This window comes from Canis aureus, chromosome 21 (genome assembly GCF_053574225.1).
Source record: "Canis aureus isolate CA01 chromosome 21, VMU_Caureus_v.1.0, whole genome shotgun sequence".
Classification (NCBI taxonomy): domain Eukaryota; kingdom Metazoa; phylum Chordata; class Mammalia; order Carnivora; family Canidae; genus Canis; species Canis aureus.
Genome location: NC_135631.1, coordinates 5,263,726 through 5,524,959, shown reverse-complemented (window position 1 = coordinate 5,524,959; position 261,234 = coordinate 5,263,726). Strand labels below are relative to the sequence as shown.

Sequence of the window (261,234 nt, the reverse complement as noted above, 5' to 3'; positions counted from 1 at the left end):
GAAGAGGGGAGAGGATCGCAAGTGGCGGAGAAGTGTGTAAAGGCAGCAGCGGGGAACCCTGGGTGGTGCAGCGGTTTGGCGCCTGCCTTTGGCCCAGGGCGCGATCCTGGAGACTCGGGATCGAATCCCACGTTGGGTTCCCGGTGCATGGAGCCTGCTTCTCCTTCTGCCTGTGTCTCTGCCTCTCTCTCTCTCGCTCTGTGTGACTATCATAAATAAATAACAAATTTAAAAAATAATTTTAGAAAAAGGCAGCAGCGGTTCTTGGGTCATCTACCCTCTGGGCCTTCGGAACTGAGAGCAACCCGTGGGCACTGCCTTCTCAGTAGGAGCTGGGTCTGTGCTAGCCTTGTGGGGAGGGTACTTCCTTAGCCTAGAAGGCCTGACCCTAGGGAGCCAGGGGTGCAGTTTCACTCGCACCCAGAGGGGGCGCCCTCGCTTTCCACTTGTTTTCTGGCTCTGTAAGAAAACGGAGGAAGGGAATTCATTATGAGCCTTGGAGGTAGGGCCTGGGCACTGGGCTGTGGGCTCTCACTGCCATTTCTCATTTAACTGGATCTTCACAGCCACCTGCAGCTTTGGAATGATTGAGCCCATTTTCCATGCGAGGACACCAAAGCCAGAAGAATGGCAGGGAGTGGTGAGTTAAGATACAGCATCAGCACATAAAAGGGCAACTTTGATGTGGGCTTCTATGGGAGCTGCAGAAAGCTGAAGTCAGGGCTCATCTAGTTCTGGTGTCACCGCCCCAGGCTGATGCAGGAACTGGAATGAGCTTGAAAGGAGATCTTGTAGATTTCATGTAAAAAAAACCCCTATGTGAACAGAAAAGCGGGAGCCTGGTGCTCCAGTGTCAGGAACTGCAACAGTCAGGTATGTAAATGCATCAGGCATGATGCATGGCATCGTGTCACATGGCAGATGCACAGCAAAGGGAGAGAAAAAAGTACTACCCGCAACAAGGGGGATGAATAAATACCACCAGGGTATTAGTGTTGAGTGAAAGAAGCCAGACCAGAAGAACACGTGCTGTATGATTCCATGTATAGAAAGTTCAAAAAAACAGGCAAAACTCTCTGTTGTTATCAGTCAGAATGGTACTTACCATGGGGGTGGTTGGGGGAGGGGAGGGATTCTGGGGTGCTGCTCATGTCCTGGTTTTAATCTCAGCATTGGCTCCTAGGTGTGTTCACTTTATGAAAATTCCCAGCATCTTACAATTTGTATGAGTTTCTGCACACACGACCTGCTTCTGTATACAAAAACAGAGGCTGCCCACCATACTGGAATAAAAGCCAAACTCCTTTCTGTGGTCCATACGGCCCTGCTGGCTGCTCTAACCTGCCATGCCATCCTCCTCCTCACCCCCCCATCTCCCACCTCATAGGCCTTCTGGCGTTCCTGACACCTGCCAAGTCATTTTCCACCTCAGGGATTCTGACTTGCTGGTTCCTCTGCCTGGAAAGCACTTTTCCTGCTCTTGCCAAGGCTGCTTCCTCTATTCCCCTAAACATCACCCTGAAGCAGTCACCGAGAGGCCCTTCTGACTACCCCACAGAGAGTCCTCCACCCACAGCATGTCGTTTATTTCCTTAAAACACCAGCTATAATCTGCAATTATTTTATTTATTTGTTTACAGTTAATTTTCTGCGTCCCCCACTAGATTAATAATCACAAACACATGGCACACTTACTATTTGCCAAGTGCTCTTCTAACATTATATTAAGGCACTGAGTCCCGACCCTAACCCCATGGGGTTATATTATTCTTAGGCCTATTTTACAGTTGAGGCAACTGGGGCTCAGAGAGGTTATGTAATTTGCTCATGGTCACACAGCTGGAAAGCGGCAAAGCCGGGGTTTGAACCCAGGCAACCTGGCTCCAGAGTCTCTGCTTTAATTCTACACCTTGACAATTTTGCCTATCTTCTTCCTTACAGCCTATCTGTGACAGTGCCTGGCACACAGCAGGTACTCAATAAATGTTTGTTATGTAAATAAATCACAGCTCTTCAGACTCCCTCCCACCCCTACCCCAGAAGCCAAGGGCACCTCAGAAGAAACTTCCAGTTCTACCTGTGAGTTCTGGAAAGTTCTCTGTGCTTGGTCTCAGCTATCCCACCCCCTTCCATAACCTGGGATCATCAGCCCCAAAATGACCAACTGTTGTGAGGATTACGTGGTGTAACAGCCAAGAAAGAACTTTGCACAAAGTCAAGCATTATATGAATTCCAGTTCTGTATTATTACTTCAAAGAAAATGTGGGTGGCAGGCAGGTAATAGTAGCAGTTCCTACCTGCTGAGGGCTTGCTGTATGCAAGCATGTACATGTGATCATTTAATGCCCCCCCAGCCTTGTGGGGTTCATCCCCATTTTATAGATGAAGGCATTGAGCTCAGGAGGGAAGCCACCTGCCCATAGTGGGAATTTAAGTTCACATCTGCCTGGCCTCAGAGCTCAGGCCCAGGGGCGATAGGGCTGAGCCTCTCCGAAGATGAAGGAATCAGGCCATCAGAGATAACAGGTCTCAAGATGAAGGGCACAGAGCAGCCCACCAGGGCATGGACAATGTAGAGGTGCTGGGGTCCCTGCCAGAGCCCCCCAGATTGGTTGGCTGGATTCATGCCTCTTCTTTTCTTTTCTTTTCTTTTCTTTTCTTTTCTTTTCTTTTCTTTTTTAGGTAAAGATTTTATTTATTCATTCATGAGAGACAGAGAGAGAGAGAGGCATAGACATAGGCAGAGGCAGAGGGAGAAGCAGGCTCCATGCAGGAAGCCCGATGCTGGACTCGATCCCGGATCTCCAGGATCATGCCCTGGGCTGAAGGCAGACACCCAACCACTTAGCTACCCAGGTGTGCCAAAGCTTCTTCTTTTCTCACTCATTCTGTAACACTCCAGGGCAGATAGGGGAACTGAGGCTCAGAGAGCAGGAGAGGAGTCATGCCATGAGTTAACAGCAAGTGGGGTGTGTGGTACACTCTGTCCCCACCCCACCCCCAAAACCTAGGTCCTTTAGGGTACGTGGCACCTCCCCACCCCATTCCCAGGCTACCCACCCCTGGTGCCCACTCTCCACTCCTTTCATGGCCTCTCCAACCTCAATCTCATTTTTGTCATGATAAACTATGGTGCTGGTCTGAGGTGTGAGGGCAGCCTGGGGAGACCAGCAGGGACCCCAGAGGCCCCTGGGTCTCGGTGGGTGCAGTAGCCTGGATATTGGAGGGTGGGAGATGTGCAGAGTAAGCAGCTGAGAAGAGGGCAGAGCTGGCAGAGGGGAGGGATTCTCGACAGCAGGGACACCAGGCCACTGAAGTAGGAGGGTTAATTTTTAGGCTCTCACAGTCACTTGAGTGTTTTTCAAACGTTATGCCTCAAACCCTTTCTTTCTTTATGAAACAAATCAAAGGGATCTGTTCCTGTTGAAACCTGAGCTTCCTTCGCCCCATTCCTGGGGTTCTGGGGAAATAGTTTGAGATTCAAACCATTGAGGTCTGTTTTTTGGGGTGCCCAGATTGTAGTTGAGAAATGGCTCTCCAAAGATGTTTACTTCCTTGTCCCTCAAACCATGAATGTTACCTCATATTGTAAAAGGGAATTGCAGGACACCTGAGTGGCTCGGTGGTTGAGCATCTGCCTTCAGATCTGGGTGTGGTCCTGGGGTCCTGGGATTGAGTCCCACATCAAGCTCCCTATGGGGAGCCCGCTTCTCCCTCTGCCTGTGTCTCTGCCTCTCTCTGTGTCTCTCATGAATGAATGAATGAATGAATGAATGAATGAATTAAACCTTTAAAAAAAGGGGGGGATTGCATGTTGCATGCGTGATTAAGTGAAGGGTCTTGAGATGAGTGTCCTGGATGATCACCATGAGCCCAGTGTAATTGCAAGGGTCTTCATGGGAGGGAGGCAGGAGGGCCAGGATCAGAGAATAGGGAAGGGACAAAAGGCCACGTGATGCGGGGCCGCGAGCCAAGGAATGAGGACAGCCTCTAGACATAGGACAAAAACAAGGAAATGGATTCTCCCCTCAAGCTTCCAGAAGGAACTAACTCTGATGAGATCTTGATTCTAGGCCTGTAAGACCCATCTCAGATTCCTGACCTTGAGCACTGTAAGAGAATGCATTTCAGCCATGATTCTGTGTTAATTTGTTATAGCAGCAATAGGAAGCTAATGCACTCAGGTGGGTCTTGAGTAGCCAGTTTTGGGAAGGCCAGCAGCAGGAGTGAGGAGTGGGGGAGCAGAATGCCTTCTGGGGACGGGTCTGGGAGGAGGGCTGGCTTGAGTGTGAATTGGTCCCAAGATTCTGTTGGCTGCCCCTCCAGCACATACTTTTCTGGGGGACTGGGACTCCAGACCTGGCCTTTTCTCTCTACCTCCTCATCAGCTTGCAGCTCTTAGAGATCTTGGAGCAGGAAGATGGAAACCTCACTTTCCCATACTTTGCCATCCTGGGATCATGTTACTCAGCATAGCAAGTGATGAGTATGGCTTGTGCTCTGCCCAGGGGCTCCCTGCCTTCTCCTCTACTTGCCTCCATCCTGGACCCAGGAAAGAGAGAGCCAGCCAAGGGTCTTCCTGTCCTGCAAGGTGGACATAACCATGGAGGAGGCAGACATGGCCCTGCCCCCTGGGACTTATACTCTGGTGGGCAAGATAGAGGTAAATGAGCAAACCAATAAGGAAACAAGATGCTTCCAGATTTTGATAACTGTAATGAAGACAATAAAGCAGGGTAACATGACAGAGAGTGGCTAATTGGTCAAGGAAGGCTTCTTCGAAGGTGACATTTGAGTTAGACCAACCATGATAGGACAGGACAGGCAGAGGAAACAGCCAATGTCAAGGCTCTGAAGCAACAGGGAGCCTGGTGAACAGGGCAAACAGAGGACCCGGTGGCTTTAGGCGGGTGGAGAGGAGAGATGAGTCAGCAAGATGGGCCATGGCAGATCTGGGGTGATAGGAGCACAGGCCACCATGATCTGATGTCAGTTTTCATGACTCCTTTTCTGGCTTCCCTGTAGGATGGGGATGGAGGGGCAAGAGTTTGGAAGCTTGCGGGATTTGAGCAGAGAGGATGAGAGCATGGAACAGAGTTTTATCAGGAAGAGGAATAGACAGATTTAGGGTCTATCTTGGGGGCACAACAAGCAGTTAGGAAGAAAAGATGCTATCATTCCTGCTCTGCCATCCATGAGGCTCATAAAATAGAGTGTAGTTCCAGAACAAGCTTGCCTTGGGGAGATTGTGTGATGCTCTTTTTTTGATAATATATGCTACTTGGAGACTCTGACTTACGCATTTCAAGAAACACTAGTCTAGCATCTGAAATGGTTGAAAAGTTATTTATGTTTTTCCAGAAGTCTCTCTAAAAAATGCCAAAGAAGTGCATTCATAATGCTCAGCAAAAAACTCATTCCTCCTACCTTCTCTTACCCATGCCTGCTGCTCCCCAGATTTCTCTCTACCTGGCTTTCTGCTTGGGCTCTCCCACTCTCTACCCTCATGCTGCCCCTTTGTGCAGAGGGTATTTCTCTCCAACTACGAGCTCCCCAGCTTCCCAGGGAGATCCGGCCTGGCCTTCCCTGACTTCTCTGATCCCCCTTTCCCCCTTGAGATCCAGCAAGGGAGGAAAGAGCAACTGGATGCTCTTGTGTTCATAGTTTTTCTGGTCACGTATAGGGAGGAACTTTATAAGAATCCAAACATGAAGGGATTCCAGTAGTGAAAGCCACAACAGCTGGGATCTGTCAGACCTGTTTCAAACCCTCTTTATATTCATTACCTCATTTAATTCCACCAGGCTGATGCTGTAATTGACTCTTTTTGTTGGCAGAGAACCCAAGTCCAGGAAAACCAAAAGCACTGTCCACATAGAGCCCTAGAGCCTAGGCCTCAAATCCTGAACCCCCTCTCTCCAAGGAGCCCCTTTGCTTCCCTTTGCTCCCAGTTGGGGATCCCATGGTACCATCACCTGAGGGCACCCACTGTGCCCAATCCTGCATGCCTCCCTCCTCCACAGCAGGATAAGGCAGTGGCTACCCGAGCAGCTGTATCCAGCACGGCTCCTTGGAGAGTTGCCCACTGGGATGCAGAGAGTATGAAGCCAAGGGGCTGGGATTCACACTAGGGAGGGCCTGGAGATGCAAGTGTCTTTTGGGAGGCAGGACTTGTTCTCCTAGTTTCTCTGTTGTAACCCTCCATGCCAAGGACTATTTGTGTCTGCACCCACAAGACACCCAGACTGCCTCAAGCTCAGAACCCCTTGGTCTAGGGGCGGGGGGTGCTGCCACTGGCATTAGGGCAGAGGAAATTCAAGTGAAAACTGCAGCTCTGGATGTAAGGCAAGGTGGGCACACCCAGGATGTGCCCAGGGAGGCCTGTCTCACAGTCCTCCTGAAGAATGTCTCTCTGTCCACTTGCCTTTGTGGCTCAGAGGCCCAGTTTGCTGTGACTCCCCCTTTACCCCCCATGCCCATCAGCTCTTAGGGCCTACATTCACCAGGCTGGGATTGTCCTCATATTACCTCTGCTCACATCTTTGGCATTCCCAGCTGCCAGAAAAACACCAGTGTGGGAGGTGGGAGGCCACAAGGGCCCCAGATACCTGTGGAGGGCAGGACAGGACACCTGGGTCTATCTGTGTCCTCAGCCAAACCTTGTTGCTGCCTCCATTCAGGTAAAAAGAGTGGTGCGACCAGCCTGGCATCCACCACCACCACCTCCCCCCACCCCACAATCCCTCATCCTTTATTTTCCAGCCCGGGTCTCACCCACAAGGCCCCAGATTCCCACTATGTCCCAGTTTCTGGGGACATGCTGTTGTTCATAGCTCAGCTTCAGTAGAACCAGAGGGCAGGCTGGCAGGGGCCCCTTCTCTAGCCAGAGAAGCTGGGGCTGCGGAGGCAGGGAAGCTATCCCATGGTGTCTGTGGCCCCCCCATTCCATCCGCTTACCCTTTAGCACCCCCCAGGCACCTGCTCTAGGCACACTGGATTCCCAGTCACTGAGTCAGTCAATAATGCTCTCCCAACAAGCATTTTCCACAGGGATGGAGAGGCAAAGGAGATACTGTTCCTGATCCCTGAATGCTCCTAGGCTGGTGGCATGGTGTAGCTGGACAAATTGTGTTCCCCCTCGCTCTCAAAGATATATCTGAGTCCTAGCTCCCAATACCTGTGAATGTAACCTTATTTAGAAATCAGGTCTTTGCTGAGGTAATTAAGGATCTCAGGATGAGATCACCGTGGATATTGAGTGAGCACTAAATCCAATGGCTAGGGGCCTTCTAAGAAAAGAGAGAGGAAGATTACAGATGCAGAGACACAGGTGTGTGAAGATGGTGCAGAGGCTGGACATAGAAGCCCAAGCCTGGGCTGTTGGTGGCCACCAAAACCTGGAGAGAGGCTTGGAAAACATTTTCCCTCAAGCTTTGAGGCTTGCTTTATTCTCCCCAGAGGGACCCAGCCTTGCCATCACCTTGATTTCAAACTTGCCAGCTTCCAGAACTGTGAGAGAATTGACTTCTGTTGTTTTATTTTTTTATTTTTATTTTTTTAATTATTTATTTATTTATGATAGTCAGAGAGAGAGAGAGAGAGAGAGAGAGGCAGAGACATAGGCAGAGGGAGAAGCAGGCTCCATGCACCGGGAGCCCCATGTGGGATTCGATCCCGGGTCTCCAGGATCGCGCCCTGGGCCAAAGGCAGGCGCCAAACCGCTGCGCCACCCAGGGATCCCGACTTCTGTTGTTTTAATGCCAAGTTTGTGGTAATTTGTTACAGCAGCCCCAGAAACCTAATACAGCTGGCATGAACCCCAACCTGTGCCAGTGTACTGGGCAGAGTGCCATGGGAGTCTGGGGACAGAGAGGCCCTGACTTGGAGGTCGAAGGAGACTTCTCAGCCAAGGCCATACTTGACATCAGCCTGTAACCTCACAGGGAAGAGATGGGACACAGGAGGACCTCATAGGTGAGGAGGGTCCCAGGCATGACCATTTGGTGTGCTCAGCACCCAGCTAACTGGCTGGTGGGGCCTTGGTCCAGGGAGGGAGGTTGTGGGCCAGAAGCCTGGGGCGGGGTGTTGTGAAGGAGATGGACCCAGGGCCTGAAGGCCCTTGAATGTCAGGGTTGGGGCAAAGCAGAAAGAGGCAGGAATCTTGGCTGAAAACCAGAAAGGTCTGGATGGCTTACCCAGCTCCCGGAAGGGCTGCAGGGAGAAAAGGAAGGTGTGATCCAAGTGGGCCTTGAGCACCACCTGTCAGAAGCAGCTTTGGGAAGCAGATGTCAGTTCAGCATAAACAAGAACTTTCTCATGGTCAGAGTCTCTCAAACTGAAAGCATCCCCATCAAAGGAAAGCAAACCAAGAGTGCCTGGTACAGAACTCAGCACTGGGTATGGCTTGTTACAGGTGGTCTCTGAGGGACTCTTTCCATCCTGACACCCTACACATTGCCTGGCTGGACCGTTCCTTCTATCCTCCCCACTCAGTGACTATCACCCTGAATTACTTAGGCTCAAGTCACCCACACCCCCTTTACTGCCGGACTCCGCAGCCTGTCACCTGTGGAGACATGGATGCCATCCCTTGAGGCCTAGAACTCAGGAAAAACAGGTGGATTCTTGCTTCCACCTCCCAAAGGAAAAGCTAACTCTCCTGGACCTCAAAGCCTCAAGTTCTGCCCTAAGAATCCCCTCTCGAGGAACATCCACTGTAGCCGCTTTTAAGCATGCACCTACTTCACACTAAGTATCTGGCATCTGCTAACCTTCTCCATAACCCTCAGAAGCTTAGGTAAGTGCCAGAGTCACTTTGGGAGTTTGGATAAGTTTTTTACCTTCTCTGTGCCTCAGTTTGCTCAAACTGCAAAGCAACCTTGGCTGCCTTCTTAGACAAGTTAGAATCTGGGGTGTGGCTCTGTGAGTGATGGCTCTTATTACCATTTCATGGCCAATGGGGAAACCAGATCCTGTGGTGATTTCAAGGCTGTTTTGCCCCGTTCACCTGCTGGCATGTTAAATACCCACATTTTCAGACGAAGGCCAGTCTAAAGGCCCATGAATGAGATAGACCCTATCCTCTTGAGGCTCACAATGTGGGAGAGGCAGCTAACTTGTAACCAAGCAGGTACAAGACAATGTGATGAAGAAGCATAGAGCATGGTGGGAGTGCAAAGGAATGTGGCTCACCCAATCTGAGGGGGAACGGCTTCCTGGAGGAGGTGACCTTTAAGCTAAGGCCTGAAAGATGACCGTTCCTTGAAAGCAGGGAGAGGAACTGAGCTGATAACCCTGCGTGTCCAGCACCTGGGAGGTGACCTGTAAATATTTGTTGAGGGGATGAAATTTACTTGCAGAAGGGAATGGAACAAGATGGGGCTGTGGCAGGGGCCAAGCAGGGCCTGATGTGTCCCAGTAATTTGGACTTTAAGAGTATAAATGCACATCCAAAGGAATCTTTTTGCTGGGATGAGTGCAGTAAGTGGGTGAGGGGCAGATCTGGAGTTTCTGGGCTTCAGTTCCAAGGCTCCAGCCTGCTAATCCAACCAACCTTGGGGCTTCCTTCCCTGGGCCTGGGCCTCCCCCGCCTTCTCCTGGCCCTGCCTCTGGCCTGTGCTCTTCCAGGCACCTTGCTCTTCTCCTGATCACAGCCTAACTCTGAGACTTTGTCTCTACTGTTAGTTTAGCTGCTGACATAACTAGCAACTGGGGCTCCATCTGCCTTTTGCAGCTGGTTTCTTGCTACTAGGGACCCCACCTGAGAGCCTCAGTTTTCTCATCTGTACAATGGGCACTCCTCATCCTTTCTATCTCACAGGCTTGCTGTGAGGAGCGGTGAGATGGAGGGGCAGCTCCCAGGAAGGGTGGGGCACAAGGTCAGGTCTGTCCTGCAGACTAAGGCTCTTTCAATCTCCAGGCCCTGATGGAGGAGGAACAGTTTCATGAGCAGAGAATCGAGGCCCATTCATTAAGCACCTGCAGTATGCCTGGGCTGGACTGGGAGACAAGTCCCTCATACCTAACGAGAATGTTGATTTGTAGGTTTGTCATGAAGGGTGGGATTGTGACAGGGGACATGTGGGGCTCAGAGCAGGAGGCTACCAGAGGGCCAAGGGATTGGGGGACCTCTGTGGGAGGCTCTTCAAAGACAGGCCAGTGCTTCCGATCCAGTTTGCAAGGGCCTGTAACACTGACACCTGGAAAAATTATTGCCTTCAAACTAAGAAAAGAAAACCAAAGTTGCTATTTGATCATGCACAAATATTTTGCCAACCAGTAAACTGTACCTCAACATAGTATGACAAAGAATCCTCTTTACTGTGACATGTGGATACATTTTGTGTGATGTGTTATGGGATGAGGCCTTCAGGAGAAGAAGAACCTGGGGCCTTAGGAAAGCCTTAAATGACCCTGGCCCCCAAATCCTTTCCCTACCACCCTAAGCCTGGAATTCCCTTGGCTCAGCATGTTTGGGGGGGAAGACCAAAAAAGTGTGGCACCATTGCCAACAGCCCCTGTTAAAATAGGGCAAAAGAACAACAGGAATGTACCTCCTAACCCTTTCCCAGGTGCTGAGTGATAGCTGAGGCTACCCTCCATCCCAGAATGTCCAGGATAGGGTGTCAGGACCTCATAGGCGCAAGCAGGATGCAAGGCAGCCACAAAAAGCATTTGGAGGTGGCAGCAGGTGTCACCAGCAGGGTGCTGAGCAAGCAGCTAATGCAGAGCCAGAACAGTCCTGACAAGATGAAGGGAATGAGCCCAGGAAGTGGGCTAGGGGACCTAGGATTTGGGGCAGGGCTTGGCACTGTGCAAGATCAGATCCATCGCGATGCCTACAGTCTAAACTCTGATACTCCATTTGGCTCTAATCTGTCCTACCCAGGCCTTAGGACCCAGCACAATAGAGATGGAACCCGGACTTGGGCAAGGTGGCTAGCTGCAGAAATCATGCTACACCCTCCCCCTCGAGGTACCCTGGAATAGGGTTGACCTGGATGCTTCCATGGGGGAAAAAATGAATGACTAAAGATTCTTCTTCTGAATAATTCTTAAGACTCTGCTTCTTCTTCTTATTCTTTATTTATTTTTATTTTTTTATTTTTTAATTTTTAAAATTTATTTATGATAGTCACAGAGAGAGAGAGAGAGGCAGAGACACAGACACAGGCAGAGGGAGAAGCAGGCTCCATGCACCGGGAGCCCGACGTGGGACTCGATCCCGGGTCTCCAGGATCGCGCCCTGGGCCAAAGGCAGGCGCCAAACCACTGCGCCACCCAGGGATCCCCTTCTTTTTTATTTTTTTTAAAGATTTTATTTATTTATTCATGAGAGACACAGAGAGAGGCAGAGACACAGGTAGAGGGAGAAGTAGGCTCCTCACAGGGAACCCGATGTGGGACTTGATCCTGAAACTCCAGGATCACGCTGTGAGCCGAAGGGAGATAGATGCTCAACTGCTGAACCACTCAGGCATCCCAAGACTCTGCTTTTTCTTTTTCTAGCCAGGGAAGTGGCAAAATATTTTCTCTTAATGTCTTGGGAAGCCAGAAATCAGGTCAGATATTTTTGTGGCATCTTCTCACCCCTATCTTCAGCTTATCTGGTCCTTTCTGTCCCTCGAGCTATTCATTTTAAATTTCAGCCACAATACCTTACTATTCCCCAAACACACCAAAGCCTTTCTTGCCTCCAGGCTTTTGCTCAATGCAATTCCTTTTTGCCTGGAGTGCCTTTTATCTGCTTCTCTCCATATAAAACTCCTCTTCATCCTCCAAAACCTTCTTCTGCAATGCCTCTTAGAACTGTCCTGATAATTCAGCCATTCTCCTTTCCCACAGTACCTGGGCCTTCCTTTTAGCCTATCAACATATAAAGTCTGTCATGAAAGTATTTCTTTTTCTTTTCTTTTCTTTCTTCTTCTTCTTTTTTTTTTTTTTGGTGGGGGTGGGTACAAAGGGTGAGGGAGAGAGAGTCATAAGCTGGCTCCATGCTGGGCTCAATCTCATGACCTTGAGATCATGACCTGACCAAAATCAGGAGTCTGAGGCTTAACTATCTGAGACATGCAGGTGCCCCAAAAGTATTTCTTTCTGTGCCTGTCTCTACAGGATGCTGGCCAACTGAAGAGCAGGTATCATTTCTCAGATATCTCTTTTGGCCCAGCATGCAGCAGGTGCTTTGTTAGTATTTTAAAAATCAAGAACCCACAATTATGAGGGCTTTCAGTGGCAGGCACAGTTCTCAGTGTGTTACATGTTTTGATTCCCAAATGCTCCCACGATGCAAATTCCTTTATCAGCCCCTACAGTGCTTATTGAGAAACTGAGGTATAGAGAGAGCGTGGCCAACAAGATACAGCAATAACCTGTGTCCACCAACAGATGAATGATTAAAGAAGATGTAGAGGGCAAATACAATGGAGAAGAAAGAAATTTTGCCATTTGTGACAACATGGAGGGAACTTGAGGACATTACACTGTGAAATAAGTCAGAGAAAGACAACATATGGTCTCACTTATGGAATTAAAATAGCTAGACTCAGATATACAGAGTAGAGTGGTGATTACTGGGGCAGGGTGGGGGGAGTTGGGGAGATGTTGGTCAAAGGGTATAAATTTCCAGTTATAGATGAATAACTGCTGAGTATCTAATGTATAGCACGGTGACTACAGTCAATAACACTGTATTATACACTTCAAAGTTGCTGCAATAGAAAATCTTAAATGTTCTCATCACAAAAAAGAAATATAATCATGTGATGTGATGGAGGTGTTATCTGGTGGGATAGATCATTTTGCAATATTTAAGTGTATTTAAAAAAATTTTTTTTATTTATTTATGATAGTCACAGAGAGAGAGAGAGAGAGAGGCAGAGACATAGGCAGATGGAGAAGCAGGCTCCACGCACCGGGAGCCCGACGTGGGATTTGATCCCGGGTCTCCAGGATCGCGCCCTGGGCCAAAGGCAGGCGCCAAACCACTGTGCCACCCAGGGATCCCCTATTTAAGTGTATTAAATCAATGCATTGTATACCTTAAACATACACAATGTTCTAAGTCAATTATATCTCAATAATGCTGGAAAAAATGACTTTTTAAATATTTAAAAATTTATTTGAGAGGGATGCCTGGGTGGCTCAGCTGTTGAGCGTCTGCCTTTGGCTCTGAGTGTGATCCCGGGGTGCTGGGATTGAGTCCCATATTGGGCTCCTTGCATGGAGCCTGGTTTTCCTGTCTCTGCCTCTCTCTGTGTCTCTCATGAATAAGTAAATAAAATCTTAAAATTTGAAAAAAAAGTTTTTTGAGAGACTGGGGGGGGGGCATGGATGCCTACAAGTGGGGGTAGGAGCAGAGGGAGAGAATCTCAAGCAGACTCCCTGGGAAGTGCAGAGCCCAATATGGGGCTCCATCTCAGGACCCTGAGATTATACCTGACTCAGATGCTTAACAGACTGAGGCACTCAGGTGCCCCATAAAGGAATTATTTTTAAAGAAAGCATGGTTTTTCTGACAAATTATAAATGAGACCTGATGGGAGGGAGCTTATGTATTTGATGCTCCTACAATTTGATCGTACTTAAGCGTGGTCTTTACTTTTACCTGGTAGGAGAATAAATCAAATGATTTTATATATATGAAATATATATAGTGTCCATGTTATTTGTGCACATATATACAATACACACACACACACACACACACATAAGCAAGGAAGAAAGAAGAAATGTGACCAAGAGCAAACACTAGCAGGTAGCAGAGGTGAGATTCAAACAAATGACTAGTAATAGCAGTAGCAATAACAATAATGAGGAAAAACAGGAAGTGGAAGAGCAATGAGTTGATGAATGAACAGATGACTTAAAGGACCCACAGGAGAAAATCAAATGAGGAGGGACTTCTTCAGGATCAGAAAGGAAATGTTCCCCCTCAGAAATGAAGAGAAACAGTTTGATCCAAATCCAGTCTTTTAATAAATCCATTCTTCCTTCTCCCACCCCCTTTTACCATTGCCTCTCACTTGGGAACTGAGAGAGCTCTGGGTAAAAATAGCAAACCTGAGGGAGTGTGAAGGAAGCTCTCGGCAGAGCACCCACCAGGAACCCCACTCTCACACCATGTCATCCACTTCCCATTTCCTGCTCATCCCTGGAAACCTAGCTCCTCTGGGAGCCCTGTCCCACCCCAGCAAGTCATAGCAGCCCACTCAAGCTCGCTGAAGCAGAAGGGGGGGTGTCTCAAACACATGCTGTGTTTCAAGGAGCCCGGGCAATGCAGCCAGATGTCCATAAAGGACAAGGAGCTGGGGACAGGGAGGCTGTCATGGACCCTAATGGCTTCCCTCTGTGGCTCCGACCCCGCCTTCCTTCTCTGCAGCCCCCTCACCCAGGAGAAAGGCCGCCCAGGGCTCCCGGGTCAACAGCATCGAGAATCCCACCTGTGCCACTTTCTCTGGACTCAGCGCTGATTGGCTGGCGCGGATCAGGTGACCCACCCTTCTCCAATCCAGTTTGGCCCGTGGTGCTGTCACGTGGTCCAGGCCGGGCTCACACACCTGCTTTCCGAGAGTGAGGGGAAGGGTGAGGAATGTTGACGTCACCCAGAAGGTGTCCCCAGCTGCCAGCCTGCTTGTTTCTCACCCTCACGCTTCTTTGCAGAATTCCTCACTCTTACGTGTGTTTACAGCACTTCCTGTGCAACGCAGTTTAAAGTCCAACCGCATTCTTTTGCTTGCTTTCTGATTGGGTTGCGTGTACCCATCTTCGTGCACCAGCCTACCTGAGGCCCCCAGCGTGCGGTGCAGACTCCTCACCCATGGAGTAGTTCAAGGCCTCCACCCTAGACCGTCCTCAGGGCTGTCTTCGGGTGTACAGCCTGTGCACGGTTGAATGCTCTGCTGTTGCCACCTTGAAATTCACAATAATTTCTGCAAAAAGACTCAGCACTTATATTTTGCATAAAGCCCTGTAAACTGTGTACCCAGTCCTCCTCTCTTTGCCTCACCTGAGCGTCTTAGTCGGCTTGGGCTGCCATAACAAAATACCCTAGACTGGGTGGCTTACACCACAGGAACTGGTTCTCTCGTAGGGAGTTCAGAAGCCCAAGATCCAGGTGCTGGCAAAGTCCGTTTCTGGTGAGACCTCTCTTCTTGGCTTGTAGAGGGCCACTTTCCACTTCGTCCTCAAACGACCTTTTTCCTCTAGGTGCCCAGGAAGAGAAAGTGCTCTTTGGTGTGTTGTTCTCTCAAATGGAAACCAGTCTTCTCTGATTAGGGCCCCGCCCTTACAACCTCATTTGACCTCAATTACTTCTCCAAAGGCCCAATCTCCAAATACAGTCACATTGGAGGTTAAGCTTGAACATATGCATTTGGAGAGGATACAATCCAGTCTAGGCTCCTGGCCCCTGTGCTTGCATCTCGTGCACAGACTCATGCCTGCCCCTTGGATCTACCAGGTGGCACTGTCCCTTGGGGTGGACCTCTGGTTTTTGTTCTCAGCCTTGGAGTCTTCACCCTGGGCAGCACCCTGTTCAACCCTGTCTCCCCCTGACTTTATCTCACATAGCCGTCTGGGGTAAAGAGCACTCACACCCCTTCAGGGACCTTTGGAGCTGCCTGACTGGTGTTTTCCATGACTGCCAAACTCATGCTCAATCTTCAGAACTTGTCATGACCCATCCTCATCCTGCATGTTGTTTCTGCCCACCTCCCATGGCGCCCCTGTGTGTCTTTTATTATTTTTTAAGATTTTATTTATTTATCCACAAGAAACACAGAGAGAAAGGCAGAGACACAGAGGGAGAAGCAGGCTCCCTATGGGGAGCCCTATGCGGGACTCGATCCTGGGACTCCAGGATCATGACCTGAGCCAAAGGCAGATGGTCAACTACTGAGCCCCTCAGGTGCCCCACCCTCCTGTGTGTCTTATCTCACCCCATTTGAGCTCCCACCAAACCTATTGTAGAGGCTGCTTTTAGGCAATAGGCTTGAGCAATGGAAACTTGAACAAGGCAGAGGACCCACAGCAACCATCAAGCCCTAGGCCCTAACTGACCCCTGGGCCATTGACAACCCAGACACAGTTATCTAAAAAAGAGGAAATTCCATACATCCCCATACTCCCTCACTGTGCCCTATAACTGGCTCCCTGACCAGACCGTCTCCTCTTTGCTGTACTGCCCGCTGCATCTTGCAGCAGATTCAATAAACTTCTATTTCTTTGGTTATGCCTTGGGTGAATTCTTTAACTGCCTGCACTGTGTCGGGCCACCGCCCAGTAGGGATACCCCAAATCTATCACGATGGCTAATTTTGTGCCTCTTGGGCTCCCTGGTCTCTTTCTGATGATAGGGACTCTTGTCACCATCGTCACCCTGATGCCTCACACAGGGTTGGCACAGAATGGGTACAAGAAATGGTAAGGTGTTCTTTGAAGGTGGGGCTTAGTCTTGTCACCTTTGGTCCCCTTCTCAGTCCCTTTATGATCATTACCTGGGTGTGCAGTGAGGACCGTCTGCAGGGACAGAGAGGGAGCTGGCTGCTTCTAGTTCAAATGGGGGAAGAATCTTTTGGGTTTGGGATGCCTAGGTAGCTCAGCTAAGCCTTTGGCTCAAGTCGTGATCCCAGGGTCCTGGGATCAAGTCCCATATCAGGCTTCCTGAAGGGAACCTGTTTCTCCCTCTGCCTATGTCTCTGCCTCTTTCTGTGTGTCTCTCATGAATAAATTTTTAAAAAAACGATTAAAAAAATCTTTTGGGTTCTTCATCATTTGGCTTTAAGAAACTAGAGCTGCCTTGGGGCGCCTGGATAGTTCAATTAGTTAAGTGTCTGACTCTTGATTGTGGCTCAGGTCATGATCTCAGGGTCATGGGATGGAGCCCTGAGTCGGGCTTTGCACACAGTGCGGAGTCTGCTTGAGATTCTCTTTCTTCCTTTCCCCATGCCCCTGTCCCCTGCATGTGAGCTTTCTCTCTCTTTCAAAATAAATAAATATTGGGGGGGTGGGCAGCCCCAGTGGCGCAGCAGTTTGGTGCCGCATGCAGCCCAGGATGTGATCCTGGAGACCCAGGATTGAGTCCGACGTCGGGCTCCCTGCATGGAGCCTGCTTCTCCCTCTGCCTGTGTCTCTGCCTCTATCTCTCTCTCTCTCTCTCTCTGTTGCTCATGAATAAATAAATAAATAAAATAAATAAATCTTGGGGGATCCCTGGGTGGCTCAACGGTTTAGTGCCTGCCTTTGGCCCAGGGTGTGATCCTGGAGTCCCGGGACTGAATCCCACGTCAGGCTCTCTGCATCGAGCCTGCTTCTCCCTCTGCCTGTGTCTCTGCTTCTCTCTCTCTCTCTGTATCTCTCATGAATAAATAAATAAAATCTTTAAAAAAAAAACAAAATAAATAAATCTTAAAACAACAACAAGAGCAAAATACTAGAGCTGCTAAAGGCCCTGGACAACCTCACGGCCTTTGGTCCATTTTGCTTTTTATTTGATAGTCATGATCAAGATATACATTCATTAGGGGCACCTGTGTGGCTCAGTGGTGAGCATCTGCCTTTGGCTCAGGTTGTGATGGTGGGGTCCTGGGATCGAGTCCTGCATTAGGCTCCCTGCAGGGAGCCTGCTTCTCCCTCTGCCTATATCCCTGCCTCTCTCTCATGAATAAATAAATAAAATCTTAAAAAAAAGAAATACATTCATTAAATTTTTTTAAATTACAGAAACTCTATCACGGTATGAAACATCAAACAAATGGCTGCCGTTTAAGATTTGAAACACAAAAATTGGTATGAACACCCGAATTTCTAACTCTGTAATAACTAGACTCAGCTCCCTTTGCCCATGATTCTGCTCAATGGCAGCAAAATCCTAATACTGCCAATTTAGCACTGGGCACTTTCCATGACACTTAGGCTTTGTAGTCTTGGGGAAAATTTGCCTTATATTTTTGATCTTGGCTAAAGGAGGATATTCACTGCACTTTGAAACTCAGAGCAGCTGAGACAGGGAAACTAAAGGGACCCCATGAAAAACTGCTTTTTTGGCTCTTTCCTGCTTTTGTTCTTACTAGCCCTACCTTTCCATCTCATGCATGTGTTGTAGAACAGATAATGTGTGTCCTCCTGTAGAGGTCAAGGGTTTAATGATTCCTTTGGAGTCTTCCAGCACAGCAGATAACATCTAAGGAGTGACTGGGCAGGGTTGTTATAAACAGTTTTCGAAGACCACTGACTCATCACCGAGACTCCTAGCTCCAGGGCCTAAGTGACTTGTGGAGGACGCCTAAATACCCATCTTTGTTCCAGGATGCCTGAGAAGACACATGTACCAGACCACAATCCTCTATAAAACCGCAGGCCATAGGCCAAGGCAAAACTCACTCTTACTTCCTTTCCGGGTCTCCCAGATGCTCTGTCTCTGTCTGTACTCTATGTTTTCAATAAACTCTGCTCTCACTTCCTCTTGGCTCACATTTGTTTTCTACCCTGCATGAAGCCGAGGACCCTCTTGGCTGGTGCTATGGGACACCCTCTAAAGAAGAGTACATTTATCAGATGTTTGTTTATGTATTTGCATATACATATATGCACACAGATTTGGGTGTATACATATATATTTTGCTGTTATTTTTGCTGTTTCAAGCCAGTTTGCCTGGGTTCAAATCCCCACTCTGCTATTCACTACGTGTATAACCTTGGGAAAGTTACTTGATCTCTCAGTGACTCAATTTTCTTATCTATAAAAATCGCTAACAATAGTTATTAACGGGCAGCCCAGGTGGCTCAGCAGTTTGGTGCCGCCTTTGGCCTGGGGCCTGATTCTGGAGACATAGGATCGAGTCCCACGTTGGGCTCCCTGCATGCAGCCTGCTTCTCCCTCTGCCTGTGCCTCTGCCTCTCTCTCTCTCTGTGTGTCTCTCATGAATGAATAAATAAAATCTTAAAAAAAAAAAACAATAGCGATTAACTCAGAGCTGTGAAAATAACATTGAGGGTGAGGCTAGCACATGGTGAAGGTGAATGCCACAGTGTTACCTGTGATTATTGTACTATTTGTGCAAAAGGCCGACCTCATGTTTTTGCCCTATTGCAGAGTATTTTATTTTATGGGAGCATTGTAGTCTCCTATTGATGGACCAAGGCTGTTTCTAGTTTTGATTATTACTAATAATGCCTCAACAAACACACAGGGTTTGTGTACTAATTTTTAAAATTTACTTCCAAATTGCCTCCTCTGGAGATTACACCAGTTCATACTTCTGCAGACACTGACTATTTCGCTGTGTCCTCATCAATCCTGAACACCATCAATTTCTTGTCAGGTGAGAAGATGGTGGTTCACTCTTGTTTTAATCTGTATCTCTCTGGTTACGGTGTCATAGGGCATCTTCACATGAGAACTGATCTGTTTGTCTTCTGTGAATTTTCCTGTTTCCTTCCTTTGCCTATATCTGGTAGTTCCTTTGTATTGTGGCCACAAATCTTGTTTTAGACGTTTGCATATTTTTCTCCCACGCTGTCTCTTGTCTTTTTTTCTCTTTTGAGACTTTTTTTTTTTTAAGATTTTATTTATTGGGACGCCTAGATGGCTCAGTGGTTAAGCTCTACTTTTGGCTCAAGGCGTCATCCTGGAGTTCAGGCTCCCCTCCCCTGAAATCTTTCTAAAATTTTTAAAAATAAAGATTTTATTTATTTATTCATGAGAGACACACAGAGAGAGGCAGAGAAATAGGCAGAAGGAGAAACAGGGAGAGAAGCAGAGGGAGAACCAGGCTCCCAAGGGGAGCCTGATATGGGACCCAATCCCAGGACTCCGGGATCATCACTGGAGCCAAAAGCAGACGCTCAACCACTGAGCCACCCAGGTGCCCCTCTTTTGAGACTCTTTAATGTAGCATAGTTTTAGGCTTACAGTGAATTTGCGAAGGTCGAACAGAATTCCCACATACTCCACACCCAGGTTTCTCTATTAACACCTTAATGTTAATTAATATAGCACAATTATCACAATTAATTAGCCAATATTTACACATTATTATTAACTAAAGCCTGAACTTTTCCAGATGTCTTTCCTTTCTAAGGCATTCCTTCTGTCCCAGGATCCATCCAGGAGGCCATGTTACCTTTAGTTTCCCTGTACCTTCTTAAGCAACTCTCTCTCTCTCCTTTTTTTTTTTTTAAGATTTATTTATTTATTTTAGAGATAGAGGAAGAGAGAGGGAGAGAGAGTTGGAGGAGGAGCAGAAGAAGGGGGAGGGGAGAGAGAATCCTCAAGGAGACTCCATTCTGAGTGCAGAGCCTAATGTGGGGCTCGATCCCAAGATCCTGAGATCATGACCTGAGCTGAAATCAAGAGTCAGATGCTGGGGCACCTGGGTTGTCTCAGTGGTTGAGCGTCTGTCTGCCTTTGGCTCAGGTCATGATACTGGGGTCCTGGGATTGAGGGTGAGGCTAGCACACGTTAAATGCCCTGCGGGGAGCCTGCTTCTCCCTCTGCCTATGTCTCTGCCTCTCTCTCTGTGTCTCTTGTGAATAAATGAATAAAATATTTTTTAAGAATCCTTTAAAAAAAAGAGTCAGATGCTTAACCTACTAAGCCACCAGGCGCCCCTTAGTTTCCTCTTGACTGTGACAGTTTCTAAGACTTTCTATGTGTTTGCATGTGTGTGTTTAATGACCTTGGCACTTTTGAGGGCAACTGGTTAGTATTTTGTAGAATGTTTCTCAATTAGGATTTGTCCATTTGCTCATGATTAGGTGGGGTCCATGGGCTTTGAGGGGAAGACAACAGAGGTTAAGTGCCATGTTTGTCATATCTCTCATCATTGTTGATGCCGACCTGACTGAGGTAGTATTTGGCAGATTTTCCACTGTTAAGTGGAATCTCCTTCCACTCCTTCCTTTAATCTCCTTCCTTTATTCCTCTGTCTCCTGTGTGTTAACCATGTTTATAGTGTCTTTTTTTTTTATGGTCTTTTCAGACAGGTTTACATATTCTGTCTCTTTAGAGCTGGAAGGATCTTCATCAGGAGACAGCATCAGGGGCACCAGCAGGTCTGATGTAGTAAGTGCCCTTGGAGCATCGAACCCTTGGCTAAGAACTTCCACACCTGTCTCACTGACCCCTGAGGACAACCCATAATGTTGGTCCCTTTATTGTGTCCATTTTGTAGAAAGAAAGTGGAGTCTGCCTGCCATGAGTCACAGCAGAGCCAGCCCAGGTGGCAAAGTCAGGATTTATACCTGGGTCTGTCTGACACTGGATGTAACTGTCTTTTGTTTTTTTTTTTGTTTTTTTTTTTGTTTTTTTATTTATGATAGGCACACAGTGAGAGAGAGAGAGAGGCAGAGACACAGGCAGAGGGAGAAGCAGACTCCATGCACCGGGAGCCCAACGTGGGATTCGATCCTGGGTCTCCAGGATCGCGCCCTGGGCCAAAGGCAGGCGCTAAACCGCTGCGCCACCCAGGGATCCCTGTCTTTTGTTTTTTTAAGTTTCTTTATGGGTGCCTGGGTGACTCAGTTGGTTAAGTGTCTGCCTTCAGCTCAGGTCATGATCCTGGGGTCCTGTATTGAATCCTCATTGAGCTCCCTGTACCCCTCCGCCTGCTTGTGATCTCTCTCTCGAATAAATAAACAAAAACAGAATCTTAAAAAAAAAAAAAGTAAAACGTATTTATTTTTAGTAATCTCTACACCCAGTGTGGGGCTTGAACTCGAGATCAAGAGTCACATGCTCTTCTGATGGAGCCAGCCAGGCGCCCCTGGACATAACTGCTCAAGTTAGAAACTAAGGTCCAGAGAGATGGTGCTTATCTGAGCCCCCGCAGTGGGTCGGTGGCCTTGCCCAAGCCCTCCCACTGCCAGGCCACCTCTGACCCCAGTGAATCAGCAGCTAGTTCTCAGCCAGGGAACCTGCCCTGCCCTCAGCCCCACCCCAAGCCACCCCCTCCTGAGCTGCCTCCAGTGCGTGTCCTTTGGCTGCTGCGGCTTCTAGCACCCACAGGGGAAGGGACCCAGACTTTGCAACAAATAAACACCGCCTACAAATTTCTAAATATACAGAGATAAGTGTTCCTTCCCACCTCAGCTGGTCCTGGCTGGAACTCCAAACATTCCACCTGGCTTCTGCCCCTCCAGGGGTCAGATTCTGGGTCTTCGATTGTCCTAAGGATGGCATGTGTCCTTTGCTGTGCGGAAACCTGCCCTGTGGGGGCATCTCCACCATCAACATCAACAAATGTAATAGCTGTAGTAGTTCTCCACTCCCCCTGCTTCAATTCAGGGCTGCTCTTACTTCATCTGCATTCCTGTCCATATCCTTCACCTTTAAAGCAAATCCCAGATGGTGCATCATTTTATCCACAAGAAGCAAGAATAATCTAAAGGATGAGGAGTTTTTCATTAATATAATAGTATAGTTTTCATGCCCACCTCCCAGGAATAGTTCTGTAACACCATTAAATTGTCTGGTCAACATTCAAAGTGCCAAATATTTCCTAAAGAATTTCCTTAAAAAAAAGTTTGAATTAGTATCCAAATACACTGTGATTGGCTAATGTGTTAGGTTTCTTTTACTCTAGAGGTCCCTTTCATCTCTCTTGTTTTCTTTACAACTTCTTTTTTTGAAAAAAAAGCTTGGCCTGTCCTTTAGGGATCACTATAGCCTGGATTTTGCTGATTGCAGCCCTGAGGTATAATATAACATGTTTCTCTGTCCCCAAGGGGATCTTGTAAATTCGGAGTTGGATCTAGAAGTATAATAAGATACAGGCTCAACTTTTATTTTTTGGCAAGATTGTTTCATAGGTGGTACTGTTTCTTCCATCAGGAGACACATACTATCCGATTGCCTCTCCTTTTGCAAAGTTATCATATTGCTTTACTTTAAAAAATTCTTATTTTGGAAAAAATTCAGACCTGTGGAAAGTTGCAAGGATGGTACACCTTCACCTTGATTTACCAGTTTTTGCCACACTGATTTTGTCATTCACACATATACATACATTTATACCCACACCTATATACACATTATTTGAGAATGGGGTACAAGTGTTATGCACCTTCACCCCCAAATGCTTCCACTTGTGTCTCCAGAGAACTCTCACAACCATCTAAAAGAAAAGCAGTTTCTCTCTATATTCACAACACTTCTGACACCAAACGTGTGGATTTTCCCTCACATTCAACAATCCACCAACTTTCGATACCAACTAGGTGCCCTACAATTCGGTTCTCACACTAACCACTTGGATTTAGCATAGACCCCACAGGCAATAGGTTCAATTCTACAAAATTGTCTCCATTTTAGAAGCCAATCACAGAGCAATGCTGGATGGCTCAGCATCTGCTTTCCGCTCAGGAAGTGATCCTGGGTCTGGGATTGAGTCCTGCATCAGGTTGGTTCCCTGCAGGGAGCCTGCTTCTTTGTGTCTCTCGTGAATAAATAAATAAAATCTTAAAAAAAAAAAAAAAAAAAAAAGCCAGTCATGGTTGTTACCTGCTTCTGATTGACCAGCTATAAATCAGGGGTCCCCAGACCTCCTTTTCAAATTCAATAGTTTGCTGGAAAGGCTCAGAGAACTCAGGGAAACACTCTGTTTGACAGTTTATTGCTGAAGATATAAAAAGGGATACAGATGAACAGCCAAATGGAAGAGAAGCTTGGGGCAAAGTATGTGGAAGAGATGTGGAGATTCCATGCCCTCTCCAGGAGAACCACCCCTCCCAGTACCTTGGAGTGTTCAATTGTACATAAGACAATTGATTAAATCATTCATCATTGACGATTTTTTTTTTTTTTTTTTTTTTTTTTTTTTACCATTGATGATTTAACTCAATCTCCAGCTCCCTTCTGCCCCAGAGGTCCAGAGGTGCAACTGGAAATTCCAACTGTCTGATCACAGGGCCTTTTCCTCTGACAACCAACTCTTCCCCCAACTTCCATGTCTCCTAGTTAGCACAAACTTGGAGTGTGGTTGAAAGGGGGCTTATTATGAATAGCAAAAGATGATCTACCACCCACCCAGAGAAGTGGGATCCAGAGAAGATTCCCACTAACAACTCTGAGGCTGAGTAGAGTGGTGAGTTCTCCACATCGTTGCCAACATTTATTTCTTTTCTTTTTGCTAACGGCCATTGCCAACAAGTGTGAGGTAACATCTTATTGTGGTGGTTATTTTTAAGCCTTTATTTATTTATTTGAGAGAGAGAGAGAGACAGGGAGTGAGAGAAAGAGCATGGGTGGGGGAGAGGGGCAGAGGGAGAAGCAGACTCCCCACTGAGCTGGGAATCCAACCTGGGGCTCCATCCCAGGACCCCAGGATGACTTGAGCTGAAGGCAGATGCCCAACCAATTGCGCCACCCAGGCACCCCTTCATTGGGGTTTTGATTTGCATTGCCCTGACAATGGGTGACGTCCAGCAGCTTTTCTTGTACCTCTTGGGCATCTGTATGTCTTCTCTGGGAAAAAATTGATTCGGATCCTCTGCCCATTTTTTAATGAGATTGTGTTTTTATCAAAAAAAAAAAAAAAAGAGGGATCCCTGGGTGGCGCAGCGGTTTAGCGCCTGTCTTTGGCCCAGGGCGCGATCCTGGAGACCCAGGATCGAATCCCACGTCGGGCTCCCGGTGCATGGAGCCTGCATCTCCCTCTGCCTGTGTCTCTGCCTCTCTCTCTCTCTGTGTGACTATCATAAATAAATAAAAATTAAAAAAAAAGATATTGTGTTTTTGCTATCGAGCTGCATGAGTTCTTTATACATTTTGAATATCAGCCCCTTATCAGAGATAAGATTTGCATATATTTTCTCCCATTCCATTTTCATTTTACCCAGGTGTCCCCATCAACAACTATTAATTGAGCACCTACTATGCATAACGTATTGGGGGGACAACAGGACAGAAAGAATATAAAGTTCCTGACTCCTTGCGGGCGGGCCGGTGGCGCGAGGCCTGGCGGGAGGGGCAGCCCTCCCCGGTGCCCAGCCCCGGAACCCCCGCCGAGCCAGCGCTCCGATCCTGAGCCTGCCGAGTGTCGCCGCCGCCACCGCCACCACCACCACCACCACCACCACCCGCCATCCACAGTCATGCCGAAGCACGAGTTCTCTGTGGACATGACCTGTGAAGGATGCTCTAACGCGGTCAGTCGGGTGCTCAACAAGCTGGGAGGAGTTGAGTTTGACACTGACCTGCCCAACAAGAAGGTCTCCATCAACTCTGAGCACAGCGTGGACATTCTACTGGGGACCCTGGAGAAAACAGGAAAGGCCATTTCCTACCTCGGCCCCAAGTAGTGAGGGCCTGGACCCCTGAGCCCATGATGGACCAAAGGGAGCAGGACCCTGATCCTCTCCTGCCTTCTAGAGAGACCTGGGGCCTGGCAGTCCCGCTCAGTGATGGCAGTTCCTGACAGAGACCCTCACTTGCCCCGCTCCTCCCTAGCTTCCCTGTAATAAAGTTGAGCCACTTTTGCTGGGAAAAAAAAAAAAAAAAAAAGTTCCTGACTCATAAAGCTGAATTTCTAATGGCAGAGAGAATAGGAGTAAGAAAATATGTTGGCCAGAATAAGTGGGTAAGGTGCAGAGAGGAAGGATGAGAAGAGGAGAGTTGTTTTAAATTAGCAAAGTCAGGAAATTCCTCTGTGATGAGGCAATCAATAAGCCAAGATTGAGGGATGCCTGGGTGGCTCAGTGGTTGAGCCTTGAGCGTCTGCCTTTGGCTCAGGTTGTGATCCTGAGGTCCCAGAATCAAGTCCTACATCAGGCTCCCTGCATGGAGCCTGCTTCTCCCTCTGCCCGTGTCTTTGCCTCTCTCTCTCTCTCTCTGTCTCTCATGAATAAATAAAGAAAATCTTAAAACAACAACAACAACAAAAAACAGATTGCAAGGAAGTAAGGTAGGTATTGCAGGAAAACTTTGCAGGTGGAGTGAACAGTAAATGTAAAAGCCCTGAGGTGGGATAGTATGTCAATATGCTTAAGGAACAACAAGGAGATTGTTGTGATCGCAGCTGAGAGACAAGGTGAGGGGAGGCCTCTGATGAGGTTTGAAAGGTAGCCAGATGGTGTTGGGTGGTGTATGCCATGAGATTTGAAGTGCATAAGCAGGGAAGCCATTTCTGAGTTTTGAGAAGATTGCTAGGATCTGACTTTAGCTTTTTTTTTTTAATTTTTATTTATTTATGATAGTCACAGAGAGAGAGAGAGAGAGAGAGAGAGAAAGAGGCAGAGACACAGGCAGAGGGAGAAGCAGGCTCCATGCACCGGGAGCCCGACGTGGGATTTGATCCCGGGTCTCCAGGATCGCGCCCTGGGCCAAAGGCAGGTGCTAAACCGCTGCGCCACCCAGGGATCCCTAGCTTTAGAGTCATAACCCCGGACAAACGTGAAAAGTAGATGGCAAGGGGCTGAGTTGGAAGTGGGTTACCAGATAGGAAAGCACAGACATAGTCCTAATGATAGGGGATGGTGACTTAGCTCAGGGCTTTGGTACTAAAATGGAAGGCAAGTTCTCAGAATTTGGATGAACTTTGAAGATGAGGCCAACAAGATTAGCTAGTGGAAGTGGCATGGGGAGAGTAGGGGATAAGCTGTAAAGGTTAATTTCATGCATAATTTGATTGGGCTATGGAAGGCCCAGACATTTGATTAAACATTATTCAGAGTGCATCTGTGAGGATGTTTCTGGATGAGATTAACATTTGAACTGGTAGACTTAGTACAGCTTGCTCTCCCCAGTGTGGGTGGGCCTCATCTGATCAGTTGAAGGTATGAAAAGAACAAAATGTGGAGTGAGGCAGAATTCACTCTCTCTGCCCACCTGTCTTTGAGCTGGGACATTGGTTTCCTACAGGCTTTGGACTTAGATCCAGACTTGGACTGGAACTTACTCTATTAGCTCTGCTGGGTCTGCAGTTTGCCAACTGTGCACTTAGCCTCTTAATGAAACAATTTCTATAGTAAATCTGTATGTATATATGTCTCACACTGGTTCTGTTTCTCTGGTGGACTCTGACTGATACGCCGAGCAACAAGCTTTCTGGTCCTGCCTATGGAAAGCTTGGAGTTGTCAGGCTGGACCAGATGACTGGGAAAAGGTTTGGGACATGTAAGGGGGTGGGGGCTGTGTTACACGGAGGGGTGGGGGGACTGTGTGACCTTGGGAAATTGACTATTTCCTATAAAAGCTTTATGTTTGAGTTGGAGAATTCATCCTGTCCCATGTGATTCCCAGGAAGACAACTCAGACCTGACCAGTCAGAGCCTTACATTACCTGTCACAGTGACTGGTTCAAGGATGAGCCTGTGGAGAGAGATAAGCATTCTTTCCCTGTGGACTTTGGATATAAGGGCTGGGAGCTGTTGTAGATCCATGAGGAGATCATGAAGTGAGAATTAATCTGAGAGAGAGATGGAGAAAGGGAGAGGGAGATAACGCAGGTCCTAGGGATGGCTTTGAGCCCCCGAGAAAGCTGTACCTGAAGCCAGTCTATGTCTAAACTTTTCAGTTATGTATACCAACATATTCTTTTCTCCCTTAAACAAGTTTGGGTTGAGTTTCTTGTTAATTGAAACAGAAAGAGCTGTACGTGGAAAACCATCCAATCCTTTCATTTTCCAGATTTAAAAAAAGGTAAAACCCTGAAAAGATGGAGGATTTCCCAGCGGTCACACGACGAGTGAGCAAATGGGTAACTGAGCCCCTTGAGCCAAGCAACCAAATCCCTTCTTGATGTCTCTGAAGATCCAGGATTCTTGGTTGGGAATAGGCTGCCCCAGCCCCCATTCCAGGAATACAGTCTCTATTGTGGAGCACCTGGGAAATCTGACCAGGAGGAGTGTCCTTTCTCAGGGACTCCACTGGCTGCAGGGAGCCCACTGGGCAGGCTCCAGCTCACTTAAGCTCCCCATGGAACCAATCCCCGGTGCCCTTCTGCTGTAGGAAGGTGAAGGGGCAGACATTGGGAACAGTTTTGGATTCTAGCCTTCCAATCATCCATAGCCTATGGATATTTATCATATGCACACTGACTAGTCACTGTGTCTGATGCCTGTATTCTGAGAGGCAGCAACTGTGCCAGCAAAGATGCAGAGGTGGGTTACTTGCCTCCAGGGTGGAGGTGAGAACGGGAGTAAGAGGAAGATGTGGAAAGATTGAGAGGGTGTCCAGTGCCAAGGGCAGAAGCAGGGGCCCAGACCTGCAGGCAGCCTCCTTGGCACCCATCCTAACCCACTCATCCACCCCCAGCTCTCAGGGCTAAAGCCTGCCCTGGGAAGGGGAGGGCCAAACACCCCTCCTGCTAGGAGCTACTAGCTGAGATGGTGGAATCCAGCAGAGGAAAGAAGACAGAAGGTGGAGCTAAGCCAAGGTGCATGTGGGGACCTGGGCCTAACAGGTGAGATAGGATGTGAAATATAGAGCGCTCAGCCCGGGTCATCTCACTGGGTGTGACCCATTCAAGCCCATTGGGGCCTCAAAACTCTCATTTGTAAAATGGCAACACAATTCATCTGCACTCCTCCCAGAGGGTTCCCACCACGCTCTGGGCTGGAGTGGTCACAGAGAATCTTTAAGCTATCTTTCTTCCTTTGTTACTGAAAACCCTGTGACAGCTCCCTGGGTGAAGTGCCATCCCCAGTCCTTTGAGCCTTGACCCCTGTGGACCTGTCCCTGCCTTCCCCACTCCTATCCATTCCCCAGGAAAACTGAATGAGGTATGCCTGGATCTCCTCACACTCCAGCTATGCCACATCCCCATGTCCTTGCCCATGCTCTTCCCTCTGCCTGGCACGCCCTTCCCAACCTTCCACTGTGGGCAAGCATACTTGCTCTGCTGTCCGGTCCTCAAAAAGCCTTCTCTGACACCCACCCTGCAAAAGCTAACCTCACCCTTCTCTGGGCACACCCACTCCCTGAGCCACCTCCTGGAATGCAGGTTCATTTATGTTTGTCACCGTGGGGAATTCCAGGGGCTGTGCATGTTATCCCGTCTGAAGTCTCTACCAGAGCAGGGCTCTGAGTGTTGGCTGAACTAACTGCTTGTGTCGAGCTCAGAGAAGGGAGATTGGGCCTTGTGGGGAGTGGGGCAGGGAGGTTTAGCGACAACCACAGACAGTGCAGGGTGAGGAGAGGCCTTCTTCCCACGCCATGTCTGCATTGATGCTAGAGGACAGACAGTGTCCTGGGAAGCCTGGGGGCAGCTGTCTGGTCTGCGGCTGGGCCCACTTTCCTGGATTCCAATGCCCACGGCCCTGCCAAGGCCCGGCCAGGCCAAGGTGAGCTGAGGACACATCGGGCTTTGAGCGCCAGGCTTCCTGAGGTTCTCACTGAATGGGCACTTATGTGCATTGGCCCTGGGTCAGTGCATGTGTGCCTCGGCCCATCTCGTCCCCAACAAACTGCAAGTCTGATGCTATTATTAGCACCCCCATTTCCCAGGGGAGGCTGCTGAGGCCCAGAGAAGGGACCCACCCAGGGTCACATAAGGTGAATGTTCTGGACCTGGCTATTAAGAACTGAGGAACAGGGATGCCTGGGTGGCTCAGTGGTTGAGCATCTGCCTTTGGCTCAGGTTGTGATCCTGGGGTCCTGGAATCAAGTCCCGTATCAGGCTCCTCACAGAGAGCCTGCTTCTCCCTCTGCCTGTATCTCTGCCTCTTTCTCTGTGTCTCTCATGAATAAATAGATAAAATCTTAAAAAAAAAAAAAAAAAAAAACTGAGGACCAAACGCTCCAAAGGCTTTACATGCATTAATGTGGAAGAACTAAAACAACCTTGTGAGGATGGACCAGTTTTGTATTTATTGAACAGATGAGACCAAACTGCTCTGAGTGCCCTTGCAGCTGGGTTGGCTGTGCTTGCTCTGAGAGGTGCTTGGGGACACGATGTTTCCCGCCTGCCCTGCTGCCTTCCCCCTTAGTACACCAAGTGGCCCCATTCCACCTGCAGGATCTGCCCTCCCTCTTCCTTCCCCAGAGGACAACCTCTTCCCCTCCAGCATGGCTGCAGGCTGCAGGAAGTTGGGGAAGATGTCCAGCCAAGCCCAGAGTGTGCACTGGTTCAGGACTCGTGGCCTCCTACTTGATCAGCCTCATGAGCTCCTACTCCATTCTGCATTGAAACAGAGCAGCTGGCCATCTGTCTGTCTGCTCATCTGTCCCCCTCTCAAGCAGGACTGTGAGCTTGAGGGCAGAAGTCACATGGAAGGAGCAAGACTTGATAAACCACGAGCTCTCCTGTTCTGGAAGCATGCACAGAGGGGCAGGATGTTGAGCAGGCAGTGGGTTGAAGGGTGTCAGACTCCTATAGCTCCTGGCTCTCAGCCCCCATGGCAGGGGAAAGGCCTGGGAGGCTCTGCCCTTGTGGGCATCAGATACAGAACACAGGTCTCTATGTGATCTTTGGGCTCATGCTGGCCCTTAGAGAGCCTGGGGCTTTTGTGCTGGCTGGGTCATCTCTCCACACAGGTCACCGCTACCATGCATATCTGGGAGGCCTCCAAGGGAGCCACCTCCTTCCATTCAGACCCACAATGTCGGTAACGTCCTTGGAGGTCTGCTTGCTTGCTGGCTTGCTTGCTGGCCCACCTGGAAGCAACCTTAGATCCCCTCTTTCTCTTTCTCACCCTGTTTGAACCCAAGCCCCTGCCGAGGCTCCAGCCCAGCTCCCAGCTCCATCCTAGTGATACCTATGCTTCCTCCTGTCACCTCACCCCACCCCAAAGGGTAGCAAAGCAAGGTTATTCTCTCTCTTTGACAGATGAGAAAACTGAAGCCCCAGGGGCATGAGTATATGAGTGGCAGTCCCAGAGCCTGACCCGAGGCCCAGGGGTCCTCCCAGGGGCCTGCCTATCCCACGAGAGTGAAGTCTTCATGTGCAAACAAAACCAAGACAAGCAAGGCCTGCAGAGGGCACATCTGGGGAGGTGCTGGGGGGAGGCAACACGTATGTCCAGAGCCTGAGCCAGGGACCTCTGTTCTTTTTTTTTTTTTTTTTTAAGATTTTATTTATTTATTCATGAGAGACACAGAGAGAGAGGCAGAGACACAGGCAGAGGGAGAAGCAGGCTCCATGCAGGGAACCCGATGTGGGACTCGATCCAGGTTTCCAGGATCACGCCCTGGGCTGAAGTCAGCACTAAACCACTGAGCCACCTGGGCTGCCCAGGGACCTCTGTTCTGTCATAGACCATTCAAATGGTTTGGTTCAAATGGTCAACCTCCTAGATGCATTGTGTTCACTCTAGACCTTCCAGGCCACTCCCTCCACCTGGAACACTTACTCCCTCCCTCCGCCTGGCTAATTCCTGCTCACATGTTAGGTCTGGCTGCTGAGCACTCAGTAATTCAGCAACTGTTTCCTGAGCACCTACAACAAGGCAGACACTGTCCAAAGTGAGCAAAAAGAATTGTCCTTTCTGGGGGTTTCTAGTCCCCAAGGAATCACACAGAGCTGACATGAAATAGTTGGGATAGACTTGCAGCTATAACAAGCAGCTCCAAATCAGAGGCTCCACACAACCAAGACCTATTTTGCAGCCACTTCACAGTCCAGATGGGAGACAAGAGGCTCTGCTTTGGGTCATCACTATCCACTAGCCTCAAAGCCCCCTTAGACCCTTTGCACTGGGCGGGCCTGTGAGTGAGGAGGGAAGCATTGAGGGCTGGACAGGGAGGCTTAGTGGCTGGGTCTGGAAGGGCAACACATGCCACTTCCATTCATATTCTGCTTGCAAGAGCTTGGCCACACAGCCATACTGGGTTGCAAGGAAGTCTGGGAAATGTTGCCTAGCCATCTGGCCAGTCTCTGCCAAGTAGAATCACACAAACACACTGTTTTAGTTTCCTGGGGAGCCTGTACCTATTCCCCAAATTCTGTGGCTTAAAGCAACAGGAATTTATTGGTGTTGGAGGCCAGAAGTCTGAGATTGGGATGCTTGAGGGTCCAGGGAAGAATCCTTCCTGACTCTATCAGTGGCTACTGGTGGCTGGGTACAACCTTGGCTTGTGGTCACTTCAATCCACTCTCTGCCTCCCCCTTCACATGGCCTCGGCCTCTACGTCTTTTCCTTTGTGCATCTTTCTAAGGAAGCTTCATGTTGGAGTTAGGCCCCTCCCACCCAGATTATACAAGATGATCACCTCATCCCAAGATCCTTAGTTTGATGTATCTGCAAAGATCTTTTCTCTGTATCAGGAAAAATTCACAGGTTCTGGGGATTAGAATACAGACATACCTATTTAGGGGACACTTTAGAGGCAGGATCACCTGGACTCCTCTACATGGCAGCTGGCTTCTAAGAGGCCAGAAACAGAAGCTGGAAGGCTTCTCAAGGCCCAAACTTAGAAGACCCAGAACATTATTTCCATTGCATTCAGTTAGTCCAAGCAGGTCACAGGGCCCACCCAGATTCAAGGGGAGAGAAAATAAAATACTTCTCTGGGTGGGAGGTGTGGCAAAGATACAACACAAGAGGGTGTGAACCATAGGATGGAGGGCGGAGGCCACCTTTGGAAGCAACCTATCAGAGTGTGTGCATGATTTGTTGAAGGCCTCTGCCAAGGGCCCCAGATAGTGCTCCTTGATGATGGAGTTGCCGGTAAGGCTGAGGCAGAACTGTTCTGCCTGAGTGGGAGCCCCCAGACCTGTGAGCTGTAGGCCCACCCAGCCATCAACTTACTGAGTGACCTTGGGCCAGTGCCTCATTCACTCAACAACAGCTTATTGAGTACCTAGTATGGGCTGGGTTCTGAACCAGGCACTGGGGTCCTGGTGGTGAGCAGGCCAGGTCTCCATGGAACCTTTTGTCTTGTGGATGACAAAAGCTACTAACTGAACAAACGTCACAGAGCATGGTGAGTAAGAGAACAGCAAAGAGGGGATCCCTGGGTGGCGCAGTGGTTTCGCGCCTGCCTTTGGCCCAGGGCGCCATCCTGGAGTCCCGGGATCGAGTCCCACGTTGGGCTCCCGGCATGGAGCCTGCTTCTCCCTCTGCCTGTGTCTCTGCCTCTCTCTCTCTCTCTCTCTCTCTCTCTCTCTATGTCTATCATAAATAAATAAAAATAAATCTTAAAAAAAAAAAAAGGACAGCCCCGGTGGCACAGCGGTTTAGCGCCGCCTGCAGCCCGGGGTGTGATCCTGGAGACCCGGGATCGAGTCCCACATCGGGCTCCCTGCATGGAGCCTGCTCCTCTCTCCGCCTGTGTCTCTGCCTCTCTCTCCGCTCTCTCTGAATGAATGAATGAATAAATCTTAAAAAAAAAAAAAAAAGAGAACAGCAAAGAGTTGGGCTAGAAAAATCCTCGGGGACACAGAGGCTTCCAGGAGCCTCAAGGGCTGAGACCTAGAGGGTGATGAGGACACCTTCACATTCTGGGCCTCAGTTTCCTCTTCCAGACATCCAGAGGGTTTGCAGGAGCTATAGACTCAGATTGTGCTTCCTGGAGCCTGGAGTTCCCCAGAGACACCCAAAAGGCTACTGCAGAAGGCAGCAGAGCAGTGGGCATCTAAAGTTTGTGACTAGTTGGGCCGGAAGCTTCTGGTCAGCTCCCAGAGTCCAGCTTCCAAGCCAGGAACCCAGGTCTCTGATCCCAGTGTCTCTCTGGGACATGATTTACCCAGGACCCTCCTTATTCCCCAATAGTCCTGCCAGGGTTCTGGGCTCTGCGGAAACAGGGAACCTCCCTTCTGTCTGATTGAACCCTTGGGTCTCCCCATCATCCCAGGACAGACCTTACACTAGGATGCTTGTAGCTGCCCTCTCACCTTTTTTTTTTTTTTTTTTTTTTTTAATTTATGATAGTCACAGAGAGAGAGAGAGAGGCAGAGACATAGGCAGAGGGAGAAGCAGGCTCCATGCACCGGGAGCCCAATGTGGGATTCCATTCCGGGCCTCCAGGATCGTGCCCTGGGCCAAAGGCAGGCGCCAAACCGCTGTGCCACCCTGGGATCCCCTGCCCTCTCACCTTTGACCTTCAGTCTGCTTGAGCCACGAGAGCCCTGGGGACCCCACAAGAAATGCCAGTGCCTCTCAAAATGCTCAGGTTTTTGGGGGTAAGACCCTCCCTTCTGTGTGGCCTTGGATGAGCCCGTGCTCTTTCTGGGCCTCATGAGGGTGAGCACAAAGGCAAAGTGGGTCCCCCAAAGCTGACTGGAGGTCAGCACAGGAGGAGGTGGCAATCCTCCATGGAGTGAGGTCAAGAGAAGTGGCAAGAAGGAACCAGCCTCCTGGGGACCCATAGGTGACCTGCCTATGGTGCCCCTGCTCCACCATTCTGGCAAATTCTGAGCCAAGCTTTCCCCTGTTAGACGAGTTAATCACTAGGCAAATTGTTGACATCAGCAATTTTTATTCCTGTGTTCAGCCCCAAGGTTGGGGCTGAACTGGGTGGGGGTTGGGCCGGAGGTGCCAAAAACAAGAATTCTTTCCTTGCTCTGGGTTTCAGTTTCCACCTCTGTCACACAGGGAGGGAAAGCTTCCCTTGCTTACTTCATTGGGACACTGAGGATACAAGTGAGCATATCCAGGTCTGGGCCTTTCAGCTACAGGGCTCCAGTACCGATGACTGCCCTGACTGTCCTTGCCCTTGGGGAGCTCACTGTCAGGGAGGGAGACCCAAGCCTTGCCTACCACTAGCTGCTGGCAGGCAGGGGATGGCAGGGGTAGGGGTGTGGGCAGGCAAAGAGCCTCTCAGCCATAGGTCTGGCTTCACTGAGCTCTGTCCTGGAAGTTCATGACTGGTCTTGTGTGGGGTCAGGGGTATCGACACCCTTATTTCTAGGCAGGCTTCTAAGGCCTTCATACATGTCACTGTCCAGGGGTGCCTCCATGCCCACAGGGCAGAATCCACCAAGAAACAGCTGAGCCCCCTTCTTCTTGCCCTTCTGAGGTCTTTGTTGAGAGCCAGTCTTGGAGTGGAGGGCCAGGGCCAAGGGGTGAGCTGGTGGCAGAGGCCTCGGTGCACCGTGTAAGGAAGGCAGGAGCAGTCCACGGCAGAAGGGTCCAGAGGGCCAGGAAGAGGTAGGTCAATAGACATGGCCATCTGACCTGGGTGCAGCAAGGGCCAATACCACTTTCAATATCCTTAGCTGCTGGTGCCCAGAGAGGGCTGTGGGGAGGCTGGCTGGCTCAAGGTCACACTAGGGAAGCTGGAGACAAAGCTCTTCCACCTTCTCCTTATCTGTTGGAAGACAGAGGAGGGGGAGAATCAGGGTCCCTGTCTCACAGCTGCTTGGTAGGCTTCAGGTATTTTCCACCTATAGCCACCAGGTGGTGCTAGACCCCAGAGACAAGAGCTCTGCTCACTGGGAAATTTTTCTCCTAGAAGAAGGAGGCAAAAAAAAAAAAAAAAAAAAAAAAAATAGAAGAAGGAGGCAGGGCCAGGAGCCAGCTGCTCCCTCCAAGGGGGTCAGGATGCCCCCTTTGCTGGGTCAGAGGAACACAAGAGGCAACCCTGGGGAAGTTTTATTGGCTGATCTCCTTGCCTCTAGCAAAATCCACCCATCCAACATATTGCCCGATTAATCATTTTAAAACAGCTCTGACCACATCACTAGCTTGCTGTAAAACCTTCCAGGACTCCCCAGTGCCTGTGGGATAAATTCCAAATGCATTTAGGGCTCTCTGAAATATGATGCCTGGACACCTCTCTTTCCAGCCTCACCTCCAGACAGCTCTGTTGTCTTCTTGGTCCTTGGCCTTATATGTTTCTACTTCTGAGCCTTTGCTACCTTGGATCCCTTTCTATGGAATCCCCACCCTCCCCCTGTAGTGCTCCTCCATCCAACAACCCTCAGCCAAACCTGTTGATACTGCTTCAGCCACCGCCGGCTGTCTCCTTGCTGGGCTTGGATCAGCTGCTCTGTGTCCTCCAGGCCCCCTGGCAGCCCCTCCTGACCGGGTGTGTCCAGCCTTTCTGGTCCTCTGTTTGAGGGCCTGGACTTCTCTTGCCCCTGTCTGAGGCTCAGCACCCGGCGCAGTCGGCTCTCTAGAGGCTTCCCCCAGGGCTCCTGGAGCTTGCTGTAGGAGGACTGTGGCCGTCGCAAGGACTGGCTGCGTGGCTCTGGCCCCATGGTTCTTGAGGCTGCAAGCACAGGACTGCTACAGCCCTTCGGCAGGCCAGTGGCTTCTGAGATGGCCTGGAGTCTCCACCCACGTGATGGGAACTTACTTGGGGGCAAAGGTTGGTACTGCTGAGGTGGCCATCATAAACCAAAGTGCAGGCCACAGGGTTCAAGCATCTCTGAGTCAGTGTCACCACTGCCTCTCTTTGCCTTCTAGGGCAAGGGGTACAGGGCTCTTCCTCTTGCTCCTCCCCTCCTCCTCCTCCTCCTTCTCCTCCTCTTCTCGGCAGCCTTCTCTGATCTCTCCACCCCTGAAGTGCTTGGCCCCCCCTGAACTCCTGCAGCCCTGGCTGTCCAAATTTATTCTATTGATGCTGAGAACAGATGGCTCAACAGCAAAACAGAGATGTGCCTTTAAGAAACAGGATAGCTCTTTTTTTTTTTTTTTCTTTTTTTTGTCCGACATCTTAGGAGGCTGCCAGGGTGGCCACCAATCTCTGAGCTTCACAATGCCTCCCAAGGATGACAAGAAGAGAGATGCCTGAAAGTCAGCCAAGAAAGACAAAGACCTGGTGAGCAAATCTAGGGGCAAGGCCCAAAAGAAGGGGCCCAAAGGCATGGTTGGGGGCATGCTCAATGTGTGACAGAGTGACATAGGACAAACTGTGAAGTTCTCAACTACAAGCATAGAACCCCAGCTGTTGTCTCTGAGAGAAGATTCAAGGTCCCCTGGCCAGGGAAGCCCCCTCCCCAGGATCTCAGCAAAGGACTTATTAAACTGGCTTCAAAGCACAGACTCAAGTCATTTACACCAGCAACACCAAGGGTGGAAATGCCCCAGCTGCTGACCAAGTTGCATGAACAGATCCTGCCAACTGTATGTCCTAAAAAAATAAAAAGTTTTATTAAAAATTTTAAATTAAATTTAAAAAGAAAAAAAATTAAAAAAGAAAGAAACAGGACAGCTCCAACATAGAAGAGTCAAAATCACAGAAACAGAAAGTAGCCCCGTGATTGCCAGGGGCAGGGGTGGGGAATGGCCAGTACAATGGCTATAGAGCTTCAGTCCCGCAAGATGAAAAAGTCCTGGGGGCACCTGGGTGGCTCAGTGGTCGAGTGTCTGCCTTTGGCTCAGGGCCTGATCCCAGGGTTCTGGGATCAGATTCTGCATCAGGCTCCTCAGAGGGAGCCAGCTTCTCCCTCTGCCTGTGTCTCTGCCTCTCTCTGTGTGTCTCTCATGAATAAATAAAGAATACCTTTAAAAAGAAAAGAAAAGAAAAAAATCCTGGAGACTGTTTGAACAACACTGTGAATATATGTAACCCTACCTAATTATACATAAAATGGCTAAATGGTAAATGTTATGTTTCTAGCTATTTGACTGCAACCGGAAATTATTCATTAGCCTAGATGAATCCCTTCCCCTTCCTGCTCCATCTTGTCAGCTCCAAAATGGGGTGCTGTGAAAACCCAATGAAATCATGAATGTGTAAAAGCCAGACTACCAGCAGCAGCTCTTTCTCCCAAGACAAAAGAAAGAGAGAGGCACTTGGGCTGGACCAACAGGTACCCAGAATCATATAATTTGAGGACTGAAAGGGACCTCACACATCTGGCCATTCTTTTTTAACTACTATTTTATGGGTATTTTTCCTCATTCTGGGGCTAACCCCTGCCCCTGCTGCCCCCCAGCACTGCATTTCAACTCATGATAGTCCTGAGGTGAACATTGTTATTCCCATTTCAAGGATCAAGAAACAGAAGCTGAGAGATGAAGCACCTGACCCGAGAACACATTCAGTAAGAGGCAAACCTGGGACTCGCTCTTCAGTCAGCCTGGCCTTAGATCCCGTGCTTCAACCACTCTACTGCCCTGCTCCGGTATTGGTGGTTGACATAGGACCCAGAGCCAGGAGTCTTCCTTTATTTTTGGGCTGTTGCACAAATCGCCCAGTCTGGAGTCAGGGAAGCGCTGCTTGCAACTATTGGCTCGTCCCAGACCTCTCCCCAGGCCTGGCCTTGCTCTGTTTCCTCTCTCAGGGTTGCTAGGCCTGCCCTGGGCAAAGGGTCTTGTGATACCCTCCGGGCTCATCTCCCAGCCAGAGGAACTAAGGCAGGGCCAGAGCAAAGAAGAGAAAGGAGAAGGAGGGCCTGATCTCCTGCCCCAGTCTGTCCCAAAGTTGGACTGTGACCTGCACACAAGCCTCTTTACTCCCAGCCTGACCACACCTCTAATGTCTGACCCACAGGGCAGCCCTGGTTCTGGCTGAAAGGCAACAAAGCCATTCTATAACCTTCACCACCCTCACCCAGTTTGAGTGGACTCAAACCCCTGCTCTTGCCGAAGCCTGTGCCAGGAACAATTTGCTGACTCAGACTTCTGGGACGTGCTGGGGTGAATCACTCACGCTTTGTCAAGCATAGAGCTGCCCAATACCCTCCTGCCAAGTGTGTAATCCTACCATTTCCCAAATCCATGGAGGGCAAGAAGCAGATGTATGCCCTCCTTCCTTCCCTGGGAAGCTCTTGCCTTTCCAGACACTGCTGTGCTCAGTGATACCTCCTCTGGAAGCCTGCCTCTCCCCCCTGCAAGGGTTAGGGAGGCAGCTCCTCCCCAGCCCACTCAATAAACACAGTAGCAGCAACCACATACATATGCCTTTCTCCCTGATACTGGGTGTCCCTTGAAGGTTTTTCATCTCTGTGTTCTCAGGACACAATGCAGTAAATATTTTGTCCTAAATATTGGAGACTATTAATTGTCTATTGTTGTCTTAAAAAATTACCCCCAAACTTAGTGACTAAAAGCAACATTCACGTACCACCTCCTGGTTTCCAAGGGGCAGGAATCCAGGCCTGGCCCAATCAGGAACCTGCAGCCATCTCAAGGGTCAGCTGGGGGGAATCTACTTCTAAGGTCACTCTGGGTTGTTAGCAGGACTCAGTTCCTTGTAGATGGAGGGCCTGAGGGTCTAAGGTCTTCAGTTTCCTTGTTGATTTTTGGCTGTTGCCATATGGGTCTCATCCAAGAGGCAGCTCACATCATGGTGGCTGGCTTCAATTGGAGCCGGCAAATGAGAGGGCAAGGATGGTAGGCAGGCAGAAGCCAGAGTCTTTGGGGAGCTCAGTCTCAGAAGCGACCTCCCATCACTTTTGCCAGTGTTCTGTCCCTCCTAAGTGAGTCACCAGGTCCAGTCCGCCCTCCAGGGAAGAATCCTCACAGTGTTTGAACACCAGGAGGGTGGGATCACTGGGGGTCATCATGGAGGTGCTTACCCACCTGAATTTTATTATTTTAAAAAATTCATTATTTATTATTAAAAAAAAAGATTTATTTATTTGAGAGAGAGACAGAGAGAGAGCATGTGCACTCACAAACCAGCACGAGCAGGGGGAGGGGCAAAGGGAGAGGGAGAGAAATCCCCCAAATTTAGACTCCCTGCTGAGCATGGAGCCAGACTAAGGGCTGGATCCCAAGACCCTGAGATCACAATCTGAGCTGAAATGAAGAGACAGATGCTGAACCAACTGAGCCACCTAAGGGCCCCAGATCTGTATTTTAAGCCTTCGCACTGCCTGAGTTTGGAGCCTGGAACTTCTGTGTGCTAGCTCTGTACTTTGAGTAAGTGGCTTAACCTCGTGTGCCTATAATTTCTCAGCTACAAAGTGGGGGAAAATACCTTATTTAATCAAACCTAAGGTGGTGTTGATGGAAAGGTAGCATTAATTCATACACCATTAAGAAAGAATACGCAAGGTGTCTGGGTAGCTTAGTGGGTTAAGTGTCTGCCTAAGGCTCAGGTCATGATCTTTCCCCCCACCCTGCCTTGTGCTCTCTCTCTCTCAAATAAATAAATAAATAAAATCTTAAAAAAAAAAGAAAAAAAGAAAAAAAGAAAGAATACTCACTGCTCATTCATTGGAAAATGCAGTCCATTTCAGAGAGGTTAAAATGGGGGAAAATAATGTGCCGTGAAATTAATGAAACACTTGGTATCTCTTTTCTGAAGTGGGTTCCGGGACTTAGAGATACGGGAAGGCTGCGAATGGAGGCAGGCCATCCAGATACTCCTTTTTATTAGTGAGCCAATGAAATTAATCCACATCTACACACTGCAGGCAAGACTTTTTTTGATGATGCCTAGAGTAAGGCCAAGGAGAACAGGGTAGAATCACTGTCCCGGGAAAAGGAGGGATTCTCATATACATAAAGGAAGGCACCTTAAAACAGACGCCAAGTGCTGAGAGTGCAGGAAAGAGAATGGGAGACCACATCTGGTTTGGGGATAGGGAAAATCTCTTTGCTTGAGCAGCGGTTATTATACAGTACATTTTGGGGAACTAGTTTTTTTTACTTTGGAATAATAGTACCAGATGTGTTCACTGCTTTGGTTTTCATTTCCCTCCAAGAAGCCAGAATGCAGGCTATCAGGTTCAATGCCCGACTTTGGCCGCATTATCGCTTGGAGAAATCAAACAAAGGGAATGAAAAATTATTATAATATTGATTATAAAAGCTCCCATGGGACATCTGGGTGGCTCAGTGGTTGAGTGCCTCCCTTCGGCTCAGGGCATGATCCTGGAGTCCCCATATCGAGTCCCGCTTTGGGCTCCCTGCAAGGAGCCTGCTTCTCCCTCTGCCTATGTCTCTGCCTCTCTCTGTGTCTTTCATGAATAAACAAATAAAATCTTAAAAAAAAAAAAATGCTCCCATGTTCTGAGCACCCGTTTTGTGCCAGGTATTGCACTTAGGGCTTCCTTTATGTGGTCCCAAGAAACCAGGGGAGGATTATTTCTACATTACATACAAAACAATTGGGATGGGGACGCCTGAGTGGCTCAGTGGTTGAGTGTCTGCCTTTGACTCAGGGCATGATCCCAGGGTCCTGGGATCAAGTCTTGCATCAGGCTCCCTGCAAGGAGCTTGCTTCTCCCTCTGCCTATGTCTCTGCCTCTCTCTGTGCCTTTCATGAATAAATAAATAAAATCTTTAAAAAAAACAAAGCAGGGCAGCCCTGGTGGCGCAGTGGTTTAGTGCCACCTGCAGCCCAGGGCATGATCCTGGAGACCCGGAATCGAGTCCCACATCAGGCTCCCTGCATGGTACCTGCTTCTCCCTCTGCCTCTCTCTCTAGCTGTGTCTCTATGAATAAATAAATAAAAATCTTTAAAAAAATAAAAAAAAATAAAAAAAAACAAAGCAATTGGGATCAATTGGTATAAGGTCCCGGAGCTGATAATATAGGTGCTCTCGCAGTTTTTCTTTTTCTTTCTTTCTTTCTTTCTTTCTTTCTTTCTTTCTTTCTTTCTTTCTTTCTTTCTTTCTTTTTAAATAGATTTTATTTATTTATTTATTCATCTCTCTCACACACACACACACACACAGGTAGAGACACAGGCAGAGGGAGAAGCAGGCTCTATGCAGAAAGCCCGATGCGGGACTCCATAGGGGGACTCCAGGATCATGTCCTGAACCAAAGGCAGACGCTCAACTGCTGAGCCACCCAGGCGTCCCTCTCTCAGTTTTTCAAATATGCAGGCCCTGATGACAATTGATGGTGAGCCTGTCCCTTCTCCTATTGTGTGAACCTATTTCCTCATCTGTAAAATGAGTGGGTCCAGCTGGAGCATCTCAAACTTCCCTTGTTAAAAAAAAAAAAAAAAAAAAAAACAGTTGCTAGTCCCCGTCTCAAGCCCCCTGCATGAACAGGTTCCCACAGGGGCTTGAGAAGTTGTCTATACAATCATGCCCTAGGTGATCTATTTCTTAGGGGAAATCTTGGAAACATAATTGCTCAAGGCCCTTTTGCCTTTGAGGTCTGTGATTATAGGACTTAGATTGCAAACCAAATTCCTTCCTTTGAAATCTGAATTCTGCACATTCTTGCCTTCTCTTTTCCCCCAAGGCAGCCATTGGAGCAAAAAGACTACAGGTTGGGGATCAAGAGACTGGAGGTCTGGTCCTGGCCCTGCCCCTGCCCCTGACTAGCTATGTAATCCAGAGAGAACTCAATTCCTTTCTCTGAGCCTCAGCAGCAGAATCAGAGGAGCTGTGGCTCAGAGTGGGATCTGATCCTTCTCTGCCTTGTGAGCAACAGCCTTACTTCGGGCCTGAAGTGCTGGGGCTGGAATTTGCTAGACCAAGGCCCACCTTGGCGGGTAGAAGGTCTGACTGTCTTGTTAGAGATCCCATGATGGCATGGGCTTCACAGGGTCAGTGGACTGATTAGCCAGAGTCAAAGGAGACCAAAAAGACAGGGTGGGTCCCTAGGAGTAGGAGGTCTACATACATGGTTAACAGCCTAGAGATTGCAATGGTGAGGCGTTGGGCTTTAGTTTCCCCCAATTCCAAAACTGTATTTGGGTGGCCACGGCAAGGGTCCAGGGCAACCTCACACAGATGTTCAGTTTCCACAAACCACTCTTGGCAAGCTGGGACTGCAATCCAACCCATGCTTTGCCAGCTCAGTCACATGCTGGCATGACTCTGCTGCTGTCCTAAGAAGGATCTCACCACTAGGATGATGCCAGAGGAGCATCTTTTCCTCATTATCACAAGGTACAGTATGAGTTAATAGTGTTTATGGTGGAGCAACCTGGATCCCTGAGGACCTGCAGGGAGGAAAACTCTTGAACCACCTCTACCCCCAACACACGCACTGGGGGCTCTATGCTGCTTAGAAGACACACTATCTAACCTGTGGAAAAGGACTATTTTGTGCATTCTTCTTGCCTCCTTTTTCCATCATTAAGGATTTAACCCTAAGGTATTGCCAGCAGACAAGCTATCTGAGGTTCCAGTTGCCAGAATTTGGTTAATTTAAAAAAAAAAAGACTTTCCTTTGTCTCCCTGGACAGGGGATCTGGGATATCTGGTTTGTCCTTGTGAGATCCTCAGGGCAAACCAGCCTTCTGAACTATCAACACGGAGAGGTGGGTTCATGGTGGCTGTTAGTGTTTGAGGGGTCCATGGTTTTGTCTGGGAGTCCTCATCCACCTGGGTGCTTCTGCTTATTCAAGCTTCCTGAGTTCTAACTGTTCTTGGACTTCCCCACAGCTTCCCCTCAGGCAATGCTTCCTGAACTTGTTAGTGAGTCCCCACTGACCCCTTCCATGCTTTGATCCTATCATGCCTCCCTGTCTTTGTTTAGGCTGTGTATAGGATTCTTTTTATCAATAAATTTACCCAATAAGTTCTCAACTTTTCTCTATCTGCCTGCCTATCTATCTATCTATCTATCTATCTATCTATCTATCTATCTAACTAATCTATCTATCGACTTAGCATAGATAGGTATTGCCCCCTCCAGGAAGCCTTCCACACCCCTCTCATGGGGTCAGTGACACCTTCTTTGGATTTCTATAGTACTCTGGCCATTTTCTCTAGCACAGCACAAACTATTTTAAAATCATACGCTTTGAGGTGTATTTCCCCATCTGGTCTAGGAGCAGCTTGAGGGTGGGGCAAGTAGCTCCTTTTTCTATTGCGTGTTGCCAAAATGGGTGCAGAGTGAATGTACTCATTGTCTCTTGCCATTCAGTCCTCCTTTCCAGTCTGGGGCCCTGGAGATGCCCCCCCCCCCTCAGAATTTGCTCTTCCTGCCAGCCCTTGCCCTCTTTTTAACTCTTCCCTTCCTCTTAAATGTGGTGCCTTCTCTATTGGTGGACTCTACTCAGCCTCAGGGGCTGTCTTATTCCCTCCCTTGGTTTTAACCACTAAAAGTGGGCTGATGACTCCCATTCCTTCATTTGCTGACTCTTATTAAGCATCTATTTTGTGCCAGACTCAGCTCTTGTAGTGGTAACATTCAAATATGAGAAGGGGTTGGGAGAATAGAAGCAAGAAACAAACCAAGAAACTTCCAGAAAGTGATTGATACTAAGAAGCAATAAGGCAGACATAATCCTAGTTTAACAGGAGCCCATAAGCTGCTCTGCAGCTACCCCTAGACCACACTCTCTTACCAGAACTATGCTGCCTGGGCCCTAAACACCAGAGCTAGACTCCTCATTAGCATTCTCAGGCTGATCTCAGCCTATCTCTCTCACATCACCTTCCGCTATAGCCCCCTAGGAACTCAGCGAAGTTTCCCAAGCTCTCTGTAGCTTCAAGAATCAGTTGAGCTTGAGAGGCACCTGGGTGGCTCAGTAGGTTAAGTGTCTGACTTTGGCTCAGGTCCTTATCTCAGGGTCCTAGGATGGAGTCCCATGTTAGGCTCCGTGCTCAGTGGGGTGTCTGCTTAACTCCTTCCCTCTGCCCCTCCCCCTGTTTGTTCTCTCTGGACAAATAAATCTTAAAACAGAAAAAAAGAATCAGTTGGAGGCTTTTTTTTTTTTTTTTTTTTTTTTTTTCAGTTGGGGGCTTTTGATAGAGAAAAAGATTCTTGTGCCTGGCCACCAGACTTACTGAACCCTTACGAATCAGGGACCAGGGAGTCAGCCATCTGTTTTGTTTTTGTTTTTTAAAGACTTTGTTTATTCACTTGAGAGAGAGAGAGAGAGAGACACAGAGTGCACTTGCGCGCCTGCGCGCGCACGCACACATGCACGCACACGTGCATGTATGTTGTGGGCGGGGTGGGGTGGGGTGGGGAGTGCATGGGAGGGACAAGCATGACCCTGAGATAGTGACCTGAGCCGAAATCAAGAGTTGGTTGCTTAACCAACTGAGCCACCGAGGTGCCCCATCAGTTTTGCTTTTAAAGAGCCCCAGGGAGGGTCTTATTATCAGGAAATCAAGAGAGTAACTTCTCTTGGTCTATTAGTGGTTCTCAACACTGACCCACATTAGAACCATTTGGAGAGCTTCTTAAACTAGCAATTCAATGCAGGGATTTCATCCAACAAAAATAGACCCAGGTGGTATTCTGCTGGTCATATTGGTGATCAATATGCATAAGAACCATGGAGTGGGGCTCAGGAATCTGTTTCCCACTAGCCAGCACCCTGTCCCAAGGAGATTCTATCACTAGAGGTATGGAAGCCCAAACAGAGAGATGCTTTCTCTAGCCACTGTGGCTCTCCACCCAAGGTTTTTGTCTGGGCAGTTTTCTCTATCTGGGATGCAATACACCTTCTAACTTTGTCTTTCTGGGGAAATCAGCCTGAGGGTAGGACAGAGGCCAGATGGAGAAGTATCTTGTTTCCTAATCTCATTTGAACTAGATAATTTATGTGTCTGAGCTAACTGTCCAAAATCCATACTTTTTTGGTTCACAGCAGTCCATTTTCTAGTTCTCAATTAGTTTCTTCATTCAGACCTTTACCTGGTGGTGTTGATATGGGGGACTACCTGAACCTGGCTGGAGTCACCCAACCTTTGCTCCAGACCCACAGGTTCACAGGGACCAGCCAGGACTGAGCTGACATGTCGCAGCATCTATAGCATGGCCAGCTGTAGAGAAGGACCCTTGTCTTTCCTGAGGGACACCAGGGTCTGCATCTTACATGTACACAGTAGGGGAGATAAGATACAGGCAGGAAATGTCGAAATCACAAGGTAAGCATGCTAGAAGAATAGTAACAGGGACAACCATGTAAAAGGGACTCAATGTCCATCAAGCCCAACCGCTTTTAAGAAGAAATTCAATCCAGAGAGGGAGGGGCTCTGCCCAAGATCACACAGCTTTAATGCTTTCTGGCATAAAGTTCTGAGGTAGAAAGAGTCATAGGACTTGGACATCTAATAGAATATGAGCTCTATGATGTGATGCCAGGGGCTATGTCTTCACAGTAGTGTCCTGGCATAGCACAAGGATCATAGTAGGTGCACAATCACATGAATTTTTAAAAACATTATATTTATTTATTCATGAGACACACACACACACAGAGGCAGAGACACAGGCAGAGGGAGAAGCAGGCTCCCTGTGGGAAACCGGTGCAGGACTCAATCCCATTGGAGGACCCCAGGATCAGGACCTGAGCTGAAGGCAGATGCTCAATCACTGAGCCACCCAGGCATCCCACAGTCAAATGAATTGTTAATTGAATGAATATGTGGATCTGGAGAATTAGGATTTTAATCCTTTTTCTGCTACTAAAATAACTGTGTTGGATTGACCTATGTTGAAGTTCAGCCAATAGGTGGAAGGAAGGACAAGAAAGTTGGGAGAGACAAACATTAACAGACACAACAGAGCATGGAGTTGTAAATATTTCTCCATGCTCAATAAGCAATTTCTAGTTAACAAGATGTTCTCATAGTCCTTGATCCTCCCTACTGTCTGGAGGGAGGTTATTTTTCCTCCATGTCCTGAGTACCACACGATGTACCCTATATTTTGTTTATCGTCTGTCTTTTCTCTCACTATAAAGCAGAGATTTTGCTTCGTTTTGGTCATTTCCATATCCCCTTGGCTGGTACAGAGCCTAGTTTATGAAGCTTTCTGTTTAATCAGGCCTTCTAGACCTTCTAGGTCCCCAGGGGCCTCGATTTGCAGGTTAAGAAACTGAGGCTCAGGGCGGTGAGGTTGCTTGTCCAAGGTCACACAGAGATGGACTCCTGCTCATCGCCCCCTCACCCCCACCCCAGCTAACCGACACAATCTCCATCACTCTTGTGGTACAACTGCCATCTCCTTCCTCCCGCCCGCTCCGCAAACGCTTTTCCTCCGCCCTCTTCCCGGTCCGCTCCTTGCATCCGCGTCCAGCCGGGATCTCCGGGTCTCGGTGCGATCTGTTTTGCTTGCGGCTTTGGGAGACACGTGCTACTCGGGTGAATGAATCGCACGTCCCCACCCCCGCCGATAGCCAATCACAGCGTGCCGGAACCCGGTTACTTCCGCCTATTGCGGGCGGAGGCCCCGGCGCCGCGGCCCACGTGGGGCTCTAAAGGCAAGGGAGTAGGCGGTGGTGCGCCGGGGGCTGGCTCTCCCAGCCTCCTCACCAATCCAGGGGCCCGCCGGCGACGCGAGGGGCGGAGCCGACGTGGGGCGCCAAGGCTTAAACGTGACGGGTAGGCGGGAGGTAGGGAGGAGTCCTGAGCCGGGAGCGGTGAGTGACGGTCGTCATTGCCCAATAACAGGAGGGGTTGGGCTGTCTGAGCCAATAAGAAGTCCGTAAGGCGGGGCCAGGACTGCAGCAAGTTCGGTTGCGCGGAGACCGCAGCTGTTCCCTGTCAGTGGAGGCAGCGGCGGTAGAGACGGTGGCGACGACTTGCGGCGGAGGCGAGGAGGTGAGTGCCGGCGGCGCTGCGCACCTTCCTCTCCTCGCGACGGGTCGGAGCCCGTGGGCGTGCGCCAGCGCCGCCGTGGGGGACGCTTATGTAAGGGTCGTGCGCGCCAAGGCGGTGCGGTCTCCACGAGTGACGGCTGGAGGAGACGGCGGCGGGCGGTGCGCGACGCGACGTGCGCCGCCCCTCCCTTCCCCCTCCCCCTCCCGCGGGGCGGCGGGCGCGGGCCCGCCTCCGCCCGCCTCACGGCGCGCGAGAGCTCCCGGGACCCTTCGCCCAGACCCCGTCCCGCCTCTCCGCGGGTGTCCGTCCGCGCGGGCGCAGCCGGGCCTCGTCAGCTCCGCGTCCCTGGCGGTCGCCGGCGGCCTTATCCCTGCCCTCGAGCCCATTTTGCAGATGGAGAAACTGATGCACGGAACCCCCGGATGCCCCGGGCGAGAGGTCCCTGTGGATTCGAACCCAAGTCTGTCAGAATCGGGAGCCTAAGTTTCCCCCAGCGTCCTGGAAGTTGTTCAGCCCTGAAGGAAGCTGTGGCGTGCCGGGCGAGGGCTTTCTGTGTTCCAAGTGCCTGCACTCCGCCTGCTGTAGGGATTCTTGTAATAATCCGGTCGGGCATTCGTTTTAGAGGCAAAGCAGTGATTCGCCCGAGGCTGCTCAGTGAGGAGGAGGTGGGGCTGCACTCAGCCCGTTATTCTACAGGCTGGAGCAGTTTACAAAGTGCACTGGCCTCGGGGCGGTGAGGAGCAGCAGGTGGTCCTGGAAGTGCCCTCCTGGGCACGGAATCAGGAGCACCGGGCAGGCTTCGTGGACCTGCCTTGGCAGGTTCTTTCCAGCGGAACTTGTTTTGTGTACTTTTGAGTTGTTTCACCTCTGACAAGCTCTTTCCTCATCTCCTAAATGCTGGGGTTAGGCCAAGTCCCTTAGGTTCCCGGCAGCTCTGAAAGCCCTACAAATCAAAATGTTTTGTGAGAGAGAGTAGGCCAGGGCCCATAGTCCCCATTCCGCAGCTGAGAAAGCCAAGGCTCCAGGAGGTGCCGGTGTTTGCCAGATCACAGTTAGAGCTTCCAGTGTCTTTACCAAGAAGTCCTTGCCTTCCCTCCTAACGGCAGCCCCGGCTTCTCCATGCCACCCTTCCCCTGCCGGTGATGCAGACACTTACGGTGAGGGTGGATGTGCTGGACATGTGTAGTTGCTCACAGCCGGAGCTCTTCTGTTTGTCCATTCACCATCCTAATTCAGGAACTCTCCATCCCATTCTTTTGCACGCCTACCCTGTTGGGAGCCCTAGACTGGGCATTGAGATACTTGGGAGGTGAAGTTAATTCTTGCCCTAGGACTGCTGGCAAACTGGGGAGAGAAATAGAAGCAGAACTAAGCCCTGAGTGTACATGGCACAGGTATTTGTAGAGAACCCAGTGTGGGTGAGGTATGGCCTCTAAGGGGGACATGGAAGAGGAAATTCAGTAAAGGCCCACAAATCAGGGCAAACCACACACTAAGGCCAGGGAGAGAAGAAATGGGCTGGCTGGGGCTGGACTGGGGCAGGCTTTATGGAGGAGATGAGTCGTGAATCTCCTTCAATTCCACTGGAGCCCACGGTGAAGAAGCAGTGCTTGGATTTGAGCAGTCCAGGTTTTGTCATGGAGGAGAGGTGAGCTATACGCATTAGAACCCGCCAGAGAAAGGTTGAGGAAGATGGGAGGAGAATGTGGGGGAAGTAGTGCTTTCCAGTTGGATAGAAGTTTGGTCTGGCACTTAGAAGAGGCTTCTCTAGGAGATATAACAAGGTGAGGGCACTTGCCAAGGTGCAGAAAAGCCAGAAGTGAGATTGGGTTCCACAGGTGCCAGGGTGCTTGGTTGGGTGCCCAGGGCCCAGCAGCAGGCCTGAGCTACAGGTTGTGTCTGTGTTGTAGTGAGCAACTTGTGGGGAAGCATCTTGTGTTTCTAAATGGCTGCCCTGCTGGAAGTGGCTTTGTTCACAATTGTTGCCCAATATCTGTTTGTTGAATTGAATTAGATTGCCAGCAAAAGTTTCCACAATTTGTCCCAGTGTCCCCTCTGTGCCTTCTTTCCTACTCTCTCCCGAAGCCTACTCCAGCCTGATGGACCCTCTGTGCCAGTACTCACTTCCAAGATCGTCCTTCAGGAAGGTTTGCCCTGGTGGCTGTAGCCTCTTGGACCTCTGCTACCTTTGGTTTATGAATACAGGCCACTTGCCCTTTTTTGTCCTGCTCTTTGCTTTCTCCTTGTTTCACATCTGGCACTCCAGTACCCCACATATGGTGCTAGGTTCCAGTCCTCCCAGTGCTACTCACAGAGGCCCTGGGACCATGGCAGGGTGGATCTCAGACCCAGGTCTTTCCAAATTGCAGTTCCCCCTGTACCTCTGCCCTGTGTCCTGTCAGTGCTGTTGACAAATGTTTCAGGTGAATTACTGGAAATGGCACAAATTGGAAACCAATGAGGAAGGAAGGGCGGAAGTTGGGGAACCAGGAAGGGAGTACATTTGGATGCTGCATCGATGACTGTCATATGGCAGTGCATCTGGGAGGAAGGCCTGGGCAGACCCCAGACCATGTAGATCTTATCGCTAGCACTTTTCTGCATGAGCTGGATGCCTCTAGTAGATGTTCTTGAGGATTAGTGTGGGCCTTCTTTTTGGCTGCCTCCCAACAGCATCTGACCCTCTTCTGAGAGGGCCCCTACCCCTCACATCCGGAGAGTGTGCCTGTTTGGGGGCTGCTCTCTCGCCAGAGACCTACTTTGCAGAAGTGGGCCATTTTGCCTGCTTACTCTGAAACCTCACCTGGGCCTGACTGACCACTCCTTGGTCTCTGCCCTAGCTGCTTCTAGTCTTGGTTTTAGACATGTTGCCGAACTGCCAAAGGAGTAGAACACCATAAGGGACAGGGAAATGATGGGAAGAAGAACCATTTCCTCTTCCCTACTCAATGAAAAGATGTGAGGCCATCTCTGGGCTTTTTCTTCCATTTGATACCTGTTCAGGTACCCTCTTCTGCCTCAGCCCTCGTCTAAGACTGCTTGCTGTCATCCCAGACTTTCTTTTTGTGTCCTTTCCCCATTCTTGTTCCTTGGTGACCTTGTTTTCTGCAGGGCTTTTCCTCGTACCTTGTCCTATCAAAGTGAAATTATTTGTCAAGATTCAGGCTTTCTTACAGTATTAAGTCTTGCCAAGTCTGTTCAGTTGGAAGTGGGCTCTCTCTTTTAATAACAGTAATGATAACTAATAATTTATTGTTATTAACAATAAAAGCCAACCTTTATGGTGCTGTTACTGTAACTGTATGGTGGCAGGGGGCCTTGCAAGGCCCCTCTCCCCATCTATCACTTCATGTGATCATGACAACAACTCTACACCAAAAGTACCATTAGGCCCTCATTTACATGTCCACCCCAGGCCACCAGGCTTGGAGTCTCCCTGGCTCCCTCTCAAGCATGACCCCATTTTCTTTCTTTTCTTTTCTTTTCTTTTCTTTTCTTTTCTTTTCTTTTCTTTTCTTTTTCTTTTCTTTCTTTCTTTTTCTTTCTTTTTTGAAGATTTTATTTATTTGTTTGAGAGAGAGCAGCAGAGGGAGAATCAGAGTCCCCACTGAGCAGGGAGCCCAATGTGGGGCTCGGTCCCAGGACCCTGGGATCATGACCTGAGCCAAAGGCAGACACTTAACCAACTGAGCCACCCAGGTGCCCCTTCGTTTTCATCCTCTATTTGCTAGCCCTCAACAACTTGCTCTTGGGCCTTTGGGGAACAGAGCCTGTGCCTTCTAGCAGGCTGCCTCGTGCAAGATACGTGCTCGATAAATATTTTATTGAATTTAATGCCTCAAACATTCATTTCTAGTCTTGAAATAATCTATCAAGGCAACTGATCTTCTTAGAACATGGATTCAGTACATTTGATGGCTTGCTGGCCTGTGTCTCCATTTTGCTCTTTACTGACCAGTGGCTAGAGCTGACAGACAGATGTGGCCTTTCTAAAACAAGGGGTGTCTGGGTGGTTCAGTTGGTTAAGCGTATGACTTTGGCTCCAGTCATGATCTCAGGGGGTCCTGGGATTGGCTCTCTGTAGACCTCCATGCTCAGTGGGTAGTCTGTTTCTCCTCCCTCCGCTCTTGCTCATTCTCTCTCTCTCAAATAAATAAATAAAATCTTTAAAAACAAACAAAAAAACTGAAAAAGTCTGTAGAAATCTGAAAAATTATGGGCTTCCATGGATCTAAACAAGGGGTGTGCTCTCGCGTGTGTGTGTGTGTGTGTGTTTATTATCTCTGCAGGAAAAGATCTGAAGAAACAGGGAAAGAGGAGACCTATCAGCTCTCAGGTCACGTAAGACAGTTCTTAATTAGTGTCAGGTTGCTTAGTGAGATAGGAACCAGGCTCAGAGAATCCAAAGGGGAGGAAGTAACTCCTGAAGGATTAGAGACAGCTCTGCCCAGAAAGTGGGCCTGGGCTGGCTGGAGGTGGGCAGGAAGAGAAAGCACTTCAGATAAAACAATACACATTTCTAGAACTTCTTGTTCTTATGTAGTGGGTGCTAGGAAAGGTCTTACTTTAAGCTTCTTACTAATAAGCACGTTGGCTAATGTCTGAGAGCATCCTTTGTACCAGGCTTGGTGCCAGTGCTTTGTCTGTGTTACCTCACTGGGAACAGCTGGATGCTGTTACCATTCCCATTTCACAGACGAGGAAACAGGCTTTGAGTGGTTATGGGAATGGGTGGCTGAGCGTCAAGGGTGGGGCCCAGACGGCTGGATAAGAGCCAGGGTGCTTGGGACACCTGCGTGTCTTGGTGGTTGAGCATCTGCCTTTGGCTCAGGTTGTGATCCCGGGGTCCTGTGATCAAGTCCTGCATCAGGTTATCTGCGTGGAGCCTGCTTCTCCCTCTGCCTATGTCTCTGTCTCTCTCTCTGTGTCTGTCATGAATAAATAAATAAAATCTTAAAAAAAAAAAAAAAAGAACCAGGGTGCTCTCAGCCCTGTGCTGTCCTGGGCTCCCAACCCCCACCGCTGTCCCAAGTCCCTAAGGTGGAAGCAAAGCAACAGGTATCTCTCTGGGTTCTAAATATATGTTCTTGCCACTCCTAGGTTCTTTGGGGGAATGCTCGGAGAAATGAAGATAACACTTCTTTTTTCTTTTACTTTAGATAGCAGCTGCTTTCTGAGAACTGACAGAACACTGAGGGTAAGTCCGTGCCTGAATCCAGGTCGGTGGGATGTGTGTGGGTCTTCTTCAGGAGCAGTTGTAGATGTTAGCAGTCCTAGAACATCAGTTATCAAGTTCAATTAAAAAAAAAAAAAAGGCCAAGTGACTGTCATCTGTACCTGATCTCTCTCTTGGTTTACACAGGAAAGTGACATCTGGCTCCCTGCCAGCCACAGTTGGTAGCCGGCAGCCTCAGCAGGAGGCCTGACTTCTGGAAGCGTGTGTGGCTTGGGATGCTGGTCAAGGGGAGGGCAGTGAGGCTTCCCAGGACCACAAGAAGCATGTTTAGAGCTGGGCACCTCCTGGGAAGACCCCTTGAGTCAATGAGTAGAACAGACGGCTGGGCAGTGGGGGACTCTGGGAAGTGTGAAGCTGGATCTGGGAGGTGGCTCTGTCAGCTGGCTGTAAAAACACCTGACACATGTTTCCAGACAATGACACTCAGGCTTTGGGAGTCAAAATGATAAGGGGACCAGGGGGTGCAGTTGGACCTTCTCCCATGTAGTGCTCAGGCAGCACTGTCCTATATAACCAGCTGCTTCTCTCACACAGGTTTCCCCTGATGCACTGATCTGGGTGCATCTCAGCCTAATGCCGAGGCCCTCTGGGCAGAGTCCACCTAACGATCCAGTACTTTTTCCTGCTGCTAATCCACATGAACATCCTAGCTGGGCACGGTCCTTGCACTCTGTCTAGCATTCCCCCTGTATTTCAGACACCAATAATGTTGCTCTTTGTACATCCAGAGGCAGGCCAGTTACTATCCTCATTTTGTAGCTGGGGGCCCCGGGGACATTGTGGCCCAGGGACAACTTTCCCCATGGCTCAGGTTCTGTGCTCAGAGTGGAGATTCCTTTGTGTTGGGATTTTTCTTGGGTTTCCACCCATTGTGCAGGAGTTCTTCTCAGGTGACCCTTCATGACTTAGGAGTTGTCCTGCTTTCTGATATGTTCCCATGATCCTCTCTAGTCCTATGTCTTGGACCATTTTCCACTCTAGGATTGCATTTGCTTTGAAAAGCAGGTGGAGTAGGGTACCTGGCTGGCTCAGCATGTGACTCTTGACCTTAGGGTTGTGAATTCAAGCCCCACATTGGGTGTGGAGCCTACTTATATATATATATAAACTCATTATATGCGAACCAGGTGGAGTAAAGGCAGATGGATGTGAATTTTTGATGGACTCTACTCCATAAAGGTTCCACTGCTCTGTTCTCTGTTTGCTCTTCTCTTTCTGTTCTTGGTTGACAGAGTTGAATGTTATTGCTCTTACTTGCATCCCTTTGAGGAGAGGTGGGAAAGTTGGGTGAAGGCCCCAAACCACCTATCTTATGGAGCTGAGAAACTGGGGCCCAGAGAAGGCTGATTAGCAGTATCCAAGATTCTGACCCCCTCCCCCCCTTTTAAGAGTGTCTTCTTTTCTTGTATATCTTCCCTCAAATCCATCAGTAGCAAGGGAAAATTAGTTGCCAAGAAGGGCTGCCTTTTACCAGCTCATCTAATTTGTTAAGGCTTGTCTGGCACTTCATCCCTAAGTCCCTGCTGAGTCCCTGGAGTTTTGCTTATTAGTTACTGGAACTAAGACTGCCATGGGAGGTGGCTGCCCTGTTCTCCTCCTTTGCTGTCTCCTTGGTGATCCTGGAGGGAGGGGGATACGGGATGTTGTTGGTTTTTTGGTTTTTTTTAAGCAGAATGCCGGTAGGTGTAACTGAGGTCATCCCAGCAGCCCCTTGTTGCTGCTGTCCACAGCTCCTCATCCTGATTTGCCTGCAGGCCAGAGAAGGGGGTGGGTGTCGGTGGGTATCGAAGACTACTCTAAGTACATTTCCACCAGCTGTGTGGGAATGGGGCCAAACTCCACATGTGGCAGCTCCCCTCCCCACAGACATTCATCCCTGGCTGAGGCCTTGGGTAAAATTCCATGATCTGTCTGTGCTGAGTCATGCTTAGTCTCTGAGGATACGTGTGGCACCTTTCACATGTCTGTCCCTAGTCAGCCAGGGGTCTGGGAAAGGCTATTTCTCTGAAGTGATATCCTGCTGCTGATCATTTGTATTTGCATATCACTGCTTTTACTAATGTGCTGTTTACCAGTATGAAATTTATTAATATGAAATCACTAATAATAAATGTATTGTTTATTCTGGATTCCTCTCTTATGGATGAGGAAACTGAAGGTCAGAGACTAAGTGATTTGGTGAGTTTTAGGTGACTGGAATGTCAGGGTGAGGTTTGTGATGCAGGCCCCCGCCCCTTCCCCTGGGCTTTTGTGTCACACAAAGATTATTTGGAAGTAACTTTGGTTGAAAAAAAGATTGATTTTCAATTTGTTAACGTCACAAACTGAAAAACCAGCCTTTTCTTTTAAGGGCTAGTCTTTTGTTATTTATTATTTATTTATTTATTTTCAGTTTATTTATTTACATAGTTTCCACACTCAGTGTAGGACTTGAACCCACGACCCTGAAATCAAGTGTCTCGAGCTCTTCCAGCCAACCAGGTGTCCCAAAGGCTAGTCTTTTATTTTTTAGAGAGGGAGAGGATAGAGAGAGGCAGAGGAAGAGGGAGAGAGAGAATTTTAAGCAGGCTCCATGCCCAGCTCGAGCTGACATGGGGCTCGATCTCATAACCCTGAGATCATGACCTGAGCCGAAATCAGAAGTCTGATGCTTAACCAACTAAACCACCCAGATGCCTCTAGTCTTTTAAGTTTAACTTTTAAGTAGGGCCTACAGATCTTTCTGTTCTATTTATGATTCTAGAAAATTTTGACAGTCAATTTGAAGGGACTTTCTTTTTTTCCTTTTTTTTCTTTTTTTTTTATTTATGATAGTCACACACAGAGAGAGAGAGAGAGGCAGAGACACAGGCAAAGGGAGAAGCAGGCTCCATGCACCGGGAGCCCGACGTGGGATTCGATCCCGCGTCTCCAGGATCGCGCCCTGGGCCAAAGGCAGGCGCTAAACCGCTGCGCCACCCAGGGATCCCTGAAGGGACTTTCTGATTAATACTTGGTTCCATTTACAAACTTAACTCATTTGAAAATTGTAACTTGAGGATCCCTGGGTGGCACAGCGGTTTAGCGCCTGCCTTTGGCCCAGGGCGCGATCCTGGAGACGCGGGATCGAATCCCACGTCGGGCTCCCGGTGCATGGAGCCTGCTTCTCCCTTTGCCTGTGTCTCTGCCTCTCTCTCTCTCTCTCTCTGTATGACTATCATAAATTAAAAAAAAATTAATAAAAAAAAAAGAAAATTGTAACTTGAATTTATAAATTACATTCAACTTTCTTTAATTATTTTAACGCTTCCATTGTCTGTTTAACAAATATCTCTAATGCTTAAATAATTCCTGTAAATCTAATAAATTAAGCTGACAAATTTTCTTAAACATTCTTATGTTTTACCACTTGAAAGCTATTCTACTCACTTTATTGAGGTGTATTTAACATAAATTGCACATCTTTAGTGTACAGTGTATGTTTTCACATATGTATACTCTTGTGAAACCTTAACCATACTTAAGATAATGAACACATCGGGGATCCCTGGGTGGCTCAGTGGTTTAGTGCCTGCCTTTGGCCCAGGGCGCAATCCTGGAGTCCCGGGATTGAGTCCCCCATTGGGCTCCAAGCATGTAGCCTGCTTCTCCCTCCTCCTGTGTCTCTGCCTCTCTCTCTATCATTCGTAAATAAATAAATAAATAAATCTTTAAAAAAAAAAGATAATGAACACATCCATCACCTCCCATATGTCCTCATGCCCCTTGGTAGTTCTTCCCTTCCACCCCTTTCTGCTTCCCCCAGCCCCAAGTAACCACTAAATTGCTTTCTGTTACTGTAGATTAGTTGACATCTTTTGGAATTTTACATTAGTGGAATCAGAGAGTATGTATCCTTTTTTGTTTGGCTTCTTTCACTCCGCATAATTTTTTGAGGTTTGTCCATGTTGTTGCATCCATCCGTAGTTCTTTCCCTTTTGCTTCAGAGTAGTATTCCATTATGTGGGTACCCCACAGTGTGTTTATTATCCATTCACCTGTTGTTGGTTGTTTCACTCATTTTCCAGGTTTTGGTGGTTCTAAATAAAGCTGTTATAAATGTTTGTGTACAAGTCTTCGTGTGGATATCTTTCCTTTTCTCTTGGGTAGACATGTAAGAGTGGAGTGGCTAGATCATATGGTAGGCATGTGTGTAACTTGAACTTGCCCAACCTTCTTCCAAAGTGGCTGTACCATTTTACATTTCCACCAGCTGTGTATGAGAGCTCCAGGCTCTCCACACCTCACTGATACTGGATATGGTCAGTCTTTTACATTTTAGGCATTCTAAAAGATGTGTATTCATGTTTTGTGGTTCCAATGTGAATTTCTTTTGTCACTATTGATGTTGGGCATATTTGAGCTTATTTGTCATCTGCCATACTGATTTTAAACTTAATAAAATTCCTGCTTAAAATTGTGTCTGAACCAATTACTCAGTTACATATGTTAATTGGGAATCTTGAGACTAACTTGTTATTCTGAACAGACTGAATTCCCTTGAATTAAAGTACATAAAATAATAGATATGTACAGATTTCTTTTTCTTTTCTTTTTTTTTTAAGATTTTATTTATTTATTCATGAGAGACACAGAGAGAGAGAGGCAAAGACACAGGCAGAAGGAGAAGCAGGCTCCATGCAGGGAGCCCGATGTGGGACTTGATCCCAGGACTCTGGGATCACGCCCTGAGCCAAAGGCAGACGCTCAACTGCTGAGCCACCCAGGCGTCCCAATAACATACAGATTTCTTAACACAAAATTATAAATACTATGGTTTTTATTTTCTTGGGTATATTTATTCTTAATGCTTTATCTTCCTGGAATTAGAGAATCTTGCCTAACAAAGAAATCATGCTGTGATTTCAAACTGTAATAAGTTACTTTCCTAAGGAACTTGAGGAGTTTCTCAACTAGATGACATTTCTTTATAATTCAAGAGATCCTAGCCAGGATAAAATTAGTTCTTTTTCTTTCAGTCCAACTGCTAGGCAGAGCCCTGATTCATTGCTGTTTTGCCCCCAAATGGGGATAGTCTCGCAGCCCATATGTCCCAGATTGAAGCATCACATTACCTAATCCTCTTCCCATGAAACTCTGCACTTTACCACCCAGGCTGCCATACTATATGACTGGATCACTAGATTCAATTAGCCTATTTAAGGCTTCATTTCTCATGTACTATGGTCACAAAATAGGTGGAATTAAAGTACGAAATAGGTGGAGTTGAGATTCTGTGTACTTCCAAGGCTTTGTTAGACCAAGGAATAGCTGTAAAATCAGGTCAGTGACCCAGCAGTGCGAAAATTTGAGTCTTGGTCTTCGGAGTCTAGGTCTAACATTCTATCCCCTAACCCCCCCCCCCCCCGGCTTCCATTTCTTACATCTTCTCAAATGAAGAGAAAGGGAATCTGGTACTTCAGAGACTGGTGATTTCTGGTCAGGCTTGGTTACCAAGAAATCCTGGTACCAAGAACCCATGCCTGCCTTTTTCCTTTTCTTCAGTTCACCTTCCTGGAAATATTAAGAACCCTGGCTTTTCCCGACCTTACGGTGGAGAGCTACCAATCTCTTTGGAGGGGCCATTACCATCAAATTCTATTTATAGATTTGATGTTAGGTGATAAATGGATGTGGACTTGCATTCCCATCCTGGTCACTAGGTGGGGCCTCAGGAAACTTGTGGGTGATTAGTGGGACCTGGTTGAAAATTATTAATGCAGCCTGACCTCTCCTGTGATGGCCAATGCTGACGTCACCCCACGTGAGTAAGAGTGAAGGTCTGTGGAGTTCCAAGAAAAGGAAATTTGAGTGGGGGACTGTCTTAGATTTCTGCTCTGCAGTCTGAAATACAGTCTTTATTTACCTTTGGCTCTGAGATTCCCCTTCAGGTGGTGAAGCAGCACTGTGTGATAATAAAGAGTATATTGATGATGGCAGTGAATCACTGAGATAGCAGAATCTCTGTTCAGAGAGGGAGGAAGATGTGCTCCACCGTGGGGCAGGACATTAAATGGCAGAGGATATATAGAAGATCTCACCTAAAACTTAATGTAAATAAACAGCACTTGATATAGCAATTCCAGTTCTAGATATGTAACATAAAGTATAATGGGGCAAGCACACAAACTGGGCTGTTCAGATCAGCATTTTTATAGCAGAAAATGGGAAACTGGGGTACCTGGCTGGCTCAGTTGGTGGAGCATGCAACTCTTGATCTTGAGGTTGGGAGTTCGAGCCCTACACTGGGTGTAGAGATTATTTAACAATAAATCTTTAAAAAGGAAAAAAAAAGAAAATGGGAAACCAAAATGTACATCAAAAAAGTATTGTTACATATGCAGTCTGTTCAATGTCTATATAATGCAGCTTTAAAAATAGCCCATGTACCCTAATCAAACTGTTGCTCTAAATTTGTTACCCTAGAACAAGATGTGTTTATTTGAGAAAGGTATATTATAAAACAGAATGTATAACATCTTTTTGGTTATTTTGAAATGCTATACCAACATTTTTTTCCTGGATGCTGGAATTATAAAATTATGTGTTTAAATTGTTTTGTTTTGCTGTGTCTTTTAATTTTGAATAATCAGCTTTAAAAATGTTGTGCGAATCCGAGAAACCACCACGGAGCCGACACTGATGCAAGTGCACAAGCGTTTATTAGCAAGCTCGAGCTTGGGTCCAAGTGTGCCCGACACAGCGGAGCAGGGACTTGAACCCCGAAGGGGGTTACAGCTGGGTTTTTTACAGGCTGGTCTAGGGGATTTTCAGAAGGGTGGAAGAATTTCTCCAAGTTCTGTTTACATTCTGATGTGGGGCTTTCAAGGGCATTGAGCTCTGTTCTCATTCTAATATGAGACTTTCTACCATGGGCGTGGGCTCTGTTGTCTTTCTGATATGGGATTACCTGCCGAGGACATTGAGGACATTCTGCAGTTTTTCCCATAAAGTTCAGCTCTTATTCACAGGAGCCTAAGATGGCTGTACTTGTGCTAATGCTAAACTTTAGGTGGGATGGCCTTAATTTTTCTTGGCCTCCACAAAAAAAAATAGAAGGGTGCAACTTATAATACTATGTGGGACATAAGATCAGGGATAGTGTTTAATTATCAGACTTCCTCTCTTTTACCTCAGTTCTCCAACAAATTGTTTAGGGGGATGAAAACCACTTTCTAAGTGCCATACAAGATATAGATTCCTGGGTAATAGTGGAATAAAGACTTCTTAAAAGATGCTCCTCTCTAAAGAAATGAAAAAAATTGGCAAAAATTGTAAAAATAATCTTTTTCAGAACTCTGGAAATTAAAGGCTTGCAGCAATCCAAGGAAAATTTACTCAAGAGAAATGACTAAATCTTATTTTCCACAGAAATTATGAATTCTGCAAAGAAACAGAGAATGGCACATGCATAGGAAAAGCTGCCAAAGGAAACTGTACTCAAGGAAGCTCAGATGTTGGACTTTTATAAAGACTTTAAATCAGCTATGTTAAAACATGTCTGAAAAACTAAGTATGAGAACAGTGCCTCAGCAAATAGAAATGATAGAAATTATATATAAAAAAAAAGGGGCAGCCCTGGTAGCCCAGCAGTTTGGCACCGCCTTCGGCCTGGGGTGTGATGCTGGAGACCCGGGATCAAGTTCCATGTCAGGCTCCCTGCATGGAGCCTGCTTCTCTCCCTCTCCCTCTGCCTGTGTCTCTGCCTCTCTTTCTCTGTCTGTGATGAATAAATTAAAAAAAAAAATCTTAAAAAAATTATTAAAAAAAGAACCAGAAAGAAGTTCGGGAGTTGAAAAATACAATAGCTAAAAGGGGCTATAATAGAGGGGCTTAATAGCTGAATAAAGCAGGCAGAAGAATCTGTGAACTTGAAGATGGGTCATTGAGATTATCCATTCAGAGGAACAGAAGGGAGCAAGAATGAAGGAAAATGAACAGAGCCTCAGACACCTGCATAACACCATCAAGCCTATCAGCATTATTACACAACAAAAATTCAACAGTAAATTGGAAGATCTCATTGGCTTTATTTATTTATTTTTTTCTCATTGGCTTTATTAAATGATTCATGAATCTGGCAGCATCCCAACTAGCAAGTAGAGGAGAGCTCTGAGGTGTGGTACCAGGTATTTAAAAGAAGGTATTTATAGGAGGGGGTGGGTGAGGCAAGGAGTTATTAGCAGAATAAAAGAAGAAATTGTTCAAGATCAGTCACCTTCCCTTTGGTGATCTTATTAGATGGATTACGTTATCTTTCTCTGGGAGATGCAAAGGCCCAGATGACAGATTACCTCTTTGGTGCTGACCAGCATATTCTAGATTGATTGGTTTAAGATTCCAATCCTAGAGAATTTGAAACTGCAATTATTATTTATTTTTTAAAAATATTTTATTTATTTATTCATGAGTGAGAGTGAGTCACACAGAGTGAGAGAGAGAGGCAGAGGGAGAAGCAGGCAACACGCAGGAAGCCCAACCTGCGACTTGATCCTGGGTCTCCAGGATCAGGCCCTGGGCCAAAGGCGGCGCTAAACCCCTGAGCCACCAAGGCTGCCCTGGCTGAGCCACTTGGGCTGCCCTCAATTTCCATTTTAAAGTAACCTCTAGGGATCCCTGGGTGGCACAGCGGTTTGGCGCCTGCCTTTGGCCCAGGGCGCGATCCTGGAGACCCGGGATCGAATCCCACGTCAGGCTCCCGGTGCATGGAGCCTGCTTCTCCCTCTGCCTGTGTCTCTGCCTCTCTCTCTCTCTCTCTCTCTGTGTGTGACTATCATAAATAAAAAAAAAGAAAAAAGAAAAATAAAAAAAAGAAAAATAAAAAAAATAAAGTAACCTCTACTTAGGTTGAGTAGATCGGGCTTGAACTCAACCTCAAGACCAAGAGAGTCGCATGTTCTACCCACTAAGCCAGCCAGGCATCCCTGTGGCTTTCTGGTAAAGTGTGTACATAATGAGTCCTAGCAGGAGAGGATGGAGAGAAAGGGGCAGAACAAATATTTGAAGAAATAATGGCCAAAACCTTCCTAAATTTGATGAAAAACAGTAATTTATGTACCCAAGAAGCCCAGCAAACTCCAAATAGGAAAACTCAAAGAAAGCCACATTAGGCATCTCATAAAGAATCTTTAAAGCAGCACTTAAGCAACTCATCACAAACAAGGAATCTTTGATAAGATTAAGAGCTCATTTCTCCCTGCAAACCACAGAGGCCAGAGGCAGTGGGATGAACACAGGTACCAGATGAGGCAAACTTTCAATGTATTTGACATTTGAGTCTGAGATAGCTTGGATCTCTTCTGTCATCAGGGACAACATATCAGTTTAATCCTTAAATAACAATTACTTGAGGTCTTTTCACACTTATTCTGCAAGAAGTCTGTCTTTTACCATGTTCCCCTCCCGAAGTATTTCTAGAAATACCTAAGGAATGCTTATTCTATTTTCTACCAAACCTAGAACGTAATAGGCCCCCCAAAATATCTGTTAAATGAATGAAACCTGTCTGGGTTGCTTCCTTCTTTGGTCAGCTGTCTATCCACTCTTGTGTGTGTCATCTCATTCTCCCTGTCTAAGGGTTATTATACCATCTTGCCTGAAACATGCAGACTAACCAGTTTAATAACTTTGAAAAACAGCATTTAAAAATATTACTGGGCATTTTACAAAATTTTACTGACTGCTTGTGGATAGCAGAATGGAATTACAATACAGAAAAAAAGAAAGTTTTGAAAAATAGCACAGTTGCTATAACCTAATAGTGGCAGCTTCTCCCCTGACCATTAGTCATCAGGTTTCACCAAATATTGGGGGCTAATCATGATCAGCACTTCCCAGGACACCATGGAACATCATCTGCTGATATTCTATTGTTTCTCTTGGTAACACTCCTCATATATGTACCGCACTTTACAGTTTCATCATTTCATTGGATAGTCCTCACAGACACTGGTCAAGATCATGGTTTCGCTGTTTATGAATGATAGATCAGAGATTGGAGGGGTTCAGTGACTCAACCAGCTCTGCCAGGAAGCTTTGAAAGCAGCAACTTGACTCCTGGCGTTGAGACCTTCCTGCTGTCACATAGGATTAGAATGTGATGTGGCCGTGTCACAGTGTATGGGCTGAAGAGATCACTCAGAAACTCAGTCTTTCCTACTTTAGTTCATCAACTCTCGATGGGGGTTTGCAGCTCCTCCCATAGGAGCCATTTGTTGGCACTGGACTTTGGCCAACCAGGAGCCTTCACTCAGGGCTGGGGGCTCCTCCCTGCCATGTTGCCAGAGGCCAAAGGCAGGGCCATCTCTACAAGACTTGAAGGTTTTGCTCCGCCTGCCAGGCTTTCGACTGTTCTTTTCCAGCTGGTTTGCAAAGCCACTGTTTGTGTTTTTACTGACCCAAGTCATATTTCCCTTTCCCTCCCATTTTATCTCTGATAGTAACGGCAGTTGAATATTTGGCAGAATACATTCCCCATGACCTAAGCCTACAGATGTTTCACAGTTGAATAGTTTGAGAAAGGCAAAGGTTATGATTGTGAGGTGTTCCAAGAAATTGTTCTTTCCTCAGGCGTTTGCTGTGCATCTGTGGCAGGCATTGCTCTTTACTAAATCCTGTAGGGCTATAGGAGGATCTGACAATGCTGTGGCCCTTGCCTTTGGTTGTGTATCCCATGGCTCGGGAGAGAAAATGCATGCGTGTGCTGGGGCAAAATACAGGCTCGCTCAAGTAGTGCCTGTTAACGATGAAGCATTATAACTCCTCCCCCCTGAGGGCTGCTTCTGTCAGGTGAGCTGCCCAATGCAGGCAGTTCCCAGAGAAGTGGTTAAGAGCAGGGCTCTGGAGTCAGGCAGTCAGGAGTGGAGTTTGGGTTTGGCCCTTTACCAGTCCTGTCACTCTGGCAGTTTCCTGAACTCCTGGGAGGCTTGGTTTCCTCATCTATAAAATAGAGGCAGTGAAACCATCCTCACAGGGCCATTGGGGGAATTAAACGAAATCACTTTTTAAAGTGGCACCCAGCAGACACATCATCATAGTGGCTGTGTTGATGGTGCTAGTGGATAGGAGCCACAGGGAGAACATGTTATAGAGTGGGAGACAGGAGGTGGGAAGCCTGCACTTTGAGGGGGACTGTGTCAGGTGGGTGGCCACACAGGAGGGACTTCTTGGGAGAGCTGGCCCAGAGACAAGGGGGTCATTTGGGCTGGCAGAGAGTGTGGTGTCTAAGTGGGGAGTCTCTCCCCATCAGAGGAAGGCCTCCAGATGTGGAGTGGAGGCTGGGTGGTAAAAGGATTTGTCCAAGGCAGAACAAAGGAGATAGCACTTTATAGAATGCAGCAAGGTAGCAGAGGACAGGGCAGCAGAGCAGAGATGCAGCGAGGCAGTGGGTAGGGGCTGTTGGAATTCTCCCTTTTTTGGTAACTATGCCAAGCTGTGGTTGCAAGTAACCCATTGGTTAGTTAGGGCCTATGGATATTTTGAGGTGAGTCACCGGAAGGGTCTGTGGGCCCTTTCTACATTCCATTGCTCAAGCCTGTTTGCCTAAAAGCCACCTCTACAGAGAGGAGAGGACAGCATCCAGGTGGTGGCACATGGAGAAAAGTCATGATGATAAGAAGAGCCATGCATGGGGAAGGGTGATGCCCCAGCCTCACTGGTGGGAGGAAGATGATGGAAGCCCTGTGAGGATGGAGATTTGCACCTGTTAGGTTCACTGCTGAACCCACAGACTCTGTGCTTAGGAAACTTGTTGAAAGAATGGCTCCTGTTGGGGGAATTCTTTCTGTGATGCCCAGCAGCCTGCTGGGATCTGAGAAATGAGAAACCTCTGAGATGCTTGAACAGACAACCACCCACAGATGAATGGGGTTTTGAAAAACTCTTCTGGAAGTAGCGTGCTGACTGGCCCAGAATGGGGAGAGGCAGGTTGTCAGGGTGGGAGACCAGCTGAGAGGCAGTCGTTGCGACTCAGACATCCCCGATGTACACATGGACTGGACCAGGTGGCAATGGGCAGGAAGAAGCAAATACAGAGTGCTAGAGAAGAAAGGTTACCATGGGTGGAGTGCAGAAAGGACTTAGCACGAATTTTCAATTCTGCCTCCACCTTGAGATGCAGAGCTGGGAAAGCATCCTCATTCCTCAAGCTGAAGAGACTAACTGGACAGGCATAGAAATAGGGAATTGGAATGGAATGCGGTGTTTGGACTGGGCTGTTAAGCCTAACTCACAATTTCCTGAGAAAATTGAGTTTGCTTGAGACCAGAGCAGCTAGTCTGAAGACGTACCTGGAGAAAACATCTAGAGAGAGATCAAACAGAGTCCTCTAATTCCTGAATCTCTCTAGCTGTTGCCTCATAGGACTGTTCCTTTTCTCCCTCTTAGAGCAGGTGCTACTGACAGTGTCTGGGTGAGAGACCGCATATTGTCTGCCTGGTGAGCCTCCCAGAGCCCCTTGCTGCTTGGTTAGGTGGGCTGGCAGGAGGAACCGCTTCCAGGTACTTGGAGCTTTCCCTTTACTTCCAAGGCAGGGCAGGTGGAAGCTGAAACTGCCTGCCAGCACTGGGACTTAGTCTAAGCAAAACAGTGTATTTGTGGAGGTTAAATTTGAATAGTTTTATTTTTTACTTTTTTTTTTGTAAAAATGTGAGGTGAGGGAGGCATTTTGGAGAGGAGGATCCTTCCTCCTAGCACACTCAGAATATGCATTTACAACTCTGGTTTCTGTTCTTCTTCCAACTGCTTTGTTTTCATGTTTCATGTGCTGGGGCTTTGGAATGGTATTTGGTGAGCAGAACAGACAGGTTGGGCACCTGCTGAGGACAGGGGAAGTCAGTACATTGAGACTGGTCACCAGTGAGGGGATGGTATGCTTTCCCTTCTAAGCAAAGCTCTGAGTCTAATCCTGCTTCCGGCTTCTCTGTTGTTTTTACAACTCTGAGTCTGTTTTCTTCTCTATCCTAGCTTGCTTCGCTTCTCCGAAAGGCGAGAACATAGCTTAAAGAGGTTTTATTCCCCAGGAAGCAGATGAAGGGTCTATCTAGAGCAAAGGGCAAATACAGCCATTCCTAGCAGATTTATGGTCCCAGGAGGACATTTCCCACAGGAGCCACTGTTTTTCTGAGATTTTTGTCCCAGATCAGCCAGCCAAGCAGAGTACACACAAGGTTCCAGTCATTGATGGGTTCCCATCCAAAGATCTCTCATGGTGTTTAACCACAGCACTGTAGACACTAAATGTATGGTGTTTTTTCCTAACACCAACCAGGTTTCTGACTCTCTGATACTAACTGAGTGTCCTACAGTTTGAGTTCTGACACTAACCACATGGAGTTAGTGCAGACTCCATGGGTTGAGGGCTCAATTGCACAAGATTACCTCCAGTTCAGACACCAGTCACAAGTGCCAGGCTGCCATCTGTACTTCTGACCGACTGGCTGTAAATAGGGGGCTCCCAAGACCATGTTCTTGGGTTTGATAATTTACTATAATGGCTCACAGAACCCAGGGAGACGCTTTACTTATGTTTACTGACTTATTTATTATGAAGGATACAAACAAACAGCCAGATGAAGGAGGACTTTGGGTAAAGTCCAGAAGTATCCTGAGCACAGGAACTTCTGTCCTCGTGGAGCTGGGGGGATGTCTACTTGATGCTCTCTGAACTCTGTTGTTTAGGGTGTTTATGGAGGTTTCATAACATAAACGTGATTGGTCATTGGTGATTAACTCAAGCTTTAGCCCCTCTCCCATTCCTAAAGGCCTAAGGGTGGGGCTGAAAAGAGCTTGTGAATAACAAAAGATACCTCTCTCCTGTCACTCAGGAAATTCCAAGGGTTTTAGAACTTTTTATGCCAGAAACCCGAGAATAAGGGCCAAATTCATATTTATTATATTACAGTATCATCAGGTCCTTGTGGGATTCTGGGCTTGGATGGACTGGTGGACCCTTGCAGTGAAATCTTTGGGATGATGATGTGCCTTCCATCCTGGAAACTGAGGTCTGGTGGAACAACTATGGATGAGTCAAAGAATGCCCAGGTGTGGCCCAGGCAGTGGCCCTAGAGGCACTACCCATGAACCTAATAGTCTTTTTTTTTTTTTTTTACTTCAAAATTGTACCTGTTATTGGACTTCATCGGGTTTTAGGGACTGAGACAGCAGACCCCGAGCCCTGAGCGCAGAAGGCTGAACCTAATAGTTTTACAACAAATTTACCAAGTGGTAAAAAAAAAAAAAAAAAAAAAGAAAAAAGTATGTATTTTAGCTGAGTAATCTTGACATGACATATATAAAAGCCTTGTTTTGTTCTTTTTTCCCTTGTAACGCTGTTCTGCTCCCTAGAAGCCACCTCTGGATAAAGTATATTGTCTATCCTTTTAGAGATGATGGGTCTGTTTAAAATATAAATCTATTTCTTTTCTTTTTTCCTCCTACACTCTCTGCTCCATGCTGTTTTCATCTATCATTGTGTTTTAGAGAGCTTCCCATATCAGTACAGATGTCAGCTTCACTCTTTAATAGCTGCATAACGTTCCATAGTTTCTTTCTTTCCTTCTTTTTTTTTTTTTGCCATATGTTTACCACAAAATATATCACATAGAAGAGGTATTTAAAACATAGACACGCACACACACACACACACACACACGTTAAAACAAAATAATGAACACCTATGTTTCCATCCTTCAGGTTAAGGAATAAAAAGGCTAGGACCATATAAATCTCCTATGTATAGCCCCACACCCCAATTGAAGAGCCTTACCCTCACAGCAGCTATTCTGTAATAATCATTCTCTTGATTTTCTTTTTCTTTTTCTTTTTTTAAAATTTTATTTACTTAGGGGCACCTGGGTAGCTCAGTGGTTGAGTGTCTGCCTTTGGCTCAGGGCATGATCCTGGGTCCGGGGATCGAGTCCCGCATGGGGCTCCCTGTGAGGAGCCTGCTTCTCCTACTTATGTCTGCCCCTCTCTTTGTGTCTCTCATGAATAAATAAATAAATAAAATCTTAAAAAAAAGATTTATTTACTTAGAGAATCTCAAGCAGACCCCCACTGAGTGCAGACCCAGAAGCAGGACTCGATCTCATGACCCTGAGATAATGGCCTGAGCCGAAATCCAAGAGTCGGCGTCTTGGCAGACTGAGCTACCCAGGCACCCTGTCTCTTGATTTTCTCAAGAGTTTTACCACCTGTGACCAATCTCTAAATAACTTACTGTCTAGTTTTGCCTATTTTTGAACATCTAGACATGGAGTCATACTGTAGACCTCTGACTCACTCAGTATTGTGTCTGTAATGTGTCCATGTGGATGCACCTAGCTCCCTTCATTTTCATTGTTCTGTAACTTTCCACTGTATGAATGCACTACAGCGTATTGATCCTTTCCCCTGCCAAGAAGCCTTTGGTCTACTTTGATGTTTTTGCTCTGAGGAACAGCACTGCTGTGAACATTCTTGTCCATGGTTCCTGGTATACATGAGCACAAGTTTCACCAGGGAATAAATTAGGAGTGGAATTGCTGGCATGTCTGACCCTTCTAGCTTACGGGAAATTTTTCCAACATGGTTGTGATAATTTACCCTTCTTCCCATCAGCAGTATTAGAGCAATGTTTTCTGATCACCCATGTAGTAGGAATTTGGACTGCAAATCTTTGAGGGCTGTTTGTAACTACAAAGGGAGGGGGTTGTAACTACAACTTTTGTGTGTGTGTGTGGGGGGGGGTTGTTGTTCTCCAACTGTTCAGTAACAGGGATTAAGACACTTTTTTTTTTTTTTTTTTCAGATACCTCTTGCCAGTGAGGAGGTAGATAGGTTTATTTCTGGTTCACTCTCATGCAAAAAGAGTATCCTTTCAAAGTCCCAGCTGCATTGGTGTTAAGACCTCTATAGACTCCCCACCTTGTGTGGGCTCTGAGCTGTGCCCTTGTGTTTGTTGAAGCTTTGAAGGATCATCTGGTTCTGTAGATGCCCTCAGGGCAAAGGCTTCAGTGTTTACTTGTCCCTCCTGGTTTCTTCCTCCACTTAGATTTTGATCTGAGTGTTCCTTATTTTCTTGCTAGCTTGTCAACACTTTTAAGAAGATTTTTAAAAATCAAGTTTTTTTTTTAAATGAAAAAACAATTAAGAAATATATACAGGTATTTTATTCAGCATTTTTAGTTATCTGCAGGAGTCATGAATTAAAAAAAACAAACTCAAAATTCAACTGAGTAAATTTGAGGATTTAGTTGGTTTTATTTTGTGGCTCTTGAGTCGAGCAGCATCTCATCTAGCAAGTAGAAAGGAGCTCTAAAGAGCTATACAAAATGGGCAAAAGGTTCAGGGACAAGGAAAGAACAGATTACTTCACCTTTCTTTGGGGGATGGAATGGGGTCTATCAGGCAGGTAGATACCTCACTACTGCTGACAAAGAAAAGTCCAGATTGAGTGGTTTAAGATTACATTTCCGGGAGAGGTGGAACCTGCAACTAGGTTTGGTATTAAATCTTGGCTTGCTGATGTGGGGCTTGGCACAAGTGATTCCATTTGGGGCCTGTTGTTTCGATTTTTCATCAATGTTTATCTGACCCAGCTAGAAAAATTCTTGTTTAACTTTAAAGTAGTGCTTTTGAGGCAGGATCCTTTCATCCCTAGGATATGGGTCCCATTCTCATGGGTCTTTGGATTTAACACTTGAAAATAAGACCACCAGCATCACAGTGATGTTATGGAGATGGTTTGGGTCACTCCCCCAGAGCTGTAGTACTTTGATGATTGGGTCGAACCTGGAAATCTGACTTATTTTATTTTATTTTATTTTATTTTATTTTATTTTATTTTATTTTATTTATTTATTCATTCATTCATTCATTCATTCATTCACGAGAGATACAGAGAGAGACAGGCAGAGAGACACAGGCAGAGGAAGAAGCAGGCTCTTCGCAGGACCCTGATGCAGGACTCGATTCCAGATCCTGGGATCATGACACGAGCTGAAGGCAACTGTCCAACCACTGAACCACCCAGGCGTCCCTGACTCACTCATTTTAAACTTATTTGCCATTGATTTGTCCTGGAAGATACTTTGAATTTGTAATGGAAGATAGAATCCCTGGGGTCTGCCCTTCTCATTTAAAGGCCTGTGGTTGACCCATCTGTATCAAGTAAGTCTGGCTGAGGGCTAGGTCTACTCTAGCACTCACTACACAGTTAGGGTTGCTTAGAGAGCAGGAATAACACATAGGCAATTATTGATACCTGCCTTAATGGACTTTTAAAATGATATCCTATTTTAAACTCTAGTCCCCCTTGTCTCTGGTTGCAGATTCCTGCTTTTGCATAGTTGCTTTTCCAAGTATTTTGCCTTTTTGATTTCTGAAATTCTCCATAATTTTCACATTTTTGCATTTCTGTGGAGACTGTGTGAATATCCCATTGTCATTCTACTGCTGCCAAATTGATCTTTTGTTTTAAACCTTTTTTTGTGGTGCCTGGGTGGCAGTTAGCTCAAGTCGTGATCTCAGGGATGTGAGATCAAGCCCTGCATCTGGCTCCGTGCTGGTCATGGAGCCTGCTTGATATTCTTTTTCTCTCCCTCTCTCTCTCTCTTTCCCTCTGCACCTCCCCACACTTTATCTCTCTCAAAAAATTAAACTTAAAAACACATTTTTTTAAAAAAGATTTTACTTATTTATTCATGAGAGGCACACAGAGAGAGAGAGAGACAGAGACACAGGCAGAGGGAGAAGCAGGCTCCATGCTGAGAACCTGACATGGAACTCGATCCCCGGTCTCCAGGATCACACCCCGGGCTGAAGGCTGCGCTAAACCACTGAGCCACCCAGGCTGCCCATAAAAACCCATTTTTATAAGGTCCATCTGTTGTCTGGATACTGAAGAAGCTACTTATTTTATTTTTTCTTTTTTTCTTATTGTGGTAAAATACACAGAACATGAAATTTGCCATCTTAATCATATTTAAATGTAAAGGTCAGTGGTATTAAGTATATTCACACTGTTGTACAGCTGTCACCACCATCCAACCCCATAACTTTTTTCATCTTGTAAAAGTGAAACTCTGTTTCCATTAATCGATAACTTCAATTCTCCCCTCCCATATATCTCCCCGCCCTGGAAACCACCATTATACTTTGTCTTTTCATATGCTTAGTGGCCTTTTATATGTCTTTTTTGGAGAAATGTCTGATCAGGTCCTTTGCACATTTTTGAACTGGGTTGTTTTGTTGTTGAGTTTTAGGAGTCCTATCTATTCTGCATATCAGTCCTTTATTGGATATATTACTTGTAAATGTTTCTTCCATTCTGTAGGTTGCTTTTTTACTCTGGGAATATTGTCTTGTACAAAATTTAAACGTTTTCATGGAGTCTGATTTGTCTATTTTTTTCTTTTCTTACCTGTGCTTTTGGTGTTATATCCAAGAAATCATTGCCAAGACTAATGGCATGAAGCTTTTTTCATGTTTCCTTCTAAGAGTTTTATTGTTTGGGGACTTACATTTAGGTCCTTGATCCATTTTGAGTTAACCTTTGCATCTGGTGTTAGGTAAGGGTCCAGCTTCATTCTTTTGCATGAAGATGTTGTTTTCCTAGCACCATTTGTTGAAAAGACTATCCTTCCCCCATGCAGTGGACTTGGCATCTTTGTCAAAAATCCTTTGCTCATATATGTGAGTTTAATTCTGGGCTCTCACTTCTATTCCATTGTCTATATGTCTGTCTTTATGCCAGTACCACACTATTTTGATTACTGTGGCTTTGTGGTAGGTTTTAAAATCATCAAGTGTCAGTCCTCCAGTTTTATTATTTTTGTTTTTCAAGATTATTTTAGCTATTTGGGGTCCCTTGAGATTCAGTATTAATTTTAGGATGGATTTTTCTATTTTTGAAAAAAAATAGTCATTAGGATTTTGTTAGGAATTATATTGAATCTGTAGAACACGTAGGGTAATACTGACATTTTAATCATATTAAGTCTTCCAAACCATGAACACAGGATGTTTTCATTTATTTATGTTTTCTTTAATTTGTTTCAGCAATGTGTTGTAGTTTTTATTGTACAAGTTTTTTACCTTCTTGATTAAGTTAATTCCTAAGTATTTTGTTTTTTTGAGGCTATTGTAAATGAAATTGTCTTTGTAATTTTCTTTTCAGATTGTTCATTGCTCATGTGTAAAGCAACTGACTTTTGTGTTTACTTTGTATCCTGCTACCTAGCTGAATTTATTTATCCTAATAGCATTTTTGTGGTTTCTTTTGTGTTTTCTACATATAAGATCATATCCTCTGCAAACAGAGATAACTTTACTTCCTTCTTTCTAAATTGCATGCTTTTGATTTCTTTTTATTGCATAATTGCTCTGGTTAGAACTTCCAGTACCATGTTGAACAGCGGTGGCAAAAGTGGGCAAGCATCCTTGCCTTGTTCCTGATCTTAGAGGAAAAGCTTTCAGTCTTTGACCATTGAGTATTATGTTTGCTGTGGGTTTTTTATATATAGCTTTAATTATGTGGAGGTAGTTTCTTTTTATTCCTGTTTCATTGAATGTTCTTATCCTGAAAGGATGTTGGATTTTGTTAAATATTTTTTCTGCATCAGTTGAGATGATCAATTGTTTTTTTCCTCCATCATTTTTTTTTTTTAATTTTTATTTATTTATGATAGTCACAGAGAGAGAGAGAGAGGCAGAGACACAGGCAGAGGGAGAAGCAGGCTCCATGCACCACGAGCCCGACGTGGGATTCAATCCCGGGTCTCCAGGATCGCGCCATGGGCCAAAGGCAGGCGCCAAACCGCTGTGCCACCCAGGGATCCCCTTCCTCCATCATTTTGTTGATGTGGCCTATTACATTGATTTGTTTTCATATATTGAACTTGTGCATCCCAGGAATAAATTCCGATAAGGTGGAGTGAATAATCCTTATAATATGCTGCTGAATTCTGTTTGTTGGTTTTGTTTTTGTTTTTGTTTTGTTTTGTTTTTTGAGGGTTTTTGTATCAGTGTCCCTAAGGGATATTGATCTAGTTTTCTTATAGGTGTCTTTATCTGGCTTTTGTATCGAGGTTCTGTTGGCCTCATAGAATGAGTTAGGAAATGCTCTCTCCTCTTCAATTTTTGTAAAAATTTGAGAAGGAAAAAAAAAAAGTTTGAGAAGGATTGGTATTAGTTCATCTTTAAATAGGTAGAATTCACCAGTGAAGCCATCAGGTCCAGGGCTTTTCTTTGTTGGGAAATTTTGATTAATGATTCAATCTCTTTACTAGTCACAGATACTCCAGATTTTTCTATTTCTTCATGATTTAGTCTTGGTAGGTTTTGTGTTTCTAGGAATGTGTCCATTTTATTTAGGGTATCCAATTTGTCATGTATAATTGTTTATAGTTATTACATAGCCCTTTTTATTTCTGTAGAATCAGTAGTAATATCCCCACTTTTATTTCTCATTTTAGTAATTTGGGTCTTTTCTCTTTTTGTCTTAGTCTATCTAGTTACATTTTCATCAATTTTGTGAATCTAAGAATTAACTTTTGATTTTTTTAAATGTTTTCTATTCTCTATTCCATTTATCTCTGTTCTTAATTTTTATTATTTCCTTCCTTCTACTGAGTTTAGTTTGTTCTTTTTCTAGTTCCTTAAGTTATAAAATTAGGTTGTTGATTTGAGTTCTTTCTTTTTCTTTCTTTTTTTCTTTTTCTTTCTTTCTTCCTCTCCTCTCCTCCCCTCCCCCTTGTGATTTCTTCTTTGGTCCATTGGTGATTTAAAAATGTGTTGTTGGGGAACCCTGGGTGGCGCAGCGGTTTAGCGCCTGCCTTTGGCCCAGGACGCGATCCTGGAGGCCCGGGATCGAATCCCACGTCGGGCTCCGGTGCATGGAGCCTGCTTCTCCCTCTGCCTATGTCTCTCTGCCTCTCTCTCTCTCTCTGTGTGACTATCATAAAAAAAAAAAAAAAATTTAAAAATGTGTTGTTAAATTTCACAAATTTCTGAATTTTCCTTTTCCTTTTATTGATTTCTAACTTTATCCCATTATGATCAGAGAAGATATTTGGATGATAGCTATCTTTTTAATCAGAATTTAATTTGTGGCCTGGAAAATGTCCATGTGCACTTGAGAAGAATGTGTATTCTGTTATTGGGTAGTATTCTATATATATCTGTTAGATCTAGTTGGTTTATTATGTTCTGTAAGTCCTCTTCTGTCTGGTTGTTCTATCCATTATTTTGAGGGGTATTGAAGTTTCCAACTATTAGTGTAGAACTGTTTATTTCTCTCTTCAATTTTGTCAGTTGATGATCAATTGTGTTTATAATTGTTATATTTTCTTGCTGTGTTGAATCCTTTATTAATATATATTTGTCTCTTGTGATGTTTTTAATTTAGAATCTATTTTGTTCGATACTAGTATGGCCACCCTGCTAATAGTAACCTTTTGGTTACTATTTGCACAGAATATATTTCTCCATCCTGTCACTTTGAGTCAGTTTGTGTCTTTGGATTTCAGGTAATTCTCTTGTAGACAATGTGTTTTCAATCCATTATGCCAATCTATGTCTTTTGTTTGCAGAGTTTAATCCATTTACATTTAAAGAAATTACTGATAAGGAAGGACTTACTTCTGTCATTGTGTTGTTTTCTATATGCCCTGTAGTTTTTTGTCCTTTATTTACTGCATTACTTTTTTCTTTTGTGTTCAGTTGATTTTTTTGTAGTGAAATGTTTAAATCTTTTCTCATTTCCTTTTGTGTGTATTCTATAGCTTTTTCTTTATAGTTACTATGAGAATTACTTTTAATGTACTAAAGTTATAACAGTCTAATTTTCTTTTCTTTTTTTATATATAACAGTCTAATTTTCACTTGTACCGTTTTAACTTAAATAATATACAAAACTGCCCTTTTATAGCTCTGTCCCCACTCTTTTCAGTTGTTGATGTTACAAGATTATATCTTTGTATGTTGTGTGCCCCAAAATACAAACTAATAATTCTTTTAAATGCATTAGTTTTCTAAATTATGTAGAGAAGAAGATTTGAAGTTATAAACTAAAGTTGTAGTAATACTAGTGTTTACACTAGTAACTGTTTTTTTCTTCGAATATTTAAGTCTCTTAAATAATGTAGAAAACAAAAAGTATAATCATAAAGCATTGTTGCAATAATACTAGCTTTTATAATTGCCCATGTAATTACCTTTATTGAGATCTTTATTTCTGTGCGTGGCTTTGAATTACTATCTAGTATCTATTCATATAATTTTGCATGATTTTGCATGATTTCCTTGAAAATATCTTGCAGGGCAAGATTCCCTGTCCCCTTTTGTTTGGATACCTTAATTTCTTCCTCACTTTTGAAGGACAGTTTTGCTAGATACTGGATTTGTGGTTGATAGTTTTTTTTTTCTAAAGATTTTATTTATTTATTCATAGAGACACAGCTAGAGAGAGAGAGGCAGAGACACAGGCAGAGGGAGAGGCAGGCATCATGCAGAGAGCCCCACGTGAGACTTGATCCAGGGTCTCCAGGATCACACTCTGGGCTGCAGGCGGCGCTAAACCGCTGCGCCACCAGGGCTGCCCATGATAGTTTTCTTTTTTTTTTTTTTCTTTTAGCACTTTGAATATATTGCCTCACTGCTTTTTGACCTCCAATGTTTCTGATGACAAATCTGCTAAATATCTTGTTGAAGATCCCTATTTGTGACAATTTGCTTCTCGCTGTTTTCAAGATTCTCTTTGATTTTGTCCTTTGAAAATTTGATTATAAGGTGTCTTTGTGTGAATCTCTTTTTAAAAATTTTTATGTTTTAGATTAAATTAATTAATTTATTAAATTTTATGTTATCTGTGTGGGTCTCTTGGACTTCATATTCCTTGGGATTTGTTAAGCTTCTTGGGTGCTTATATTCATGGTTTTCATCAAATTTGGGATTATTCCTTTTTTGCAGGGGGGATTATTTCTTCAGATATTCACTCTTTTCCTTTTGGGCTCCTACAGTACATATATTGGTGTGCTTGACAACCCTACAGTAGCCTTATGCTCTGTTTGTTCACTTTTCTTCAGTCATTTTTCTTTCTTTCCTCACATTTGGTAATTTCCATTGTCTTGTCTTCAAGTTCATGGATTCTTTCTTCTGCCTCCTCAAATCTGCCTTTGAATTGCTGTAGTGAATTTCTCATTTCAGGTATTGTAGTTTTCAGCTTTAGAATTTCTTTTTTTTAAGATTTTATTTATTTATTCATGAGAGACATAGAGAGGCAGAGACATAGGGAGAGGGAGAAGCAGGCTTCTCTCTCTGGGGAGCCTAATGGGGGACTTGATCCCAGGATCTCGGGATCACAACCTGAGCCAAACACTGAGCCACTCAGGTGTCCCTCAACTTTAGAATTTCTTTTTTATTTCTTTTTAGTTTTTTTTTTTTTGTATCTTTATTGATTTTTCCACATAATTAATTCTCTTGACCTTTTCCATATCTCTCTTTAGTTCTTTGAAAATCTTTGACAGTTGTTTTAAAGTTTTTATCTAGTAAATCTGCCATTAGGTTTTTCTCAGGGACAGTTTATATTTTTTCCTTTGAATGGACCATACTTTTCTGTTTCTTTGTACACCTCCTGAGTTTTTTGTTGCTGACTACCGAGCATTTGATTCCAAAAGTGTGAAACTCCCTCTTAGGGTTTGCTCTTTTTGTTTGTTGTTTTTAAAAATGATTATTGTAGGCTGCCTCTGCCAAGGATCAGCCTGAGGTGTATGTGTAAGGTCTTTTTAGGTGTTTTCTTTTTTTTTTTTTTTTTTTTTTATTTATTTATGATAGTCACAGAGAGAGAGAGAGGCAGAGACACAGGCAGAGGGAGAAGCAGGCTCCATGCACCGGGAGCCCGATGTGGGAATCGATCCCGGGTCTCCAGGATCGCGCCCTGGGCCAAAGGCAGGCGCCAAACCGCTGCGCCACCCAGGGATCCCTTTTTAGGTGTTTTCTGTGCATCTTCCCAGAGTGCATAGTCACTTTCCAATTTCGCATATGCAGTTGTACATGTTCTCAAAATCCCCCAGCAGTCACTTCAACTGGAGGGAGAGGGGGCTTGCAACCGTGGAGGGAAGCACAGCAACCATGGCTTCTCACCTCTGTCTGCACCTCTGTGATCAGAAGCAGCAATTTATGATCAGAGCACAGATCATCAGTATTTGACAGTCAAGGTCCTCTTTGCCCTGGCTCCCACATATTGGGTGCATCCTGTTCTAGGAACATGTGCCTGCCTTGTGGCTAGGAGGTGGGGCTACATAGAGGCTACTGTGCTAAAAGCCGAAATAGACAGGAATTAACCGCAGCTTACCCCCCAAGACTTCCCATGGAAATTGCAGACTTCAAACTTCAACAGACTCCAGTAGACTCCAGAATTCCAAAATAGTTACTTCAGAAGATTCTACCAGTGTAGTTGTCTAGGAGGGAAGTCAGATTCCTGATATTTCATACTCTGCCATCTTCCCAGCATCCTCCTACTTATTATTTTGTATATATACAGATTATCATCTTTTTGTAGTACTTTACCATCTCCAATGTACTTTCTTTTTTTTTTTAATTTTTATTTATTTATGATAGTCATACAGAGAGAGAGAGAGAGGCAGAGACACAGGCAGAGGGAGAAGCAGGCTCCATGCACCGGGAGCCCGACGTGGGATTCGATCCCGGGTCTCCAGGATCGTGCCCTGGGCCAAAGGCAGGCGCTAAACTACTGCGCCACCCAGGGATCCTCCAATGTACTTTCATACGTGACTTCATTCAGTGACTACTTTGCCTACACATTTTGGAGGATGAACCTCTTTTTTTTTTTTTTTTTTTTTTTTAAGATTTGATTTATTCATGAGAGACACAGAGAGGCAGAGACAAAGGCAGAGGGAGAAGCAGGCTCCCCGTGAAGAGTCCGATGTGGGACTCAATCCCAGGACCCTAGGATCACTCCCCAAGCCAAAGGCAGACGCTCAACTACTGAGCCACCCAGGTACCCCTGGGAGGATGAACCTCTTCAGTGGTTCTGCCCCTGCTCCTGGGTGGTCTTTGTTCTCTTTAGTCCCTTTTATCTGCCTGTCATGTTATGCTCATCACACACCATTAGTGTGTTGTCTGGGCCTCTTTCTTTCTTTCTTAGTCATTATTTATTTGTTCATGAGAGACACAGAGAGAGGCAGAGACATAGGCAGAGGGAGAAGCAGGCTCCCTGTGGGGAGCCCAATACAGGATTAAATCCCAGGACCCCGGGACACACTCAAGCCAAAGGCAGACTCTCAACCACTGAGCCACCCAGGGGTAGGGTGGCCCTGTCTGGGCCAGTTTAGACATAAATTCTTCTATGTGTTTTTATTGTATTAGATTTTCTTCCCTTCCTGTTCCTTCACGTGAATTTCTCCTATTCTTTACATATTTTTCTTTTTTCTCTTAGTCTTGATTCTTCAAACATTGCTTGTTTCCCATGGTCTGATTTCCTGCCTTTATCACCACTCTCTAACCTTCAGTAGGTTCGACTTCATCTAGCCCTTCCAAGTAGGGAGAGTAAAACCCAAAGTTAGCCCTCTAAATTCTGTTTTTGTTTTTTTAAGATTTTATTTGAGAGAGAGAGAGCGAGAGCAAGAGAGAGCGTGCACATGAGTAGGAGGAGAAGCAGATTCCCCACTGACCTGGGAGCCCAATGCGGGGCTTGATCCCAGGACTCTGGGATCATGACCTGAGGTGAAGGCAGACACCTAACCCCTGAGCCACCTGGGTGCCCTTTTGTTCTTTTCTTTTTTGCATGAGCAAATGAACTTTTACAGGGAGCATGTTGTGTAAGTGCTTGTCTACTTGTCGTTCTCCTTGTCCCATTTAGCTTTACAGCAGTGTGTTTTACTATAGGATTCAAAAGGTCAATTTATAGAGTTTTCCATTGATTATCTATAATCTCCCTTCTATTGGTCTGTGAAGACAGGAAGGAGTACATTCAGTTAGGTGGATTTCTGACCCTGTAGCTAAGTGCTTCATGTATATAGATTGTCAACAGTGACTTTCAAATTTCTGCAGCTTTCTTCTGCCATCTAGCACATTTCTGGGCTGCTGTTACCTTCCATGTCAGAGCATAGGAATGAAGAAGAGTCCAGTGGTGTGACTGGGAGTCAAGCTCTGGAGTCTAGACTATTGGGTTCAAGTCCCTGACTAATTAAAGCATAATTAGGGAGGCCAGCCTGGATGATTAAAAATTATATATTTAAACAGTCACATATGCATGAATGTTCATAGCAGCATTATTCATAACAGCCGAAAAGTAGAAACAACCCAAATTTTATCAACTGATAGATAAAATATGGTATATCCATGAAACGGAATGTTATTCAGCCATAAAAAGGAATGATACATGCTGTAGCATGGATGAACCTTGAAAACTTTAGACTCTGTGAAAGAAGCTTGTGCTAAAGGCTATGTAGTATATGGACTTTATAGGAAATGTCCAAGTAGGGATCCCTGGGTGGCGCAGTGGTTTGGCGCCTGCCTTTGGCCCAGGGCACGATCCTGGAGATCTGGGATCGAATCCCACGTCAGGCTCCCGGTGCATGGAGCCTGCTTCTCCCTCTGCCTGTGTCTCTGCCTCTCTCTCTCTCACTGTGTGCCTATCATGAATAAATAAAAATTAAAAAAAAAAAAAAAAAAAAGGAAATGTCCAAGTAGGCAAAGTCATAGAAGCAAGGTAGATTGATAGTTGCTAGGGCCGGGGAGGGGGGGGGGGAAATGAGGGAGTGGGGAGTGACTGTTAACAGTACTGGGTTTCTGGGGTGACTGCGTGGCTCAGTCAATTAAGCATCTGACTCTTGGTTTTTGCCCAGGTCATGATCTCATGGGTCATGGGATTGATCCCCGTGTCAGGCTCTGCTCTAGGTGTGGAGCCTGCTTAGGATTCTCTCTCCCTCTGTCTCTGCCCCTCCCCCTGTGCCTCTCCCTCAATTAAATAATTAAATCTTTAAAAAAAATCATACTGGGTTTCTTTTTGGGGAGAGAAAAATGTTCTGGATTAGTGGTGATGACTGCACAACGTTGTGAAGTACTAAAATCCACTGAATTGTGCACTTTAAAATACTAAAATGATGGGGAAAAACCTAAAAAAAAATGTAAAGTTGTAGACTGAAGGCTTAATGTTAGATTTTCTTCTACTCCTTGTCAGCGCACCTATACACTTTGTATATACTTGTAACCACTATGTGTATGTTTCTTAGGCCCAGGTGCCAAACTTTTCTAATTGATCATGTACCTAGTCCCTGGGCCTATCAATTTACCATGATTTGATCATTTAAAAAAAATTCTGCTTCCTACACTATGCCAGGCCTTTCAGAGGTACTCTAGAAACATTTGTAAAATTACTTATGCTTGCCATTCCCATTTCATTAGTGGGGGCAATTGCAGATTGGCTACAATTACCTTTTGTTCAAGATTGTTTCAAAAAAGATAATATCTCTTAAATTATGTGCCCTTCAGTAGGAGCTTTACATTTTACATTTGTGAGCTATGTATATATTTTTTCCAGAGAGAATATAGTGTGCTTGGCTTTTTTTTTTTTTTTTTTTTTAAGATTTTATTTATTTATTCCTGAGAGACACAGAGAGAGAGGCAGAGACACAGGCAGAGGGAGAAGCAGGCTCCTCCCAGGGAGCCTGATGTGGGATTTGATCCTGAGACCCCAGGATCACACCCTGAACTGAAGGCAGACGCTCAACCACTGAGCCACCCAGGCGTCCCGTGTGCTTGGCTTTTCTGATCACAAAGGTAATATTTGGTAATTGTAAGCAAGATTCAGATAATGGTCTTCACTGGACTGTGGCCTTTAGCTTTTAGGAGCCTCCAGACAATTCCAAATCTGCAAAGGAGCTTCTTCTTTTTATTTAATCTTGCTGCCCTGTCATTCTTTTTATTATATTCTCTGCATCTTGAATTAGTTTGGCTTCGATCACTTCTTTCCACATAGCTTCTTAGACACTTTCTCTGAGATAGGAGCCTAGGATGCCATTGTCCTTTTGTTCAAGGATCATGTCTGTCTTGTTTGCAAATAGGAAGAAAGAATAAATAGTGTTCGCCATTTATTCTGCCAAGTCAACGCCTCCGTAATTCCTAACTTTTCTCTCTTTCTTTTTCTCTCTTTTGGCCTCATGATTTTCTGAATCTTGACACAGTGTGCTTTTCTGTGACCCATTAAAACCTTCATCTATGACATGGCTCTTTTGTGGAAAGGAAGTGGTAGACTTCTAAGACTTCTTCCTTTCCCTTTGTGTGTGGCAGAGATGTTCACTAGGCTGCCTTCTTGCTGCTCAGTGGTATCTGGTCCCTTTTCTCTGCTGCATTCATGGCTCAGCAACCTTGAGTGAGGTGAGACATGGCAGTAGTGACAGGCAACTGTCTACTACAAAGCTAATATTACTGACTTGTACCTTGCTTTTCTCTTGGGAGTTATTTTCCCATGAGGATGTTTGCATACTCCTTGTGTCCTTCTTTGAAACCCCTTTTATAGCTAACAGCAAACTTGGGCAGGACAGTTCATCAGGGAGAAGGTATATAGGCCAAAAGTAACAGGCCTTCTCAGTGATGGACAGGCCAGTGGCCCTCAGCTCCCGTGGACAGCAAACAACTCATGCACATGTCACCCGCAGCCATGTGGAGGGGATGTGGGTGTGGATCAGAGATAGGAAAGCACAGGATAAGCAGGCACTCCTCCTTGGAGTTATGGATGCACATCCAGCAGAGCTGGTGGCTACTGTTTTTCCTAGTTGACGCTAGGAAGACTGAAAGAATGTTTTTTATCTTAGGTTGAGGAAGGAGATTGTTGAATGAAAGTACATCTTTCTATAGCTGTTTATCTTTCTTGTCATTATTCTGTTTATTTAGATTTGAAGCACCTCTCCACTCTGATTTAAATTAGGACTGTCGGAAATCCCCTTACTTTTTCAGAAAGTCTATTCTGTGACTGTAGACTGTAGATGCTGGGTGGGCTTTATGCAGACAAAGGACCCACAGCTTCATTCACAAGCACAGAGGAATTGTAATGAGGAAGATGCTGGGTCTCCTTTTTGCTGTGTAACTGAGCTGGGGGCTAGGGAAGGAGCCCCTTTGTGAATCATGTAGGGGGTAGGCAGCTTTCTCTTTGTAGAGCCTTGTCAGTCTAAAATTCTCAGGGAGCGTTCCAAAGTGTGGGAAAAATGAGAGGAGAGTTCTTGGGTGGTTTTGTATCTGCTGGTTGATTCCCTACCTCCCTCATTTAAAACTAAATGTATATAATAGAGATCAATAGTAAAGTCATAACGGCAGCTACATTTGTTCTGCTCCACTGTGGTCTCTTCTGGAGGTCAAAAGCATTACCTTGAGGAAACTGAGACTCCTGAGAGTGATCTACTTGCCCCAAGTAGTCCAGGGATGGAGCAGCAGAGACTCTTCTCTCTGCCCTAACATCCAAACCGTGCCCCCGGCCCTGCTGCTGTACTACTGCCAACAGAACAAGACAGAACCCTCTGCCAGAAGGCCGTGCATTCACTTATTTCTCTGGCCTGGGTTTTCTCTTTGTCCATTTCTGTGGTGTCCTTTGCAAAGCTTTCCTTCCTTTTATTTTTCCTTCACTGCTGGCATCTGACATGATGCCCAGGGTGTGGAAGCAGGATTCTTTGCTCAGAACATCTTGGTTCATCTCTGTTTGACAAAATTTTCCTTGGCCTCTGTTTCATTTTTCTTCAATTTCCTCTGTACAATACTGCTGCTTTAGGCTGTAGTGAAGAAAAAGATAAGCCTGCCCAAATATTTGAAGAGATGTAAAGGAGGTGGTTTTTTTTAGCGAACAGTTGAGTGTGTAGCAAGGTTGTTGCCACACTTCTTGATGCCCTAGTGAGAGGGCGTTGTCTTCCTTATGACACAGTGGAGGCACGTGTATGAGTGGATGCAATCGGGGGCAGTCAAGCCGCCGACCCAGTAAGGCATCTTGTGTTGGCCACCCTGCATCACATTTCTCTGTACTGAACAAATGTGAGTCCAGGCCCAGTGCCATTCCCTCAGGAGGTCATAGTTCTCCCGTGTGGAGGGAAGAAATCCCCAGGTAAGGCTGCTTGGAGGAGGGCACAGTGAAGACAGAGGGGTGCTTTGGAGAGCCTGGAGTTGACAGGAAACCATTGCCGGGAGTTGGCCATTTGTACTTTCTGAAGCTGCAACAGGTTTCTGGAAGACAGGCCAAACACCTCACCTGGTCTAGGTCCACGCCATTTCTCTTGTCTCCTGTATTTCTCCCAGCCTCATATGGCAAGTTCTGGAGCCAATGGCCCTATGGATGAATAGCTTGGCACCTTTCTTCAGGGTGTCTGCTGTGACAGCTGAGGTCTGTCTTGTTGGCGTGTGGAATCTGAGAACACATCTCCCTGGCTTCCCCCTTCTCCCTTCCCCCTCCTTCTATGCCCCAATTAGAGGCATGACATATTCTGGGTCCATGGTAAAGTGATCCTCTTTGCTCCATTTTACTTGCATAAGCACCATCTCTCTGCCTCTGCTACTCTGAGTACTCCAGATCGAACCAGCATTATTAGGAATCCATTCATCCACATATACATTTGATGAGCATTTGGTGCCAGGCATTGTGGTAACCGGCATTCTCAAGGTTGTATCTGACATTATCAAACCAGTATCACTTGCAGAAGTTTGGGGTCACTGATGTGCCTTTGACCTGATGCCTGTTTTATAAATTTTTTTAAAGTAAAAAATAAAATTAATTTATGATAGTCACACACACACACAGAGGCAGAGACATAGGCAGAGGGAGAAGCAGGCTCCGTGCACCGGGAGCCCGATGTGGGATTCGATCCCGGGTCTCCAGGATCGCGCTCTGGGCCAAAGGCAGGTGCTAAACCGCTGCGCCACCCAGGGATCCCCCCTGATGCCTGTTTTATAAACTCATGTTCCTCCTGAGTAATACGATATCTCTTCCCCAAGGAGTTGAGGCCTAGATTTTGATTCTGACCTCATTCAGAGGGGGAGCCTGGGCCAGGCCCCTTACTGCCAGGCCTCATTTTAGTCTCAGCATTGGGAGTTAGAGCCCCCTCTCCCTCTTTTCTATTTGTTTGCTATTCCTAGCACAGATCCTCGGGATTGGCCCATTCACTGCCTCTGGCCTAGAGCCTATTCCAGTGTTGTCACTACCCTGATCCTCCACCCTTTCCCTGGAAGCAATGGCTTCTGTTCCTTCACAGCTTGTCAGCAACTGGAGATCTCAGGGGAGCCTCTGATAGCACACAGGAAGCCCCTCCCTCAAGTTCCAAAAAGACGCTCTTTAAGGATGTGAGTGAAGGGGGAATTTGAAAATAGAAAATTTTTCTTCATTCATTTTACCCTTTGAGACCAACCTGATGGCTTGAGACATGGCTTGAGGCAGTCCCCTTGGGCCCATGGTGCCAGGACTGTCTGAGTCTTTTCCAGGGTTTCTCCTGAAACCCTCTGGCTTATGTGGGCACTGAAGGCTCATGGGCCTGTAGGCTTGTGGGGCTTGGTCTGTCTCCTCCCTGAGCTCCCACATTAGAGGCACTTCTGGATAGACTAATCTTCAGAAAGAAGACAGAAGTGTTGCAGGCTTCCACTCGAGTGGGGCTCTGCTTTGAGGCTAGGGTGAACAGAACATCCAGAGGCTTAGAGGGTGGAGAAACATTTTATTCATTCTATTTATTTATTCCTTCACCTCTCATCTTCCCACCCACACCCCCCAAAAGAGACATTAAAAGTAGACATGAGGGACGCCTGGGTGGCTCAGTGGTTGAGCGTCTGCCTTTGGCTCAGGGTGTGATCCCGGGTCCAGGGATTGAGTCCCACATCGGGCTCCCTGTGAGGAGCCTGCTTCTCCCTCTGCCTGTGTCTCTGCCTCTCTCTGTGTCTCTCATGAATAAATAAATAAAAATAAAAAATCTAAAAAATAAAAAAAATAATAAAAGTAGACATGAGGCTTGGTGGTTTGCTCACCTCCCTTCTGTAGGAGCTGCCAGTAGAAACACGAATTCTGATTGTCTTCATTGCCTTCATGTGACTTTCCTTTAATGCAAAATGATTTAGGAGGAGGAAAGAGGATTTCATTTGTTGTTTCCCTTACCACCTAGAGAGCTCACAGGCTGCTGCCTTGAAAGGGACTTGGGCATTTTGAGTCAAGGTTTTGCAGTGGATGGGGGGTGTTCCAGAGGGATAAAAACATTTATAACTTAGAGAGCTGAGAGGATTCCAGTTTCTTCCCTTCTAGTAGCTGGAGGTCGTCTTGGGCCTTCCAGAGACCTTTGCCACAGCCTTCTGTTGGCTGTGCGTGCCGCTGTCCCAGGCCACCCACGTCTAGGCAAAAAATAATCTCTGCCTTTTTACACAAGAATGAACAGTTTTTGAGACCTTTTCCCCTTTTTGGTGACTTACATCCATCTCAGCAGTTGACATGCATTTATTTAGGTGTTAGATTATTCTAAGCTGGAACACCTGGGTGGCTCAGCGGTTGAGCATCTGCCTTTGGCTCAGGGCATGATCCCGGAGTCCTGGGATCGAGTCCCGCATTGGGCTCCTGCAGGGAGCCTGCCTGCTTCTCTCTCTACCTCTCTTTCTCTCTCTGTCTCTCATGAATAAATAAATAAATCTCAAAAAAAAAAAAAAAAGATTAAGCTTAGGCCTAGCTAAGGCAAACACATAGCAAACACAGCTTGAGAGCAATGTACACACAACAGACACATTAGCTGCTGTAACCTACAATCAGCCCTCCAGGCCTGGTTCCAGTTTTCCCTGGAGCTTAGTTCTGGAATTTCAGATTTGACCTCTTTTCTTAGCTTATCAATTCTCCTTATCCTTCTTATCCCAGGCAGGTGAAGGCCAACTCAGAAAACCCGCACGGCAAGCACAGCACGTTCACCTATGTTCTGAGGGGGCCGGGGGCTCCAATATGCAGATGGTCACAAAGAACCAGGCCTGGGACCCAAGTATTCTGCCACCAAATCCCCTGGACAGTCTGCAATGCTAGGTTTCTCCCTTAAGTGCTTATTACTTCCACAGAGATTTACCCAGTGCCTGCTTGGTTTCCTGTTCGGCTAGGTTTGGGATGCCAAGATGAATAATCTGTGGTCTCGGGCCTGGCAGTGGGGTGAGTTCCTTGCTGCGTCCAGCCAACCATGTCACTCAGGAGGTAGGGCTCTATTTCACCTTGTGAGGAACACGGACCACACATAGAAAACTGCTTGGCAACAAGCAGAATAGGCCTCTGTCCATAGCCGTGAACCTGGTCTGCCCATTGCTAAGAGGAGATAGTGGGCTGGGCTGAATGGTCCTTGGTCTCTGTGGTCACTGGACATGGCCTCACTGGTCACGTGGTCTGCAGCTGGTGCTCACCTTCAGGGCCACTGTGTAGCTGAGAGAGACTTGCAAGCACCCCCAACTAATTATTGAGTACTCGTGTTATAAGCCTCATGTTACCTGTTGGAGACACACAACAGGGAACCAGAAGGATGAAGGCCTGGTTGCCTGGCATCAGAGCAGATGGGCAGAAAGCCAGTGACTGTTTAATTACAGCTGTGATAAGTCCTAGGAAGAAAAGCATGGTGGAGAAGGGGAGCACCTTAACTGGGCGGGCTGCCACGTGGTTATCTGCCTACACAGCAGGCAGTTTTTAGGGACTCCAGCTCAACTCTCCGTCAACTGGAGGGGAGGGTGGGAGGAGCTGTGGCAGCCACTGTGCTCCCCTCACCTGCCCTGAGTCCCTAGCTAAGATTAGGTTCCTGGGGCTACCTGCAGACCTGGTGAGCCCCTTTCCACTGGTGTGCCCTAGGACCTCTGATGGCACTACTCTTGACCAGCCCCTGTGTGGTCACTGAGGTGACAGCAGTAATGCCCCTGGGGGCCAGGATCTGTTTCAAGTTGAATAAAATGCTTTCTTGCCTGGCAGCAGATCATCAGTTTGTGGATTATACGGGCTTCTTCTTTCCTCACGTTTATTGAGCATGTACTGTGGCCCAGGCTCAGCAGTCCTCTCCACAGAGAATTCAAGTCTTCTTAGGTTCTACTTCCCGGCCCCTTACCTGTTGCCCTCACTGAAAGAGCTGGGCAGGGATGAGTGCAGGGTGGGGAGATTGAGCCATTTCTGGGTCGCCCGGGTGCTTGGTGGCTGGGAGACAAGCAGCACCCCAGCTCCAAGTTCCTAGCCTTTTTTTGAAGGCAGTCCTTTAACCCTTCAAGCCCACCACTGTGGCTGCATCCAAGGGTCATTGCCACCTTTAGGCCAGGCATGTGTGGTCCGCAGGGGGCCCCACGTGTGGGGTACCTCCCTGTGAGTCTTCTGTGTCCCCCTCCAGTGCCGTTCTTGCTGGCCATTCCTAACCCTGGGTGGGATCCACATCGCCCCTCTGGGATGCTCTCAACTCTGCCTTGTGCAGGGATAACCAGATGTCCTAAGAGGTTGTTCCAGGGTCCCATGTCTGGGCCCAGTTCCAGGAGGGTGGCCCTACTGGTGGTCATAGTATTTCTTTTGTAGGATCATGTGAGATTGGGCCAGCCAGATGGTGCTGACGGTGCTAAGCGTGAGTGACTCAAGTTTTTTATATAGATGAGGTTATCCCCCTAAAATAGTTGCCAGGGGCCCCACACATCCTAGGGGCAGACCTGCCCCAGGACTACCCACTGGGCACTCCAGCTCTGCTTAGCAGGTCTTGGCTTACACCAGACACCAGGATAAGGGCCTATTGTTAGTCGCTGGGGGCCTGAATGGCACTTTGTTTTCTGCATTTGAACTCTCAGGCCCTGGCTTTTCTGCTGCTGCTGTTGCAACCATCACATCTCGGATGAGAAATCCATTCCCACTCTGACTTCACGTAGTTCTACTGAATATCCTGGGAGGATAGGGCTTTGAGCCAACTTGGGGTCTTGTGTTAGTTGCTGTAGGATGGGAGCTGAGAACAGAGGTGCTGAGAGCAGGGGCCTTCCCTACCAGCAGACTTGAGCTGTGGCAGAAGGACAAGTGGGGAGACCCCCCACCCCCTTTGTTCACACTGAACCGAGGAGCTAGTTGGCAGGGATCTAGGCTGGCCCTGACTTGGCAGGAAGGGAATGTAGTAGGAATGTGGGGCAAGCCGAGGCTGGGGACGGCTGGGCCACAGCAGAGGATGGGGTTTGCAGCTCTCCTTTCTTTTAGCCTTCTTGCTCTCCTCCAACTTGCATAAGTTTACCACTTTGCCCTCTTTGGTGTGGAAACGGGAGAACCATCCCAAGAATTGAAGGTGCACCTTTTATATTGAGGTCAAAGGAATGGAAAGGTGGAGTGGGGTCAGAGAGCAAAAAGGCAGGGAGCTTGTTTGTAAGATTTTGAAACCACAGCAAGCCATCTTTTCTGCACAAACTCCTGGGCCCTTTCAGACTGTCAGTTAAAGGGCATTGAGTCAGCCTCCTGCCCTGACTCAGAACAGAGGTCATGTCTCATTTTCTGCTCACCTCTGACGCCTCTCCTTACGTCACCACGTGAAGAAGTCTGTTTTATTTTAAAGGTTTTCCCTTCTCCCAGTCTGCAGGGAGTGGTCTCCTAGACAAATATCTCTTCAAGTGGGGTCCTTAAAACCCTTACAAGGGAGTCCCCGAGTCAGAATAATTTTCATAATGATACCAAGAGGTTCCTTGTCTGTTTCACTATGTTGACATTTGCATTGATGGTGCAAAAGCAGAGGTGGGCAAAACTGGTTCCTTTGCAGGAGTCAGGACAGTGGCAGCAGACTATCCGGCAGGCATGGAGCCCTTCACCTCCACAAGTTTGCTGTTCCAAAGAGCCAGCTTTACTTAAGAGTGGCCTTGACAAAGCAAGAAAAACATTCATTTCATTAACTCTATGCATGTGTACATGTCCTTCATAGCCTGTGTGGTGAGATGGGGAGTTACTCTGCATGCTGAACTACACTAGGTAGCATGAGGACAGGTGCTTCTGAGGTGGTTTGGGTAGCCAGCTGAATAGTCACCTTTTTCAGGGAATGTTGTTTTTACTTGAAAGAACAACTGGCAATTGTGGTTGTTCAGAGTTGGGTATTCGATAGACTTTTTCTCAAAAAATGGAGTAGTGAACCTGTTGCTTCAAAGAAAATAACTAATAGCATTTATTGCTGATGATCATGGAGCTGTCAAGCCACAATTAGAATTTTGGAAAGCTTTTATCTAACATCTTGAGCTGGGCAGCTTTTCAGTCCTTAGACTTTCCTGATGATATTGGTGGTAGTATCACACATGTGATATCTTGGCATTTTATTATAAAATGTGTCCCCATCTTGAGCATCAGCATAACTCAGTGAACCAATATGTTTCCAAATGACCAGTGTGGTATGTAAGGTTACAAAATTATGTTTGGTATAAGGCCCATTTATTTTTTCAAGATAGGCCAGTGGATTTTAACATAACAGAGTACATTAAGGCTCATAGGGTTTCCTATTTCACGTTATCATTAATAACTTTTGGTCAAGTTTTGGTGTATTAAACAGGAGTATCCACCATTGTCTGAAATGGCTACTAAAATATTCCTCCCTTAATATATATATACATATATATTCCTTCTTTTTGCTAATACATATTGGGGGGAGTTGTCCATATTTTCTTCATGAGCATCATTTACTACAACAAATTGAATGTAGAAGCACAGATATGAGAATCCAGTATCTTCTATTAAGCTGGACATTAAGGAGATTTGCAAAAATGTAAAATAATATCACTCTCCTCAGTGTTTTTAAAAATATAGTTGTGTTTTATGAAAAGTATTTGTTAACCTATAATATATTTATTATTATTTTAAAACACTAATCAATATAAATGAGGGTACCACATCCCAGAGTAACCTAGCACTGAATTTGCTTTGCCCACAGAAAGCTCTCTTCCCCTTACTAGAAGACTCTCTGAGGTCAGGGAGCATATAGGCTTCTGATTGGTGGTTAAAAAGCAAGCATATAGAATTTTTATTTGTGTGAGGATTTTAACTTTTTTTTTTAAATTTTTTTTATTCATGAGAGACAGAGAGAGAGAGAGAGAGGCAGAGACATAGGCAGAGACACAGGCAGAGGGAGAAGGAGGCTCCATGTAGGGAACCTGACATGGGACTCTATTCCAGGTCTCCAGGATCAGGCCCTGGGCTGAAGGTGGCGCTAAACTGCTGAGCCCCCTGGGCTGCCTGGATTTTAACTTTTCAAGCTTTAACATACGTTACTTTTATTTTTTATTTTTATTTTTATAAAGATTTTATTTATTCATGAGAGACACAAAGAGAGTGGCAGAGACACAGGCAGAGGGAGAAGCAGGCTCCATGCAGGGAGCCCGATGCAGGACCTGATCCCAGACCCAGGGATCACGCCCTGAGCTGAAGGCAGATGCCCAACCACCACCAAGTCACCTCGGCATCCAAATATACATTAGTTTTAAAAATTCATTTTTATGATAGCTTTATTTGGGATATAATTCACATACTGTAAAATTCACCCTTTTAAAAAAGTATATAATTCAGTGGTTTTAGTATATGTAGTGTTGTCTAACCAACACCACTATTCCAGAACATACTCCTTACCCCAGAAGGAAACACTATGCCCATCAGCAGTCACTCTCTGTTACTCACCCCTCTTCTAGCCCCTGGCAACCACTAATATACTTTCTGTCTCTGTGGTTTGGCCTATTCCAGACATTTCATATAAATGGAGTCATATAGTATGTGGCCTTTTGTGTCTGGCTTTTTTTCAATTAGGATGTTTTCAAGCTCACCCACTTTGTCACAAGTAATAGTACATCATTTTTTTTCCTTTGGCTGAATAATATTCCATTATATGGATATACCACATTTTGTTTATTCACCAATTGGACATTTAGCTTATTTCTACTTTTTGGTTATTATGAACAATGCTACTGTGATCCTCTGTGTACACATTTTGTGTAGACATAAATTTTCATTTCTCTTGTGTATCTATCTAGGAGCTGGGTCATATGGTAACTCAGTATTTAATCATTTGAGGAACTCCAAACATTTTCTGAAGTGGCTGCATCATTTTTTAAAATTTATTTTATTTTATTTATGAGAGACACAGAGAGAGAGAGGCAGAGACACAGGCAGAGGGAGAAGCAGGCTCCATGCAGGGACCCCATCGTGGGACTTGACCCTGGGTCTCCAGGATCAGGCCCTGGGCCGAAGGTGGCACTAAACTGCTGAGCCACCCGGGCTGCCACTGCATCATTTTATATTCCCATCAGGAGTGTGTGAGGGTTCCGATTTCTCTGTATCACCACTAATACTTGTGGTTATCTGTCTTGTTGATTATAGCTACCCTAGTAGGTGTGAAGTTTATCTCATTGTGGTTTTGATTTGCATTTTCCTAATGACATTGAGCATCTCTTCATGTATGTATTGGCCATTTGTATGTCTTTGGAGAAATATCTGTTCAAATCTCCTCCCTATTTTTAATGAAGTTGTTTGTATTTTTGTGTTTGAGGTGTAAGAGGGTTTTTAAAAAATATATATATTCTGGATATTAAACCTTTAGAAGATTACTTAATTTGTATAAACTTTCTGCCATTCTGTGTAGTTATCTTTTCTCTTTGGTGTCCTTGAGAATACAAAAGTTTTTTTATATTTTGATGGAATCAATTTATCTGTTTTCTTTGGTTGCTTATATATCTTCTGTCATAGCTAAGAAACCAAAGCCACAGAAATTTATATTTTATTCTAAAAGCTTTATAGTTTTAGCCCTTGCATTGAAGTCTCATCCGTTTTGTGTGAATGTCTATAAATGGTGTGAGTTAGGGGTCCAACTTCATTCTTTTGCTTGTAGCTATCCAGTTGTTACAGCATCATTGCTGAATTGGTTTTGGCACCCTGTTGAAGATCAATTGACTGTAACTATGAGGGTCTTAAGGGCTCTCAAGTCTATTCCATTGATATATGTGTCTATCCCTATGCCAGTACCACACCATCTTGATTACTGTAGCTTCCTAATGAGTTTTGGAATTGACAAATATGAATCCTCCAACTGTGTTCTTTTTCAAGATTCTCTTGGTTGTTCTGGTTCCTTTGTATTCCTTTATGGATTTTAGGATCATCTTGTCAATTTCTATAAATAAAGTAAGCTGCAATTTTTGTTAGGGTTTGTATTGAATCATTTTGGGGAATATTGCTATCTTAACAATGTTTAGTCTCTGATCCATGAACATGAGATGGCTTTCTTTTTGTTTAGATCTTCAAATTTTTTCAATGATATTTTGTAGTTTTCAGTGTACCAGTCTTGCACTTCTTTTGTTAAATTTGTTCCTTGATGTTTTGTTCTTTTCATGCTTGTCTTACTGTATATTGATTTAACTTTGTTGTTTAATTCCTCCCTCCTCCTCAACTAGACTTCTCCATAGGGCCTGGCATTTTGGTAGCACAGTGCACAGAGTAGAGATTTTCTTGTTTATTTTTTGTTCACACTGCCCTTGTGAAGGAGGCATGGTCTTATTGTCCCTGGCCTAGTAGTTGAAGAAACTGCAGCCCGAGTGCAAGGTGACTTGTTTCTTGGCACAACATTGATTAGTGGTAGCAGAGGTAGGATCAGGGTTTTTCTGATTCAGAGCCCATTCCTCTTTCCAGGCATCATCCTGCATAGGACTGACACTCTACTTTTTTTTTTTTTTTTTAATTTATTTGAGAGAGAGAACATGCGTGTGCATGTGAGCACGAGCTGAGGATGGTTGTGGGGGAGGGGCAGAGGAAGAGGGAGCCCTATATGGGGCTCAATCTCTGGACCCCAAGACCATGACCTGAGCCAAAGGCAGACACTTAATGGACTGAGTCACCCAGCCACCCCTGACATTCTGTTCTTGCCCTCCGCCCCCCACCAGTGGTTGTGTCTCTACCTCTCATATTGAGCCCCAGGGTATGAAGGGAAGAGAAGGAATAAGGTTGATATCACAATGGCTGACCATTGGGGTCACTTTTCTGGACATCTTTTTTTTTTTTTTCCTGGACATCTTTAATGTGCCAGACTCTCCTAAGTATTTCCAAAATATGTAACCTAATTAAGTTCTCAGAGCAACTCCACAAAATGACTCAGATCCCTCTGCATTTTATAGACCAGGAGGTGAAAGTTCAAAGAGTCACGGAAACTCCCAATCAAAAAGTGAGTTACATGTTCAACGCTGTTCCAAAAGCTCCAAGTATGGTGCTTAATGAAGGAAGGTGTGGGGAGGAAGGAGGGAATGGGGGCTTTCTTGGAAACTGTGAGGGTCATCAACATCAGGTTTGAACTGAATCAATCCAGAAGCCTTTGCTCATTGGCCTGGAACTGGTATCTCAAAATGATTGGCTTGCTGCTCCTTGCTGCTTTCTCCCTCTTTGCTTCTCCAGAACACTTGGCATCATTTTCATTACCCAACAGCCATTCCTTATAAGTTTTTTGAATAAATGAAAGACATTCTACCAGCTGCTTTGCCCCATAGAAGTCATAGAACCTCACTGCCTTTGTGGCTGGATGTGGGGTGATATAGAAGAAAGGGGGACAAGGCCGTTAGAGGGGTCCAGCTGTCCTGCTGCTGTGAGACAAAAGGCATGGGAGAGATGCAAGCTCTGCCTCTTGTTGGTTGCCTCTCTACCTCCAGAGCAGAGCACAGACAGATATGGTTCCTTCTTGGTGTCTTGGACATCTGGTCTGTTATACCCTGGGTCTACAGTGTCGTTTCCACATCGGAGTGACCCATGAACCAGAACAGCACTGAATATCTTTGCCATTGGTTTAACTGAGCCAGACCCTTACTCTCTATCCCCATTTCTGTTTTTCTACAGTAAGAAAACAACTATGAAGTAGTAGTCATTGGTGGCCTTGGCAGTATTTTACAACTGTCTAGAAAGTTAATTGGTGCAGTTTTTGATGCTGGATATTCTTCTTAGATTGAAAGCAGTGGCACAGATGATTATGTTTCTCTTTGATGCAGTGAGCTTGCCTTACTCCCCAGCCTTGTTCTGGCACCTGCTGCCCAGCCATGCCAAGCTGTGCATGGCTGTGAACACGCAAAGCCAGGTGGTGTCCCTATCACACTGCTCCCTCTTCCTGAATGCCTGCCCTTCCTCCTTTCCCTCCAGACCACCTGTCCCTCTTCTCATCTTTCAGGCTCCCTCCTGTGATACTCTTCTGGGTCCTCGATTCCCCCTTTGCCTACCATTAGCTTAGAGCTGACACCTGCCGCTTAGGCCATCATCCTATCTACATATTTCTATCTGATAGTATCCACCACACTTCATTTGGCATTTTTTCCCCCTTGATTTATTTTTTTTAAGGTTTATTTATTTATTTATTTATTTGACAGAGAGAGAGTGAGCAAGAGAGAGAACACAAGCAGGGGGAGGAGCAGAGGGAGAGGGAGAAGCAGACTCTCTATTGAGTAGGGAGCCCAACCCAGGCTTGATCCTAGGACTGCAGGATCATGACCTGAGCCAAAGGCAGATGCTTAGCCAACTGAGCCACCCAGGCGCCCCTTTCCTTTTTTTATTGATGTATAATTGACATTATTACTTTCAAGTATAAAAGGCAATGATTCACTGTGTATGTATTGTGATACAATCACATTGTCTAGTTAATATCCATCACCACACAGGTATATATTTGTTTTTCTTTTTTTTTTATATATGTATTTGTTTTTCTTGTGATGAGAACTTTGAAGATCTACTCCCTTAGCAACTTTCAAATATACAGTGTGGTATTGTTTACTGTAGTCACTGCTGAGCAATTCATTTCATTTCTATATGTGTTTAGTCTTCCCTGACCCTGAGTGCCTTGAGGGCAAGGACCACCCCTCTCCCTCCATCATTCTGCATCCCCACTGCCTTAGAGACAGCTGGGCAGGCTGCACTGTGCGAAACGGAAAACAAGGTGCTGCTGCTGGCAGTGATGGTATCCCTGCTGCGGTCTGGTTATAGCCTGTGAAGTGTCTACTGCAGGCAGAGCTTCGGAAGACCTGGGCCAAAGCTCAGGCAGCTTCTTTTTTTTTTTTTTTTTTTTTAAGATTTTTATTTATTTATCCATGAGAGACACACACACACACACACAGAGGCAGAGACACAGGCAGAGGGAGAAGCAGGCTCCATGCAGGGAGACAGACATGGGACTTGATCCCAGGTCTCCAGGGTCACGCCCTGGGCTGAAGGCGGTGCTGAACCGCTGAGCCACCCAGGCTGCCCCATTCTCAGGCAGCTTCTAATCTGGATGAGTAGACACCTGTTCTAAAGGTTCCTGGTCTTTGGCCTGATCTCTGTGTGCTAGAAATGAAGCATGCGCAGAGGCAGTTGGGGCCCATGAAAAGTGTTCCAGTACCACTGGAAGTTCTCCCCGACCCCCTCCGACCAAACCTAGGGCGGCCTGGGTCCTCTCAGCTCTCAGAACACTGCCCCTGGGACTATCCCCACTCAAAGCTAGGTTACTTGCTTCCTTGATCTTGTCTTGACCTGGATGCTATGGGGAGACAGGTACTAGATTTCATGGCACCTCTGTGATGCCTGTGAATGTCCAGGAGCTTACAGAGAAAGGAGGGCATGTACCTAATCATCTAACGGGGCCGGTTCCATTACTAATTTTTCCCCTTACCCTCGTGCTTCTTTTGAGTTCCTCAATGCTGGGAGATTTAACAAAAGTTGGAGAAACAGTAGAATGTTAGGATATATTTCTCCTTCTCATCTACCCTATTCTCTCATAAAGAAGGTTCTACTTTTATGAGAAAAATTGGGAACAGTTGGAAGTTGAAGCTGCCTGTTCATAGTAATCAGATCCATTGACCCCCCACAAATAACTCTACAAGGTATGGGTTGTCAATCTCCATTTACCAATGACCAAAATGAAACTTGGAGGTTAAGGGACCTGCCCAGGGTCACACACACAGAACAGAGCTACGACCCACCCCAGGTGCATCTCACAGCAAAGCCCTGTTCTTCTCTCATGCTCACTCGTCCTCATGAGCAGCAAGTGTCACCCCCACTCTGTAACCCGTGTTGCCAGCATACTAAGTATTTGGTGAAGGCAGTCCTATCTTTCCTGATTTCGGCCACTCACCAAGAGTTTCTGCCTTTCCCCAGGTAGTCTCCAACTGTCTAGTCGTAGGACCTGTTTCTGCACTTATGTTAGGAGGGTCTCTGCTCCCCTTTGTCAGGGGGGTAAATGTTCCTATTCTGTCTTCATCCCTGTGGTGTAGGGAGATTGAGGTAAGGTGTGTGCAAGTGCTGGACTAAGATCTCTAAGAAATGTCCCTCAGACCAATCTTGCTCTTGGCCCTGCCCCTGGATGAGACTGAGGCCTGTGTGCCAGCCTGAAGCCAGCTGCTCCCTCTGGCTCACCCTCTCAGCAGGCCCATCAGCTAGGTAGCCAGTCTCAAGGTGGATGTGGCACTGTTCTACCTTCAGCTGGGATAGCCATCCTGGGTGCTTGACCTGATGCCAGGGGGAGGACAAGGCCCTCCTCAGCTCAGAAGTCAGAGCATTGTATGCAGGGAGCCTCTGTGGTTTCCTACTTCGGCATTCCAGCAGACCCTCTCTTACTCTTACTGTTCCTGGGCAGGGCCCTTCTGGAGTGTCACTGGCCACCTCGGGGATCTGCAGCTGCCTGCCTTTGTCAGGGTTTATTAGAGGTTAGCCCCCTTCCTTGATGGACTAGAGGGGAGGCAGAAAGCTGCTTGTTGGGGCAGCCCAGGTGGCTCAGCGGTTTAGCGCTGCCTTCGGTCCAGGGTGTGATCCTGGAGACCTAGGATCAAGTCCTGCATCAGGCTCCCTGTGTGGAGCCTACTTCTCTGCCTGTGTCTCTGCCTCTCTCTGTGTGTGTGTGTGTCTCTCATGAATAAATAAATAAAATCTTTAAAAAAAAATAAAGAAAGCTGCTTGTTGTCAGCTCTGGAGAAAGCTGTAGGCAAAGGGGGAACAGAGTACCTGTGCAGGGTGAGGGCCTGGATCCAAGAGGAGTAAGCAGGTTCCCTCCCATGCTGAGTTTGCATTTAACTTGTGGGTCTCCCAGAGACTCCTGACATTCAGACTTCCACCTGACTTAGAACCTCTTCCCAGGTCAGGCGTGCTGCCCACATTTCATTAGCAGGATCATCCTTCCCACTTCTCTGGATGCCACCTGCCTGGTCTAGGATTGAGCACTCAGAAGCAGGGAAGGCATCTCTGACTAATTAATCTTGGGTTCAGGAAGCTAAGCAAAGATAGAATAGTGAGTTATTGACTGTGCTTCCTCCAAGCACTCTTATCCGAGCTAAGCCACTGCTGGTTTTTATTTTGGTGATAGCGGGGTGGCATACAGGGGGTAGGCACTCTATCCCTGTTCTGGACTAGAGTGGTCTCTGGGATAACACTATGTTCAATGTATTGATCTGAGTGTTTTTTTTTTTTTTTTTTTTAAGATTTTATTTCTTTATTCATGAGAGACACACAGAAAAAGGCAGAGACATAGGCAGGGGGAGAAGCAGGCTTCCTGTGGGGAGCCTGATACAGGACTCGATCCCAGGACTTTGGGATGATGACCTGAGCCAAAAGCAGATGCTCAACCACTGAACCACCCAGGTGCCCTGATCTGAGTGGGTTTAATATTATATTTAAGCATTTAAAAACCTTGCTAATGAAGTCAGACCAGGCCAAGTGCTCACAAGAGCCACTAGGTACCATGTGCCCTTGTGAGGAAGCCTGTCTCCTGGCCCCAGGGCAGAAAGGACCAGGATATCTCCAGATCTCAAGGGGACAACCTGAGACTTATTGAGGTCTCAGCAGGAGGAGAAGTAGGACCTCAGAGTCCTCATTTTTTCTTCTGTCAAAGCCTCTGCTCCTTTCCTTAGGCCAGAAGCTCTCTCACCTGGTTGGCTCTCCTGTCCCTGTCCCTCTTTCCTTTGTAAAAGCCAAACACCATTGCCCTTTAATCCTTCCTGCTAACCTGTAGGCAGTAGTTCTGACCGTCCTCTCCAAGCTCACCCCTGACCTGGTTTTGTTTTTTTCCCTTCCCTCAAACAAGCTGTTCAAGGTCTATTCCTGAGCCAGAGATTGGCTCACAAGCAGCTCTCTCTCCTCTGAGCTGTAGGGAGGGGATAGTTTAGAAAGTCATTGACAGAGGCTTAATCTAGAAAGTCAGTTATAAACAAGAAGCGGGCAGAGGGCCTAGATTTGGGTATTCTGGTACCAGGAACACCATGGCCTCTCTGGGACTCTGCAGACCAACTGCCACGGTAAGAGGACCCACCTCTCAACAGTCCCAGGTACTGTCCTGGGTGGGGGTGTGTATGCAGTGTAGTTATTGTTTCTCTTCCTTTGGAGCTTGGCAGTCTATTTTTACTTAAGAAGATGGCAGAGGGACTCTGGGAACAGTCATTGGAAACAGGAATCCAGGGGACGAGTGTGCTGGATCATTGCTCACAGGCCTGTGGGGACAGCTCTGGTCAGGTATAGGTATTTGACGAAGGAGCTCAAAGTGGACAAACCCTACATGACAATGAAAATGGATTCTGCCTGAGACCTTGGGGACAGAGGAAGATGTGCCATGGGTCCAGAGCTCTGGGCCAGAGTGCCTTTATGTGGTGATGAAGTTGGGGGAAAGGCCATGTGGTTCCCTTGACTAGGGCCCCTTGTGGAAATGGTGATGCAGCAAGTGGTCAGGGGAAGGGTCTGCTCTGAGAACAGCACCAGGCCAGGGCTCGGGAGCCCACATGTGCTGTGCTCCAGTTCCTTGGCCAGAATGGGCCTTGATGCTCTGGAGCTGCAGAACAGGGAGGCCTGGCTCTCCTTTAGGAATCTGGGAAGTAGAAGGGCCAAGATCAGATCTCTTCAGGAGGTGAGTTTATGATTATGTCCTAGAGAACAGTGAAGGGAAAGCACGAAACTACCCAGTTTTCAGGAGAACGAATCTCTGGCATTTGAGCAGAACCTGTTGCACAGGTGTAAAGGGACAAAACTTTTGCTTAGAAGAAAACCTTTCCCTTGGTTCGGGTGGAGGAGAAACTAAGGGCACCAGATGGCTCCTGGTTATCTCTTACTGCAGCAGGCTAGATTCTCCAGGTCATGGGATAAAGATTCAAGAAGGGAGTAACTCTGTGTGTGTGTGTGTGCGTGTGTGTGTGTGTGTGTTTCAAGGAACAGGTGAGAAGGAGGACCTACATCTCCCTTTGCTTAACAACATTTGCAGAAGTTGGTAAGAAATGTGCCTTTTCTCCTGGTGTTCTGGACCAGGGATGGAAGGGTGTGGCTTCTAGACTTTCTTTCCTGTTGGGTGACTCAGAGGGAGACCTGTCATCAGGAAGAAGTCAAAGCAAGAGGACCATCGGTGCTTACTAATCTGAAGGGCTGGATCTGGAATGATCTCATTTGCGGACTTGGTCTGCTCCTGACTAGAAGGAAGCAGCAAATTTCCTGAAGGCAGGGACCTCTTCTCTCTTGTTCGGCTGTTATCTCCAGTGCCTAACAATACCTGGCATGTTGCAAAGGCTGTCACTATTGAGTGAATGAATGAATCAATGAATGAACACTTTCTCTGCCTGTCATTTCACTAAATCTCTCCAGTTTCATCTTTTTTTGGTTCCATACCAGCCTTCTCACCTGATCAGCATCTACTTGGTGTCACCCAACCCTGACTCTAATCAGGCAAGACCATGCTCACAGGAAGAGGCTATCTCCCTGTTCTTCCCTCCGCCACTGGTCCACACCAAGCAAGCGGGTGCTGATGTCTTGTGGGCCAGGTGCCGCCCACCTCTGCTGAGGCCTCTGGGGTGGTTCCCTCCATGCCACTTATGTAGCTCTTCTCAGCTGCTTTACCCTTCTCCAATTTCCCTTTTCCCCCAAGTGGTTCCTTTGCTATGCTGGCTGTTTAATATCCCTTACATTTCAAGTGTGGTAGTCTTGTCTCCTTACCAGACAAAGTTTAACGAAGGGAGAGGCCCTGCATTTGTTACGTGATCCTCTGTCCCTCAAGTGTTTCTTATGGGCTATAGGTTCTCAATAGACATTTGATGGCTCCAATTGTGTGAAATCTAATCCTAGTCCTTGGAATACATACTATGGCTTCTAGTTTACGAAACCAAAGAGGGTCAATCTGAGGTTTCTCATGTGGCAGGTTGCTAAATTGTCAGCCATCTGTGCTGGGGGATCAGGCTGTTTCATTGATGGATTAACAGGTGCCAAACTGTTTTTTATTCATAATACCTCTGACACCAAATATGTGGGTTTTTCCCCTCACACAAACCAATTCTTCAGTTCTCTGCAGACGCCAAAGGGTATCCCTCAATTCAATTCAGTTCTGACACTACCCAGAGTTAGTGCAGACCCCATGGGTGAAGGGCTCAGTCCCACAAGACAGGGGACACTACATAAAACTTGGCCTTCTGGACCTCTGACCACCCAGCTATAAATTGGAAATGACCGTAATCCTCTCCTCAGGTTTGATAATTTTTTAGAACTGTTCGCAGAACTCAGAAAACTACTTTCTTTACTATTACCAGCTTATTGTAAAGGATACAGATAGACAGCCAGATTAAGAAATACATAGGTGATGTCTGGAAGAGTTCTGAGTGTAGGAGCTTCTGTCCCCATGGATTGGGGTGCACCATCCTCTTGGCATGTGGATGTGTTCACCATCCTGGAAGCTCCCTGAGCCTCACTGTTTGGTGTTTTTATGCAGGTTCCATTATGTAGGCACAGTTGATCAAATCATTGGCCATTGGTGATTAACTCAATCTCTGGTCCCTCATCCCTCCAAGTGGAAGTGAAGCTGGAAGTTCCATCATTCTACTCATGTGGTTGGTTCCTCTGGCAAGCAGCCTCACCCTGAAGCCATCTAGGAGCCCACCAAGCATCACTACTTTAGCATAAAGTCAGGTGTGGTTGAAAAGGGCTTATTATGAATAAGAAAAGTTGCTCCCTTCTCTCCTACCACTCAATAAATTCAGAGGGTTTTAGGAGCTCTGTTCCAGGAACCAGGGAGGAAAATCAAATTTAATAATTCTGTTATCACTATATCACACAAGTGCAGAGAGGCAGAGTGATCCCCAAGGTCATTTGACGAGCCCGTGGCAAAGCTAGAATTTGAACCTAACTTTTCTGACTCAAAGACTTTGCCCTTTCCATGGAATTACAGCAGCATCTGGCCCCCACCTCCACTTCATCAAAGCTTCTCCTGCCTGACCTCACAGTGGCGGGGCGGGGGAGGGGGAGCAAAAGGGTCTGGCTGCTTTCCCCTTTATCCTTCCAAAGCCCCAACTCCTGGGACTGTTGACACAGTGAGCTGCTTGAAAGAACACTGTGATGTCAGGCAGCAGCAAGGAGTTCAAGAAGTGATGGGGGTCAGCAGATGGGCCTGGAAAAAGCTCCATTTTCCTTGTCTGTAAAATTGAGGTAATGCCTGCCCTTCCTTTGAGGCAAGGTTGCTGTTAGTAGCAAATGACAGTATCTTTCTCTCTCTTTTTTAAAATTGTATTTATTTATTCGAGAGAGAGAGAGAGACAAAGAGAGAGGCAGAGAGAGTGACAGAGACAGAAGCAGGCTCCATGCGGGGATCCCAACTCGGGACTCGATCCCGGGACTCCAGGACCACATCCTGGGCTGAAGGCAGGTGCTAAACTGCTGAACACCCAGGGATCCCTGAGAGTATCTCTTAAAGTACCTTATAAATGGCAGAGAGCCAGAGGTATATTGTTGTTGAATGTAATTACAGTACATAGATTAACAGCTCAATAAAACTGTCAAATGAAACAATACTCACCTCCTAAGTGTTAGGAGATGACCTCGTCCAGCGGTCTGGCACTATACAGACACATACAGCTGTAATTAATTATTGTTTTCATAACTATTATAACATATGACCTCTTCCCTCAGATGCAGGGTGGGTGGCCCTGAGGAGACTTCCTGGAGTGGGTTGGGATGTCCCTTTGATTTGGGACTAAGAAGATAAGAAAGGCAGTCTGTTGCCTGGGACTTTGGTAATTCACTTACTATCTTAGGTCCTGAAAGCCTGTCCCTCATGAAGGCTGAAGTTCTTAGCTAGGATGTGTTTTTCTTCCCAGGGAATTCTCAATCTAATTTCTCAACACTGAGGAGAAAGTATATTCATTTTTTTTTTAAAGATTTTATCTATTTATTTATGAGAGACACAGAGACAGAGAGAGAAGCAGAGACACAGGCAGATGGAGAAACAGGCTCCATGCAGGGAGCCCGATGTGGGACTCGATCCCGGGACCCCAGGATAACACCCTGGGCTAAAGGCAATGCCAAACCACTGAGCCACCCAGGGATCCCCAGAGAAAGTATATTCAAATGAGCATATCCCCTGCTATCAGGAGAGCATAAGTGTGAGTCTCGGCGAATCAGAACCTGCTCAGTAGGTGAAGGGTTGGAGCTGCCAGAGTTCCTGGCAGACACCATGCTCTCCCTTCCCAGGGCGTGCACAGCAGGGTAAAGGCCACTGGGAGCCTCTGGTCACTTCTGCCGAGTTCCAGAACATCCTAGGGGAAGGTTCTGTCTGCTCCAATCAGCTGCGTACTCAGTCAGGCTCCCACCACTGTGACGGAGCACAGTTAGCCTGCAAGGGAAGGCTGTGATAGAGAGGGTGACACAAGTGTGACGCTGATCCAGGTAGAGGGGGGAGGAGGCTCTTCACACAGTGATGGAATGCCCAGGTATGGCTGGGGCGAGTGTGATGGTTTGGAAAAATAGTTGGAGATTGATAAGCAGGAAAGGGAGAGAGTGGTAACTAATAACCTAGCTGGGATGGGAGCCACAGGAGGCCCCTGGGAATTAGTGCCCTGAGTGAGGCACAGTTTGGGGTGACAGGCAGACTGGGGTATGGGTGCCTTTGGGCTTGGAAGCCATGGCTAAGCTATTTATCCTGATTTTCTGTTTCCTTACTTACAAAGCTGGGGCCATAACACCTGCCAGACAAGGTTTTGGATGATTAAATGGAATGATGTGAAGCACTTAATGCAGTGGCTGGCACCCAGTAGCAAGCCCAGGTATTATCAATGGTTCTGACACTTTGCCATGTGTTTTGGTCATGAGGATGCCAACAATAGCGAGTGCCTACAATTCTGTCTTGGAAAAGCCTCTAGTCCAGTTTTTGTGCTCAAATTCCAAAGCAGAGGGTGAAAGGTCAGATCAGGGGGTCACAGAGATGTATTTTTCTGGGGTCAAGAACAGAGGGAGCAAGCGCAGCAGCCTCACGGTTGTATCCTGTCTGGGTTGCTGTTTACTTTCTTCCCTCTAGGAATTGAAGCACTTTGCCTTTGATTTTCCTCACTGTCTCCTTGACTCATAGTTGGACACTCTGGTGAGTGTTTACCCAGAGAACCAAGTTTTCTAGTGAGCCAGGTTCTACCTGTCCTCCCATAGGGGTATTTTGGGGGTGGTGGTGGTATCTAACAGAAGAGCGGTAAGGGCTGGCCAGGTATAGTGGAGGTCACACACTGATTCTGTGAAATTGAATTAATCAGGCAAAGCAAATCAGGCACTGAACCAGGGCAGTCGAGGCACTCAGGACAGACAGCAGTAGGAAGCCATTACTTCCAGGTTGGGAGAGGAAACAGTGTTTCCTCTAGACTCCAGGGATGGTTGGAAACATGGAGGCAGGAGTGCCCAGCAGGGACTGTCATAGTGGCAGGACACACCTCCAGTCCGTATTGGCACCTAACCCCATAGAGAGTGAGGAAGATACACCCATGCTCTCCTCCACCCTCCTCTCCTGCTTGTGCCTCCCCGTGGCTGAACATGCATGCGGGAAACCAGCCTGCAAAGGGAGTCTTTCACAGGTCTCAGATTCCCTGGGCACAGAGCTAGAGGGATGTGGGGAGGTGAGCAGAGCCTAACCAACCAGGAAGCCTCTCCTAAAGGCCAAATCTGTGTGGAGACATCTACTCAACAGGCATGACAAGCAGAGGAATGAGGGCTCTGGCCTCCTGTGGGTCAGAGCAGCTGCTATTTTTTGGGACGGCACTACCTCCAAATCCAAAGTAGTCACTGTAAAGTTGCTCCCGTTGATGGTGGTAAGAAAAGAGGCTACAAGGCAAGTGGATCCAAGAGATGAACTTTATTGCAAGCACCCTCCGCGAGGTTCCACGACTGGGGGGGGGGGGGTCCCGCTGGGAGGGAGTTGGCAGGGTCCTTTTATCGGGTTGAGGCAGGACATAGGCTTGTGTCCATATTAGGTAAGGTATGGAGGTTATGGGGTGGGAGAAGCCCGTGATGGACAGTTCCCAATTGTGAAGTTCCTGGGTGGAAAATTTCAATTTCCTGGTGGTGACCTGGAGGCCGCAGTGAAAGTGGTGGGAAAGTCCACCATCTTGGAGAGGGTTGGCGGGATGATCCGCCATTTTGGAGCCCCGGTTTCCCAGCCTGCCCATCAGTCACCAGTTTAAAATTTGTTCATCGGGGCAATTAGGAGAGATATGAAACGAAAAGCATATGGAGTGGAAAAAAAATAAGTAAAAGTATCTTTATTTGCAGCTGACATGATCTTGTGTAGGAAAACCTAAGGAATCCACTAAAAACCCATTAAAATGAATAAAAGAGTTCAGCAGGGTTGCAGGACATAAGATCAATATACAAAAATCAATTGTATTTCTATATAGTAGCAGTGAGCAAATTGAAAATGAAAATAGTGTCATATAGAATAGCATCAAGAAGAATAAAATTCTTATGAATAAATTTAACGAAAGAAATATAAAACCTATAACAGCATAAAACATTGTTGACAAAAATGTAAGAATACCTAAATAAAAGGATTCCCCATGTTCATGGATCAGGAGACTTAATACTGTTAAAATAGCAGTACCCCTCCAAATGATCCACAGATGCAATGCAGGGTCACTCACAATCTCAGCTGCCTTTATTTGCAGAAACTGACAAGATGATCCTAGAGTCCCCATGGAAATGCAAGAGAAGCAGACAGCCGAAATAATTTTGGAAAAGAACACAGTCGGAGGACTCACACTTTCTGATTTCAGAACTTTGTACAAAGCTACAGTAATCAGGACAGTGTGGTGCTGGCATAAAGACAGACATATAGATCAATGGAATAGAATTGAGAGTCCAGAAATAAATCCTCACACTTACAGTCAATTGATTTTTGACAAGGGTGCCAAGACAGTTTAATGGGGAAGGAATCGCCTTTTCAACAAATGGTGCTGGAACAACTAGAGGTCTACATGCCAAAGAATGAAATTGGACACCTACCTTACACCACAGACAAAAATCAAAATGGATCAAAGACCTGAATGCAAGAGCTAAAACTATAAAACTTTTAGAAGGAAACATAATCATAAATCTTTGTGATGTTGGGGTAGATAGTGGTTTCTTAGCTACAACAGCAAAAACACAAGCAATAAAATAAAAAATAGATCAATCAGACTTCATCAATATTAAAAACTTCTGTAGCAGCTAAGGACACTGTCAAGCAAAAAGGCAATGCAATGCAAAGAATGGGAGAAAAATTTTGCAAATCTTATATCTGATATGGAACTTCTATCTAAAACTTTTATCTAGAATATTTAAGGAATTCTTATAACTCAACAGTAAAATAGACAAATAATCCACCTTAAAAATCCAGAGTCCCTGTTTTTCATGACAGAGTCATAGGATCGAGCCCTGTGTCTATCAGGGAGTCTGCTTGTCCCTCCACCTCTGTCTGCCCCACGCCCCCATACCACTTGTGCTCACGAGTTCTCTCTCTCTCTCTCTCTCTCTCTCTCTAATAAATTAAACCTTGGGATGCCTGGGTGGTTCAGCAGTTGAGCATCTGCCTTCGGCTAAGGGCATGATGCTGGAGTTCCAGGATCAAGTCTCACATCGGGCTTCTTGCCTGGAGCCGGCTTCTTCCTCTGCCTAAGTCTTCTGCCTTTCTCTCTCTCTGTATCTCATTACAGATAAATAAATAAAGAAACAAACAAACAAATAAATAATAAATATAATAAATATAAATAAATAAAATAAAAAATAAAAATAAATAAAATAAATAAAAAATAAAATCTTAACAAAAAATGGTGGGGAAAAAAAACTTAAAAAAAAAAAAAAAAACCAACAAGGGATCTGAATAGACATTTTTCCAAAGAAGATAGACAGATGGCCAGTAAGCACATGAAAATATGTTCAACATCATTAGCCATCAGGGAAATGTAAATCAAAACTACAGTGAGGTACAACTTTGTCCCCTCTAGGACAGCTACTTAAAAAGAAAGACAGTAGCAGAGGCTGGTGAGGATGTGGAGGAACTGGTGGGATATAAAATGGAGCCGCTGCTGTGGAAAACTGTCTGGCAGTCCCTCAAGCAGTTAAACATAGAGTCACCAGGACCTAGCAATGTGTACCTAGCTGAGAGATGAAACACAGGTACACCCAAAAACCTGCACAGACATGCTCATAGCAGCTTGTTCCTAACAGCCAAAATGTGGGAACAACCCGGATGTCCATCAGCTCATGAACAGGTGAGTAAAACATGGTCTGTCTCTATAGTGGGATAGGACTTGGCAGTCGCTGCCACATGGAAGAACCTCGGATACCTTGTGCCAATGGAAAAAAAGCCAGACATGAAGAACCTTTGTATTCCTTTTATACAAAACATCCAGAATATGCGAATCCAGAAAGATAGAGAACTTAGTGAGAGGTGAGGTGATGACAGCTAAGGGATGTGAACATGTTCTAGAATTGATTCTGGTGATGGACGCACAGCTCCATTGACTGAACACCACTGAATTGTACTTCAGTGTGTGAACTGTCTGGTGTGTGAATTCAACCTCAATAAAGGTGTTTAAAACAACCCACACAGACCTGTCCCCCAGGGGGTAATCCAGTAGGCTAAGTCTGTGACTTCCTGAGGAAACTCCTACTGTTTTGTAATGGCTGATGCTGGCAGTCCTGGGGGCGGAGGTGCTACCTGCCACTGAGCACCTTCTGCCTCTTTTTCTGGGTCTCAGAGCATGGGAAGATCCCCTGGAAAATTTTAATTCCAAAATTCCAACCCAACTTGCATTTTGGTTTAGTTTAAAAGTTCTGGAACCCTACTGTGAATCAGGCACCAAACTGGATACTCTTGTGAAAAACGGGGTTCTGGATTTGGATAGGTTTGGTGATTTTTGAGTTGTCTTCTCCCTGTGGGTCCTCCTGAGGCTGATTTTTCTTATCAGTATAGTGAGGGGTGATCCCTTGCGATTGTGGTGTGAATTAAGCAAGCTAGAGGAAGCCTGGCATCCAATGAGCAGAAAATGAAAGCGCCCCCCCTCCCACTGCAGAGCTCTTGGAGCAAGTTCAAAGATGAGTGATGAGTGAGATCTGACCACAAAAGAACTGGAGGTCAAAAAAAAAAAAAAAAAAAAAGAACTGGAGGTCCAGCCTCAGCCAGCACTAGCTACCTAGTGCTCAGTGAGAAGCAGGAAGACACCAGAGCCTTCCCTGGCCATGTCTGGGACATGGGTGGGGAGCCAGGGACGACTCCCTGTGGGAGGGGTCTTGAGAGTGGGTGGATCTCTTTGTCATATATTGTATTTACTTCATATTTTGAATAATCAATCACATGTTGTCGAGTCAGAGGGGTAAGCGGTGAAAGATAGACATTTTCCTCACGTCTTTTCTCCAGAGGCACCTGCTGTTACCTGCGCCTCGAGTCTGCTTTTAGGAATATTCTACACTCATCAGAGCAACTTTATGTCTCTATAGCAGAACTCCTGTGAGTGGGGCAGGTTTGGCTTCTTCCCCTGCTGGTGCACCGGAATGGAAGGCTCAGGCTAAGGTGTCATTCATGCTGCCTCCCTGCCTCACAGTTGTGTTCAGCCAGACTCACCATAGGTCCCATCAGTAGAAATGCTGCCACTGCTTTCCTTCAGGTCCCCTAGAGACAGGGGTGTCCACGGAGGGGTTCCAGTCTGGCCCTTGCCTTCCCCAGCACGCCCCCTTTCCTTATGTGGCCTATGCTCTGGGGTCTTCCTGCCACCTCTCATTGTAGTTCCTGCTGCATTTCTGGCCTGTCCACTGCCTTGTTTTGGTGGAGCTTGTCTACAGTAGCTTCCTGAGAAGGAGTGCCGAGTGCCAGGGAGGTCAGCTGGGCAGCCCCTGTCTTTATTTCACCTGTACACATAACTGATAGTTCAGCTAGATATGGAGTTTCAGGTTTGAAATAGTTTTCCCTTTGCAATTTTGAAGGATCGCTTTATACTTTTCTGGCCTCCCGAGTTGCTGTTGAGAAATCCTAAACCTTGCTGATGTCTGATTTTTTTGTCCTTCTCCCTTTTCCTCCTTTTCTGAAAACTCATAGGACCTGAAATTTCACAACACGCCTGGTGTGGGTCTGGGGTTCATCCATCTTGTTGGCTCTTGGTGTGTCCTTCTGTGGAAACGTGTTCCTGTGCAGGGAGTTTCTTGAGTTTACTGTAACCCCTTTGTTTTTTTCTGTTCTCTCTTTCTGAGACTCCTGTCAATGGAGCGCTTGGACCAGCCCTCTGATTCTTTTTGCTCTCATCTCAAGCCCATTTTCTGTTTGTCTTTCTGCTTCCGTTTCTATATTTTTAATTTCCAAGAGCTCTGGTTGCTCTCTGAATGGGCCTTTAACAATCTGTGCATAGTTGCCTGTTGATTTGCTGGTACTGTAGTCTTTCCTGACTTCTCCGAGGATATTAATGTGTGTTTGCCTTTTTTCCCTTGCACAGGCTGTTTCCTCCCAGTTGCATTTTTCTGCTGCTTTCTTTTGGTCTCTGCCTTTTAGGGCCTCTGTCTTCTGCTGCCCAGTGACCTTTGGTGGCCTGCTCATGATTGCTACCAGGGGCTAAAAGCTGCCTGGGAGTCCGATTCCTAAGCTGCACAGTAGGTGATATGTGTGCCCTTTGTTGGGGGCCCTCAGTGTCAATATCCTGAGGTCTTCCCCCTTAAGAAGGTCAGGTCTCCAAGGAGGGAAGGATGGGCTGCTGTGTTGTGGGAGCAGAGGAGGATAAGGCAACAGCATGCGGAGGTTGACTGAACCTTCCATCACCCTTTTTGACCAGATAGCCAGGCCCTTGACTGTGCCTCACATCCGCCAATGTAGACCCTAGGCTTTGCCCTCTCCAGAGACTAAATGTCTGTTCTTCAGGAGAGAGCAGAAGAGGTGAGTAGTCTCTAGACATGAGAGGAGCAGCTCAGCCCAGTCCCAGGGGCCCCAGAGCCATTGCTTCCTAGCCTTCCATGGATTCCGTGGAGAAACCCCAGTCTTCCCCACCACCAGATAGATGACCTGAGATCAGATATCAGCTGCCTTTCAGTTTCCAGGTTGTGTGGCTGTGGTCTCCTCTCCTGCTCTCTCTGTCCTCGGGGCTTTAGAGCTTTAAATATGACCACAAAAAACTCTTCATTCAAGTTCTGCTGCGATTTTAGGAGAAAGGAAAATGAGATGCGTAACCCAGCCACAGGAGGCTTTGCACAGGTCAGCACAAGGAGAAGGGTGTTAAGGTGGAGGCATCCTGGGGAAGACTCCTCCAAGGGAGATGGAGAGTACGTGGATTCTTCAGGAACAAGGAGGAGGCAGTTTGGCTGGAGTTACAAGATTCAGGAGGCTGAGGACTGATGGGCAATCAGGCTGGAAAGGCAGGTTGTGCTGATGAGGAAAGGGCCAGCAGGAGGGAGAGCTTACCTGTGGGTGGGGGTGGGGGGGTGGGGAGAGGAGGAGAGTGAAATAAGGCCTGTATTTGGGGTGCTAACTACCACTAGTGTATAGTGCAGATTGGTAGCTAAAGCTAACCCAGAGTAATGGTTGGCAATGTTTAGGAGCCTTTTGCACTAGTTGAAGTAGCATGAAAGAGATGATCTAGGGTATGTTCTTGGAAATGAAAGGAAGAAGAACATGACAGGCCTCCTGTCTAGAGACAGGAACTGACAGGCCTCCTTGACTAGAACTAGCCCTGGTTCCTGGGCAGATGGAAGACAGGAAGAAGTGTTGAGTTTGGGTTTTGAGGTGTGTGTGTCATTTGGGAGAGCAGGAAGAGGGTGGGGAGGTAGTTCTGTTGTAGAATTGACATTTCGCATCTATATCCAACAGCTATTATTTTAAATCCTCACACTTCAACTTGCAAATGTCTGTATTGGTTAAGAGGGAAGGAGGGGGAGACAGGGTGTCAGGATGTGAACAAAGAAATCAGTCCCTTAGAAAACAAAAGAATAATTTTTGTGTTGTTAAATGAGATTATCAAAAGAATCTCTAGTTTGATATTCTCACAGGTTAATTGGTGTTGCGGAATGGCTTCTGAACTTCCTTAAGACATGGAGAGTGCCAAATTCATTTCTTTCCTAGCTCACCCTCATGTTTTAACTGCATTAGGCACTTGTACATCAGGCTTTTACAAAAGAAACAGAGGCCTCTTTATTTGGGTTCTGTAGCCAAAAAGAAAATGGAGAAGGGGTGCCATTCATGCAGCCACCCCCCTGCCTGTCTCTGTGTCAAGGTGGGATACTCGAGCCATCTGGGTTCTCTTTCAGTGGCTGTCTGAGAGGTAAGGAAAGGGCCCTGATCACCGAGTTTGCAAATTTCTGGTCTATGTCTGCCCACTGTGGCCGATTGTAGCTCCTGGTGTGATGACACTGACCACAGAATTGGACAGAAGCAGAGTCCAGGAGCCAGTGGGAGCCAGCAGGAGTGAGCCGCATCTGTGTTGTGTGGCTCGCGGGGGGTCCTCAGCTGGGCAGGCAGACCCTGTTTCTCATGGTGTCTTGTAATGTACCGGGCAGCCCCATGGCACAGTGGTTTAGCGCCGCCTGCAGCCCAGGGTGTGATCCTGGAGACCTGGGATCAAGTCCCACGTCGGGCTCCTTGTATGGAGCCTGCTTCTCCCTCTGCCTATGTCTCTGCCTCTCTCTGTGTGTGTTTCTCATGAATAAATAAATAAATAAATCTTAAAAAAATTATTTTTGTAATATACCCCAATAAATACTGCATGGTATATACTCACACTTTGAAAAAAAGTACTATTTATCCGAAAATCAGATTTTATTTTATTTTTTTAAAAGGTTTTATTTATTTATTCATGAGAGACACAGAAGGAAAGAGAGGCAGAGACATGGGCAGAGGGAGAAGCAGGCTCCATGCAGGGAGCCTGACATGGGACTTGATCCCAGGTCTCCAGGATCACTCCCCAGGCTGAAGGCAGCACTAAACTGCTAAGCCACCAGGGCTGCCCCGAACATCAGATTTTAACTGAATGGCAGCCCTCAGCTAGTTTTATGTTGGGTGAGAGTGAAGTCACGAGTGTGGGAAGAGATTGAGGTAAGTGATCTTGCTGCTCACGGTTCTGGCCAGGTTGTGCTGTGGGCTGCAGGTCTCTGATCCATGGTACACTGTAAAGTAAAACATACTTAATAAATATCTAGGGGATCCCTGGGTGGCTTAGCAGTTTAGCACCTGCCTTCAGCCTAGGCTGTGATCCTGGAGTCCCGGGATCGAGTCCCATGTCGGGCTCCCTGCAGGGAGCCTGCTTCTCTCTTTGCCTGTGTCTTTGCCTCTCTCTCTGTGTATGTGTCTCTCATGAATAAATAAACAAAATCTTTAAATAAATAAATAAATAAACAAACAGATAAATAAATAAATAAATAAATAAATAAATAAATAAATAAATAAATAAATAAAATATCTAAACTCCAAACATCACTTTTGCTTTTTTTCCTCTAAAGAAAGAATATTAAAACAACATTTTGTAGGAATATGCCAAAATACAGGTAGAAAACTGCTTTGCTTCCCCATTTCCTGAGGATAATCACAACCAAAATTCAAGAATTCTCATACAATCATTCTAACATTTTGCTATTCCAAAAGAGTCACTTGACCTAAGCCCATTCATTCAGAAAACTGTCTCAATTCTTTTAAAAACCCCCTCAGAGGGAAATACCACTTCTTTGTCTAATCTGTATCTTTTGCTGATCTGACTGGCCAGACATTTTTCTTAAAGTTAAATATCAGTCGTCTCTGATGCAACTTGGACTAATTATTCCTGGTTCTTGGAACAGCTGCTGCTAACAGGGAGTTTGGATATGAACAGGATGCCCTGCCATCTGCAAATTTATCTTCCTTCTGCTGCTGCTCTTCTGGTTGTGCCTCCTGGAATGTGATGTCTTTGGGCTCCTCAGCCTGAAGAGCCAGAGTCCAAGAGCTACTGGTCATTTCAGGCTGTGGCCTGCTCAGTGTGTCAGGTGCCACTGCATCCTGCCTGTGGCTAGGCACTGGCATATTTCCACTGGGACTGTTCCAGGAAATGTAGGTACTTTGGTTTCAGAGGAGAGAGGCATTCTCTATCGACTTCCACGTCAGTCTTTCACCTGTGCCAGGGGGACCCTCCCTGGGCTTGCTGTCTCTTACTGTCTCTTCTCTCCCTCTCCTCTTTGTAGGACTAAGTACTCTGTCATGTGGAACAAAGCCTGCTGTGTGTATAATGGAGAATGGTTCATATTTAAAATACATAAAGACTTAATACAACTCAGTAAAGAAAAGACAACCAGTCCATTAGAAAAAGGGGCAAATGATATGAACAGGCAATTCATAAAAAAGAAAATCTAAAAATAATCTCAACAATCTTGAGAAAATATCCAACTTTACTAATAATCAGAGAAATGATTTTCTACCTATGAGATTGACAAAAATCAAAATCTAACAGTAGAAGAGTTAGCAGAGGTTTGGGGAAATAGAAATTCTGCTGTGCTTCTGGTAGCTGTGTGAAGTATTGGGACAACTGCTTTAGAGAGCTATTTGGCAGTATTGACATTTATTATTTATTTGTTTATTTTTATTTATTTATTCATGAGAGACACATAGAGGCACAGACATAGGCAGAAGCAGGCTCCCTGTGGAGACTCGATCCCAGGACTGCAGGATTACAACCTGAGCCAAAGGCAGGCACTCAATCACAGGCATCACAGTATTGACATTTAAAATGCGCCAGCTGGGGGCACCTGGGTGGCTCAGTCAGTTGAGCTTCCGAGTGTTGATTTCAGATCATGATCTCAAGGTCGTGGGATCAAGCCCAGCATCAGGGTCTGTACTGAACGTGGGGCCTGCTTGGGATTCTCTCTCTCTCCCTCTGCCTTTGCCCTCCCACTGGTGCACACATTCTCTCAAAAAAAAAAAAAAAAAAAAAAAAACCGGTTAAATGTGTCTGCCATCTGGGGCAGCAGTTCCAATTCCATGTGTAGGCCCTGGAGAAATTCCTGCATATTTTGTACACGGATTCAAGGTTATTCATTTTTAACATTTTAATTGATATTATTATGGTTGTTTCCAAACATCCATAAAAATGGAACAAATAGTACAGTGAGTTTCATGTATCTGTCCCCCAGTTTCAACAATGATCCATTTGCCAATCCATATACAGTTTTTGATAGCTAAAATTTGGAGACAACCTCTGTGTCCCTCATTTGGGCATGGATGAGCTGTGATATGTATACTGTTATGAAGCCATTAAAATTAATGAGCTAGATCGACTTGTATCAATGTAGATAGATTCCAAATATGTTGGGTGAAAAAACTGAGTTAAAAAATGACAGTATATAATTTATGGAAAAATTAAAATACAGGTGTATGTTTTCTGGGCATATATCTATCTAATCAGCGTAAAATCTATAAAGGGGGAGCACCCCAGCAACTGGCTTATGGTAACACACCTAGGGATCAGGGGAGGAGGAAAGAGGTGAGGGATGGGATTGGAAGAACAGCGAGAGAAATTGGAACTGCTTGTAGGAACTGTTTCCTTTTGTTAACTTTAGCTGTAATTTTATCATAATAATACATGTGGACACTTGGGGTGGTCAAATTGTGTCATGAGGCCTATAAAAACTCCCTCAGTCCCCTCTCTGACCTGCCCTCCTTGATTGTCTCCCCAAAGACAAACTCTTTACTCCTAGCTGCTGACAACCCTATTTACACAGGACTTTTGATTGCTGGGCTCCTGCTATGGAAGATTTTGCTTGCTTTTACCTCTGCCTAAGCCCCCTACCTGTACCCACTTTCCCTGGTTAGGTAACCATTTTTAAGTACATTTTCAGTTTGCACATTATTAAAATCAAGTATTAATAGTCATACTTGAGAACTTCCAAGTGTATACATGGTAACATTTTCTTGTATACCTTCTCAGTTTCCTGGAGTTATTATTTGCCTCATTCTTCATCCCTAAATTGTAAATTGCTATCCCCTCTCCATTCTTTCAGGGACTTCAGGCAATCTAGCCTTTTTTTTTTTTTTTTTTTAGTTGTTTACTTAACTCCCTGACTTCCCTCCCCTCCCCTGGAGCCTCCCCCACCCCCACCCTTGGGAGCCTTCCCACTTCTGCTGTTGTCCAGGGCAGTGGTTCTCTGTCATTACTTTCCCTAGAGGTCCCCTGCTTCTTTCTCTGCTGGCTCCCGCATTCCACATCTTGGTTTACTCCCTTGTCTTGTTAGTTCCTCTCCCCAGGAGCTTCCCAGGCCAACAGGCTCCTGGGATGTGAACTTGCCTTTGCTGGGTGTGCCTGAAAAGGGTCTTTATTTTGCCCCCACATTTGACTGGTAGACTAACCAGGTGGAGAGTTGTAGTTTGGAGGACGTCTTTCCTCAGAAGTAGCTTCTGGCTCAGTGTCACTGTTGAAGACTCTTACGTGCCTTCTCAGTCTCCTTTTTGGAAGCATAGTAGCCTGGATGAGTGCCCCCAAAGATCTCCGGGTCCTCGTCCCTGGAACCTGTAAATGGCACCTTCTAATGAAAAAAGTTTGTTATTTTGTTTGTTGTTGTTATTGTTGTTTTTAAAGATTTTACTTATTCATAAGAGACACAGAGAGGCAGAGATATAGGCAGAGGGAGAAGCAGATTCCCTGCAGGGAGCCCGATATGGGACTTGATCCCGGAACCCTGGGATCATGACCTGAGCCAAAGGCAGACTCTCAACCACTGAGCTACCCAGGTACCCCTAAAAGAGAGTTTTTGTGGAGGTGATGAAGTAGAAGACCTTGACATGGGGATGACCCCAGATTATCCAGGGACCCTTTAATGCCGTCACACGTGTCCTTGGGAGATAGAGGTGGGAGAATACACATGTCAGGGAAGGCCAAGTGCCCACAGAGGCCAAGACCAGAGGGATATGGCCATAAGCAGAGGTGTCCAGGTGCCACAAGCAGGGTGCCATGGGGTAGGACACCCCCTCCCGAGCCTCTGCAAGGAGTGTAGCCTTGCCAGCATCTCCATTTGGACCATTTTGATGCTGAATTTCTGGCCTCTAAAACAGAGAGAGAATATACCTTTGTTGTTTTACGCCACCAAGTCTGTGATGATTTATGACAGTGGTGCCAGCAAACTCATGCAGGAAGCTGTTGGATACCGCTGGGTCCCCTTGCCAGGTGGGACTCGCAGCGTCACACTGGCATCTCCAAGCACCCTCGCCACCACTGCACGTCCTCAGCCCTGGGACTGCTATGTGCCAGTCTTCCTGTTCTGCTCTCTGGGCAATGTCCTTAACTGTCTTCTCATTCTTCTATTTATTATCGTTAAAAATGTCTGAAACTCTATTTTTAATTTCCTAGAGCTCTTTCTCCTGCCTTTAAAATAGCTGCCGCCTCTCAATGCAATAGCTTCTCTTACTTCTCTGAGATTAATTATAGTTTCTTTCTAACTATCTGCTCTCCATATTACTCTTCTGAGAGTTTCTTGTTTTTTATTCTTCATTTGTTTTGGTGAATTTGGGGTGAGCTCAAATAGCTGGTGATCTTGGCTGTCCATTCATGCTGAAGGCTGACGTGGATGCAGGTTGGAAAGCCTGGGCATGGCGGGACTCAAGGGCTTCACAGGCTGTCTCTGCTGCCTGTCCCCACCCCAGGTGGAGCCTCTCCAGAGCCTGATGGCCGGAGATAGCATCATCTAGCCTGCCTGGGTCTCACCTCCTGCGGCTCTAGACCCGTGCTCTCAGGGCACAGGAACTGTTGTGGGGTTGGTGGGGGGGCTGTGTGTGACCACAGGGGACTCAGGACCGGGTGGCCCTTATGAGGGCTGTGGGTGTTGCTCTTCTTTGCTGCTCTCTACCTACAGCCACTTCTGTGTTCTTTAACTTGGTGTTACCGCTATTCATCCCCACTTTTCAAACAAGAGTCATGAGTCATCCTTACTTGTGGCCACTATCCTTTATCTAAGAGGTGCTGGAGGTACTGCCGCTGCTGCGTTTCTGGGTTCCTGTTGTCTCTTGCCTATGTTAGAATGTCTTCCTCAGTTGTCTTCCACCCTCTCATCTTTCCTCCTCACATCACCTTCCTCAGGATGGGCAGAGTGGTCCCGCTGAATTGCAGCACTCTTCTTCCCTGCCTGGTTTCTTGGATGGCACCTCCTGACCCAGGGGATCTGGTCCCTGCCCCTTGCTGTCAGAGTCCAGGTGTCTGCCCTTGGCCTCTTCCTGAGCACCTTCATTCCTGCCTCTGGCCTCAGCGTACATCCACTAGGCTGTTTGCTCCTTGGCCTTTGCTCCAGCTGCCTCACGCCCAAATTGCCTCCCCCCGCTTCCTTGTCCTGGATGCTTCAGTCCTGGTGTTCTTCAGGAGGGTTTCCTGCTGGCTGCCTGCTCTTCATGCAGCTGGTGCTCGTGCTGGCGCTGCTCACTGCTCGTGTTTGCTGCCTCCCACTCGGCCTTCCCTGGAGGGATCACTGATCACAATCCTAAATAGCTCCCTGTTCTGAAGGCCCTGCTGTGGCCTGTGTCAACCTGAGCAGGTAAAAGAAGGGGGCATTTTTATCAGCCTGTGCCCCCCAACCTGGTCCTTGGTTTTAGAGTCTCTGTAGGTCCTGGTCATTAGTGGGGAACCTGGGCATGTGTTCCCTTAGGGCTGCCATAGCAAAGTCCCCAGAACTCATAACAAAGATTTATTATCTCACACTTCTGGAGGCCAGAAGTCTAAAGGTGTTGGCAGGACATGTGCTTCCTCCCAAAGCCATAGGGGTCCTTACTTATCTTCTGACTCCTGGTACTTTCTAGCAATCCTTGTAGATGAATCTTTCTGGACATATGGCTGTCTTCTCCCTGTGTGTCATTACATGATCTTCCCTCTCTTTGTCTTTCTCTGTGTCAGAATATCTCCTTTTTATAAGGACACCAAGCATATTGTATTAGGGCCACCCCAGGGGCTTCATTTTCACTGATTACCCCTGCAAAGACTTTGTTTCCTGCTAAGATCACATTCTGAGGCCTGGGGTTGGGACTTCCACAGAGTAGAAGGAACACAGTTCCTTGAGGAACACAGTTCATTCCATACACTGGCATTCACTTTCCTGCCACCTTGGGGTTGGAGTGAACTGGGTGAGCAAGTGGGGGAGGAGGTCCTATGTGACTCTCCAGCTGGGGTGGTATCCTGTGAAGGGATCAAGGAGCTTCCGGGACCACCTGCATCCCTGCTGCCTTCTGGTACCTGTCTTCCTATCCAGCCACCATCCAGAATGGAGTCTTTAGTGTTGAGCACCTTGCTCAGCCCTCCTGGTTCCCACCTTCCATCTGGGAGGTGCTTTTTGCTGACCTTGCCCTTTTAACTAAACTTCCTTATCAACCCTTTGGGCTCTAATCTGTGTTGTATGCCCCACTAACTTGTGTGTGCTGCTCCTAGCAGGGGTCATGACCGTTTGCATTAGCATGCCATAATATTTCTGGAAGCTTGTGTGATCTGGAGGATTCATTCATTGGTTTGTTCATTTGTTCCCCAGACATTTAGTCATGGTGTCGGGCACAGTACAGAGTGCTAGGAAGTCAACAGAAGACAAAATAAACTGAGGATCCTATCCCCAAGGTCCTCACAGTGGCTCATGAGATGGGTCAACGAATCATTAGGACATGAAGTGCTTCTTGCCATGGACAGCTGTGCCATGGAGGACCTTATAGACATCCTCCATAGACAGGAAGACAGTGGGGTGTGGCAAGGACAATGACAGAGCTTTTCCAGGGAGGTTCAAGCTCACTGAGGAGGTGGGTGTCCAGGATTGACTTCTGAGTGAGTCCTAAAGGACTTAGAGCATTCAGGGCCAGTGGCCTTCTGACAAGCTGGGTACCTAGGCAAACATGCGCAGGTCAGCAGTAGCTCTCCTTTTGCACCAGGGGGCACTGTTCGCCCTGCAAGGCTCCCTGTCCTTGAAAGAGGCTATGCCAGTTGCTATGCCAGTTGCCCCCTCCTCAGTCCTGTCCTTCCCTGCAGGACCAGACCCCTTCCTCGCCTCCTTTCTCTGAGCCTGCTCCGTCCCCCTGCCTGCACATCCCAGCAACTCACACAGCACCATTTGTTCTGGCGTGGCTGTCCCACCCTCTCCCCTGTGCCTGCTGCCTGAAATCAGAGGGCCAGGGGAGCAGGAGGGGCCTGTGGGGCCATGCTGGTGTGTCTCTGAACCCTTGTGGCCACTTAGGGCAGCAGCCGGCTGTGCTGCCCTGGGCCACATGCTGTTTCCACTCCTGTCTCTGACTTTGGTATTCTCGCTCTTTCTACTTTGTCTGTCACCTTCACTGTTTTTGTGTCCTCCCTTCAGCTTCCCCTACCCAGACATCATAGCCCTAGTCAGGCCTCTCTTAGGCTCTTTGATACCGGCTGAGTTCTTTCCTTTCATCTGTCCCTGCTGGCCACCAGTCCTGAGGCCCCCTCTTGGACACGTTTAGGACAGTGCAAGAGCTGCCTGGAGAGAAAGCTCCCCAAGAGCGGCCCCATCCACCAGAGGCTTGCTTTTGCCATGGCTGGAGTCCTCTGCCAAGAACTTCTTCCTTCTGGTTTCGACCTGCTTTTGCTGGCCCTGCAGAGGCCAGCTGGGGGCCGGGGAAGGAGCCTGGTGGGGGTGCTGGTGCTGGGGAGGGTCGGGGGAGTAGATATACAGGAGTCTTTTTAGTTCATTTGGAGATTCCTGGGGCCTGTTTCTGATCTGCTCTCCCTTCTCACCTCTTCTTGCTGCCCCCCTACATACCTCTGATGTGGATTTGCTGAAGGGCTTGGGAACGAGTGGCGGGCAGTCCAGACTGAGGGCTTCCAAAACTGCCATCAGCCAGGCACCCCCAAAGCAGAGCCACGGCTCTCCCTTCTAGTGAGCTTCCTGCCCACAGCTGCCCCCTAAGGCTGTAGGAGATGCCATGTGAAGACCAGGGATATTTAGGGTGGAAGCAGTACAGATCCTTGAAGGAGCATTCCAGGGCCTGACGCTTGGCCACAGTGACCATGCAGGTGGCTGCCTTAGCCTGGTCCCAGCAGGGCTCCTCTGGCTGAGAGTACACCCACCCTTAGCACAGTGGCCGTACTGTGTGGACCAAAATTTGGACAACAGTGGCCTGACAGCAGAATTTTGTGCTGCTCCTTGCTGCAAGAGGCAGCCTGGGAGATGTAGTCTAGGTCTGAAGTGGTGGGACTTCTAGTGCCATTTTGACTATTTATTGGACAAATTGAAGCTGCTGTAGCTTACCAGAAACACATGAAGGCTGGCACTGCTAGCCGGCTCCCTGGTGGGAAGTGGCAGAGTGCCCCTGGGGGCCCTGCTGCAAGTTCAGACCAGTGACACAGTTTTTATCAAGACTGTGATTTTTGATTTTTGGTTTCCAAGTACCTGTCATGGTGTACTTTTGATGAAAGCCACAACTTACTCCTTTAGTTGTGATGACTCCAAATGCCCTCATGGATCAGAGCTCCTGCTTCGGAGGGCAGTGTACAAATTGGGCTCTAAATCAGCCCTGCTAGGTGACCTGGGGTGTTCTGTAATACCCCTACACTGGATTCCTTATCCATACCAGGGAATGATAAGAGATACCTGAGTTAGTACTTGCAGAACATCCCATGCGTAGCTCAGTTACCTGGTAAAGAGTAGAGGCACTGCTCGGTGTGCTGGTCAGCGTGTGTCCCCACCCGCCAGCACCGGCCTGGCATGTAGGCAGAGCTTGGTGAGCATCGGATGTCCTAGAAGCAAAGCGGGCAGATCATCGAGATTGGGCAGAAGGTGTCCACACCTTTCCCCTCCCTCCTTCCACGGGTTGTTGTAGGCACCATCCTGACTTGATATCACTGCCTTCTCGAAGGAGAATGCTGAGCTTATTGATCCAGTGTTGGAGGAGAAATCGAAGCTCAGGGAGAAGTAGAAAGTGTGGAGTCACACTGAGAGGCAGCAGGGAGAAAGCAGGTGTTCAGACACTCCCTGCTTCATTCTGCCTCACGCTTGCCGGCAAGGCGTTGTTTACATGTCCCAAGTGAGAGTCAAAGCCGTCTTATTCCCTGTCTCTAATGTACAACCCAAGGCCAAGGAAAGAGATCTGTCAGCTGGCATTTGCAAAAAATAGCAAACAGGCCTCTCTGGGACTGTCAGCTCTCTGGAGAGGAAACCAGGGTAAGGGATCTGCAGGTGACAGTAGTTGCTTTTCTCTTACTATTTCTTTCCCCATCGCTGATGTTAGGGAAGATTTTCACCCATGCACATCATCAGCATGGAGCAAGGCAACATGGTGTGCCTGGGGCAGATAACCAGAGGCTCTTTGCTCTGATAGCATCTGAGCAGCCTTGCCTCTCCTGAGGAGATCCAGCCAGCAAGGCTGTGCTGTCCAGGAAAGCAGCCTCGCTGGCTGAAGGGTTCCAGCTCTATCAGGGAGGATCAGGGAAGGTCATAATGCAACAACATGAGAGCTTTCCAAGATGCCAGTTTTGTTTAGCGAGGCCCTTGGAGCTTTTAAGGGAGATTCTTAGCCAGATTATCAATGAGTTTGAGGATTTTGTGGTTACCATCCACTAACCAAAAACCCACGGTGGGAGCCTGGCCCCAACCCCACACCACTCCCCTGTGACCAGCACCTTTGGGTGTTCTCTGCCCTGGTGTGAGGATGACAAGGATGCCACTTGGAACAGTGTCTGAGGGAAGGCTGGCACTCCAGAGGCTGTTTTTGGGAAAGTGCCACTGTGGGGAGAGGCTGGGACTCAGGTGACTCCACGATGCCAGGGCTTGATCTCTGAGCAAGGGGCCCCATTTAATGCCAGAGGCAGCCCCTCTAGGAGGGCTGTGGGAAAGGAGTTTGGTACTTGGAGACCTCCCCACTGCCCTCTGCTCCCATCTCAGGGACTCCACTTCTACCAGTAGATCTCGCCAGCCTCCAGCGGCATGGCTTCCTGCCTCCACAGCATCCCCCCTACCCCCACCCCCACCCAGCACTGCACAGGGCCTCTCCTCCCTCCAGGGTTAGGAGATGGGGCAAGATTCAGGGAGCAGTAGAATCTGCCCACTCAGCACCTCCCTTCAACGCCTCCCTTTGGCCCATCCCTCAAACTCAACATACCATGAGTGGACTCTCACACATGACCCACAATGTCCTACTTCCCGGAAGAGAGGGCTCTGTGAGGCAACCCACCTCTGTCCTGCAGGTTTCCCTCAACTGTAATTGATTCTGGAAAGGTCTCAGGAAGCACCAGGCACCTGACCCCCACACCCCTGGGTTTCAGGTCTAGGAGGAGAGTGGGATTTGACAAGGGGAGAGGCTGGGTACTGAGTTAGCAAAGTTCTAGGAAGGGTGGACATGTTATGGGAATGAGGTGACATTTTTTTTTTAAGATTTTATTTATTTATTCATGAGACACACACACACACACAGAGGCAGAGGCAGAGACACAGGCAGAGGGAGAAGCAGGCTCCATGCCACACAAGGAGCCCGATGCAGGACTCGATCCTGGGTCTCCAGGATCACACCCTGAGCTGAAGTCGGCGCTAAACCACTGAGCCACCCAGGGATCCCCCTGAGGTGACATTTTAGTTCAGCTCTGTGTGCTCCTGTCCCAAGCCTAGCATTGGTGGGCAGGAGGGGTGGGGGGTCAGGGTCATGTGTGACTCAGCTCTGCCTGGGCTCTGCGGGGCAGCATGACCTGTGTCCTTTGTCATCCACACGAGCTCCGCCCTCCTAGCCTCCCAGACCCCGCTCTCCTTGCTCACTGATGTTTCTGTGCCTTTAACCCCAAGTGGCAGCAGGTCCTAAATCAGTCATGGCTGCCTGCTGTCTGTCTGCTGGCTGGTAGCCTGCCTCAGACCACCTCCCTTGCAATCTTTCCTGGCCCCAGGGGGTCAGGGCAGGCTGTGAGTCACCTGCTGCCTTCATGACTGGACCTCTCTGCCTCCCCTTGCTTCGGGCCCAGAGCCACTGGGGGCGCCCCTTCCCCTGATTTCAATCTTGGCTACCACCCAGGCTTCCAGCACTCTAGTGCCTGAGGCCTTTGTATCCCAGTGCCAGTGACCTCAGGCAGAGCAGCCAGCTGTCCACGGCCTCCCTGGGCAGAAGCCGCTGTGGGTGCCTGGCTGTTGCAGGGTGAGTGCTATGGGGAGAGCATGGGCCAGGCACACTGGGGTGGCAGGCCCTGGTGCTGCGGAGTGTGCGCAGGAATGTGGGTTGTGTGGGGCTGCATGGAGATGGAGTACCTTCTTGCTCCTGTTCTTTTCTGGGAAGCAAGTGCTAGTGTCTCAGCAATCCTGCCATGCTCAGGGCACGGGCTCAGTGGCCCCCAGGATGACCCACCGAGGTTGGGGGTGGTGGTTTCCAGTTTCACAGATGAGGACATGAGGTCTTGGGAGCCTGGATCTCAGCTGGGGCAGACCCAGGCCTATGGACTCCAGGCTTGCATGCTGGGCCACCAGTGGCTGGATGGGGCTGCTCTCTGCATTCCTTTCCCCAGTGCTCTGACTTCAGGGAGAGGGCCCTGATCTATCTTCTCTGTGAACTTCTTTTTTTTTTATTTTATTTTTATTTTATTTATGATAGGCACACAGTGAGAGAGAGAAAGAGGCAGAGACACAGGCAGAGGGAGAAGCAGGCTCCAGGCACCGGGAGCCCGACTTGGGATTCGATCCCCGGTCTCCGAGATCGCGAGACCAAGGGCAGGCGCCAAACCGCTGCGCCACCCAGGGATCCCTTCTCTGTGAACTTCTGCCTGGCTCTCTGCTGTACCCCAGGGCTTGATCTGCTTGGATGCGGGTTCAGCAGCATTTGGAGGCTTCTGTCCCAGCCCAGAGGCGGGGGGCGGCATCTGTGAAGATCAGTCATGGTGGATTGAGCTCTGAGGCCTGCGTGGGTGTTTCAGGCTCCCTCTTTTCCTAGCTGTGAGCTGAGAGGCACTTGATGCCCACCTTCCACACAGCCTCCAGTGATCCCTTTCTGTATTTGGAAAAGGGAGCAGGAGTAGAAGGGGGTGTTTACACACAAGATGATAGGTAAGTGCCTAAGTGGTAGCAGGAGCAAACCCACCCAGGCGGGAGAAAAGCTTGGCCTCCCTGGAAAATAGTTGAAACTTCTGGAGGTTTGAGAATCTTGGTGCCACTGCCCCTCAGCTGTGAGGCTGCTCATCTGTACACAGGTGAGGAAGACCCATAGCCGTCTCGTTAACCAAGAGATGAGGAAGGTGAGGTGGCCCCACTGTGAGGGAGAGGGGGCTCAGCCTTACTGCCTGTGGTTTCACAGGACAAATGCTGAGTCCTTTACCTCCCCCAGGGAGACAATTCAGGCGCTCCCCTTACCTTTTTTTTCTGCAAAGATCTTCCTCCCCCTTCCGTATATGCCTCCTTAGTGCTAATTGTAAATAATACACCCCTAGTGGAGAAGATATAGACTGTTTAGAGAAGATAGAGAAGGAAAAGAACAACACCGCACCAATTCTAGAATACAGGAATGAGTGACATGTTGTCTGACAGAGCTCCTTCTAGTTCTTTTCCTCACCTAAAAAAAGCTTCATGAAATCGTATTATTTACCTTTTTAATTTCTGTAGCATTACATTATAAGCATTTCCCTTGTAAATAGAGTTGTGCAAATAGTCATTCTTAATGATTTTATAATGTCTGTATAGGTGCCCTATTGTTGGATCTTTAAGTGGCTTCTAATTATTTTCTATTGTAAATAATGCTGTTTTGAACATCTTTCTGCATCCATCTTGGTTCCCATTTTAGAATATTTCCTTGGGATCCCTAGGTGGCGCAGCGGTTTGGCGCCTGCCTTTGGCCCAGGGCGCGATCCTGGAGACCCGGGATCGAATCCCACATCGGGCTCCCGGTGCATGGAGCCTGCTTCTTCTTCTGCCTGTGTCTCTGCCTCTCTCTCTCTCTCTCTCTCTGTGACTGTCATAAATAAATAAAAATTTAAAAAAATAAAATTAAATTAAAAAAAAAAGAATATTTCCTTGTGTTGGATTCCTAGAATGGTAACCACTGGGCCAAGGGGCATAAATATTTCAAAGGTTCTTGATAGGATTTCCAGAGAGCTGCCCTGATATCCAGACCTCACCTTGTGTGTCTGTCTCCCTAGGCCTTACCAGCACTAAATCTGATTGTTTTACAACACTGTTGCTAATTTAATAGGCGAAGTGGCACCTCCCTGTTCTCTTTTGTCCCTGGTGATTTCTGGTGAGGTGAAACTGCTCATGGTTTATTAACCACCTATTTACTGCTCTGTTGCCGCCCTTGTTCTAAAGGAGTGCTTTGCCTCTTCTTGACTTAACCCTATGTGGTAGTTTGGGCTAGTGGGCCTGTTATCTGAAGCAGATCTCAGAGGCTTGGGCTGCTGGTGGATCCGTGAGGGGGAGATAATGCGGTGATATCTGAAGTTCAGTGCACTTTAACCCTTGGTAGAAAAGGAGGCTTCTGCCACTGTGTGAACAAGTCCTTGCTTCTAAAGTCTGACAGAGGTGTGGCTTCCTGAGAGGGCACGGTGATGCAGGTTGGCTCCTCGAGAGATCTGTCATTACCCTCATTGCCTGGCCAGGTGGAACCCTTCTGGAAGGACACAGGGGCCAGTGTGGTGTGGAGAGGTCCTAAAACCCAGGCTGCTGGGCCTCACAGAAGGCATTGAAGGGGACTCTGACAATGTGCACACTGAGGGCACTCAGGGTCTCTGCTTGGTCCCCACAATTGCTTTAAGAGCTTGGAGTGTTGTGAAAGTTATTAGAGTGCTAGGGTGAGATCGGGTTCTGTTTGGGTTTGGCTTTTTCCCTTCCCTACAGCCAGGTGGCCCCCAAGGGAATGTTGGGTGTGGCCGGGAATTGAGGAGGGTGAGGTGCTGGCTTTCATGTGGGGCCGCTACAAGGGCAGGGTGGGGTAGGACTCTCATTCTTCCTGGGAGACCCTCTTTGCCGAAGCTGCTCTAACCCAGCTCTGACTTCCCAGATGCTGAAGTTCCAAACCGTCCGTGGGGGCCTGAGGCTCCTGGGTATCCACCGAAGCTCCACTGCCCCTGCTGCCTCCCCAAATGTCCGGCGCCTGGAGTACAAGCCCATCAAGAAAGTTATGGTGGCCAACAGAGGTGAGTGCCCTTGGGGCCAGCAAGAGGAGCCACGTGTCTAGCCCAACCTTAGTGTTTCTGTTCTGCGCTTGCCCTGCGCACCAGCTCTCTACTCCCCTTCTGCTTCTGTTAAGGACCCAGGAATCTAACATCTGGTCCCGTTGCCCCCTCCCTCCAAGGTGAGATTGCTATCCGTGTGTTCCGGGCCTGCACAGAGCTGGGCATCCGCACTGTAGCTGTCTACTCGGAGCAGGACACAGGCCAGATGCACCGGCAGAAAGCAGATGAAGCCTACCTCATCGGCCGCGGCCTTGCCCCAGTGCAGGCCTATCTGCACATCCCAGACATCATCAAGGTGGCCAAGGTGAGCTGGGCTGGGCTAGGCCTGAGTCCTGTGCCTTCCCCCCACCCAGGGCAGCCCATAGTAAGTGTCTGTGAATAGGGGACTGGGTAAATGAATCAATGAATGAATGGATGGATGGATGGATGGATGGATGGATGGATGGACCAACCAGATGAGGTGGGGGGAGATGCTTGAGCCACAGGTTTTGGGCTGGACCTGTGTGAGAGATTTTGAGAGATGCTGCATGTCTCTGACTGCTCCTGCCCCCAGGAAAACAATGTGGATGCAGTGCACCCTGGCTACGGGTTCCTGTCAGAGCGAGCAGACTTTGCCCAAGCCTGCCAGGATGCAGGGGTTCGGTTTATTGGGCCGAGCCCTGAGGTGGTCCGCAAGATGGGCGATAAGGTGGAGGCCCGGGCCATCGCCATTGCTGCAGGTACATGTGGTGGACAAGCGACTATGGCCCGCACAGCTCGGGAGGGGCTGTCTAAGGAGGGTCTGATGGGTTCGGGCAGAGATTCCAGCCTGTTACAGAGGACCCACATGCCTCTCTCCCAACAGGTGTCCCTGTGGTCCCTGGCACAGATGCCCCCATCACTTCCTTGCACGAGGCCCATGAATTCTCTAACACCTATGGCTTCCCCATTATCTTCAAGGCCGCCTATGGAGGTGGGGGACGTGGCATGAGGGTCGTGCACAGTTATGAGGTGAGCAGAAGCCCAGGGCTGGGAGCAGAGCAGGGAGCCCCGCTGGCCTGTGAGGCCACCTGCAGAACAGAGCCTGGGGTTCCCAGAGTGGGCAGGGGTCCCACAGAGGGTGAGGCTGAGCTACAGGGCCCAGTGTCTGCTCAGCTTGCCTGCCCTCTCAGGAGCTGGAGGAAAGCTATAACCGGGCCTACTCGGAGGCCCTGGCCGCCTTTGGGAATGGGGCGCTGTTTGTGGAGAAGTTCATTGAGAAGCCACGCCACATCGAGGTGCAGATCCTGGGTGAGTGGGGGCGTTCACGGGGCCACCACACGAGGCAGGAGCCAAGTGGGCTTGATCTTTCTGGGCTCACCACAGCTGGTGTCCAGGAGCCACCCCTCAGGAAGCACCTCCCCTGGGAAGGCCAGCCGTGGAGGCTGGACTGGTCAGGGCCCTGGCCTTGGTGCTGACCGTTTCCCTCCTGACTGCCCCAACTGCCGAGGGCAAGCATGGATTGGCCCTGGGAGGCTATATGGGATTGGTGGGTATTTAGGAAGTGTTTAGGTCCCAGGAGACACTGAGGCCAGCTTACCTTTCACTGTAGGAGACCAGTACGGGAATATTCTGCACCTCTATGAGCGAGACTGTTCCATCCAACGGCGGCACCAGAAAGTGGTTGAGATTGCTCCTGCAGCCCACCTGGATCCCCAGCTTCGGACACGGCTCACCAGTGACTCTGTCAAACTTGCTAAGCAGGTGAAGGGCAGGGGCCTTCTGGGACAGTCTCCTTCATGGAGATAAGGAGCCTGTACCTGTGGCTTCCTCTGAACTCCTGCCAGCTTAGGCCTCGTGACCAGTAGTCATGTCCACATGTGGACAATCTGCTAGGGAGCAGGGAGGCCCCAAGTGACTGGCTCTGGGAGACAGAGGTGAGGACTCTCTGGGGAGGAGAAAGTGCTAACATGGGATTTGGATCCTCGCTGTGTGAGAGCAGAGGTGCCAGGCCCAGAGACCAAGCTTGGAGTCCAGAAAGGCTGAGAAGAGGAAGGGAAAGAGGTTTCCAGCCACTCCCTCTGCACAGATGGGAGTTCTGCGTGGCACTGCCTCACTCCTGAAACAAAAGGAATGAGATCCAGTGGATTCTGTCAAGATTAAGAAACATTACTAAGGCATTTCCTATCATTCATTCTTGACTGGCCCCTGCATCACCTTTATTGCCACCCATCGAATCCTCAGGTCCTCCTCCTCCTGCCAGTCTTTGCTCTACTGGGGCGTGGAGGTAGGAGATGGCAGGTGGTTCCCCAACAGTGACCTGCCCCCAGGCCTGCCCAGGAGAGCACCTGCCGTTGCCAGGCCTGTAGCAGGGGGCCCCCCCTTCTGTTCTTCTGGGCCCTCCTGAACCCACCCCCTCTCAGAGTCGGAGTATCCTGCCCCCACCTCTACCTCCCTTCCCAGGGCCCCGAGTGAGAGCATCTTCTCAAATCTGCCTTCCTCGGCACCCAGGTGGGCCCCCGGGTGCTGCTCTTCTTGCAGAGCCTGGCCCCCTCAGACCTTTCGGGCAGCAGATGATTCTATGACCTTCCCCAGCTGAAAGAGAGGGTCAGCACTCACAGGGAAGCTTCAGACACAGTTAATATAAGGCTTGGTTAGGATCTAATTTAGAGTTGCCATTTGGGTTATTTCATATGAGTAATCTTACCTGGAATTGGGTCTAATTCATTGGCTTAGGCAGCGTGTCCTTCTGTAACAGGTCTGAGGGAGCTCACTCAGGTTCTGGCAGGACCAGAGTGAGACTGGAAAGAGGGTTGAATTTTGTATTAGAAGGATCATCACTGCTGGTTCCTCTCAGAGGACACCTCTTTGGGTCATGGTCAGAGGTCCTGGTGATGCGTAGAGCAGAGGGGAACTTTCTGAAAACCCTCTGAGAATGAGAAGGTCCAGCAGAGACTGGGGTGCGTGGTGGGGCCTGTCCACTGGGGAGGGTTCTGAGTGCAGAGCCAGTGGCAGCTTCTGACTTGTTGCCTCAGAGAAGCTGGGTGCAGTTGCCAGAGGCTGGGACTTCAGCCCCTTCAGCCCAAGGGGGAAGGGAGGGGCGTGAGCTGCAGGCGCTTGCCCTAGGGGCAGGGCTGTTGAGGCTGGGAGTGCAGTCTATTCTTTCTGGAACCGGCCAATGGTTGTGGCTGAGCCAGAGTGGCTGTCAGGGCCCACTCAGGGCCCAGTCGGTCCCGCCCTGCTGATTGATGTCTTGCTGACACGGCCGCCCCACAGGTGGGCTACGAGAACGCAGGCACGGTGGAGTTCCTGGTGGACCGGCATGGCAGGCACTACTTCATCGAGGTCAACTCTCGCCTGCAGGTGGAGCACACAGTCACCGAGGAGATCACCGAGTGAGTGGGTGGGGCTTCAGGGGCGGGGCACTTCTGAGGGCGGGGCAGCTTCCAGGTTTCCCATAAAATCCACATATTGGGGGGGCATTTAGTGGGGGCTCGGCCCACCCCCCACTGTGGTAGAGAGCAGTTAAGGATCTAGGTACTTTTTACAAAAATTATTAGAAAAGCATTACATGTGGGGTACCTGGGTGGCTCAGTCGGGTAAGCAGCTGACTCTCGATTTTGTCTCAGGTCATGATCTCAGGGCTGTGGGATGGGGCCCTGGAGCCTGCTTAAGATTCTCTCTAAAAACAAAAGAAAGAAAAGCATCATATGCTTATCATAAAAATGAAGGAGCAAATAAAAAAAAACGATTCAGAGCCCCACTTTCAGAACCAGGCTGCTGAGGAGGAAAGTCTAACATATTTCAGATGAGGAGTGGAGGCTCAGGTCAAGAGAGTTGCCAGCCCAGCAGAACTGTCAGTGTCGACCCTAACTCTCCTGGTTTTGTTCCATCTTTATTTTACTATATACATATTTTGACACAATTGAGATGTTATGTGTAGAGTTCCTCTTCTACTTTTAAAATTAGTATTAGTTGAAGGCATCCTCCAGGCCAGTAGTCTTTCTAGAACTGTAGATGTGTGTTTCATGACTTCCCAAAATGGCCCTCCATTGCTAGCGGGTCAGGTCGTTTCTGGTTTTTGTGGCTCATAAAGGGTGGTCACACCATTTTTGTGTCTAAATCTTTTCCTTCGCCCCTGAAGAGTTGTGGGGATAGACTCTTACAGTGCAGTTACCCGAGCAAAGCCTAATCAGGTTTCCAGATTGCTTGTATCAGTTTGTGCTCCACAAGCACTGAGTACAGACCTTTAAAAAATCTGCTCCTTTTATAAACCATTCAGTTGTTTCAGGATCATATTTTGAGCCATTTAAGTGTGAAGCCCTGGCTTTGGGCCAGCACATCTCACGCTGGAACTTTTCTGACAGTTTGTTCCTCCCCTGACCCCCACCTGAGATTGAGGATGCTGTGGGGGCGCCTGCCTTTGCCCAGCAGGCACACACAGGCCTCCAGATGCCTTGTTCTCTTGAGGTAAAGGCTGAATTGAGGTGGCCGCTCCAGCTTCAGATTCTGACTCCATGAGACTTTGCCCCATTGTGCACTATAAACTCACTGTCAATCTTGGGCCTGCCACAAGCCTGCTCTGTTAAGGATGGAAGCCTGTGCTTGCTCTGGAGTAGGGGTTTTGTGTCCAACACAGACCAGGGTGCAGGTTCCTACCTGGTCACTGGCCACGCAAAGCTTGGGTGAGCTGCAGCCTCTCTGACCCTCAGGCTCCTCCTCTGATGGGAATGACAGATTCAGAGTATCACTGTGGAACACAGGCTGGAACACAGCCTTAAGCTCGTGGTACGTGGACATAGGGACGCCCGGTAGTCATTGTCACTCCCATGAAATGCTTTAGTGGCAAGTACAGGACCCGGGAGAAGATCTTCCAGTGCCATTTACAGGCTGTCCCTGCCACAAGCCTCAGTGACAATACATTTATGACCCTGAGTTTTTTTTTTTTTTTTTTTTTTTTAATAGCTGTTCCACTTGGATTTGTCACTGTCCTTAGGAGCATGGCAGTCAGTGAGGCTGAGCTTATAAAATCATGCACATTTGGAGAGCTTTGTGCACTGAGATCTTCTTTAGGTTGGGGTCTCAGGCACGAGCCCAGCCTTGACACACCTCCTGGGTGGAAGGCACTCTCACCGAAGCATGTCCCCTCACAGCCTCTCCCTACAGCCCTCACAACCCTGCTCTCCCACCAACCGCCCCTCCTCCCCCATCAGGGCATAGTACCTACCACTCTCAGCATGAGCAGTTGAGCCTTCAAATCAGGCTTCACCAAGGGTGGGTCCGGGGGAGGTGGGAGGATGGAGAGACCCTAGGGAGAGGTTAGGGCAGAGTATGGGGAGGCGTCGTTTGGTGGGAGGGACGACAGCAGGTAGATGTAGATATTTCAGCTGGCCCCCCCTCCAGCTGCCCTCTTCTTACTCCCACTGCCCAGAGTTCCCAGCCCCCATGGGCCCAGGCAGGGGCCATAGGTCTGGGTGGAAGGATCCTGCTGCCCCAGCTCGTGAATGAAGAGCTGGCAGGCAGGGATGGGGATCACCCTCCCCATCCATCCCCTGCCTCATGCTCCCCTTCTCCCTACCCCCTCTGCAGTGTGGATCTGGTTCACGCCCAGATCCATGTGGCCGAGGGCCGGAGCCTGCCTGACCTGGGCCTGCGGCAGGAGAATATCCGTATCAACGGTTGTGCCATTCAGTGCCGGGTCACCACCGAGGACCCTGCACGCAGCTTCCAGCCAGACACTGGCCGAATCGAGGTAGGCCAGCATTCCAATGGAGCATGCACTGGCACAGTCTGGGTGGGAAGACCCTCCTGTGGGCCCGGCAGGGAGTAAGAACCCTCGCTTCGGTTGGCTTAGGGTACACAGGAGCCAGGCTCTGTCCAAAAATAAGGGAGAGCCTTCCAGGGGGAGACTGCCATGAACACAGACGAAGAAACCAGTGAGTGAATCGTGCAGAACAGGGAGCAGACCAGTTAGGTGGAGCCAAAAGTAAGCTCCCCAGAAACAAAGCCCAGGCCCTGGACTTTGGCTTCTTTCAAGAGCCCAAAGACAGAGTAGTAGCCTCTGTCCTATGTAGTTGGCAAGGCAGAACCCAAGGATTACTGCAAAGAATTGGGGCCCAGTTGTCCCAGTGGAGGGGATAGGCCAGTGGGTCCCAGTGGAGGGGCCCATTAAAGGATGAATGAGGGAGTCAGGGAAATTGTGGAGGGCAGGGAAGAGGCAGGCTTGGGCCACCAGTGGCTAGATGGCCAGCTGTGGAGGTGGACCTGCCATGCCTCTGCCCCAGGAGTATCTCCCACACGCCCTCTCTTTTCTCAGCACAGACAGCCCCACTTCCACACGCCTTCCCTCCCCACTCCCAGCCTCTGGATCTGCTTGGGGCAGGAGCCCTCTGAACTGCTGGGGTGCCTGTTTCCTGGCCCTCTAGCTCATGCTGGCTAAGGATACCTCTTGAACCTGCACATCAGCAGTGCTGCTCCCAGCTCTGCAGGCTTACTGTCTCCCCATCTGGCCTGAGCCTCCAAGGAAGTGGGACATGTGCGAGAGCTCAGGTTCTGGTCCAGGGAGAAGCCCAGGATGATTTTGAGACAAATACTGGGCTTCTGAGGAACAAGTGATGTGGGAAGGGAAAGGGAATATCTGGATTCTGACAGTTGCAGAATTCTGGGAGTCCTGAGACAGCTGCCACTGGAATTCCATTTCTGGAACAATTCAAGTCCATAGGTGGGGGCAAGTGCTAAGGCTGGAGTGCTGTCTAGTGGGCCGGCCCCTGACTTCTCTGCCCTCAGCGGGGAAGGGGCAGCCCTGCGACGCGCCACTGCCTTCCTGCACCTCCACTTCCAAGGCCTGGCTCCTCTGAGCCTGGTTTACCACAGAATATTTTTAGCTGACAGTTCCTGCTCACAGCTGAGTGTTCACCCTTAAATATTTTATTAAGTTCCTTTTTATCGAACACAGGCCTGTGTCCCTTAGAAGCGGAAACATGGTGCAGTGGGTGTCCCAAGCCCCTTGGGCTGTCCCTCCCACTCCTCATCCTCCTACCTCATTGGTGCCTCACAGGGGTCCCCCGGCCCCAGGTGAAGGCTCTCCCTGCAGGAACTCACCCCTGTCCTCGTCACAGATGTTCATGTGTGTACCAGTTACCCCAGACATCCTAAACCCCTGTCCCCCCAGGACCCTGTCTCTGTCCAGCCTTGGACTTGGAACCCCCGCTTCACCCCCCGAATCTGCCTCTGGGACCCGTCCTCTTCTGCCCTGCTTCCCTCTCTCACATGCGAGTATGCACCTGTTCTCCCGAGAACTCTGCATCCAGCCCCTCTTGCCATTCTCAGCTTTTCTTCTGCCTCTCCTCCCTCTCCCTTCCATTCTCCCCTTCTGAAGGAGGGGAAAGTGAGGGGACACCGAGGCCTTCCTCATCATTTCACTGTGTATGTTAAAACAAAACCCCTCAGCTTGCCTTCCCTCCTTGGCCTGCTCATGCCCTGCAGTGTCCCTGTCACTAATCTGAATTTGTACGTTTGTCTACGGCCTTGCCCAGCAGGCTGGGAGCCCCCTGTGGACAGGGACCCTCTTTTAGCTGCTCACCCTGGTGCCCACAAATGCTGTGGGATGAATGAATTTGAAAGGCAAGAGGGTTAGGCAGGAAGGCGGGTGGGAGGTTGGGGGCTTTGGCTCCTGCCTGCCCAGGGCCCCTGTCTGTGCTCTGCTGAGCTCTGTGTCAGCCCTGAGCTCTGGGCGTATAGCCCTGGGACTGGGAAGAGCAGGGCCTCCCCTGTTCCCCCTCTTGCCTCTTCCCCTGCCAGCTCTCAGGGAGAAGGAAGCAGTGACTGGCACCCAGAGCACGCACTGGCACCCCTGGCTTTGTTGGTGAAAACTAGGCAGAACTTCACAAGCCAGAGTTGGTGCACCTGTGCTAGGAACAGCCCCCTGCCACATCTGCCCTTGTCCAGCCTGGGGTGGGGTTGGGGCACATCTTGACTCCTGCTTAAGACCCAGTTCCTGACCCTGCTCACCTGTGCCCACAGGTGTTCCGGAGCGGAGAGGGCATGGGCATCCGCCTGGATAATGCATCTGCCTTCCAAGGAGCTGTCATCTCCCCGCACTATGACTCCCTGCTCGTCAAAGTCATTGCTCATGGCAAAGACCACCCCACGGCCGCCACCAAGATGAGCAGAGCCCTTGCGGAGTTCCGAGTCCGAGGTGTAAAGGTGAGAGAGGCTGTATGCTTTGCCTGCTTTCTAGTCGCTCACAGTCCCGCTCAGTTCTGTCCCTCTGCTGCACGGGGACTCTCCCAACTGCTCTGCCTCTGCTGGTGCCAGGCCCCTCAGCCTCCTGGGAGTAGGCCTCGGCATCAGATGCTCAGGGGACGCTCGGCCAGAGACAGGAGACTTGTTCCGGGGAGCCCCACACTTCTTCTTGCCCTTCTTAGGTGAGATCACATGGAGTCTGTGTTCAATCCACATATTATAGGCCTCCTTCTGGAAATTCTGATCCCGCATGTTGGGGTAGAGAACCCAGTTTTGAACAAGCTCTCAGGAATTCTGAGTCCCAGGAAAACCCTGGGTGAGAGCACAAGCCTGTGTGGATGAGGTCACTGGGCATAAAATGAGACCCTTGTCTGCCCTCACAGCTCCCATCCCCTGGCCTGGCACCAGCATCATGTTGGTGCTTTTGGGACAGCGAGGAAGGGAGGCTGCAGCTGGGAGGCCTGAGCAAGGGCAGAGTGGGGCACATCGCCCACCCTCAGGGCGTTCCTAGCCCAGCTGTCAGGCAAGGACCTGAGATGCTCGTCAGCCCCTCGATTCCCCGTCTGTAGCTAGAGATGAAGCCACAGCCACATACTGCCTTGGCCTTGAGGCCAGCACTGCCTCCATATATGTGGGCATCCCCTGGGCAGATGCTGCCAGCAGACACTCTGCGGCACAAGAGCAGGAAGGAGGGCTCTGCCCTCAGTGGACTGTGCCACCCGGCCCAACCATGGGGGTGGTTTCTGGGCAGACCAGCCCTCAGCCTCTCCTGGGAGTGCCCAAAGGATGGCACCCAATGCAGAGGATGCCCTCTCTGGCCTGCCCTGCACAGAGGCACAGGGTGTGTGTGCTGAGGTACTGGCTGATGTCCCCCTTGTGTCACCTTCTCCTCTCGGCTGCCTCCAGTCCTGCCTGGGGTCCAGGCTCGGCTGGTGAGGTCAGGGGATATGGGCAGTACTGTCCTCTCACCTGCTGGTCTGGCTATGTGGTGTGTCCTGGCAGGAGCCCTGGTAGGTGCAGAAGCCTCTCGAAGCACATGGTGTGGAAGGAGGGAGGAAGCGTACCTGTGGGGTCAAGGCTTGGTCAGCCGTTTCTCCTCAGGCCCTTGGCCCACCTTAGAGGGAATGGCTGTTCCCTGGGTGTTGGGGCGTCTCTGTGCACTTCTGTGGGAAGCCTCGGGGCTCCTGGTCTGGGGGCTGTTCTCTGCACAAATACAGAGACGTGTTGTGGCGTCATGTGTTCAATGTGCTGCTCTCTCAGGGGCCTTGGGTTTCCCCACATGGTGTCTTAGGGGTGCTTTGGGGGCCGGGTGGCCAGTATGCACCGTGGCCCTGCCTGCCTGCCTTTGTGGCTCTTGTTCTTACTGGTAAGCCCGGCTGGCCCTTGTGCTTGTGCCCCCGGGCCACTGGGCCTTTCACCTGCCCTACAGCTGGCAGGCTCCTGCACACCTAGTGTCTGAGAGCCCTGAGGGCGGAGAAGGGAGACCAGAGCCTTGTGGCTCACAAGGAGGAAACCTTGGGACACGTGTTTCTGGTTCCTTGGGGCACCAGAGTCCTCCCCAAATGTGCACCCTGACTAGGCCGCTGGCTCCTGCCACCTCTAGAGCCTCCCACACCCAGCACCTTGCAGCACCTTGCACCTTCTCATCTTACACACCATGGGCCCTCCCTCCCCTCTGCCTTCACCCTACAGCCCCTTAGAGGGCCCATGCTCTCCTGCTATTCTGTTTAGGACCTCGTTTCATTTAATTAAACCAGGATCTCTCTTGAGCCACACCCAGGTATGTGTTCTGGGGCTGGGAGGGCAAGCGCACATATGTCAACACCGTGCAAACCCACAAGTGTGTGAGCTTGGCTAGCACACGTGTGCACACACATACCTGTTGTTCCAGTTTTCCTCGGGGCTGCCCATTAGAACCCTGGTGGGCCTCAGATAAATGTCCATGCACCCCTTGGCACATGTACTGTGGCTGCCACGACCTGGGCACCATTATAGGCTATGGGGTGCCTCAGTGAGGCCCAGGCACCTGCATGTTCTTAAAGCATCTGGGTGCACCTAGCCCAGCAGAGAGCCACACATCGGCAAGTATTTGTGTCTGGAGCACGGACTTCCTTCAGCTGACACTTGGAGCTGTGATTGTTCAAAGGCTGGCAGAGCCTGTGCCCGGGGCCAGAGGCTGGCAGGGGTCTTGGGTCGAGAGGAGGCAGAGCAGGGCATGCCCACTCCCCCCAAACTCCAGCTCCTCGGGGTGGGGAACAGAAGCAGGGCAGTGGCCCTGTGGGTGTGGGCACCCCCTTCCTAGTGTTTATCCCTCCAGTGTCCAGCAAGGGTTTGAGTCAGTCTTTCAAGATAAGCCCAGAGCAAAGCCACAGGATGGGGAGTGGAGGGCATCAGTGGAGCAGCTGGGAGCTCAGGGCCTCTAGCACTGATGAACCTTCCAGAAGGTCTTGGGCTGATAGGGCAGTGGGATTCCAAGCATATTCCAATCCCTCCAGGATAACATTTTACAAATCCAGAAGATGCCCTGAAAGACGGTGAAAGAGGTTGTCCCTGATGGAAGCCATGGGGGCCTTCCTACTGAGTTAAAAGACTGTTATCAGACAAGGTCCCTTTGCCCTGAAGGGCTGTGCCACATCCCCTGTGCCCCTGTTGCCACTCTGTGCACCATGACATCCATGCCTCCATGAGGATGTCACATCCCCTCCATGTCCTGCCAGGAAGGGGTGTTCTCTTCCCTCACAGACATAGGCCCAGGGCCCAGAGGCTCAGTCACAGCCCTTCCCCTTCTCTAGGTGCTGGTCCAGCTCACCTGGGACAGGAGGTACCAGCCCCAAGCACTTGGCCATTAGACAGATGAGGATGAGGGCACACACCCCAGGCTGTTTGGGCCACCTCTATGGGGCTAGCAGCCCCAGGCCTGACCCTGTCCTGTGTGCCTCTACTGGCCCACGCGTTCCCCTCCACTCTCAGGGAGCCTAGCAGGATGAGACAGGCTAGCACTGAGGTGTACCCAACAATTTTATTATAAAGAAAAACAAGACTTCCGCTTGGTGGCTGCAGCCCCTGCCTTGGTGGCTGTGAGCACCTGTTGGAGGAACACGGGTCTGGAGGCCAGAACCAGGGATAGGGCCCCCTGTCCTGCCAAGTACAAAGGGAGCCTGAGGTACCAAGGGTAAAATCAGGAGAGACTCCCAGGCAGCGCTGACCCACCAGGCCCCGCAGCTGCCCACCCCATGCCCTCTGCCCCTTCCCCAGCCCACCCTGGGCTGACTCCCTTCCCATCACACCACACTCTCCTCCAGCTGCTCCATGCTGCCCCCCACCCCCCGGCACCCAGCCCCGAGCAGCCCCCCATGCACGGAGTGGCTCCTCCGGGCCCAGGCCCCTCCAAGGCGCCTGGCATAACCGTAGCACCCGCTGGCGTCTCCCAGGTCCAGGGAGCAGCTGCGTTGGGGCCGAGGTGGTGGGCTCCGTGGCGGGTGGGCCTTGGGCGTGGGGCTGGGGCCTCCATTGGTCTGGGATTGGACGTGGCTGAGCTTGAGGGGGAGGCGGCCATTCCCGGCCCCCCGGCCCCGAACCAGCAAGGCCACAGTGAAGACCAGTAAGGCAGCCACCAGCACACCCCCCACGGCCACGGTCAGGGTCCCGCCCAGCACATGGGCCTGCAGGGCGTGGCACAGGGGTGCAGCCGGTAGTGTGGAGAAGTGGGCACAGCCCAGCAGCCTCGTGGCTGTGAGGTCGGAAGGTCCAGCGGCAGGTGACAGGGCCAGCAGGCAGAGGTCATAGTCGGCACCAGGGACTAGGTGCTTCAGCAGGAAGTGGTGGCTGGAGGCTGGGACGATCCTGTGGGCAAGGGTGGTTGATCAGAGCCTGGGTCCAGGCCCTGGCCCCAGCTCACACCCCTTCACTGCACACCTCCCACCTTCACTGCATGCTCCCAGGTCCAGCTCAGATCACTCCTCTCCCCTAGGACCACATGGGCCTTGTCGGTTTACTCAAGAAGGCAGAGAAGCCAAGACAGGCATGCATGTGTGCAGCTGGGGACAGTGCAAGGGGACAGGCAGGCATATGTGTTGATGCACAAGCCCAGGGCAAGCCAGGGAGGTGGTGGAGAGTCACGTTGTCAGAGCCAGAAAGAACACACGTATGTGTGGCCCAGGCTGGTGTGCTTAAATGCAGAGACCAGATGCCAGGAAGCCTGTACTTGCTCAGCCACACCAAGAGACTTCATGGGGCACTTCCCACCTCTCCCTGGTGCCTGCCCCTCCCCTCTCCCTGCAGGCAGCTCAGAAGCTGAGGAGGGGTGAATGGAGGTGGCTGAGTCCGGGAGGGGTGAGGAGGGGCAGCTGGGAGTGAAGCAGGGGCTGCGGGCTGCAAAGTGCATCCTCACCGGTAGATGAGGGTCTCGTCCTCGCTGCTGTTATACTGGATTTGGAACATCCACACGGGGTCTGCTGGCCGCCCCGGCCCCCAGCTCACAAGCCCTGAGGTGGCAGTCACCTCCGTCACCTGCACAGCCGGCTCAGACTCGAGTGTCCCCTCGCCCTCAGCAGCAGTGCGGGCTGAGGCAGCAATGTCCGAGGGCCCAGGGCGGCCCCCCTCAGTGCTGCCATTCCCACCATGGGGCAGGGCCAGCACTCGTAGCTCTACGTGGGCTGTGGCCTCACCAGCAGGGTTGGTGGCAATGCACGTGTAGCCCCCCGCGTCCCCAGAGCCTGTCACCCCAATCTCCAGGGTCCCGTTGGGGAAAGCCCGGGCTCGAGAGGAGTTGCCAACCAGCCGGTCATCGGGGCCAACCCAGTGCATGGTGGGCGCAGGGTCGCCAAGGGCCCGGCACCGCAGCGTGGCCCGCTGGCCCTCCAGCACCCAGAGGCGCTGTGTGTGGCGGGCAATGAGGGGAGGCTCACAGGAGAACTCGCCCTCGGGCACTGCCCAGAAGTAGCGGCCAGCCAGGCCTGGAGGGGAGGCGCACGTCTCTAGGTCGTCAGGCCGGGCCAGCCGCCGCAGCCACAGCAGCTCGCAGTTGCAGTGCAGGGGGTTCCCGCTGAAGCTCAGCACCAGGGGGGCAGGCGAGGCCTCTGCGTCGCGCCCCCGGGAAAAGAGCGGGTCGGGTGCCAGTGTGGCCAGGCGGTTGGAGGTGAGGTCAAGACGGGAGAGCTGGCCGAGCTGTGCAAAGGCACCCGGGGGCAGTGCATCGATGAGGTTGTGGTCCAGGTTGAGGGTGTGCAGGGCAGGCATGGCACCGATTCCGGCCCAGGGTACCTGCCGCAGGTTGTTGTAGGACAAGTCCAGGTCCTCTAGGCTGTCCAGGAAGTCATCGAAGGCCCCAGGTGAGATGCGGCCCAGCTGGTTGCCACTGAGGATGAGGTGCTGCAGGTTGACAGGGCCCCGTAGGCTGCCGGCGCCCAGCTCCACCAGCCTGTTGCCATCCAGGTGCAGGGAGCGCAGGCTTTCCAGGTCCCCAAAAGCGCGGGCCCCGATGCGGGTGATGGCGTTTCGGGACAGCGTCAGGTCCACCAACCCTGTCATGTTTCGAAAGTCTGGTGGCCCCAAGGCCTGGATGAAGTTGTCAGCCAGCCGCAACTCCACTGTGCGCCGGTCCACGTTGGGTGGCACAAACAGCAGGCCTCGGTGGGCACAGAGGGTGCTGAGCGATTCGGAAAGGTTCTGGCAGACACAGGGCAGGGGGCAGGCGGCCGCTCCACTGGCCAGCAGCAGCAGCAGGAGTGGCGGGGCCATGGTGAGTGCCCTGTAGGGAAGGGCCAGGGCCCCAGGCACAGGTGGGGCTGGGACAGGTGTTGGCTGTGCCCGTGGCCCAGTCCCAAGGGCCAGCTTCCAGAGTCTGGCCCACGTGGGGGTCAGGGTCAGAGGCCCGAGGGGCCCCCCAGGGCTGAAAGAAGGCCGGGGCCTGCAGGGCCAGGCCCCCCCCACCCAGAGTAAAGGTCACATTTCCCAAGCCGGTAGGGGGGTCCTGGCTCTGGGGATGGGGTGCAGCGTGAGGCAGGAAGCGGAGGTGGACACTAGAGCAGGGAGGGTCCCGGAACTTCCTTTCTCTGGCGTCTCCAGGAACCGCCAGCCCCCTCCCTCCGCGCCATCCCCTCCCCCGCCGGGGAAGGCGCCCCCCCAAGCCCCTCCCGTCGCCCCTCCCTGGCCATCCACCGCTGCTGTGCCCCGCGGCCCCCTCACCTGGTGTCTGTAGCTCAGGGGGCGCGGGCCGGCCTCCCCGCGGGCCTGGCCGGCCCCCGCCGACTCCAGGCCGCTCTCCCGCGGGGGCGAGGCCAGGGGCTGACCGGCCGCCCGCCGCGCGCCCTCCTGCCCATGGCGCTCGGGCCCGCGGCCCCGGCTCACTCGGTTCCCGGCACCTTTTCCCGGCGGCTCGCGGCGGCGGTGGCGGCGACAGGCAGGCGGGTGCGCGCCGGCGAGCGCGCGCTCCGCGGACACGCACGTGGAGGGCGGACAGGGAGGGGCGCACGGGGATCCACCCGGGCCGGCTGGCTCCCGAGGTCACGGGGACACGCGGCCACTGCAGCGCCCACGGGTGGCTCCTGGTCACGCCCGAGGCCCGGGCCGGCGCGGGCCCGCCGCGCAGTCCCCCGGCGCTGCCGCAGCGCACTCACCCTGGCACAGGCGCGCGCGCCCCCGGCCACCCTGGCGCCCCGGCATCCTGCACCGCACCGGCGCCCGCCGCCGCCGCGCGAACCGTCACTCTGCAGACAGCCAGACAAAGCGCCAGCTCGCGGGCCCCTTCACCATCTCCCAGAGACGGGAGCCTGTGTCACATGTCGCTGGGCACCCTCCCCAGCACACCCACACATGCCCACACACCCACAAGTCCCCGCACCCACAGACAGGGCCGGGCGCAAACCCGCACTGTTGGGACCCTCACAGACACACGCTGAAGGTCATAACCGTTCTGCATCACCGAGTCACGTGGAGGGTCCCCAGCAGGCAAGGGGCCTGGGGTGGGGGTGAGGGGCTGGGGCGACGCCCCCGGCAGGCCTGCTGCGGGGTGGGGCCGAGAGGGCTCGGCCTCCCGGCTGGCGCCGTGCCCCGCCCCTCCCTCCCCTTCCCGGGCTCCCTGCCCCGCCCGGCACGCTCGGGAGCCAACCGGTCTCTGCCTCCGGCCCGATTGGTCTGCGCGGCGCCGTTTCCCAGCAGGCCGGCGGTGGCACGCTGTTTGAAGCTGTCGTCAGTGGTCCTCGCCGAGCCGGCAGCCCCTCCCTCCCCCTTGTGCCCCGGTCGGGCCATTTCTCTGGGAGAGCGGCCCAGGGTGGGCTCGTCTCCCGGTGGCGGTTGAGATCCCCGCTTCCTCGCTTCCTGCCTCCGGTCGTCGGGGCTTGGGTGGGCGCGCTGAGTGCTCGGACCCTTCGGCCGTTGGGAAACAGGGGAAGTCACCACTTTCTCCAAGTTTCTTCTAGTCCTTAGGCCACCTGGACACCCCGACTCCCGTCCCTTTCCCTTCCTTTCAGACATGATTCCTAGGGCCGGGTAGGCCAGCCCCCTGGGAAACATGGAATTCTGATTTTGCCTGGTAGAGCAGGTAACCTTGGGCAAGTTATTTAACCACTGAAACACTACCCATCTTGGCCAGGGGGTATTAATTGCACATACACTTCCCTCCTAGGGCCGAGAGTAGCGATGTGGCCCGTGAGGGTGGCTACCTGTCAGCTGGAATCTGTTCTTAACTGTTGCCACCCCCTGGGCCTCAGCTGTTGGATTTGTAAAATGAAGGCACTGAATTCCAGCCCAGGTCCACTGTGGTGCTCAGTAGCATGGGCTATCTTTGTTCCTCATTTCACCTTCCAGAATGTTTCATTCTAAACATACAAATCTACTAGCATCCATCAAGCGGCTCTGTGCTGGGAGTTAGGGTACTTGAGGAACCAGATGGGCTTGGTTCCTGCTGGCATCCAGCTCACAGTACATAAGGACCACCCATCCCCCACAGAGTTATGAAGGGGGGAGGGGGGCCTACAAATGGGAAATGTAGGGTGGAAGAGGGGAGGCCTCTGAGAATGCCTCTTATCCCTGTGCGGTTCCAGGTTCTTTAGATGGCTTAATTGAGTTTATCTCTTCAGATGCCATGCCTTGGTCCAGTTGAAATGTTTCCATCTCTTTTTTAGGAGGGGCAGCCACTAGTTTCAGGGACAGATAGGCAGATCTGTCACACTAGTGGCATGAGGCAATGTTGGCTGGGTCTGCAATGACTGTGGGGGAGACAACCTTCCCATCTGGGCCTCCAGGTGACAGGAGCCCAAGGAGGGGGGCAGGTAGAATTTCTGAGTAGCAGCAGGGCTCCTCAGCCCATGCAGGGCCTGGAGTCCCTGTTGAAGTTGCCAACAGAGGCCATGAATGGGTGACATGGAGGTGCCTTATCTGAAGTGACAGCTGTGTGGTCACAGGCACATTGCATGCTGGAATCCCACCCACGTGGCCTGGCAGTCACGGGACATCTCTGTGTGCCGGCTTCCAGGCCCCCGTGTGGCCTCTAGGTTGGACTTGGCCCGCTCCAGCTTCATGCTGTCACCCAATAAGTTAATGAGCAGAAATGAGGGATCTTGTGTACAAAACGGGCAGATACAGCTACCCAAGGCAGCACAATGCTCCCAGGGCTCCCAAGTATAGGAAGAAGGCAGACATGCAAAAGCTGAGGCCTAGGGAGGCACTTTCCAACAGCTGACCCCACAGAAGCCTACTAAAAAGAGGGAGGTACAGATGAAGGCCTTCAAGTTCAGACTGCCAGGAAGAGCTTCCCAGGCAGGCACAAAGGAGTGGAGGCATGAGAACACATGGCAACTTTGGCAAGGCTGGAGGTGGCCATGACTTGGAAGTGTGGCAGAAGGCATGACCTGGAAACAAGGGGTCATAGAGTCTAGAGATGGCCATGGTAGAGCCATCTGGCTTGACCAGTGACACAGGAGTGGGTATTGAGGGCGATGGAGTGTAGGTTTGGGTTACTGGATGGACAGTGAGGCACTCAGCAGAAGGCAGAGGAGGACTGGGTGAAGGAAGCTGACTTTGGACTTGACGAGGTGGGTGAGGGCCACACAAGGAGAGGGGTCGAGGAGGCATTTCTACTTTAGGGTCTTGGCTCTGAAGCTGGAAGCCCAAGATGAGGCCACCCAGGGAGAATGTGCTGTGTGAGGAGAAGAGGCCCAGTGACAGCTCTGAGAACTCCATCCTGCAGGGGTGAAAGGAGCCCCCAGTGGGGACTGGGGAGGAGAGCAAGAGGTCTTGGAAGCCCAGGGCGAGAAGGTCCAGGTGGGAGCTATTAGCAAGTGAAGGGTGGGAAAGAGCCCACAGGAGATAGCCACAAGGAGGGATCTTAGCAAGGGTACCAAAGTGTGGCTGTGGGGAGTGGAGGGGTTGCAGGAAAGGGGGTTGCTAAAGGTAGGGGACATCTGTCAAGAAGCATGGCTGGGAAGGTGAGCATAGCTACTTTGTCATGGTGCTATGGGAAAGGCCTGACCAAGTTTCTAGGTTGTGTGAAGGGGAGGTGCTTATTTCCAGATCCCTTAGGAAGGAGGAGCTGATTCAGCACATCCTCTGGAGTGAGCAAGAGGGGAGGAAGTGGACTCAGCCCCCTAACAACTTACAGGACTCTGCCAGAATAGGGGGTGGGTGAGGAGGTTATCCCACAGGGAGGCCTCAGACCTCAGCCTAGTATCCTGGGGAACGTGGGGGAGCTATGCTGGCCCACGCTGGCCCTTCAGCCTCTTCTCTCCCCATCCCTGCTACATCATGACACCCTCCCACCCACCTCTATCCTGCAGACCAACATCCCCTTCCTGCAGAATGTGCTCAACAACCAGCAGTTCCTGGCAGGCACCGTGGACACCCAGTTCATCGATGAGAACCCGGAGCTTTTCCAGCTGCGGCCTGCGCAGAACCGGGCTCAGAAGCTGCTGCACTACCTCGGTCTGGCCCCCAGACTGCCCTGCTCTCCCCTCCTGGCCCCATCTAGAAGAGCTTCCTAGCACCCACTGTCCCTGCCCTCGTTTTGGTCCTGCACCCCACCTCCTCTGCTTCACTCTCCCACCTTGCCCACCTTCCTTGCTCCTGATCTTAGAGGTGCCCCCTCGTCTGCCCACACAGCCCTCAGTAGGTTCCCACTGCCTGGACCCAGGAGGCCCTGGCTTTGGAGAGGACAGGGGCCAGCTGGAGGAGTGGGGATCCTGGAGGAACCCCTTATCCTCAGGCCCATCTACTGTCATTCCTGCCCTCAGACACTCCCCAGCCTGACCTGACCCCACTACCCACTCTCTTCCTAGGTCATGTCATGGTGAACGGACCAACCACCCCAATCCCTGTCAAGGCCAGCCCCAGCCCCACGGACCCTGTTGTCCCTGCGGTGCCCATAGGTAGGTGAGATTCCTTCTGCCAACTTGGGGACACAAAGAGGAGGTTGTTGCCTGAAGGATGAGTGCTGATGCCCAGTTCTGCCCTAGGCCCACCCCCAGCTGGTTTCAGAGACATCCTGCTGCGGGAGGGGCCTGAGGGCTTTGCTCGAGCTGTGAGGAACCACCAGGGGCTGCTGCTCATGGACACAACCTTCAGGGATGCCCACCAGTCGCTGCTGGCCACTCGTGTGCGAACCCATGATCTCAAAAAGATTGCCCCCTACGTTGCCCACAACTTCAGCAAGCTCTTCAGCATAGAGAACTGGGGAGGTAGGCTGGAAGAGGGCGGGAATGTGGGACAGCACCTGAAAGGCACTGGGTATCCAGTGTGGCCACTGGCCACTCCAGAAGCTGGAGATGTTAACATCGAGGAAACCAGTGAGAAGTGAACAAGGCATGGTGTTCATTTGTTCAGCAATGCCTGGTGCCCACTCTGGGCAGGCCTGGTGCTGGGCATGAGGTCGCAGAGCTGAGACCCTGGTATGCTCAAGGTCAGAGAGTGGCCACCAGCCTGTTAGTTACAGCACAGAGACTTGGTGGCAGGTGAAAGGGGGCACAGAGGTCACTGATCCTGAGCTACGCTGAGTGAGCAGCAAAGGGAAGTCTTCAAGGATTGGGACAGGACTGAGAGATCTTGAAGAGGGCTGGATGGTTCGAGGGCTGGAGGCTTAGGCTGCAGAGCTGCAGGGTGTGGTGGAGTCCCAGGGAAGCGAGGGGCTGACCTGGACTTCTCGGTCCCTGTGCAGGAGCCACGTTTGATGTTGCCATGCGCTTTCTGTACGAGTGCCCCTGGCGGCGGCTGCAGGAGCTCCGGGAGCTCATCCCCAACATCCCGTTTCAGATGCTGCTGCGGGGGGCCAATGCTGTGGGCTACACCAACTACCCTGACAATGTGGTGTTCAAGTGAGCCTGGGGTCGGGTGGGCACTGTACTGCGTGGTCGGGTGCTGGGCCACAGTGAGATGGCCTGTGGTCCCCGTGGAGGGCTTGACACCAAGCCTCCTAGCTGTACCCAGCAAGGGCGGCTATCTGGAAATTTCATGGAGTGCAGAATCATAGAAGAACTGGAAGGACTTCTAGCTCACGGGGGCAGTGGAGACCTCAGGACTCCTTTGTTCAGTGCTCCTTTTCCCTCAGGACTGCCACTCTTGCAAAGACTCCCCAGCCGATTTTTCTGACCTGGGCCGACTGAACTGCACTGTACATGACTAGGGCAGGGCAGCTCTGCTGGATGCCCAATGCCTCTAGGGTGGCTCTGCCCAGCCAGGTTGCCCCAGAGAAGGCCTTTTCCACCTTGGGGTGCCACTCCCCCTGCCAGGCCAGAGCCAGAGAGGGATGTGCAGGAGGGAGTGGGATGGGGTTGACCCTTATCGGAAGGGTGCGCTCTCCTACCCACTCAGGTTCTGTGAGGTAGCCAAGGAGAATGGCATGGACGTCTTCCGGGTTTTTGACTCCCTCAACTACATGCCGAATCTGCTACTGGGCATGGAGGCTGCAGGCAATGCTGGTGGCGTGGTGGAGGCTGCCATCTCCTACACTGGTGACGTGGCCGACCCCAACCGCACCAAATACTCACTGCAGTACTACATGGGCTTGGCGGAAGAGCTGGTGCGAGCTGGCACCCATATCCTGTGTATCAAGGTGCCTTCCCCCCACCCTGGGATTCCCCCTTGCCCCTTACTCATCTCTCCTCCCCACCCCACCCCCAGCCTGTCTCCCCATCACACCCCCTCCTTACCAGCCTTTTTCTTTCCTTCTTGCCCCAGGACATGGCAGGGCTGCTAAAGCCTACAGCCTGCACCATGCTGGTCAGCTCCCTCAGGGACCGGTTCCCCGACCTTCCACTGCACATCCACACCCATGACACATCAGGGGCAGGTGTGGCAGCTATGTTGGCCTGTGCCCAGGCTGGGGCTGATGTGGTAGATGTGGCATCTGACTCCATGTCCGGGATGACTTCACAGCCCAGCATGGGGGCCCTGGTGGCCTGCACCCGAGGGACTCCCCTGGACACAGGTAAGAACGGCTGGAGTCCATGGCCACTTCCCTCGCAGCTGTGGACCTTATTAGTTCTAGTAGAGTCTGGCCTATGCTTGAATCCAGATGAGCTTTCCTGACTTTGTCTTCTATCACCCACATCCAAGATGGGACCTAACCTGGCTCCGGGGTCCTGGGAGGAGGAACACCTGGGAACTTAGCAAATTCTCCTGGCCTCCCTGCAGGGGTGCCCCTGGAACGTGTGTTTGACTACAGTGAGTACTGGGAGGGGGCCCGGGGATTGTATGCGGCCTTTGACTGCACGGCCACCATGAAGTCTGGCAATTCGGACGTGTATGAGAACGAGATCCCAGGCGGCCAGTACACCAATCTGCACTTCCAGGCACACAGCATGGGGCTTGGCTCCAAGTTCAAGGAAGTCAAGAAGGCCTATGTGGAGGCCAACCAGATGCTGGGCGATCTCATCAAGGTGAGCTAGGCCCAGTGCTCTTATCCCTGCCTCTGGGCCTCCATAAGATGCCAAGCATCCCAACCTGGGGCTTTTCTTCTCAGGTGACCCCGTCCTCCAAGATCGTGGGGGACCTGGCCCAGTTCATGGTACAGAATGGGCTGAGCCGGGCAGAGGCTGAAGCCCAGGCAGAAGAATTGTCCTTCCCCCGTTCCGTGGTGGAGTTCCTGCAGGGCTACATTGGCATTCCCCACGGGGGCTTCCCTGAGCCCCTTCGCTCTAAGGTAGGAAGGCCCAGCACAGCCTGAGGGTGGAGACTGGGTGCAGGCATCAGGCCTGACCCTCTGCTTTGCTCCCCAGGTGCTAAAGGACCTGCCAAGGGTAGAAGGGCGGCCAGGAGCCTCCCTCCCCCCACTGGATCTGCAGCTGCTGGAGAAGGAGCTGACTGAACGGCATGGGGAGGAGGTGACCCCAGAAGATGTGCTCTCAGCAGCCATATATCCAGACGTCTTTGCCCACTTCAAGGACTTCACAGCTACCTTTGGCCCCCTGGATAGCCTCAATACCCGCCTCTTCCTGCAGGGACCCAAAATTGCAGAGGAGTTTGAGGTGAGTGGCTCTGGCCCCTATCTACACTCCCCACCTCAGCCCTACCCCTGCATCCCTAAGGACACTAGCACATCTAGAGCTCCAGGCTTTGGCTTGGCTGTCACCTTGCCTCACAAGCTGTCGGTGCCCAAAAAACCCTTGAGAGATGAGGAGGCTAGGCCTTCACAAGTGAAGAGCTGAGATCCAGGGTTGAGGGACTTGCCTGGGACTTGGTTGGGGGGCTGCTCTACCCAGACTTGGTGTGTTTTATTGCCCCTGACCCCCGGCTCTTGAGTCTCTGTGCCCTCCTTGCAGGTGGAGCTGGAGCGGGGCAAGACACTGCACATCAAGGCTCTGGCCATAAGTGACCTGAACCGGGCTGGCCAGAGGCAGGTCTTCTTTGAGCTCAATGGACAGCTGCGGTCCATTCTGGTCAAGGACACTCAGGCCATGAAGGTACAGCCCCTCCTAGGGCCAGCCACGTGGTGGGGACAGGTAGGGCCGATGCCTCATGTCTCTCCCCCTCTTGTCTTGTCTACAGGAAATGCACTTCCACCCCAAGGCCCTGAAGGATGTGAAGGGCCAGATTGGGGCACCCATGCCTGGGAAGGTGATAGACATCAAGGTGGCAGCTGGGGCCAAGGTGGCCAAGGGCCAGCCCCTCTGTGTGCTCAGTGCCATGAAGATGGAGACTGTGGTGACTTCACCCATGGAGGGCACTGTCCGCAAGGTCCACGTAACCACAGACATGACACTGGAGGGCGATGACCTCATCCTGGAGATTGAGTGATCTTGCCCCAGATTGGCAGCCTGGCCATCCCCACCCCAAGCCTTCAATAGACACTGTGCTGCCAGGGCAGGCCCAGGCCAGCCCATGCCTGAGAGCAGAAAGGCTTAGCCCTGGAGCTCCTGTCCTCAGCTGCTTGTGGCAGGAGAAACACTGCCTGCTGTGGCACATTCCTTTCCTCCAGCCATTTGTCTTTCCCTGCTGGACAGCTGCTCACATAGTCATCTCTTGCCAAACAAGATTCCTCTCCTTGTTGGAGACTGCAGGTGATGGTGTGTAGGAGGGCCTAAGACCCAGGGGAGCAGGTTTAGGGGTGCTACCTCGTAGGGGAGATCTAGGCTCCAAGTCCTGAGAACTTCGCTCAATAAAACTGGCTTCCCCTGCCCTCTATGCTGGGTCCTGTGCAGTACCCCAACCCCCCACCCTGCGCCACTCAGCAGAGGGGCAGGGCTGCCTACTGGGACTCCTCATAGCAAGGGCAGGTTAGTTTTATCTAACTCTTGGAGAGTAGGAGAATAGTGGCCTTGGTTTCAGCCACTACAGAGTGCCTATGGTATACACACCCTAACAGAATTAGTTAACTGTACTGAGAGCTTCGGCTGTTATAAGCATTTAACACCCATTAACTCAAGGCATCGGTCATCCATTTTATGGACAGAGAAATGGAGTCCTAGGAAGGTTAAATAACTTGTCCAGGACCCCACAGCTAGTAAGAGGCAGAGCATTCATACTCAAGCTGTCAGTGGAGTTGCTTCCCAACCATACTGCTTTACTTCCTAAAACCAGGGAAAACCTACCACCCCATTAGTTCAGGACTGGATGCAAACAGGCACCAACATCTAGGAGGTGGGCAAAACCCTTGGATGTGGGAACCTGTGGGTGAGGATTTTAGTGGGAGGTTAGGAGCACTGGATTGAGTCTCCAGATCTAATCCTGCCCATTCCTATTCCTAAGCCTTAGGGAGAATCCCTCACCTGCAGGACAGCAACCCTGCGTGCATCACTGCACTGTTGCCCACCCCCAAACTCCACAGGGAAGGTGAAATAGGGGTGCTGGGTAATTCCTGAGCAGGAGCATGAAGAAGAGGTAGAGCACAATCTCCAGGGGACCAGGCAGGCAGTTCACCCCCAGCACCCTGCCAGCACAGTGCTCTTTGCGGGTGGTTTTGGGCTTTCTCCTCTTTGGACTTCAAGATCCCAAAGGTACGCTCTAAAACAGGCCCATGCTCACCCCCTCTACCTCCCCAACAGATGCTACACAGGGTGGAAGACAAGAAAGCTCTCCATAGCAAGGTAGGTGTGTGACTATCATGATGACCTTTTAGATCCAGGTGCATGTAGTGTAGTCACAGCCAAATTGGGGGTACCCTGGGGAGCGACTGCACTTCCATTTCCTTTCAACCACCAGCCTCAGGGGATGGGACTAGGAACAGCCTCCTTCAGTTTAGAGTGAGAACTGAGAGTATAATATTCTTTTAAAAAAGTTAAGACCCAGGGGCAGGGTAATAAAAACATGGAAACCATTCTAAAATCAAGAGGAAGGAACTAGAGAGTTCTAAGAAAGAACCCTGAGTTCCAGTGCTGCTCAGCAGGGTCCTTGCTACTCTCAGGCTGCAGCCTTTGCTCTGAGCTCCTCTAGGGACCAGACTAGCAGCACAGTTGGAGAAGTCCAAGCAGAAAAGCTTCTACTCCCAGGTGACTCTGAGCTGGTTCCTTTACCATTTTGAATGTTTATTCTTGCTTGTGCAACCTGAGGCTGGTAGACTTTGGGGAGGTCCTGGTGGAGGCCCCACAGTCAACCCTCTACCCTTTGGAGGCTGGAGGTTCCATCACTGGGGTCCAGGCCTAGGTTTCATTCCCTGACTCTGGTAGCCAAGACACAGGTGCTAGGTTCTGCTGAGCTCACACCTGGCACCTGCAGTCCCAGGCCCACCTGTGCTAGGAGTTGGGGTGTGGCTAAGAGAGGAGAAAGCTACAGACCCAAGGCAGCCAGAGGACCCCATCCTATCCTTTACTTCAGGGACCTAAGTCTACCAGGCTGAACTTCCCAGAGGGTAGTGTACAAGGTAGCCAAGACAGGTGGCAGGCACACTCACAAGACCCCAAGTAGATCGATTCCCAAAGGTCCAAGGCCATGTTACCCAAGTTAAATCTCTTTAATATCTCAATACAAAGTCCTGATGCAAAAAGACAATGAGAAAACCCTGGGAAGTTGGGGGGAGGGATTTTGTAAATTCCACCCCCGAGCAGCTTTTCAGAGGCAGAAGGGGGCAGAGGAGCTCAGAAAAGCAGCAGTCCAAAGTGAGGAAGGGAGTGCACAGCTCCTAGGACCTGCCCCTTGTCCCGTCCCAGCTGCTCCTCAACCTCCTTTGGAGAAGGGCTGCACCCTTTGGATATCTGCTCCTTTCTCTTGGTCCCTGGGATTCAACTAGCTCTGGCTTCAATCCCCTACAAAAATTCCTGAGATCTCGGGGACCCCAGCCAGCTCCTCCCCTCTGCAGTACCCCTTGATGGGGAGGGGCTGGGGAGCCCGTGAGAGTTCATAGGAGCATGTACAGGAGCATGGGTCAGGAGCACAAGGGAGCCTCTGAGTCCCCTGCTCGCTCCAAAAGCACACAAAGGGGAAGGCTGCCGTAGAGTTTGGGGTCCGTGAGGGGCTGGAGCAGAAGCAGGAAGAGTCCCACACCCAGAGCATAGCCTGCCAGCAGGGGCCGTCTCTGCGGATGCTCCAGGGCCGCACATACAGCAGGAAAGCCCATGTAATTGCAGAAGGAGTGGCAAAGAACTGGCCCAATCAGGTGTCCTAGGGAGGGGAGACAGAGCAGCTCATGGAGCATCCCCACCACCTCCCAGGGCTAATCACCCATATCCCTGAAATAGATCAAGGACTACCCACACACACCATATGGCCCCTGCTCCCTTCCACCTCTCAGACCTCACAGACTGAAAGCCCTGGCTCTGTCTGTCTCAAAGACCAAAGTAGAAGAAACTTGTCACTCCTACAACAAACACAGCATTCCCATTCTCCCACCCTCTCCTGTGGACCCCTGAGCCCCCAGGGGGACCCGTGAGAGACTGAGGACCAACCTGTGCGGATGAAGAGGAAAGCAGTGTAGGCACCGAAGACAGCTGTGTAGGAGAACTGGAACGCTGGAGACGGGGAGGCCTCGAGTGACCACACCTGTATGCTCTTCTGCCCCAACACTGCACACCCATCAGCCAGAGACATCCCCTTCCCCCTGAGGGCAGTGGCTGCCTGCCCCAGCACCTATGGCTGTCCTCTACACCCCAACTCCCACGGCCAGGGGCCCTTCCAGTACTAGAGCCCTCTGTCCCCAAGTCTTCCTCCAGAATGGCTACTGGGGACACCCTTACACACCCCAACCCAGGACTGCCCCAAGCAAGCTTTCTAGGACTCACCTGCAGACAAGAAGATGCTCCCCACACTGCTCTGGCGGAAACGAAGCTGTTCAAAAATGTGGTGAAAATGGGCTGCGAGAAAGGCAAGAACCATGTCACATTCCTCATGCCTGCTTTATAGGCCACGCCCTTGCTCCAAACCCCATTTTTGGCTCTCATGCTGGGAACATCTCAAAAGGACCAGGTTAGACAAACTCACCAACTCCAAAGAAGAGGGGGCAGGTGAACACGGCAGGGCCCAGGCCCGTGCATGGTGCTAACATGGGCAGCATGCAGGCCCGGAATACCAGTTCCTCTGTCAGGGGTGCGATCACTTGGTTCCGCAGCCAACGCATGTCTGTGAGGCAGCGGGCCCAGGAGCGAGGGGCTGAAGGTGGGGGGATTCAGGACCAAGAATTAGTGACTAGTTATTGAACAAAAAGATCCTAGAGTCCCCAAGGGTCCCTCTCCCACAATCTTTCCTTAGCCAAACTCAGATTGGCATCAATGCTCCTGAGAACAGATAAGAGTCAAGCTTTGTTATCACACAAAGCATAAAACAATGTTTTAAGAGGGCTGAAAGGAAAAGTATTAGTAGCTAAGGCAGGGTATTCTGGTAGTAAATTCTGGAAGCATCAAAATCCTAACTCAAGACCAGCTCTGGTTTGAAGAAGCCAAATATTAAAAGAGAAAGCAACTTTCATCAGTCCACACAAAGTACTGCTGGGGATTCCTAGGGGCCTGTCAAAGCAACTCTTACAGGCTGTCTGCTACATGCTCCCATCTTACTGATAAGGAAACGAAGAGTAACTCATACATCTCAAATCTAAGTCTCACCATGAGCCCACTTAATCTCTTGCTCCACTGTGCTGGGCTGCCTGTGCCTACTTTCTCCCTAAGCCCTAAGGACTCACCTAAGACAACCTTCAAGCCATCTGCCAGGTCACATGGACAATCCATAGAGAGCTGCATTAGTGGGCCCAGGAAAAGGATCTGGGAATAGAAAAACAAGCGATCAAAGGAAAGGCTTAAGCCAAAATCCACTACCCGTGCCCAGCAAAAGTCTCATGAGATTTCAAGCTTCCTGTTCTCAGCGACAATCTCCCACCCATGTATAACCAACAGCCAAGGACCATCTCACAATTTCTGTTGCCCATCAGTCAAAAGATAGGCACAATGAGGATTAAAAAATAAAAAAGGCCATGGACAGGAACATCATGCTAATAACGAGAAAAATAAAACGAGCACTCACCATGGTCAGCAGCAAGGGCAGCAGTGCTGCTGGGAAAATGCCCTCCAGCCTGAAGCCCATCAGGGTGAGCAGGGATGTGCCTGGCTGAGCCACAGGAAAGGAGGCATCAGTCTTGCTCTCTTCTAAAAGACCCCTGAGATCCTCCCCCTCTTGCCCTCTGCCCCGCCTCCTTCGCACCTGGATGCCTGTGAGTTCTCTCCAAAGTAGCACGCAGAGGGGCGAGAGACTGGACACCACCAAGACGCTAGTGAAGCGCCGCTTGATAACGGCAGGGTGGTCCCTACGGAGGGAGCAGTAAGTTCTGGGGGCCCACAGACTCTGGACAGCGCGGCCCCGCCCCCAGTTCGCCCAAGCTCCGCCCACAGCCCCGCCTCGCGGAGGCGCGGGTTCTGGCCGCGCGCGCAGCCCCCGCACCTGGGCAGCTCGCTCTTCCAGACGTAGAGGCTGCCCACGTAGGAGCAGGCGAGGCTGAGACAGGAGAACACTGACACCCAGCAGCACAGCCCAGGGCCTGGACCGCCCAGGGCCGCCGACTCGGGTTGCCGCTCCGGCCGCGATACCGACAGCAGGCGCAGCCCATCCCCGCCCAGCGCCGCCATCGCGCCCGGACCCGCGGCGCGCACCAATGACGCGATCCCGCCGCCGCTCGACCCGCGCCCTGCCGGACGCGCGAGTGACGTCATCGGGCAGCGCGGGCACCCAGCCCCCGCCCTCGCCCCCAACACTGAAACAGATGCGGCGCACGCAGAGCTGGTTTATTGAACAACAGACAGCACGCGGCCCCAACAGCCGCCCGGCAGGTGTGGAAGCGCCGGGAGGGCACCCCAGCTTAGGGCCCAGGGCCTGGGCTCAGCCACTCGGACAGATTGGAGACCTCCTGCAGCCAGAGCGAGTCCTGCGGGAGGAAAGGGAGCCCGGGATGAGGACCCGTCGACAGCGGCCGTTTCTAACCTCCCCTGCGCGACCCTCGCCCGTTTACCTCCAGGCCGCCCCCGGGACTCTCCCTGCTCCCGCCAGATGTCGGGGAGGCCCCTGCCCCTGTGGGCTCCGTGCGGCACGCGGCGGCTTCTGACTGCCTCGAGGCCTTGGCAGAGGGGAAGGTCCGCGTCTCCTTCATGCCCCGCCGCAGGCTGCCCCTTTTGAGCGTCTTGTTTTCCACTTGCCCGCCGGTCCCTAGACGAAAACAAGCCCACTTACCTTGCGCCCGCGACCCTGTGCTAGAAAGACACCAAGGGCAGGAGAGAGGGAGGAGCTGGTCCCCCCTCTCTTAGCCCTCCCACCTCAAATTCCTTTCAAACAGGTCTGTCGGAATCAAAACCTGGCAGCTCTGGGAATTAAGGCTGAGGCTGCAGAATCGTTTCAGTCTTACTTGGGGCTCGCATCCACTCAATTCATCTGCATACAGATTCCTCGTGGAGTCTGCACTAACCAGCTCCTCCCTGCCACGCTGTGACCTCCTTGCCTGAAAGCCAGCATCACCTCTCCCTTCGTAGCTCACAGTGCCTTGAGCAATGCCCAGTGGCATTCTCCCTACTATTAACTGATGCACGTGTGCAAATTTAAAGTGAGTTAGGATCCATAGATTCTTTTTGAGCAGGTCCTGGGAATGTAGCTCAATGAGGTGTTCCTGGGTGAAGCTAGCAAATGCCAGGAGGGATGCAGAAGTGTGTATGAAGCCCAGGGATAGAACATAGAATAAAGCTGCTAACCATTCCTAGAGGTGAAGGTTTCCCCGAGGAGAAGTCAGAGCTGTTTTTTTTTTTTTTTTTTAAGATTTATTTATTTATGATAGAGAGAGAGAGGCAGAGACACAGGAGGAGGGAGAAACAGGCTCCATGCAGGGAGCCTGTTTTGGGACTCGATCCCAGGCCTCCAGGATCACACCCCAGGCTGCAGGCGGCGCTAAACCACCGAGCGCCACTGGGGCTGCCCTCAGAGCTGGGTTTTAAAGGAAGAGAAATAAGCCAGACCAACAAGGGAAAGAAAAGGAATTCCAGGCAGAAAGAGGCAAATACCCAAAGGCATTAATTAATATCCTGCATAAAATGCAAAATGGGGGGGAGGGCTCCCTAGGAGATGAATCTGAAGGGGTTAGTAGGAATCAGAAGACTAAGAAAAGGATTTTTATCTGTAGGAAACTGAAGAGTTTTAATAAGCACTGGAGATTTTAATTTTCTATTTTAGAGTGATTATTATGTCAAAGGTGTAGCTTAGCGTCAAATTAGAAATAGGAAGACCTTGGGATGCCTAGGTGGTACAATCGATTGAGCATCTGACTCTTGGTTTCAGCTCAGTTCTTAATCTGAGTCATGAGATCAAGCCTTGCATGGGGCTCTGTGCTCAGTGTGGAGTCTGCTTAAGACTCTCTGCCTCACCTTCTGCTCCTCCCCACTGAGTGTTTGGGCATATGCAGGCACATGCTCTTCTACTCTCTCACTCTCTCAAATCAGAAAGAGGAAGGGAGGGGGGAGAGAAAGAAAAAGAAAGGAGAGAAAGAGGAAAGAGCAAAAAAAGGGAAAGAAAGGAAAGAGAAAAAGAAAAGGAGAAAAAGAAAAAGAGAAAGAGAGAGAAGGAGAAAGAAAAAGAAAGGAGAGACAGAAAAAAGAGAAAGTCCTCAAAACCTCAGGAGAGTGAAGGCAGCAGGAATGGACACAGGCACCACTAGGGGTCAACTGAGGCCAAATCAACAGGCCTTGGTGAGAGATTAGGTGTAATACATGAGAATGAGTGGCATCTTGAATGAATCTCATTTTAGATGTGAAAAACTGGATGGGAAGTGGTGCTATTAATCCTGACAGAGGTACCAGTGGGACCTCCACATGAAGCTGCCTAGTAAGCAGATTTATCTCCCACCTGGCACTCAAAGGCCTGGGCTGTTCATGCCAACTGGAAAGTCTTGAGCCCAGAGCAAAGTTCAATGCCTGGGATAGAAGAGAGCAGCTAGGGAAGGAGTGCTATACAAGCACTGCTGAGGGGTGGCCAAAGGAAGCTAGTTGAAAGATCAGAGGGGAGAATGAGGTGAGTCACAGTCTTACAGTGCTGAATGAATTCTATAAATAGTTCAGGCACAGTAAAAATAAATATACAATTTGGTACTTAGGAAGTCTTCCCAAACGAGAATTTGCAGTGCAGAGACCACAGAAAAAGCAAGTGCCTGGGTTGGAATTAGAAGTTGGGGGGGGGGATCCCTGGGTGGCGCAGCGGTTTGGCGCCTGCCTTTGGCCCAGGGCGCGATCCTGGAGACCCGGGATCGAATCCCACATCGGGCTCCCAGTGCATGGAGCCTGCTTCTCCCTCTGTCTGTGTCTCTGCCTCTCTCTCTCTCTCTCTCTGTGACTATCATAAATAAATAAAAAAAAAGAAAAAAAAAAAAAAAGAAGTTGGGGGGCACCTGGGTGGCTCAGTCGGTTAAGCCTTCAGCTCAAGTCATGATCCCAGAGTCATGAGATCAAGTCCTGCATTGAGCTCCCTGCTCAGCAGGGTGCCTGCTTCTTCCTCTCTTTCTGCCCCTCCTCCACCTCATGCTCTCTCACTTGTGTGCTTCTCAAATAAACTTTTTAAAAAGAAGAATTAGAGAATGGGAGGAAAATAGGAGAGGAAACAGCTTGCTTTTTTTGAGAACCATGGCTGAGATGTGATGGAGAGAAAGAGAAGTAGTTCAAGATCACGGGATATTTCCTCTTTAACAAGGGATTGCCCTGCTGAGGGGACAGAACTCGGAAGAGAAACTAAAGGTGCAGAAATGGTGATGATGCAAGTAGGTCCTGAGAAAGCAGTAGGGCTAATGCCACGCTGACACAGTTTGGGCACGAAGTCAGTAGGCAGAGGCTGGGTAGATATTTTAAAGAATGGAGTAGCCGCTGACAAGAAGGCGAGGAAGACGATGTAAAGGACTGATGGCTAAAGGCTCCTGAGTGAACAGACCACGGATGCATGGTGGCATCATCTAACTTATTTTCTTTAGCAGAACTGTGGGGACATGGGACATAGAATTGATGGTGACTAGAGCTGCAGCTTTGTAAAGCAGAGCAGCTCAAGCAGTCTTCCAGTGGCTCTACCAGATTATAAGTGCCTAGGTTTTAAGGCTTATATTGTACATAGAGACAGCATATGAAATTATTTTCCTGCAAAGCAACCTCTGAGCCTGGGTGGTCTCTTGTGAAAGGGGACCACTGTCACAGTAGTCACTGTGGACAAGTTTAGCATCCCCTCCCCTGGGTCCACAGCAGGTGCTGGATAAAATACTAAGTTCTTCCTTTTAAAAAAGTATTTTTTTACTCTTTGCTGCATAAATACTGAATTGTATGTGGTATACATCCATTCTTTTAAATCTCCAAATCTGTATTTATAAAAATAGATTCTTTGCTTTATACAAGCCTTCACTGCAGAGTTCTTTTCAGTAGCAACAGCCCCTACCACATTTAAAACAAGGTTCAACTGACAGAATGATTCAGGAACACCTCTTAGGCCTAGTCTGGACAACATGCAGCATGTTGTAGTTGTGACCCTGGAAAGAGGAATTTTACCAACAAAGTATGGGTGCTAGAATCAGTCCCCAAATTTCCTCTAGTCCACATAGTTTTGACAATGCATCCCTGGTAGTCTTGGCTGTGTGAAGACAGATTGGAGCTAGGCCACGTGGGTTTGAACTCTGGCTCTCCACTTACTCCCTGCATGACCTCCAGTAATTTTACTGACAATAGTTTCCTTATCTATAAAATAAGAATAGTAACACTACCTCATAGGATTGTTTTGAGAATTAAGAGCATTACTCCATTTTAAAAGCTCAGAATCGGGGCACGTTGGTGGCTCAGTTAAGCATCTGACTCTTGATTTCAGCTCTGGTCATGATCTCAGAGTCATGAGATTGAGCCCCACATTGGGCTTTGTGCTCAGTGGGGAGTCTGCTTAAGTTTCTCTGCCCCCCCCCCCATGTGCTCATGCTCACATTTTCCCTCCAAAATAAATAAATCTTTTTAAAAATCATGAAAACCTTCTAATAGTGCCTGACACCTGGACTCTCAGGCTCAGGCACCAGTGGCTGTGATTATTTCCAGCCATATACACACTACACACCTTCTGCCACTGTGTAAGTGTTGGAGGGAGGGTGGAAAGACCAATATAATCACCAACATCACACGCAACAACTCCCTGTAATATACATCAAAGTTGAGGTGGTGCTCTGTGCCCAGGAGTAGCCTCCAGAGCCCCAGAGGAGTAACCAAAATTAGGGAGAGCTGCAGTACCGGCAGTAATGATGGAGAAAAGACACAAAGGAACCAGCTGAATTGAGGGACCCGCCCCTTCATGTGCCACTATCTTTAACTGCACAAAATTTATGAGGAATTTCTAGTTCTATCATACCAGCTTTGGGGAGGGAATGCCCTTCCCCCGCCGCTGTCCGAGAACACCCAAAGTGGTGGTGGGAGCCAACTAAATCCCAGGATTTTGCTGTGGAGGAAGGTGTAGCTTGAAAGCTTGAAGTCAACATTTTTTACTTCTGAGTGTTGGTCCTGGATTCACCTGAAAAGCTGAAGCCTTACCTGCAAGTTGCTCAGGGCTGCTGTTTTCATGTGCATCCTCTGTGCTCTGCTCTGCATTTTTCTCTGGGAGTAGCTGTTTTAAAAATCAGAAGTACTAAGTGAGTTTTGTAGGAACATGAACAAGCCCCAGTGAGAGAGCGTGCCTGGTAGCTTGTAGAACTCATGGGGCTATCCTCCCTTACCTGGAACTCTACTTCCTCTTGGTTCATGGGAGTCCCCCTACCCCGCCCTAATCAAGGCTTCCTCTTGTCAGAGCATTTGCAGCTCATCCCAGGCACTTTAGGCATTTCCTTCCTCCTCTGCACTCTGGTCACTTGCTTACCAACTACCCTGCTCCTTTGGCTCTGAAGATGCACTGCCTGCCCTTGTTTATCATTTTTATCTGCCTGTTTTCCACATTATTTCAAAAAAAAAAAGTGTGTGTGTGTGTGTGTGTGTGTGTGTGTGTGTGTGTAGAGAGAACTCCCAAGCAGGGTTGGTGGGGGGCAGAACCTCAAGCCGACTTCATATCCAGTGTGGAGCCTGATGCAGGTCTTGATCCCAGGACCCTGAGATCATGACCTGAGCTGAAATAAAGAGTCAAATACTTAGGGACGCTTGGGTGCTCAGTGGTTTAGCACTGCCTTTGGCTCAGGGTGTGATCCTGAAGTCCCGGGATTGAGTCCCATGTCGGGCTCCCTGCATGGAGCCTGCTTCTCCCTCTGCCTATGTCTCTGCCTCTCTCTGTCTCTCATGAATAAATAAAATCTTTAAAAAAAAGGGATCCCTGGGTGGCACAGCGGTTTATCGCCTGCCTTTGGTCCAGGGCGCAATCCTGGAGACCTGGGATCAAATCCCACGTCGGGCTCCCGGTGCATGGAGCCTGCTTCTCCCTCTGCCTATGTCTCTGCCTCTCTCTCTCTCTCTCTCTCTCTCTCTCTCTATGACTATCATAAATAAATAAAAATTTTTTAAAAAGTCAAACACTTAACTGACAGAGCCATCCAGGCACCCTATTTTCCACACTTTAAATTCCTTGAAGGGTAAGGTTCACTGTTCCTGCATCCCTTTACAGCTAGCATAGTGTCTTGCATAGGTAAGTACTCAAACTATAACAGACCGAGGTCAAACCTGGGAAACCACAGGGTACATTTTGTGGTCCTCTGTTGCCTTTCAAAGCCTTGCCACTCTTGGTTCAATTTGGACAGATAAACAAAATTTCTTACCAAGATCAGAACCCAATTCTAGCTTCTTGTTTTTCAAGAACACAAGTACATAAAAATAGACATCCTCTTCATCAAAATTAAAAACTTTTGTGCTTCAAAGGGCACTATAAAGAAATTCAACCCACAGGAATGGGAGAAAATATTTGCAAATTGTATTTGATTCAATTGTGTTGAATCCAGAATAAAGAACTCTTATACTTCAACAATAGTGCCTGGCACCTGCAGTCTCAGGCACCAATAAAATAATAGCCTAATTAAAAATGGTTATCAGATTTGGAGACCTTTCTCCAAAGAAGAGATACAAATGGTCAATAAGCCCACAAAAGGACGCTCAACATCATTATTCATTAGGGAAATGCAAATCAAAACCGCTTTACACCCACTAGGATGGTGGTGGTAATAATAATAGTAATAAAACAAGTAAATAAATAAAATAACAGTAATAATAGACAATACCACGAAGATGTGGAAAAACTGAAACCATTTGTTACACATTGCTGGTGGGAAAGTAAAGTGGCCAGTTTAGCAAAGAGTTTAAAAGTTCCTCAAAAGGAGGCACCCGGGTGGCTCAGCTGGTTAAGTGGCTGCCTTCAGCTGGGGTCATGATTCTGGGGTCCTGGGATTGAGCCCCGCATTAGGCGCCCTGCTCAGCGAGGAACCTCCTTCTCCCTCTCCCTCTGCCTGCTGCTCCCCCTGCTTATGTGCTCTCGCTCTCTGTCAAATAAATGAATGAAATCTTTTAAAAAGTTCCTCAAAAAGTTAAAACATAGTGAGGCACCTGGCTGGCTCAGCTGGTAAGCTGTGTGGCTTGTGATCTCAGGGTTGTGAATTCGAGCCCCATGTTGGGTACAGAAATTACTTAAAATCTTTTAAAAAGAGGGGCACCCCATGGCTCAGTGGTCTACTTTTGGCTTAGGTTGTGATCCTGGGGTCCTGGGATTAAATCCCACATCAGGCTCCCTGCAGGGAGCCTGCTTCTCCCTTTGCCTATGTTTCTTATTCTCTCTCTCACTCATGAATAAATAAAATCTTTTAAAAAGTGAATGAGGGATCCCTGGGTGGCGCAGCGGTTTGGCGCCTGCCTTTGGCCCAGGGCACGATCCTGGAGACCCGGGATCAAATCCCACATCGGGCTCCCGGTGCATGGAGCCTGCTTCTCCCTCTGCCTATGTCTCTGTCTCTCTCTCTCTCTCTGTGACTATCATAAATAAATAAAAATTTTTAAAAAGTGAATGAAATTTTTAAAAAAATCTTTAAAAAAAGAAAAAAAGTTAAACAGTTATCATATAACCCAGCAATTCTACTATTAGATATATAACCAAAATTACAAACATATGTCCACCCATAAGTGTTCACACCATTATTCATAATTGCCAAAAAGTGCAAGTAACACAATGTCCATCAACTGATGAATGGATAGAAAAAATGTGGTATATCCATACAAAAGGATATTATCCAACCATAAAAAGGAATTAAGCATTGTCACATGCTACACCATGGATGAATCTTTTTTTTTTTTTTTTTTTTTTTTTACCATGGATGAATCTTGAAAACATTTTGCTTAGTGAAAGAAGTCAGACACAAAAGACTACCTATTATGTGATTCTATTTACATGAAATACCCATATAGGCAAATCCATGGAGACAGAAAGAAGACTGGTAGTTGCCAGGGGATGGCAGAAAGGGGAATTGAGACTGACTACAAATAGGTACGTGGTTTCTTTTTGGCATGATGGGGATATTGTGGAATTTAGTGGTGAGTGCTGCATAACACAATGAATATACTTAAAGTCACTGAACTGTACAATTTTAAATGGTAGGGCAGCCTGGGTGGCTCAGCAATTTAGTGCCGCCTTCGGCCCAGGGCATGATCCTGGGGACCCAGGATGGAGTTCCACTTTGGGCTCCCTGCATGGAGCCTACTTCTCCCTCTGCCATGTCTCTGCCTCTCTCTTCCTGTCTCTCATGAATAAAAAAATCTTTTTTAAAAAGGTAGGTTTGGGGGCATCTAGGTGACTCAGTCGGTGAAGCACCTGCCTTCAGCTCAGGTCATGATCTCAGGGTGCTGGGATCAGAGTTCCAGGTAAGACTTGTTGCCCAGTGGGGAGACTGCCTCCCTCTCTACCTCTGCCCGTCCCCCTGCTCATGCTTTCTCTCCTCCTCTTTCAAATGAATAAATAAAATCTTTTTAAAAAGGGTAGATTTTATGGTATGTGAATTGCAACTCAATAAAAAATTATCATGAATTCTTTACTAAATCAAGTCTCAACTTCTAAGTACATTCCAAGGAACAAAGAAGAGTAAAGATAGCCCTAATGGTGTGGGGAAAAAAAAAAAAAAACAGTACTAAGAAAACTTCCAGACAATTTTTTTCTTCTTTGAGAGAAAGCTTGACTCTTTTACTTCATTGTTGCCTGGAAAGTCTCATGTAATAGACAAATCCTTCTACTACCCTGAAGCTGGTATCACCAATGAAATAACCCACACTCAGATATAAAGCTCTCAGCCCTAGAGGAGTTCTTGCACACCCGTCATCAGTTCCCCAGATGAGACAACCCTATATTCACACCTCCTGGGATTTAACACTGTGAGATATTTAATTCTGGTCTACTCTCCCAGAGAAACAATACCTTTCCTGACAAAACTACCTCCCTGTTACTGCTCCTGTTTATTATGGGTTTATGTTCTTAGCCGCTATGCACATCTATGACACTAGCCCTGAAGAACTGCCTAGTCTGCTCTTTCATGGCCCACTGTCCTATGTTCTCACACCCAGGCTATAAATCTCCACTCCTGGAATGGCATTTTCCTAAATATATTCTATAAGCCTAAATACATATTTTCTCATTTTTTCTACTTCTCCATAAACCATGTAATATCCATATAATAAAACCATATAACAAAAATATAATGGATGGTTTTATTCTCTATTATTCAAGAGGTCAGCTATTCTATTCTGTTTAAAAATGGAAACTGGGACTGGTCTAGAGGTAAAAGAACTTGACCTTTCATCACTGATCTTGTAGTTTTTAGCTAAGCCACTGGGTGCCACTCTTGTGCCACTACCAAGTTATTTATCACTTAAAAAAAAAAAAAAAAAAACAAAAAAAAAACGACCTCACCGGAGGGAAACTAATGATCTTGAGTGCAGACAGGTTCTGCTCATGAGTGCCTCTGATCACTCATCTTCCCTGGGCTATATGGTGTGGAACATTCCTATACCAGTCCTATGTGGTAACAAGGTTACTAGGCTTTGGTACCAGGAGAGCCTAGCCTTGCCATTTGCTGACTATGTGATTCTGAGCCAATCAGGAAAATTCTCTAACCAGTTTAGTAATCTATAAAATGGGAAACTACAACCTATTTTTTAGGATCTTTGTAGTATTATTTTTTTTTTAATTTTTTTTTTTATTTATTTATGATAGTCACAGAGAGAGAGAGAGAGAGAGAGGCAGAGACACAGGCAGAGGGAGAAGCAGGCTCCATGCACCGGGAGCCCGATGTGGGATTTGATCCCGGGTCTCCAGGATCGCGCCCTGGGCCAAAGGCAGGCGCTAAACCGCTGCGCCACCCAGGGATCCCCTCTTTGTAGTATTAAAGTGGAAATCTTGGCACAGATTAAGGATTCAACAAATGTTCCTTTCTTCCAAGACCTATTATGACTACTGGACAAGACCTTGAGTTCACTAGCCATCTGCCAAATTAATTGGGCTATAAATGGCCCTGAGGCTATGAGCCATCACTATGGCAACAGAATGGGGCAAAAGAGGTCATATCATTTCCTTATGAGTTCTCACTGTGATATCAGAAAGGCCCAAGCAAAAGGTCTTCACAGGCTGAACACTTCTGGATCCTACCCACATACATCCTAGGTCCTATGATAATGGCACATGCTTACCCTGAACCCATCCCTAGAAATCTAAAGGTGTGGATAGCTGTAGTGAATGAAGTGAGACGCCCAAAAAGGAATGTCCAAGCCTTGACCCCCAGAACCTATAAATGTGACCTCATTTGGAAAAAAGGGTCTTTTCAAAAGTAATTAAGAATCTTAAGACCATCATGGATTTAGAGTAGGCCCTAAATCCAATGACAGGTATCCTTATAAAAGAGGCAGACGGAAATCTGACAGACATAGGAAAAAAGGGCCATGTGAAGATGGAGGCACAGACTGAAGTGTTGTGGCTGTAAGTCAAGGAACATCTGGAGCCACCAGAAGTTGGAAGGGGAATGGAAGGATCCTTAGAGCCTTTGGAGGAAGCATGGTTCTCCTAAAACTTTGATTTCGGATTTCATCTTTTTTATTTTATTTTTTTAAGTAGGCTCCATGCTGGGCTTGAGATCAAGACCTCAAGTGAGATCAAGAGTCCAATGGCTAGGGCAGCCTGGGTGGGGTGGGGCTCAGTGGTTTAGCACTGCCTTCAGCCTAGGGCATGATCCTGGGGACTGGGGATTGAGTCCCACATCGGGCTCCCTGCATGGAGCCTGCTTCTCCCTCTGCCTGTGTCTCTGCCTCTCTCTCTGTGTGTCTCTCATTAATAAATAAATAAAATCTTTAAAAAAAAAAGTGTTAAAAAAAGAGTCCAAAGGCTAACCAACTGAGCCACCCAGGTGCTCCTGATTTCAGACTTCTAAACTCCAGAGCTGTGAGATAATAAATTTTGGTGTTTTTAAGCTTTAAAGTTTGTGGAAATTTGTTTGTTCAAGTTAGGGACAACAGCTTTCCAAGTTGCAGGGAAACCACTCTTGCTGGAATGGTGGATGCATGCTAAAGTGCTTCCTAGAAGGTACATAAAAGGTGTGGTGAAGGGAGCATTTACGGGGATTCACTCCTGTCCTCTAGCTTTTCTGACTACAAACCAGAGGATAAGCAAATCAATGAGATGCTGTGATCCTTGAGTGTCTGGGCACCTAAACTTCGCCAAACAGGCAAACTAAAGTAGGAGAGGGAGAGAAGTAGAAGTGCAAAAGGCCCTATTATTCTGTCAGAAACAGTTAATTTTTTATAGCAAATTTATTGGAATATAACTTACTTACAATAAACTGCATTTATGTGAGATGTACAATTAAGTTTTGGCACATATACATATTTGTGAAACCATCATCCTAATCAAGATAACAAACATATCCATCACCCTCAAAAATTTCCTCTGACCTTCATGATCATTTCCTCCAACTTTTTTAAAGATTATTTATTTATTTGAGAGAGATAGGGAGAGTGCATGAGTGGGGGAGGTGCTAAGCAGGGAGCCTGATGCTATGTGGGACTCCATCCCAGGACTCCAGGATCATCACCTGAGCTGAAGACAGACATTCAACTGACTGAGCCATCCAGGCACCCTCCCTCTAACTGTTATACTTCCCATCTTTAAGCAAACACTGATCTGTAACTAAAGATTACTTAGTATTTTGAAAAATTTTATATAAATGCAAACAGTATGTACTCTTGTATTGTAAGTGCTTTTTTCCCCTGGATGCTATCACACCTGATCCAATATTTCAAGGTTTTTCATTCAGCATGGCTACCTAGAGATTCATTCATGCTATTGTGCATATCAACAGTTCATTCCTTTTATTGCCAAGTAGTATTCCATTGAATGAACCATTTGTTTATCCATTTACCTGTTGACACTGGGTTGTTTCCAGTTTGGGGTTATACAACAGAGGTGCCATGAACATTAGTATATAAATTTTTGTGTGCACATATGCTTTCATTTCTCTTGTGTTAATACTTAGGAGTAGAACAGCTGGATCATATGATGTAAATTTTTAAGAAACTGCCAAACTGGGCAGCCCTGGTGGCTCAGCGGTTTAGTGCCGCCTTCAGCCCAGGGCCTGATCCTGGAGACCCGGGATCGAGTCCCATGTCAGGCTCCCTGCACAGAGCCTGCTTCTCCCTCTGCCTGTGTCTCTGCGTCTCTCATGAATAAATAAATAAAATCTTTAAAAAAAAAAAAAAAGAAAAGAAAAGAAAAGAAACTGCCAAACTACTCTCCAGAGTTATACCGCTTTTTATTCCTACAAATAGGGAATAAGAGTTCCAGTTGGTCCACATCCTTGCCAATACCTGGTGTGGTCAGTCTTTTTATTCCAAGTAGGTGTGAAATTGTGCTTCTGACTTGCATTTTCCCTAATGACTAATAATGTTAAGCATCTTTCTTATATGTTTATTTGCTGTTTGTGTATCTTCTTTTGTGAAATGTGTGTTCAAATCTAGTGCACATTTTAAAAGTTGGTTGTTTTCTTATGTTTAGGTTTTGAGGGTTTTAAAGTATTTTCAGGGGGATCCCTGGATGGCTCAGCGGTTTGGCACCTGCCTTTGGCCCAGGGCGCAATCCTGGGGTCCCAGGATCCAGTCCCGCATCGGGCTCTCAGCATGGAGCCTGCTTCTCCCTCTGCCTGTGTCTCTGCCTCTCTCTCTCTCTCTCTCTCTCTCTATCATAAATAAATAAATAAATCTTTAAAAAAAAGTATTTCCAATATTCTGGTAAGGTTTTATTTTTTTTATTTTTTTTATTTTTTTTTCTGGTAAGGTTTTAAACTAAAAATTCAATCTCTTTAATAGACAGAACTGCCACATATATAGAGCTCTATTTCTTCTTCTCTTTAATGATTTATTTGTTTATTTATTTTAAAGAGAGAGAGAGAGAGAGAGAACGAGCAGGAAGAAAGACAGAGGGGAAGGAAGAGAAGGAAGAGGGAGAAGCAGACTCGTCACTGAGCAGGGAGCCTGATGTGGGCTCTGGGATCATGACCTGAGTCAAAGGCAGATGCCTAACCATTGGAGCCACTGAAGCGCTCCTAAAGCTATTTCTTTTTGAATGAACTTTAGTAATTTCTGTCCTTCAAGGAATTTGTCCATTTAATCTAAGTTGTCAAAATTACTGAAGTAACATTGTTCATAATTGTCTCTGATGATCTTTTTAATATCTGATGTTATTTCTCTAATTTCTGTAATAGAAAATTGTATCTTCTCTCTTTTATTCTGATTAGTCTGGCTAAATGTTTATCAATTTTATAATCTTCTCAATGAACCACCTTTAAGTTTCATTGATTTTTCCTTACTGTTCTTCTGTTTTCTTTTTTATTCTCTTCCACTCTGACTTTATTATTTAATTTCTTCTGTTTAATTACTCTTCTTGTTCTAGTTTAAATTGGAAGCTGAGATCATTGATTTGGGACCTTTTTCTTTCCTAACATAGGCATTTTTCCCTCTAAGTACTGCTTTAGAGACAGCTCACAGATTTTGATAACTTGCATTTCCATTTAAATTATTTTTCTAATTCTTCTTTTGATTTTGCGTTTGATCCATGGGTTATTTGTGTGTTACTTAATTTCAAAATATTTGGAATTTTCTAGGTATCTTTCTGTCACTGATTTTACTTAATTCCTACTGTAGTCAAAAACATACTTTGTATGACTTGAATCCTTTTAAGTTTATTGAGATGTATTTAATGGCTCAGAATAGGGTCTATCTTGTTAAATGTCCCTTTTGTACTTGAAAAGGATATTCTGCTGTGGTTGGGTGGAGTGTTTTATGGTTATCAGTTAGGTCAAGTTAATTCATTGTGTTATTTAAGACTTCCATAGAAGTCTGATTACTGATTTTCTATCTACTTGTTCTACCAATTGTTAATAGAAGTATACTGAAATCTCCAAATATAATAGGGGATTTGTCTACTTCTCCTTATAATTCCATCAGTTTTTTTCGTTTCTTTTAGAGTTCTCTCAAGGGACACCTGGGTGGCTAAGCAGTTAAGCGTCTATCTTCAGCTCAGGATGTGACCCTGGAGTTCCGGGATCGAGTCCCACAACAAGCTCCCTGCATGGATTTTTAAAGATTTTATTTATTTATTCATGAGAGACAGAGAGAGAGAGAGGCAGAGACATAGGCAGAGTTGGAGAAGCAGGCTCCATGCAGGGAGCCTGATGTGGGACTCCATCCTGGGTCTCCAGGATCAGGCTCTGGGCTGAAGGCGGCGCTACACCGCTGAGCCACCCGGGCTGCCCAATATAAATAAAATCTTTAAAAAAAAATAAAGTTCTCTCAAAAGTTTCATGAATGTTTGGGGCTATTATTTTCATTACATTGTATTGTATTATTCATTATGAAATGACCCTCTCTATCCCTAGTAATATTCTTTGCTCTGAAATCTACTTTATAGCCTCTTCAAGTGCTTCTTTTTTTAAGCTTATTTTTAAGTAATCTCTACACCCAACATGGGGCTCAAACTTAAAATCCTGAGATCAAGAGTTGCATGCTCTACCAGCTGAGCCAGCCAGGTACCCTTCTTAGTGCTCTTTTGATTAGTGATATACCATGGTATATATCTTAAGCATGGTATTATCTTTTTCCATCTTTTACATGTTGAATCTATTTCTGTCTTTATTTTTTAAATTATTTTTTAATTGAAGTTCGATTTCCCAACATATAGTATAACACCCAGTCTTTATTTTAAAGTGGGATTCTTATAGGCAGCATATAGTTGGCTCTTGCTTTTACTTAATCTAACAATCTCTGCCTTTTCATGTAAATAGTTGTAAAGGCCCTTTACATTTAATATAACTGATATAGCTGAATTTACATATATTATCTTGCTAATTGTTTTCTATTTGTCTCATCTGTACTTTGTTCTCTTTTCTTTTTCTGCCCTCTTTTTGATTATTTTTAAAAATAATATGCCCTCTGCCTGATAGGTATAGCCTCTCCTATTATCAACATCCCCCATCCAAATGGTACATTTGTTACAAACAATAAACCTTCATTGACACATCATTATCATTCAAAGTCCATAGTTTACATTAGAGTTTACTTAGTGTTGTATGTTCTATGGCTTTGAGCAAATGTATAATGACATGTATCCACTATTACAGAATCAGAGTAGTTCCACAGCCCTAAAAGTCCTCTGTGCTTTGTATATTAATTCCTCCTTTTCCTATAACTCCTGGAAACCACTGAGTTTTCTTTACTGTCTCCAGAGTTTTGCCTTTTCTAGAATATCATAAGCTTGGAATCATTAAGTGTGTAACCTTTTCATATTGAGTTCTTTTATTTAATAACATGCCTTCAAGCTTCCTCTGTGTGTTTTCATGGCTTGATGGCTCATTATTTCTTAGTGCAAAATAATATTCCATTGTCTGGATGTGCCAAAGTTTATTTATCCATTCACCTGCTGAAGGACATCTTGGTTGCTGCCAAGTTTGGCAATTATTAAGAAAGCTGCTATAAACGTCTGTATTCATGTTTCCATGTGAACACAAGTGTTAACTCCTTTGGATAAATACCAAGGAGCATGATTATTGATCACATGGTAAGCATATGTTTATTTTTTTAAGAAACTACCAAACTCTTCCAAAGTAGTTGTATCATCTTGCATTCCTATCAGCAATGAATGAGAGTTCCTATTGTTCCACATCTTTGCCAACATTTGGTGGTGTTAGTGTTCTGGATTTTGGTCATTGATCGAGGGATCTTATTGTTTTAATTTGAATTTCTCTGATGGCATATGATGTGGAGCATCTTTTCATGTGCTTATTTGTCATCTTATGTCTTCTTTGGTGAGGTGTCTGTTAAGGTCTTGGCCTGTTTTAAATTTTTTTTTTTATTGTGAGTTTTTGGATAGTGGTCCTTTAACCATATGTGTCTTTTGAGTTGAATACTTTTTACGACTCCATTTTATCTCCTTTCGTGGCTCAATACCTGTATTATTGTATTATTTCTGATGGTTCCTTTCATCTTTAACTTACCAGTCTACCTTCAGGTAATATTACACCACTCCACAGTATAAGTCTTTACAACAATATATTTCCACTTCTCTCCTCCTGGTTTTTGTGCTGTTGTTGTCGTCATACATTTTACTTTACCATAGCTTATAAACCTCATAATATATTATTGCTATTTTTGCTTTAAAGGGTTAATTATGTATTAAAGAGATTTAAGTAATAAATTTTATATTTATCCATGTAGTCATCATTTTCAGTACTCTTCATTCCTTTGTATAGAATCAGGTTTCCAGATGGTATCACTTTTCTTCTGTTTGAAGGACTTCCTTTACATTTCTCATCTGAATTCTTTTAATTCTTGTATGTCAGAATAAGTCCTTATTGCATCTTTTTTTTACTTTATTTATTTATTTTTAATATTTATTTATTCATAAGACAGAGAGAGAGGCAGAGGGAGAAGCAGACTCCTGGCAGGGAGCCCGATGACGGACTCTATCCCAGGACCCAGGGATCACGTCCTGAGCTAAAGGCAAATGCTCAACCACTGAGCCACCCAGTAGTCCTTCATCATTTTTCTTTTAAAGATATTCTTGTTAGGTAAAGAATCCTAGGTTGAAGGTTTTTTCTTCAGTACTGTAAAGATGTTGCTCCATTTTCTTCTAGCTTATACTGTTTCTGATGAGAAATTTTCTGTAATCCTTATCTTTGTTTCCTTGTAAATAGCTTTCCCCAACCATTTGTTTTCAAGATTTTTTCTTTATCACTGGTTTTAACCAATTTAATTATGATGTGTCTTGGTGCAGTTTTGTTTTATGGGCTTGGTGTTTAAGATTCTTAGATCTGTGCATTTATAGATTCCATCAAATTTGGAAAAATTTCAGCCATTATTCCTCCGAATATATTTTCTGCCTCCATTTTTTCTTCAGATTCCCCAATTATACATATATTTAGGCTACCTGAAGCTGTCTGATAAGTCACAGATGTTCTATGCTTTATTATAATTATTTGGAAAGAAATCTTACCCTTTTAATTAATTTTTTTTGAGAGGTAGAGAGAACAAGCACATGTGCAAGCAGGGGGTGGGGAGGTAGAAGGGAGAGGGAGAGAATCTTAACCAGACTCTGCACTAAGCATGGAGCCCAATGCAGGATTCAATCTCATGACCCTGATATCACAACCTGAGCTGAAATCAAGAGTCAGATGCTTAACTGACCAAGCTACCCAGGGGTCCCTATTATTTTTTTAAAAGGTTTTATTAATTTATTCATGAGAGACACAGAGAGAAGCAGAGACATAGGCACAGTGAGAAGCAGGCTCCCTGCAGGGAGCCTGATACAAGACTTGATCCCTGGACCTCGGGATCACATCCTGAGCCAAAGGCAGATGCTCAACTGCTGAGGCACCCAGGCATCCCAATTACTATTTTAGATCTATTTCATTTCAAAGTTTTTCTATTGTTATGTGTTTCTCCTTAGGTGTCCAATGGGCCATTCATATGATCCAGTCTAATTTCCACCTCAGAGATATCATAATTTTCATCCTTACAGTTAGTTTTGGGTCTTTTTTTTTATACCTTCCACATATCTACTTAATATGTTCAGTCTTTCCTCTAGAACATATGGAATACAGTTATAATAACAACTCTTTTATTGTCTTTGTCTACTAATTCTATCTTCTGTGTCAGTTCTGGATCAGTTTTGATTCAATAATTAATCAACTGATTAAGTTTTCTCTTCACTGTGGGTTGTATAGTCCTGCTTCTCAGCATACCTGTTAATACTGATTGGATGCAAAGCACTGTGAGTATTACCTTGGTGGTTGCTGGATATTTCTAATACTTCTATAAATATTCTTGACCTTTGTTTTGTGATGCTATTGAATTACTTGGAAACAACTTGATTTATGTCTTGCTTCTGTTTTTAAGCAGAGGAGTGTTTATTTGGCAGAGGTTTAATTTTTCTCCATTCCCAAGGCAAGTCTCTTCTTAGTATCCTACCTGATGCTCCATAAAGTACAAACCTTTCCTCTCTAGTTGATAGAAATATTTTATTCAAACCTCCAACAATCACTTTAGGTATGCATTATTCCTATTTTACTGATAAAGAAACTAAGGCTTAGAAAGATTGAATAGCTTCCACAATACCACACAACTAATTAGTGGCAGAAATGGAATTCGAGCAATATCTAGCCATGCTCTTGACCTCTGTGTAATACTATATTCTATAAAATTTTCTTAAACCAGTCTTTCTTGCTGAAAAACTAATCTCAGATTGTGCAATCTAAAGTACCTGCACCTAACCACCCTGTATACAGAGTTCTCACACATCAATATGGAAGATTTCCACCAAAGTACTGATTAATACTTTATACTTACCTGCTTCATCTCACATGAGCAGTAGGGAAGATATCGATGCCAGGTGATCTCATGAAATGATTTATTCAGTTTGGTCCCAAACTCTTGGGTGTCAGCTGCCTAGAATGGGCCAGAGATGGAACATGCTGAATTCCAGTACTGGCAACCAAAAGGAGGGTATCCACAGGATACGAGAAGAGGATGAGACAAATAGGAAGGCAACCCACTGACATCCTTCATATATTGTATTAGGAGTTTCCTTAATTCCTATGGATACAGGAGAAGTAGAGAGAAGGCCTGTGATACTGGGATACTTGGCATGAGACAGGTAGTTGTGGCTCCTATGTCTTCCAATTTCTGTTACTTAAGCAAGATCTTTCACATAAGGCCTTTGTTCTCTTATCTCTATAGGAAATATATATTCCAGAGATCCATCTGTTCATAAAGGGGTTATATAAATTTCTTTCTTCTAAAACAAGTTCCAAGAGAGCAGAGGTTCCGTTATATTCAACTAAGGCTGATATAAGAACTTTTCCTCAGAAGTCTTTTAGGGAAGAAAGGAAGAAGATAATATCCATAGGGAATGGGTAATAACCTCTGCTTTTTAGTATAGAATAACAGGATATTAGAGTTTAAGGGGACAAGAGTAATCATCTAATACAACATACTAATTATATAGATGAGAAAACTGAAATCCAAAAAGAAGAAATGACCCATCTAAGATCTCATGGCTTGTTAATACAAAACTTAGGGCTGACCTTAGGAATGCCAATACAGCATTCTTATTGACCCTGTGCTATCCACATGATCCAGAAAGCTGAAGCTGTAGGATGCACTAGATTATAAAGATGTTATACTCTTAGACCTAGTAATTCCACTTATAGAGATTTATTCTGGGAAATAATTCAGAAGAGGAAAGTTATCACACAGAGGTATTAACTGCAATATTATTTATAATGGCAAAAAGAATATAAGCAACTTAAATGCCTATCATTAGGGAAATGGTTCATTAAATTAGATTAAACCAGTGCAGTGGAATTAGGTAACGAATACAAATTCTAAGACAGTTGAAATGGCAGGAAAATGTCAAATTATATATGAATATAGAATATTTTGGTTACAATATCCAACATAACTTATATGAGATAATATGCAAAAATTTTAAATTATAGTGATAAATATTAGCTATTTTAAATTTTGAATGTATCATACTATTTTTCAAGAAAAAAGTACAAAAAAAATAAAGCAAAAGATATGGAATGAATGGGTCACCCCACTGATAATACCAACTGGTCAGCACACATTCCTTAAAGGTAAGAAAGAAACTAATATTTATTCAGTACCTACCATGTGCTATGCATGTTCACACTTAGCCCTCACCCTTGTAATAACCCACTGAGGTACTATTATTTTTTCCAATGTATAGATGAAGCTCAGAGAAATTAAGTACAGGCTTGAGTCCACATAGCCAGTAAGTAAATAAGCCAAGAATTGAACTTAGGTCTTTGATCTCAATTGTTACACTATTCCATACTGCCAAATACGTGTAATACATAAGGCTACTCAGTTACTTCCAATGTTTTCTGTCACCATGAGGTAACAAAACATTCTTCAACAGAGAACTGGGAATCACTGATCTAGTCTTAGCTCTAACTGTAACTAGCTTTGTGACCTAAAGCAAGTAGAAATTTTAGGTAACTTATTTTCTCATTTATAAAATAGTATACATATACTATCCATTCAATAAATATTTCTTAAAAGACCACAGGCCTATACTATGTAGGATCACAGTATGAGAAAATGAAATAATGTTTCTAAAAACTCTGAACATATTCCTATGATAGGTAGTAGAATATCATTAAAATTCTGGCAGTATTAAGCAGCCCCAATTTCCTACTAACTTGAAGAGTCTGGAGACAGATCTTTCGGAAGCTACTGCTGGTGCTTCCAGTCACGATACTCATGATGGAATTTACAGCCACTGAGAGTGAGGCCTGCAATTTCTGATGATCCTAAGAAATATAACAAGTAAGCAGAGATGACTGTTCATAATAATCCCAAGCTGCTGGGTCAGAGAATCCCAAAGGAATTAAAGATTTCAGTAGGAGCAGAATTTCAACAATTCTTCCCCCTCTATCAACAATGCTTAGTGAGATCACACCATATATAAAGGACAACTTTACTCTTAGTGGTTGTTATTTCCCTGAAAGGGGGGCCATATGAAGTTAAGCAATATGTTGCCAAAAGTACACAGGACAGAAGAAATCAGAAAGTCATATAGGAAGAGAAAGTGATGTTAGAAAGCATTAGGAAATGAGGGAAGAATGTAAGATTTAGTGAAGCAGTAGTTCCAGAAGTATATGTGGGAAGGGAAGATAGACAGATAAGGAAGAGGCTCATTATTAGTCATTTTTCTATATTATTTTGTCCCCATTTACTCAAATTCATCTATTAGGAGATAAGACTGGTTACAGTGACATATCCTAAGTTAAAGCTTGAGTTCCTAGGCAAGAGGCAGTGTAAGGATCAGCCAAGGTGACAAAAGAGGAAGAGGCATTAAGGGAGGGCTCTTAGGCTTTGTCATATTCTCTGGTTCTTTTTTCTTAGAGACAGTAGGAGAAAACAAGTAATGAATCTCTTATTACCTTAGCCTGGTAATGTTGCTCCAAGGCCTGGTCCACAGCAACTTGGATGGAATCTTGCACTACACTGTGGCTCTCTGTGAGGATGGTACTGAGATGAGCAGTGAGCAACGTGTAGACTCCTAAGGGAAGGAAAAATATTGGTAACCTTGAGTGAGAATGGCCACTTCAAGACTGCTGTTATGTGCTATGAGTCAAAGTCTCTAGGAACAAGAGGCCACTTTTGCCTATCCACAAATAATTACTTTTTTAGATGAAACCAAAACCAAAACCACTAACTCAGCAACTTTCAAACCCACCGAGTTCCACTTACAAATGAAAGAAAGCTTCGAAAATTAATGTGAAGGTTGACATTATTTTTGAAGAAACAAGCAAGGGATCTTGTTTAATTCATATCAGAAACAGAAATATATACCACATACTATAAAAAATGATACTGGTGACTCTCAAAGGATAGGAGAAGGAGGAAGAGGAAAAGCCTCCTGGAGAGTGTGTTTATCCATTCCTGTGTGAGCATCACTGTTGTGATGAGCCAGTGTTATCATCAAGGTCTCAATCCTTTCATGTATGCTGTGATACAGAAAAAGTTAACACTCACAAAGATGACTCTGAGACTGCTTGTATAAAGTCTTTTAAAATGGGGGCTATTTCTGTAAAGTAACCATAGGCACCACTGCTCAGCAGAAAAGCTAACAGGTAAGAATGATAGGCAAAATATGTCATCTAACAATAGGCTAGCAGCACTGATGACCCAGAGGCTACAGACATAGGAAGACAATTTCACTTTATACTTGAGAAAATATTTTTCTTTCTTTTTTTTAAGGTTTATTTATTTATTCATGAGAGATACAGAGAGAGAGAGGCAGACACAGGCAGAGGGAGAAGCAGGCTCCGTGCAGGGAGCCTGATGTGGGACTCGATCCCGGGACTCCAGTATCATGCCCTGCACCGAAGGCAGGCGCTCAACTGCTGAGCCACCCCGGGATCCCAAGAAAATATTTAATTAACTCTTCCTTTTTCAGTGTTTTTTCTATTCTCTCCTGCATAGTCTGTTCAAAGGCACTACGGTGAAGCAGCCTACAGCTGGCTGGTTTTCTCAGGGCTGCATTAAAAATGCAAACCAGAAGGTACCTTTTCTACTCCAAGGCACCATGATGCTTTCCCAGAAAGGAATGTAAAATGTGGTCTACTCAAAGGGGTCTGAGGAACATAGATTCTAGAGTGAATTCTACCACTTATTGGTGACCAAGTCCCCTCACTTTTCTCACTTCAAAACTAAAATTGGCTTTATACCACCTGCTCTAACAGGCATGTCATGCAGACAAACTGAGACAGTATCTATGAAGTGTTTTGAAATGTATATTGCAATATTCAAAGGGAAAATATCACTATTGCTATGATGCTATCATATGGATTACTGTTTTCTATAGTTTGGTGCTAAGAATAGCTTCAAGAAATCAGTTAGACCCCTTTAGAAAGCAGACATTTAATTAAAAAGCTACAAGTTTGTTCCCCTAAAACTGCTGATACTACCAGATGCCTTTAACGTTGTAGCAAAATAATGAGTTAATCATAGAAAAGTTACCATGACAAGGTGGGCAGGAGGCCAGTTAAGTGATTTTTTTTAAGACACATGGAAACAGACTGTAGTTCTGCACAATCTGTTTCCTAAAAGTAGCTCTAGAGAAAGCTTTCAAGGATATGAGAAAGGATAAGGGAAAAAAAGATAAAATTACTGTATCTCTAACCATATATTTATATCTACCTTCCTTTACCATACATCCTTTTTCAAAGGCTAAACTACCAGATGTGTAAGGAAATTTGAAAAGATACAGAGGATGAGGGTGCATGGTGGCTCAATTGGTAGAGTGGTTGGCTCTTGATTTTGGCTCAGGTCATGATCTCGGGGGTTCTGGATCAAGCCCAGCATCATTGTCACTGGGCTGTATTCTCAGTGGGGAGGCTGTTTTAGGGTTTTTTCTCTCTCTCTGCCTCTCCCCCTGTGTTCCCTCCCCCACTCTTTCTCAAATAAATAAACCTTTTTTTTAAAGTTAGTATGTTTTTTAATGCAGTGATGAACTTCTATTTAGTCCAATATTGAGTGTCATTACCTGAAATGCTATAGGGTCAAACCAAACAGATGTATAAACTATCACAGTACTACAAAAATGACAGAAAACACTTTTTTTTTTTAAAGGAATTGGAGTTCTTTAGGTGTGTTCAATAGGAATCAGAAAATGGTGTCAGACTTTATGTCATCCTAGGGAAGACTGAACGTGGTAATTCCCTCTAGCAGACCTCAAAAAACCCCAAAACCAAAACCAAAAAACAACCAACAAAAAAACCCTGCCAAAAGATAGTATATCTTAAGTCTTAAGAGGGTCTTTAGACTTGGAAGGGACTTTGTGGCATCTAGTCTAACAATTTCATGTTAAATATATGAAAAAGGAAGATCAGATGATGTTTGTGACTTGTTTCCCAAAAATCACCAAGGAATTTGGTAGCAGAACTAAAATTAAACCCAGCTTTGTTGACTCCACCCTAAAGTCGTTTCCACTGTACTAAGAGGCTTCTCTTATCAGCCTCTGTCCACTTGAGTGCAGGCCAAGTAACAACCCTAGGCATCCTCATTTTGTCCTCCCTGATGGAAGCCTCATTAGTTTGGGTCTCTTCTTCTTCTTCTCAATCTCTCTCTCTCTCTTTTTTAAGATTTTATTTATTCATGAGAGACACAGAGAGAGACAGGCAGAGACATAGGCAGAGGGAGATTGATGTGGAACTCAATCCCAGGACCCTGGGATTACAACCTGAGCCAAAGGTAGACAGATGCTCAACCACTGAACCACCGAGATGCCCCAGTTTGGGTCTCTCCTATGCTCCCATTCTATGGCCTTGATGAAGGAAACAGCGGAGCAACAGCCAACAACAGCTCTTCAAATAAAGAGTTGTAAGCCAGAGCCCAGGAAAGCAGTGCGCTTCTTGCCTAAACAATATATAATCCTAGGAAAAGACTGGAGAAGCATAGAAGGCAGGCAGTAGGAAGAACTCCACAGCTGACAACAGTTTGTTCAATAAATAGCTGGCACCAGTCAACATGAGCTCTTCTGATCCGGGGATATAAGCTGTCTCATTTCTCTCATGATTCAGTAGGAGCAGGCCACACCAAACAGCACTGGAATGGCTGGAGAGTAGAGTCCCAAGAAAAAACACTGGCTCACAGAGAAAGAACACAGGAATATATCAGAAGCATCAAAAGGGAGGCTTATGAGCCTTTCTTTAGATATTTGTAAGCTCCACTTCTTGCTACTTACTTCCCTCTAAGTTTAGGAGGGCATTGAGAAACACTTAAATTTGGGGTACCTGGGTGGCTCAGTCAGTTAAGTGTTTACCTTCAGTCCAGATCATGATCCCAGGGATGGCACCCTGGGATGCAGCCCTGGAAGGGAGCCCTGTATTGGGTTCCCTGCTCATCAGGGAGTCTGCTTCTCCATCTTCTCCTCTCCTCCCTGCTCTCTCAAATAGATAAATAAAATCTTAAAAAAAAAGAAACACTTAAATCTATATCTCAGGGCTTATTGGATTAAAATGCACAAGCCAAATACTGTTCATACTCAGTGTTTTTCAAACTTTACTATATTTATAAATTACCTGAGAATCTTGCTAAAAATGCAGATTCTTGAGCTATACCATATGTTTACATTATAACAAAATACTGAGTTAATCCTTGGCTCAGCACATTTTCAAATACTGCAGGTGATTCTGACTCATGGACCACTAAACAGAACCTTTTTGATAACAAGTTATCTTAAGCAAGGACAATTTCCAGAGGTTTATGAGGCAATCACATAAAGTCATTCACACCAATATACTCCCATACCTCCTTATATTGTAGTTGAGATGCTGTATCAAGGCCAAGTAAGGCCAATAACATTTTTTGAGTCCACCTGGAAAAGCAATAATGTGGTGGACAGTTCTCAGGCCTGAGCTTTAAAAACGTACTGATATCTGAGTCTTGCCTCAGGCCAAGGAATTCATAATCCCTGGGGGTGAGGTCTGAACATTTCTTAGAAGTTCCTCAGGTGGGATCCCTGGGTGGCGCGGCGGTTTGGCGCCTGCCTTTGGCCCAGGGCGCGATCCTGGAGACCCGGGATCGAATCCCACGTCAGGCTCCCGGTGCATGGAGCCTGCTTCTCCCTCTGCCTGTGTCTCTGCCTCTCTCTCTCTCTCTCTCTGTGTGTGACTATCGTAAATAAATAAAAATTAAAAAAAAAAAAAAAAAAAAAAAAAAGAAGTTCCTCAGGTATATATCATGCAGCTAAGGTTGAGAACCACTCATCTGAAGTAACAGACCGTAGAGAGCATTATAGGAAGTATCCACTGATATCTGGCCAATTAAATCTGGGAATGTCATCATTTAAGTGATGTTTCAAGATACAAACCTTTTCCATAGAGCATATCATTTGTTTAACTTATTTAAGCAAGGTTTTTCATTAAAATTCATTATTCTACAGAAATATATGTAATTCAGATTATGTGCATTATATATAGTCTCCCTTTCTTTACTCTCTTAACATTTAAGCACACCCAAACTAGCAGCCCCTATACCTACTCCACAGTTCTGTTTGCTGGACTGGAAATCCGCTCTGAAAATCCACAAAGAGAAAAAGCAGCAGAGTTTGTCCCTGGGAGTCCGTATTCTGAGACTGATCTCTCTCACTGGATTCCACCTGATAACTCACATCTGGAAGCACCAAATCTAGAGGACAAGATATTACACTGTAGTCTAAGATAAGTAAAGCCCTCAGAATGATAAGTGAATAAAGAACCTATGCCTCAAACAAAGAAGGATGTGAGACAGATTGAAATTTGAACACTCCCTTCTCCTCCTGAACCTGTTTCTCTATCCATATGATGGAAGCAAATAATAGAGACTCACAGAAGGAACATAAAAATAACAACTGGGTGTGCAAAATGCAAACCAAACAGCACTCCTTAGAATTTACTGGGAAACATTAATACATTTATTCATTCCCCATACAACTTTCTAAGATAGCTATCGCTAGTAAGAGGCAAGAGGTCAGCAGTGCCTGGGTGACTCAGTCAGTTAGGCCTTTGGCTCAGGTCCTGATCCCAGCGTCCTGGGATTGAGCCCCCATTGGGCTCCCGGCTCAGCGGGGAGCCTGTTTCTTCTTCTCCCTCTGTCTCTCCCCCTGGTTGTGCTCTCCCTGTTATCTCTTTCAAATAAATAAACAAAATCTTTAAATTAAACAAAAGGCAAGAGGTCAGAGTCAAGTTTGAGTAATGATAAGGACAACAGCTAATTTGTATTAAATGCTTACTACATGACACTGTGTTAAACTCTTCACATGAACTATCTAAACATTTAGACTTCACAACAGCACTATGTCATAGGACCTATTCTTAGGTCACTTTACAGATAAGAGGTACAAATAGGTTAAATACATTGTCCGACACGATGGAACTGATTTTAGACTCAAAGTCTGCATTCTTAACCACATTACTATGTTATATTTGTATTCCCAAGTAATCTGATGCCCTACAGTCACTTTTTAGCACCTTGATCCTTTAGAATACAATAATGATAGTCCTAAATTCCACCCAGATCCATATAGAGAATATCTCCATGTGGATTCTGGTTCTGTCCTTGAGAGCAATGAGGGAGGGAAGGAGATGAAGGGACATTTTCTATATTACTTATTTCCAAAGTTAACTGAGCAAGTTCAGGCATCACAAATTGGCGAAAAATGAAGGAAACTGACAAAGCATGAAAATAAAAATGAATGAGAAAAGGAAACACAGAGAGCCTTAAAGTAGAGATTCAAAAATTCTAATGGCAGGACATCCTACTTGTTAAGATCAGGCATTCTTTCTTCCCCAAAAAACTCACTTCTATAGACCCTATTCATTGATTTTAGTGGGGGGGGATCTATCTCCTGGATCTGAATGCCTGTTTCCCTCCCCAAGTTAGGGAAGTTCTCAGCTATGATTTGTTCAAATACACTTTCCGGTCCTCTGTCCCTTTCGGAGCCCTCTGGAACCCCAATTAAAGGTAGATTTTTCCTTCTGAGGCTGTCATTTATTTACCTTAGCCTTTCCTCATGGTCTTTTAATTGTTTTTCTCTTTTTTCCTCAGCTTCCTTCCTTGCCATCAACTTGTCTTCTATGTCACTCACTCTTTCTTCTACTTCATTAACCCTCATCGTTAGGACTCCAGTTTGGATTGCATCTCATTTAATTGATTTTTCATTTCGGCCTGATTAGATCTAAATTCTGCAGTCATGAAGTCTCTTGAATCCTTTATGCTTTTTTCCAGAGCCACCAGTAGCTTTATAATTGTGCTTCTGAACTGGCTTTCTGACATCGAATTGTAATCCAAATTCTGTAACTCTGTGAGAGAGTACTGTTTCTGATTCTTTCTTTTGTGTGGGTTCTTTCTAATCATTTTGCTCAGTGCAGAGTGGCTAAAAATGAGTTGTACTTGTTAGAAGCACAAACTCTTCTCTCTGTAGCGTTCTAGCTGTTCTCTCTTTAAATCTCAGGCCGAATTCATAGGTTTTCAGGATGATTTGAAAGTTATCAAAAAAAAAAAAAAAAGAAAGAAAGAAATTATCTAGGTAAGTTGGTGGGGACAGGTGACTTGGGGACCCAGCTCTTCCACCATCTTGCTCCGCCCCCTACAGACCCTATTCAAAGACACCCTCCTTTCATTGCACACTCTGTAACAACTACCAACTCAATAAAAAAAAAATCCTTACTCTGAGGCTTCCTTCTCAGAGAAGATTCTATCATTCTCCCTGATATACTTCTCCATCCCAGGAGGCTTCAGTCTTCTCATACCAGTCACCGCTCTAGAATGCCTCTTCCTCACTGGTCACCTTCCTCAGGATCCAGTTTACCAGACTACCTTCTAAATTTCAAAGGATTCTAGCTAATGGTCATCAAGCTCAAGACTGTAAACCTCCTAAATATCACCTCATGGTTTCATATTCCTACTTTCCTGTTTTACTTTTTGGTTCAGTTATTAAGTGTCCAACTCTCAGCATGATTCAAAGTTAATGAATTAGGCTTTACATGAAAACTACAGCTAGTTTCCTAGGTTCATTACTACTTGGTTTATACCCCTGCTTTGTATTTATATGGTGTTTTCATCTTTTAAAGTAATTTTATATGGATTTTTTATGTCATTAGGAGATATTTCTCTTCCACAGTATTTCAATGATGTTAGTAACCCTTCTAAAACCCCAGAGTGACAGATTAAGATACAACAGAAACCTTCTGAACAAGTTCTTACAAGATAAAGTTTTCTACTTGACTATATCAAGAGGTCCAGGAAGAGAGGAGGCTGTAGAGGAAGTGAGAGGAAAACCAGCATAAATATGTAATGCCAAAATACTTAGGCTCTAATGCAGCTTTGCCTATTGACCTGTTGTGGACTTCATACCAGCAGCCCCCAACCTAAGTCCCCAACCTACCAGCAGCCCCCAACCTAAGCCATCGGATCACCATGTCCCATTTTTTTTGTACACCTGCTATTTATATTTCCTTGCATTTCTCTGATATTCTCCAGGTTTCTTTATTCCTGTGAAAAGAGAGGGAAATATACCTCTATCCAAGCTGAGATCCAAATTGGGCACCATACACAAGTGGTATTTCTTCCAGTCAATGAAATAACAGATATCTTTGAAGACAGTAGTATTTGGCTGCTCCTGACTTGGCAATATCAGAGGCAGACCTGAAGGTCCATACAGAAATATGTATAGTTGCTAAAGAAAAGTATTAGATTTTAGTTTTTTATGACTATGTATTCATTTGCATAAAACAAACATAACACTGACCTGGTTCACACTCCTAGAAATAAACTAGGGTGCTAGAGGATTATATATTAAGCCTTTCCACATTGAATATAGGTGTGAGGCACCAGAGATAGATCCACTAGAATCCCTAGAAATTTATTTTATTTTTTTTAATTTTTAATTTTTAAGATTATATTTTTTATTTATTCAGAGAGAGAGAGAGAGGCAGAGTCACAGGCAGAGGGAGAAGCAGGCTCCATGCAGGGAGCCCAATGTGGGACTCAATCCCAGGTCTCCAGGATCATACCCCGGGCTGCAGGAGGCGCTAAACCACTGCACCACCGGGGCTGCCCTCCCTAGAAATTTAATCTGGGTGTAAGTGTGTGTTACAGGTATAGTATTGGTACAATTAGTTTATTTTTTCATCTTACTCATTTCATCATAGGTTTTTGTGGTACTACAGACTAAACACTGTACTAAGTTCAGAGAACACAAAGATGAATATTAAGATTTAATATCTACCGTCAAGTTATCATATTTATAGTATTGGAGATATATATAAAAATTAGTAAAATATGGCAGGATACACGCTAGAAGTATATACAAAGAAATATCTTTCAGGAAGTATTTGAGTGTATTCAGATAAAGAAGGAAATTCCTTGTCCTGGGACAACTGGGTGGCTCAGCCTTTGACTCAGGGCTCGGGTCTCACATTGGGCTCCTGTGGAAAGCTTGCTTCTCCCTCTGCCTGTGTCTTTGCCTCTTTCTCTGTCTCTCATGAATAAATAAATAAATAAAAATCTTAAAAAAAATAAATTAAAAAAAAGAGAAATTCCTTATCCTCCCTAAGCATTTTCTCTAACCAAGACCAAGGGGGTCAGGCCTCTAAAATGCTTTCCTTCTCTTGATTTCACTACAACCCTCGCTCGCCCTTTAAACCCAGGGATTCTCCACCTTAGCACTACTGGCACTTTGGGCCAGATAATTTTTTATTGTAGGGGCTGTCCTGTGCACTGTAGGATGGTTATCAGTATCCCTGGCCTCTACCCACTAGGTGCCAGTAGCACCCCAAGTCATGACAGTCAAAAATGTCCCCCCAATATTCCCAAATGTCCTCTGGGGGCAAAATTATCCAGTTAAGAATACTTAACCCTTTTTATCCCCTGAACCAAGGCTAAAGAAACAAGAAATATATTTTCCTTTATCTTTTTTTTGTTTCATCCTCTTTTTATAGGGTAAACATGAGGAATGCCTGGGTGGCTCAGTGGTTAAGCATCTGCCTTCAGCCCAGGGTGTGATCCTGGAGTCGCGGGATTGAGTCCCACATCAGGCTCCCCACATGAGCCTACTTCTTTCTCTGCCTATGTTTCTGCTTTCTGCCTCTCTCTCTCTCTCTCGAATAAATAAATAAACAAATAAATAAAATCTTTTTAAAAATTGGGTAAACATGAAGTATTAAGTGTGAAGATTAAAATCCTTACCCAGTAGGTACTGGGTAAATCACAGCAGGACAAAGGGAGACAGTACCCATAAATGAAGTCTCTATCACAAATCTAAGACATTTACACAGGAGCTAAGGCCAATACATTTACTGTTTAGAGCCAAGGGAGCTTTGATGCACTGCAAACTCAGGAAGAGTGGGGTGTTTGAAGAGTCAAAATGTGTGAATGTCTTTTAATTGGGTTGTTGAAACTATTACATATAAATACTGGTATGGTTAGGTTTAGCCTACCATCTTGTTAAGTGTTTTGCATTTATTTGTTCCTTATATTTCCCTCTTTTCTATTTTTGGGTTTCTATTTTGGACTGGGTGTTTTTTACAATTCCATCTTATCCCCTTTTTGGACTTCTTAGTTACAATTCTTTGTTGTAGTAACTTAGGGATTGCTTTAGGCTTTATAGTATAAACTTTTAGTTTATCCTGTCTACCTCAAATGATATTATAATAGACATTATAACAATCATTTTCCTTTTGCCTGAGCATTTAACATTTCTTATAATATAGATCTGCTGGTGATGAAATCTTTTGTACATCTGAAAAATTATTTTGCCTTCATTTTTAAAAAATATTTTCTCTTGATATAGAATCCAGGTTAAGTTTTCTTTTCTTGTATTATTTTACAAATGTTGCTTCAGGCATCTGTGTGGTTCAGTCAGCTAAGTGTCTGATTCTTAATTTCAGCTCAGGTCATGATCTCAGGGTCCTAAGATGGAGCCCTGTGCTGGGTTCTACACTCAGTGGGGAGTTTGCTGGAGATTCTCTCTCCCTCTCCCTGCCACTCCTGGTTTCTCCCTCTCTAAAATAAATAAATAAATCTTAAAAAATAAAAAAGATTCTCCATTTCCCTCTACCCCTCCACCCCTGCTCCTGTGATCTTAAAAAAACAAAAAATAAAACAAAAACATTGCTTCACTTTCTCCTAGTTTCCAGTGAGAAATCTGAGGTAATTCCTCTCTTTGTTCCTCAGTATGTTAATATGTCCTTTTACCTCTAGCCGCTTTTAAGGTTCTTCATTATTGGCCTTAACCAATTCAATTATAAATGTGTCTTGATATAATTTTATTCATGTTTGTTATGTTTAAAGTTTGTTGATCTTCTTGGATCTGCAGGTTTATACTTTTCATCAAATTTGGAAATTTGGGGGACAGTATTTCCTCAAATATTTTATCTGCCCTCCCTCTCTGTAGGAATCCAATTATATGTCACCAAATGAGGCCATGAGATGTTATCCCAAGTTCAGAGAAGCCTTGTTTACTTTTTTAGTCTGTTTGTTTCATTTTAGTTTCTATTGTTGTCTTTAAGTTCACTAATCTTTTCTTCTGCAATGTGTACATCTGCCACTAACCTCATCTAGTGTATTTTTATCCTAAAAATTGTAATTTCTATATTTAGATATTTATTTGGGTGTTTAAGATTTTTACTTATTTATTCATGAGAGACACAGAGAGAGAAGCAGAGATACAGGCAGAGAGAGAAGCAGTCTCCCTGTGGGGAGCCCAATGCAGGACTCAATCCCAGGACCCCGGGATTGAGACCTGAGCCAAAGGCAGGCAGTCAACCACTGAACACCAAGATGCCCCTATTTTGGGTGTTTGTTATATCATTTGTGTCTTTACTTAATATGTTCAATTTTTTCCTCTCACTTCTTGAATATGTGGATATAGTTATACCTGTCTTAATGTTCTTATTTACCAATCCTATCACCTGTATAATTTCTGGGCAGTTCTCATTGACTGATTTTTCTTTCTTTTATTATGGGTCCTATTTTCCTGCTTATTTGCATGCTATATAATTTTTTATTGGATGTCCAGCATAGTAAAGTTTATCTGGTTGAATGCAGGACATTTTTGTATTCCTATAAATGTTCTTGAACTTTTTTCTAGGATACTATAAAGTTACCTAGGAACAGTGTGAGGCTTTTGGAACTTACTTTTAAGCTTTGTTAGGTGGGACCAGGGTAGCCTACACACTAGGGCTAACTTCTCCATTATATTCAGTCAAACTGTTCTTAGTACTCCCAACTGATGCTTTATGAAATATGAGGTTTTACATACTGCCTGGTAGGAACAGAATCCATCCCCAGCTCTGTGTGTACTCCAGGAATTCTCCTCTGTCTGGAGCACTCTCTGTAAATTTGTCTCTTACAGTTCTAGCTGCCTGGACCTCCGTAAACTTTGTCTTCTCAACTCAGAGAGATCCTCTAGAGTCTAGTTGTGTATACCCTCCTTGTGAACTTCTCTCTAGGTAATACAGTGGTACAACACAGGGTTTGTTTCTCCTCTCTCTCTAGACCCACTGTCCTGTACTGTTGTTTATATAATTTGTCCATTTTTTTAGTTGTTCAAGGTAGGAGACTGGATCCAGTCCCTGTTATCTGTTCACGGCTGGAAGTACAATTTCTGAAATCCTCTGACATGATCTCATGGACTTCGATAGTGTCTTTGCTTTCTGGCTCAGCACAAGATATTCAGGCTCATCCTGTACATTTCTACTTTAGGCCTGGAATCAGTCATTCCACCTTTTTAGTGAGCAAAGACAATTAGAGAATACATTCTGGGTACTAGGAGTGCTCATTGCTCCTAAGTTTGTTTGTTTGTTGTTTGTTTAGCAGATAGCGCTAAGAAATACATAATTTCAGAAGTCAGGAAACTTGGGAGTATACATTGGTATCTTCAGTTCCACTTTAAGATTACTTAAAATTTTTTTATTTTAAAATAAAAAAATATTGCTTTGAATTTATACTCATATATCTGCAGTCTTATGCTAAAAATTTTGGTTTCCAACTATGTTATCATAATTACTTGCTTTATAATAAGTATGCATACAGTAATTTCAGTACAATCCCAATGTTATTAGTAAGAATAAAGTCCACTAAATAAATTTCAAGAGTGCTTATACAATCCACTTCATCCTTAGAATATATCCCACCAAGAATATATGTCAAAACATTATGTTCTGGGGCACCTGGGTGGCTCACAGCTTATTAAGCATCTGCCCTCACTCAGGCCAAGACCACAGAATCCTGGGATCCAGCCCTGTATCAGGCTCCCTGCTCAGTGGGGAGCCTGCTTCTTCCTCTCCCTTTGCCCCTCCCCCTGCTTGTGTTTTCGCTCTCTGTCAAATAAACAAATAAAATCTTAAAAAAAAAAAAAAAAAAAAACTGTCCTAAAGTCAGTTGAATTCTTCTTACTGTATGAATTATGACATTAATGTATATAGGTATGTTCATGATCTTTTGAGAAATACTTTTATTGGGTATGGGATTCTAGTGTGGTGATATTTTTAATTTCAGGATATTAACACTATTAAACTACTACATCCTGTTGGTATGGGGAAGTTAGCTGTCAATTTGTTTCTCTTTTGAAGAAAATCCATCTTCCTTAGCTGATTTTTCTCCTTATTTTTTATTTTTTACAGGTATAGGTATCTTTTAGTTTATCCTGCTTGATTATTAAGATCTGAAATCTGTTTTAGTTGCTTTAGGCATTAATTCTTCAAAGACGTTCTGCCACATTTTCTCTCTTCTCCTTTGGGACATGGATTAAATGTACATTAAATGGTCTCACTGTTTCTTCTCATCTGTTAACCTCTCTTCGGTATTTTCCATAGTTTTCTCTCTCTCTGCTTTATTTTATTAAGTTTTTGCTATCATTATCTTTTACTTCACAAACTGACTTATACTGTATCTAATCTGTTATTAAACCTATTTATTTTCAATATTGGTTACTATATATTTTGGTTCTACAATTTTTTTGGTTCTTTTAAAAATTATGTCACATTTTATAGTTTACAGTTTCCTGACAGGATTTTTACGGTTGGTTTTCAATTCCATAAGCACAGTAAACATAATTTTTTATTTTAAAAATCAGTGTCTGCTATTACCAATATCTGGAGTTCCAGTGGGTGCTTCTGTTGCTTTTGTTTTTGCGAGCTCTTGTTCATGTTACCTTATCCGCTCTTTAGCCTAGGTGTGGGGTGTGTGTGTTGTGACAGAGAAGAGAGAGAGGAGAGAGAGAGAGAGAGAGAGAGAGAGAGAGAGAGAAATGCACATAAGCTAGACACTTTGAGAAAGTATTTGTTAAATAATTTGAAGCACAGATGTGGTTATCTTCCTCTAGGAAGAATTTTTGTTTGTTTCTACAAGGCCATCTGGGAGAATCAGAAATCTAGAATCATCTTAATCCAATTTGAAAGTCTAAGATATTCTAGCCTTCCTAAAATGACCCAAAAACTACATGCAGTTCACTTGAAGGATGGTTTATTTCGGGTTCACCTTATTCCTTAAAGTGTAACCTTTTAGTTATCCCTGCCCAAAATAAGAGGTGCTTTTAACATCACCCCAGCTCAGCAGGCCCTAAACTCTTTGGCCTTCTTGTCCTACATGCATTCAGAAGTGCATCTTAGCTTCTTGGCTGCTTGCTCTAATTTGCAAATGACCTCAGGGCAAAAGTAGCCCCCAGTGCTGGGCCCAAGCTTTCTGTAATTCCTGTTTTCTCCTATCATGGCCCAGAAATTCTTCCCTATTCACTAGCTCTAAAATTCTTTTTTTTTTTAAAAAAAAGATTTTATTTATTTGTTCATAGAGATGCAGAGAGAGAGGCGCAGAGACACAGGCAGAGGGAGAAGCAGGCCCCACGCAGAGAGCCAGACATGGGACTCGATCCAGGGTCTCCAGGATCACGCCCTTGGCTGCAGGCAGCGCTAAACTGCTGCGCCACCAGGGCTGCCCTCTAAAATTCTTTTATGATATTTTAATATTTAATCCAGTACTTGTCCTCAATGGGAGGGTGGGTCTAAATTACCTAGTTTGCCATTTTCAGAAACTGAAATCCTACCAGAGTTTTCTGTTAGCTCTCTTTCTTTTCACTAAAACATCACCTCCCTAGAGTCTTCACTGACAATAATATTCAAAATAATTTCCCTATTATCTCTTTTCTGCTTTATCTTTACTGTACTTATCACTACCTGACATCTATTTATTAAAATGTCCCATTAAGTGTAAACTTCAAGAGGATAGAAAAATGTGCCTTATTCCCTCGGGGGGAATGGAATGAGGGGGAAGGAGAAACTTTTATATTTTACTTTATATTCTTCTATATGACCTAGATATTAAGATTTTAAAATCCAAAAGTCCTTGCATAGTCTTTTTTTTTTTCCTTGCATAGTCTTTATCACCATCCTGCTCCTTCCTCCTCCCTAAAGATATTTTCAGCTGACATTTATCATACTATGACCTTGGCCTTCTTCTGTTCTTATTCTTTTTACTCTACTATAACTTCACTTACTCTTATAGCTTCAATCATATAACAACAATATCTGATATTTATTGAATGTTTATTATGTGTTAGGCAGAATGCTAGGAGCTTCACATAGATTAGTATATAATTTTTTTTTTAATTTTTATTTACTTATGATAGTCACACAGAGAGAGAGGGAGAGGAAGAGACACAGGCAGAGAGAGAAGCAGGCTCCATGCACTGGGAGCCCGACGTGGGATTCGATCCCAGGTCTCCAGGATCGCGCCCTGGGTCAAAGGCAGGCGCCAAACCGCTGCGCCACCCAGGGATCCCAGATTAGTATATAATTAATCCTAAAACAAACAAACAAATCTCAAAAGAACAGCCATAACAACAATAAAACCTTTGCAAGGGGAAATAAATAAATATACAAAGTATTATTAACTCTGTCTTAAAGCTGATGAAATAAAAACTTAGGCTGGTTGAGCAAGCTGCATAAAGGCATAGACAATTTACCAATACTGGTAAATCCAGTATTTACACTCTTGTGCCATGCTCTAACCACAGCACTATACTATATTTAGGGAAAATGCTGAGGCTCTAAAATTTAGAACTAAATCTAAACACTTCAAAATTCCAGACCAAAATTTCTATTCAGCTCTTGCTATTTTCAAGAGATGTGCTGTAGGAACCATAAACTTAACATGTTTAAAGTGAAGCTAATCTTCTTTACCTTCCAAATCTGCCATTTATGATCTTATGATCTGCATCTTATTGACAGTATTATTATTCTATCAGCCATCTGTGGAAATGTTTTTAAACAGTTTACTGAGATTTAAACATATCACATAACATACAATTCATCCACTTAATGTGCACAGTTAAATGTGTTGTAGTATATTCAAAAAGTTGTGCAATCATCACCACCATCAATTTTAGAACATTTTTATCACCTCCCCCCCAAATCCCCTTCCATCTACTTTCTATCTCTATGGTTTGCCTATTCTGGATGTAGAAATATTTACATCAACTTTGGCCATTCCCTGCCCCTAATCTCTCCCTACCCTAATAATGAATTGATTGCCTTGTTACACTGATTCCTTCCAGTGAAAAGTCACTCTTTTCCATGCTCATCATACTTTTAACTCAGGTAAGGATTATCTCTTGCCCAGGTCACTTACTTATTTACTTAGTGATTACTGACTTCTCTCCTCCTCTCTCATCATACCCCACTGTATGATGCTGCTTGAGACTCCTAAAACATCCAATGGTTTCCTACTCCTTAGACAATGAAGTTCACACTCTTTAGTGTGGCACACAATAGCTGCCATATTCATCTCTCATCTTTCCTGCTTGCACCATTCATTCCATGCTTCAATCATACTAAATTATATGAAAAGCATGTGGCACATATGGCACATTTTATAGTATTCAGTTTTTTTTTTTTTTTTGAAAACTTCTAAAGCTCGGCTTTCATACTAGATTTTTGTTTTTATACAAATCATACTGGCTTCTAGGCAGAGTTCATAATGCTAAGGCTTTTCTAGAACTGAGATATAAAAATTCATTTTGGGGGGCACCTGGGTAGCTCAGTCAGTTAAATGTCCAACTCTTAATTTTAGCTCAGGTCATAACCTCAGGGTTGTGAGATAGAACCCTGCATCAGGCTCTATGCTCAGCTCAGAGTCTGCTTGTCCCTCTCCCTCTGCTTCCCCACCCTCACTCACTCTCTCTCTCTTTCAAATAAATAAATAAAATCTTTAAAAATTTCATTTTTCAAGGCAACTAATTTGAAGATTTGATGGACTTGGGACATCTGGGACACCTGGATGGCTCAGTGGTTGAGCTTCTGCCTTCGGCTCAGGGTGTGATCCTGTGGTCCTGGGATTGAATCCCACATCCAGCTCCCTGCAAGGAGCCTGCTTCTCCCTCTGCCTCTGTCTCTGTCTGCCTCTCTTTGTGTGTCTCTCATGAATAAATAAATAAAATCTTAAAAAAAGAAGATTTTATGGACTCTATAATCAAAAGGATATGGAAACTGAAGAAATTCTATTCAGCTGGTTGGAAAAGACCTTGGGGCAGGGACACAGAGCAGCAGCTGGAGTCAGTATCAGCTCTCCCAAGAAGCCCATGCCAGCCATGTCATCAGGGATGAAAAGTATTACTGGATGTCCTAACACAGGATGGATTCTGCTGCAGAGTAATTCAGCTGTACCAAATTTTGGTCTACTGTCAAAAAACAGGTTAGATAAATTTAGCTTTTCTTGCTTTTAAGAAATTATTTTCTTTCTTTTTTTCTTTTCTGTTTTTAAAGTAGGCTCCACTATGGGGCACCTGGCTCGCTCAGTCAGTGGTGTGTACAACTCTTGGAGTTTTGAGTTCAAGTCCCCACACTGAGTGTACAGATTATTTAAATTATAAATAAATAAATAAATAAATAAATAAATAAATAAATAAATAAATAAAGTAGGCCCCACATCCAGATTATTTTAAAGGGCATTTAAAATTCCTTAGATATTTCTAACATATGTGTAACCATATAACTCACCATATCAGTTTTATTGGAATAAGCAACTTGTACCTCATTCAAGGAATCACAAGCAATAGAAAGAGTAGACAAATTGCCCTTTCAGGAATGATATCATGGCTCCTGCTTTTGCTGCCATTAATGCAGTTTTATATTCTCTAAAGTGTATTTCCTTCATTAAAATTACTCTATGGTTCTGAGCATAAGTTTCCAAGATCAAAGATTAGCATGGTGAGGGTAGGGGTGGAGGGGTCTCTAAATCACAGCGGCCTAAAACTAGCTCCTGCTACTTAGATCTGTTTTCATACATGCTACACCTTCCCCTGAAGGAATCTGAGGTCACTGTTTGATAAGAGTAATAAGAAAAAATTAGGACATCTTTCTCTGCTAGAACTTAGTGAAATTTGATATTTGCTTACTTTCCAACAGCTCTTTTCTAAACAGAAAGAAATATTAATGAACCTTTTCCTCTCTTTAAACTGATCAGGTCATCCAGGAAAATATGTCCACAAATACTGGCTCAGAGGCTTAAACTTTTTCAGTAAATCTATGATAATGAGCTGTCTTCTTGTAAGAACTGTATGACAGTAGAGGCCTACTAAAGAAAGATAAGGGGGTGGGGCTTTGTTTCCTGCATAACTAAAAATTATTTTTTTTCTAAAAATTTTTAAAATTCTACTTTGAAGTGTAATTCTGGGTAAGAGTAAAACAAACAAACAAACAAAACAAAAAACAGACTAAAAATCCATGGGCAGTCTCTTCAAGCCTTAAGATCCTATGACTATCAGTTCTGATTTAAGACATACAAATGGGAGTCGAAAACTACTGAATAAATAATAAATTAGTTGGACTTAATAATTAGTTTTTTCTTGCTATAATGCGTGTTCACTTTGGATTCTGAGGTAGGTGGATAACACAGGAAGGCAAGGCAGAGGGTTCTATTCTATTTATTTACCATCTTCTCCATAGAATTTTTTTTATAGTCTGAAGAAGGAGGAGGTAGTGAGAGATGATTTCCAAACATATGCAAAATGCTGGTGCACAAAAAAATAACATACAAAGAATTCCTTTGTGTTCACAGTATCTTTCTAGCCAAGAGTTCAAGTAACCATCTAAAGTCATTCCTCTTGGGGATCCCTGGGTGGCTCAGTGGTTGAGTGCTTGCCTTCAGCCTAGGTGTGATCTTGAGGTCCTGGGATCGAGTCCCATGTTGGGCTCCTTTCATGGAGCCTGCTTCTCCCTCTACCTGTGTCTCTGCCTCTCTCTCTCTCTCTCTCTCTCTCTGTGTGTGTGTGTGTCTCATGAATAACTAAATAAGATCTTTAAAAAAAAATAAAGTTATTCTTTTCTTCTTATAAATAAGATTGAAATTAGCAGGGTTTGTTTTATTTCATTTACAGAAGAAAATGAGACATGGAAAAGAGAAGGCATATGTCCTTGGGTTAATTAGAATATTATTCAAGGAGCCAGAAATAATAAGAGCTTTTAATACAAATAATTTCAAAGTTTTACTTCTACTTTTCTGACAGAAAATCTGACACCTGGCACTAGGAAATGACGAGTGAGGCTACTTTCAATTTCTACCCACATTCATACATTTTTTTTCCCGCATTCATACTTTTAATAGGTGATTAAAACATGGAAAGGGACAATAATGCTTTTAACCCTTCACCTCACATAATGCCGATAGCTTATAACAAGAGAAATTCCATTTGACAGGTTCAAAGTGGGTTCATTCTTTGTCCTGCAAAGCAAAGAAAAGCTAAGCCGTATTTCAGAGATTCTAAAATCAATCTTTACCTGATACAAATCTTGGACCATGACTACCACACACCCCTCCTCCAGAGATTACTAGAATTCAATAACCAAATAACCAAGGGGAAAATGGCAACTTTTAATATCACCCACTCTAGTGAGAGGGAAAGACATGAAGTGTTTAGATGAATTTACTTGCTTATTAAAAGCTAACATAGAATCAGAAAATGTGGGGGTCTCAGAAAATTAGTTTCAGAGTGACTTTGGGTCAAAAAGCCAAACTGTGGGGCACCTGGGTGGTTGAGCACCTGACTTTTGATTTCAGCTCAGGTCATCATCTCAGGGTCATGAGATCGAGCCTTTCATGGAGCTCTGCATCAGGCTCTGCGCTCAGAGTGGAGTCTGCTTGGGTTTCTCTCTCCCTCTGTCCCTCCCCGCCATGTGCACTGTCTCTAAAACAAACAAATCTTTAAAAAAGGTCAAACTGTGAAGCTACTAGAAATAGGACAATAATGACTGAGAAAAACTATAAAGCCATGGCATAAACTTAAGCCATGGATTTAAGAACTTACCAAAAGATATCCATGGAAAGGACTCCATTCACTTTTACACTAAAATTAAATCTAATCTGCAAAGTAAATGGTATGAGATTTAACATGAACCAGGACATAAATCAAAAACTTCTATACTTAAATTCCAGAGGGGAAGATATTCTTTATATCTCCTTTTTTTCACCTGTACTTTTCCTAAACATAACATAATTAACACAATTAACATTTGTCTGTGCTCAAATTCTGCATCTTAAATATATTAAGTCCTATACTTCATTCCAAGTGGTCATAGATTATCAGGAGATCCTACCTTTTGTTCTCTGTTCTTCACCCAATGTTATGTGTTTTCCCTCTTAAAGGAACTATCAATTTTTCTCTCTTTTTTTCCATTGTTTTTGTACGTAGAAAATTCCATGCTTTTTTCTTTGTTTTTTCTTCCCTGGCCCCTAACTGATTTTTATGTCCTCCCTTCAATTTATTTCACTGTTCTAGTTATTTCCTACCTTTGACTTACATTTTTCTTTCTATATAATGTAATGGGTAATAAGGGACTCTGGAGCCAGATTGTCTGAATTCGAATCCTGACTATGCAAGTTATTTAACTTCTGTACCATAGCTTCCTCAACTGTAAAATGGGAATAATGATGATAAAACCTACTTCACAAGGGCTGTTGCATGCGGTGAGTGAATGAGTGTGTGTGGATAGCACTCAGAATAGTGACTGGCATAATTAAGCATTGAATCCTGCTGACGACAGAAAAAGTAGATAGCTAGCAAGAAAAAAAAAAGGAGAAATTATATAGCATACTTAATGTTGTGCACCCCTATAAATATACCTAACTATAGAAATAATAAAAACGATAGCTCTCTAAAGTTTGAAGTACTTTATCAAAATTTCCTGATTTGCTCTTCTAAGTCACTTTGGAAAAGAAGGTGATAGTCAGCAAGGTTTATTATCCAAGTTTAATAGGATAATGAAGTACAGAGGAAAAAAATGTATCTAAACTGATACTATAAAACAGTAAGGAAGTAAAAACAACCCAATGGAAGCTCTAAATCCAAGGGCTCTCACCTATGTCACATGACCAACATCAACACCATGTTAGGGACACAGAAATCAAATCAATTCAATATTAAAAGCTGTAATCATTATCATGAAAAGAAAAAGGACCAACCATATCCTTCCATGTCCTGCAGAGTAGAAATCTCCTGAAATCATATGACAAAAGAAGCATTACTGTGCAAAAGAACAGCTTACCTTAGGGTGTACCATGACAATTTTATGTAAAAAATTCTTTATCACCAGACTATCTGTCATCAAAGTTCTGGGTTTTTCATTAACCTGTAACAACACAACAAAAATATCCACTACACATACACAAACCCAAGAGTACAAATGAGTTAAATTATAGTATCTCTTAGGCACATGGGTGGCACAGAGGGTTAAGTATCAGACTCCTGGTTTCAGCTCAGGTCATGATCTCAAAGTGGTGAGACTGAGCCCCATGTGGAGCTCTGCTCAAAGTCCACTTAATATTCTCTCTCCTTCTTCTTCTGCCCTTCCCTGCCTCTCTAAAATAATAATAAAATAAATCTTTTTAATAAATAATGGTATTTCTTCCTTTAAAGGTAACTTTAAGCTTTTCAGACACCCAAGGGTCTAAAACTTGTACACAAAAGGCAATCTTTTTTTTTTTAAGATTTTATTTATTTATTCATGAGAGACAGAGAGAGGCAGAGACATAGGTAGAAGGAGAAGCAGGCTCCATGCAGGGAGCCTGACGCAGGACTCAACCCCAGGACTCTGGGATCACACCCTGGGCCAAAGGCAGACACCAAATTGCTAAGCCACCCAGGCGACCCATGCAAAAGGCAATCTAATAGCTGTCATTTCTCGGGTTAAACTCTTTCTTTTTTTTTTTAAGGTTTTATTAAAAAAAAGATTTTATTTATTTGTTTGAGAGTGCGTGAAAGAGCAAGAAAAAACACACATGAACAGGGGAAAGGGCAGAGGCAGAGGAAGAAGCAGACTGCCGGCCAAGTTGGAAGCCTGACATGGGGCTAGATCCCAGGGCCCTGGGATCACGACCTGAGCCAAAGACAGAGGCTTAACGACTGAGCCACCCAGAGGCCCCTTGGTTTAAACTATTTCTTTTTTCTTTTTTTTAAGATTTATTTATTCATTCAGAGAGAGAGAGGCAGAGAGAGAAATGGGCTCCATGCAGTGAGCCCAACGCGGGACTTGATCCCAGGTCTCCAGGATCACGCCCTGGGCTGCAGGCGGCGCTAAACCGCTGCGCTACCGGGGCTGCCCAGTTTAAACTATTTCATGGAACTTCAGGAGATACATGAACAAAGATCAGAGGAAAATCCACAATATCAGAACTACCTTTTGGAATAAATTTAACAGTAATTCAGATCAGAGCTAAGAAGAATAACTCTATCTTGCTCTACCATCCTCATGTGAGTTGATCTGTATTAAGAAGAGAGTGAAAGGGGGCAGCCCCGTGGCTCAGCGGTTTAGTGCTGCCTTCAGCCTGGGGTGTGGTCCTGGAGACCTGGGATCGAGTCCCAGGTCAGGCTCCCTGCATGGAGCCTGCTTCTCCCTCTGCCCCCCCCACCCCCGTGTGTCTCTCATAAATAAATAAAACCTTTTTAAAAAATGGAGTGAAAGGAGCAGACAACTAAAAAGAACCTATTTTTAACATCAATCTATTTATCTAAACACTTATTTTTTAGGAAAAGTTGTAAAGCAAAAAAATTCACAAGTCAGAAGACATGTGTTCCAGTACTGGCTCTGTATAAATTATTTAAGTAACCATGAAAAAAAAATCACTTAATTGTTCTGGGATTTATTTACTAATCTGTAAAACAGGGATAAAAGTTACCCATTCTACTTCACAGAATTGTTTTAAGGATCAAATAATAGGGACGTCTAGGTGGCTCAGTGGTTCAGCGTCTGCTTTCAGCTCAGGGAGTGATCCTGGAGTCCCGAGGTCTAGTCCCAGCATCAGGGTCCCTGCTTGGGGCCTGCTTCTCCCTCTGCCTATGTCTCTGCTTCTCTCTGTGTGTCTCTCATGAATAAATTTTAAAATCTTTAAAAAAAAGGATCAAGTAATAATCTGAAAGTATACATTATACATGGCAACAATAGTAGATATCACTTGTTGAATGCCTACTATGTAGCAAGCATTGTGCAAGTGTTATATCTCTTATTACCTCATAACAATCCTGGAAGCAGATATTACTATCCTTTCTTTGTAGTTTTTTAAAAATATCTTATTTATTTATTCATGAGACAGAGAGAGAGGCACAGACACAGACAGAGGGAGAAGCAAGCTCCTTTCAGGGAGCCGGATACGGGACTCGATCCCCAGGCCCAGGCAGAACTGAAGGCAGAAGCTCAACCACTGAGCCACCCAGGCGTCTCTGTAGCTTTTTTTCTTTAATGAGATTCAGAGAAATTAAGCAACTTGCCTAAAGTTACTCAAGCTGTTCAGTGATAGAGCCAGGATCGGACCCTATCTGTCTAACACCAATTGTCCATGCTCTTTCCAATATACTCAGATACCTCCCTACAAATATAATAAAAATTTATAATCTAATGAAAGCTTTCTCTAGTCCAGAAATGGAGCTAACATATCCTACTTATATCACCTCATTTACTCCTCAGAAAAGCCCTATTAGATACTTAAAACCCACATTTTATGGATGAAAAAATAGAGTCTCAAAGAGATCAAACAATTTTCTCAAGGTTACCTGATCTGGCTCCAAAGCTTTAGTATTAACCACTTTCCTAGAATGGTTCACTATATTTAATACAGTGTCCCTAAAACCAAAGTTAGAAGGAGTCTTCTAGAAAGTGGAAAAGTCTAGGAAAATGAGAAGAAATAGAGTAAAAAATCAGTAAGTTCTTATTGATGACTCAGAGAATACAGACCCATGTAGGTACATGTTAAAGAAAAAAATCGTCCCAGACCTCAAAATATCATAACACAATGAAGAAGAAATGGAAAGAATAAATTATTGTAATACTTTTTCTAAGTACACTGAAAATGAGATCAAGAATTATGCAATGAGTGGGGAAAATTAAATTATTATAGAATCATTACAAAAATATCAGAAAAATGGATGGGAATTATTATAAAATTCTGGAAACAGATCTAGGATTATTCATATATGTAAATAGTGGTGATTAAACAGTAGCTGCAGCATACACCTCACAGCCACATCCTTCATTTAAAAAATTTTACTATGGGACGCCTGGGTGGCTCAGTTCTCAGCTCAAGTTTTGATTTCAGGGTTGTGAGTTCAAGCCCTGGGTTGTGCTACATGCTGGGTGGGGAGGCTACTTAAAAAAATAACTTAAAAAATAACTTTATTATAAAATGTTCAAATAATAGAAAAGCAATGATCTCTTCAAAGCATTTTTTGTACTTAGCACTTCCAAAACAACTTCTTGGAACAGTTTCAAACTTCTGTAGCCTTGGTTATTATAGGGTACATCACAGAAAGGGCTAATTATATCTAGCAGTAAGTAAACCAAGTAACTAAAGATTCCTTCAGCAGCTACCAGAGAGGCTAGAATTAATAAATGATGAGAGCTACCACTTACTGAACACCTGCTACATGCCAAACAGTTTATATGCAAGCAGGAAATATTCCCATTTTATTTATGAGAATAATGAGACTAAATAAGCTGTTTAATTTGTCCACAGTCACACATAACTAGCTAGTTAAGTGGCCGAACTGGAATTCAAACCTAGATCTGACTAAATTCAAACCCCACATTCCACTACGCAATACTGTTGCTCCAAGATAATTCATTATCTGTGCATATAGGTTGGTGAATTGGACATTATGTAATCTATCATTACTTTTATGGAGTCTGATAGGCAATACTTATGCAAACTACTGAATTACCCACTCAAGACACTTAATGGAGTTTATTATGTACCTGAGCTTACAGAGGTAAATAAAACAACCTCTGAGTTTGAAGAGTTCACAGTTAAGTAAACCAAAAGGCAAATAAATAATTTATATGACAGTATGAAAAGTCCTATGATTTACATATATAAGAGATGCTAAAGAAAAAAACAAGAAGGACTGGCAGATAAAGTGATCTAATATCACACCAGCAGAGGATAGTTAACATGAAGTAAATAGCTCCTTTTAAAATCTACTCATAAATTACTGAGAGAGAGAGAGAGAGAGAATGAACAAAATGTATGTGTGTATATCTATAAGGTCTTTTACAGCCTTTTAGAGTTGGGTATTAGAAACCTAGTACCCCATCTTGACATACATATAGAAGCAGGGAACTTACTTAAGTGTTATTAGGAAAACATAGATGCTGCCAGCCCTGGGCAGTAGAAATCACTATTGAATCATATGTTCCAGCCTTCACCTTTAAGTATAAATCTAAATGTATCACAGATAATTTGAGCTGTTTTATATTTCAAACTGAACCTAGGTTTTCATGGGCCCTATATAACTGTCTAGAGAAAAGTCAATCACTGCCTCTGTCTCTTCTTGCCTCTAGTTAAATAGATATAGAAAGAAATATAGACAAATATGAAGATATGTTTGTAGGTATACATGTGTATCTCTATAAATTTTATTATTTAGTATTATGGCAAAAATTAATATAAAAATGGGTAAAGTCTCAAGATTTTGTAAAACCAAACTATTTTTGGAGGGACATGTTACCCTGCTCAATGGACCCCAAGATTCAAGGCTAAGTCTGAGCATAAACACAAGACTTTGCATCTCTTCTAAATGAAGCTTCAGTATTCCCTGCGATTAGCTCTCCTTGCATGTCCAAATCAGTGGATCATCTATTATAGTTTTTTCATGGATGTCTCCACTGACTAGCCTCCACTATGAACCTTGATACTTGATCCTTCTCCCCATTTGAGGTATATAAGTTGTTCACAATCTCCCCTTCTTCTTTTCTCACTCTCTTCATTCAAATATCTTTTAAATAGCTGCAAGGTACTAGAGACAATGAGATGTAATGGAACAAATGCTTTCAGGGAACTCTTGGTCCTATTCTGAGGTCATACTGTTCTTTGCTGCTCCTCATCTATCGCCAGCTGACTACAGGCACTGAGCTCATGTTTCCTCTGTACTTTAAGATCTGTCATCAGCTGGGCTGACTTCCACATCCAAGTAGATGGCCTGTCTAAGCAACAACTTAATCTCACAATTTCCTGACCTCTTCAACTCCAATAACCTTGACATCCACGCATTTCCAGCCACCTATTTCCATGGCCATCGTTTGGAACTGTACCATTCTAAAAACCTGAAACTGAAATGTCTCATTCTTATGTGAAAAGATGCACACCAAGATGTTAACAGTGGCTATCATGATTAAGTCAAATTATTTGTGTTCTAAATTTTCCTGAGGGAAACAATAAGACAAACTTTATCAGTCTGAAGACAAATTCCTATTCTTTCAAGTCTCTGAACCTGTAATGCCCAGAAAATCTGTTTTCAGTCTCATCAAGACCCCTTGGCCACTTCCCACTGCGTTAGGTACCTTCTTCTATGTTATACACCCTACTCTATCATGACACATATTACATTATATTGTAATTATATGTTTGCTTGTTTATCTTTTCCTTTAGGAACTTGGAATCAAGTAATGTATCTTGGGACTCTGTACTTTCAACACCTACCACAGTGAGGCTGACTTGAACAAACACAGAATATATATTTCTGTGTGAGTGAATATATATTCAAACAGACCTGATTAAAATGAGTAAGATTTTAGTTCAAATTCTAATTCTGTCACTTAACTTTCATATGACCATGGAAAAGTCCTTTGAATTCTCTGAATCTTAGTTTTCTTGTATCTGTAAAATGGGGAGATAATCCCTGTTCTATCTACTTCACAGAGTTGTCAGGAGGCTTAAATAATATATATAAAAGTTAGGGATAAAAATTAAAGAAAATGTGGTCTATATATACAATGAGTATTACTGAGCCATTAGAAATGACGAATACCCACCATTTGCTTCAACGTGGATAGAACTGGAGGGTATCATGCTGAGCGAAGTAAGTCAATCGGAGAAGGACAAACATTATAAGGTTTCATTCATTCGGGGAATATAAAAAATAGTGAAAGGGATTAAAGGGGAAAGGAAAGAAAATGAGTGGGAAATATCAGAGAGGGTGACAGAACATGAGACTCCTAACTCTGGGAAATGAACAAGGGGTAGTGGAAGGGGAGGTGGGCAGGGGGTTGGGGTGACTGGGTGACAGGCACTGAGGGGGGCACTTGACGGGATGAGCACTGGACGTTATACTATATGTTGGCAAATCGAACTCCAATAAAATAAATATACAAAAAAAAAGATCAGTTTAGACTGGTAAAACACATGATCTCATTTTCTAGAACTGCTTTTCTTGGTTCACTGGAAAAAAACTTTTTTTTTTTATTGCTACTTGACATTAATAGTTTCAGAGCTGACTAACCATTAATTGCTCTAGATTGTTTACCCATCATTCCCCTAAAGAAGATAAGGCACAGCCAGAGATATCTATTGTCGTAATACTGCACCCATTTCCTTTGAGAAGTAACATATAATTGTCCAAACATGAAGAAAGGCCTCCCAAATGCTTCTTCGGAGAATGTTTAAAGCAATCTAATTCCTTATGTTTCCACAAACTCAAAGGAAACAAAGATAAGGGATCACAGAATTGTTAAAGGGAATGGAGAACTCAACTGTCACTCTTATAAATCTGTGCTACAAATAAATCAATAAAGATCTTTAAGCCAACCTAATAAAAATTATCCAAATAGTATCTGCACTGAGAATCCATTTTTATTTTCTTTTTCAGGAGATCCAAATTCAAACGACTGCTTGTTTCGGTGGTTCTTAAATTCATCTGCACATTAGGAACCATCTGGGATTTTTTTCCATCTAGGATTTCAAAAATATCCCAAAGCCCAGGCTGCATCAGTATGGACTGAATTGTGTCTCCCAAATTTCACACACTGAAGCCCTAGCTTCCTATGTGACTGTACTTGGGGATAGGGCCTTAAAGATATTTAATTAAAGTTAAATGAGTTCATAAGTGTGGAACCCTAATCTGATAGAACAGTAGTCCTTATAAGAAGAGGAAACTCCAGAGAGCTCTCCCTCTCCACATACAGAGGAAAGGCCATATGAGGAAACAATGACAAGCCACTTTAATCTTAAACTTCTAGTCTCCAAGAGTATGAGGAAGTAAGTTTCTGTTGTTTAACTACCCAATTCATAGTTTGTTTTTTATGGCAACTGAGCAAACCAATCCAACACCCTAGACCAATAAAATCATAATCTCTTGGAGCGGAACACAAATACCAATATTTTGGAAGCTACCAAGTGTTTTAAAATCTGTACAGAGAAGTTCAGGAACAAATGCCTTATTTCATTTTAACTTAGAACTATGATGTACCTAGGTTTTTCTTTACCATTACTAGATTTGTAGAAAAATAAGAATTGAGACATCTGTAATTTATAGAACCACAACAAAACCTGCCTCAAAAATCATCTGGAATCTTGTTACCCCTGATATGTCCTGAGAAGAGCTGGGTTCCTCTGAAGACCAATTCAGCTTTGCAGAGAATCCAGGCAATATAGATTGTATTTCTGTGTGAGAAGAAATGGCGACAAAAGAAAAAGCAGTTTGGATAAGCACCAGAGTTTCTGGAATTGTTTATTAAACTGATGAGCCAAGAAGGCATTTCCCTGATGAAAAGATTATCTGCAAAATTTAAAATATGACTGGAAATGGCTATGCATCAGCAAATTGCTTGAATATTTAGAATTACTTTATGGGGTTGAGACTTTTAATCTCAGGTTTTCAATTTTTCACATTTGCTAAATCAATTTGTATTTTCAGTTAATTTCCACAAGGTCATGTCCAAAGCCAGAAATCTTCAGTGCTGATAACTCTAACTTATATTCTTGTATTTTTAATAAAATAATTTATTTAATAAACACAAAGTGAGCTAATTTAGAACTAAAGCAGAGAAATTCAAGAATGACCCTCTCAGGCATTTACCTAACACAGTATGTTTATTAATAAGGCAGTCTTTAACAAAGTAAAGCAAACTATTGATATTTTAATTCATAAATTAACCACTTGGTATAGTTACATATGTAGACTTAGAACTGTCTTTCCACAAAGTGCCAGTGGGTCCTGCATCATCAAAACTTGCATCATGGTTCTTCCTTTCTGTACCTTGGCACTCATATTATAAAGGAAAAAAACAAACCTCCCATTTTATAAAATGCTATCCCTTATTTCCCCTCTACAGTACTATTAAAATAGAGAACCACAAATGAATAAAGATAGCTTGCAGAGACTGCAAGCTCTAACTTGTAAATGAGGTTGACAATATTGCTATTATACAAGAATTCAACTTCAAAAACCTATTTACAAAATACATCCTAATAGTGCAACTTTCTCCTACAGCATTCGTATTACATACCTAATAAAGCTTTAACCATCTCAAAAAGTATGAACATTACCAAGATCAAGTACTAGCTATCATTCTTAATGGGTAGTATTTTCCTTACCCTTATTTGTTTTTCAAGTGTATTCAGTCATAAAGCATGGAATAATATGGCTGCAAGGTTACGCTACACTTAAGTTTAGTGCACTTGGCACTGAACCAAGATGCCTTGCATCAATCTTCAGTTTTACCAGTGACCAACTTACTGACCTAAGGTGACTTTCTTTTTACTGTGACTAAATTACCTTTCTGTGAAATATAAAATTTGTTCCTGAATCTTATTTTGTCTTTGAAGCATTGATACAATGCAGAATGGGGAAAACGTGTAGATATGTGAGAAGAAGCCTTGTTAATAATAACTAAATTCTGCAGAAATCTTAATAAGAATTTAAATAAAATGTGTAGTGATTTGAGGGAAATCAATTTCAATTGCCTCACTTCATACACAGACACACACACACACACAAAGTCCAGATTGATTGACTAGAGTTAAATATGAAAAGTAGAACAATAAAACTAAACAAAAGTCTTCTATTTCAAGGTAAATTGAGCATATGTTGAAACTGCATCTTCCCAAACACATAAAATGATAAAAGAGATATTTTAAAGTTTTTATTTCGATTCTAGTTAACACACAGCATAATATTAGTTTCAGGTGTATAATATAGATTCAACCCTTCCATACAGCACTCAGTGCTCATTACAACAAGTGCACTCCTTAATCCCCATCACCTATTAAAACAAGTGTTTTTAAAACTTAATAAATACATAGCACGATGAGAAAGAGAGAGAAATCCTTATAGATCAGAAACGGAGAGGTAAATTTCCCTCATCTTCAGAAAGGAAAAAGAGAGAGAATCTATAATAGTAGGTATGGACCGAAGATGCACACCGTATTTGGGGTTTGAACTAGGGAAAACATATGGGGCTAATACTGCAACAGCCACAGGTTTAAGAGCAAGATCCATACAGGCCACACATAGGAGATCTAAACAAACATGAACAGAGGCCAGAGATTTGCCATCTGCCTACCAGAGAGTTGGTTAGAGCCAAGTGATGCTAGTAAGAGCATCAATGACGCAGGTTGAGGGCCTTAGAGCTATGTCATATAAGTGGAAATAAGATTCAGAACTATATAATTTCTTAAGATGTAAACGCATTGTATCTTGCCACTTAAGCAAAATTTAATCCTATATTATATAGGATTTATATTACATTATATAGGATTTAATCCTACACATATATACATATACATATATATGTACATATACATATATAATCCTATATATATATGTATAATCCCGTATATGTAAATATAAGATTAAGTTTTGCCATATAAATAAACATAAATCTATATACATATACATATACATGGCTCAGCAACAGAAAACCCCCTACTGGAAACCTGTCAATGCAGGATGTGTTCAAAACAAATAGATGATGGACAATTAACTCTTACCTAAAAGTTACCAACCAGGAATATGGATACAAAGGAACTGTCATGCACTGTTTGTGGGAAAGTAAACTGGTATAGCCACTGTCGAAAATAGTATGGAGTTTCCTCAAAAGATTTAAAATAGAACTTCCATATGATCCAATAATTCGACTAATGGGTATTTATATAAAGAAAAAGGAAAAATTAATTCAAAAAGATATATGTACCCCTATGTTTATTGCAGGATTATTTACAACAGCTAAAATAGAGAAGTGCCCATTGATATATGAATGAACAAGAAGATGTGGTACAAGCACACACACACACACACACACAGTGGAAGATTACACAGCCATAAAAATCATATCTGGGATCCCCAGGTGGCTCAGCGGTTTAGCGCCTGCCTTTGGCCCAAGGCGTGATCCTGGAGTCCCGGGATCGAGTCCCACATCAGGCTCCCTGCATGGAGCCTGCTTCTCTCTCTGCCTGTGTCTCTCCGTTCTCTCTCATGAATAAATAAATAAAATCTTGAAAGAAAGAAAGAAAGAAAGAAAGAAAGAAAGAAAGAAAGAAAGAAAGAAAATATTCTCTTCTAAAATAAATAAATAAAATGTAATGTTTAAAAAAAATCATATCTATTTGTAGACAACACGAATGGTATTCTGCTAAGTGAAATAAGTTAGACTGAGAAAGACAAATACCATACGAATTTCACTTATAAGTGGAATCTAAGAAACAAAACATATAAATAAACAAGCAAACAAAAGAATCAGACCTATACATAACAGAACAAACTGATGGTTGCTAGAGGGGAAGGGGATGGGAGATGGGCAAAATGGGTGGTAGAGAGTAACAGTTACAGGTTTCTGGTACAGAATGAACAGGTCATGGGAATAAAAGGTTACAGCTTAGTGAGTATAGTCAATGATGTTGCAATACTGTTGTATGGTGACAGCTACATTTGTGCTGAGCATGGCATAACATATACACATGTTCAATCACTATACTGTATACATGAAACTAATATAACACTGTGTCAACTATACTCAATAAAGTTTTTCAAAAAATAATATATTGCCATCAATTAAACAGAAAGATTAAGGGGGGTAAACCCTGTTATAAATCTTGGAAATTAAAGATACAGTATTTGAAATGAAAATGTTACAGAAGGCATATTAGTGGCTGTAAAAGAACATACTTAAAGGAAAAGGTAGTACCTGAATCTTTCATAGCAGCACAATTCATAGCAGGCAAAAGTGGAAACAACCCAATGTCCACCAATAATATACAGATTAACAAAATATGTGATATTCTTCAGCCACAAAAATAAATTATTGTTACCTGCTATAAGATGATGAATCTGGAAAACATAATGCTTAATGAAAGAAGCCAGGCGAAAAAGGCTACATATTGTATTATTTCATTTATATTTAATGTCCAAAATAGGCAAATCCACAAAGATATTAAGGATTTTAAAAAGTCATAAACATTAAAAATTTTAAATAAGAAATATTTGGATATTAACAGATCCAGAATAAATAATTACTGAGAATTATCATAAAACAAACACAGATGTAAGTACTATTTGAATAAATGTACCAAATGTCAAGCAGGATAAATTTCTTTTAAAAAAGAGGCACGGAAAAAAAAAAAAAAGAGGCACGAAAAAAGTTACACAGCAGAACATATCACAATGAAACCCAGAATAACAAAGATAAAGAGAAAACTGTTGAAACTACAAAAGAGAAGGAAATTATCCCAAAGAAGCATGAATTAGACTTCTCATCAGCAACACTAGAAGCCAGAAGATAAAATTAAGTACTATTGTCAAAGACCAGAAAAAAATTAACTTTCAATCTGGACTTTTAGGAAAATCAAATTACCATTAAAGAATGAGAAACTGTAAATATTTATGTTCTACAAGCTCTTGATGAAAAAGACCTAAATAAACCAAATAAATCAATATAACCACTTAAAAATGACTTTAAATTTGCACCTTTTTGGGGCAACTGGGTGGCTCAGTCAGCTAAGCATCTGCCTTTGACTCAGGTCATGATCCTAGGGTCCTGGGATCAAGCCCTGCATCAAGCTTCCTGCTCAGTGGGGAGTCTGCTTCTCCCTCTGCCTCTCTCCTTGCTCATGTTTTTTCTCTCTTTCTCAAATAAATAAAAAAAATATTAAAAAGAAATTTGCACCTTTTTGCTGAGATAGTGGTGATAAGGAAGAATGAATTATATCATCAACAATATCAAACTATCTCTTCATGCAACTCTTCAACTGTTAAAGTAGAAACATTTCAATCATGTGGCAATGTAAACATACATCAAAACAACATATTGGAACTTCTCTTTCCAGCAATGATGAAATAACAGGTACCAAATCAGCCTCCCACCAAAGGCTACTATAAAATTGGGTAAAACATATGAGTCAGTTGTTTTCAGGCACTGGATAAGAGCACAGGTCTGTGATCCCTGACAGAAGGCAAATTCCTGAAGTGAACCTACAATTGCCCTGGATATCTGCCTATGGAAATTTTCTCATCCACTAGCAGGGACCTAGAGCCCAAACAGACTACAGTGGTTCCAGTAAATTGAGGAGACACAGAACAGAGTTCAGAGTTGCAGAAGTACCTGGAATCTAGTAGGGTGCACTGGAGGAGAGGAACTTCTACAGAAGTGGGTATCGAAAGTCTGTGTGGGAGGTCCCCATGAGTCCTTGGTCAAAAGCTGGACTATGCATGTACAGGTGGGATTACATAAAATCTCCCAGACAGCAGTGGCAATGGGAGATTGGAATACCAGCGGTCAAGCAGTACTGGAAAATGTTGGCCTTCAAGTCCAATCAGAATGGAGAGACCTTGATAAAACTGATGGTGTCTAGCTAAGATGCCAAAAAAAGGTAAGGCTTGGGCAGCTTGGGTGGCTTAGCAGTTTAGCGCCTCTTCAGCCCAGGGTGTGATCCCAGAGTCCAGGGATCAAGTCCCACATCCGGCTCCTTGCAGAAGCCTGCTTCTCCCTCTGTTTGTGTCTCTGCCTCTCTTTCTCTTTGTGTCTCTCAAGAATAAACAAAATCTTCTTTAAAAAAAGAATTTAAAAACAAAAAACAAACAAAAAAACAAAACCCAACAACAATTTGTGGATGAAAATCTGCTCTTGATCTACCCTATTAAAAAAAAAAATCTACCCCTCCTCTGTAGATCTTAAGACTCTAAGCCTTAAAACTCCAAGTCTTAAGATCTACAGAGGAGACAGTATGGAGGTTTAGTAGTATCAAGTTAAAAGAGTTTGGAAAATGACTTGGTTTCTACATATCAATTCTATAAAATGTACAAGAACAAGCTAACACAAGGTTAAGGTGATTAGCCTACTAGAACTGCCTGCTAGAACAAAAATCAACACTCTTCAGAGGTAAAACAGAATATAATATATGAACACAGTACCCAATATAAAATTAAGGATTTACTAGACATGCAAAGAAAAAAAAGCAATAAAAAACCAAGCCTGTTAATGTTACATTTAGGAGAAGCTTTAAAGCACATACTATTATTAAAATGTTCAAATACAAAGGTGGTTTAAATAAGTCAACTGATACGAAATATCAGCAGAGAAGTATACACTGTAAAAAAAAAAAAAACAAATGGAAATTCCCTAACTGAAAAGCTCAATAAATGAAATGAAATTTCTGGACAGTTTTAATAGATTAGATATGAAAAAAATCAGTAAAATTATAGGAGACAACAAAAATTATCCAATCTGAACAACAGAGGAAAAGAGATTGAAGAAAAATAGAATCTTAGAAATCTATAGAACAATATCAACCAGTTACAGATATGTATAATCGGAGTTCCAGAAAGAAAAGAAAGTAGAATAGGACAGAAAAATATGAAAAACTCATGGATAATTTTTTTAATTTGATGAAAAATATTAAGATGTGAAAAACTCAGCAAACCCCAAGCAGGATAAATGCAAAGAAAATCACACCTAAGTACATAATGGTCAAAGTGATTTAAAAAAAAAAAAAGATAGAGAATCTTGAAACAAGCTGGGGGGAAACGCACATAATACATACAGAGCAACTATAATATGAATTACACTGACTTCTTCTGAGAAACAGTTGAGGCCAGAAGACAATGGAGTGACATTTTTAAAACACTGCCAACCTAAAATTTCAAATCCAATGAAACATTCTTTTAAAATGAAGGTAAAGGGCACCTGGGTGGCTCAGTCAGTTAAGCATCTGCCTTTGGCTCAGGTCATGATCCCAGGCTCCTGGGATCTAGCCCCACACTGGGGTCCCTGCTCAGTAGGTAGCCTGCTTCTCCCTCCCCCTCTGCCTGCTGCTCCCCCTGCTTGTACTCTCTCTGTCAAATAGATAAATAAAATCTTTTTAAAAACAAAAAATAAAATGAGGGTAAGATACAGACATTTTTAGACAAACAGAAGATTAAATAACTTGTTGGCAGAAGACTTGTATACAAGAAATGCTAAAGGATGTTCTTTAGGTTGAAGAAGAAAATACAGAAGGAACGAAGAAATGAAGAGCACCAGAAATAAATGAGTAAATACAAAAGATAATTTTTTCTCATATTTTCCTAACCTACAACTAACAGTTTAAAGCAAAAGAATAACATCTTAGAATGATAACATCTGAAAATACTCAGAGTAGAAAATAATATTGAATTATATAACACCCCAAATAAAATAAATATCCACAAGTTTATTCTGATAGAAATAACTGGGTTAATAAAAAGGTGAAGAAGGTGTAAGCTCTTGCTTACAAATTTCAATAAACAAATATAGAAGAAATGAGGACAAAAAAATAAGAAATGAGGACATATGAAATCACAATAACACTAGAGTAATAATTGCTGAAGGCAAGATCTACCAATGAATACTAAATTAGTGGACGAACATTTAAGGAAAAAAAGGAAAAACAGGGTACTTGCAAAGTCTCATAGTATTTCCCCTAAATATTTAAAACCTACAAGAAGTAACTCTACTTGGAAAAATCTGGCAGATAACACCTCAAACAAATAATCAAGTCAGCTTTACTAATAAAAACATCAACATCATCAGTTCCTTCATATGGTACACTGAAATGGATACATTATCTCGGTGGCATTGTTTCCAACAATATAACATTCAATCTAATATAAGAACATATCACACAAGCTACAAAATAACTGACAAATATTCTTCAAAAGTATCAAGATCATGAAAGAAAAAGAAAGACTGAGAAACTGTCACAAATTGAAGGAGATTAATAAAACATAACAACTAAATGCTAAGTGAGATCCTGTAATGGATCCAGAAACTGAAAAAGAATGTAAGTAGAAAACTGGTAAAATCTTAATGAAGTCTATAGTTTATGTTAATACTATTTATAAATGTTAATTTTTTTATAATTGCACTATAGGTATTTAAAATATCAATTGGAGGGGAAACTGGATGAAGAGTATATAAGAATTCTTTGTACTATGTTTTCAACTCTTCTGTAAGTCTAAAATTATTTTTAAATTAAAATTGTAAGTACGCTGCAAAAGAATGAAACTGGACCAATATTAAACAGCATACATGAAAATTAACTTAACATGGATTAAAGACCTGAATGTAAGATCTGAAATCATAAAACTCCCAGAAAAAAAAACAGAAAATTCCTTGACACTGGGTTTGGTGATTATTTTGGGGGGATTTCACACTAAAGCCAAAGGCAACAAAAATTAAAATAAGCAAGTGAGACTACATCAAACTAAAAAGCTTCTGCAGAGCTAAGAAAACCATCAACAAAATGAAAAGGCAACTTAATGAATGTGAGGGGAAAATTGCAAATCATATATCTCATAAGGAGTTAATATCTATAATATATAAGAACTCATACAAGTCAATAGCAAAAACCTCAAACAATCTGATTTAAAAATGGACAAAGGAGGGCACCTGGGTGGCTCAGTGGTTGAGGGTCTACCTTTGGCTCAGGTCATGATCCTGGGGTACTGGGATCGAATCCCACACCAGGCTCCCTGGAGGGAACCTGCATCTCCCTCTACTTGTGTCTCTGCCTCTCTCTCTGTGGGTCTCTCATGAATAAATAAATAAAAATTTTAATAAATAGGGCAGCCCCAGTGGTGCAGCGGTTTAGCACTGCCTGCAGCCCAGGGCGTGATCCTGGAGACCCTGGATCGAGTCCCACATCGGGCTCTCTGCATGGAGCCTACTTCTCCCTCTGCCTGTGTCTCTGCCTCTCTCTCTCTCTGTGTCTCTATGAATAAATAAATAAAATCTTTAAAAAAATTTTTAATAAATAAATACAAAGGATATGAATAAACATTTTTCCAAAGAAGACATACAGATGGCTAATAGATGTATGAAAAGATGCTCAATGTCACTAATCATCAGGGAAATGCAAATCAAAACCAGAATATCACCTCACACCTGTCAAAATGGCTACTATCAAAAAGATAAGAAATAATAAAGTGTTGGTGTGGATGTAAAGAAAAGTGAACCCTTGTACATTGTTGATAAGAATGTAAATTGGTGCAGGCACTATGAAAAAAAATTAACAATGTAACTACCATATGATCCAGCAATTCTACTTCTGAGTATTTATCTAAAAACAACAAAAACATTAATTTGAAAAGTTATATGCATACACATGTTCACTGCAGCATTATTTACAATAGTCAAAATATGGAAACAGCCTAAGTTTCCACTAGTGGATGAGTGGATAAAGAAAATGTGGATAATATTCCATATTGCATATATATATATATATGTGGGATAATATTCTATTGTATGTATATATACATAATGTGTATATATAATAGGATATATATAATGCAATACTATTCAGTCTTTAGAAAAATGAAATCTTGCCAGTAGTGATGACACAGATGAACCTTGAGGGCATTATGCTAAGTGAAGTCAGAGAGAAAAAAACAAATGTCATATGATCTCACTTATGTGTGAAATCTAAAAGAAAAAAATGCAAGGTGCCTGGGTAGCTCAGTAGATTAAGCATCTACCTCTGGCTCAGGTCATGATCCCAGGGTCCTGAGATTGAGCCCTGAGTCAGGCCCCCTGCTCAGCGGGAGACTGCTTCTCCCTCTCCCTCTGCCTCGCCCCACCACTTGTGCATGCTCTCTCTTTCAAATAAATAAAATCTTTTTTAAAAAAGAAAACAATGGGGATCCCTGGGTGGCTGAGTGGTTTGGCGCCTGCCTTTGGCCCGGGGTGCAATCCTGGAGTCCCAGGATCAAGTCCCGCATCGGGCTCCCGGCATGGAGCCTGCTTCTCCCTCTGCCTGTCTCTGCCTCTCTCTCTATGTCTATCATAAATAAATAAATAAACAAACAAAAAAATCTATCTTTTAAAAAAAATGAACTTACAGATATGGAAAACAGACTGGTAGTTCCCAGAAGGGGGTGGGTAGAGGCATAAAGGGAGGCAAAAGATACAAACTTTCAGTTATAAAATAAATAAGGGAATGTAATGTACACCATGGTGACTAGTTAATATTGTACTCATATGTACTTTCATGTCCTTACTGCTCATTTGAGAGTTGCCAAAAGAATAGATCTTAAAAGTTATAAGAAAAAAATTTGTATCTATATATGGTGATGGATGTTAACTAGACTTATTGTAGTAGTCATTTCACAATGTATACAAGCATCAAATCATTGTTGTATACCTAAAATTAATATAATATTAAACATCAATTATATCTCAATTTAAAAACTGTTCTTCATTGGATTGTTTTGGTGCTTTTATCAAGTATGGGCCTGTAAGTATGGGCCTGTTTCTGGACTCTATTCTTTCTCACTGTTCTTTTTTTTTTAAGATTTTTTTAAAATTTATTTATTCATGAGAGGCAGAGAGAGAGAGAGAGAGAGGCAGAGACACAAGTAGAGGGAGAAGCAGGCTCTGTGCAAGGAGCCTGATGTAGGACTCGATCCCGGGTCTCCAGGATCAGGCCCTGGACTGAAGGCGGTGCTAAACCGCTGAGCCACCTGGGCTGCCCTCTGTCTGTCTTTATGCCATTTCAACACTATCTTAATTACTGTAGCTTTATTTTTTTTAAGATTTATTTATTTATTCAGAAAGAGAGAGAGGCAGAGACACAGGTAGAGGGAGAAGCAGGCTCCATGCAGGGAACCCGACATGGGACTTGATCCCAGATCCCCAGTATCACACCCCGGGCCGCAGGCGGCGCTAAACTGCTGCGCCACCGGGGTGCCTTACCGTAGCTTTATAGAAAGTAGGGTTGGTTAAGTCCTCTAATAATGTTCTTTTTCAAGTTTGTTTTAGTTATCCTAGGTCCTTTTCATTTCCATATATTTTCCCTGTCTTTTATTGTCATTTTGATTTAAAGATTTTACTTATACTTGTTTTTTGAGAGAGAGAGTGTAGAAAGAGTGTGTGAGTGGGGGAAGGACAAAGGGAGAGAATCTCAAGCAGACTCCCTGCTGAGTGCAGAGCCTGACCTGGGGTTTGATCTCACAACCCTGAGATCATGACCTGAGCAGAAATCAAGAGGTGAATACTTAACAGACTGAGCCACCCAGGTATCCTTTGTTTTTTAAGTAGGCTCCACACCCAGCATGGAGCTTGAGATCAAGACTTGAACTGAGATCAAGAGTTGGATACTCAGCCAACTGAGCCACCCAAGGCACCCTTTCATTTTCCCTGTTTTTTTTTAAAAAAATTAACAGCTCTTGGAGACTTCTGGGTAAGAGTGCAGAGTAGGAGGATCCTAGGCTTACCTTGTCCCACAGATATACCTAGATAAACACAGTGTAAACAACTCAGCTATAATATATAAATGACCTGAACACTGGTAGCACAGACAGCTAAATCTAGAGAAGAGGCCACATCAAAGAGGGTAGGAAGGGCAGAAACACAGTCAGGAGCCAAAATGACCCAGAGGGCTATCTACCCATGGGAGGGAGAGACGCCAGGGCATAGAGAGGAGAGAGATAAGATCCCACACCATGCACACCAGGCACCCCAGGCACAGGGCACCCATGCCAGGAAGACAAAACCAGCATAACATTTGGCTTTGAAAATCATAGGGTCCTAACTTCACAAGTTCTTACAATCTGTGGGGCTTAATACCCGGAACTTTAAAAATCAGTAGCTGAGCTCTGGGAGAGCTGGAAGGGATAGGAAACTGAGTTCCCATCCTTAAAGACACACACAGTACAACAATAGACCTGCTGAGATAAGCATTGAAACAGCAGATTGAAAAACACTTGAGACTCCTCCAAGAATAAAAGAGCTGGGGGGCATCTGGGGGGGGGGGGCTCAGTAGGTTATATGTCTGACTTTGGCTCAGGTCATGATCTCAGGATCCTGGGATTAAGCCCTGTGTCAGGAGGGAGAAGCAGGCTCCCTGCTCAGCTGAGAGTTTGCTTCTCCCTCTTGCTCTGCCTCTGCCCCTTCCCCAACTCATGCTCTCTCTCTAAGGGAGAAGAAATGTGTGGGAAATATCAGAAAGGGAGACAGAACGTAAAGACTGCTAACTCTGGGAAACGAACTAGGGGTGGTAGAAGGGGAGGAGGGCGGGGGGTGGGAGTGAATGGGTGACGGGCACTGGGGGTTATTCTGTATGTTAGTAAATTGAACACCAATAAAAAATAAATTTAAAAAAAATAAAAAAATAAAATAAAAGTCCCAAACTGAAAAAATAAATAAATAAATAAATAATAAATAAATAAATAAATAAATAAATAAATAAATAAATAAAATCTTCTAAAAAAATAAAAATAAATTTAAAAAAAGAGGAGTGGCTGGGTGGCTCAGTCAGTTAAGCATCTGCCTTCAGCTTGGGTCACGATCCTGGGGTGCTGGGATTGAGCCCTACATTGGGCTTTCTGCTCAGCAGAGAGCCTGCTTCTCCCTCTCCCTCTGCTGTTCCCCCTGCTTGTGCTCGTGGTTTCTCTCTCTTTATCTGTCAAATAAATAAACAAAATAGTTTTTTTTTTTAAAGAATAAAAGAGGGGCAGTCTGGGTGGCTCGGCAGTTTAGCACTGCCTTCTGCCCAGGGCATGACCGTGGAGACCAGGGATCGAGTCCCATGTCAGGCTCCCTGCATGGGGCCTCCTTCTCCCTTGCCTGTGTCTCTGCCTCTCTCTCTCTCTTTGTGTCTCTCATGGATAAATAAATAAAAATCTTTAAAAACAAAAGAATAAAAGAGCTGGCAGGCATCATTTCCCTCCCCTAACTCAGATATAGAGACCCCTGCAAGATATAGAGACCCAGCTTAGATATAGAGACCCCTGCAAGAACCAGTGCAGAGCAAACACTTTCCACCTAGCTTGCTGCATGCTTCACTCCCAGGGTTCTCCTGCTGAAATCCCCTCCTCCATCCTGGCCTGGGCAGGAGTTTTCCACAGAGGTTGCAGGTCCCCTTCTGTAGCAGACCAGCAGACTTTGCTGACACCATGGGCCCTGCAACTGCATTCTCCTGTGGCCACATCCTCGCCAATTGGCAGGAGCCCATCCAGAATGGTACCACAACCCTAGCAGTGTACAAGCAGCCCTTAGAGGGGCTAGCACAATTCCAAAGTGACACCCCAAGAAGAGGGGAAGATAGTCACACACATCAGTCTGACTGCAGCCCCAGCAGTGGGCAGACATCTGGTCTGACTGCAGGCCCCATCTACCAGTGAAAACTTCTCAGGACAACATAAGGAAAGCACCCTACAGTTCAGTGCTACCACAGCTCTGGCAAATGCCTGGTCAGATTTAACTCAAGCCCAAGGTGGCTCCACTCTTGTCCACTAACAACACAGGGACCAAACCCTGCCTACAACAGGCAAAGAGAACCAATGAAGAAGACTGGACTGAAGGCAAATACAGCTCAGCAACAACAGTAGGGCACACGCAATATACATAGGGGACACCCTGGAAGTGCCAGGTTCTGGCAAACAGTGAACATTGCACTGCAGGGCACTACAAGACCTCTTCTCTATAAGGCCACTAATTTCAAAAGCAAGAGACATAGTTGACTTTCCTAACACACAGAAACAGACACAGAGAGTTAGACAAAATGAGGATATATAAGAATATGTCCCAAATTAAAGAACAGGACAAAATCACAGCAAAGAGCTAAATAAAATGGAAATAAGTAATATACCTGATAGAGAATTTAAAATAATGGTCATAAAGACACTTAGTGGACTTGAGAAAAGAATGGAGGATTTCAATAAGTCCCTCAGGAAAAAGACAGAAACACAAAAAAGAACCAGTCAGAGGCAAAGAACTCAATAACCAAGATTTATAATATACTAGAGTGAATAAATAGTAGACTAGAGTAAATAGAAGAATGGATCAGTGACCTAGAGGAAGAGTAATGGAAAGCAGTAGAGCTGAACAGGAGAGAAAGAAAAAATAACAAAGATGAAAATAGGCTTAAGGGAACTCAGCAACACCATCAAACATAATAACATTTGCATTACAGGGGTCCTAGAAGGAAAAGAAAGAGAAAAGGGGGCAGAACTTATTTGAAGAAATGATAACTGAAAGCTTCCTGAATCTTTTTTTTTTTAATATTTTTTTTAATTTTTATTTATTTATGACAGTCACAGAGAGAGAGAGAGAGAGAGAGAGAGAGAGAGGCAGAGACACAGGCAGAGGGAGAAGCAGGCCCCATGCACCGGGAGCCTGACGTGGGATTCGATCCCGGGTCTCCAGGATCACGCCCTGAGCCAAAGGCAGGCGCCAAACCGCTGCGCCACCCAGGGATCCCCAAGCTTCCTGAATCTGAGGAGGATCTGAAATCCAGATCCAGGACGCACAGAGAGCCCCGCCCCCCATCACAAAATCAACCCAAGGAAGTCCACACAAGACATAGTAAACAAAATGGCAAAAAGTAGTGATAGAGAATATTAAAAGCAGCAAGACAAAACAGTTACACACAAGGGAAATCACATAAGGCTATCAGCTGATTTTTCAGCAGAAACTTTTCAGACCAGAAGAAAGTGGCATGACATATTCAAAGTGCTAAAAGAAAAAAAAAAAAACCCACAACCAAGAATACTCTATCCAGCAAAACTATCATTCAGAATAGAGAGACAGGGTTTTCCAAAGGCTAAAGGAATTCATCACCACTAAACCAGGTCTACAAAAAATGTTAAAGGTGACTCTTTTAGTGGAAAGATCATAAGCAGGAGTAAGAAAAGTAGGAAGCACCAAAGCAGTAAAATTAAGTGTATGTATAAAAACAAGTCAAGAGGTTCACAAAATAAAAGAATGTGACACCATATACCTAAAATGCATAGGGAAGGAGGAAAGGAGTAAAAATTTAGTACTTTTAGGATGGATTTAAACTTAAGTGACCATCAACTTAATATAGACTGCTATATGCATAAGATGTTATATTTAAACCTAATGGTAACCACAAATCAAAAACTGGAATTATATATATAAAAAATAAGAGAAATAAATTGAAGCATATCACTAAAGAAAACAAGCAAACCATAAGAGAAGAGAGCAAGAGAAGAAACAACAGAGAACTACAAAAACAACCATAAAAGGAACAAAATGGCAATAACTACATACGAATCAATAACCACTTTGAATATAAATGGACTCCAATCAAAAGAAAGACATATAGTGAAGTGCCTCGGTGGTTCAGTCAGTTAAGTGTCTGACTCTTGATTTCAGCTCAGGTCACGATCTTGGGGTCCTGGGATCAAGCCCCTTATTGGGCTCTGTACTGAGTGTGAAGTCTGCTTGAGCTTCTCTCTCTCCCCTTCTCCCCCATTCATGCTCTAAATAAATAAATAAAATCTTTTTTAAAAAAGACATAGGGTGACAGAATAGATAAAAAAGCAAGACTTTTGGGCCTAAAAGAGACTCATTTCAGATCTAAAGACATAAGCAGATTGAAAGTACAAGGACAGGGATCCCTGGGTGGCGCAGCGGTTTGGCGCCTGCCTTTGGCCCAGGGCGCGATCCTGGAGACCCGGGATCGATTCCCACGTCGGGCTCCCAGTGCATGGAGCCTGCTTCTCCCTCTGCCTGTGTCTCTGCCTCTCTCTCTCTCTCTCACTGTGTGCCTATCATAAATAAATAAAAATTAAAAAAAAAAGAAAGTACAAGGACAGAAAAACATTTATCATGCAAATGGAAGTGAAAAAAAAAAAGCCATAGTAGTACTATTTCTACCAAACAAAATAGACTTTAAACAAGACTGCAACAAGAGACAAAGAAGGACACTATATGACCATAAAGGGAACAATCCAACAAAATATGTAACAATTACAAATATTTATGCACCCAACATGGGAGCACCAGAATACATAAAGCAGCTAATAACAAACATAAAGGGAAGTAACCAATAGTAATACAGTAATAGCAGGGGACTTTAACATCACATTTACATCTATGGATAAATCATCCAAACAGAAAATCAACAAGGAAACAGTGGCTTTGAATGACACATTGCACTAGATGGATCTAGGTGGATCTAACAGAACACATCCCATCCTAAAACAACAGAATACGTATTCTTTTCAAATGCGCATGGAACATTCTCCAGAAGAGATTACATGGTAGGCACAAAACAATCACAGCAAATTCAAGAAGACTTAAGTCATACCATGCACCTTTTTTAAATCACAATCCTATGAAACTAGAAATCAACCACAAGAAAATCTGAAAAGAACACAACTACATGGAGGTTAAATAACATGCTACTAAGCAATCAATGGGTCAACCAAGAAATCAAAGAAGCAATAAAAATATATATGGAGACAAATGAAAATGAAAACACAACAGTCCAAAATCTTTGAATACAGCAAAAGCTTTTCCAGGAGGGAAGTTTATAGCAATACAGGTATATTCAAGAAGCAAGAAAAATCTCAAATGAACATCCTAACCTCCTTATACCTAAAGGAACTACAAAAAGAAGAACAAGCAGAACACAAAACCAGGAGAAGGAAGGAAATAATAAAGATTAAAGCAGAAATAAGTGAAAGAGAAATAAATAAATAGATAGATAGATAGATAGAAAGAAAAGATCAATGAAACCCAGAGTTGGTTCTTTGAAAAGATCAAGGAAATAGATAAGACTTTAGCCAGACTTACCAAAAGGAAGAGAGAGAAAGAGGACTCAAACAAAATCAGAAATGAAAGAGGAGAAATAACAACCAACAGCACAAAAATACAAAAGATTATAATAAAATGTGATGAAAAATTACATGTCAACAAATTATACAACTTAAAAGAAATGGATAAATTCCATTTAAATTCAAAACCTCCCAAAATTAAATCAGGAAGAAATAGAAAATTTAACAGGCTGATTATCAGCAATGAAATTGAATCAGTAATCAAAAAACTCCCAACAAACAAATGTCCAGGACCAGATGGCTTCACAGGTGAATTCTACCAAACATTTAAATCCTATTACTCAGCCATCAGAAGAAACGAATACCCACCATTTGCTCTGATGTGGATGGAACTGGAGGGTATTATGCTGAGTGAAGTAAGTCAATCGGAGAAGGACAATCATCATGATTTCACTCAAATGTGGTATATAAGGAATAGTGAAAGGGATTATAAGGGAAAGGAGGGGAACTGAGTGGGAAAAATTAGAGAGGAAGATAAACCATGAGAGACTCCTAATTCTGGGAAACAAACAAAGGTTTACAGAAGGGGAGGTGGGTGAGGGGATGGGGTAACTGGGTGATGGGCACTGAGGGCACTTGATGGGATGAGCACTGGGCGTTATATTATATGTTGGCAAATTGAGTTTAAATTTTAAAATGTGGGGGAACCCTGGGTGGCGCAGCGGTTTAGTGCCTGCCTTTGGCCCAGGGCGCGATCCTGGAGACCCGGGATCGAATCCCACATCGGGCTCCTGGTGCATGGAGCCTGCTTCTCCCTCTGCCTGTGTCTCTGCCTCTCTCTCTCTCTGTGTGACTATCATAAATAAATAAAAATTAAAAAAAAAATTTTAAATGTGAAAAAAATAAAACCTATTCTTCTCAAACTACTCCAAAATAGAGGAGGAAGGAAAGCTTCCAAATTAATTCTATGAAGCCAGCATTACCCTAATACCAAAACAAGATCATCATCAACAACAACAAGAACAACAAAAACAACAAAGGCATCCAAACTGGTAAGGAAGGAGTAAAACTTACTCTATTTGCAGCTGATGTAATATATATATAAAACCCTAAAGACTTCACTACAAAACTACTAGAACTGATAAAGGTTACAGGATACAAAAATCAGTATATAAAAATCCACTGCATTTCTATATAATAATAATAATGAAATAGTAGAAGGAGAAATTAAGAAAACAGTCACAAAAATAATAAAACATACAGGAATAAACTTAACCAAGGAGATGAAAGACCTACTCTCTGAAAACTATATAAAACATTGATGAAAGATATGGAATATGACACAAATGGGAAGATTTCATGCTCATGGACTCCAAGAACATTGTTAAAATGTCCATTCTATGAAAAGCAATCTACAGATTTAATGCACTCTCTATCAAAATACCGTAGGCATTTTTCACAGAACTGGAACAAATAATCCTAAAATTTGCATGGAACCACAAAAGGCCCTGAATAGCCAATGCAATCTTGAAAAAGAAAAAAAGAAAAAGAAAAACAAATTCAGAATTTGTTTTATCACAATTCCAAACTTCAAGTTATGTTACAAAGCTGTAGTAATCAAACCAGTATGGTACTGGCACAAAACAGACAACATGATCAACTGAATGGAATAGAAAGCCCAGACATAAACCAATGATTAAATGGAGTTGTTTAATCTTCAACACAGGAGGCAAGAATATCCAATGGGAAAAAGACAGTCTCTTCAACTATTGGTGTTGGGAAAACTGGACAGTTACATGTGAAAAGTGAAACTGGACCACTTTCTTACACCATACACAAAAGTAAACTCAAAACAGGTTAAGAACCTGAAACCATAAAAACTCTAGAAGAGAGTACAGGCAGTAATTTCTTTGACATCAGCCATAGCCATATTTTTCTAGGTATGTCTCCTAAGGGAAAGGAAACAAAAGCAAAAAATGAACTATTGGGACTATATCAAAATAAAAAGTTTCTGCACAGCAAAAGAGTCAATCAACAAAACTAAAGACAACTATTGAATGGGAGAAGATATTTGCAAATGACACAACCAATAAAGGGCTAGTATCCAACATATATAAAGAACACTCAAAAAATAAATAATCCAACTAAATAGCAGCCAGAAAACATGCACAGGTATTTCTCCAAAGAAGGCATTTAGATGGTCAACAGACATATGAAAAGATGTTCAATATCACTCATCATCAGGCAAATGCAAATCCAAAGACAGTAAGATAATCACCTCACACCTGTCAGAATGGCTAAAATAAAACACACAAGAAATAAATGTTGACAGGATGTGGAGAAAAAGGAACTCTCATGCACTGCTGATGGGAATGCCAATTAGTGCAGCCACTGTGGAAAACAATACAGACCACTTTCTTCAAAAAATTAAAGATAGAATTACCATATTATCCAGTAATTCCACTATTTACCCAAAGAAAACAAAAACACTAATCCAAAAAGATCTGTGGATTTTTATGCTTATTGTAGCATTATTTACAATAGCCAAGATATGGAAGCAACCCAAGAGTCCATTGTTAGATGAATAAATAAAGAAGATGTGGTGTATATATACAATGGAATGTTACTCAACCCTAACAAAAAATGAAATATTGACATTTGCAACAACATGGATAACTCTAGAGAGTATAGGAACACCTGGGTGGTTCAGCCATTGAGCATCTATGTGCCCTCAGCTCAGGGCACAATCTCGCAGTCCCAGGATTGAGTCCCACGTCAGGCTTCCTGCATAGAGCCTGCTTTTCTCTCTGCCTCTGTCTCTGCCCCTCTCTCTCTGTGTCTCTCATAAATAAATAAATAAAATCTTAAAAAAAAATCCTGGAGACTATAATGCTAAGTGCTAAGACTAAGAAAGACAAGTACCATATGATCTCACTCATATGTGGAATTTAAGAAACAAAACAAATGCACAATGAAAAAAGAGAAAAAACCAGATTCTTAAATATAGAAAACTGATGATTATCAGAAGGGAGGTGGGTGGAGGAAAGGGTTAAATTGGTGGAGAGGATTAAGAGTACTCTTATGACGAGCACTGACTAATTTATAGAATTGTTAAATCACTATACTGTATACCTGAAACTGATAGTAACACTGTATGCTAATTACATCAGAATTAAAAATTAAAAAATTAATAACCTTTATTTTTTAGAGCAGTTCTGAGGGAAAAAATTGAGGGAAGGTACAGAAAATTCTCATATATCCTTATCCCCATACAAACACATCCTCCCCCACTGTCAACTTCCAATACCACAATGGTACATTTGTCATAAGCACTGAAGCTAATAAACCAATTGATATATTATTATTACCAGAAGACCATGGTATTCACTTAGGATTCATTACTGGTGTTATTCATTCTATGGTTTTTGGCCAATGTATAATGTTATGTATCCACCATTATGATATTATAGAGAAAAGTTCACCGCCCTGAAAATCTTTGACACTTTCCCTATTCATCACTCCTTCCTCCCAACCACGGACAACCATGAATCCTGAATCCTTTTATTGTCTCCATAGTTTTGCCTCTTCCACAGTATTCTATACTTGGAATTATGCAGGTTGTAGCCTTTTGGGATTGGCGTTTTTTTTTTTTTTTTACTTAGTAACATGCACTTAAGTTTCATCTATATATTTTTATGACTTGATAGCTCATCTCTTTTTAGTGCTGAATAATATAGTCTATTATCCAGGTACACATAGTTTATCTAACTACTTACCTACTGAAGGATATCTTAATTGCTTCAAAATTTGGCAAAGAAAGCTGCTAACACATCCATGTAAGAGCTTTATTGTGGACATAAGTTTTCAATTTATTTGGATAAATACCAAAGAGCATGATTCCTGGATCATACTATGTGTAAGAAACTGCCAAATTGCTTTCCAAAGTGGCTCCAACAATGAATGAGAGTTCCATTGTTCTATCTTTGCTAGCATTTGGCAACAGTGTTCTGGGTTTTGGCTATTCTAACAGGTGTGTAGTGATATCTCATTGTTGTTTTCATTTGCAATTCCCTAATATATAATATAGAGCATCTTTTCATGTGTTTACTTGCAATCTGTTCATCTTTGGTAAGATGCCTATCCAGGTCTTCTGCCCATTTTTTAACTGGGTTGTCTTCTTCCTGTTGAGTTTTAAGATTTCTTTGTATATTTGGGATAGCAATCCTTTATCAGATGTGTCGTTTGCAAGTATTACCTCCCAGTCTGTGACTTGCCTTCTCATTCTCTCAGCATTATCTTCCACAGAGCAGAACTTTTTAATTTTAATAAGTCCCAGCTTATCAATTATTTCTTTTATGGATCATACCTTTGTTGTTGTATCTAAAAAGTCATCTCTACATCCAAGGTCATCTACATTTTCTCCTATGTTTTCTTTTAGGAGTTCTATAGTTTTGTGTTTTACATTTACATTTATGATCCATTTTGAGCTAACTTTTATAAAGGTGTAATATCTATCTAGATCCATGTTTTTGCATGTGGATATCCAGTTGTTCCAGTACCATTTGTTGAACAGACCACCTTTGCTCCATTGTAGTATCTGTACTCCTTTGTCAAAGATCAGTTGACTAGGGGCACCTGGGTGGCCCAGTGGTTGAGCATCCTGGGGTCCCAGGATCAAATCCTGCATCAGGCTCCCCACAGGGCGCCTGCCTCTCCCTCTGCCTCTCTCTGTGTGTCTCTTATGAATAAATAAATATTTTTTAAAAAGATTTTTTATTTATTCATTCATGAGAGACAGAGAGAGAGAGAGAGGCAGAGACACAGGCAGAGGGAGAAGCAGGCTCCATGCAGGGAGCCTGACGTGGGACTCGATCCCAGGACTCCAGGATCAGGCCCTGGGCTGAAGGTGGCGCTAAACCGCTGAGCCAGCCAGGCTGCCCCCAAATAACTTTTTTTTTTAAAAAAGGTAAGTTGACCATATTTATGCGGGCTCTCTCTTTTGTTCTGGGCTCTATTTCTGGGCTCCTTATTTTTTAATTTAAGATTTATTTATTTGAGGGATCCCTGGGTGGCGCAGCGGTTTGGCGCCTGCCTTTGGCCCAGGGCGCGATCCTGGAGACCCGGGATCGAGTCCCACATCGGGCTCCCGGTGCATGGAGCCTGCTTCTCCCTCTGCCTGTGTCTCTGCCTCTCTCTCTCTCTCTCTCTCTGTGACTATCATAAATAAAAAAAAAAAAATTAAAAAAAAAAGATTTATTTATTTGAGAGAGAATAAGAGAGAGTGAGAAAGGAGTGGAGGGAGGTAGAGCAGACTCCCCACTGAGCAGGGAGCTCTACGTGGGCCTTGATCTTGGGACTCCAGGAGGAGACACTTAACTTACTGAGCCACCCAGGTCCCCCAGGACCCCTATCCTATTCCATTGATCTATTTGTCTATTTTTTCACCAACACCACAGTGTCCTGGGTACTGCAGCTTTATAGTAAGTCTTGAAGTTGAGTAGTGCCAGTTCTCTGACTGTTCTTCTCCTCTAACACTGCATTAGCTATTCTGGGTCTTTTGCCTCTACATATAAACTTTAGGATCAGTCTGTCAATATTCATAAAATAACTTGCTGAGAATATGATTGGGATCGTACTGGATCTATACATCAAGTTGGGAAGAACTGACATCATGCCAATATTGAATCTTCCTATCCATGACATGGAACATCCCTTCCACTTATTTAGTTCTTCTTTGATATCTTTCATCAAAGCTTTATAGATTTCCTCATATAGATCTTACACTTTTTTTACTTTGTACCTTAGTAGATCCTACCAACTATTAGGTACAAAGTTTATACTTTCTATATATGGTAATTAATATGCAAAGAAATTATTCCTTTTTGAGTAGGAATAAAAGGTATGGAGAAATCAAAGTATCTTTTTTCTTATATATTTTTTCAATAAAGAGAATTGATGCCATTTAGTTTTCTGTTAGCTTCCCCACAATAAGTGATTTAATTCAAGAAATCCTTTCAGAGGGACACCTAGGTGGCACAGTGGCTCAGTGTCTACCTTTGGCTCAGGTTGTGATCCCAGGGTCCTGAGATTGAGTCCCAGCGTGTAGTATGCTTCTCCCTCTGCCTATGTCTCTGCCTCTCTGTGTCTCTCATAAATAAATAAATTAAAAATATTTTTTTAAAAAAAGAAGGGGATCCCTGGGTGGCGCAGTGGTTTGGCGCCTGCCTTTGGCCCAGGGCGCGATCCTGGAGACCCAGGATAGATTTCCACATCAGGCTCCCGGTGCATGGAGCCTGCTTCTCCCTCTGCCTATGTCTCTGCCTCTCTCTCTCTCTCTCTGTGACTATCATAAATTTAAAAATTTAAAAAAAAAAAAGAAAAATCTTTTCAGAAAGTTTGGAGCAAAACAAACAAACAGTTCTGGAGGCTGGAAGTCCAAGATGAGGGCCCCAGCTTTGTTGGGTTCTGGGCTCTCTTTCAGGTTCCAGACTTCTCATTGCATTTTCATGTGGCATAAGAACATAAGAAAGCTCTGTGAAGTCTGTTATAAGGGTATTAATTCCATTTGCGGGAGTTCCATCCACATGCCTAAGCATTTCCCAAAGATCCCTATCTCCTAATACTATCACACTGAGCATTAGGATCCCAACACATGAATGTTTGGGGAAACACAAATATTCAGATCATAGCAATTATTATTTATTTATTCTAAATTTATTTCTTTATTCTAAACCAAATTTATTCTAAGGTGCAGATAGTAAACACTTATAAAAAGTTTCAAAAAACAAATACAAATTAAAATTATACACCATTTCATTAACTAGTAAATTAGCTAAAATATTTTAAGCAATTGAAATTCCCAATGCTGGCAAATTATGGAAAGTTGTTACTTTCACTTACAAATTCTACATTACATGACACAACTTTTTGTTTTTTAAAGATTTTACTTATTCATTCATGAGAGACAAGGAGAGGCAGAGACATAGGCAGAGGGAGAAGCAAGCTCCCTCTGGGGAGCCCGATGCAGGACTTAATCCTAGGACCCTGGGATTATCACCTGAGCCAAAGGCAGACACTCAACCACTGAGCCATCCAGGTGCCCTGACACAACTTTTTTAAAAGCAATTTCAGGAATCATAAAAATATACATACTTTGATCAAGTTAATTCTACTTTAGGAAATTAGCCCTAGGGACACCTGGGTGGCACCTGCCTTCGGCCCAGGAGGGTATGATCCCAGAGTCCCAGGACTGAGTCCCGCATCGGGTTCCCTGCATGGAGCCTGCTTCTCCCTCTGCCTGTGTCTCTGCCTCTCTCGCTCTCTGTGTCTATCATGAATAAATAAATAAAATCTTTAAAAAAAGGGAAATTTGCTCTAAATTTCTCAATTAAGTAAAAAAAAAAAGCTATATGATTAAGATATTCATCCCAGTGACATTAGGACTTACTAAGGACTATGTACTCAGAATAACCACCATGCTACATGCATCATGTGTATTACCTCATTTAATCCTCAAAACAACTTTATGAGGTAGGTTCTTTCAAAATATCAAATAACTTGTTCAAGGACACACCTATGGCTTCCTAACCACTGTAATACAGTGCTATTCATAAAAATGGAGGAAAAAATTTAAATGCCTAAAAATATTTAAATGGTTAACTTACGATATCTTATGATGGACAATTTATCCATTAAAAATAAGGACCTATGGGGATCCCTGGGTGGCTCAGCAGTTTAGCGCCTGCCTTCAGCCCAGGGCATGATCCTGGAGTTCCGGGATCAAGTCCCATGTTGGGCTCCCTGGATGGAGCCTGCTTCTGTCTCTGCCTGTGTCTCTGCCTCTCTCTCTCTCTCTCTCTCTCTCTCGGTCTCTCATGGATAAATAAATAAAAATCTTAAAAAAAAATAAGGTCTTAAAAGACTATGTCATAACATGAAAAAATGCTTACATGTTAAGTTAAAAAAAAGTAGTAGCACAAAACTGTGTATATATTATGATTATAACTATATTAAAAATATGTGGGAGAGGAATTTGCGGAGAATATAATAAAATGCCAACATTTATTGTGCAAGAAGTGTTTTCCTTTTCTCTTTTTTCCAATATTCTAAAATGGGTAATATTGCTTCTCTTTAACAGAAAGTTCCTTTTAAAAATAATTTGAAAAAAATATTAAATAAATAAATAAATAAATAAATAAATAAATAAATAAATAAATAAAATTTATTTGATGGTAGCAAAAGTTGAGATCTGGCTGCATGTTGTTTTATTTTTCCAAGAGACTCAGCAAACCAGTAACTATTCCATCTTACTTGGCCTGACTCCTGCCCTTTAACATAGCTTTCTCATAATGCTTGCAAATAATGTACCAGTAAATAAAGCAGCAGTATCAAGCATTTTAAAGAATGAAGCTAATTAAGCCAAAAGATGAAAAGTTCTTTGGCTGGCTCTGTGGCTTGATGTCATTAGTTAAATTGGCTAATTATTTCCACATTATAAAACAACCCCAGACATGCTTTAGAGAAAGAAATAGAAAGCAGAACATTTTAATGGAGGATCAGCAACCTTTCAGAAATGTGTCAAACCTTCATTCACTCCCTCAAAAAAAAAAAAAGAAAAAGCAGAGACTAGTAGCCATTGCTGCATATTCAGTGGACTCATCCAGCCAAGTAAACCAGTCAGAAAAGATGTAATCACTCAAGTCTCTAACAATGGAATAAGCACCCGAGTCTCATACTACTACTGGTTCCCAAACCAAAAGGATATAAACTGAGAATAGAGGGAGAAAAAACTTGATAATTTTTTCCAAACCTACACCTGCCTCTTCACACAACCAGAATGACTCAACCACCAAATGTGATACAGGTTATAGATTTCCTCAACTTGTGGTTTAAGAGTTAAGTAAGAAGTTGTCAAAAGAAGAGAGAAATTATCTGTTCATTCATTCAGGATAAATGAGAGTTATCTGAAAAGCTAACATAGTAAGCAAACCTCCGGCAAAACAGTATACTGTAGAGTAAACCAAAAACCAAAACACTATGTCATGGTGGTTAAGACAACCTCTGGAGCCAGTCTGTCTAGGTTCAAGTATCCCACTCAATCACTTACTAGCTCTGTGACTTTAAACAAGTTACTTAACCTCTTCACGTTTAAAATGAAATGTTTGCTATTAGTGTTATAATCACCACCATTAAGAAAAAGGCAAAAAACCAACAACATAAGAAACCCCAAAGAGATAAGAATACAAATGTTTTTAAATCATAAAAAGTACTATTAATAACTTCACATAATTTGAAAACTAAGATGAAATGCCTAACACATAGCAGTTGCTCAATAAATATGTACTGGATGAATGACTGAAAGGGAGTAAGAAATAATTTGTGTGTATCTGTGTATTCTTTTAAAGATATATATGAATCGCAATGTACCTGGATGTCTCAGACGGTTAAGGTTCCGACTCTTGATTTTGGCTCAGGTCATGATCTCAAGGTTGTGAGATCCAACCCCACATGAGTCTCTGCACTGGGTGTGGAGTCTGCCTAAGATTCTCTCCCTCCTCCTTCCTTGCCCCTCTCTTGCTCTAAAAAATATATAAATAAAAAATAAATAAATCTATATACCTACAAAGTTGACTCTGGGAGAAACAGAAAATTTAAACCAAACATCATCATAGAAAACAAGTTGGATTGAGTCCGGCATCGGGCTCACTGCAGGGAGTTTGCTTCTCCCTATGTCTATCTATGTCTCTGCCTCTCTCTGCCTCTCATGAACAAATGAATAAAATCTTTAAAAAAATAAATCCAGGGTATATAAAAACTTTGTGATCAAATTTTGATGGAACTGCAAGGATGTTTCATCAGAAGGTCTACCACTATAAGTCATCATATTAATAGATTTTTAAAACCATATCATAATCCCCCGAAATATAGAAAAAGCACTTTAGAAAATACAACACTCATTCATAACAAACACTACTGGCAAATTAAGATGAGAAATCCCTCAACCTGACAAGGAACAACTGCCAAAAACTACAGTAAATGTACTCAATGGGGAAATTTTCAGTAATCTCATTAAAGAAAGGCCAAGTCGCAGATACCTAATAGCACCTTTACTCTTCTAACCAGTACTAGTACTGTTCTATCCAATGCAATATGACAAGGAAAAGAAGTAAGCCATAGAAGAAAGGAAAAGACAAAATTGTCATAATTTAGAGATGCTATGATTACCCATATAAAGAATCCAAGAGAATCTACAGATAACTACCATAACTATTAACAGTTCAATTCAGCAGTGTTGAAACAATGAATACCACTCACAACTGGCAGCAAAAATCAAGACACCAGGGATAAATATAACAAAATATGCCTAAGACTGTTATGAGAAGAATTGCCATGTTATTATAAAATAGGATCTAATTAGGAGTGTCATTGGCAAAATGGCAGAAGAGGAAGTCCCAGGCTCTTGCTTCCCCCTGGAGATAACTGCCTTAACAATACCAAATTGCCTCTGTAAGAATTAAGAAACCAGCTAAGAGGTTGCAGGACTCCAGGTAAGTGCAAAAAAGAACCACTGCAGAACAGGATCTAGGCTAAATGAGTATCTTCCATCTCAGATACCTTAGAAGCTGATGAAAAGCAGGAAAAAAAGGGGCTAAGACCAAAACATATTGACCCTTAAAGCTTCTCCTGAGGAGATGGCACATATCATCTCTACTCATTTCATTTGCCTATGCAAGTTCTACCACCCAACTTATTAATGGGACAAGAAGTGTAATTCTCCCCTGGGGAGAAAATATTTTGAATAAATGATAAAATCTAGCAAAATGGTCTCTGGAATCAGGCCAACTTTGGCTTTACTAGCCATGCACTCTTGGGGAAGCTCCTTATTTTCCTACAGAATCCTTACATTGGAAATGATAGTGCCTACCTCCTGGTTGTGACAATTAAAATTAAGTAACATTTTTGGGACACCTGGCTGGCTCAGTCAGAGGAGCATATGACTCTTGATTTCAGGGTTATGAGTTTGAGCCCCATGTTGGGGTGTAGAGGTTATTTAAGAAAATACAAAACTTAAAAAAATTAAGTAACATTTTTAGAGAGAAGATCTAAATAAATGACAATCTATATCAACTTATAGAAACACTTAATACTATAAAAATACTGCCTACCAAATTAATCTATAAACACAGTAAAATAATAATTAAGATCACAAGAGTTTTCATAAAACTTAAATTATAAAATCCATAGGCAAGAGTAACAGTTTTAAAAACCAAAGATAATTCTAAAAAATAACAATAAGGGGGAAGGATTTGCCTTATTACATAGAAAGATTTACTCTAAAGCATTAAGAAATAAGACTCTATGATACTGGCCCAGGGACAGACACAAAGGCCAGGGCATCCAGAAACAGGGTATATATATGTACTTACTTGTAGTAAGTGATAGAATATGAATACAAATTATTGGGGGAAACAAAAGATTTAATTATATTCCTAACTTGTATCATAAGTGAAAATAAGCTCCAGACTAATTGTAATAATGTAATAATTAAACACAATTTTGAAATTTTAGAACTATTAAATAATGTCATGATTCAGCATAGAAAAGAATGGTGTCAAATCAATAATTGCAGCTTCCACTTTCAAAAAACTAGCAACAGAAGAGCAAATGAGATCCAAAGCAAACAGAAGAAAGGAAAGAATAAAAGATCAGAGTGAAAATCAATTAAACAGAATATAACAAAAAGAACTTGACTCTTGCCAGACAGATTAAGGTAAGGGAGAGAGGGAGGGAAGGAGAGAATGAACAGCCAGCTATAAATTACCAATACCAGGAGTGAGAGAGGGGATATTGCCAGAGATTCTACAAAGTTTAGAAAAATAATAAGGGTGTATTATGAACAGTTTTATGCCAATAAATTAAACACTTAGACGAAATGGAAAAATTCCCTGAAAGACACAAACTACCCACATTTGCTCAAAGAAAAATAGATAATCTGCATACTTAATGGTGAAAAACTGATTTCCCTCTAAGGTCAGGAGCAAGATGAGGGTGTCTGAACTCATCACATATATTCAACATTGTCCCTAGATGATCTAGCCAGTTCACTAAGGCAAGAAAAAAATAAATAAAAGGTATCCAGACTGGAAAGGAAGAAATAAAATTCTCTTTAGTTGCAGATGCTATGATTCTCATGTAGAAAACCCTATGGAAGCTACAAAAAAGCTACCAGAACAGTTTAGCAAGGCTGAGACAATTTTTAATCTACTGTATTTCAGATATTACCAATGTAGTACAACTGGAAATTAAAATTTTCAAAAATATCATTTATAATACCAACAAAATATTAAACACTTAGTGTTAAACCTGACCAAAAAGATACAATACCCATACACTGAAAACTATAAAACACTTAGAGAAATTAAAGACCTAAGAAATGGATAGATATACCATGTTCATGTATCAGAACACTGAATATTGCTAAGTTAGATATTTAATTCTCCCCCAAACTGAGCTATCAGTGCAATACAATCTCAGTCAAAATCCCAGCAGGCTTTTGTAGATATTGACAAGTAGATTCTAAAATACAGATAAACTTAACTATAAAGAACAAACTGAGGGTTGATAGAGGGAGGTCGGTGGAGGATAAGCTAGACGGATGATGGGTATTAGGGAAGGCATTTGTTCTGATGAGCACTGGGTTATATGTAAGTGATGAAACACTAAATTCTTTTTTTTAACTTTTATTTATTTATTAATGAGAGGCACAGAGAGAGAGAGAGAGAGAGAACGGCAGAGGGAGAAGCAGGCTCCATGCAGAGAGCCCAATGTGGGACTCCATCCCAGGACTCCAGGATCACACCCAGAGCCAAAGCCCAAAGTGCTTAACCACTGAGACACCCAGGTGCCCCCATACGGATGACTGAGGCAAACTATACCCCTCACCTCATGGAGTTCACATTCCAATTGAAAAAGACAATAAGTAAACAAATACCAAAACAACAAACCCTACAAGATTCCTACAGAAGGTAATAGGTGCAGTGAAAGAAATAAACTTTAAATAGGGTAGTCAAGGAAGGCTTCTGAGGAGGTGACATTTGAGCTGAGAAATAGAAATGAAGTGAACCAACCAGCCACATGAAAAACTAGGGAAAGAACATTACAGGTAAAGGAACAAGTACAAAGACTCAGAGATGAGAAAGAGTTTAGTGTATATTAAGGAACAGAAATGTGGCCAATGTGGTTGAAGAACAAGTGAACGGAGAAAAGAATTGTCTGAGATAAGGTTTGGAGAGGCAGAAATGAGTCTGATCATTCAATCTTTCAGTTTATGATGAGAAGATACAGATTTTTCTAAGTTGCAATGGAATGCATAATGGGTATTAAGTAGGAGAATAACATAATACATTTATATTTCTTAATGATTACTCGGATTGCTGTATAGAGAAAAGATCTGAAGATTAGGGAATTGATCTTGGCTGGCAATATAGAGAAGAAAGATGGAGTGGTGTAATGCATAACCAGAAGCCTTGAGCACCTTCTACATTCTTGGCGCTTTGAAATTATTTTAAATATTTTTTTCAATTTTAATCTTCCGAACAACCCTAAGTGTTATTATTCTCACTTTACAAATGATAAAACTGAGACACAATGTTATATAACTTGTCTATAATCACAAAGCTGGTAAATGGCTAACCAGAATGGCTAAATTGTACAGTCATATGTATGCTCTTCATCTAAATTTCTCTGCTTTTTAACCAATTTATGTGACAAATAACTTTTGATTACCTACTGTATACAAAACGTGATGAAAAATACAAAAATTCAGAATAAGATATTATGTTGAGCAATTTTTTAAAGTAATTGAAAATGTTCACAATATAATGTTAAGAATAGAAAAAACGTATATTATAAAGCTCTACATATAGATCATAACTTTGTTTAAAAAACATATTAGATATGTTTGATAAACTGTCTGGGCTTGTGTGTAATTACTACTATAAAAAAGATTAGAGGGGATCCCTGGGTGGCGCAGCGGTTTAGCGCCTGCCTTTGGCCCAGGGCGCGATCCTGGAGACCCGGGATCGAATCCCACGTCGGGCTCCCGGTGCATGGAGCCCGTTTCTCCCTCTGCCTATGTCTCTGCCTCTCTCTCTCTCTGTGTGACTATCATAAATAAATAAAAATTAAAAAAAAAAAAAAGATTAGAGGAGTGCCTGGGTGTCTAGGTCGGTTGAGCATCTGACTCTTGATTTCAGCTCAGGTCATGAGATCAAGCCTTGCATAAGGCTCCACACTGGGCATGGAGCCTGCTTAATTAAGATTCTCTCTCCCTCTCTACCTCTTCCCCATCACATGCATGGATGTTCTCTCTCTCTCTCTCTCTCTCTCTCTAAAAAAAAAAAAAAAAAAAAAAAAAGATTGGAAGAAAAAACCATCAAAGTGTTAAAAAAATTCTCTCTGAATGGTAGACTTATAATTTTTGCTTTTTCTTTATATTTTACTACAGTTCTACAACAAACATATAACTTTAATTCATGGAATGCTTAGAGTGAAGAGTCAATTTATAAGGGACTAGGGAATTGAGTGAACAAGAATAGGTAAGAGCAGTGAGTAGAGATTGTTCCCTTAAGAAATTTATGTAAGAAAGGAGAAAAACAGTAGGATTGAGAATTAATTATCTTCATTCCTTCTTTTGTTAAGACTGGAAAAGATCTGGTAACATTTGCACATAGGACAAAGAAGCCAGTATAACAGAGGCAAAGATTTATATAGCAAAAACTGATGTGACCTAGGTTCAACAGGAAGATAATAGAGTCCAGAGAAATAGCACATTTATCCTTTTTATGAAATGAGAAATACTTCTGGAAATACAGAATATTACTCATGCTCATTTACATGGTACTTTATACTTTTTCAAATTGCTTTCTTATTATAAAATTAAAGCTACCTGTGACAGACACCACATTTTTCATTTTATATATCAGAAAACTAAGGTACAGAGATATAAAGCAGAATTTTAAAACTGGATTTTGAAAGTTTTTTATACAGCAAATCCCTACATTTTAAATTCCAAGAACCCCAAGTACAAAAAAGATCAAGATAACCAAAATCACACCAAGTAGTTAATGTCAGAGTCAGGACTACAACCCATATTCTTTAACATTTATTCCACATCTTTTTTTTTTTTTTGAAGATTTATTTATGAGAGAGAGAAAAAACACAAGCAGGGGAAGGGGAGAGGGAAAAGCAGACTCCCCACTGAGCAGTGAGCCAGACCTAGGGCTTAATCATGACCTGAGCTGAAGGCAGGTGCTTAACCAACTGAACCGCCAATAAATATTGGCGTCCCAATATTTATTCTACATCTTAATGCTGACTGTAAACATTCAGTATAGACATTTAGATAAGTTTGTGACTTTTTTGTAGGGAATTTTTTTTTATAAACATCTTGTACCGGGAACCCTGGGTGGCGCAGCGGTTTAGCGCCCGCCTTTGGCCCAGGGCGCGATCCTGGAGACCCAGGATCGAGTCCCACATTGGGCTCCTGGTGCATGGAGCCTGCTTCTCCCTCTGCCTGTGTCTCTGCCTCTCTCTCTCTCTGTGGGACTATCATAAATAAATGAAAATTTTAAAAAAAATTAAAAAAAGGTTTTAAAAAAAAAAAACATCTTGTACCTACTCAATCAAAAGTACTTCCCTGTAATAGAAGAGCATTTTATAATAAGACAATTACAAATTAAGTTCCACATATAGTCAAACTTTTTTTTAAGATTTTATTTATTTATTCATGAGAGACACAGAGACAGAGAGAGGCAGAGACATAGGCAGAGGGAGAGGGAGAAGCAGGCTCCATGCAGGGAGTCCAATGTGGGACTCAATCCCGGGACTCAATCCCGGGACTCCAATATCATGCCCTGTACCAAAGGCAGGCGCTAAACCGCTGAGCCACCCAGGGATCCCCCACATATAGTCAAACTTCTGAAAAGATATACTAGAGATGGTGAAGTAGTTGCCATAAGACTGATTCATCTAAGGCCATGGAGCTAATGACAGACAGATCTTTTCATTACAACTTAGTATTTCAAATTTAAGTTACAAAGAGAATTTAAAGAAATACCACTTGGACAACCTCAATCTTTTCAAGTAAAACAGAAGGTAAAGAAATTTGTTTAAATGCGTACAGGTAGGTTGGAGCATATAATAATGGAATTATATAAAAGGATAATAAATATTAAAGAATAAATAAAATGGACAGCCCTGGTGGCGCAGCGGTTTGGTACCGCCTGCAGCCTGGGGTGTGATCCTGGAGACCTGGGATCGAGTCCCACGTTGGGCTCCCTGCATGGAGCCTGCTTCTCCCTCTGCCTGTGTCTCTGCCTCTCTCTCTCTCTCTCTCAAATAAATAAATAAAACATTAAAAAAAAGAATAAATAAAAGAATACTTTTTGGACAACCCTCATAAATTTAGAAATTCTGCTTAAATTTATAGTGTACCAAGTTCCCACTGTTACGATTTGTACTAGCAACATTTGGCTGCTTGGAAATAAGAACAGATAAAGCAAATAGTGGGGATTATCTAAGCTTGAAGACTACAAGAAAGGAAAGATAGAAAGTCAAGGCAGCAGGGGATTATACTGTGCCAAATGGTTAATTAACTGTGGGCAGGGAGGCCAGAAGGGGTGGCAATATAAAGAAGAGAGAAGGAAAGGGGAAGATGAGAGTTCAAAAAACTTCAATTCCATGTAACAACTTTCTTTCTTTCTTTTCTTTCTTTCTTTTTTTTTTTTTTTTCAAGATTTTATTTAAATTCAAGCTAGTTGGGATGCCTGAGTCGCTCAGTGGTTAAACATCTGCCATCGGCTCAGGGCGTGAACCTGGAGTCCTGGGGCTGGAGTCCCACATCGGGCTCCCTGCATGGAGCCTGCTTCTCCCTCTGCCTATGTCTCTACCTCTCTCCGTGTGTGTCTCTCATGAATAAATAAAATATTTTTTAAAATTAAAAATAAATAAATTCAAGCTAGTTAACATATAGTGTAGTATTAGTTTCAGGGGCAGAATTTAGTGATTCATCACTTGCATATAATACCCAGTGCTCATTCCAACAAGTGCCCTCCTCAATTCCCATCACTCATTTACTCCCATCCACCTATCCACCTACCTTCCAGCAACCCTTTGTTCCCTATAGTTAAGAGTCTCTTATGGTTTGCCTCCATCTATTTTTACCTTATATTTTTCTTCCCTTTCCCTATGTTCATGTTTTGTTTCTTAATTTCCATTAGTAAAATCAAAGTTTGTCTTTCTCTAACTTATTTCACTTAGCATAATACACTCTAGTTCCATCCATCTTGTTGCAAATAGCAATATTTCATTCTTTTTGGTGGCTAATATTCTTGTGTGTGTGTGTGTATGTGTGTGGCATGTATGTGTATACACCTTTGTCATTCATCAGCCAATGGACATTTGGGCTCTTTCCATATTTTGACTACTGTGGGATAGTGCTGCTAACATTGGGCAGATTTATTTTAAACCTGAAATATAATTCACACCATAAATTTCACTATTTTAAGTGCCTTTCCGTATATTCACAACATTATACAACCATCATCACTAATTCCAAAACATTTTTATTACTCCAAGAAGAAAACTCATATCCATTAATAGTAACTCCCCATTCCTCCTTCCTCCCACTAATCTCCTTTGGATGTGCCTCTATGGAGTTGCCTATTGCAGACATTTCATATAAATGGAATCATAGAATGTACAGCCTTCTGTATACAGCTTCTTTCACTTAGCATGTATCCAATTTTCAATCATGTTGTAATATATATCAAGACCTCATCATTCTTTTTGACTGAATAATATTCCATTGTATGGAGAGAGCACATCTTGCCCGTTAATTGATGGACACTTGTGTTGTTTTCAATTTGGGGCTATTAGGAATGATGCTGCCATAAATATTAGTGCATTAGATTTTGTGTAGACATTTCTGAGTGAAGATAATTCTAACTTTTCAAGGAACTTCCAAAGTAGCTGTACCATTTTACACCACCATCAAAGTATGAGGAACTCGATTCTCTATATCCCTGCCAATATTTTTTTTATTACAGTCCTACTAGTGGGTATCAAGTAGTACCTCATTATGGTTTTGATTTGCATTTCCCTAAAAACCATGATGTTGAATATTGGCCATTTACATGGATAAATGTTGTCCTAGTCTACTCAGGCTGCCATAACAAAATACCACAAACTGGGTGGCCTAAGCAATGGAAATTTACTTCATACAATTTTGAAGGCCGAAAGGTTCGATATCAGGGTGCCAGCAATTCAGTTCCTGGTAAGAGCTCTCTTCATGGCTTGCAAAAGCTGCCTTCTCATTGTGTCCTCACATGGCTTTTCCTGGAAGGGTACACTTGGAGAGATATTTCTTTCTTCATCTTTTTATAAAACCACTAATCCCATCATAAAGGCCCCACCTTCATGACCTAGTCTAACCCTAATTACTTCCCAAAGGCTTCATCTCCAAATACCCCTGCATTGGGGATTAGGGCTTCAACACAGGAATTTGGGGAGGACACATACATTCAATTCGTAACAAATGTCTATTCAGATCCTTTGCCTATTTTAAAATTAGTTGTCTTTTTAATGTTGAGTTATAAAAGTTGTTTTTGTACTCTGGATGTTAGACTCCTATCAGATACATGATTTGCAAATATTTTCTCCAATTTTATAGGTTTTTTTCTAAGTTTTCTTTTTTCCCCAGTTTTATTGAGGTATAATTGATATATAGCATTGTGTAAAGTTATAGTGTACAACCTATAAATCTGATACTTATATGTTCCAAAATGATTACCACCTTTGCCTGAGCTAACACGTCCATCACGTCACAAAATTGTCTCTTCACTTTGATAATGTTCTGTGAAATACAAAGGTTTTTAATATTGATGAAGTCCAATTTATTTTTCCTTTGGCTGCTCATGCTTTAAATGTCTTATCTATGAAGATTTACATCTACATTTTCTTGTAAGAATTTTATAGTTTTAGCTCTTAGATATAGGTCTTTGTTCCATTTTTTAAAAGATTTTATTTATTTATTCATGAGAGACACAGGCAGAGGGAGAAGCAGGCTCCACGCAGGGAGCCCGACATGGGACTCGATCCCGGGTCTCCAGGATCAGGCCCTGGGCCAAAGATGGCACCAAACCACTGAATCACCCGGGCTGCCCTCTTTGATCCATTTTGAGTTAACTTTTATCTATAGTGTCATATGACTCTTTAAAATGTGCTAAATGGGTAACCATAAAGTCTACTCAGGAAATAATGTCCTTATTCCCATACCAGCCAAATTCACTGCTATAAGCAGCTAACATTGTCTGCTATGGAGATGAAATGGATATGGTAACCCAAGAGGCCAGAGCTGGACCAATTAAGCATCTAGTTGATTACCCAATGAGGGGTAACAACAGTTCGAGGATTTTAAGCCAAAGCAGATACAATGCAGGCTAGCTTCCTCTACCGAAAAAAAGCCACTCGCCTGAAGTAGGAGCCAACTCCCAGGATATCTGATACTAAGAGCTGTCCATGGGATGCCTGGGTGACTCAGCGGTTGAGCGTCTGCCCTCAGCTCAGGGCATGATCCCGGAGTCCTGGGATCAAGTCCCATGTCGGGACAGGGAGCCTGCTTCTCCCTCTGTGTCTCTGCCTCTCTCTCTGTGTGTTTCATGAATAAATAAATAAATCTAAAAAAAAAAAAAAAAAAAGCTGTCCTTTTCTTCCTCTTCCATCTACTCAAGCTCAGAAGGAAGAGAAACATGTCAAGATTCATGTCCTTTCCATTCCCTTTCCCTTCACATCAAATCTTTTTAAGATGTTATTCATTTATTCAGGAGAGACAGAGAGAGAGAGAGAGAGAGAGAGACATAGGCAGAGGGAGAAGCAGGCTCCCCGTGGGCAGCCCAATGTGGACTCAATCCCTAGACTCCAGGATCAGGCCTTGAGCCAAAGGAAGACTCTCAACCACTAAGCCACTCAGGGGTCCCCTCTCACATCAAATCTTAAACATATTCTCAATAGTGAAGTATGATTAGATATTTAACAGGGAAAAAAGTAAAGAAATATTAAGGAAGCAAAAGAAGACAAATTTCATTCATTTTTTTTTTAATTTTATTTTAGTTTTTTAAGTAATCTCTACACCCAGTGTGGGGCTCATACTCACATCCTCAAGATCAAGAGTCACATGTTCCACAGATTGAGCTAGTGCGGCATCCCAATAAATTCATTTATTTTAACTTCTCTTGATGTTTAATCAATCTTTTCTTTTTGAAGTCTTGCGACATGTTATGCAAATTTCATAGCAAGAGACTATTTAAAACATATCAAAAGTTTGGATTTAATGTGGACTCACAGGGTAACCAATGACCTATGAGTCCACAAACTCTTCCCTTACCACTAAATTTAATATATCAGGCTGAGGTAAAGCTCAGTTTCCTCATCTTGGAAAAAGAAATTGTGATAACATGTAAATTTGACCTACCTCTGGAGAATGAATGAAATCATGTTTACAAAAACGAGCTCCTGGGGAGAAAGTGTTGGGTGAGTACTGAGCCTTAGAGTTGCTGATCTTGTGAAATATAAAATTATAATAGATATTTAATCTTTGAATACGAGAATCTCAGATTTAAAAGTATGTATTTAGTCAGACATCCAAGAGTTCACCATTGCAAATTCTCACTCAGTGATGAGCAAGACTGGACCTATCAATCTAACATACAAAAACCATGACTCCTCACTTCCTTTCACAAATTAACAAAAAGGACAAAATTAAACTAAACTTTTTTGTAAAGTCTCCCTAATGGCAAAAGGGTGGAGTACAGAGAAGAGGCAAAAACTAGACTGTCATAATCATATAACCATACATCAATAGCACAGCTGTCTTCCCTACTTTCAAAGGCTGTTATTCTTATCTAGTCTTTTGAAGAGGAAAAAGAAAAGGCTGTAAATTTTCTGACCTGGGAAATACATCTGAACATGATTGGCCAAACTATATCTTACAAAAGTGTTAAATTATGTCAATAAACATGGGAATAAGGAAGAGATAAAAAGATATTAAAAGATAAAAAGAAAAAGAAATCAAAATAATATGAACGGAAGAAACAAGAAAGAAACAGCAAAATAGGGACCTATAAATATGGCCTTTTTCATATTCCCCCATCTTACCACTCTACCCTTTTTTTTTTCCTCTTTTTCTCACTAGAGTAAGGATGGTAAGAACTAGCATCTAGATCCAGGCAAGATGGACAAACTAAAACCATCACACTTCACCAAACAGGTATTTATAATAGAAGTAGTTCTATTATAAATGGATAAATAGATATATATGCTTATATATATGCATATAAAAATAATTTTTAATAAATGGATAAACATATCATGAAGAATAATAGTACATATATTAATAGGAACTAATGAGAATTTTTAAACATGTAAGAATTTATCTATCTTAATGGGCATCATCCTTCAAAGTACAGAAGTTATTCTAATTGACAGAAGACCTCATATCTGGTCTGAGATGTCTTAACCTTTTTTTAAAAAAAAGATTTTATTTATTTATTCATGAGAGACACAGAGAGAGAGAGGCAGAGACACACGCAGAGGGAGAAGCAGGCTCCACGCAGGGAGCCCGATGTGGGACTCAATCCCAGGTCTCCAGGATCAGGCCCTGGGCTGAAGGTGGCGCTAAACCGCTGAGCCACCCGGGCTGCGGGGCGGGGAGGGGGTCTTATCCTAATAAGCAATAAAGAGAGTCATCAAAGCAGGAACTTAAATATATGTTTAAATTAATATATAGCTGAACAAATAATAATTATAAACACCAAAAGAAGAATTAACAAAAATTAAATTAGATTAGATAATGGAAAAAAGAAAAAAGAGGATCCTAAAAAAAAAACCTCAAAATGTATAAGCCTTGAAAATTATGAACATTAGTATCATTGAAAGAATTGGAGAGGAATCCCTGGGTGGCGCAGCGGTTTAGCGCCTGCCTTTGGCCCAGGGCGCGATCCTGGAGACCCGGGATCAAATCCCACGTCGGGCTCCCGGTGCATGGAGCCTGCTTCTCCCTCTGCCTATGTCTCTGCCTCTCTCTCTCTCTGTGACTATCATAAAAAAAAAAAAAAAAAAAAAAAAAAAAAAAAAAAAAGCAGCTAACTTGCTCTGTAATTTCTCCAATTCTTTAATTGGAGAAATTACAGAGCAAGTTAGCTGCAAGAAAATGAAACCCATTTTAGATATGTTACACATAGATTTCTTTTTTTAAGATTTTATTTATTTATTCATGAGAGATACAGAGAGAGAGAGAGAGAGAGAGAGGCAGAGAGAGAGAGAGGCAGAGACACAGGCAGAGGGAGAAGCAGGCTCCATGCAGGGAGCCTGATGCAGGACCTCCAGGATCATGCCTTGAGCCGAAGGCAGAAGCCCAACCACCAAGCCACCCAGGCGTCCCCAGCACATAGATTTCAAAGGAACCTTCAAATGGAATAGTCTAATTGACAGTCAAACCTGGAAACATGTTAGTGATAGAGAAGAAAAAACTTAAGTCTCATCAGCACAAAATACTAAAACTTTAAAAGTAGAAAAGTTATCTGAAGTAAATATAGTATTATAATACAGAATAATGAAGGGATGAAAGGCATACTGGTGACTGAACTTTAAGGAATATCCTCTGGGCTACCAAAGAAGCACCCTGAATATGCATATCTTCATACAGCATTTATCACATTATATTTTATTTTCAGAGCTATCTCTCCCTATGACTTCCTGTTTCAAAGCAGATGTTCAATTAAAGGTTTTCTGGACAAAGGACAAAAGTATGAATAGTTAGGAACCAGAGAAAAAAGTGAGCAAAAAGAGAACATAAACCATTAGAGAAGGAGTAAAATCTTGGTCACTATTTATTAATCCAACATAAATAGAACACCCAGAAATAAGAGCCTGTTTGTATACAAATTGATCTGAAGTATTCCAGATCCAGAGAAAATGTACCTTGATAGGATCCTGATAGAAGAGACTGAAGAGTAAAGAAAACTGAAGCTGGATGGCTATACAACAGCATAGTCCCCCCAAAGAGGGGTCAGATCTTATTTTAGGCAGGGAGAGACATAAACCAAGCAATAAACAGAACATAGTTAAAGTAAATTCAGAGGCATACTATTAATTTTGTAAAAATAAGTATTTTTTTAACACCTGGAAATCCAATGGTTAATGAGTCAGCCACCAGAGACTTCCTAATGAAGCTAATTAATCAGTGTAAAGATTTGCAAACAGACCAATTTAAAGCAGTTTGTTAATAATGTTATAGGAATGCTAAATAAATAACCATAGTAATAAAGGCATAATTAATGGTGCATAAACCAGGTTGCTAAGGGATTTAAATCTTAAACTTGGACAATTTCCTTTGTGAATTTCACTGAGTTATTTTTGTTACTTATTAGTAAAAATAAGTGATATTATTGACTGAAGGTTAGTACTATAAGCCTGGAGAGGGATGCCTCGGTGGCTCAGCAGCTGAGCGGCCTTCAGCTCAGGGCGTGATCCTCCAGGGCAGGGACTGAGTCCTGCATCAGGCTCCGAGGAGCCTGCTTCTCCCTCCTCCTATGTCTCTGCCTCTTTCTCTGTCTCTCATGAATAAATAAATAAAATATAAATAAATAAATAAACAAACAAACAAATGCCTGGAGAGAAGACAGGCTGAAGTTGGCTACTGAATATGACTGACCATGAGCAAATGACTCAATTTTTTTTTAATATTTTATTTTTTCATTCATGAGAGACAGAGAGAGAGAGGCAGAGACACAGGCAGAGGGAGAAGCAGGCTCCAAGCAGGAAGCCCAATGTGGGACTCAATCCGGGGTCTCCAGAATCACACCCTGGGCCAAAGGTGGCGCTAAACCACTAAGCCACCAGGGCTGCCCAAATGACTCAATTTTTATTGTGTACTTGATATGCAGTAATTCCTCTTTGTACAAAAAGTTAACCACCTGTACTTTATCACAAGGATATTAAAACAGATTAAATAAATGGCTTAAAATTGCTGCAAGCTTTTAAAATAATTAAAGTTAAAACTAACTTACCAGGACACAAATTGTCTAAAGTTTGTATTAGCATAATAAACAGGGGGTTATTCCATAACCTAAATTCAACTCAATACATTCTCTCCAGGTATTAACAGTGGTAATAAAACCACTTCCTTGTACTTGCATAGTTTTTCACTTTTGTCAAAGCACTTTCACAAATATTAATTGAAGAAATAGGGCAGCCTGGGTGGCTCAGCCATTTAGCGCTGCCTTCAGCCCAAGGTGTGATCCTGGAGACAAGATCTAGTCCCACTTTGGGCTCCCTGCATGGAGCCTGCTTCTCCCTCTCCTGTGTCTCTGCCTCTCTTTCTCTCTGTGTCTCTCATGAATGAATAAATAAAATCCTTTTTAAAAATTGAAGAAATAGTGTTTTCTACAATCTGATCACTAATTGTACAGGCATGGTAAGTGTAAGTTATGTTGCAAGAAATATTCCTATCGGGATCCCTGGGTGGCACAGCGGTTTGGCGCCTGCCTTTGGCCCAGGGCGCGATCCTGGAGACCCAGGATCGAATCCCACGTAGGGCTCCCGGTGCATGGAGCCTGCTTCTCCTTCTGCCTATGTCTCTGCCTCTCTCTCTCTCTCTCTCTCTGTGTGACTATCATAAATAAATAAAAAAATTTAAAAAAAAAAGAAATATTCCTATCTCCTCCCTAGTGCTAATAATAATATACTCCCTGTTATTTATATGGATTTTCACTCCTTTCAAACCACTTTCACACATATTAACTAGAGAAGTGGCGTGAGGAATGATCTTTCCATTCTTCACATCATCCAAAGGACAGAATTAAAAAAAGCAGAGGACTAAAGATTGATAAATAGATTAGATGGGAGTACCTGAGTGGCTCAGTTAGGCGACTGCCTTTGGCTCGGGTCATGATCCCAGGGTCCTGGGATCGAGCCCCATGTTGAGCTCCCTGCTTGGTGGGGAGTTTCCTTCTCCCTCTTCCTCTGACTACCCCTCCCCCAGGTTTGTGCTCTCTTGTGCTCTGTCTCAAATAAATAAATAAAATCTTTTAAAAAATAGATTAGATGGATTTGAGGCAGTCAACTCATATTCTTAAAGCTGGATTCATGTTACCCAAAAGTCTTAGAAACAGAACAAACTCTCCAGGACAATAAGCTGATTCTCCCTATCTTTTAAACAGGCTGTGGCAGGTAGCAGAATTAAATAATTAAGATATCTTAAGTATGGGGACCCCTGGGTGGCTCAGTGGTTGAGCGTCCTTTGGCTCAGGGCATGATCCTGGTGTGGGGATTGAGTCCTGCATCAGGCTTCATGCAAGGAGCCTGCTTCTCCCTCTGTCTGTGTCTCTGCCTCTCTCTCTGTCTTTCATGAATAAATCAGTAAAATCTTAAAAAAAAAAAAAAAAGTTAAAAAAAAAAGTTATCTTAAGTATGGGCATAAGGGGAGAAACCAAATCTGTCTTGATCACCTCTGTAACCCCTCCATGTCAAGCACAAGGCTCAATGTATAGTTAATGCTCAATAAAGCAACATTACAATGATTACCACAGGGTGAACATTCTACCCAAGCTCCCACAGAATATCTATTATGGAGCTATTAGTTTTCCTCCACAATTACTGCTTTCAATGTGTACACACCAAGAAGAATCTAAAGAGTTGGGAGACATGTCAATGGTTCAGTTGGTTAAATATCTGCCTTTGGCTCAGGTGGTCCCAGAGTCCTGGGAGCCAGCCCCACATGTGTGTGTCTGTCAGGGGGGAAAAAATCCCTGCTCAGCGGGGAGCCTGCTTCTCCCTCTTCCTCTGCCTGCCAATCCTTCTGCTTGTGCTCGCTCGCTCTCTGTCAAATGAATAAATAAAATCTTAAAAAAAAAAAAAAAGAATCTAGGATACAGACTACTGGAAAGTAGATTCAGAGGGCCAAGACAATTCCAAAGGCTAAGGAAAATATACCTGATAACCTTAGTTTGGCAAGCAAACACTTTTAAATCCCCATGCTTAAACTAAAAATTACTTCAGCATACTGGTACAGCCATTCTGGAAAACAGTATGGAGGTTCTTCAAAAAGTTAAAAACAGAGCTACCCTATGATCCAGTCACTGCAAAAGTGACTGGGTATTTACCCAAAAGATACAAAAATACTAATTCAAAGGAATATACGCACCCAAATGTTTATAGCAGCATTGTCTACATCAGCCAAATTATGGAAACAGCCCAGATGTCCACTAACTGATGAATGTATAAAGATGTGAAATATAGGGCACCTGGGTGGCTCAGCAGTTTAGCACCTGCCTTTGGCCCAGGGTGTGATCCTGGGGTTCTGGGATCGAGTCCCCCATTGGGCTCCTTGTGTGGAGCCTGCTTCTCGCTCTGCCTGTGTCTCTGCCTCTCTCTCTCTCTGTGTCTCATGAGTAGATAAATAAAATCTTTAAAAAAATCTTTAAAAAAAAAGATGTGAAATATATATCTATACTATACACATGATATATAATATTACATAGTATAATATATACACTTGTATACACAATGGAATATTAGTCATAAAAAAGAATGAAATCTTGCCATTTGCAATGATGTGGATGGAGCTAGAGTGTATTATGCTAAGCAAAGTAAGTCAGAGAAGAACAAATACCTATGATTTCACTCATATGTGGAATTTAAGAAATAAAACAAATGAACACAGGGGAAAAGAGAGAGAGAAGCAAACCAAGAAACAGAATAAAGAGAACAAGAAGAGAACAAACTGATGGTTACTAGAGGAGAGGTGGGAGGGAGAATAAGTAAAAAAGGTGATGAGGCTTAAGTGCACTTAGTGTGATGAGCACTGAGAGTTATATGTAAGTGCTGAATCACTAAATTGTACACCTGAAACTAATATTACACTGTATGTTAACTGGAACATAAATAAAAACTTTAACAAATAATAATTAAAAAATTAAAATTACTTCAAAAAAGAAGTTCCAAAAGGGAAAATTATTTCCTATATGTTTATGTCTTTAGACATCTTGTGAATTGTAAATATAGTTTCTTCTTCTTCTTTGATATCACCAAGATAGAGGAAGGTACTTTTATGTAGTAATTGAGTTACTGGGAATGTGGATCTAAGTAAAATTTTTAATTGACTGCATTTTAGAAAGCAACAAGAAACACTACCATCTTTTTAAAAGTCCAATGGTAAAATAAATAGTCCAATGGTAATATATTTCATAAACATTTATAACATTACACTGCTCTGATGTAGTTTTTTATTGTTTCCATATTTTACACATAGCACATTTTTTAAAGTAATGACAAACATAAAGATAAAACATCACAATCTAAAAAAAAAAAAAACCCACAATCTATGTTCCAAATTTAACTGGAGGTTTCTTTTAAAAATTATTTAGTGAAATTTGTAAATTACGCATTAGGAAAAGACAGGCCCATTGGATACTCTACAAACCACACAACTATAGAAGATAAGTTTAAAAGCACAAGTTCTCAGATCATTTTGATCTCCTTAAATATGTGTATGTCCTTTAGGATTATTCTCAAATCAAAGGAAAGAACTAAAACCAAGGTCACCTAAACCATACCAACTTTGGCGTATGTTGTACAGTATTAACACTCAACAAAACAATTTATAAAAGCCTCCTTCACACATTATTTCTTTGAGGTAGATAGAAACAAATACTTTACCAAAAATTTCATTTTATATACGTGATAATTTTGCCTGAGGTTGTATACAGAGTATTCAAAGAGGCTATGTTTTATAGATCTGTATTTTATAGATCATCTTTCAGTAGGATTGCCGGATAAAATATTGTATGGAACATACTTACAATACAAAATTACTCATCATTTATCTGAAATTAAAATTTAAGTGGGCATCCTGTATTTTTATTTGCTATATCTGGCAATGCTATCTTTCAGTTTGTCTGTTTCAGAAAATACCAAATTCACTGCCAGGAAAAGATTTAATCTCGTGAAAGTAAAGTAATTCTTTATTTACCTTTTAGGAACTTCCTGAGAACCAAACCATCATAAATGCTTCCCGCAGAAGCAACTGTAAGAAAGAGAATACAAAGAAATATCACAAACAGATTTTATCTAAAGAACCCAATGGGAGCCTAAAAACACTGTTTATAGATACAGAACATTAAAAGGTAACCACTCTGTAATGAGTTTACTGAAAATGGAGGCACCAAAGAAGCATTATGAGGCTACAATGACTCTCAGGGAGCAGAATAACTTCTTAGAGATGAGAACTAAATGGCAAGTCTTTTCACCTATATCCAATACCACGACTGCTTCTTTAGGTAGTACTACTCCCGAGAGAAAGGGATTATAGGAAGACTGCAAACTGTAGTCTGTAATCAGAAAACTTGTCAGTAACCCATATTCCAGTATAAGATTCAATTAAAAATTTTGGCCCTTTTAAACAATTTACTCTCTAGCAGAAAATATTAGACTATCAGGTAAGAATTCTCCATACCTAGAGTTAGAAGTCTAAACATCAGAACACTTAAAGCAAGTCTTTTTTTTTTTTTTTTAAGATTTTTCTATTCATTTGTTCATGAGAGGCAGCGAGAGAGAGAGAGAGAGAGAGAGAGAGAGGCAGAGACACAGGCAGAGGGAGAAGTAGGCTCCCCCCAGAGAGCCCCATGTGGGACTTGATCCCAGGACCCTGGGATCACGACCTAAGCCAAAGGCAGATGCTCAACCACTGAGCCGCCCAGGTGCCCCTTAATTGTTTTTTTTTTTAAGTAAACTCTACCACCAATGTGGGGTTCAAACTCACAATCCTGAAATCAAGAGTCACATGCTCAACTGACTGAGCCAGCCAGGTGGCCCTAGAGCAATGATTCTCCAGCGTAAGAGTGTGAGGAAGGAAGTAGGGACCTAAGAGGGAAAAAAAGATCAGAACCACCTGGAGACTTTCTAAATTGAACATCTCTCCCCCACAGGGTTAACCCACAGTTAAGAATCTAAGAATAACTGCCACAGGAACCAATGAAAACGTGTATATCCCTCCAGAAATGTGTATTCTTCAGGCAGGGAGAAAAGGTTGAGAATAACTGAACTACAGTAAGAGGCAACACCATTATCTAAACGTGTGCTCTCCAAATACAATAACTATTAGATATATGTGGCTATTTAAATTTAAACTTAGCTAACTTAAATTAAAAATAAGATTCCTCAGTCACACTAGCCATATTTCAAGTGGTCATTAGCCAAGTGTGGCTGGCTAATGGTTACTGTACCGAACAGCACAGATATAGAACATTTCTATCATCACAAAAAGTTCTACTAAAATGCTATTAGAGCAGTGCTTTAGGTTTCCAGATTTTGAATGATTCTAGACAAATGGTATTTCAAAAGGCCTGAGCCCAAGTAGCACAGAACATTCAATAAAAGACAATCATCTCGGGGCAATTGGGTGGCTCAGCCAGTTAAGTGTCTGCCTTCAGCTCCAGTCATGGTCCTGGGGTCCTAGGATTGAGCCCCCCATGGGGCTCCCTACTTTGCAGGGAACCTGTTTCTTCCTCTGCCCCTGTGCTCTCTGTTGCTTTCTCTCAAATAAATAAATAAATCTAAAAAAAAAAAAAAAAAAAAAAAAGACAATCATCTCTTTTTTCTTAACATTCCTCACAGGCATACACTAGTTCTAACTTAAGGAGAGTGGGTCACTGGGACAGAGATGGCAGGTGGAGTGGCAGGCCCACACTAGTGATTAGTGAGGAGATGAACAATAATAAGAAAAAAAAATACAACCTATACATCTCACAGTGTGTTTATGATGTTTCTCAATTGCGTATGTCACACTGTTTCTTCAAACATCCTTTTTAGATTTTAACAAGGACCATATCAACAATTGTTGAAAGTGGGTCACTTTTGGTGAATATACTCAGAGAACAATTATCCTGCCTGCTCCACACCCCTTTTAGTCCCTAATTCTCAACTCTCTTTCTAATGTTTCTGTACTAAAGTGCTATCCTTCAAATGCAAAGATAACAGTAGAGGCTTATTTGTAAAGCACATATTTTTAAAGCAACAGCATTCCCCAAAATTCTTTCTGAAGAGAAGATGATATATTTTTAAAAAGAGCTACAAGATCTAATATGTTTGGGAAATGCTGTATACTATAGTCCGTTTTTGAAGATTCACAGTCTACACTGGCATAGCTAAGGTTCTGAGAACATATAATGAAACTCATCTGATTATTTTTTGAGACAGAGAAGTGGGGGAGTTGGCAGCAGCAGAGAGAGAATCTTAAGCAGGTTCCACACCCAGTGCAGAGCCCAACACAGGGCTCAATCTCACACAACCTGAGATCACCACCTGAGCTGAAATCAAGAGTCTAATGCTCAACTGACTGAGCCACCAGGCAGCCCTCATTTGATTTTAACCAGAATTTCCCAAATTTAGATGACTACATAATTCCTTCCTCATAACTCATAAACTGACCGTAGCACACTTTGAAAAACACTGCAATAAATAATATATTAAAGACTTCAACAATTATTGATGGAAAAACTATATAGTGACTTCTCAGTTTCTCTTAATGGATCATTCAAATAATAATATTTGTGGGTGTGTTTTGAGTTGAATTTTGTGCTTCTAAAAGAGATTTTGAAGAACTAAGCCCTGCTACTTGTGAATATGACTTTATTTGGAAATAGGGTCTTCACAAATGTAAACAAGTTAAGATGAGGTCATACTGGTTAGAGTGGACCTAAATCCAATTGTTGTCCTTTTAACTAAGAAGGCTGTGTGAAGACAGAAACATATAAACACAGTGGAGAGTATTTCATGAAGGCAGAGGCAGAGACTGTAGTGATATGCCTACAAGCAAACACCAAGGACTTGCTAGCAACTACCAAAGGCAAAGAGAGAGGCATGGAATAGATTCCTCCCTCAGAGTCTCCAGAAGAAATCAATCCTATTTAGACCTTGATTTTGTACTTCTGGCCTCCATACCTGTGAGGAAATAAGTTTATTTTATGTTTGTGGTACTTTGTTATAGCAGCCTTAAATAACTAATATATGGTTTTTCATCATCAGAGATTTCAGACCAAACACACCATTTCATACATTCAAGTAAAGATGGCAGATTGAACATACACATTATCTTTACTACCTCCTCCTGAAATGGCAGTAAGACAATAGAAAAGGGTTATTTTTTAGAGGAACAAACCCATGAGGATAGAGAAGAGACAAAGATGAGTATAGTAAAATTCTAGAAACTGAAAATCAGAAGGATTAGAGGGAAAGGATTCAGGGGACCTTAAAAATCAAATTATAATCCAGAAAAGGAGGGCACCTGGGTGGCTCAGTTGGGTAAGCATCTGCCTTTGGTTCAGGTCCTGATCTCAGGGTCTTGGGATTGAGCCCCGCAATCAGGCTCTCTGCTCGGCCGAGAGTATGCTTCCCCCTCTGTGCTCTTCCTCTCATTCTCACTCTCTCTCAAATGAATAAAATCTTCAAAAAAAAATAATTTTAAATCCAGAAAATGGAACGGCCAAAAAACAACACGAATAATGCAACAAAATCCCCAAAAGACTCAGGAATGACAGAATCACGAACTTATGGAAGTAGGGGTAGGGAGGGAGCTAAAATAAGGAGAGTTAGTTTAAAAAATGAATTTAAGTAGTCAGCTCCCTTTTTTTTTTAGATTTTATTTATTTATTCATAGAGACACAAAGAGAGAATGAGAGGCAGAGACACAGGCAGAGGGAGAAGCAGGCCTCATGCAGAGAGCCCCAGGCGGGACTCATTCCAGGATCATGCCCTGGGCCACAGGCGGCGCTAAACCACTGTGCCACCAGGGCTGCCCTAAGTAGTCAGGTCTTTAGATTATTTTCTCCACTCAGCATTCTAGGGTCACCTTCCTAACCTTGGTGGGGGAGAAGGAAGGGTTATTCTTTTAAGATTTTATTTATTCATTCATGAGAAACAGAGAGAGAGGCATAGGCAGAGGGAGAAGCAGGCTCCCTGTGGGGAGCTGATGCAGAACTTGATCCCAGGACCCCAGGATCATGACCTGAGCCAAAGGCACATGCTCAACCATTGAGCCACCCAGGCGCCCCAGAAGGGTTATTCTTTGAAAAGAAGAAGCATGAGTTTTCCAGTTGAGGACCAAAGTTGTATTAAAAATAACTGGCCTGAATGAACATAAAGACTGAATGCTGAGTTATCTCTCTTACCCCTCCATCCTAGAACACTTGTAAAATCTGGCTTTTTCTCTGCCTGATGAGAGGCAACAAATTTATGCCTAGAAAAATATAACAGAATATATATCGAACATTAATTAATAGTTATCTTAAGAGGAAGCTGGGATCCCTGGGTGGCGCAGCGGTTTAGCGCCTGCCTTTGGCCCAGGGCGCGATCCTGGAGACCCGGGATCGAATCCCACGCCAGGGTCCTGGTGCATGGAGCCTGCTTCTCCCTCTGCCTGTGTCTCTGCCTCTCTCTCTCTCTCTCTCTCTCTATCATAAATAAATAAATTTTAAAAAATTTAAGAAAAAAAGAGGAAGCATCTGGGTGGCTCAGTTGGTTAACCATCTGCCTTCACCTCAGGTCATGATTCCAGGGTCCTGGGAATGAGCCCCGCATCCCTGCTGATCAGGAAACCTGCTTCTCCCTTTCCTGCTCCCCCAGCTTATATGCACTCTCTCTTTCTCTCTCTCAAACTCTCTCTCTGTCAAATAAATTTTTAAAATCTTTTAAAAAGTAATTATTATCTCAAGGGATGAAATTACTAGAAAGTCTCATTTTCCATAATATATTTCTGTAATGTTGGAATGTTTTATGATAAGCATGTATTTCCCTTCCTTCTACAAAAAAATATGAAAATTATTACATAAAGATCAGAGACAATAAAGACAATAAAGAGAAGAGAGAGGCCCCTATATTTCACATGGGCTGAAGAAGTCCATTTGGCTCAAAATGTCTATGGAACTGGATCTCTTGCCAAAAGCTACTGTGGTCAAGTCCTCTGCTTTGAGTGAAATCAATCCTGCTACCTTGGCCAGTTTATTGGATTAGAATCAATGCATAAACTAATAACCATATACAGACCAACATCACCCTAGCCATCATAACCAAAACTTTCTTATGAATGGTGGGAACTCTGTCCAGTCAGAGTAGAGTTCATGCACAGTAACAGCAAACCAGCCTATCATATCTCTCTCAAGGATATATTGCTAGATACCCAAAGGGAAGAAAGGGCATTTCAGTTCAGTGAGATAATGTCTTATAGAGCCTAAAGTACTATTCAGTCTCAACTGGGACTCAGGGTGACTCCTCTAAGGCTGACAAGATAACTTCATCCCACAGTATCCTTCAGTAAACCTACAGACAGATACACTCTCTTCTCTCTCTTTCACACACACACACACACACACACACACACACACACACGCACACAAGTAACCAAACAAAAAAGGATCACTTCCAAAGTTCAAGACAATAAGTTGTTCCAGGGCCACTCAATGCATCAGCTTCCATCAAGGGTGTAGGCAAAAACGAGAGAAAAAGAGTCAAGTGGAAAAGGTTTATTTTCAAACTAATTGCAAATTACAATTATTAAAGTATGCACCATTTGTCATTTTCCTTCTTTTCCTTTATTTTTTGGCTCTCTTCTAACTACCAAAGTCTGAACATATAAAAGGAGATAAAATTCAATGTAATATAAATATGCTGTGAAAGAGGAGGTTAAAACCAAGAGCAAGGAGATTGTTTCTGAGAATTCTTTTTTTTTTTTTTTTGTTTCTGAGAATTCTTAAGCCAGTAAAATATTCCTCTGAAAAGAGTTTTGTAGAACACATTTGTAAATCTATCACCAGATACTTATTACATAATTATTTAAGTTTTTTAACTATTCAGTAACCCTGGAGTGATAACATGATAAAAGATTATGACTAACTGAAAATTTTAATTATAACAAATCATAACAAAGACAGAAAATCAATTATTTCTTCCCCTACTTACTAGTTGTTACACAATGAAGAGTATTTGCCTGGTGCTTAGAATTTAATGCTTCCATGGAAATCACTAGCTGTCGTTCTAGCAACGTTCCCTTTGATACTCCTGCTGTTTCACACTTCCAGTGAATTATTAAATATTTCAAAATCTGAAAAGGGCAGAATTCAAAGGAAACAAATCTTTAGAAATCATGGTGGTAATAAATTTATGACAGTTGAATTAACAATCCTAATTTCCAAAAAATAATATTCTTGCTTGCAAAATGTCAGATTTACATCTATTCAGAACAAAGCACTGTGTCTAAACAAAAGAAGTAACTAGGAAAGTGACATAAGAAAGGAGACATAAGAAATTAACACAATACTCAACAGGACAGGAAATGGAGACAATAAATTGCTTTATTTAAAGGGTAGGTTCGGGAAGCCTGGGTGGTTTAGCGGTTGAGCGTCTGTCTACCTTAGCCCCAGGGGGTGATCCTGGAGTCCTGCAATCCAGCCCTCATGGGGCTCCCTGCATGGAACCTGCTTCTCTCTCTGCCTGTGTCTCTGGCTCTCTCTCTGTTTTTCTCTTGAATAAATAAAATTTTTAAAAAATAAATAAAAGGTAGGTTTATCTGGAAATAATAATTCGAAAAAATTATGTGGGAGTTTGTTTTTCCTGTTTCTTTTTTCCTCCCCCAAGTAAAAGCCAATATGAAGATTATGAATAAGAATGGCATCTGGTTATGAATCATCTTTATTTTTCATTAAATCATCCTTTCTGAGGATCAGAATACTAGTTAAAAGCACTGGCTTTGGAGCCAGATATCTGGGTTTGAGTCTCTGATGTGCTATGTGATCTTGGGGAAATTATTTAACTCCTCTCTACCTCAGCTTCCTCATTTACAAAAATGAGGACAAAACTACCACGTATGGCTACTGCTAAATGTAAACAAAATAAGAGCAAAATGCTTAACATGGTGCCTGGCATAGATAATAATAGTAAATGCTTAACAGACATTCGCTTTTATTTCTAGTAAGTTTATAAGCAATTAAGACTGCACACAATATTTTAAGTTGAACAGGTTTCAACTGTCCAGATAAAGCATCCAATCTTGAGGAGACAAATTTAAAATATTCTGTATTTAGGGAGCTGCCAAATATATCAATCAATTAATAACCAAAGTTAAGACATACTTAGATAATAATACACTTATACTTGGTGACTTCAATCTAGCGCTTTCTACACTCGATAGGTCTTCTAAACAAAACATTTCCAAAGAAACAAGAGCTTAAATGATACACTGGACCAGATGGATTTCACAGATATCTACAGAACTTTACATCCAAACTCAACTGAATACACATTCTTCTCAAGTGCACATGGAACTTTCTCCAGAATAGACCACATACTGGGTCACAAATCGGGTCTGAACCGATAACCAAAAGATTAGGATCATCCCTTGCATATTCTCAGACCATAATGCCTTGAAATTAGAACTAAATCACAACAAGAAGTTTGGAAGGGCTTCAAACACATGGAGGTTAAGGACCATCCTGCTAAAAGATGAAAGGGTCAACCAGGAAATTAAGGAAGAATTAAAAAGATTCACGGAAACTAATGAGAATGAAGATACAACCGTTCAAAATCTTTGGGATGCAGCAAAAGCAGTCCTGAGGGGGAAATACATTGCAATACAAGCATCCATTCAAAAACTGGAAAGAACTCAAATACAAAAGCTAACCTTACACCTAAAGGAGCTAGAGAAAAAACAGCAGATAGATCCTACACCCAGCAGAATAAGAGAGTTAATAAAGATTCGAGCAGAACTCAATGAAATCGAGACCAGAAGAACTGTGGAACAGATCAACAAAACCAGGAGTTGGTTCTTTGAAAGAATTAATAAGATAGATAAACCATTAGCCAACCTTATTAAAAAGAAGAGAGAGAAGACTCAAATAAAATCATGAATGAGAAAGGAGAGATCACTACCAACACCAAGGAAATACAAACGACTTTAAAAACATATTATGAACAGCTATACGCCAATAAATTAGGCAATCTAGAAGAAATGGACATATTTCTGGAAAGCCACAAACTACCAAAACTAGAACAGGAAGAAACAGAAAACCTGAACAGGCCAATAACCAGGGAGGAAATTGAAGCAGTCATCAAAAACCTCCCAAGACACAAAAGTCCAGGGCCAGATGGCTTCCCAGGGGAATTCTATCAAACATTCAAAGAAGAAACCATACCTATTCTACTAAAGATGTTCGGAAAGACAGAAAGAGATGGAGTACTTCCAAATTCGTTCTATGAGGCCAGCATCACCTTAATTCCAAAACCAGACAAAGACCCCACCAAAAAGGAGAATTATAGACCAATATCCCTGATGAACATGGATGCAAAAATTCTCAACAAGATACTAGCCAATAGGATCCAACAATACATTAAGAAAATTATTCACCATGACCAAGTAGGATTTATTCCCGGGACACAAGGCTGGTTCAACACTCGTAAAACAATCAATGTGATTCATCATATCAGCAAGAGAAAAACCAAGAACCATATGATCCTCTCATTAGATGCAGAGAAAGCATTTGACAAAATACAGCATCCATTCCTGATCAAAACTCTTCAGAGTGTAGGGATAGAGGGAACATTCCTCAACATCTTAAAAACCATCTACAGGGATCCCTGGGTGGCGCAGCGGTTTGGCGCCTGCCTTTGGCCCAGGGCGCGATCCTGGAGACCCGGGATCGAATCCCACGTCGGGCTCCCGGTGCGTGGAGCCTGCTTCTCCCTCTGCCTGTGTCTCTGCCTCTCTCTCTCTCTCTCTCTCTGTGACTATCATAAAATAAAAAAAATAAAAATTAAAAAAAAAAAAAACCATCTACAAAAAGCCCACAAATATAATTCTCAGTGAGGAAGAACTGGGAGCCTTTCCCCTAAGATCAGGAACAAGACAGGGATGTCCACTCTCACCACTGCTATTCAACATAGTACTGGAAGTCCTAGCCTCAGCAATCAGACAACAAAAAGACATTAAAGGCATTCAAATTGGCAAAGAAGTCAAACTCTCCCTCTTCGCCGATGACATGATACTCTACATAGAAAACCCAAAAGACTCCACCCCAAGATTGCTAGAACTCATACAGCAATTTGGCAGCGTGGCAGGATACAAAATCAATGCCCAGAAGTCAATGGCATTTCTATACACTAACAATGAGACTGAAGAAAGAGAAATTAAGGAGTCAACCCCATTTACAATTGCACCCAAAAGCATAAGATACCTAGGAATAAACCTAACCAAAGAGGTAAAGGATCTATCCCCTAAAAACTATAGAACACTTCTGAAAGAAATTGAGGAAGACACAAAGAGATGGAAAAATATTCCATGCTCACGGACTGGCAGAATTAATATTGTGAAAATGTGAATGTTACCCAGGGCAATTTACACGTTTAATGCAATCCCTATCAAAATATCATGGACTTTCTTCAGAGAGTTAGAACAAATTATTTTAAGATTTGTGTGGAATCAGAAAAGACCCCGAATAGCCAGGGGAATTTTAAAAAAGAAAACCATAGCTGGGGGCATCGCAATGCCAGATTTCAGGTTGTACTACAAAGCTGTGGTCATCAAGACAGTGTGATACTGGCACAAAAACAGACACATAGATCAGTGGAACCGAATAGAGAATAGAACAGAATAGAGAACAGGATAGAGAATGGAACAGAATAGAGAATCCAGAAGTGGACCCTTAACTTTATGGTCAACTAATATTCAATAAAGGAGGAAAGACTATCCACTGGAAGAAAGACAGTCTTTTCAATAAATGGTGCTGGGAAAATTGGACATCCACATGCAGAAGAATGAAACTAGACCACTCTCTTTCACCATACACAAAGATAAACTCAAAATGGATGAAAGATCTAAATGTGAGACAAGATTCCATCAAAATCCTAGAGGAGAACACAGGCAACACCCTTTTTGAACTCGGCCACAGTAACTTCTTGCAAGATACATCCACAAAGGCAAAAGAAACAAAAGCAAAAATGAACTATTGGATTTCATCAAGATAAGAAGCTTTTGCACAGCAAAGGATACAGTCAACAAAACTAAAAGACAACCTACGAATCGGAGAATATATTTGCAAATGACGTATCAGATAAAGGGCTAGTTTCCAAGATCTATAAAGAACTTATAAAACTCAACACCAAAGAAACAAACGATCCAATCATGAAATGGGCAAAAGACATGAACAGAAATCTCACAGAGGAAGACATAGACATGGCCAACAAGCACATGAGAAAATGCTCTGCATCACTGGCCATCAGGGAAATACAAATCAAAACCACAATGAGATACCACCTCACACCAGTGAGAATGGCGAAAATTAACAAGGCAGGAAACCACAAATGTTGGAGAGGGTGGGGAGAAAAGGGAACCCTCTTACACTGTTGGTGGGAATGTGAAATGGTGCAGCCACTCTGGAAAACTGTGTGGAGGCTCCTCAAAGAGTTAAAAATAGACCTGCCCTACGACCCAGCAATTGCACTGCTGGGGATTTACCCCAAAGATACAGATGCAATGAAACGCCGGGACACCTGCACCCCGATGTTTATAGCAGCAATATCCACAATAGCCAAACTGTGGAAGGAGCCTCGGTGTCCATCGAAAGATGAATGGATAAAGATGTAGTCTGGGAACCCTGGGTGGCTCAGTGGTTTAGCGCCTGCCTTTGGCCCAGGGCATGATCCTGGAGTCCCGGGATCGAGTCCCGTGTCTGGCTCCGGCATGGAGCCTGCTTCTCCCTCCTCCTGTGTCTCTCCTCCTGCTTCTCTCTCTCTCTATGTCCATCATAAATTAAAAAAAAAAAAAGAAGATGTGGTTTATGTATACAATGGAATATTACTCAGCCATTAGAAATGACAAATACCCACCATTTGCTTCAACGTGGATGGAACTGGATGGAACTGCTGAGTGAAATAAGTCAATCAGAGAAGGACAAACATATGTTCTCATTTATTTGGGGAATATAAATAATAGTGAAAGGGAATAGAAGGCAAGGGAGAAGAAATGGGTAGGAAATATCAGAAAGGGAGACAGAACATAAAGACTCCTAACTCTGGGAAACGAACTAGGGGTGATGGAAGGGGAGGAGGGCGGGGGGTGGGGGTGAATGGGTGACGGGCACTGAGGGGGGGCACTTGACGGGATGAGCACTGGGTGTTATTCTGTATGTTGGCAAACTGAACACCAATAAAAAATAAATGTATTATTAAAAATATTCTGTATTTAATTCCACTATTTATAAAAGCACACTCTCACTTCCACACTAAAGTATCACAGGGAAAATTACTACCTCTTTTAAGGCGAGGAGATCTCAGAGAACTTGGGAATGAAGATCCTAATTTGTACCCAAGTTTCTAAGAATGGCTTCCAGACATTTCTACAATCCAGCACTTTCCTTCACACAGCCTCTGATTTAGTGTGCTCCCCTCTGTTAAGATCTTCCCGCAGTGGCTTTATCCGTAGATTGCAATTGGGAAAACAACACTGGCCTGGGAGTCAGAAGCTCTGGGTTCTAGCCTAGCCTCCGTCTGTAAAATCGAATCCTTCAACTTGGAGGATAAGGCCTTGAAGGCAAGAGGACCGGGCGAACGCTCAGGGGCCGTCAGGTCAACCCTGTCAGGCCTGTGGTTCTATTCTGTCTAGTACCCCTTACAAGACCAAGGGCTAAGAATGTGAGCAGGTGGCGGCTCTGAGGGTGCTGCCATGGGTGAACTCACGCAGCGTGGCGGCACAGGCGGGAAAGTTCCCGGGACCGCGCGGGGTGGTAGAGGCCGAGGGGGAGGCCTCTGCACCACCTTCCACCACCCAGACCCAGGCCTGCGCCCCACGCCACACGAGTCCGCCTCTCTCCTACTTCGCTCGCCCTGGCCTCGCCTTGCGCCCGAGGCTGCCCAGTAGTCTTTCCTGCGCACCCCCTCCGCCCCGGGGAGAGGCCCCCTTCACTCCAGGCTGGTTTCCCCGGCCCTGACCTGGGTGTCCGCGAACGCCTAGCAAACACTTCAGCTTCTGGGGCCTCGGTCTTCTGGGCTGTGAAATGAGGCGTTCCCCCAACTGAGGCGCCGTCCCTCATCTGCTCCTCACAGCACCGTGTGGGGCCAGCGAGCTTCCGCCGAATCACCCCACTCCCACCTCAGGCACCACCAGACCCCTCTCCCCAAACTTTGCGGTTCGCTCACGAAACCCTCCTCAGAGGGTCCTTCTCGGCCTTCTCTCCTCCCTGGCATCACCTCGCATACTGCCACGGCCGCCCCTTCCATGGCGCGGGGGCAGCGGCAGCGACGCCCACCACCTGCTGCCCGCTGGGACGTCGACCTCCGCCGGCGCCCACGCCAGGCAGCGCAGAGTTCTTCCCGCCCGCGCGCGCGCACGCGCGCCCCGCCCCCTGGCCCACCGCGCGTGCGCACTTCACGCCGCACCGCCCCCAGGCCGCGAGCAGCCAGGGCTTGCCCGGAGCGGTGGGGAGGTGCCGGGAGCCGCGAGGGTCGTGGGCGGACGGATGGGCGAGCCGCCGGGCTGGGGAGAGCCTGCGGGCTGCGACTGAGGCTGGTGGCTGCGGGAACGAGGCCAGGCGAAGACTCTCCTTCCTCTGGAAAGAGACTTTCCCACAGTCCCGCCGAGGTGCAGCCCTCAGCCGGGAGGAGCTGCTGAGGCCCGGTGCGAGATCCCCAAGCCTGTTCTTGACTCCCCCGCCGCCTCACCTCCTGCCGGGGCTGCCCCAGGTGCCCTAGACCTGCCTCTGGTTCCCAGATTTAGCAAATAAAATTACAGGACGGCCAGCTAAAACTGAATTTCAGATTTAAAAAAAAATGTTTTTAAGCTACGAATATCCCTCGAAATCCTTGGGACTTAAGTATACTAAAAAATTATTCGCTCATCTGAAATTCAAAACTAGGCATCCTGTATTTTACCTGGCAACTGCCCCAAGCATGTCCCCAGCCTAATCCCAAAGTGCCTGGCCAGCCCCAGGCAGGACCTAGAACGCCCCGCCCCACGTTTGGCTCTGCACTAAATATGCCAACGGCAGGAGCTGGTTTTCACGGGCTTCAGCTGACTCGACAAGCTCTGGGATTTTCAGTGTTCCCAGCTGGAAGGAAGATATTACTCCAGACCAGCTGCTGGACTTCGGGCAGGTTCAGGGAGGGACGTGGTGAGCGGGGCTTGAGCCCAAACTGATAGTCTGGCAGCTGGTTCCCCAGGCAGCTGAAAGAAAACAGGTGAGAGAGATTCTTGTGTAGCAAAGAGTTGCCCAAGGAGAAGGGTGGGACAGGGTGTTGGCTGCTTTCCTTCAGGGAAAATTCTTCCACCCCAACTCCAAGAAGCCAGGATTGGACAGAACAGATGGGGGAGCTGGCAGAGTGCCCACCCAGTACACAACCTTGGTGCTACTCCAGAGAACGTGTCTGCTAAGATCTGAATCATAGCCTTGGCCAGCCCATGGCCAGTGCCTTTGACCACCTTCTCCAGCACAATTGCTCACAGGTAGACCTACTGGAGAAAGGTAGCTTTTATTTCTGGAAAATTCATCATAAAACCATCTCAGACTTGATAAGAAAGCTGGCATTAGGGGAATCCTTGGAGCCTACCTCTCCCTTTCACTGTCTTCTCTCTCCGGTGTTCCTTTTAGGCAAAGGAGTTGCCAAGGAGAAGGGAGCTAACATTTATTGAATGACTTCATGTTGTCTGACACCACTGGCTCTTTACACAAGTTTTTTCACTCTCACAACTATCTTGTGAGATCCTTACTATATTCACTATCCATCAGTGAGGAACCAAGGCGCTGAGGATGGCTCTTCAAAAATATTTCCCATAGAGAGTTCTGGCTCAGCAGGAAATGCCCCACCTTGAGAGCGGCATTGGGAATGAAGGGTGGAGGAACAGTTGGAAATGTAGAAGTACCTCAGATGAATTGGTTGTCCTGGCTTCCAGCTTTTGGTCTTGGAGTGAGCTTCAGGGATGAACATGCAGTGGAGTACCCAACACCATCCTAGAGTCAGAGGAAATCTAACAGAGGCCAGGGACACAGCCACCTTCCATACTGGATGTGGGCAGAAGTGAGGAGGGGAGCCTTTGATATGAAGGCCTGCCATCAGGACTTCCATAGTATAAACCCTTTTAGTTAAGCAACATGGTGTTGTTTGTTTAGGTAGGCTCCATGCCCAACATGGGGCTTGAACCCATGACTCTGAGATCAGGAGTCCCACACTCAACTGGCTGAGCCAGCCAGGTGCCCCCTTTAGACAAAGTTTGATGCGGACTTGACGTTTGGTGGGCATCTACTCTGTGCTAAGTGGTCTTCACTTTTTCTTATCTGTTTTAAGTCATCCTCCCAGTATTGTATGGAAGGTGTTATCCTTGTTTTATAAAGAATGAAGATGAGGTTCCAAGAAGAGGTTGTATGGCAGTGAGTTGTAAATGGAGGGCCAGAATCTGAAACAAACATCTCTTAACACTTCTTTCTGCTCCCCAGCGCATCTCCTACTTGGATGTGATTGCTTGTCTGAGGTCTGTGGTATAGGAACATTAACTCTACCATGTAAAGCCAGTCCCTCCATTCAAAAACTAAGGAATCAATGAACTTAGATGCCCTCCTCTCCCACAAACTAAGGTTTGAATGAACGGAAGCTCCTAACCCTTCAATATGTGCCCCATCCTGCTTGGGGTCTGGTAACTAATATACTATTGGACTCTGCATTATTAAAATTGTTTTTACTCAGATCCCATCCTCAGAGAAGTAGAATGTCAGAGTCATAAGGGACCGTAGAGGTTATCAATTACCTTCAATCGAGGAAGAAATTTGAGTTCCAAAGTTAAGGTCACTTTAGTCAACCAGGTCAGCCAAGGAGCTTTGGGATGCTGCTCTGGACATTTTTAGCCCTGGTGTTCAGGGTCTTATTATTAGTGTCTTCAGGGGGCCAGTTATCCCCAGTCCTTGGACTTAGTGGCATATTAATTCTCCTTAATATGCAGACATTTATGCACCCATCTCAGTATTTAGAATAGTGTTGCATGTCTGCTTTGAACATCCTGCATATTCTGAGAAGAAATCCTCTGGATAGAAGAGACCCTGTCTAAAGAGCCCCAAGTTGGTTCTGACCCAAACCCAAGGGTTAAAGTGGAACCAGAAATCTAAGAAATGCTGCCAGGTCAACAGTGACATTTGACATTTTAGGAACTGCTGAGCTGTCTTTCCCTTTTAAATGTGCCCTCTCTGTGTATGTCATTCCTAGACACCTCTTAGGTCTACCTTGTGCTCAGGCTCCTTTAGAGCATTCAAAAGCCCTGAAAAGATAGACCATAGGAACTGAAATGGAAAATATCCCTGAGGTCTCCTTTATCGGACTGATGCAAAACTAAATCCATTTGAGAAGTTTCTTTCCCCCTGGGAAACTACTAAAAGAGGCTGTTTCCCATACACGC

At 44.7% G+C, this 261,234-nt stretch overlaps 5 protein-coding genes, 1 long non-coding RNA gene and 1 pseudogene across 14 annotated transcripts; 2 read left to right on the top strand and 5 right to left on the bottom strand.

The window, feature by feature from the left end:
• Window positions 1–34,335: 34,335 nt before the first annotated feature.
• On the bottom strand, window positions 34,336–36,286 carry C21H11orf86 (chromosome 21 C11orf86 homolog). Its single transcript, XM_077862576.1, has 2 exons — window positions 35,809–36,286; window positions 34,336–35,186 (listed from the first exon to the last, which is right to left on the bottom strand). The coding sequence occupies exons 1-2, from the start codon at window positions 36,076–36,078 to the stop codon at window positions 35,091–35,093; spliced, it is 366 nt and encodes a 121-aa protein (XP_077718702.1). The 5' UTR covers window positions 36,079–36,286; the 3' UTR covers window positions 34,336–35,090.
• Window positions 36,287–36,578: 292 nt separating this feature from the next.
• LOC144292388 (small ribosomal subunit protein eS25 pseudogene) lies at window positions 36,579–36,930 on the top strand (annotated as a pseudogene).
• A 10,193-nt stretch (window positions 36,931–47,123) lies between these two features.
• On the top strand, window positions 47,124–147,584 carry PC (pyruvate carboxylase). 4 transcript variants are annotated; one of them, XM_077862566.1, is made up of 22 exons: window positions 47,124–47,245; window positions 52,405–52,442; window positions 124,598–124,733; window positions 124,892–125,076; window positions 125,326–125,491; window positions 125,617–125,762; window positions 125,924–126,041; window positions 126,343–126,494; window positions 128,007–128,125; window positions 130,320–130,482; window positions 132,753–132,935; window positions 142,748–142,892; window positions 143,246–143,335; window positions 143,423–143,644; window positions 144,121–144,277; window positions 144,774–145,014; window positions 145,140–145,389; window positions 145,596–145,840; window positions 145,924–146,103; window positions 146,180–146,428; window positions 146,723–146,863; window positions 146,949–147,584. In XM_077862566.1, the coding sequence occupies exons 3-22, from the start codon at window positions 124,598–124,600 to the stop codon at window positions 147,195–147,197; spliced, it is 3,537 nt and encodes a 1,178-aa protein (XP_077718692.1). In that variant the 5' UTR covers window positions 47,124–47,245; window positions 52,405–52,442; the 3' UTR covers window positions 147,198–147,584. The 4 variants fall into 4 exon arrangements, with proteins under 4 accessions (XP_077718692.1, XP_077718691.1, XP_077718690.1 ...); XM_077862565.1 differs by lacking the exons at window positions 47,124–47,245; window positions 52,405–52,442 and adding an exon at window positions 97,560–97,715; XM_077862564.1 differs by lacking the exons at window positions 47,124–47,245; window positions 52,405–52,442 and adding an exon at window positions 97,722–97,745.
• On the bottom strand, window positions 110,444–119,782 carry LOC144293202 (uncharacterized). The gene is made up of 3 exons (XR_013360623.1): window positions 119,276–119,782; window positions 114,014–114,189; window positions 110,444–110,811 (listed from the first exon to the last, which is right to left on the bottom strand). It is a non-coding gene; the product is annotated as an uncharacterized LOC144293202 (long non-coding RNA).
• LRFN4 (leucine rich repeat and fibronectin type III domain containing 4) lies at window positions 135,975–140,006 on the bottom strand. The gene is made up of 3 exons (XM_077862569.1): window positions 139,161–140,006; window positions 137,365–138,723; window positions 135,975–136,817 (listed from the first exon to the last, which is right to left on the bottom strand). Exons 2-3 carry the CDS (start codon window positions 138,711–138,713, stop codon window positions 136,256–136,258), a joined length of 1,911 nt encoding a protein of 636 aa, XP_077718695.1. The 5' UTR covers window positions 138,714–138,723; window positions 139,161–140,006; the 3' UTR covers window positions 135,975–136,255.
• A 1,746-nt stretch (window positions 147,585–149,330) lies between the features above and the next one.
• Window positions 149,331–152,484, bottom strand: RCE1 (Ras converting CAAX endopeptidase 1). 6 transcript variants are annotated; one of them, XM_077862572.1, is made up of 8 exons: window positions 152,259–152,484; window positions 152,022–152,124; window positions 151,845–151,928; window positions 151,507–151,585; window positions 150,813–150,980; window positions 150,614–150,685; window positions 150,281–150,397; window positions 149,331–149,996 (listed from the first exon to the last, which is right to left on the bottom strand). In XM_077862572.1, exons 1-8 carry the CDS (start codon window positions 152,441–152,443, stop codon window positions 149,761–149,763), a joined length of 1,044 nt encoding a protein of 347 aa, XP_077718698.1. In that variant the 5' UTR covers window positions 152,444–152,484; the 3' UTR covers window positions 149,331–149,760. The 6 variants fall into 6 exon arrangements, with proteins under 6 accessions (XP_077718698.1, XP_077718696.1, XP_077718697.1 ...); XM_077862570.1 differs by having other exon boundaries at window positions 150,281–150,386; window positions 152,259–152,483; XM_077862571.1 differs by having other exon boundaries at window positions 150,281–150,383; window positions 152,259–152,483.
• A 101-nt stretch (window positions 152,485–152,585) lies between these two features.
• Window positions 152,586–258,186, bottom strand: TOP6BL (TOP6B like initiator of meiotic double strand breaks). Its single transcript, XM_077862577.1, is given in 15 exon segments — window positions 152,586–153,017; window positions 157,388–157,460; window positions 170,687–170,785; window positions 172,567–172,677; window positions 173,311–173,429; window positions 177,917–178,063; window positions 180,932–181,082; window positions 189,893–190,088; window positions 192,059–192,130; window positions 192,714–192,769; window positions 193,951–194,034; window positions 201,222–201,331; window positions 245,788–245,841; window positions 251,769–251,910; window positions 258,045–258,186. Coding segments are annotated over 15 exon segments (1,788 nt in total). The 5' UTR covers window positions 258,075–258,186; the 3' UTR covers window positions 152,586–152,673.
• Between the last annotated feature and the right edge of the window lie 3,048 nt (window positions 258,187–261,234).

Excerpts from the sequence above, each read along its gene's own strand:
- RCE1 (XM_077862570.1), bottom strand. The coding sequence starts at position 152,443 with ATGGCGGCGCTGGGCGGGGATGGGCTGCGCCTGCTGTCGGTATCGCGG. Across the intron at positions 150,981-151,506 it reads TGGCTTGAAGGTTGTCTTAG|CCCCTCGCTCCTGGGCCCGC; the intron begins GTGAGTCCTTAG and ends CCCCACCTTCAG. Across the intron at positions 149,997-150,280 it reads TTTCCTCTTCATCCGCACAG|GACACCTGATTGGGCCAGTT; the intron begins GTTGGTCCTCAG and ends TCCCCTCCCTAG.
- C21H11orf86 (XM_077862576.1), bottom strand. The coding sequence starts at position 36,078 with ATGGGGCCAGAGCCACGCAGCCAGTCCTTGCGACGGCCACAGTCCTCC. Across the intron at positions 35,187-35,808 it reads GGCTGAAGCAGTATCAACAG|ATAAGGAGAAGGTGGAAGAG; the intron begins GTTTGGCTGAGG and ends GTCTTCCAACAG.
- PC (XM_077862565.1), top strand. The coding sequence starts at position 97,680 with ATGGCCTCTCTGGGACTCTGCAGACCAACTGCCACG. Across the intron at positions 125,077-125,325 it reads ACATCATCAAGGTGGCCAAG|GAAAACAATGTGGATGCAGT; the intron begins GTGAGCTGGGCT and ends TCCTGCCCCCAG. Across the intron at positions 145,390-145,595 it reads AGGGACTCCCCTGGACACAG|GGGTGCCCCTGGAACGTGTG; the intron begins GTAAGAACGGCT and ends GCCTCCCTGCAG.
- LRFN4 (XM_077862569.1), bottom strand. The coding sequence starts at position 138,713 with ATGGCCCCGCCACTCCTGCTGCTGCTGCTGGCCAGTGGAGCGGCCGCC. Across the intron at positions 136,818-137,364 it reads GACGAGACCCTCATCTACCG|GATCGTCCCAGCCTCCAGCC; the intron begins GTGAGGATGCAC and ends CCTTGCCCACAG.